The sequence below is a fragment of the Chrysoperla carnea genome, chromosome 3 (genome assembly GCF_905475395.1).
Source record: "Chrysoperla carnea chromosome 3, inChrCarn1.1, whole genome shotgun sequence".
Taxonomy (NCBI): Eukaryota; Metazoa; Arthropoda; class Insecta; order Neuroptera; family Chrysopidae; genus Chrysoperla; species Chrysoperla carnea.
The window spans coordinates 10,305,440-10,593,797 of record NC_058339.1 but is presented as its reverse complement, the minus strand read 5'-3'; the positions used below and the strand labels follow the sequence as shown (position 1 = coordinate 10,593,797).

Genomic DNA, 288,358 nt, shown 5'->3' with positions numbered 1-288,358 from the left:
TTTATATATAGAGTGCTCCAAAAATAAAATATATAGAAAAACGAAAATGTTTCAATCAAAAAATATCGGGTTCCAACCCCACTCAAGATATCACTATATATATAAAACGATATATAGATATCACTCTTCAATCATCAATACTCTAACAATAGTCGTCTCTGTTCATCAAATGATGGATCTACGATGGACTCATGATTCAATTAAAATTTTGTTTTTATATCATCTACAATCTTATATTTTTATGGTATTATTATAAACTACAATATTGTTTATATATTTTATATAGTTTTTATCACACTCTCTAGATTTTTCGATATAGAAATATGCAATTGAAAAGGATAACCTATATGATTCATCATTTTTTCAGCCAACTTTGAACGATAAAATAATAATAAGAAGCCCGATGACTTAAGAATTTTTTGTGATTTTTGGAAATTTGGTTAATCAAAATATGTATTTATAAAGTTTTATTGAAATCCCTAGTATTATTCAATCCTTGTATATCTCCTTAAGTGTCAAGCATATGTAAAATAAGAAAAGACACCCTATCTATTTAAATATGTATGCAGTATTTCTATACTCAACTTATATCAACCACCTATAAATATTATTCAAAAAACCCTATATATAATAACGCACATCATACACATATACACAAAATATAACGCCTATGTTTGTATTCCATGACATGTCAATCTACATGATGGATTGAATCTATTCTATTCTTTTTGATTAAATATACTGCCATTTTTTTTTTGAAAAGAAAAAAATATAATAATAATTTTAAAAGTATATATACTTATTTGAAAAATATTTTTGTATGTGTATATTTCTCTAAATAACTTCTATTTCCGATTTTAAATTCATATTTTACCTCATTAAAATATTCTTATCTTTTGTGTACCTTATGTATATGTATGTATATATATTATATTCATTTATAATAGTTGTTTTTATCTGGTGAAGCATTATTTAAGGCTGTTGTCTCTATACAGTCTTGTGAAAAGTTTTGGTTTATATTCGGGGAGAATCATAGAGAATCATATGCTTGTCTTCAAATAACACGTTATTTTGAACTTTACAATACCACAAAAATGAAGCAAATGTTTCTAGTTGTTTATAAATAATAAAGTGCTACTTCAATGGAACCGAACGGTTAGTGTTAAAGTTGACTTACAACTTACACTTAACATTTACGTCGTACAAGTTGCCTAAATAATACTTTGTTAAGTGAACTTAAGAAATAAAACATATGCGCTACTAAGTCATTCGTTACTAATGATATTTGATACGGAAGAAATACATTTCATGTGGTTTTAGCAAAATGGGAGCGGTTTCGTTCATTTTCCTTTGTAACATGTCGATTTGTAACATTTGCCGATTTTTGTAACATCTTTTATTCTACCAATACTACAACTCTCTTAATAAGTTTAAAAAAAATTTAAATTTTCTGAGATTGTGCCGATTATGCGAGGAAACAGCCTTACAAATACGCTACGCACATTGATTGTTATTAAAATTATTACAGTGTCAGAAAGCGTCTGTTCTGTTATAGTTAAATATCATAAACATGCAACATTAAAATAATAACTCCATTTGTATTTATTATTATTTTTTATTTTTATATTTGATTTTTCAAACTAATTTCCTAGATGACTTTAAAAAAATTGATTTGGTGTGTGAGTGAGGCGCAACACGCGTGGCGTATCAACAACTTAAAGCAAAGTGAATTAATTCACTAGACAATGACTTTCAGAAGTACCAGGCATAGTATTTGAAAACAATTTCAAAACGATTGTGAAGCTTGAGAGATTTTTATCAAGCCTTTCCTTATAAATTTATCTAATGAGAAAATTATCAATGCGTAGAGTTTTCCTTTCGAAAAAGCTGTGAAAATTTTGACGTTTCAAATTTTAACGCCAAAGTTGAATCAAGAAAACCATTTTTTCCATTGGTGTTAAATATTCAACCGTTTCATTTAAGGCAGGGCTTCTTAAACTATGGGTCGCGACCCCATTTGGGGTCGCGTAGCAAAATTCTGGGGTCGCGAGAGGTAAAAATACAATTTAACAGAAAAAGTTTTTTAAATTATTGTTATAAAGATAAAATAACAATTATCGTAGATAAATATATCATAAAATCTTCTAGTTCGGAAAGATTGTTTGTACCTGCATTTCTATTAAGAGTATTATAATAACTTGAATAACATTTACTATGAATTATGAAATGTTATTGGAATTAACGAAATAATCACGAGAAATAATTATCAACAAAATTTCTAGGTATTATTGCTGAAGAAACAGCTTTAACACATATTAAATCCCAATATCGTTCAGCGATAAAAAATGTTGAAGAGGTCTTACGTCCAGCAGTTTCAAACATTCCACCAAGATTTGATTTGTTATGCAATAAAAAACAGGCACATCCATCTCATTAAATTTTTAACTTATACTTTAATTTAATACTTACCACGCAACTACTTGAATATATTCGAGAGAATTAAGACGGTCAGAATCCACTTTTATTTTTGAAACTATAATAAATACAATTTTATAATTTTTTGTGCAATTTTTAATTTTAGATTTTTGTATGTTTCAAAACGAATTCTAAACTTATATATTTTCATATGTATATGTATATTGTTACCTAATAAATAAATCATCAAAAAATATTAATTTATTTTTCTTTTATATTTGTATGGGGTCGTCAAGAAACTCGCAATCATAAATGGGGTCGTGAATTACAAAAGTTTAAGAAGCCCTGATTTAAGGGATTATATTTATTCCATGTATATGAAATATATCAAGGAATACTATTTATAGTCTCAAGATTGCTACGCTTAAAAATATTGATGATACCAACAAAATTTTGGTGTTCATAAAATCACCTAATTAAAGCATTTTCTGTCGCCGTTCATCTGTCCACCTGTCTGTAAACACAATAACTCGAAAACGAAAAAAAAGAACATCTAGCTGAAATTTTCACAGGACATAAAAAGTGAGGAAAAGTTTTGTTTTCTATATTGGAGAATAAAAATACTAACTTTAAGTATATCATTTTCTTATTTCAAGTGTTTCACTTTCTTAATTCAATATATAATGTGATTATGGTTTAACCTAATATACTACGTTTTAATTGCTTTTTTCATTTTTATATACCTTAGTACTGTAGTAATTTAACATTTACACATTTAAATAAATATTGAAAATAGTTTAATTTTATTTATAGTCAGATTTAGGAGATGTAAGTAAGAACATGAAAGATAATGAATTCAACATTTAAGCTACTACTCCTTTCAAAATGTTATCATACATTTTTGTTCCTAAGGTTAACTGAATGAATATATGTAATTTATATGACTGAATAAAATAAATGATATAATATATATTTTAATCATATAAATGATATATTTCTATTTATTTTGATGTTGTTTGGTTATAATTTTTGTGTTTGTTTGTTTTTGCTGTTCCTTGCAATTATTCTCGACAACAAAATATAAATATGATAAAAATTATCGAAAAACTAATAAATTTTGATATACAATAAATGATAATAAATAATTTTTATAAAATAAAATATATATTGTAATATACACACATGAATAAAATATGTAATATAAGAATTTTTTTATTTGATTTATTAAGAATATTTTCATAATGATATTGTGCAGTATAATGTTTACTATATACATAATTTTAATATTAATATCTATTTGTCGTTGTGTATGGTATCAAAATGTAGACCACGTTTACATGTGTAACCGATTTCCAACATAAAATACTAACATTTTTGGAAACATTAATTGTGAACGACATTTCATTCTTTTGAAAAGATTTGTTTTCTGTTGATAAATAAGAATTGTATTTAAACTGTAGTCTATCATTAAACTAAAGGGATATATCATCTTTGGAAATGTTTTCGGCTTGAAATGTTGCAGCTTCTTAAAAACAGGATTATACAAATTTTGCAGCTTCCTAAAAACAGGATTATACAGGATTATAGTTCAAATTGTGCAGGTGACTACTGACAACTTGGGGAAATATAAGACAAATAACCATGAAAATTTTTGCGAAATTTAAGGCTAATGAAATATTGAGGTTATATTAGGGTCTATTAAATTATATAAAAGTTGAACATTTGTTATATTTTGTATTTTACAAGAATTCATGTATTTTTCAATCGAAAAAAGACGTCAAACGACGGATAACCGGTTTAAGTATCTAAGAAAAGACATCACACCATGCAACCTCTTGATTACTTCTTGTTCTGTTTTCATTCAAAACTTCGAATTCTACCATTTGATCTTTTAAAAACTTGCTAATCCATCAATATGTTATACATACAATTGCTGTTAGAGGAAGTCGAGTCAAGACTAAGAAACACTTTATATTTCAGTGAGGACTTATGAGAAGTTCTCATTATATAAGAGTCGACTGTGAATAGGAGTAAAAGTAAGTTTAAAATTCAAAATTCCTTTTTACATTCATTCAAAATGATGAATTTAATACAAATAGTTAAATCCGTAATTTTTGCAAAAGTAATTACTGACTTCTCATCTAGAACTTTAAATATATTTTCCATTTCACAATTTATAAAGTACCTTTTAATTATCTTCTGAGTAAAAGGTTAAGGAGATATAAAAGGATTGAAGAATACTTGGGATTTCAATAAAACTTTATAAATACATTTTTTGATTTCCAGAAATCACAAAGAATTCCTAGGTCATCGGGATTTTTATTATTATTTTATCGTTCAAAGTTGGCTGAATGAATCATATAGGTTATCCTTTTCAATTGGATATTTCTATATCAAAAAATCTAGAGAGTGTGTTAAAAAACTATCTAAAATATTTAGACAATCTTTTAGTTTATAATAATACCATAAAAATATAAGGTTATCGATGATATAAAAACAAAATTTTAATTTAATTATGAATTCATCGAAGATCCATCATTTGATGAACAGAGACGGCAATAGTTTGAGCATTGATGATTGAAGAGAGATATCTATATTTTCAAATTTATAAGCATCACTTTCACACAATATATTATATATTTTTGTATAGTTGTAACACATTATTTGACTACAAAACATGTATTTGATTTATACGTATGCACCGTGCAATAAACCAAAACTTTTTTAGAATACTGTAGAGAAACAAACAACTTTTAGTACCATTTTGTATTTGATATTTGTTATATATTGTATCAAAATGAAAACATTTAACGAATACAAAATATTCCAATATATTAAATTATATTTTCTTCATATAAACGTATAGTTCTACATAATTTCGTCTAAGGTTAAATAATATAAAAAAATACAAATATAACCTAATGTATTGCAATTACAATAAAATATTAAAGTACATATGAAAAATAATAGTAAAATAGTGTAGTTATTATACTCTCTACATGTTGGTTATTTATATAGTATGTGTATTTTGTATATTCTGGTATTTTCGCGTTCGGTTCAATGCCAAAACCAATATTGTTTTTCCGCATTAGACAAAGAAAATGAAATTGCTTTTTCGTAGATTTGTTATATTTTCATGTTAAATATATAAATATATACTTATATACATCTGTATTTATTATATTAAAGTCATTCTTACACTGGGTATAATATTAATATCATAAATGAATTAAATTAAAGACCAACTTAACTTCAAAACGCCATAAATTCTATAAATTAAATTTTTTTTGAAAATCGCTATGAGTAAAATTATTATTAGAATCTTGGAAAAACAAATTTTATAAACTTGTTATATTTGTGGTTCTGGAACATAAAAAAAAAAAAGTGGTAATGGACTATATTAGGAATGTAGTTTACATTCGAAAAAAAAAAAAACTATGTAAAATTATCATTTTATTGCGTTTTTTTATTAATACGATGTCTAGGGTGCCACTGAGAAACACACAGACACACAAATAAACACTTTAAACTTATAATACTCCTTGAATCAAAAGTGATGGTCATAAGGACATCAGATGAGATGAAAAGGATACTTAGAGAGCTATCATTTTTTGGGACAAATTTTTGGAAATATTTTAATTGAAATTGAAATATTTGAGATGACTTTGTTCTTTTGAATTATTGTTTTAAACTACCTTATTATTTCAATTTTCGAAATGATTTATTTAACCATTCATTTCCATAGTAATTATTTATATGTCATGTCTTTTCCAAATTCAATCGATTTTGAAGATCATCGCCAGATTTTTTAGTTTTTTAAGAACACTCACCGTTAAATTACCTTTCAAATGAAACCAAAAAAAAGAAAATCGGTTCATCCGTTCAGGCGCTACGATGCCACAGACAGGCAAACACGCAGATACACACACATAGCGGTCAAACTTATAACACCCCGTTGTTTAGTTCGGGGATAAAAAAGTTAAAAAGTTAATAATATCTTTAGTACCTTCACAAATTTATTGTTTTTAAAATTTTCTAAATTTCACTTGTATTACTTTATTATATTGTAAAATGGACTTAATATAAATAATTTAAATACTATATCATTTTCGTTCTTCACTTGGCAGTACTTATACAAGTAGTCGGTTGACTAGAAAACAATATTATAATATGCATTGCACACACCAAACCGTTTTGGTTTTTACTTGTCCGCTGTATTTTGTAAACTGCTTGTTTCTATACATGTTTATACTGCGTATATTTTATTATTTGATAAATATTTATATAGGTTTATTTGTATAACACTTGAACTGAACTCGGTTGTAACTTTCTTCATCCCATGTTTATGGTTTTGTAAATGGTTTCGATTCTTGTATTGTGTAACGATGTTAAAACAATAGTTCGATTAATATCCATTATTGATTTCGATAGTTTCTCAACAGATATTGAAATACAGAGACAAAATTTGCTTACCAAAAGGCAAGTACTATAGAGCATGATTACTCTATGTGTATTTTTCAAAAATTAATGAAAATTTTGATATTGTTCTACATTCTCCCCATTATTTTTTAAGCATAATACAGAAGCAACACAATTTGATATAAAACGTGCAGAAACTTTTCTACAACATAAATGACATTGGGTTTAATAAAGAAAGGAAAGTGGATCAAGCCCAAAACAAGACAATGGTTTTATGTTTTTCATTCGAAAGGATTTCGTTACAAGATTGAATTCTAGGAACCAAACCAAACAACTACAATTGTTCTACTAAAAAGGAACGTTCTAACTGGTGTTTTTGAAAGGGAATAAGCTTTAAATTGAATTTAAATCCACAAAAATCATATGGATTGCCTTCATGTTGGAGTAATTGAAAAAAAAATTTGATGACATTTGATTTTAAAAATGATTTTGGTATTTTCATCAAAGTCGTGTCGTGTCGTTGGATCCAATGATGCGTAATCTGAAAGTTTTTCATTGACATTTTTATAGAAAAGATCGGTGAGATTTTATCCATTTCTTGTGTATCAGTCAGCTGTCAAATTGTTTCCCCGCTAGATACAGTCAAGACATGTATGATTTTCGATTCTGGCAAACTTTATCCTTTTTAATGTATATTTGTATGCGTATGCTTTTATTCAGCTTAAATCGTGCAAATTTATTATGCAACGTTAAGTTACGACATTCTCTTACTCACAAATTGTGAAAAGTATGTTATCTTAAACATTTTCATCAACATTTTATAAATCCCCCATGCGGATAAATAAGCACAGTGTATTGATATTATTTTAAAATTCATAAAAAATTTTTTATATTTCTCCAAACATTTACCAAATTTTAATAAAATTCAAAAATATTTACGAGTGTATATACTTCGTTAAGATTATACTTCGAATATTAAAATAACGAATAAATAAATATCTATTATATATAAAAATATTAAAAATAGATTTTGAATAATTTATGATAATTTTTATGATAACACCCATATTTTATGAAATGTGTTTGCCCTTATATTTAGGGAAGCACTCCTTTCCTTGATAGGGATGCAAGGATTGAATAATACTAGAGATTTCAATAAAACTTTATAAATACATTTTTTGATTAACAAAGTTTTCAAAAATCACCAAAAAAAAGGTCATCGGGGTTTTTATTAGTATTTTATCGTTCAAAGTTGGCTGAAAAAATGATGAATCATATAGGTTTACCTTTTCAATTTCATATTTCTATATCAAAAAATCTAGAGAGTGTGATATAAAACTATCTAAAATATTTAGACAATCTTGCAGTTTATAATAATACCATAAAACTATAAGGTTGTCGATGATATCAAAACAAAATTTTAATTTGATTAAGAGTTCATCGAAGATCCATCATTTGATGAACAGAGACGTATTAAGAAGTATTGATGATTGAAGAGCGATGTCTATATTATCAAATTTATAAGCAGCACTTACTCACAATATATTACATAGTTTTGTAGTTGCGTGGTATTGTAACGCTAAAAAAAACATATTATTTGACTACAAAGCATGTATTTGATTTATATTTTTGTACTGTGCAATAAATGAAAACTTTTTTACAATACTGTAGGGAAATAATCACCTCTAGAACAATTAATTAATCTAGAAGAAATTCAATCTCTTTTAACAAACCAATAACATCAAAGGAATATATACTTTTCTTTAAAAGCTCCAAATGGTTCAAAAATTACATAAGGGAACTCATTTTCTTAGTAATAATGGGAGAGCCAATCCAAAGAAATTCTCTGAATATACTGAAGCTAATCATTTCAGGATTGGTTATAGTAGTTGTGTACACATACATATTGTGGTCAGTCAAACGAACGGTAGAACTCATAATATTATCAATATTATTTTAAAACTAATAAAATGTCATTCGAAATGAATCTTATTTTTCTGGACCGTGTCATATCTGTCGAATAACAATATTTTTTGATTAAAAAGAAACACGAATGTATATTATAAAAACATTCACTTTTATAGATGTGAAATCTTTACGTATACTAGTTTATCAGCAACAATGTCAAATATAAATCTTTGTGTTTATTGTTTAAATTTAAAGACTTATTTTTATTTTTATTTTCGACATGTAAATAACTCACATTGTCACACCATGTTTCCTTCCTTAAGCAACAGGAAGCCCATAAAGTATATTGTGCTAGTATGAGAGACCACTATCTTTGTTTACGTTCAAAAAAAAAATTAGGTTATAAATCATTCTTAATAGTCTGAATAATTTGAAAAATTTCTCACTAAAATGACGATACATCCGTAGGTACATTTGACAATATAGATAGTAATAATTTATGAACAGACGCGGTAACACGACATGTGAATGTTTAAATCTAAAAATTTTATTGCATTAAGTAATCACCTCATATGCCACTTATAATCACCATTATATCAAGAAACATTTTTTGATGACTGTATTTAATTTTTTTTTTAACTATCACATTATTTTTCAATCGTTTATTTTATTCTAAGATACTGGGAATAACCAGTATCTAAGATTGATACCATTTACATCAAGGTAGACTCAGTCCTATTAGTCCCAAGTTTGAAAAGCTTAAAAATAATAATGCTACGAACCAAATTTGTGTATAGGGGTTTATAAAATCTGTTTGTCTGTCCGTCTGCCCTTAAATACGATAGCTCAAAATCGAAAAAAGGATATTGAGCTGAAATTTATAGCGTTATAGCGTACTTGGAACCTAAAAAGTGAGGTAGAATTAGTTCGTAAATTAGCAACATCAATTGGGCCTTGGATCTGTAGGACTCATCTTGTAAGCCGTTGCAGATATAACAAAAGTATAAATGTAAAAAATATTCTTTATAAAAAGATAAACAACTTTTGTTTGTAACATTTTTTTCGTAATCATCACTGTTTATTCGTGATGGGGCAAACTAGGTTAGAACAAATATTTCATGTATACGTGTATTGTATATATGTATGTGTTTGTTTATTACTATGTACATTGAGGAAGCGTAGAGAAAGATACTCTTGTTACTTTGTGTCTAAAATTGACTATCTTTCTGTTCATACATGACGTAAAAAACAAACGATTGCACAATCAACACTGTCTATACATGGTATTTCAACAATAAACTCAGTAAATTGTGATACCCCATTGGAAAGGGCCTATGATTCTCTCTTTAACCATGATAATAAAATTGAAATCGATTTATTGGTTCTTATGATGAACTTCCCAGAAGAATTGTATGCCCTTTAAAATGAGGCATCACAAGGTAGAGGTTGCTATTGAAAATTTCAAAGTTGGGGTTGGTAGGGGTGAGACTTAAAATTCTGTAGGTACCATTTTTGAACTTCCATTTCGATATCGAAATCGACGTGTTTTCACTCAAAACAATTATCATATCTGGTGAAGATCTTCAATAAGTACTGAAAAAATTTTACATTCAGGGTTGTTATCCCTTGTATTTCCTTACTGTGGAGGTTAGGATTATCCGATTAAGTGTATGGCTATTTTAATTGAACAATATAAACAAGGTAAGAGTCCTTCATCAGACGCGAGTGCAGTTTTCATATGCTAAAACGGCTAGACCCTTTTAATAATAAGTTTAATAAATACAGATGACATTATTGCAAGTAAAGTTTTTTTTGACTTTTTATATTACAATTTTTATTGAAAGCATTCTTACTGGTACATAACCTATAAGTATATTTATTTTCTATATAAAAGCGTCATTTATAATATACAAAAAATTTATTCAATAAATATTAACAGTATTCACCTATTAAATTCAAACTCAGTAAATTAAAGAATATTATATAACCAGGGGCGTAGGAGCCGTATGGGCAGGGTGGGCAGCTGCCCACCCAGGAATTTCCCTGGGTGGGCCATGCCCCTTTGTTGAAAAGATTAAAAATTTTATTGCTCTATTAAAATTTCGTGTAGGATAATTTTAAGGGCAAAACAATAGTTTTTCACTAACAATTGACCTTTCTGCCCACCCAGCAAAAAAAAAAATTTCGAACCTGCCCACCCAGCAAAAATTTCGTTCCTACGCCCCTGTATATAACCCACGAAATATAAGACGCATTTGCAAAACGCGTGAGCAAATCTCTTATCAGGGTACTAAAGAATCAAGCGGCTGACGGAAAAAGAATTATTTTTCTTATGCCAGATCTAAGACTATAAAAAATGCTGATTACTTTAACCTAGTTATTTTTATAAATTAAATTGTATTGCACTTACAGTTAATGAAATATAAAAAAAAAATTATCTAGTGATTGTATAATGAATTTCTTGTTTTTTAGTTAAAAAGGAAAAAAGATAAATACGTGCTTATGAAAACACAGAAGAAAAAATAAACGTATAACATAAAATAAAAAGAAGATTAAATCGAAAAATAGCAGCTCACTTTACAAGGATAAAATATGATGACAGTTTGGATTAAGCGTTAAGCGACACAAAAAAAACGCGAATGATTCACACCGCGTGTTTTATAAATTGTATATTATATAAAAAAAGAGTATACACTGTGTATCACATAAATTTAACAAATTAATTTATGTGGTATATCATATCGATGGCGTACTACATTTGAGCACATAAGGATTGAGTATATGGAAATATACCCATGTGCAGCCAAGAACGTAGGAAGGAAAAATATAATATAATATTCTTGGGCATTTTATAAGTATTTTGATAGTTTATGTTATGTGATACATAGATAATAGTTAGAAAAAGAAAAGTTTGACCAAAAATTAGTGTGTTTGAAAAAAAACACCAAATAGGATCGGATCAAATTTGTCTGTGGTATTGATATTTTGGACTTAATGATGTCATCATAATCCAAAATATTTAATTTCGCTCTATCATAGCCGAATTTTGGCCAATTTTGATAAATCAAGTATGGATTCCTATTAAAATTGGGTCAAACTTTTCAAATTTGTGGTCAAAATTAACCTAGTAAATATTTTTCAAGAATATGAGGATCTGGTTCCGGTGTTAGGCACATAGGTGAATGGTAGCGAAAAACTAACGTCATTGATGAAAAGTTTGATCCAAAATTAGTGGATTTAAAAAGCTCGGATAACATTGGCCCGAATTATCAGAAAGCTTGATTTTATAAACTTAATAACGTCCCCAAAATTCAAAAAAATTTAATTTCGCCCTATCACATCCAAAGTCAAAACTATGGAATCCTATTTCTGCCATACTTTTCAAATTTATGGTCAAAATAATTAACGTATTTTAGCTTTTGATAAATTATAGACACAGGATTTACATGATTGTTTAATACGCTTTTATTAGCTTCATACGTATATTATTTTGTTAGTATGTAACAGAAATTTTGAACATAATTTAGACCACTTTCGGACTGATAAGACTGGAAGGACTGATGATGTTTCCATATCTGAAAATATACACATTTATTTGCGCTCCCACCATATTTTTACAAAAAGCCTTAATAAAATATCAATTTTATTAAGAAACGAAATTTTTTTTATTTGGTATACAATGTATAATATTTTTATTATTGGCTCTGACTGAATGGGCGCTATGATAAGATATTTTCTTCTGTGTATTTCAATATATTCTACCGTGTAAGGATATATTTGTTTTATGCTATACGTTTTTTATTGTACATTGTGAACATTGAGTCTTTATATAAAACCAGATACGAAATCTCCTGTTGAATCAAAGCTTTCTTAATAATGAATATTCTTCTACTCTACAGGCAATTTTATAACATTCTTAGATGAATGTATTTATTTCTTTTCCTTACTTTTTTTTATTTTGCTTAATAAATTATTTAGTTAATTTTATAGACATTACAGAAATAGCATCATTGAATTTCTTTTGGTAGTTGAAAATGCAAAAAAAAAATTATTAAAAAATATTCTTACGTTAAATTAATTTAAAAGTGCTTTTAAAGTACAATGGGTGCTCCTGGGCAACTGTAAGTTTATTTCTAACCCACTTCAAACAAAAACGGAATAGGTTATCAATTCGACTGTATTTTTTATTTTTTTTTTAATGTTTGTTACCTCAGAACTTTCGACTGGGTGAACTTTGATGATTCTTTATCTATTTAAAAGCTCGTGCTTCCCACGTGTTCCCATTCAATTTTGGTCCAGTTCTGACAATTGCATCCATGAGAAAACCGTTAAATTTTTATTAAGTATGCACGACAAGAAGGCGAATAACTCAATATCACGCCAACCGATTTCGATGATTCTTTCTTTAGTGACAAATTAGTTAGTGTACTTCAGATTCACTAAAAATCTCTAAATATATATTTTATATTAATTTATTTTTAACCCCCGACAAACAAAAAGGAGTATAAGTTTAACATGTCTGTGTATATCTGTGTACGGGTGAACTGATTTTGATTTTTGTTTGTTTGAAAAGTGATTTAATCGGATTTGATTTTTGGATGACTCCAATCGTAATTCAGGCTGAGATTAAAATACACTTATTTATGTACCATAAATGGAATCGTTAAATTGGCACACACATACACTGAAAACAAATTTACGTTCAATTTTTTTTGGAACTTGATTTGTAAATTACTAAATTGTAAATCAGAGTTATGTCAACGCAAAAATAAACGAATCCCGATTCGTTTATTCATTTATTATTTCAAATTGAGTAATTTAGATAAAATTAGGTTGTATTTCATTTATTGTATTTTGATGTAATCCTTTTAATACCAGCACAAAATACTTTTAAAAAATAAACAGCCATTTAAAATTTTTTACAATAATATGTTCACTTTAAATGTTATGTGAACTATATTTTTAATCGGTTTTGTAACTTTTATATACAAAAAAAAAAGTTATATAAAATAAAATAACACGACAATAGAAAAAAACAAAAAACTTTATATGTTGAAATCGGGATAAATAATTTCATAACCCGAAATTATGTTATTTCAGTTGTAATGAACCCAAAAATCTAGATACATCATTTTCAAACTAAACGAGAGTCATTCTTTGATACAAAACAAGTGAAAACAAACAATTGACTGAGTTAATTATTGAAATACCCTGTATAGAAAATGTTGAATGTCAGTACTTGCATTATTTTTTTAATAAAGATTTTCAGCCCAATGATGTTTACGAAAAAATGTTGATTAGTTTTTTATAAGGAGCATTTAACTTAAGCATAAACTTTTATTCTATCTCTAATGCTTTACACGATGGGTCCTACTGACCCATGACCTTGATCTATGTTGCTCATTTACGAACTCAACTTCATTTTTTTATCTGTATTTTCCTTCAGACCGAGATATATCAGAAAAACTTCATAACTTACATGAAAGTAGTGTCACAACTAAATAGACACAGAATCCAGGACTCTACTTTGATCCACTAGATATCTGGTGTAGGATATCTATCCTAGAATTTGTCTGATATCGCAGTCTGAATGTAAAACTAGATAATGTAGAATATTGCAAACATAAAAATCAAAGTTTTTTCGTTATGATAAAAATTATATGTGTTACAGCCAAAACTTTTAACCGGTCAAAACTACTTTTAACTGGCAAAATCAGTCTAAAGTACTTTTGATCGCAACCGTACGAAAAAAATACTTTTTCTCAATGAGTGAAAAGTGGTATTGACTAACTGATTTTTTTTGCCTACTTTCATTTCAACTATTTTAACTTCAATTAAAGCTAATAATCATTAAGAAAAAAAAACTATAAGGTAACTGTCTTTTTTCGTTAATTTACTGTCAATTTTTTTAAGTAAGTACTTGCAATTTTTCCTTTGTATTAGTTATAATACAAAAATAAACAATAACAACGCAGCCGTAGGGCAACAACGCGAGTTGTTTTGTACCGAATTATTTGGATCGGAGTTGTTTTGGCACCAAATTGTTTTTATCAGAGTTGTATTGACCGAGTTGTTGTGACCAGAGTTATTAAATACCAAGCTATTCATGATGGTTCCTCTCTAGTGATTGCAAACTATTGACCAACCTGTGCAGTCAAAAGTATTTTGCCAGTTTTTTTTTTAGGTAAAAGTATTTTTGACTGGTTAATAGTTTTGACTGTGACATATATACCTATATTATATTATTTTTGTTATGTTGTTATACTTTTATATATGAATTATATATTGGAATAAAATAAAAAAAACTTAATACACAAAATAACATCAATAAAGATTGTATATTTATTTGTATCAATTGTTAAAAAACAACAATAAAATCGAACAGAACAAAAACTTCATTCAGTTGTTTCCAATGTTTGAAATTATAAAATGTACTAAAAAATATGTTAACAAAAATAAGGTTAAAAAATATGCAGTTTTATCTATAATAATACTAGCTGTGAGCTACCCGCTAACATCCCCACTTTCACGCCTTCCTCCATACCTCCAGGCTACTTAAATCAAGTTTCCTCCCTGAAATTCTAATCTCGGTAAATACCGATTTAACGTTATCAAATGGTATAACGGTAAATATCGATTTGAAGTTATTAACATGACTACGATAAAATTTATCGAGAACCATATTTAATGGAGGGCAGAAAATTTGTGATTTTCAGCCTAAATATCATCAACTCTTGGGGAAAATATACAAAACTAATCGCAAAACAGTTGCTATTATCAAACTGTCAATTTTTGAATATGGAAAATTTGAGTAAAAGATTTAAGGAAAAGTTATAACTGTTCTTAATAATGTTTGTCATAACCTTTTCTCAAAAAATCGATATTAATCGAGATAATTGACTGACACTAAACTTCAAGAAGGCGGTAAAGAGTGATTTAACGCAGACCTTTATGTATGATTTTATTATCTCTATGATCATTTAACTAAATTATGTTAGCCTTCGTATTATGTTAGTAATATGTACTTATTCGTATACCGTCAAATCAATTTTTGAAAAGGCAAACGAATTGATGAGTACAGGAGTGCATACCGCAGTACTTCAATTTTTATTATATCGAAAGGATAACTAGTTATTTACTTTTTTTAAAATTGTTAGTCTGCTGTTCTAGTTTTGTTATAAAATAATTGTAGATATAAATATTCATTCTTTAAAATACCCATACCATTCATTATAAGAAAATGAGCTTTAGAAAAAACTGGTTCTATGCTCGTAAATAAAGGCGTACTAAGTAGTGGTTTTGTATCCATATCTTTTTCATAAAATTTTTCTATCTACTTTCTACCTATACAATGAAATCGATAACAACGACGCCTTATGTTCTCTATCTTAAAAAATTACAGCATATTTCAACGATTTACAGTATAAGTCACATAATACCGTTTAAAAAGGCGTTCAAAAAAAGTGTTTCTACAAAAATTATCCCTACCTTATTTCCTTGGGACAAAAAAATGTAAGCCGCCGGTTAAATGGATAATGAGTAACATATTTCTTCTATAAGATTTATACTCCAGTCATCTTGGGGTTTCTCCTCGAAATCTAATAGAATAAGCTGAATATTTGTATAAACCAAAAAGTCACATCTGGTGGCGTGTCAGCGTGGTTAGATATTTCGAGTTAAAGATCGCAAAAATCAATCCCATACAAGTTGCCGAGGATAAAATTCTTGACAATTTTCACCTAAAACTTCTTTTACGTTTTATTTTTTGCTACCCCAGAAATCTTTTCCACGTACCATATTGCTTGGATTTTTTATCGGGACTTTTCAATGAATCTGTAGTCCTGACACTCAGAATTATACTAAAGTGGCAATTTCTTGTTATCATTGACGTTGAAAATGTTCTTCACTATAAATAATATATACTTGTTCCGTCTCGTTTTCTAGAACAGTACCTCATTTTTATTTCTTATGCTTCAATTTACAAACAATAATTCTTTCATATTGGTTCTTGTAGATGATTCATTACAATTTCATTTTGTTATGACTGTTTTCATACTATATTTTTAAATTATTTACATTGTTTTTGTTCTTATTAAAGTAAAAGAATAATTTTTGTAGATATTTATATCCATTCTGCCACTCCTGCCTCTATTAGAAACTCGATCCGATAGCTGTATTAATTTTGTAGCAATATAAAATCAAAAATTATCCATTACCTACTCTATCTTTTATAGTTTTATAGAATATAGACGTCAAAGTCTTGTTATAATCTTGTTTTTTGGCCAAACTTTTCAAACCTAAAATTCAACGAAATTAATTTGATGAAACAGTATTTTTTAGCCGACTTCAAACAAAAACGGAAGAGGTTATCAATTTGACTGTATTTTTTTTTTTGTGTTTGTTACCTCAGAACTTTCGACTGGGTGAACCGATTTTAATGATTCTTTATCTATTTGACAGCTGGTGCTTCCCGTGTGGTCCCATTTCATTTTGGTCAAGTTCTGACAACGACTTCCATGAGAAAACCATAAAAATATTAAATTTACACTAAGTATGTACGACAAGAGGATGAATAACTCAATATCACGCCAACCGATTTCGATGATTCTTTTTTTAGTGACAAATTAGTTAGTGTACTTCAGATTCACTAAAAATCACAAAATAAAAAAAACTTTTAACAAAAAGAAAACCGACTTCAAAAAAAAAACTTTCCAAAACAAATTAATATGGACTAAAAAGTAAAAAAATAAAGAAAATATAATGTAGTTATTGTTATTTTTGAAGTCGGTGTCAGCCAAGCCAATGTAGCAAACTGTTCTGTCAGAGTTGTCTCCTTGGCTGACACCGACTCCAAAAATAACAATAACTACATTATATTATCTTTATTTTTTACTTTTTAGTGCATATTAATTTGTTTTGGAAAAGTTTTTCTTTTGAAGTCGGTTTTCTTTTTGTTGAAAGTTTTTTTTTTTCTTAAATCATTTGAACTTTTATGTTATCATACTCCTTTTTTGTTTGAGTCAGATGAATGTACGTTCTTAACATCGTTAATTATTTGAAAATAATTTTATTTAAAACCGAATTTATTATATTTGAAAAGAAAATTTATTTGGAAAATATTATTTTTTGTTGTACTTGGCCATATCCTTATCTATATAAACACAAAAGTATTGAGGAAAACATTTGTAAAAAAATATTTAGTAAAACAATTTTGGACTATTTATCATTTATCTCATCCAAATCAAATTATAAATTAAAGCATAGAACTAAAATTACTATTTGTAAGAAACTAATTTTATTTTTAGTTTTTTATACTATATTGTCATCAACAACAGCCATGAAATAACGTTTTCAGACGATACTATAACTTTTCGCGTTAACTCTTTAGTTTGTATAAGTTTTTTGCTCGCATAAAATTATAATGGATAAAAACTCGTCATCCAAAGTAGTTCGTACACCCTTTAAAGTATTACATTCTGGTAATAAATAAAGTTGTACGTCCAAAAATAGTATTTATGCTCTTATCTGTATAAAAGCAAGCTATTTCCAAAAGTATTCACAACGAACTCGAAAAACCGATGTTGTATTATGTCAACTCTCCATTTCTTCTCTTTTATGTTCTTAAAAATTTCAAAATTTACACAATTTGATACTTATAACAAATACACTTACTCAAATGTAATTGGGAGGTTATTATTGTCAAATGTTTCTTTGGAAACTACAATATGTTCGAAATCAGGCGTAAATGTACAAACCATTTTAATAACTTTATCAAAATCAAAGAAAATTGTTTCAAACATTGTAATCTGAAATTATTTAAAAAAAAGTTGTGTTATTGTCTTGGAAAATTTGAAGATATATGTGAAAAAAAGAAATAAAGATGAACATAATTAAAAAACAGCCTTTTAACCGAAAGCAGAGTAGCTTCAGGAATATACTTTGATCGATTGCGAACGGATTTATGCTAGCCTTGGTAACCACGTCTCGATATTCTTGGAGGAATATGACCAAAGAAAAAAAATTTTGTTTGCCCAAAATGAATGTGCAGCTACAACTTCAGCAAAACCAAAAACATAAAACTTAATATTGTATCAGAGAGTCAGGTTTCAGTTCATAGAAAAGTGATAAATTCTTCTGAAATAAACTTCAAAACTGTTTTGGAGTGCATTTGAATCACTAAAATATCTGTGTAAACTTAACAAAGTCATTATTGGTAAGGCACTCGGATTCTGAAAAATCGTTGGAATCGAAGAGGCCCAGAAATTGGCCGAAATAGATATAGGTACTTTGTGGCAATGTTTATTTTAGAAACGTATAAAAAATATTTTATAAAGGTCGCACAGGGCTTTCGAAGCTGCAAAAACTTGGATATACGATACTTTCAGTGATCCTAAAACGGGAGCATTTTTGAAAGAAAATGTATGAAGAAAATGAAAAGTTAAAAAAGAAATACTAAATTCCAGTTTAAAAATACATTTTTCTTAAAATGTGTGTCATGGAACGTTTTTCTGATGCAAACTTTTAGAAGAAAAAAAACACAAAAGAGGTATTTTTACTTACAAAAACGTATAGACATTAGTTCAAATCGAAAACAAAAACATCTTATATAGTTCTATTTGATTTATAATATTTAACAGAGTTAAAATAAGGAAAAACACGAGGGATAGACGAACTACTTGGTTCTTAATATTTGTGTGTTTGTGTGCTATTTTCTATGACAATCATCGTTCATATTTTGGAAATGACTAACGTCATAAACAGATATATAATACACATCATAATATATGACGAATAAATTTTTGAAAGTAATTTCTCTCAACATTATTTACCGAGTTTTTTCTAGCTTGTATCATATGATAGATATAGTGTAGTATATTGTATTATAAATTCTAGGTAAATATAAAAATAGATGGATATTACAAGTTGATACTGTTGGAAAACATTGTGAGAAACATTTATCGTTACTTTCACAAATATTTATTCATTTATTATGTTATCACTTGTTGTGTTTCTGTATCTTTTTGTACAACAAATACAAGAATATTGAATTCCAAAACAAAATCTAAAATCTAAAAACGAACAAATAGAGGCCAATTTCTATTTTTAACCGACTTCAAACAAAAACGGAGGAGGTTATCAATTCGACTGTATTTTTTTTATGTTTGTTACCCCCGAACTTTTGACTGGGTGAACCGATTTTGATGATTCTTTATTTGTTTGAAAGCTGGTGCTTCCCGTTTGGTCCCATTTCATTCTGATCTGACAACGGCATCCATGACAAAATCATTAAAGTCTTAAATTTGCCTTAAGTATGCACGACAGGAGAACGAATAACTCAGTATCACTTCGATGATTCTTTTTTTAGTGACAAATTAGTTTGTGCAGTGTGCAAATTAGTTCAGATTCACTAAAAACCACAAAATAAAAAAAACTTTTAACAAAAAGAAAACCGACTTCAAAAGAAAAACTTTTCCAAAACAAATTAAAATGCACTAAAAAGTAAAAAAATAACAATAATATAATGTAGTTAAAAGTATTGTTATTTTTGGAGTCGGTGTCAGCCAAGGAAACAACTCTGACAGAACAGTTTTCTACATTAGCTTGGCTGACACTGACTCCAAAAATAACAATACATCCTAAATTCTTCATACACCCTAAATTCTCCATTTGCATATGCAAGAAAGATTCATTAGACTACAGGGTGTTCAGAAGTGTTTGTTGACTGCAGGCAGTTGAAGTAACGCTTGCCAGTTTGTAGCCCCTAGAACCTCCGATGTGACCATTCAAGGGACTATTTAGGGGCATTATGGGAAGAGACGGGTTTTTAAAAAACTATTCATGTGCTTATGTGGGGGTAGGAGGGAGAGGGGTAAAACCCGCTCCTACGCAAGATTCTCTATGCTAAAGAATAAAACTCTTTAAATTACATCTGTGAGTTTTAGTGTAACTGATCCTTTTCTAATAACGTTTTATTTTTTGGTAAACGAGATTGAACCTTACGGAAGAACGTCTAAATCTTACTTAATAAATGAGTGTCCCCAAACGAGTTATTTGAGTTGCTTGTGCTTAGGAGAGCTTTACGTGAAACATATAAACGAATTTAATTTAGCTAATATAACAGTTTGATATTTTATTAGATGATTTTGTGCAGACTTGTTTGATTTCTTGACAATACTTACACGTATATTTTATTTAACATAATAATAATATTACCTCAAGAAACTAAATACTAAATTTAAATATTGTTGAAAGAAAAAAAAAACTGTCTCTTGATATAATAATAATAGATAGCAGCAGCATATACAGAAAGATCTATCTAATTTTCCACTTTTATGATCACATTCAGATGACTCTTTTACCACATTTCTTGAATATTTGAATTTAAATTCCCTATAACAATATTGAAAGTCATTCAAGAAGGCAATGGCATCGTTGTGTGTGTCGTCTAGGTAAATCTACCCAAACGAACGAAGTATCTATCTATGTGCTGAATGAAGTTGAGACCTAGTACGAAGTAAATATACTGCCTACCAAAGGTTGAACACTAGTGAGTTAGTTCTATATCACATACACATTAATTTAAAAAAAATTGAATCTATCTTATATTTTATTTCTTTAGCCTTTTTTTTTTCTTGGGTAATCTTCTTTTATCCTTTATCAAATTCCATGATGCACCCCTCACTTTAAAGTGTACCGTGCTTTCTAATGACGAAACACACGGCCTAAAATTAGCCTTGGCTAATTGAAATCGAGTATTTAAGGATGTATGAGCATGGTAGTGGGGGCACAAATTTAAAAATAGATATTTTCAATTTTGATGATAAATTTATATTATTACTTGACGATATAAGACGAAAAGTAAGAATAAAATTTTTCGATATCTGGCTTAATTTTCAAAATATCGAAAATTGATAATTTTGTTTAATTATTTAGCTTTCGATATTTCGAAAACCAAGACACATATCGAAAAATTTTATTCTTATTTTTCGTCTACATTCATGAAGCTATAACAAAATTCATCATCAAAGTTGAAAATAAGATAAAAATAATTTCAACCCTTAATCTACCCTGCTCTTACATCCCTTATATGGACGGTGACACTTAGTTTTTTTCTTTTCTAATTCATTGCTAATATGTTTACTTTCTATTAAAAAGTTTTTTTTTAATTTGTTTTCATTCATTCCAAATGAAAATTATCAAAAACTTCCAAAATATGTCGTTTTTTGAGATTCCTCCATAAGAACCAATGTATTTTATATCGATTTTTAATGACTTTTTTCTTAAAAATTTGCACGGATACCTAAGCTGAAATTTTAACCACATATTCTTTGAGTAAAAGACTACCTACAAACAAATTTTGAGCCTTTAAATCAAACATTGTTGTCATGCTCATACATCCTTTACGTTAAATAACTGAAAAATTTTACACTCTTTAAAGTAAAAACCTTGGAAATGAAAAAAGTTTCAATTCATTTACACGAAAATTAACGGCGTTGAAAATGAAAAAAAAGTTTGTCCTACCTTTTTTTTATGTTTTATTAAGCACAAAAACTGATTGAATTTTACACGGAAACTAAGTACTGACAACATATGCTCAAAAAGTTTTAGATGGGTTAAATGTTTGTACATTTTATATGATCGGTAGTATATTTTTACATACAAGTGTAAAGTCGTTACTGGTGCAAGAAGAAAATATAAAAATTTTTCTCCATCTAAACTTCTCAAGAATAGTGAACAAATCTTACTTACATTATGTATGACATTTATACATAAAAGTTATGTATATGATTCGTTACCAAATGAGCAAATAATTTACAATGATATTGAATTTCAAAGTAAACACATGCAACATTTTTATGGCTTGTTGAATAATATCCGATCAGTTTTTTGCCTTTGCAGACTTTTATTATATTTCTATTTAGATTACAGAGTTAGTTAAACGATAAGAATTAGAATTCCGTAAACTTGGAACAATTAAAATAAAACAACAACAAAAATTTGAAAAAAAATTAGGTTGTTTAATAAAAAATAATTATCAATTTTTGTATTTTATTTAAATTCTTTATCATTAATAATATTCGAAATTTGTTTTAAAAGCTATGAATAATTAATTATAAGTTATTTAAAATGAATAAAATTTAAAAAGAATTCACAGATTACAAACGTTTTTTGGGCAGCCTGTGCTATGTAGTTTGTTCTTTTGATAAGTTTTTTAAAACTGTAAGTAACTTTCAAAATAGTACCTATGAAAAAAAAAAATAAAAACAGTTTTCTTATAAAACTAAAATGCAATCTGTCCATTTTTGTAAAAAACACAACAACAACTCAACAACTCAATTGACTGAGATAATAAATAGTTGAAATACCCTGTATAGAAAGTCCTCCTAACGTCGGCTTCTTTCGGGCATCAACGTGACCCATTGATGCCTAGAATACAGAGAATCTAAATTTCTATTCGACCCACTTGCCGTGAACTTTCATAAATTTTAAAAGAGTTTCATGCGACCTACTCGGTATATTGAATACAACATTATCTATGAAATATATGATATGCAAAGAGATTTTCAAATTAAACATGAATGTATATTTAGTTATGTATAATATGGTAAGAAGTATATAAGTAAGTAGGTACCATTACTGAAGAGCATACCTCGAGGAGTAGAAAATTTATGAATTATTTACGTCCTGCAGCTGGCATGTACAACACTCTTCTTAACGTTGTTGGTGACGCAATGTAGAGAAAATCCTACCTAACATAGAAGCAAGAAGCAATCTAGTTGCTTCCTTCTAAGCTGTGAGTATATATATGGTTCAATATATTTTATATTGTTTGCGATAACTTATTTCGTGTGTCTATAACATTTGATAACAAACGACAATAACAGTCTCTATTTTACTATAAGGTAATAATATCGTCATGTTATTATTATAATCTACTCTGTTCGCTTATTATTTTATGTAGCTTCGTTACCTTCCCTCACAATTTCTGCTAACTACTTGATTAAATATAAAATTTCAGATATAACTTTTAAATTTAATTGAAAATACACGTTGTATTACGGTTTGCTAGCTACAACTTTCGATAAAAATGAAACGAAAAAGATTAACGTCACTTAAGTTATGACTCTTTTTCAGGATGATGTAGCTCAAAAAGGAAAAGCTAAATAAATAAACTGAACGAAAAAAATTGAAAATAGAATATACCAAGAGCATCTCACATTTAAATTGTTACAAAACCAAAACTCAGCCACTGTGATCAAAGCCATGCATGCAAAACTATAACAACAATTAGACCGAACTAAAGGACTCCTACAAAATTGAGATATCTGATATTTGACCGAAGAACGTGTCTCAGAAGATACTTTTTACACAAGACACTGAAAAGGTTTTTGGATATACATTTAGGCACGAAAAAGTATGACGCATATTAAAGCGTATCGTTAGGGAAAGTAGCAATAGAGGAAATCATTGGCTTAAAGAGGAGACACTTTGAAAATCTTTCTAGACATACAAGACGCCTTCAATAACTTCCAACCTGAAACTTAAATCTTATTAATTTAATGCTTAGAGCTAGGGAATAAGTTCACAATATATAAATGAGTTTCTCTTTAAACTGTAACATCGTCTGTGCGAACAGCAATAACTGTGTAGAAGCAAAACTAGGACCCAGAAACAAATGTGCAAGACCAGAACTATATACTTAGAACAGATCAATCAATTTTTTTCATGATAAGTTGAGGCTTTCTTTAAGTTCGAAAGCAAAAGTCTCCAAACGTTGCATACCCTCTATTTTGTTGGATTTACAACTATAATCTATGTATGTTATTAAATTTCACATTTCATAAGATAAAAAAAAAAGAAGATAAAAACCACATCTTTTTTTGGAATCAACATGATTGATATATTCTAAAATTCTAACAATATCGTTCAAGTAGACGAAGATAGATAAAAAGAGTAAAATACTTCACGGTTTAAAAATCAAATTGATTAATTGTTATAACGCCGTCTTTTTGTATTTTTATTTTTTCTAATCAGATTGTACTCATAGTGACATCAATCTATCAAGGACAGTAGTACTTATATCGTAGTAGAAAAAAAAAAACACAAAAACACGATAATACTCATACCAGAATACCAGTAGCATGTAATTCCATACATATAATAGCGTCATCAAATGGCGAGACTTCTTGCTGGTTCGATTTTGTATTTTTTTTTTTTTGAATTTATTTTTTTTATCCTATTTTCTGTTTTATGTTTGTTCTCTCTTGTTTTGTTGTGATCATCATCAACAACTAACGTGGCTTTTGTTTTGCTTTAGTTATAATTGGCGCACTCAGCGTGACTATAGATATATACATACAGATATAAATATCAAATAGAATAATTGTTGATTGTACAGTCACACTTGGTGGCTAGAGGCGCTTCAGTGGAAAACGCAATCACGTCCTGTTATATTTATGTAATTTTATATTGTCCTGTAAAAAATATAGTGTGATTTAATATTACAAAAAGATTATTCTCATTTCTCGAGCTCGTTTCTAAGTTGATTTTGAATGTTTTTTAAAAATTTGTTCCTTATATTGATACTCTGTAAATATGAAATATATTCCTTAATAATAAGCGAAGAATACCTTTTTTCATTGAGTTAAACAATAAAATTCGAAGGAGGAATGAAATGTGGAAAAAAAGCCAGTTGAAATGCCTATATCAAGGTCAATTTTTAACCACCGAACTAAAAAAAAGGGGGTGTTATAAGTTTGAGAGGTATATGTGTGTGTCTGTCTGTGTGTTTGCATGTCTGTGGCATCGTAGTGCCCAAACGGATGAACCGATTTTTAAAATTGGTTCAGTTTAGAAAAAGCTTTTAGAAAAACGGTAATTTTATGTAGAGTCTTCTGAGTTTCAAGTTCGAGTTTCAAATATTCAAATATTTACAATAAAATGGCAGGTTGAAATGGTTATCTCAGTCCATTTTTTACCAAAAATAATTTTCAGTATACCGTTTAAAAGGAAATTTAATCTACTTTTTTTTGTCTGCAATCACTATCCCTAACTCTGCCCAAAAAAAAGATATCGACAAAAAAGCAAAAAAAAAATTTAGATAAAATTTGTTGAAATAGTGATTAGTTTTTTAGGAGATACTCAGAAAAAACTAAAAAGGGTGATTTTTCACTCCTATCTTCAAATTCCACTTTCTCATTTCATAGCAGTTCGCGGTTCCTTTTTGTTGAATAACCCATTGAACGAATTCCTGCAATAAAAACCATTGAACTTCGCAGTACCGTTCTATATGGCATTATCAAAAGCTTATATGTATTTATATATATTTTTTAAAGTTGACTAAGTGCAACACTGTACAAGTGAGTTACTATATGTTCGAATAGATAAATGGCGTCAGACGATGAACGAATCAACGTTGATAATTCAAAACTGTTGCTGAAAATGTTCAGTAAACGGTTTTAGTTGTAATAATTGTACATTCATTTATATCAATGTACTATATTGACTTTCAAGTACATAGTATATAATTTTTTTTTGTAGCAATTATACATCAAAATTTTACTTTTAACAAATACTACGTAATTGTAAAAAAGTTGTTATCGTTCCATACTGCAAATTGTATATTATTTTGTTGAATATATTATTGATTGATTGGATGGATAATTATGATGAGTCTATCAATATTTTCCGAATATGAAAAATTTTATGTTTATAATTTATAATTCGCTCGTTCATTGAATACTAAATTTATGTATAGGTTGTCTTAAACATAGATTTATTGGTAACACAAATATTTGACTCTTGAAAAGGCCTTTGTAGGTATTTACAGTTTCAGAATTCGACTAAAAACTTTTCATTATGGCTCTTTACTTATCTTATTGACAAAAAGTTAAAATTTGTGTTAAATAAAAAGAACGAGAGGTGTCATGGGACACTTGTTAGGAACTATGTCCCTTTCGTATCAGCGTACATTATAAATGTGGCGTATACTTTTTTATTTACAAGATATTTTTCAGAAAATTTAAGGTATTAATTTTATAAATCAATTACCTACTTATTTTATTTTTGAAAGAATTTATTTTTATAGCTACTTTTACTTTTTGCTGTATGAATTAATTGTAATATTCTCATAAAAAGGCATATTCTGATTTGGCAGTCGACCTAATAAGTGCGTACATTACATTTGGTTTGATCAGGATATTTATAATAACATAACATAAAATTTTCATGTAGGTACTTACTTTAAATTATCTTTAACTTCTGATAACCCACTTTTGCAACTCATTTTCTTTAATCAAAAAACATAAAATTTTGACAAAAAATACAAATTGACAAATTCTAAAAATATTTTTTTATATTCTCAAAATTCGTGGCAAGCTAAATCGATTGAAAAAGTTTTAAATTCCTAGGTAACCTTGGTGAAAATTGTTCATTTTTGGTGTCATTTTTTCTTGTTACATTTATGTATTTATTTTACATCCCGACCCGCAAAGAGCGATAAAAAGAGCTATAAAATCTAATCTTTATCGAACCGTTGGAAAAACGTAGAGTTGAAGCTACATTTGGGGATCAAATATCAATGAATTTATTTTGAAAAATTTAACGTTTTACAAAAACTTTCGAAATAAAGTAATACAAATATGAAGTTTCAGTTTTAAAATCGTTATCAGTTATCAGCTTCACAATCTAATGATCATGAGTAATACACTAGTTTCTACTGATAATTCAATCATGTGTGTCCTAGATATTTCTATAGAAAATTCGGGCGTTGAAGTGATTTAAATAATTTATGTTTCTATGGAAGTTTAATACAAAAGAATAATCGATAATGTATTTATTTCACATCGCAAACTATATTTTAAGCAATCTCAGTACCAGTATTCTTTAAATGTAAAGTACAGTATAATAAATAAAAAAAAAAAACCAATCCAATGAGGGAAAGACGTCTCTTTAATTACAAATAATATATGTGGATATTACTATATATAGTACCATAAAACAAAATATAAAAGATAGTTCTAGTGTTGTTGGGCAGTTTAATATCAATAGATTAAATTTAAGATTATAGAAGAGTAAAATACAGTTAGAAATTGGGGAGAATTTTTTATAGGGTTATTAAGGGTTACTATCTATTGCAATGATCGATTCTATATTTATATATTGTTATGTATGTTTTATAAGGTGTACCTAAAAAAAAGAGGCATCAAACAACATTAAAGCGTCTTGCTTAGCGTTTTAAGTTCATTTTAATTACCAAGAATAAACTTGCAATAGAAAAATCAAACTGACTTTCGGTTATCAAGAACAAGACCATGTTTGCGAGAATTCGTCTAAATGAAGACTGAGATATGCGAAGCACTTGTGCTAAAGTATTTTTAATAACAACTCTTGTTAAAAATTTTAAAAAGTATGATTTAAATATGTTTATATTTTTCTGTTTAGCTGTTCCGGATACATGTAAAAACAACGCACATTTATACTTTAAATTTCGGGCCAAAATAAAATGAAGGTATTTTAATACTCAATATGGATTCAAAATACTTTTAGATGCAAAAGTACCTTTTATTTGGCAAATATTACACTAGTCTATTATATTCGCCTACAAACATAATTATCTTCTTAAATTTTTTTTAATTTCTACTACTTCTGAGTCACTTTTGCCTCATCAATGCTTTGCTTTTGTTTCCACGCAACTTAATTCTACCTAACAAGCTCAGTAAACATAAATTGAATGACACGGTAAATTGAGAGTGACACTTATAAAAACATGTATCCGTAAGAGCAAGTAGATTGCGGCTTACAAAACACTCAGTGGGGGGAGGAGCTTAAAGTAACTTAAGTGGCCTGTTTATGATGGAGTGGTTTTTGCGACTTGAACTTCATCAATTTTATCATTTTTGACACGCTTTTATTAGCTTGGTATGTATCTATGTAACGGAATCTTTGAACGAGTTTGCCTCCAACTTCAAAACGTCGGATTGAATTAAAACTACGTTCACTTATCAAGGACCGATGACAATGTACTGACCAGAATCTTGAGGATTAACGATTAACTAAAAAAATGGTGGAAGCGCAGATAACATTAAATACAGGTGTTTGAAAAAATCACAGAACATTATAACAAGACTGTTTCCATTTTTAAGCCACCCAATATTTTGTATGTGGGTGAATATAATTATACATGAAAAAGTGGGTAGAGGGTATATGTTTGTTATAACAACAGTTTGTTGCTTGCAGGTTTTTAGGTTATATGTACACTGGCATTTGTTGTTGAATAAGAGAAAATGGTGAGTTGAATTGACAAACCCGGAACCAGATTAAAACAAGGCGCGGCTACCAACCAGTAGGAAGTGACGTGATGTTATTTATTACTAGCCACTGTTATACGTACAACAATCAGTGTCCCATGTCGTTACATTACCACCCTTTTTCAGTTAAATCTTTTCATTTATAGATATCGATATTGTACGTTTTATACACACAACACATACTAACTTACGCCACCAACAGTTTAAACCTTTTTAATATTGTAATCCAATTACATTCCCTACTTATAGCAATATTGTAGTTTTTTCGTTTAATTTTGCTGTTTTTTTAAGTAAGAATTTTATAAAATTTGCCAAATATAATTCGGATTGAAAAAAAAAAACTTTTAACAAAAAGAAAACCGACTTTAAAAGAAAAACTTTTCCAAAACAAATTAATATGCGAAAAAAAACACGATAGTATAATGTTGTTAAAATTGTTGATAATTTTGGAGTCGGTGTCAGCCAAGGACACAATTCTAACAGAACAGTTGGATATATTAGCTTGGATGGCACCGACTCCAAAAATAACAATAATTTTAACTACATTATATTACCGTTATTTTTTTTTACTTTTTAGTGCATATTTATTTGTTTTGGAAAAGTTTTTCTTTTGAAGTCGGTTTCTTTTTGTTAGGTTTTTGTTATTTTGTGATTTTTAATGAATCTGAAGTACACTAGCTAATTTGTCACTATAAAAAGAATCGTCGCAATCAGTTGGCGTGATATTGAGTTATTCGTCCTCTTGTCATGCATACTTAATGCAAATTAAGGACTTTTATGGTTTTCTCATGGATGCAGTAGTCAAAACTGGACCAAAATGAAATGGAACCACACAGAAAGAACCAGTTTTCAAATAGATCCTCATCAAAATCGGTTCACCCAGTCGAAAATTCTGAGTTAACACACATAAAAAAAGTACAGTCGAATTGATAACCTCCTCCTTTTTTGTTTGAAGTCGGTTAAAAAAACAGAAAAGAGGAATGATACAGGGATGAAAGAAAGTTACAGTATCAAAGACAGTAGTTTGAATATTTACAGATTGAATAGTGTCAACAAATCAATTGCTTAATGTTCATCACATTCAGCTTCACGTAATGTTTAATTACTGCTTAAATTAAGTTATAAAATAAATGATTGTTTTGTTAATGATTCTATTCATAATTGACATTAACATGATGATATATGATTGATTTATCGTTATCATTTTAAATTGGTGATCTAATCGAAACATAAATTTCAAAAATAGCTGATTACACTCACCAGAATTGTAAAATTTCATAATATCAACAAATGTGATATTTGTAACCTGTAACGACTAAATAAAAACTCTTGAAAAAATAAAATAAAGAAAAAATAATGATCATTTGAATTGATAGTTTTATATATATATAATACAGGGTAAATATAATATAATAGCGTCTATAATATGAATAGTAAAAAATGGATACTTGAACTATACGGTGATACGTTTCTTATTTTGGTTTGCATTAATAATAAATAATATTGAATAAGAATGAATGAATTTTCTCTTATTTTTTTTATCCAAGATCCTATAATATGGTTTTTACATTATATTTATATCCATACTGAAAGCAACAAACATATTATTTTAAAAGAGTACCAAATAAAATTCCATATTATTTTAAAAAATATTGAGTTTTCTGATCGGTTATTTTTTTTAAAACCTTTGAAGATATTCTTCGCGAATTTGTAAAAGATTCATATTGTTATGAATAAAATTTTCTTGACCTGATTTTTTTGTAAATTCAAATTGCCGCAAAGTATGGTCCAAATTCAGTAGGAATCCGTACTTGATTTATCAAAATTGGATATAGATTGGATGTGAGAGAGTAAAAGTAAATTTTTAGGATTTCGATGACGTCATTAAGTTCAAAAATCGATTTTATTGATAACACATCCAAATTTTATCCGATCTGAAAGGAATTTTTTTTGAAATCCACTAATTTTGGATCAAACTATTCATCTGTGAGACTACCGTTCACTTATGTGCTAAATTTGGGATCCAGGGCCACACTATCAGAAAACTTATTAAGGAACGTTTAATTTTGACCAATTTGAAAAGTATGACCCAAATTAAGTAGGATTCCATACTTGGTTTATCAAAATTGGATATAATTTGGATGTGATAGAGCAAAATGAAATTTTTTGGATTTTGATGACGTCATTGAGATAAAAAATCAATTTAATTAATAACACAGCCAAATTTTATCCGATTTGAATAATATTTTTTTTTTGAAACCCACTTATTTTGGGTCGAACTCTTCCTTTACGTTGTTATTTTTTCTCTACCGTTCACCTTTGTACTAAATTTCCGATCCAAGGTCTCACTTTCTTGAGACCTGTTAAAATAAGTATAATTTGACCACCAATTTGAAAAGTATGCCCTAAATTTAGTTGGATTTCACACTTGCTTTACTAAAATTTGATATCATTTGGATGTGATAGAGCGGAATAAATGTTTTGGATTTTGATTTCGTCATTAAGTTCATAAAATCGATTTTATTGATAGCACAGGTATTTAAGAAGTTTTTTTTTTCATTGTAGTCAAGCGTACAATAATTTTTAGGGTTCTATGGAAGAAAAAACACTCAATTTTCAAAATTTATAGAGTAAATTGCAAGCATTTTTTAAATTCTCTAACAAGAAAGAAGAATACTGAATGAAAGGTTTGTTTCGTACAAATGTATAAAATGTTTCACACATAAAAACACCACCATTAAAATGTGTTATGGTGAACTGAAAAAGCAAAGAGTACACTGAACAAGTATGTACACCGAACAGAACCCTGTGGTTTTGTTGACGTCACAATGTTGAAGTGAGATTGAGTTTATATATGCATATAGGAATGAGAATTAAAGAATATCATAATAAGAAAACATGCAGATAGGGATATGATAACGTATCATGATACTAGTCAATCGGTATACAGGATCATTCAAAGCGACTAAGATTTTTTTAACATTATTCCCTAAATTAATTTATTATTTTCTAAACTCAATGCTTATTTGAGAACAGCGACGCTAATCCTCATTTTAATAATAGATTCAGATACTCAGATTTTTAAAAGGTAGGTATATGTATGGATTTTCAAAAATTAGTTCATAAAAGCAAAAATTTATTTTCGTAATTTTTTATTAGTTCATTTACTTGAAAATTCGTTTGTTTCGAAATATCTTGATGGAGAAAAAGTGGAAATTTTAATAAAAATAATACTTTGTACTTAAAATGCGTAAGACCAAAAACTATACGAAGCAAAATTTTAAAAAATTCTTATAACTCACCTAGCAATGTGTAGGAGTTATTGTCGTATTTTGGTCGTAACAGCTTCTTGAACAATCCCGTAATTCGTAAGATTTTGATAAAATTATATTTTCTTTAATTTCAAGTATTATTTAGTTTTTGTTGATTTTTGGTAGCAGTAAGGAAGTTTTTTTCCATAGAGGAAAAATAACTATTAAATGCGTACTTGTATGAAACTACGAGTACTATTAAAATAGAATACCCCTAAAATTCTATATAAAAAACATTTCTATTTACACAAGAATAATTAAATATTCAGCCTGGACAAGAATCATAATGATGGATATATTTTTTATTCAAAAATATTCAAAGCATGTACACAGAAAATCAAATTTGAATTTTCTCATCACTTATAAAATGATAATAACAACAACAACAAAAAACGATGATCGTTTGTAATAAATTTATTCAATAAAATAACATATTCATCACCGTAGTCAGTCTAAATAAAAGTAAAATACATGTTTTCGAAAGTATTTATATTGTTAATAACAAATAGAACATAATGATTATTTTTCTAAAGCATATAACACAGTGAAAAAAAATAAAAAATAATAAAATTATATTCATAAAAAATCGTTTATTTAAATTTAATTGAATTATAACTGATATGATAATAACATAATATAACAAACAACTTTTTTTTATACTCAAAACACGAAAGTCATCATTAGAGAGACGAATTTACATGTAAATAGGTGGTCGTATTATTTGTTGATGTTTTTTCTTCTTCTCTGGTTATGGAAGAAGTTTAGGCAAACATATAAACAGACATAAAGTATAATAAACATCTTTTAAATATTCTCAATGAACGATGAAAATCATTTATATTGTTAAGAATAGAAAAGAAATTATTGTTTGGTTTCACAGCGGGAAGATGTCAGCACTGTTTGTTGTGATATACTTCGTATAGTAATGTTGTATTAGATAGTGGTTGGTTGGTTGGTGCTGAATTCAATGATGTATATTTATTCACATGAATAAGCTATGCAGAATATGGATAGAGAAGTTTTTTTGTACGTTCCTGCGCTAGCAATTCTTAAAACATCATTTAAGATTTCCATACGAAGTTCAGAAATTCTTAACTTACGGTCTTAAAATGTACCGCTTAGGAACAAACAGGCTTTCTCTAGTTCTTAAGTTTTGAATTTGTTCATTATGTAATTTGTATATCATATGTGTAATAAAATTGCCTATTAATAAAAAGAAAGCCAATTATTCACTTATTTATTATTGCTATAGTCTGTTTTAGCCACAGGTACTGCACTGCAAAATTCCCCACGATTCGAGCTAGTTATTGTATGATGTTTTTTGGAATTTTTTTTATCTTTTGACTGCATTTTTAGTATATTAACTAACAATAATCATAAATAGACTTAGCCTATGCAGAGAATTAAAACAATTATTTCAGTTAGTTGCTATCTTCACTTTATATTAAATTTATATTCTGGCTTGAATTAAAGTATTATAAACCTGAAGGTTATAAGAAGGAGAACGATCGCTACGTGTTAAAGCATTAGCGCGTCTGTCCCTGAAAATTTGTAGAATTTATAGTTCATTTTTCAGCCACCAGCCGCGCTGTCATCAAGAAGTAGTATCTGCGAAGTTAGCTGTTTATGAGTACAAGTAGATGAAGTTAGTTGCATAATGTACAAATTGATATATCATTTCAAATTAGCGCACAACAGCCCGCTTTTATTGATACTACTTAGCGGTCGCAGCGCCTCACTTGTTTTATCCATATTTCGGGGACAATATTTTCTATAGCGATCGTTCTCCTTCTTATAACCTTCATGATTGTAAATGTTTATTCACGTTTATTTCGAATATACACAATTATTAGATAGAATTAAATTTGATAAACGTACATATAGTAAGTAGGTACGTAAAATCTGATACTAAAGATGTCAGTAAAATGTACCAATAAATTATATGCTTTTTAACGCAAATAAAAATAGGTCATAATCCAACAGGTTTTAAATATATTGTAGTTTATTTTCTTTGTAGAGATAAAGTACCTTACATTGTATTATTATAAAATATGTTTTAAAAAGATGGCACTTTCTAAAGATAAGATATTCGAGGAAAAAATTATAGCACTACTATTCTCTGAAAATTTAGGATTTAAAATTTTGGAAGTGTGGCCAGCGTATTTTTTTGTTTAGGGTTTGTGGCAAGAAAAGCAACTCACCTTCTTATACTATTCGACTATTTGATCGTCATTAACGATATTTTTATTATTATTATTATTTAGAATATTTAAAAACAATACAAAAAATATAAATAAATATATTTTATATATATCGTTAATGAAATATATCATAGAATATTAAGTTCAGTCCCAAGTTTGTAACGTTTAAAAGTATTGATGCTACGACCAAAATTTGGTATAAGTGTTCATAAAATCACCAAATTAGTCCATTTTCGGTTGTCTGTCCGTCTGTCTACCTGTCCTTCTGTTCGTTTGTCTATCTGTACGCCTGTCTGTCAACACGATAACTCAAAAATGAAAAATGATATCAAGTTAAAATTTTTACAGCGTGCTCAAGACATAAAAAGTGAGGTCGAGTTCGTAAATGGGCAACATAGGTTCATTGGGTCTTTGGTCCGCAGGATCCATTTTGTAAACCGTTAGAGATAGAACAAAAGTTTAAATGTAAAAAGTGTTCTTTACAAAAAAATATACAACTTTTGTTTGAAATATTTTTTTGTAAACATCAGTGTTTACCCGTGAGAGCGCAAATTTAATAGTATGGTATGGGAATATCAGTTAATATGTATGTGTAATGATACAGTGTCATCAAGTCAGCCTCGACATGAAATTTCAACTATTAACTCAGTCAATTGTTTGTTTTCACTTGTTCCCATTAAGATTCTGCCGAAAAATCCGTTCTTTTTTTAAGTGTGTTAAAAAGAATTACTAACTATTGCCCGATGATACCGTTTATTCTTACTTTAAAAGTTCTATAAATATTTTAAGCTAAATTTTTTTACTTTTCAGTTTGATCAGGCTTCATACATTTTTCGAAGGTTTGTGAAGATGGCACCCCCATGACCGAATTTTACGTTCTTTGTGAGCTTAATCGTTTGACCATCGTAGGACCACTTTTGACCACCCTCAATTTTCGTTTGACCACCCTCCGTTCGGAAAATATTGACGATTCAAAATTTTATTTCTCGTAGCCTCCACCATAACCAGCATAGGGAAAATAACATGGTAGCACCCCCATGAACGAAATTTAATTTAATTGTGAGCTCAATCGATTCTAAATCGTAGGACCACTTTTGACCACTCACAATTTTCGTTTGACCACCCTTCGTTCGAAAAATATTTAGAAAAAACAATTTTTTTTTTAACGAAAAACAAAAAAGGCTGGATTCTAATGAATTACTACAAATTCTGGGGTGTTTTTGTGCTCAATCGTTGGAGAATCGTAGGACCACCTGGGAATATTAACAAAAAACGTTAGACCACCCTCCGTTCGAAAAATATTTAGAAAAAACAAATTTTTTTTTAACGATAAAACGTTCCCTCCACCATCCAAAGATTGTAATAACGACAAAAACAAAAAAATCGATTTTCTACTAAAGGAGTGAAAAATTTATAGATTTTTTCATCCAAATCCATTCAAAATCGTAGGACCACTTTTGACCACCCACAATTTTCGTTTGACCACCCTCAGTTCGAAAAATATTTACAAAAAACGAATTTTTTTTTAACGAAAAAAAATGAAAAATGAATTTTTATATAAGCAGCAGGAATTCTGGGGTGTTTTTGATGTCAATTGTTAGCGAATCGTAGGACCACCCCAAAATATTCACAATTTTCGTTTGACCACCCTTCGTTCGAAAAATATTTAGAAAAAACAATTTTTTTTTTAACGAAAAACAAAAAAGGCTGGATTCTAATGAATTACTACAAATTCTGGGGTGTTTTTGTGCTCAATCGTTGGAGAATCGTAGGACCACCTGGGAATATTAACAAAAAACGTTAGACCACCCTCCGTTCGAAAAATATTTAGAAAAAACAAATTTTTTTTTAACGAAAAAACGTTCCCTCCACCATCCAAAGATTGTAATAACGACAAAAACAAAAAAATCGATTTTCTACTAAAGGAGTGAAAAATTTATAGATTTTTTCATCCAAATCCATTCAAAATCGTAGGACCACTTTTGACCACCAACAATTTTCGTTTGACCACCCTCAGTTCGAAAAATATTTACAAAAAACGAATTTTTTTTTAACGAAAAAAAATGAAAAATGAATTTTTATATAAGCAGCAGGAATTCTGGGGTGTTTTTGATGTCAATTGTTAGCGAATCGTAGGACCACCCCAAAATATTCACAATTTTCGTTTGACCACCCTTCGTTCGAAAAATATTTAGAAAAAACAATTTTTTTTTAACGAAAAACAAAAAAGGCTGGATTCTAATGAATTACTACAAATTCTGGGGTGTTTTTGTGCTCAATCGTTGGAGAATCGTAGGACCACCTGGGAATATTAACAAAAAACGTTAGACCACCCTCCGTTCGAAAAATATTTAGAAAAAACAAATTTTTTTTTAACGAAAAAACGTTCCCTCCACCATCCAAAGATTGTAATAACGACAAAAACAAAAAAATCGATTTTCTACTAAAGGAGTGAAAAATTTATAGATTTTTTCATCCAAATCCATTCAAAATCGTAGGACCACTTTTGACCACCCACAATTTTCGTTTGACCACCCTCAGTTCGAAAAATATTTACAAAAAACGAATTTTTTTTTAACGAAAAAAAATGAAAAATGAATTTTTATATAAGCAGCAGGAATTCTGGGGTATTTTTGATGTCAATTGTTAGCGAATCGTAGGACCACCCCAAAATATTCACAATTTTCGTTTGACCACCTTTTGTTCGAAAAATATTTAGAAAAAACAATTTTTTTTTAACGAAAAACGAATATCAGTGTTGCACTATTTCTAATAAATTAGAGAAGTTTAAAAAATCGAACACATTTATCAAGTTCCAGTATTAAAAAATTTAAAAACTTTTAAAGTATTTGCTAGAAAACCGTACACCACTATGTTAAGTGTACGCACAATAAATTAAAATTTTATTAAGTTTTTTAACATTTGTGCAATAATAGGCCAAAAAATGAAAATTTGTTCAACAAAGAAATTTTTATTTAAACATAGACATCAAAACAAAATTTGAAATCAGAAAATGACAAATCTAAAACACATTCTCAAAATCCGCTTTTAAAATAAGATTTAGACATTTATTTAAAATTTTAAATAAGAACGCTAACTAACAGAATAACATTTCAGAAAACAAAAACGTTGTTATGGCAACAAAGGATCTAATTTGATTCTATTAGTCTTAAAAACTCATAATCTTAGATTCATTTGGAATAGGCCTATTGGGGATACCACATTAAAAAAAAGTCTACCTCGAAGGTGGAGTGGAAATGACTAACAAACTGGAACCTTCTTTTTAAAATTTTTTTAAAGAAATCATTCATAAATTCTTGCGTTTATAAAGCATTTTTGATAATTTAATTGCAAAAGCTTATCTTTTTCCTGTTAATTTAATGGATTTTATAAAAAGTAATTCTTATAGTCTTTCGTTTATGAAATACATTGGTTGATTTAATTGTAAAAAGTAATAAAAAAAACCACCATAAAACCAAATTTTTAATACTAATTATCGCTGTTGCTTAACTTTTATCGTAATATAGATAATAAGTGTAAAAAAGTATAACTAGTTTTTCCGAACATTATTTTTTCACTAATTAATGAATCTAAACTGTATTCATTAACATCCTTGCTTATGATATAAATAAAATATAAGAATATAAAGTATCAATTTTCACCACCAGAATTCTTCAAACTAAGAGTGGTCCAATAAAGTTTGTGGTTTGTGGTAACGAATTTTCAGGTTTTTCAACACTGGTCCAACGATGGTCAAACGATTAGACGATTATGAATTTAATATTTATATATCTTTCGAACTGAGGGTGGTCAAACGAAAATTGTGAGTGGTCAAAAGTGGTCCTACGATTTTGAATGGATTTGGATGAAAAAATCTATAAATTTTTCACTCCTTTAGTAGAAAATCGATTTTTTTGTTTTTGTCGTTATTACAATCTTTGGATGGTGGAGGGAACGTTTTATCGTTAAAAAAAAATTTGTTTTTTCTAAATATTTTTCGAACGGAGGGTGGTCTAACGTTTTTTGTTAATATTCCCAGGTGGTCCTACGATTCTCCAACGATTGAGCACAAAAACACCCCAGAATTTGTAGTAATTCATTAGAATCCAGCCTTTTTTGTTTTTCGTTAAAAAAAAAATTGTTTTTTCTAAATATTTTTCGAACGAAGGGTGGTCAAACGAAAATTGTGAATATTTTGGGGTGGTCCTACGATTCGCTAACAATTGACATCAAAAACACCCCAGAATTCCTGCTGCTTATATAAAAATTCATTTTTCATTTTTTTTCGTTAAAAAAAAATTCGTTTTTTGTAAATATTTTTCGAACTGAGGGTGGTCAAACGAAAATTGTGGGTGGTCAAAAGTGGTCCTACGATTTTGAATGGATTTGGATGAAAAAATCTATAAATTTTTCACTCCTTTAGTAGAAAATCGATTTTTTTGTTTTTGTCGTTATTACAATCTTTGGATGGTGGAGGGAACGTTTTATCGTTAAAAAAAAATTTGTTTTTTCTAAATATTTTTCGAACGGAGGGTGGTCTAACGTTTTTTGTTAATATTCCCAGGTGGTCCTACGATTCTCCAACGATTGAGCACAAAAACACCCCAGAATTTGTAGTAATTCATTAGAATCCAGCCTTTTTTGTTTTTCGTTAAAAAAAAAATTGTTTTTTCTAAATATTTTTCGAACGAAGGGTGGTCAAACGAAAATTGTGAGTGGTCAAAAGTGGTCCTACGATTTAGAATCGATTGAGCTCACAATTAAATTAAATTTCGTTCATGGGGGTGCTACCATGTTATTTTCCCTATGCTGGTTATGGTGGAGGCTACGAGAAATAAAATTTTGAATCGTCAATATTTTCCGAACGGAGGGTGGTCAAACGAAAATTGAGGGTGGTCAAAAGTGGTCCTACGATGGTCAAACGATTAAGCTCACAAAGAACGTAAAATTCGGTCATGGGGGTGCCATCTTCACAAACCTATTTTTCGACTCTTCAAAAATAAAATAAAAACTGTAATTTGTGGAATGTTTTATTAAATAAAAGAAAACTTTGGCCGTAGTAATCATCCTTTACCAAATAAGGCGTACATAAATTCATATAAAGATATACATATATAAAACATATTACCTATGTATTTTATATGTGATTTAAGATAAGAATCACATTGCGTTTTTACTCAACTCAAACGAACGAACACACATTTGAAAGGCACCATTTGTTACACATAAAGGCGTTAAATCAATGACGTATTTACGGACGAATAGTAAATTTATATTTGGTTACTAATGTATATATTTTATACCTATATATTATAAATGCGAAAGTAAGCATGCTTGTTTGTTTGTTTGTTACACTTTCACGCTAAAACCAGCGAATGGTTTTTAATGAAACTGTACAGCAATATAGCTGATATATCAGAATAACACATGGGATATAATTTATAAAGGTATATTAAAAAAAAAAAATTGAAATTACTATAAATTACAGATTTCTGTAAAAATAGTCAACATAAAATATTTCATGGCCATCTTTTCTGACATACTTAATGAATAATTACTATTATGCATTTAAAAAAAATTATATATTTTACCTTTGTAAAACAATCCCCACCGATATTTCGAGTGTTATAGAAAAGGGATAAACGGGAGCAATCTTTATCAAAATTGACTTTTAAACCCAGCGAAGCGAGTGGTTATCACTCTAGTATACCTATATATAGAGGGAAAGTCAACGTTAATACATGTTTTTATATTGTTTGGATCAATGGAATTGTTTTCAATAGTTTTATCTGATATGGGAAAAACTTAACACAGTTAATCAATGCCAAACAATATCTATAGTTTAGTTTTTAACAAGAATATATTCATTATATCATTATTGTTGATCATTGTCGGTTATCATTGTACAGGTTGGCAAAACTCATTCAATCATTAAACTGGACTGGAAGTTTGTGGCAGGAAAATTTTTTTTTAACATTCTGTCCATGATAGGGAGCTAAGCTAGTGAAAAAAGTCAGTACTTATACATTCTTAAGAAATGCATTTTCTACGTTTGGGTAAGTGAGTTGAACGTCAGCACGTAGTGGGATTATCCTTAAAATTGGCATTATCTATGTTATCTATGTTGTGGGTGGTATATAAGACGAAACAAGTGAGAACAAGGTGTGATCTCTAAATGAATAAAATATTTTGTATCCCGCCAGCACACGCGCGGATTTTTGGAAATTCATTCCCTAAGGGCTTTTGCCCGTATGTCAAAAACTATTCGACCAGTCATCAAAATTCACCGGGTCAAAATTGAGTGGTATCGAATTGGAGATAAATAAAATTTCTCGATTTTTTGAAAATTTTTTAAGGGGTACCCCTTTGAAAATATCAAGAAAAAGGCAAAAAAAAAAATTTTGTTTGGGAATTTGATGAAACTCGATGGATGGGGTTATTTTGATCCAAAAAGTATAAAAATCGGGTTAATTTAATGTTTGAATGCAGAGCTCTTGAGATATCGCAATATTTGGATCGATTTTAGTCCGTATCTCAAAAACTAGTCGACCAGTCATCAAATGCATGCGATTTTTGTACTTTTTGGGTCAAAATTACCTTATATACTGAGTTTTATCGAAATTGGAGATATAGAAATTTTTTCGATTTTTTTTAAGGGGTATAATACACCCCTTTGAAAAAATCAAGAAAAAGGCAAAAAAAAATTTTGTTTTGGAATTTGATAAAACTCGATGGATGGGGTAATTTTGATCCAAAAAGTATAAATATCGGGTTAATTTACTGATTGGATGCAGAGTTTCTGAGATATCGCAATATTTGGATCGATTTTAATTTTGAACCAAAAAGTATAAAAAACGGGTTAATTTAATGATTGGATGCAGAGTTTTCAATTGGTCGAGAGGATAATGTAGCTTTATGTTGGTGAAAGATTTTTTTAAATCTCGGTCCAGTAGTTTCCTCTTTAGAATACATAGAAAAAAAAGCAGTAATTTGAACAGACTACCCTGTATACAAATCAAAAATAGTATTAGCAGTTACGTAAATAAATACAATATTGATTTACATCTAATGTTATATTTGTTTGTTGTATATTATAACAATAATATGTTATTTTTGTAATTATATAGTAAATTACAATTGTATGTATATGTAAAGTTATTATTATGATAATAGATAACACAATATATATATTTTATAATAATAAAATATAAATAAATATTAGATTTTGATTAGGGATGATAAATTTAATTAATTTATAAATTTATCATTGTTTTATCTGCTTGAATCATGTTGTGTGTGTATCCAGACAGCAAATACACGAAATATCTATATATCTATACCACGTATTCATTAAATCTATATCGTTTTTGTTTTGAATGGTTGCTACAAAGAGCATTATTCTCCTTAAAACATTAATTCAATCATAGAATTTCAAACCGATTTCAAAGACTACGACCTCTATTTTTAAAACTATATTTTTTTTTTGTCTTAGTGTCCGTTAACATTCTTTGCCATTGATAAACAGTAAATACACTTCTAGAAACTCTCAAGTTACTTAACTCGGCTTCATTTTAAAACAAAATAACGCGTTTAGTTGCTGCCCGCAATAGCTGCGTTCGTTGGCCTCTTTGAACGTATTATCTATTCTTTCAACTGTTGCTGCGAATACGGTGGAATTTGCACTTTTGTAAAACGACCGTGGATAAGTTAAACCAGGCCAAAATGAAACAACACGGAATATTACGGCTATACAGCTTGATTTGAAGAAAATTTTCTTTCTGGGAAAGGTAGAGGAAGAAGCCCAGAAATGTGGACAAAGGTTTCTGAAAACTTTAAAAAAAGAATACGTTTGTGTTTCGAGTCAGACGCTCGATATTTTGAATTACACCATATCCATAGATAACTTTTGGAACTTTTGATGTGTTTGTTTTAAAATCAGTTCACTTTCTGAAAATGTAAACAGTTAGCTATAGGGGGAAGTAAGTTATACATGGCCATAATGGCCACGTTACATTTAAATTTACAGTTTATTAAGTTCTGATTATTATATGCTCATTTTCTAAAAAATAAATGTTTAATTTTTATAAATAATGAGTATAACAGCTTATTTTTCCATTAGAAAGAAAACTAGAATAAATATTCGTTATCAAAATTCTCAATTTCTCGGGCAAGCCCAAAATTTTGAAAACGGAATAGTAAATCAAGTACAAAAACAAGATTCAATTTTTTGATGTGTGAATGTTTTCATTTCAGAGGTTATCAACTCTGTTTTATTTAAGGTAGTTCCTCCGCGACAGTCCAGTCAAAAAGTTTTGGACTAATACTATCATTCAGTGCATTAACTGTGCTATGACTATTATACATATACCATATATTATTTTCACAAGACTGTAGTTACTCACTATTATATATTCTATACGTATACACACACATACTTTGATATATACCTTTACCATTAGTTTTTATATGCTTTCCACAAAAATTATCGCTAAAACGAGTTATTTATTTAAGTTTTTTATCGAAACTATATGGTAAATAATTTTTATTTTTATTTATATATTTTCTAAATATAGTATTCTACATTATACATTATACATATATTAGTTTTTCATAGAGATGGTGAACGTCATTCATTGATAAATAAATATAATATTTGTAAATTTGTGTATTTTTATACGCTTCTCCCATGTACACGTACAAATTGCGTCACTTTTAATTGCTAATATCTCATGTATGGCATGGTAAATCATCTTCTAATTTTAACAGCATGTGTATTATGAATTAAATATTTTATATTCTGAGTTTTGAGAAATTCTTGAAATATCACTTTCGTGTAGGTACTACCTTAAATGAAATTACATGTTTTTTTTTAGAAAATTATCATTCTTCATCGCATAAATGGACCTTCTGCGTGAAAATTTTTTTCCTAGACCCTAATATTTGGTACCTGTTTTTAGGTGCCAAAGGTCAGAATAGTATCAGAAAAATAATTCTAGACAAAAGTATTTTATTGCACCATACCATGCATATATGAAATATACACAGTATATTAAGTTTAGTCCCAAGTTTGTAACGCTTAAAAATAATGATGCTAGGAAAAAAATTTTGTCATAGGTGTTCATAAAATCACCTAATTAGTCCATTCCCGGTTGTCCGTCCGTCCGTCTGTGGACACGATAACTCAAAAACGAAAAAAGATATCGAGCTGAAATTTTTACAGCAAACTCAGGACGTAAAAAATGAGGTCAAGTTCGTAAATGAGCATCATAGGTCAATTGGGTCTTGGGTCCGTAGGACCCATCTTGTAAACCGTTAGAGATAGAACAAAAGATTAAATGTAAAAAATGTTCCTTATCAAAAATTAAACATATTTTGTTTGAATCATTTTTTCGTAAGCATCACTGTTTACCCGTGAGGGTGCCAATTAGGCGAAAATTTTATAATATGTACTATACTTGATTATCAGTTATGTATGTGTCACATGTTTGTATGTGTAATGTGATAAAGAAATCAACACTGACTATACATGGTATTTCAACAATTAACTCAATCAATTGTTTGTTTTCACTTGTTTTCCTATATGCGATTAGTCCAATCTAATTATTTCAATATGATGAACAAAGAAATATATATATATTTTTTCATTTTGTTTAATTAAAATTTCATTTTAGTAGATGAGTGAGTATAGTAGGTAAATAAAATGTTCTCATTTTCACAAATTAAATCTGAAATCCTCATCATCATCATAAAGAATGCATAATTATTAAATAGCACAAAAATAAGAAATAAGAACTAACAGATAAGATGTTTTAAAGTATTTAATTCACTATTATTAATTTTGCTAAGAGATAACTACTACTTACTACTTCTGCTGCTGTTAATGAAATTATTTATATGTTGAAGAAATTCTAGTAAAGTTTTAAAATAGTTTTATAAACTTAGTAATATGTGTATATGTACATTTACTCTCTCTATGTATATATAGATATATATTATAAATATAATTTAATTTAATAGTTTCCAATTCAATTCATTTTAAAATAATTAAAAAATATTATTATTTCGCTTATATACATTTACTTTATCCAATTTTTCTGAGTGTTTAATCTAAATATAAAAACAAATTATTTGTTAATTAATTTACCCAATATAAGTTTGTTGTATGTATCAATCTAAAAAAGTAATATAACGAAGCATAAAACGGTTTATCCAAGAAAAATAAAGATTTTTTTCTGCTTAAACAATCCAAGTGAAGTTTTTTCACCGATCTTTATTCGGTTGCCAGAAATGAGCTATGAAAAGTCCAGGGCCGGATTAACCCTCAACGGGGCCCTAGGCAACCATCAATTTGGGGGCCCTTTTTTTTCACGTCCGTTCCCTTCTTTTTTCGATTAAAAAATACAAACTTTTATCTTTCATAAAAATTTTATTGTCCCAATGTAATAATATCAATAAAATTACTATCTACATTTTAAACATGTCGTTTTCTACATTTGTTTTCGGCAAATTCATCAATTATATCATCAGTATCGATTTTGTTCAATAAATCTGACTCAATAAGCGTGTGTAACAACAGTCAGTCTGAGTTTGGACACAAGCGAGAAGGTATCTCAGTGAGTGCGAGTGTTGTTGACGAAGGTTGTGGACAAGCAGGCTGCGGGGAGTCAGTGAGTGCGAGTGTTGTTGACGAAGGTTGTGGACAAGCAGGCTGCGGGAAGTTGTGAGTAAGAAGTGTTACTGTGTATGTGGTATAGCAGCGCGTCTGAACTGTATTGTGTTTGGGCGAAAAGCAGCGTATTTAAACTGAAGTGTGTTTGGCGTATAACAGCGTATTTAAACTGTATTGTGTTTGGCGTATAGCAGCGTATTTAAACTGTATTGTGTTTGCTGTATAGCAGCGTATCTAAACTGTATTGAGGTTGTTGTATAGCAGCGTATCTAAACTGTATTACATGCGTTAATTTAGTATGAACACTGATGTGATTTTATTTCATGAATATTGATGAACTTTAATACGAACATTTTTCTATGTATATTAATTCTTAATTAAATTTCTAAATTATCCTGTACGTTGTTTAGTTGTGTCCTATTTGTCCCTGCGCAACCCCAAATATTACAAGTTCTGATTATATTTTTCTTTCACTCTCTAGAATTTTATGTTTGTAAGAAAATTTTAGAAGTCTTTTTCATTTTTCGGGGGCCCCCTAAAATCGGGGGCCCCAGGCAACTGCCTATTCTGCCTACTTGTTAATCCGGCCCTGGAAAAGTCTATTGTGTTCAAATAATTAATATTTCTATTACAATGACAAATAATTCGTGCTTTATTTATGATGAAACAAGTTTTTTCAGCCAAATATCTTTAGAAATATTGCTTCTACGGATAGCCTTTTTATACCATGTATATATGAAATATACACAGTATATTAAGTTTAGTCCCAAGTTTGTAACGCTTAAAAATAATGATGCTAGGAAAAAAATTTTGTCATAGGTGTTTATAAAATCACCTAATTAGTCCATTTCCGGTTGTCCGTCCGTCCGTCCGTCTGTGGACACGATAACTCAAAAACGAAAAAATATATCGAGCTGAAATTTTTACAGCGTACTCAGGCCCTAAAAAGTGAGGTCAAGTTCGTAAATGAGCATCATAGGTCAATTGGGTCTTGGGTCCGTAGGACCCATCTTGTAAACCGTTAGAGATAGAACAAAAGTTTAAATGTAAAAAATGTTCCTTATCAAAAATTAAACAACTTTTGTTTGAAACATTTTTTCGTAAACATCACTGTTTACCCGTGAGGGCGCCAATTGGGCGGAAATTTTATAATATGTACTATACTTGATTATCAGTTATGTATGTGTCACATGTTTGTATGTGTAATGTGATAAAGAAATCAACACTGACTATACATGGTATTTCAACAACTAACTCAGTCAATTGTTTGTTTTCACTTGTTTTACTTTAAAATATATATGGATTAAAAAAGTAGAATTTTTCTAAAAATTTTTTTTTCTAAGTCTGTAAAATTTTTAGGTATAGTTAATACTTTCCAAAGGTTATCAACTTTAAGAATTAAATGAATTTGCGTATAAAGTTGCATTGCTTGTAAAAATTTGTTAAAAATAAGTCATGCTTTTTTTTCATACAAACAAGTATTATTTATGATATTAAAAAGAAACAACAAACAATACTTGGATAGTATGAGTATGATGAGTAGTAACATACTAAAATACATGACAGTTGAAAAGATAAATGAAGAATAATCATTGTACTAATAATATTTATTTAGATTATATTTACAACATACTTCCATTTATTTTGATTTCTCTTGAAACAATGTTTGAAGCAATAATATATATTGTATAACAAACATACATGTATAAATAATAATATAGCATACAAACATATACAGAGACCATCTGACACTGTTGCTGCAGCAATGAACTATAGATATATGTAATAGCTTGTAATAGTAACGATTAAAGCAAGTATTCGTTGTGTGCGTAGTCATGGTAGGGACAATAAAAACGATGCCAGCGCTTCCAGTGAAAAATTTTGGCGTTAAAGGGGGCTGTTATTACTAATTTGCAGTTCTTTACATGTTAATGTTATAGAAATGTCAAATTAAAATTGTTGTAAAACACGAATTAATTAAACTTAATGCATTAAAAATTGTGAAAATAAGAAATCAAATTGCACAAATATTATTTTTCAAATGTAAATTATCATAATTATTTATTTAAATTTGTTAGACAATAATATTAAATTTTCAATGTAAGTCTTAAATGCAATCCATACAATTATATATGCATCCATACAATTCTATAATTAAAGTAGTGTATCGTTACCATGGAAACGAAACTCATGCACGGAGCGAATAGATATATGTAATAGCTTGTAATAGTAACGATTAAAGCAAGTATAGTTATTCAAAGCTATTTGCAGACATTAAAGTAATGAAAGTTGAAAATGCACAAACCTCGATACAACAGGCTTTTACTAAGTTTTGCTTAAATAAAGTCTTGAACCAGTATGTTTGCTTTTTGTAGGTTAGAACGTCATTACACGCAACGGCATTCTCTCATCTGCTATCTCAACAGCAATTTAAACAAATCATATATATTATTTATCTAGCCTATTCATACGAGATCTTTCGCAGTCCTTTAAAACATTCCATGATTAATCCGCCAATCTCGAGCTTATCGTCCTGGCTAATGACGAGCAATAGACACACGGTCTAAAAATGCACCCCTTAGTAAAAAGTAGGATAGAGAAACTATATTAAGATTAGATATTGTTCATTATGTAATTTTTAGATCATATCTGTAATAAAATTGCCTATAAATAAAAATAAAGTGAATAACTATTGGTAATATTATTTCTTAAGATTGTTTTGTTCTCATGGATCAATAAAATTATTCGTCAGCCTGGGACAAGGCTTTGGCAAGCTTTGGTGTACCAAGTTTTGGTTTGTTAAGGCTTATTTTCAATCATTAATAATTGCATCTTCAGTTCGTTTTTGCCTGAACGTATCCATCTTCGTGTTCCATACATGCAATTGTTCTTTAACAAAATTGTTTAAATACACTTCTACATATATCGGAAGTGATTTTTCAATTAATTAATTTTTTTTATTACTTTGATTATTTTAAATAATACCGAGAAGTTTAAAAAGCGATTTAGTATAAATTAGGCTAATGATAATTGTTGCTTCAACGCCCATTTTGTAAATACGTATTATAACAGGAATATCGTGATAGAGTGAGCAAAATAGGAGTAAAGTAATTTCCAACTTTACTTATTCTGAAACTATTTTATTACGATGCTAATTTAAAAGTTTTATATTAAAAATTGTCGTGTGCGAAGCCGCAGACAATTGAGCTAAAACTAAATATTTATATATAAAAATAAAAATAGGGGTAGATATGTTTTTATTTAGTTAAAAACCAACCACAATTTTCAAAAATAAATACTTGCATTGTAAATACAATCTGATTTGTTGAATAAATAACAAACCGACAAATAGTTGATGAATAGTGAGTGAGTGAGTGAGTGAAGGTAGACACGTATGGGACGTATGTATGATACCATCTCCATAAACATTGTATGAACATGTAGAATTTTCTATCGTAGTGACAATAAATGTTGGATAGTGAAAATGGTTAATTAGTAATATTAGTTTTACATTGAATTGTTTACTATTGTTGTATATATGAATGTTGTTGATTCACTTTTGATTTGAATATAGTAAAATTTTAATATACTAAAACTACCTCGACCCGTACAGAATTTCACAGTGCTCACCCATGGCTAATGAAAAAAGGCTAAACGAACTGGTATATATATGTGATAATTTACTTAATTTTTATTTATAGGCAATTTTACTACGTAATGAACAAAATTAAATCTTAATATTGTTTCTTTTGCTTAGTTTTCCTAGGCCATAAATTTTTAAACCGTTAGTCTATTTTTCGTCATTAGCCAGCAAGAAATAAAGAAGATGTTGCTTGGATAGAAAAAAACAGTCTTGAAAAAAAACAGAAAAAAAGCAGAAATACTATATAAAATGGACGAACAAGTTTCTTTTTAGTTTATAATTTTTTAACGTAAAACTGTAGCCGTTTTATGTTTAAAAAAATACGATAAAATTATTTTTTTTTTATCATTCTTTTTTCTTTTTTTTTGTACTAACAGAAATTATTTTCTACTTTTTAGTTCAGCTAGTTACAAAAGCGTGTTTTTATATCATGTATATATGAAATATGTGAAGGTAACTAAGTTTAGTCCCAAGTTTGTCAAAATATTGATGCTAAAGTAAAATTTTGGTTCAGGTGACCATAAAATGTATTCCCTATTGTCCGTTTGAATGACCGCCCGACTGACAATACGATACCTCAAAAACGAAATAAGATATCCAGCTGAAATTTTCATGGCGCACTCAGGCCGTAAAAAGTAAGATTGAGGTCAATTGGTCCGTGGGACAAATCTTGTATACCGTTAAAGATAGAAAAAAGTTTAAATGTAAAAAATATTCCTTAAAAATTTCCTTTAAAAATATACCGCTTTTGTTTGAAATATTTTTTCGTAAATATCACTGTTTACCCGTGAGGGCGCAAATTATATAGTGTGTGTTATATGGAAATATCAGGTATGTGTGTGGCATGTATATATATATATGGCTTTCTAAGAGTGGCTATCTTTCTTCACTTACATGACGTTAAAAACAAACGATTGCGTAATCAACATTATCTATACATGATATTTCCACAATTAGCTCAGTCAATTGTTTGTTTTCACTTGCTTTTGTTAATTTTAAACTATAAAAAAATGAATAGTTTTGAATTCAATAAGTTTCTTTTTTCAAAAAGGTGAACTTTCTTGGTTCAAAAAGCATATTTAAATTATTTTCCATAATATATTCAGAACAGCACGTTGAAACATCGTATTCTATTCTTGGTCTAAAAATTCAATATAATTCAAGTGACTGTAATAATAAATAACTTAGATAACACATACTGTATATATAATATTAATAATAATGATAACAATATATTTAATCAGTTAAACCAATAATATTTTAGTTGGTTAGTCAATTGTGTTTCTATCTATAATACGTACAACTAGTGTGTATAAACTCATAGATATATAGGTATTTGCAACCAAAAACCTCCTATAATAAACACCATTAAACTCGAATATCAGATTTGAATCCATGTATATAATAGGTTGGCTGATAAGTCCCCGGTCTGACACATAGATGGCGTCGCTAGTATTAAATGCATATTATTTTTATATAGTACCAACCTTCAAATGATTCGTGTCAAAATTTGACGTCTGTAAGTCAATTAGTTTGTGAGATAGAGCGTCTTTTGTGAAGCAACTTTTGTTATTGTGAAAAAAATGGAAAAAAAGGAATTTCGTGTTTTGATAAAATACTGTTTTCTGAAGGGAAAAAATACAGTGGAAGCAAAAACTTGGCTTGATAATGAGTTTCCGGACTCTGTATTTTTTCCCTTCAGAAAACAGTATTTTATCAAAACACGAAATTCCATTTTTTCCATTTTTTTCACAATAACAAAAGTTGCTTCACAAAAGACGCTCTATCTCACAAACTAATTGACTTACAGACGTCAAATTTTGACACGAATCATTTGAAGGTTGGTACTATATAAAAATAATATGCATTTAATACTAGCGACGCCATTTATGTGTCAGACCGGGTGTTAGGTGTACACTTTGTAGTGTGTAGTTATGGATTTTGTAAAACCTATATAACCTATCTATTATGTTATGATATTAGTTATTCAAAACTATATTGAGGTTTTCTTTTTGATAGTTAATATTGCTATTTAAAGTCTAGAATAGTTGTTTATTTATAATAAGAAGTTAGTATTTGTAAAAAAAAATATTCTCATGCTAAAATTTGTACACGAGGAAACCGTCTGCCACTAAATTTTTAGTGTATGAAATGTCTTGCCTTTTATTCAAATAAATGGCATACTGTGAAAAGTTACTCGCTTTGTTTAACAAAGAAACGCTTACTTAGTAATTATATACATTTTTCTGTTGCCTGCGTCTGTACAGGTGGCCTCGTTTTGTGGTTAACCAACTTAAAAATAACTTAAACAAAAGTTGCAGAACTTGATGGGGGATATCATATTCCGATATAAAATTGGACCTTGTGATCTCTTTAATAGTCATTTAAGATCCTAAAAGGTTTGAAAAGTAATAATATTTTTTAATCTATCATTTTATAGTTTAACAAACAAATGTTTATATGCCATTATTTGAATTTAATCAAAACAAAACATGATAGTTACAGAAAAATGCTTTAGCTTTTAGAAAAGTTGAAGTTGAGTTTTAGAAAACACTCATCTGTACCCATGACTTTGGATTGAAATTCTAGTGGAAAGGCTATTTGTCCTTAATCTTCAAATCATCTTGAAAATTTACCTGCCTTAAAAATTATTAACACAGGCGAATGACCTTATATAACTTTTGTCTAAAAAATTTTTCTAAAGCTATCGTATCTTCTTCCGATTATATTCAATAATGACGCATTTTTAAGTCACACTTCCTCCGATAACTAGCGAGGTTAGTTTTTCTAAAATGTTAGCTTTTTTATGAGGATTAATTCTCTAATTGAAAGTGTTATTCTACCTCTTACCTTTTAGGATCTAAATTGACTATCAATAGTATTGGTAGATTGTAAAAAATTGTTTATTTTCTTCCGTCACAAACTGACAGTCTCATTACAAAATTTTTCTCCAAAGTGAATTTTCTCGTAAACTCACTTAACTTAAACTTTAGGAAATTATTAAGTGTCTAAAATTTCCCAAATGTTTACAAATATAACTAAAAGACCTCTTCACAATTCTAAAACAAAATCAGTTTACTTTTTTTCAAAAATCTTGTTTACAAAACTTTATTTTTTTTGAAAAACGAATGATAATGCAGGATGGTGAATGCAGGACGAATATGTATATAAATTATATATGCTGTGGAAAGAAGTATAAAAAAAATAATAAAAGCCTCCGTAACTCATTCATCAAAGTTGACAGTTAGTTATAAAAACAAGTAAGGAACGACATAACATTGGCGCAGCGCGCAGCGATTCAATATTACGCTCTCTGGTTGTTTATAATAGTTAAACATATAGTAAGTAAAGGATATATATAAGAATTGCTCTTGTGTGATTTTTTTGGGTGCTTCATAGATTTTATATAGACATGTAAAATATATTTAAAGAAGTTAGAAATTTTCATTCTATGAAAAACCAGAAATGTGTACACTTTAAAATGATTTTCTTTAGTTTTAAAAATTCTTCATCGAACAAAGAGTTGGAGAACTTAGACTGGGACATTGTGAAGAGGCTTTATATGACGTTGACTTACATGTCGTTGAAAAATCGACTGATGTTCATACCTTAAACGAGAGTTGAGAAAAATTTTTAATTACAAAGTTATTAAAAACTTTTATTGGAAACATTTTTTCGTAATTTTGGTGGAAAATGAAAACTAAATACAAATTTTTCTGACGAAAAATGTTGATTTTTTTCATAAAGATAAACTTTTCATCTTTGATTTTTTTTTATCTATTACCATTATCAAAAATTGAATGAATCAACACTTTGCTGAATTAATTTCGTTGAAAAATTCCAGTTGAATTGTTGGAATCAATTTTCATTTAATAAAACAGCGATTGTCTACATCTTTCTTTTTCATAAATAGACAGCCGATGAGAAAAAACACAGTTTTGTATGTCTACGAATGACTTTTGGTTTTTAGCTAAAAAAATCACACAACAATTTCTATAACCGCATTATTATGTACATAAGAATGGTTCATGTATCCGTCTATGAGCGGTTATAGTTGTAAAAAGAAAACTATCATTTGTATACAAAATAAAACAAAATTATTTTTTTCAGAAAGCGTGATCATAAATATAACTTTTTTTGTATTTTTTATTTCATACAGTGTGTCTCACTTTTTGTGTTCCTGTCTTCGTGTTTTGGAGTAAAGATAACAAAAATATCGTTTAGGTTTATCAGGCATTGTTTTACTTGAAGAGATGACAGCATGAGTTGTTTGTTTATGACAGAAATACTCCAAAATGGATAATAGATATAAGATGGTAGAAGCAGAGATTGGATAAACCTATTGTTTCTTTAATTTTTCCAATCCTTGGGTGTTAAACAAATTAAAAACAGTAAATTAGTAATTTCAACGATAAATAAGTAAAACTATTAATTACAGTTATTTGTAAACTGTAAATATGCAATTTCAATATTCAAGAATGTAAAATTGTAGTTTTGAAAAGTGTATAAAAGAAGTCTTGGTGCGTACAATTCATAGCAACGAAGATTTTTAACCATTTGCTACATTCAAAGTTAAATCGAATTGAATTTATTCTATAAAGAGAACTTTTCAATGAAATTTAGGTATACCACTTTTGTGGTATCTATATATATATAGGAGACTTTCTATAGATATAGATAGTCACTCATCACGATATCTCTGGAACTATAAGACCTAGAGACTTGAAATTTGGCAGGAATATTCCTTTTGCCAAGTAGAGGTCAGCTAAGAACGGATTTTACGAAATTCCACCCACAAGGGGGGTTGCGGGGGTGTTCATGAATAAAAAATTCATATTTTTCAATTATGGCTTTGGCAATTATATTATAGCAATCTTTATCAATCTTTACTTTTAAACCCAGCGAAGCGGGTGGGTATCACTCTTGTTTATTATAAAATTTGTGAATCTCTTAAGACATAAAATAAATTTAAGTAATTCCTAACACATCTTGTATAATCTCATAATATGTAGGTATCATTATTGTTACTACTGCATATTTAAATGATAAAATTAATTTTTGAGCCTAAAATATCAAATTAAAATTGTCTTAGACGCCATATCTATCGTTGTTTTTCGAACGAGGCTATTTTAAATTAATGTTAAGTAATTTTTTTCATGGTTTTTATTTTCAAATTATCTTTCTTTTGAAACCAATTTCGATTGGTTAGCTGATCGATGTAAATGCACAGACCACATGCACTGGTAAGTCAATACATGTAACTACGCCGACCTGTTTATCAATCGAAATTGGTATCAGAAGAAATCTAATTTAATTACGAATCTAATGGTATGGACTTGCTTCCAATTGATTAAAATTAATTTAATTCAAATAGACATGAATATTTTTCAATAGAAAAACTATGATAGGAGTAACAGATGACAGGTTTAGCAACACAAATATTAAACTCAAACAGTAATATAAATGTAATGATTTTAATGAAAAATATGTAATTATTGTAATGAAATATGTTTCATATCTCCAGAAGAAGTTGGAAATAAACACCAACGAAACGTTGAGAAAATTTTGAAAATTTAATATTTTATTATTCTTAAACTCTGTCCCGAGAGTTTCCGAGATTTAGTATTGCATTTAATTATGATATGAGTGTTCAAAAATTAATAAAATTTCGTAAAAAGTATGTCTTATTTGGTTATCAGATGAGTGAAGATCGACCTTATATCGTCTTCATTTGAAAATTAATAGATATTGTGATTGCCAATTATTTATTGAACCTTATTGAATGATTTGATTTCGTAGCACGATTTAAAATTTGAACAAACTATAATATAATAAATAACATAATACATATAATACTTACATAAAAATATATTGTGGTATATTATAGGTACAATATACATAGAATGGTTATGTTATTATAGCTATATGTATGTATTATATGTATGTATATATAATATAATATTATATTATATATATATAATATATTTGCTTAATTTACTGTAAATTTATGATTATTTTTGGTATGGTTTATATTTTGTGTGTCAAGTAGTTTTAGATGATTTCGTTTGGAAAATATTATTCAATCTTGAGAGATGAAAACGAATTGATATGAATGCAGCAGCATTATTATTATACAGTAACAGTAGTTGTACCAACTTGAAAATATTATTGTTTTTATTTTTGTGGTTCTATGTATAAAATACTTACATACATTCGTATTGTATATAAATATAATATATAATTTTTTTGTATATGATTGTTTGTGTACTGTTTCTGTTCTTGTATCTGTTCTGTATGTCTCTTTTAGTTTCTTCTTCTACATTCCACATCCATTACACACATAATAATATAATATTTGTGCTATGAATGCATTTAGTGTAACAGCAATGCGGTATTTTATATGCTATAGTAAAAATAATAATATGTAAAATGGATCTGTATATATTATATATATTTTTATGTTATTATCTATATCTGTAAGTGTACCAGGTATTCTAAAAACACTGGTCAACACAATTTTGGCACAGAAGCATGACTTTACTTACTTGACTTGCTGAATATGAATCTGAGCGCAAAATTGCTTCATCACGTCACGTTATCGAGAAATTCGTCCCTTAACATGGAAAAAACTTGTTCTTCTTCTTAATTCGAGGTCATATTTCACCGGTTAATAGTTTTTTCTCACGAAAAAATTTACGCCATTAGAAAATACCATTAATTTCCCCTCAAAAGCTTTTTTGAATTTTTCCAAAATCTTCTTCCAAGAAATAGAATAGGTAATATATAAATATATAAGTATACAATTAATTAATTATACATAAATATTTATATTAGTAGTAATACAATGTATAGGTACTTTAACTATAATAAATGTGATATGATTTCTCGAAGAGCAAAAAGGATATCGGAATGATTCAAAAAGTGTTTTAAAGGAAGAGGGAAAGAAAAGGAAGTCTTTCAAATTTTCATATGAAAAAAGAAATATATAGTGGTGTTACGGAATTTCGAATATAACAAAAAAACGAATTTTTTCCTCTTTTAGCTAAAAATATTTTGAAAACCTTACGTATTAGAGCAATTCTGAATTCGAATTCGAATTCAGCATCCTCCAAAACTATAAGAAATGTCTCTCGCATCAATGTGGCAAAAAAAAAAAAAAAAACAAATTTTGTTTACCAGTGAAATTTTGTTTATCTATCATATAACTCACATATTAACTATCAGCGAAACCCAGCGTTGCTCTGGTCAAAATACGGCGCAATCGTAACTTTCACTTTCTCGATCAATCTAGAAATATATAGAATATTCTAGATCGATAATGAATACTCTTAATTAACAATTTTCAGTGTTTCAATATAATAACAATGTAGAAAATTATCTACAATCTTTTTCGTAGTTCTTTTTAAACAGTATAAAATATCCGAATATACTCTAGAAGTCTAGAAAATTCTGGAAAAATGTGGTATATTCAAAAACATTCGACAAAAAACTAAATTATAGTAGAAAAGTTAGGGATATTTTCACTCACTAATGTAATTTAAGCCATTCAGGACACTCCTGAGCTTATATGAGTCGTAAAATGTGTTAGAAAGGATAGAAGTACATATACAGTAACCAAACCTCGTAACTGGCAAGTGCACACGTAGGATCTTCTAACACTGGAACCACAATGGGTGGCAGTGGATGGTCATGCAAACTTACAAACTTCAACTCGCGAATTATTGGAAGAAGTTGGAAAATAAACTAAGGAAACCTTGCAAATTTGAAAAATTAATTCATTTAGATGGATAGTGAAGGGTTGAGTTTCAGGTCAAATGACGCTGAGGGGCTAAGATTGCTAAGATTTTGCAAACAAGAGAGTTTTGCTTAAGTGATTTTTTAATTGTTGTAACGTGTTTGGAATAAATTATTGTTCTTAAAAGTACATAATATAGAAATCAAGTATTTCTTCGAGATATTTAGGATTGAGTTTTTTTTAAAACAAACAATAGGATTTTATTTTGAGACGTCTTGTATATATAACTATATAAGATTATTACCATTTTTAATATGCTTATTACTAAAAATATGCATTTTTTAAGATTTTTATAACTGATTATATAAACTTTGGTAAATCTGTAAATCTGTAGTATAGTCTTTTTTTTACTAAATATTTCATTACATTGCATATCAGATAAAATATTATTAGTAGGAGTATTGAATTTTCTTTCGAAGACAGTTATACTTGCTGAAGTAAGAAGTAGGTTAAACCGAATTTCAAATATTCATAAACTAAAAATCTGTTAAATTCAGTTTCAGAGTGAATAAAGTTGGTTTAAAAATCACATCAATTTCAAAAACATACCATTAGTTTAGTCGAATGTTAATAAATCAAAATTGTATCTAAAAAATAATTGTACGAATATTAATAATTATGGTGGAGTCCTGGTCATGGAATTAAGCACATAAGTGATAGCTAGAGAAAAACTGACATCGCAGCCGGAAAGAATGTCCCAAAAGTAGTGGGTTTCAGAAAAAATTCCAATAAATTCGGATCAAATTTGCCTGTATTCTAAAAAAAAAACGAATTTATTAACTTTATGACGTCATCAGAGTCCAAAAAATATAATTTTGCTCTATCAGATACAAATTTTATCCAATTTTGATAAACCAAGTATGCAATTCTATTAAATTTGGGTCATAACTTGTGCTCCAAATTAACCTAGCTCTAATAAGTTTCAAGAAGGTGGAGTCCTGGTCGCGGAATTAAGCACATAAGTGATAGCTAGCGAAAAACCGGCATCGCAGCTGAAAAGAATGACCCAAAGTAAGTGAGTTTCAAAAAAACTTCCAATCAGATCGGATCAAATTTTCCTGAGTTACCGAAAAAAAACGAATTTTTGAACTTTATGACGTCATCAGAATCCAAAAAATTTAATTTTGCTCTATCACATCCAAATTTTATCGAATATTGATAAATCAAGTATGAAATAATACTAAATTTGGGCCGTTCTTTTCAAATTTGTGATCAAAATTAACCTAGCTTTAATAAGTTTCAATACTGTGGAGTCCTGGTCCCGGAATTAAGCACATAAATAATAGCTAGCGAAAAACTGATATGACAGCTAAAAAGAATGACCCAAAGTAAGTGAGTTTCAAAAAAACTTCCAATCAGATCGGATCAAATTTTCTTGTGTTATCAAAAAAATCGAATGTTTGTACTTTATGACGTAATCAGAATCCAAAAAATTTAATCTTACTCTATCACATCAAAATTTTTCCAATTTTGATAAACCAAGTATGTAATCTTACTAAATTCGGGTCATAATTTTCAAATTTGTGTTCAATATTAACCCAGCTCTAATAGGTTTCCTAAATTTCTTTGAAGAAGTTTTTCAAAATCTATATAACTTCAAACTGCAATCAATCTTCGTAATTTAGTTAGATGTTAGGTATACGAACATATGTAGACTAAATTGAAGCTAATGATAAACTTTTAACATTATTTTTTATTATAAATACCATTTTAGGTTAATCATAAATTATTGCTTACATTTAGTTTCGTAAATACATAAAACGAGTACATACAATTAAAAGAAAAAAACATAAAAGTCCTCTTTATACATTCCTTCAACAACAACAAAAAAAAAGGGAAAGAAAATTTGATTTAACAAACAATTGTATAGAAACACACAAAAATATTTAATGCATTCGATAAATCAGAATTTTCGTTCAATAAAAACAAACAGAATAGCAACAAATTAAAAGACAAAGATAAAACATACTGTTGTTGAATATACGGTTTTTGGTTGTGGCGTATGTGCACGGGATGAGTCAATGTATGCGAATATATATCTACAACGATCTATCTAAACCATAATGTGTATAAGATGTCGCACAAACTTTTAAGAATATTTTCGGATTATTGATGAATGATTTCCCGGTCATCAGGTCTTTTGGAGTCCTAACAAATTTCATACTCGCGACTATAATTTCGTAAGTGGAGAGTTCTGCTAAATATTTTCGTCTCCATAAAAGCGAAAACCTTTTCTCACTGATAGGATCTATCATCTTTCGTTTTTCCGTTCAAAGATTTATCTTATTGAAAAGTACTTCGAAATACTGATAGCTTAGCAAGTCCTGCGGTTAACTATATCTCAGAATATGGTTTTAAATATTGAATTAAATGAGATGGGATCAGGAAATATTCAGTTTTTTGGGCATAAATTTGTAATAATAATAAATGTGGTTTCAAAAAGATAGTACCACTTGCAGTACACCTCCAGAAAAATTCATCTACTCTATGAGTAATTTCCTGATCGTGTAATTTAAATTTGACATCTTTGTGCCTTTTTAAACTCCAGGGTGAAAGTCAATAACTCCCACGACCCACGAAGACCCACGCTGAAGGGAGAAATTCAGAAATATTACGAAATTCAACTACTGCTATACATGACAAGCATAGAATCCCTTAACTACCAAACAGTGGTGACTAAATTGAATACCTTTAATTTTCTGATCCAGGCTTGGATAAGTAGTCAGAATAGTGGCGAAAGCATTATTCCTTATATGTCAAAAAAAGGATATATAATTTAGTCGATTTCAATTTTGATTCGATGTCAAAAGTTGTTCCATCATTTTTGTCAAATCATATTAAAAACTAAACACATGTTTAGTAATGGTCGTGTAAACTTTTTTAACGATTCACTACTATTTCTTTTAATGGTATACATTCTTATTAAAAAGGCATGAAAACTTTTGCAACTATGAGAAAAGAATCGTTTAATATAAAATAATGCATTTTTTTAGACTTCCAGTTGAGGCATATAGTTATTCAAATAAATACCACGGTACTCAAAATAAAATATATATTAAGAAATAAAATCAATGTTGAATTACTGAGAAATCTAGAACCTTAAAAAAATTACCATCGTAACTTGTTATTAGTTTAGATTTTAGCAGTAATTTGGCTAATTTGATTTGTTGAAAAGCAAAATAAATAAGAAAAATGCGTACGATTTTAACTTCTCCACGTAAAATGTTCCACTAATCAATTCTAAACGAAGTAAATTTCTTAGTCACGGGCGTAAAAAATTAATTTTATTAATGCCTTCCTGTATTTTCGTAAAAAGGTTTGAGAAGTTTTGTTTTCAAGCAACAGGGACATTTATGTATGTATAAATGTATATAACTGTGTATAATATATTTTGTATGTATTGAGTGGTATGAAGTTGATAGGATAGTATTGTAATAATAGTAACATTCGTAACATAAATATGTCACGGTTGGCGGCCCGTCGTCCGTTCACTTTGGCCACTGTTACGTCGTCTGTCCATCCCCTATATATGTATATGTGTACATTTACGTCGGTTAGTTGGCGGCGTCATTCATCGTTTGTTCGTTGTTAAGTGCAGAGTAGTCTGTCACACAAATGTACATACATACATATAAACATATATAGTTTTGTTGTTCATCCATGTAGATCATCTATCTAACTTCATACCACCACTTTCCAATTCTAAAAATCTCCCAACAACATTCCATCCAACAACCAACATATTCCAACATTTCTATATAACAAAACAAAATAGAAACGCAAACAAATGCGTATCTAAATAAAACCAATGAATCGATGATGCGTAACCTTATGATATTTTATTTTATATACCGTGCGATTTTTGTAGTGTGTAGGTGTAACAACGATATCAGCGTTGGGTTGGGTAGGGTTGGGTTGGGTTATCATCATTTGTTTGAATGGTATGTAGATATTATTTGGCAAATGAGATATTCTTGGTAGCGTCTTTATCGTCCACTGGCTATATTTGACGTCACATTAAATTGAGTCCTCCAAAGGGCATAAAATATCAAAAAACTAATATTAATATTTTACCATGTATATATGAAATATACATAGTATTTTAGGTGTTCATAAAATCACCTAATTAGTCCATTTCCGGTTGTCCGTCCGTCCGTCTGTGGACACGATAACTCAAAAACGAAAAAAGATATCGAGCTGAAATTTTTACAGCGTACTCAGGACGTAAAAAGTGAGCTCAAGTTCGTAAATGAGCATCATAGGTCAATTGGGTCTTGGGTCCGCAGGACCCACCTTGTAAACCGTTAGAGATAGAACAAAAGTTTAAACAACTTTTGTTTGAAACATTTTTTCGTAAACATCACTGTTTACCCGTAAGGGCGCCAATTAGGCGGAAATTTTATAATATGTACTATACTTGATTATCAGTTATGTATGTGTCACATGTTTGTATGTGTAATGTGATAAAGAAATCAACACTGACTATGCATGGTATTTCAACAATTAACTCAGTCAATTGCTTGTTTTCACTTGTTTTATTGTAGGTGTAACAACGATATCAGGGTTGGGTTGGATTGGGTTGGGTTATCATCATTTGTTTGAATGGTATCATTACTTCTTAACAACTTATTATTATCTGGCAAATGAGATATTCTTGGTAGCGTCTTTATCGTCCACTGGCTATATTTGACGTCACAATAAATTGAGTCCTCCAAAGGGCATAAATTATCACATAATACCCTGCTGAGTGTGAAATGAAAGGGCTTGACTTGCACATTTCAAAACCATATATATTGTTATACCATCTCGCAAAATTAAATTCAAAAACTAAAACCCCGACGACTACGCAATCACACTCTAAAAACTATGAAACAAGAAAATATCATCTGATCTTTTTTTTGATAATTCTTGAATTCATTTTAACTAATTTACAAGTGTACAAGAAAGTCATGCGGTGTCCACATCCGACTTTTATACACTTATTAAATGGGTTGATGGTTATGAAGAAAGTTAATCTGATTGACGTATTTTTATGTATTATATTTTCTATATCCAGTTAACTAGAAAGTTTTTAGATCTTTCTCATACATTGTGTGTTGTAGTAGTTTTTGTATATAACTTCAGATAATAGTTGAATGGTTATTTCTATTATTATTTTCTTCTTTATTCAATTTGTTTTATTATACATATTTAAAAGCATTTTGTTTATAGCAAACAGATATACAAATATCTATATCTATATTAATATATAGATATTTATTCGAATATATTTTTGGGATTAAATGTTACACCATTATTCGAAGTTAGTCACAAGTAAACACAAAATACACGCCAGCCACTTTTAATATAATAATGACTATCATCATTGCTTCCAAACTAAAACTAAAGGCATAATAGTACCTTTTAACAGGAAAAAAATAAATTAATAAAATACGAGAGGTGTCATGGGATACCCAATAAGAACTATGCTCCTTTCGTACCTTTGTACGCTTTCTTTTTAACCGACTTCAAACCAAAACAAAAGGAGGTTCTCAATTCGACTGTATTTTTTTTTATGTTTGTTAACGCAGAACGACTGGGTGAATCGATTTTGATGATTCTTTATCTATTTGAAAGGTAGTGCTTCCCGTGTGCTCCCATTTCATTTTGGTCGAGTTCTGATAACGGCGTCCATGAGAAAATTATAAAAGTCTTAAATTTGGATTAAGTATGCACGACAAGAGGACGAATAACTCAATATCACGACAACCGATTTCGATGATTCTTTTTTTAGTGATAAATTAGTTAGTGCACTTCAGATTCACTAAAAATCTCAAAATAAAAAAAACTTTTAACAAAAAGAAAACCGACTTCAAAAGGTAAATTTTTCCAAAATAAATTAATGTGCACTAAAAAGTAAGAAATGACGATAATATAATGTAGTTAAGATTATTGTTATTTTTGGAGTCGGTGTCAGCCAAGGAAACAACTCTGACAGAACAGTTTGCTACATTAGCTTGGCTGACACCGACTCCAAAAATAACAATAATCTTAACTACATTATATTATCGTTATTTTTTACTTTTTAGTGCACATTAATTTATTTTGGAAAAATTTATCTTTTGAAGTCGGTTTTCTTTTTGTTAAAAGTTTTTTTTTATTCATTTACAAGGTAGTTTTCTAAAAATTTAAGGTATGAATTTTAGAAGTCAAATTTTTGTTTTATTCTTTCACAAGAACAAGAGTGTGTTGGAACAAAACTTGCATACAAACTTGTATGAAAAATTGCCAAAAGTAACAAAAAAAAAATTTTAGCAATTTTCGTAATAGAAATTTAACTGAAAATACAAGTCGAAACAACTACGACATTTTGATGCCGCTATTAACACTTTTTAATAAACTTTATTACTATCATATAGTTGTCAATCAATTAAACTTTTTTCTTTGGTTATTTATTATCAACCTTTTACAAATGAAAAAAAAAAAAATAGATAGGAAATGTTGAGAAAAACAATATGAAACTATTAGAGATCATTGAACTGGAACTATTAATTTTATCGTAAACATATGGTCTTGATTGTCATCCGATAAAGAATATAAAAAGTTATTTCGTAAAGATAACGCCGATGTATCTCCTGAAAAAAAATACAGCAAACTATTGTCCAACATCTGCAGTATTATTACTAAAATTAAATAAAAACTCCATACCATAGTGAGGAGAGAAAAACTATATCACATTGCGAAGAAATTTTTTTTTTAAAACGTGTTTGATAGACATTTTGGGATTTTTGTTGACAGTTTGAAAGGGTGATATGACGAAGAACAATACAAATAATCATAACATAGAAAAACGTATAATATATATAAATGATGGACAGACATTTTGGCATTAGTTAAAGTAAAAGATTATGACAAAAAACAAATACATATTATTATTATATATCTAGTAAATAAATATAGAGTGATCATGATTTATGGTAAATGTAAACGCTTATATAAAGAACCCCACACTAATCAATCTTGTGGAAATCTGATTTCGGTCAGATTTGCTCGTGTTGCAAATTCCTGGCCAGCAGAGGAAAACGTCACAATTGAGATGATGATTCAAATGTAAAAAATTTTGAGTTATGCATATATTGGATTATCGCATAACACCTTGCATAGCAAGCATATGTATTTTCCAAAATTAATCCAAAAATATTTGGTTTTGTGGACTGAAGAGTGGGTTCGAGTGTTTTTGACACTTGCATTTATACTTACAAATAAAATAATACTCGTAGAACGCAAAAATATTTATTAGATATTTGAAAAACACATTTATCGTATCAATTACTATGTTCTTTTACATTGAGTACAAATAGAATATAAAAATAAATTATACTAGCTCGACTCGTGGGAATTCTGCATTCGAAGCTATTGGTACTTGTGTCTAACACAAGCAAATGTCATAGAAAAGTGGTGAAAAACTCCAAAATTTTGATTAAATTACTATGAGGAGAGCCTAAATGGCCGAGCGGTCTAAGGCGTTTGTCTTTGTCTGTTTGTCCATTTAGACTTAGGTTGCGGGTTCGAATCCAGGCAGCGAAGCTTGGATAAGAACGAAGTAACCGACTCCACCTACATCAAAAATGTGATTGTAAAATATGTTTGTAATTAAATGAATAAAGATTAACAAATAATGATGTTAACTTATAGTTAACTTATTTAAATAGATATTTTTTTTGTTAAAATTATTTTGTGTAGCTTGTTTTCAAATCGTGGAATTTTAGGAATAGGGTAGATAAGGTATGGAGAGAAAAAAACATGCTGGGGAAATAATATATACGTAGGCATTATTGAGATTTCAACGTCCATAACTCCATGCCCATTGTTGGTCTTGTTCAGATAGGTGAAATCTACAAAATGCCGCTAAATGAGCAAATTTGATCGTGTCTTCAGGCAGACAGACATACAGGACCAATATGAAGTTTAACTTCATTAATTTCGAATAATTGTCATAATTCCCCAGAACATAGATTTTGAAAATTTGAAGTTGAAACCAATTTTGAAAACAAATTTTGTTGCGTTAATGTTAACCAGTGTGTTTTAATATTTGTCGAGTGTTTATTATACTGTCTACTGATTTATTTGTGATCTGTTGCTTTGCGTAAGTAATTTTAAATAATATAAAATATTGTCGTAATGTAATAACCCCATCTTCGATAATTTAATGTCTCCGGTCCTGTGTATGATGTAACAATATGTCTTCGATATCGCTTTCAAACCAATCAAACTTCTATTATTTTATTATTATATATGATGGTTTTTGTTTTATATTTTATATGGAAAATAATACAATAGTTGTTATATACAAAAACGATGACTCTATTGTCAGTAATGTTAATGTTATAACAACGTCACCGTTAATTCTTCTTTTTTCGTGCATGGCAGTTATATATGTATTTAGTTTTCTAAAACAATAGAAAATGTATGAATCAGAGAAATCGAAATATGGAAAGGGAAAGAAAGTGCAATAAATAAGAAGTTGGGTATTGTAAATTTTCAAATCAGCTAACCACTTCATTAGAATCTTCACTGCAGCAAATTTTTATGAATGTTTACGTAGTTCAATTAAACTAAATATCTAAAGGGAACAAATTTAATTTTGCTCTATCACATCTAAATTTTATCCAATTTTGAAAAACCAAGTATGTAATCCTACTAAATTTGGGTCATTCTTTTCAAAATTTACCAACCTCTAATAAGCTTCAAGAATGTGTAGTCGTGGTCTCGGAATAAAGCACATTAGTGATAGCCAGCCAAAAACTGACATCACAGCTGAAAAGAGTGACCTAAAATTAGTAGGTTTCAAAAAAATTCCAATAAGATTGAATCAAATTTGCCTGTGCTATCAAAAAATTCGAATTTTTTTACTTTATGACGTCATCAGAATCTAAAAAATTTTATTTTGCTCTATCACATCCAAATTTTATCCAATTTTGATATACCATGCATGTAATCCTACTAAATTTGTGATCAAAATTAACCTAGGTCTAATATTTTTCAATATGTGGAGTCGTGGTCATCGAATGAAGCACATTAGTGATAGGTAGCAAAAAACTGACATGAAAGCTGAAAAGAATGACCCAAAATTAGTGGGTTTCAAAAACAATTCCAATAAGATCTGATAAAATTTGCCTGTGTTATGAAAAAATCAAATTTTTTATCTTCATGACGTCATCAGAATCCAAGAAATTAAATTTTGCTCTATCACAACCAAATTTTATCCAATTTTGATAAACCAAGTATGTAATCCTACTAAATTTAGTCACACTTTTCAAATTTTATTATTTTGTAAAACTATAACATTATACAAAAATATTTTTAAATCATCTATAAAATAAAAGTGTATAAGTATTTCTCATTCGTTTACTGTATATAGGTGATATATGTGTGAGTTACTAGCCTCAAGATAGTGTTATTATTGTAAAAGAGCAGGTTGAATAGGTAGAAAGTAGATGTAGGTAGAATTTACCACCACAGCAGTTAGAAGGTAACGGTTGAGGTGGTATTTGTAACTGGTGACTCCCTGGCTCACTGCCCCTATTGTGATATGATAATAGAAAATGATTAATAGAGCATTATATTTATCATCCCATTTTAAATGTGTAACCATTCTACTACCTATTTTACTCTTTTATTTATTGTTACCAGTTCCTTTCATATGTAGAATATATTCCTTTACATTCTTTTTTGTATTCTTTTCAAACTAACTCTTTTCTTTTTACAGCAAAATATTACAATAGTTGAAGGTCCATTTGAGTACGAACTAACTTACTATATATATATATATATCATTGTTATATACATTTATATGTAAAAGTATATACGACTGCGGTGATTTTTACATAGATTTTTTATTATATTTAACACAAATTAAAATTTTAAAAAGAAAAATGAGTGGCAAAGTGTAAAGTTTTTGACATTAAAAGGTTGGGTTGACGAGTACAACCTTTTAAACATATATACATATATTTTATTAAAGATAAAATGTGAGATTATGTACATTATTTGTCAAAAACTTTTCAATTATTGTTTTATTACATGATAATTACATTTAATTATTATTATTATTATGAAAGTTGATTTTGTTGGAAATATTGTTTTATAATTTTTAATTGTAAGATTGTAATTGATTTTTTTCATTCGAACATTTCGAGATGAATTTGAAAATGAGTGATCTGGTGATTTGAAAGTGGTAATAATTCAAAATATAGGTTATATACACGTTTAGAGAGATCTATAAAGCAGAGTCACACTAATAAAGCCAATGCTCTACGTAGAGGAAGGTAAAGCAAAATCTTGGTTCAGTTGAAACTGGTTGCACGAGTTTATCTGGCTAGAGTAAGTCTCATTCTGAGTAGATGAAATCTAACATAGGAAGGTAAGTGTATTTGAGTTGAGCAAAGAAATTATAACGTGCGATAAGGATCATAGTTCCAATAGTTCCAAAAACTAAGACCATAATTCAGATTCATCATTCTCTTGGAATGTTTTTCCGAAGAATTTAATACACCTTGTAAGATTAACTATTTTGCTAGATATGCTCGATAAATTGCAAGTAGCAATTTTTTATAAATGAATATTGTTTGTATAAAGAACAATTGCATAAAGATTTTTATACTTGCAATGAAAACATTTCCTATGTCCTTTTTATAACACTACTTATGCTTGCTTGTTGAATTTCAATATTTGCAATGTAATAAAAATTATTGCTCTGAACACAACTTTTATTATTTAGAAAATGGATAAATACAATCCACTATTTTCTTCTTATATATACCAAGAAAATAGTATAGAACATAAAGAGATATAATTTTCGTTCGATTATTTTGAATTGAGTCATTACAGTATCCCAAGTCCATTATTGTAAAACCTCATTGAGAATAAAATAGGTATTATAAACTATACAGGATGATTGTTTTCTTTTATATTTCGAAAATGGAATAGAAAATCAAAAATGCGAAAAGACGTTTAGGCTCATTTTTAGGGAGAAGGCGTTTTTTTACGCGAGGTCCTTCTTTATGATCATATATGGGTTACTATTTTTTAAAAATGGAACTACATACTTAACAGATTTTTGTTACTTGTCACAAAAAAGTATTTTAAAAACTATATCTAAATGTCAACTAATTCAAATAAATGTGCATAAACATATTGAAAAAAGCAAGATACTTATTTGATATTGAAAAATCCGAATGTTTCTGGCATGTAAGTAACCGTGTCACTGTAGCTCCATCTGTTGAATAATGTTAATTTTACTTGAATGCACAAGCTTGTTAAAATAACAATCTTTAAAGTCGCTAGATGTGATACCTATGAAATAATCCCATTTTAGCCGGTATCTTTGTTTTCTGTTACTGTTATTATTAATCAAAGTTTGAAATTAAAGTTACGTTGTCTTACAGAAATTTTTTTTTTTTTGGTTTTTTCCGTTACTCGTTTTAATAATTTCTTTAAACTACCTTAAAGCTTTCAAATTAAAAAAAAAAAAGTTATAAATAAAACCAATAACGGAGTCTACATAGTATTTTTTTGTTTATTTTAGAATACGTTGGTTTTATCCTGGCTCACTCTGTACATAATATGGATAAGTTATATTTTACTTTTAAAGATAGCTAGTTGATTCTTATAGTTGTTATCTTTTCTTACCATATAACACTTATAGTTTTATATCCTTATTCTCTCACAAAACTCATCACAAAAGTTTCCAGTCGTCAATGTGCTAGAACAGATTTGTATATGCATATCTTGTACAGAGGCATTAAGAATGTTCGAGGAAAATTTGTTGGAACACTATGGCATTCCATTTTACGAGACACGGCCTTATAATGATAGACGATCTGACAATGAAATATTTAATTATCCGAAATATACTTGAAATTGGTTTGTTTAAAAAATGAGGTTACTTCAAACATAAAAATTTTTAAAAAATAATTAATTTGATAAAATAATATTTGGGACAACGATTCGAGTACGTTTTTTGTCCTTTATATTGCAGAATATCTCAATAGATCAAAGATTTCCTCTGATCTTTGCCACATTACTCCTTTACATCCCCTTTTTAATTTCTCTTAGACAATTTGCTCGAAAGGTTTGAGATTTTGCCGAAATAAATACTAACATACAATCTTAAGTTTCGGTCGTTTTATTTTTTGTCAATAAAAATCCTGGATTGGCTGTACCTTTGATACAGTCGTTAGTGTTACGTGAATATGTTTATGTGAGATTTTCGAGAAACGAGTAGAACAACACGTTAATGTTTCGAACTTAGTTTACTTACCCACATCGTCCACTTATGCACCAACATATGGCGTTAGTATATAAACATCATACTTACCGAATTAACGAAATGATTCCTCTTGCAAACGATATCATAGACGTATGCATGTCAGAAAAGGAAGTTCGATTTAAAAACAAAAATCGTTTATTTTAGAAAATTAAAGCCTCGGTCTTTTACAAACAATTCTTTATTAACGTATATACCTACAAGTAGCTGATAGTATAGCTGAAGATATACTTTCATGGCGGTATTAAGAACTCGACTACTACCAATATGCATGGCCGCTTTAGATATCTCTTTATGGTAATCAGATGCTAGGGATGAATTTACTAGGATTACGGTTCAGTACCACCATCGTCGACCATAACTATAATACCTATACGAGGAGATATCTATGTGCTTGTGTGTATTTGAAATTGTATATGTGTGTGTGGGTATAAGGTCTATATGTATGAATGCTTTCGAAATATTATCTAAGTTTTCTTTTTAGTATGGTATTTAAGTAAAAAGATTGAATGTTCTCCACCTTAAGAAATGGGTAAAAAGAATTGTTGATTTGGATAAAGGTGAGGCCACACCATTAGCATTTGTAATTCTGAGTTGACGAGACTTCATTTATAAAATTACTTTAAAATGACTAACGCTTTGGTGATGAATACAGTTTTGGTCTCGTACTTTCAAAATTGCTAGACTCTTGTGAGATTATAGCATTCCACAGTGCAGTAACATCAGTGTAAAAAGTCCAAATAGTCAGTGGTACAGCACCTTTTTTGTTCAGCAACCTTCGTGAGTGGTTTTCTTTAGGCGTGTCTACCTAACTGCTCTACGATTTTGTGGTGAGTTTTCAAATGAGCTTTTTCAGCTCATGTTTAAATTTTGGCACGATCTCTATTTTTCTAGATGATTATAGTACAATTACCATAGATATCATTGGCCTATAAGAATCACGCTCATTGGTCAAACACTATCACCTGATCAAAGTTAGTTTGTCGACGTCAAAATTTTTAAGATACTTGGAAAAGTATCAATTGAAACACAACAAATCAGCTTTGTGCCAATCGTTACCAAATAAGCAATGAGTAACGGACAATATAAAAGTAATTTAGAATTCATACTGATGATGACTACATGGAAGTCGAAATACTTATTTATACAATATGAAAATTGATCTATTCTAATTGGAACAAAATTCGAAATATCTTAGAATTCTCATTGTTTGTCTTCGATTATATTTATAAAATCAATTTAACTTCGCAGGCTTCCACCGTAATTCTAGTACTAGAACGTTTCTGGAAAAGGAGACTGAGGCAGCAAATTTTTTGCAGGGATTCTTTTAAGTCGAAGATTTAGTTCGCAGAACCGAGACTTATTCGAAGCTCTGTACTTATTGAAATAAAATATCAGCGGCTTGGTACATGTTTTCGACTATTCCGTGAAGAACTGTTCCATTGGTCCTTCAAAAGCTTCAAAAGCGACTTATATTTAATAAAATCAAATGAAATTTTTTTATGTACAAAGTGCAATTTGCAATCTGTTTAATATCGCTGTTAAATTTTCACAAGGTTAACTTCCACTATTTTTCACCATTAATTTATTTTGAGAAAAGGCTCGTGTGTACATAGCAATATGAAAAATAATCATCGTTTCCTTGACTATGTTCATGAAGATCATTCTATTTAGATTATCCATGTGCTTTTATTGTATTTAAGCGTATGTTTTTCTTTTAGTTTAATAGAATCTAATTAATAGAAATGGTTATTTTTTGGGGTTGTATAATTATTTTTATGATTGTATATATCTTTTTCTTCTGTTAGTTCTTCCCTTATATTTTTTGAAATTGGATCATTTAAGAAAATTACTAAGATTATCAAAAAGTGAGAAACAAAATTGAAACGAGATTGTTTTGTATAACTTACTTTGTTCAATTCTCACACTGTGCTTGTTCTTTTTTCTGTTTTACTTTGTGATATTTATTTTAATTAATCGAAATAGCTTAATTTACACGTATAGTTTGATGCTTTGCTTATTTTTGTCTTGTAACCTGATTATTCTCATTTTTATCTCGAAACATTAATTTTTTAACTTGTATGCATAATCGTTTTATTGGATTATTTGAATTTTTAACGAAGCTATTTCATTTATTTTATCTTATGTATTTTTAAGAAAAGGATATGATTAACGCTATGAATATGGTCATTATTTCTATTAAGTCTATAAACAGTATTATCTACTATTATATTATAGTACTAGCAGATACTTGGCCTCTTTGCTGGGAAATTTCTCCTTTAAAAACAATGACTATCACGTCGTCACTTAGCCTCCTTTTCTTTCTTCTTTAATCCTCCCTTAGTCCTCACTTATTCTCCCTTTTGTTCATAATTTTATGGATTTCTGATTTTTTGGTGGGAAACTTTTTTGAAATGAAGATTTTCGAATCAAAATTACCCCATCCACTAAGTTTCATCAATTTCTAAAACAAAATTTTTTTTCCGATTTTCTCGATTTTTTCTTAAAAAAATTGCAAAAAATCGAAAAATCTTGTTTAAGTCCAATTCCGATAAAACTCAGTTTATAAGGTAATTTTGACCCAAAAAGTGCAAAAATCGGGTACATTTGATGACTGGTCGAATAGTTTTTGAGATACGGACTAAAATTGATCAAAATATTGCGATATCTCAGAAACTATGCATCCGATCAGTAAATGCTAGTTTTGTCCCAATGCTCAACAAAATTCAATCCGGCTTCAGCCAATATAGACAAGGATGTTCTTTCCTATATTTTACTCGAAATTGAAATTTCGAAAATAAGCAGATGCACATTACAATGGAAGCTTGTGTGGAATTATTTTCAATGATTTTCTGTTAAAAATTATCCAAGCTATAAAATAAATATAAAAAAACTAAAATTCAATATTTTTAAATGTATTCTAAAACGATCAGGCTGGAATACCAAAAATTTAACAAAAAGAAAAATGCGAAATTACGCTAGTAGGTATATACAGAGTGTCTTCAACCGAAAAGTGTTAGTTTCAAAGGCACACATCTTATACCGTTAACGAATTTGGTCTAAGTTACCTGGTTACATTAAAACCTTTGTTAGACACAAACATTTCTTGTTTGAAACATTTGTTGTAAAACGAATAGTTTAGACAGTAATTGATAGCAAAATCCAGCTTTTTGTGCATTTGTTAATTCAGTTTGAACAAAATTGGTCTTTATAGAAAAACAAACCATTTTTATTGGATTTATTGGAAGATTTTTCTCGAAGAGTGCATAGATTTCGCAGAAACAATTAAACGAAATATCAATTTTGATACGAAACAAGTGAAAACAAACAATTGACTGAGTTAATTGTTAAAATACCATGCATAGTCAGTGTTGATTTCTTTATCACATTACACATACAAACATGAGACACATACATAACTGATTATCAAGTATAGTACATATTATAAAATTTCCGCCTAATTGGCGCCCTCACGTTTAAACAGTGATGTTTACGAAAAAATGTTTCAAACAAAAGTTTTTTAATTTTTTATAAGGAACACTTTTTACATTTAAACTTTTGTTCTATCTCTAACGGTTTACAAGATGGGTCCTACGGACCCAAGACCCAATTGACCTATGATGCTCATTTACGAACTCACTTTTTACGTCCTGAGTACGCTGTAAAAATTTCAGCTCGATATCATTTTTCGTTTTTGAGTTATCGTGTCCACAGACGGACAACCGGAAATGAACTAATTAGGTGATTTTATGAACACCTATGACAAAATTTTTTTCCTAGCATCATTATTTTTAAGCGTTACAAACTTGGGACTAAACTTAATATACTATGTATATTTCATATATACATGGTATAAAAATGTGCGATAAGAGATAAAAGTTTTTTTTCGAGTTTCAAGCATATGTCAACTTAAAAAGAACACCTTGTATATATATTTATATGAAAAAATATATGAAAAAATACCGCCAGCCATTTACCATTTAAACACCAAAACATTCTTTTTTTTATAAATCACACTTTAGGAAAAAGTTTTTCTACTGCACAAACATATAATAATTTATCTTTTCCAATTTTAAATAGACGTTATTTCTCTTTCTTTTGAATTCTACGATATTCTATGTTATAGCATTAATATCAAACAGATCTACTGGGTGTTTAATCTCAATTTGTCACCGCCAAATTTCATTGGGGATAACAAGTGATTATTAATATACTCGCTAATCATTAAAAGTTATCAAAAAGTACCATATTGGCAATTTCGATAAACCAAAAATGTAATCCTACTAAAATTGGGTCATACTTTTCAAATTTGTGATCAAAATTAACCTAGCTATAATAGGTTTCAAGAATGTGGAGTCTTGGTCCCGGAATAAAGCATATAAGTGATAGCTAGCAAAAAACTGACATCACAGATAAAAAGAACGACTCAAAATTAATGGGTTTCAAAATAAATTCCAATTAGATCGGATCAAATTTGTTTGTTTAACCAAAAAATCGAATTTTTCAACTTTATGACGTCATCAGAATACAAAAAATTTCATTTTTCTCTATTGCATCCAAATTTTATCCAATTTTAATAAACTAAGTATGTAATCCTACTAAATTGGGGTCAAACTTTTCAAATTTGTGATAAAAATTAACCTAGCTCTAATAAATTTCAAGAATGTGGAGTAGTGGTGCCGGAATTAAGCATATATATGAGAGATAGCGAAAAACTGACATAAAAGCTGAAAAAAATGACCCAAAATTAGTTGGTTTCAAAAAAAATTCCAATAAGATCGGATCAAATTTGCCTGTGTTATCAACAAAATCATATTTTTCAACTTTATGACGTCATCAGAATCCAAAAAATTTAGTTTTGCTCTATCACATCCAAATTTTATCCAATTTTGATAAAACAAGTATGTAATCCTACTAAATTGGGGTCATATTTTTCAATTTTTCAAAATTAACATATTTCTTGTTTTCATACTTTTAAGAGCGCGATTCTGTAACTGTCGGAGTTTTAGTTTTCGAACTTTATTTTATTAAATGTATGTTTTTTTAAACTTCTATCTTTCAAGCAGGTCATGGTATAATTATTGAATTAAAACTAAACACCCGGTATAAATGTACATACTTACGTACCTTACTATACGATTCTTTTATATTATAACCAACCATAACACACCATGGATAAAAATATATAAAAAACAATCCATATATTACCATCGCTCATCTACACAAACACCACTTTAATATAATCATAAGTTCTATTATATATCTATCTACCTACCTCTTCTTATCTTCCATCGTAAACTCTCGCCTACCTATAGCCCATAATCTCTTGAATCACAATACTTTTCACACTCGGTAGTAGAAGTATTTTTCTGTATGCTGTGAATTGTTCATTCATGTGCGGGAATAATTATGGTTATTAATATGTTGTTTGTTAAATACAGTTCAGTAATATATTTTATTAAAAATTAATCATCAAATGAATTATGCAATTTTTTTCATAAAAAGGAATTTGAAATAAAAAGGAATAAAAATCAGGTTAATTTAATCATTGGATGTAGAGTTTCTGAGATATCGCATTATTTGGATCGATTTTAGCCCGTATCTCAAAAACTATTCGACCCGTCAACAAATGTACCCGAGTTTCGCACTTTTTGGGTCAAAATTACCGTATATACTGAGTTTTATCGAAATCGGAGACAAAAAAATTTTTTCGATTTTTTGCAATTTATTTTAAGCGCTTTGAAAAAATCGAGAAAAACGCAAAAAAAAATTTTGTTTTGGAATTTGATGAAACTCGGTGGAAGGGGTAATTTTGATCCAAAAAGTATAAAAATCCGGTTAATTTAATGATTGGATGCAGAGTTTCTGAGATATCGCAATTTTTGTATCGATTTTAGCCCGTATCTCAAAAACTATTCGACCAGTCAACAAATGTACCCGATTTTTGTACTTTGTGGGTCAAAATTACCTTATATAATGAGTTTTATCGAAATTGGAGACCAAACCATTTTAATTTTTGATTAAATTTCTGCGCCCCATTATAAATAACAGGACTTTTCCTAAAATTACGACAATAATGAAAGCTTGTATTTCATCAATGTACATTACAACATTACATACAATTATACATAAATATTATATACAATGATTCATTATTTATTTATCCAAATGATTTCAACATACTGCCATTGAGAGTTTGTATACTAAGAATAATTTATACTATTTAACTGAAATTAAATTGTATAATGTTGGAAAAACGTTCAGCAAAACTGTGGAAAAATAATTTTTGAACACAAATTCAATTCTAAATTTAATTAACAAACTAGTTTTCAATTTAAAAAAAAATTTTTTAAACAAACCTGAATATAAGACTATGCATTATATGGAATATTTAAACCATTTTAACTTATATTTGCATTTTTTCAAAAAAAAAAAAATATGAATAGAAGTTATAAGATATTATTAAGAAGTTATAAAATTATAAATAGAAGTTAGAAATCGAATCTAGATCAGAATAGTTTTAACTTTTCCTCAAATTTTTACATTTTACGTGGTGTCAACATACTGCCGGCGAGAGTTTGTATATAAAGGATAATTTATATGGATTAACTTAAATTAAATAGTATGATGTTAGAAAAACGTTCAACAAAACTGTGGAAAATTAATTTTTTAACTCAAATTCATTTCTAAATTTAACATACAAACAAATTTTCAATTAAAAAAAATATATTTTTAAACAAACCTGAATATAAAACTATGTATTACATGTATTTGTTTGTTTTTGTTTTTCAAAAAAAATAATAAATAGAAGTTAATGTAATCGAATCAAGATTAAAATAATAATAACTTCACTATCAATTTTCAGATTTTACCTTTCAGAGTATGTAGATTTCAAAAATGTAAAAAAAAATTTGTCGGCCGGCACTGTGTAGTAAGGTTTCCAGAGCTTTTCTCTGAAACTATTAGAGATATAAAAAAAATTGAATATTTATTATTAATTTATAGTTCCCTAAACGGGGTAAATAATAATACCTACTAATAAGAGCAGTACCACAAATGTGTCCGTAGGGGCTTAATCAAAGGATCCTCTGTGCCCAATTTTAAGAGGATAAAAGATGTGTACGAAACTTTTTATAATCACCCCTCCCCCCCCCCCCCTTTGAACAAATCCTGAAAATCGGGAAAAAATTTTTGTTTTGTGAATTTGATGAAAGTGGATGGGGTAATTTTGATGCAAAAAGTATAAAAATTAGGTTAATTTAATGATTGGACTTATAGAAAAACTATTTGGTGATATGTGTGTACATTTGGGATACCGTCAAATAGCTCAATGCGAAACTTTGTGTTACACTACATTACCATTGAAAATCATTTCGATGAAAGAACTTTTCAGATTTGATGGTTTTGATTATCACGTTCTAAATTTTTTTAAATAATTAATAATTAATTTCATAATTATGGGCCTCATACAACCTATTAAAAATTCGAGTTTGTGCTCTATAATAAATACTATCCAATGTATCACCGACATTTTCAACATTTCAGTCTCCAACAAGTTTAACAAATAACTTTACTGAATGCATACATTTTAATGAAGGTAGAAGATTAGACCAACTCTATACTAATATTCAGAAGAAAATGGGAATTTGTGTCCTGAGAAAACAAACAAACGATGAAGCATTGAAGGTGTTGTTATATATATCTTTCTATCTTTCTATGAGTAAAAACGAAGATGAAGTAAAGAAGATTGTGTTTTATGCAAAAACAAAGATCGCAAATACAAATTTAAAATGGTAATCAAACTTTTGTTAAATAGTTTTCTTTAAATGCTGATGATATGTACATACATGTGCATTCATGTACACTTCAATTAAAAAAAATTGACCCGTCAATGATTGTAACAATTTCTGGCTGGGAATAGAAAAAGAACTGTAGAATAGGTTAAAGAAGTAATATATAGTGATAATTTACTTTCTTTTTATTTATAGAGAATTTTATTACAGATATGGTATACAAATTACATCTCAATCTCTATAAATTAAAAATGCGAAAGTAAGCATGTTTGTTTCTTTGTTTGTTACGCTTTCACGCTAAAACTAGCGAATGGTTTTTAATGAAACTGTACAGGAAATACAGCTTATACTTCAGAATAATACATGAGATATAATTTACAAAGATTTATAAAAAAATAAATAAATAAAAATAAAAATGAATTTAATTTGACATTATCTTAAATTACAGATATCTGTAAAAGTCGTCATTTGACATTACCATAAATTACAGATTTCTACAGTCAATAAGAAATATTTCACGGCCATGTTCTCTGACATACTCAATGAATAATTACTATCGTACATTTAAAAAAAATAGAAAACCTTACATATATTTTACCTGTGTAAAACAATCCTTATCATCATTTCGAGTTTTATAGAAAGGAGATAAGCGAGAGCAATCTTTATCAATCTTTACTTTTAAACCCAACGTAGTGGGTGGATATCACTCTAGAAATAAATAAAATTAAGTTTTAATATAATTTCCCTAGCTATTTTTACCCTAAAGGGTACATTTAACATAAGCCCTTGAGTCTATTTAACATAATTTGCTAGCACGATAAGCATTAAAATGAGGAGTAAATCATGGAAATTGATAAAGGAATAAGGAATATATCGCGTGGACAGGAAAAAGTAGGTTAGAGAAATAATATATAGGTTAGGTTAGGTTAAGCTAGGTTAGGTTAGGTTAGGCTAGGTTAGGCTAGGCTAGGTTAGGTTAGGTTAGGTTAGGTTAGGTTAGGTTATATTGGCTGTCCACGAAGGACACACTTAGGCTATAGAGCCCATTGTTATACAATTCATGTGTTTTACCAACTTCTCGCTGATAATATCATTTATCAGCTCCTCAATTTCAGAGGCTGAGTGCACCTGCTTCATGCATATACTACACCAGCCCATCTTAACTATTGATTAAATTAATTTTGAGTTACAAATAGGGCGACAAATAATATATATGAATAGCAATATATTTAAAATTATGTATTTATATCTAAACTCTTCATAATGTTTTTGGTAGTGTATTTTGTGTATTTCTTTGTGTGTAAAAATCTGTGAAAGCATTCTGAAAATAAAACCATAAAACGACTGCAACCATTAATGAACAATCACAGAAACAAAAATCCTAATGAATTAGGAGATTAAGGCTTAAGAAAGATTTTGAATTTATAACGTTTTTATTACACAGGCATACTTAAGAATAAAAAAGTGTATACGCTTTCTTCTTTGTGTAAATAAAACGTATCCACACACAGAAAAAAAAAAAACTTTTTCTTTAAAAAAAAAAAAAGTGGATTTATCTTAATATAATAATTTATCGTCAAATAAATAAAAAACGAGGAAAAAACATATAGTGATGCAAAAGAGAGATCGAAAAGAGAAAATGTGGCGTCGACGTTATAACACAGTATACACAACAGCAGCATCATCGTATCGGTAAAGTAGAACAAAAATTACATCACTAAAACACAAGAGAAAACTTATATAAACAAAAACAAGCCATAAAATGTAAACAGAAATTTTTCAGGATGAAATAAATGAAAAATACTTGATGTAATCTGTAAAGTTGACAGGGTAATCCTGCCTGATTAAACTGTACGATGATGTACATACAATGTATATATGTATGGTATAAATATTGCGCGGGATAGTATTTTACTTGAATGTGTATATGTGTACAAGAAAGACGAATATAAATTATTGTATGGAATGAGTTCTAATGTAATGGAACTTGTAGAGTTGGATATGTGGAATGAATGGATGAATAGTTGTTATTCGCTTTAGACTATTCATTCATACATATTGTTTATATAAACTTCAGATCAAGTCATTCATATTTCGAAATTTGTTTAGCTCGTCAACCGTTCGGTAATCTTTAGTTCCATGATGGGAGATTGGTCACGAATACTTTCCATGGGTCGAATTTTCTGCGCGTTAAATATTCTTTAATATACCGAACACGAATTTGAATTAGTGAATAATTCTTGAACAAAAATTAAAATAATCATAATCATATTATACTGTAAATATTTATGGAATTAATTCTTAGTATATTAAAAATGAAGATTTCATTTTGACAATAAATATACTTACTGGTAGGTTATGTACCAGTAAGAATGCTTTCAATAAAAATTATAATATAAATGAATTATAAAAAAAGGTACGTACAACAACGTTATCTACATTTATTAAATTTATTATTAAAATTAATTGATAATTATTAATTATTATCACAATTAGAATTCGGTTTTGACAGATTTAGGTTCGATATTTTTTAAACAAGTTACGCACTAATAGTTAAAGCCAATTGGACAATTGGAAACATTTTAATAAAAACTTACTGCATTCTAAAGCTTTATTTCTCTGTAAAATGTGCTTTTACGCTCTCTCCTGCGAGCCATTTTGACTGAATTCAGTATTTCGATACAGCGCAACTTGGTTAAAAATCTTGTACGAGAATACGAAAAAACAAACAGAAATGGTTTCGAACTTTTTACACACCGCCGTGGACGATTTCAAAATTCTTAGAAAATTATAAGATAACTTTTCTTATCCTTTCAAGAGGTGGAAGATGATAAGCAACCGGGATGTAGCCTAAAAGTCGCTCGCCAAAAACTAGCCTTCTATTATTTTTTAATCCCCGAACATTAATCCCTCGAACAAGAGGTGTGCTATAAGTTTCACCGATACGTGTGCCTGCCTGCCTGCATGTAGCATCGTTGTTGAGAGGTAATTTATTGGAGAATGTTTAAGCTATGTGCGAATTTAGGATTCCGTACGCGGAATAACTCAAAAAGGGGCGATGACTATCAAAATGGCTTCAATTTAGTATGTATCAATTTCGCTTTTTGGGTTCTGCACCCGGAACATTTCCCGTCGGTTCTATTTGTGCGATGATATAAATTTTTAAATGATATTTCGTTTGATATCTGACTTTTACATAAAACACTATATATAAAAGTTATTTCTATACAAAACTACATAAAGTCACACACAGAGTGTATAAATAATGAAAGTTTTTAGGTGTGAGTATCAAGGGTGGTGAAAGAAGTACCTTAACCAATTGCTGCCATCTCAAGCAAATGGGCCTATACGTCACTCTAGTCGAATGAATGTTATGCTCTTGTATGTTCTATTTTATTTTGTTGGGTGGTGGTAGGTAAGGTGACTTTAGTTAGATAGAAAGGAACTTGTGTATATATTGTGTTACATTCTATACTCAAAGAATTGTATAAAACAACTAGTGACAAATCACATATCGCTATTGTGATAATAACACAGTACTTGTTTAGTTTGTTTTATAAATAATATATATCTCATACTCTTTACATTTTAAATTATGTATTTTATTAATATAATAAATTGATATTTTGTTTAATACTTTTAACTTGTTATTTTTCACTTTACATTCTTTACAACAACAAAAATTCAATATACTTATACATAAAAATCAATCAATCCTTATGCATAAAGTAAAACCTTAGTACAAAAACTGTGGAAAAACATTAAGTAAAGATACCATCAAGTCATACCATCATTAGTCCCATCAAGTTGGTTGAAGTTTTGGGTACAGCAATGCCGAATTTTAACTTTCTACCTGCTGAATAAAATTTTTCATATGTGCAGAAAAAAGGGTGATTTCGGAAAAATCAACGATTTTCCACGTTTTTCCACAGCTTTTTGCAAAGGTCAGTCCTACATAGAAAAAAGGTGGTTTATGGGGCGTAAATTTCTCGATCGATTTGTACGAGAACAATATATTTGGTTTGGAATGTTGAGCAACACCAATAACGAAATTACTATCTCGACCTTTCCGCCAATTTCGCAGTGTGTTGCCCGTTGTTAAAACCAGGCGAGAGAAATATTATATATTTATACAAAAATTTACTTTCTTTTTATTTATAGGCAATTTTATTACAGATATGAAATACAAATTATATAAGAAACAAAAATAAATCTTAATGTTATTTCTCTGGCCTGATTTGTTCTAAGCGGTATATTTTTAGATCGTGAGTTCATTTTTCATCAGTAGTCAACACAATAAGCTTTAAAATAAGGGGAAAATTGTGGAATTTGATCGCGGAATAAGGAACATATCGTACAGAAGCTATAAGAAATAGGCTAGAGAAATAATATATAGGATAATTTTCGTTTTGTGTTTGCATTACTGGAAAACGATTTTAAAATTCGTAATAATTCACGTATCAAGAAAGTTTAGCTTTATCAAAATAGAACCACGAGATCTAAATTTAAAGAAATTAGTCAAATATTATTGATCCCAGGATACTTTGTTATTCAATTAAATTAATAGAAATCTTTATGATATTGGGTTCATTGGCATTTTGTTTTAATGTGACTTCGCATCTAGAAAGATTCACTTAACAATAATTGCTATCGATAAAACTTTGCAGGATTAACCCAATTAAACCGCACATTTTTAGAGGCGTATTTATCAATGACAATAAGTATTAAAAGTTAAATTTATATGTTCACGTTTTATATAAAAAATAGTTGAGTACATAATGATTAATACATAAAATAAATTTAAAAAAACAAACTCTTCATGTACGTCAAGTAAATGTAAAACGTTGCATATATATACTTTTTATGAGCCTTAGAGCTGCTATGACAATATAGTTATATAATTTTAATGGTATATATAACAATGTTTGATGCAAATGATAAGTGACTATGTCATAAAGCGTTGGATGGTAAAGTAGTAGTAACCCTTGTAGAGATTAACATAACGTCTTAAATCCACCTTAACGTGTCTAGTTTCGTTTACTGGCTTGTCATTCGTGTTAGCTTCTTCCTATGCTGTGCTTTCACTCACTTGCTATAGGTAAACATATGCACCATCAAATCCGTTTTAGTATTTTCATACTTGATATTTATATCGGGTGTATTAAAACTTATGGATCCCGGAATTTAAAGTGAAAACTTCTACGGGCGCGTTAGACTATATGTAATATATGTAAAAAAATAATATTAGGTAGACTTAAATTTTATGTCATCAATTCGCTATGAGTATAGCTACAGGTATACCGTACACACAGTTAGTTCAGTTAGCTCAATGGTCATGGAAGGTCCCATGAGACAACTTAAAAATTTCAAATGCAAACCCATATGTTTATCGCCGATTCGTACATAAATGTATTTTTTAAGACCTGAAACTTTCCCCCTATGTGGGATCTGGTTATTTCAAGGTCACCCTTCCAGTGTTATTTCAAGACTACACTTGTATGTCACCTAATAGAATTATTTAAGCCCTTAAACTTACATTTCAAACAAAAAAAAAGCTTCTCTGAAGAATTCTTAGACCGTGCCGTTACTTTTGATACACAGTGTATATTATACTTACCTATGTTAAATTGACTTAGTTGTTTCTTTATAATATTTGTTTACAGTAAAACTTAATCGGTAATCGGTATACGGAAGTTATATGTCACTTGTATCCAAATCGGTTGTAAAAATAAAGCATAGCTGCCAACAGTAAATTTGTTTTCCATTTTTAAAGCAGTAACTAAGTTTGTCTCTGCCATGTTAACTGAATAAATCTATGACACACCTAGGAAAAGAAAAGGATACGGAAGGATTTCAAGTATTCCAAATAGGGATCTGATTTTGTAAGACAATATGAAAATAATTTTCATGGCACGGCTTAGAAGATTCAGCTACTGAATGTGGTAAGGCATAAAGAATACGATTAAAGTTTACCAGGTTTACCAGGTTTACCAAGGCTTGGATTGTGAATCAGCTTTTATTTGCTATAAAATAAAGTAAAAAGTTAGCCTTGTTATACGAACCCTTAGTTTATAAGGCTAATTTGACCCCCAAATATTCAAGTTTTATTTGACGATTTATTAGAGCAAATAGATTTTAAGATATCGCTCAATTCAAAGCAATTTCATAAAATATCTCGAAAATTACTCATTTAATGGTCAAATAAACACGATTTTTGTAATTTTCGGGCCAAAATTACCTTATAAACTTAGTTTTATCGAAATCGGAAACAAAAACTTTTTTTATACTTTTTGCAATTTGTAAAAATCGAAAAAATCATAAAAAATTCAAAAAAACACAATTTTTGTAATTTTTGGTTAGGTTGGGTTGGATTGGGTTGGGTTGGGTTAGGTTGGGTTAGGCTGGGTTACGCTGGGTTACGCTGGGTTTGGCTGGGTTTGGTTGGGTTAGGTTGGGTTAGGTTGGGTTAGGTTGGGTTAGGTTGGGTGTGGGTGTGGGTGTGGGTGTGGGTGTGGGTGTGGGTGTGGGTGTGGGTGTGGGTGTGGGTGTGGGTGTGGGTGTGGGTGTGGGTGTGGGTTAGAGTGTGGGTGTGGGTGTGGATGAAGGTGTGGGTGTGGGTGTGAGTGTGAAAACTATTTGCTCAATCGTCAAATAAAACTTGAATATTGGGGTCAAATTTGGGATTTTGTAAGACAATATGAAAGTAATTTTCATGGCACGGCTTAGAAGGTTCAGCTACTGAATGTGGTAAGGCATAACGAATACGATTATAAATGAAATTATGAACTTTGGCTTACCAAACTGTTTTGATATGCTTGTTGATAGGAGAACAGTATGTAAAGTTTAAGCACCATGGCGTCAGTTTTGCGAGGTAGAGATGGGTACAAATGAAAATATGGATGGCATACCCCTTGGTATCTCACCCCTGTACCAGCAAATATGTACAGCGTTGCTGGATGCTAACTCTGCATAAGTATTCGACGCGAATGTCATCAATGTCGTAAATAATGGTGCTTAAAGTTACTTTTACATTTAGAAACATCTTTTTCAAAATAATTCCTTTTGGGTCACATCACCCGAATAAAAATTTCAGCATTGGCTTGTGGTCTATTTCTTCAAATAGGTCAATATCTCAATCACATGATTGGAATCATGATCACGCTTAAAATTTAGTTAGTTAATAAATTTTTCCTTATCATTACGCGTACCTTTCATATTTTTTACAATCTTATGTATGTAATACTGAAAAGGTAATTAGTTTGTTCTTGTGTAGGTACTGATCCATTAAGTTCTTCTCCAAGCGCGATTGTTTGAAAAGTTTTAGATGTGGGTTATGTAGAAAACATACGTTTTGTAACATTAAGTTTTATCTGAACACTTTATTATCTTTTTATTTAAGTTTGTTTATAAATATTGTAAAGGGAAACAACATATTATGAATTAATAAGTTACTTTAAAGTAGTTTTACTAGAATAGCATAAACATAATAATCGTTAACATAGGACGACAACACACATCGACGACAATATATTCCAACGGGTAGCAGAGATTTTAGCATCTTTTCTCTTCGTATATTTTATAATATTCAACCTATCTTTAAGTATGAAATCTCAAATAAAAACATCTTCACCAGTTCTAAAAACTAACAACTAAGTGTACATATACAAATATTTTATCATCTTTTACTTATGCTGTCGTAAGAACAAGTTCCACGGTGTATACAAAAGTGTTTGATTTTTACATAATATCGACTTGTCAATGGCTGACCTATATTTAAAAAGAAGTGAAATTTACAAAACTTAAAACGCCTCCGACAAATGCGATTTATTCCTTGTAAACCGATTTTTGAAAACTTGGCTATAAAATGTTCTCAATGAAGTAGTCGGTTCACTGAGAAACACACAGACGCACAGATAAATACTTTAAACTTATAATACTTCTTCTTAAGTCAATATCAAAGTGATGGTCAAGGAGATCAGATGAGATGAAAAGGATACTTAGAGAGTTATCATTTTTTGGGACAAATTTTTGGAAATATTTTAATTGAAATTGAAATATTTGAGTTGACTTTGTTCTTTTGAATTACTGTTTTGAATTACTTAATTATTTTACCATTTCCCCTTTTCGAAATGAATTGAGCCAGGTTTATTTGACCATTCATTTCCATAGTAATTATATATGTCATACCTTTTCCAAACTGAATCTATTTTGAAGATCATCGCCAATTTTTTAGTTTTTTTTTTCGCGTACGGAAATCTAAGCTCGCACTTGAGCCAAGAGCACTCTCCGTTAAATTACTTTTCAAATAAAACCAAAAAATTTAAAAAGTAGGTTTGAAGTAGTTCTTAGAATTGAAAAATAAAGTAGTTAGTTATGTAAGATGATAAAGAATGTTGAATAAAATTTCAAATATGTATGCCGCCAACCAATTCTTTGAAAATCAAGAATTTGAAAATCTAATAAGTATCTCTAGGTATGTTTTTTTTTTCCATAACTTACATAGATAGCAACAACGCGTTAAGTTTACTACATTTTACAGAACTCATGGATGTTAGGTATTAAGTTGTAAGTAAATACATGCAGTATTATGGAGACTATGTTTTAATAGAATACAATTTTCGTTCATATGTTGAGTCATGTTCAATGAGAAATAAGAAAATTCAATATACATCTTTTTTTTTTGTATTACTTATTATATTTTGGTTTGAGGGTTTTCAATTGCTGTGAATTAATCAGAATAATAGCTTATCGGAAAGTAGTAGTAAGGAAATACCAACATTCAACAAGACTCATATTTTTACCAACAAATGAATGCGAAAAGCTTATTCAATAACATAAACTTAAGGCAAACATTAGTGTCCGACAAATTCCCTTCAGCGGACTATTATTAATTTTCTCAAATTAGTTAAAAATTACCTGTGTAGTATTTACGGAAAAATTAGAATTATTTCGCTTAAATTCGTGATTTTTACCAAAATATTTGTTACACATCTAAATTCTCATCTTTATTACCATTTTCAATTTCAAGTTTGCAAATTTAGTACCTAGTTGTAAGAGTAAGGACAAAAATGTAAAACACCACCTGATGAAGAAATCACATTTTTCGTATACATTCGATATACTTGAAGGCATACTCAAAATGGAAGGCTGGGGTCCATTTTCAAGTACCTAGTTGTAAGAGTAAGGACAAAAATATAAAACGCTACCTGATGAAGAAATCACATTTTTCGTATACATTCGATATACTTGAAGGCATACTCAAAATGAAAGGTTGGGGTCTACTGAGATTAGCAATATTGCAAAAATAAACTCAATAAGCATATTTTTACAAAAACTTACATCATATAATGGAAAACAAGTGTTAGATATTTGCACAGATTGCTGTACTAGTAGTCATTAATATTTACTCCAAATGTCAAAAACTAATACCATTTGGGATTTGAAAAACGAACCTTTTTTAAAAAGACACTTTTGTCCAGCGAAAACCTGTATCCATACAAACAATGCCATACGAAAATGCTAAAAATTATATTTGCAGCACAAATAGCTGCGCCTCCCATGTTGCGCCTCCCAGGCTGGTAAAATTTTATAACTACTTTTTAGAAGTTTTTGAATTTATCAAAAAAAAAAGAACAGAAAGCTCTTCGCGGTATGCCTAGGGTAGTGGGTTCGATTCCCGCCGTCACAAAAAAAGTTCATGAAGGAGGTGCAATCAGTCTCTCAAAATAACTGAGGAATTGATAAATGAAATTAACAGCTGAAAGGTGGTAAAACATGTTGTATTATCACAATTACCTCTATAACCTAAGTGTGTCTTTCATGGATAGATAATATAACCTAACCTAACCAACACGTTCTTCAGCCATTTTCACTTTATAAATTTTGAGGTGTTCGGTGAGGTACCTTTTTGCGTTTTGAGCTCGTATACTATGAAGTATTCGATCATACCTGATTTAGTAAACAAATCTATTGGACAACCCTATTTCAATTACACACACTTAGGTACACTATGTTGTACACAAAAAAGACCTTGTTGAATGTTTTGTGTATTATATTGTAGTCATTATCATCGCAAGCAACAGCAGCAGCCTCAGCAGAATTCACTCGTAACGCTCTACGAGCGATGATGATGATATGTCGTTCACTTCTGTTGTTATACATCTTTAGAAAAGACAGGATAATCTATCTCATTTTAAGCTTGTCCATCATCTATCTAAATTGAATACTATTCAATATTAATATAATATTATATCTATCTCACTTTTTTTTGAAGAAGAAGATTCCTCTTCTCCGAGCAACATACTCGTGGTAGAGACAGGACACATATAAGTATATCACTCTGAATACCATAAATAAAATATATTTCATGCTATACTTTTCTTTTCATACAAGAGAAGAAAAGTGTAATAATAATTCTGTGGGAAATTTCACACCATCATAAATATCATTATCCATGCCAAACAACCGCATGTCATGTTATATTAGAGAATATTATTTTATATCTATCGGTTGTACCGTTCGTTATTGATTGACAATAAATTGTGATCAACGTTATCATTTCATTATCAATATTTTATGAAATTTTTGAACAAACAAAAACATTACCTTCAATCGTGTTAAAAGGACATTAGAAAGTTTTAATGGTACACCACAAGAGGTGTAAAGCCTGAATTAATTTTTGCAAGTCATTTTATTAAAAACGAAAATTTGAGATGCGGTTGTTAATAACATTTTCATTATAAAATAACGATATTTACAAAAAGTACAAACTTGTTGAAATTATTCCAACCTTATTGGTTATTATCAGTTACAATGCAATTTTCATCCCTGTATAATCAAGTCAAACATAGTACAAAAAAAAGTGTCGTGGGAAACCTGGTAGGAACTATGTTCCTTTCGTTTAATTAACTGTATTAGTAATTAATTATAAATAGTGGTTTTGTGGTAATTCCTTGTAGGTTTAGTGTAATTAGTTTCTTTTAATTGTTTTTTTCCTCTCCATTTCATTTATACGGACTTTTTGATCAATCCTACCAAATTTCAGGTGAGAATTTTTCATCTTAGGATGATCGATTTAGTTGTCCCTTTCACTTTCTTTGCATACAACGAATACAAGATGGGTATTAAACAAATTATTTTACTTGGTTTTAAAATGAATGAAGGAGGCATGAAAGACAATCTTTTTGAGGCGCAGATGAAGCACAGATTATCGATTTCGAAGGGGATACTAGTATTGTGCTTTTTTGTTTGATAAATAAAAGTTTAATAAAAGAAATAACTAGCATATTTTAGATTCTAGCATTATAGTATGACCTCTGGAACAGGACAAAGAATTTGAGCTGGATGAGATCCATTGACGAATGTATCTATGGAAGGTATTTATCGTTGATAGCTACTGCCTAATCATTTGCTTTTTTGGGGTACTTTCTTTGTCTTCGGTTTAACTTTCGCCCGAAAACCTATTGCCGTATATTTTCTACATTTCATCAAAATTAACTTTTTTTCTATATGAACTTTAAACGAATTTTAAAATAAAAACAAGTGAAAACAAACAATTGACTGAGTTAATTGTTGAAATACCATGCATAGTCAGTGTTGATTTCTTTATCACATAACACATGCAAACATGTGACACATACATAACTGATAATCAAGTATAGTACATATTATAAAATTTGCGCCTAATTGGCGCCCTCACGGGTAAACAGTGATGTTTACGAAAAAATGTTTCAAACAAAAATTGTTTAATTTTTGATAAGGAACATTTTTTACATTTAAACTTTTGTTCTATCTCTAACGGTTTACAAGATGGGTCCTACGGACCCAAGACCCAATTGACCTATGATGCTCATTTACATTCATTCATTCAGCTCATATATACATAGTATAATATACGTTGACTGTTTTTCTAAATCTATACTTCATATGGACACAGGGGATCAGTGAACCCAAATATTTCGTTCACTAAACTTTTTTGATCAAAAGTGTCAATGATACTATTTAAGAACTATCTTCTACAAAAGTCATTTTTTCCCATAATAATTCTGTAATCCCATAAATTTTGTTACTCATTATTACCATAATTGACATTCTGTATAAACGCATGTTGAACATCATACAGTCCATTACAATTTTACGCGTTGAACCTCATCAAATGTCTGTCATATAATTTATCTACAATGATGATATTCACCTCTACTAACTAGTCTGTTGTGTTGTCCATATATATACAAAAATGCTACATGTTTCTGAAGCTTCAATTTAGTAACACCTACTCTCTCTCTTGTGGTGAATTTTGATACTTGATACTACTACGACTTGTAATTCAAAGGAGAAAGTATAAAGACACGATGGTGGCAGGGTTACCAACTTAGGGGTTTTCCCCCTAAATTTAGGGGTTTAAAAAGTCTAATGGGGTTTTTTTAGGGGTGTTATATTTTTAGGGGTATTTTTAGGGATTTTTTTTCAACTTCGAATATTCACTTTTTTAAGGTTTTCAGGTTAAAAAACGAATAATTATATTATTTAAATAATTCAATTTGGTATTTGATTATTGATTAATTATTTATAAACGATTATGTAATTAATGTAATAATACTTAATTGTTTATTTTATTAATAACATTTATTTATATTTTTATAATAATGTTTTTTTTTTTTTTTTTTTTTAAGGGAATCTCGCAGCAATTGTATTTTAGGGGATTTTAGGGGTTTTTGGTTGGAGCTTTAGGGGGAAAAAATTTTGAGAGTTGGCAACACTGGATGGTGGATAGATAGGATAGAATGATAGTAAATGTATGTTTACTTGTACATACATCCATAATCCAAGCACATACTATTATAGTAAACTGTTTTAATAATATGTAGAGGCATATCGCATCTTAAAATATTGAATCAGTCTAGTAAATATTATCTCTAAAAGTTTATTATTTAGTAAAATTAAAACAATAAATAAATGACACTAATTTACGTAAAAATATAATTGATTTGATAATCCAAGTTAATTATAGCCACGTGCACTTTCAACACTCTTGATGAACCTTATGATACTGATGGCGGTCTGTGCTCGTTGGTCAAAATATCTTGAGAGGAAGGTCTCGCTGATTGGCTGGCAGCCATTATGGTAGGAATGCTCACTTCATCAAACCACAGAATTTAGAGTCGATTTGAAATGAGCATATAAAGAGAAAAAAAAGATATTTAAAATCTGCACCCACTGAGGATCGAACTGCGGACCCTTGGGTTGCCAGACAGATGAGCTACCGACTGCGTCATCATGACTGTTGAGGTTAACATAGAAAAAAGAACACAATGTGAGACTCCCAAAAGAATCTGCTAAGAGGAATTCCGTTGTCTCAGTTGGCCTTGAGGAGGTATCAAGGGACTTCGAAGTATCCCTTCTCAGCCAAAAGAGTCTGAAAGGAAGAGAGAGTTAGTTTCCAGGGAAATACTAGGTCTTCAGAAACTTTAATAGTACCGAAAATGATGAAATTTTGCAAAATTGCTATGTGTAAATGTACATCGATGAAAAATATTGGAAAATCTAACATCAGCTTTGAGGATGAAATATTTTCCAAAAAATACATGTATGACACAAAGTTTCGGTATACTTTCATCCCGATCCAACTCAGTTTTTGATATTTTACGAAAATCAGCCGATTATTTAGCATAAATTTGATTTCTTTTTCCACACATTTTTGAATGAAAATTAATAAGTTGAATATTTTTGACTCGAAGTGTACGTGTATTATAAAGTTTTGTATGTATGTACTTATATATTTTTGGCATATCTATCCTATCAGATGTCAGAATGGAACGAACAACGTTCTCTATACGAATATTTGATATTTTATACTTGTTGCCCGTCCATTCTGTATATTATTATTAACACAGAAGAAAATAATCTCTATCTGAGGGTTGTCATGGTAACACATTGAATCTGTTCTATGTTACCACTTGTTACCAAAATAATTTATATTCCATACACATGGAATGCAAACATTTTTCTATATTAAAAAAGTGCTGGTTTTTTTTGTTGATATTATAGACTCAATTGATAAACAAAGTCATTATTTCAAATACTTTTTCTCTTATAAATCTCAAGAATCAACTGCCAACATTGACCTGAATTTTCTTTACCTATTGCTACAGTCCTTATCAGGTGGCAAAAGCAAAAGCTATGAACGTAGCTATTAAAACTATAGTAAATTAAAGAAATTAAAAACTCATAAATTCTTCTTCGATTCAGGAAAATTCATAATCGTTCCATCCTCTTAAGAGCTACGATGCCACAGATAGGCACACAGGTACACAAACATGTAAAACTTATACCACCCTTCTTTGTAAGTTGACGCTAGAAACATAGCGAACAAAACTCCAGATCTAATTACCTTTGAAATAACAAAATGGAAAATAGGTTCAACCTTTTAGGAACCGCGATGCCACAGACAGAAAAGCAGATTGCCCAGACACGTTTAGTATATAACACCCCTGTTTTTTAGTCGCGATTGAAGTGAATGAAGCTAAACAATGAAAGAAAAACAAAGTGAATAAAGCTAAACAATGTATCAGGGCTTAAAAGCTTGACATATCACGAGAGATATAATACCTTTTTTTTATACAGCGATTAGACTAATTTTTATATAGCGATTAGACAAAATATTAGGAACATAGCTTGGTACAAATAGAATTTTGCTTAGACTGATGTACTAATCATAAAAGAAAATCATTTTTGAGAGCTTCATTAAAAAACTACTTATACACATTTTCATTGAACTGTTTTAATAAACGAATTTTCAATAACTAGATTATAAAGTACTTTAAATCGTTCTGTACCATTGGATAAAATAAATAAAAAAAAGCTTTATATGTTGCAATAAATATAATCATTATTAAGTTATTTGTAAAATACAGTAAGCGAATCATCGTAAAAGCTTTCTCTGTCAGGGTAAATAATACTATCTATCGATCAAAACTATAACGTATTTATCTTGATTTCTTATAAAAAAAAAAAATAGAAATATATCATATCTGAGCTAAAAATAGACGTATTATATCTTGTCATCACTAACACGAATCATAATCAATATTTCTCATATGACTATAATCATTATCCGAACATCGTTTTTTTCTTTCCTATTATTTTATTGATGATCTTTACCTACTAGTTTTACGAGGCGAATCATCTGATCGCCTCTGTAGCTGTAGTTTTTAAGAATTACTTATCATAAAGTTTGACATAGTCGACATTGGTATTAATAATTGAAATGAACAAGTGAAATTTACAAAGAAAATCCCGATTTGATAATACTTTAATTTCCAGATATTTTATTTCCCAACGACTGAGAGGAACCTGAATATATATCGCGCATAGCACTTTTTGAATTTGACGATATTATTTTTTTTTAAATACAGGTTGAAATCGACTGATGTGTACTTATCATTGAAAATTGAACTTTTCGGACGAGTGCAACTTGCGAAAATTCAATGGTCGCATTTTAGACATTTTTTTCATACATAATACTATCGAATACCAAAATTAAAACAAAATTTGATGATATCTCATTCAATTTGTTTAATTCAAACTGAAATATAGTGTCCGTAATGGAAAAACGCTATCCCTATATATTATAAATGTGAAAGTAAGGATGTTTGTATGTTTGTTTGTTTGTTATGCTTTCACGCAAAAACTAGCGAATAGTTTTTAATGAAACTGTACAGCAATTTAGCTCATACATCAGAATAACACATGAGCTATAAATTGTAAAATTATAGATATGATTATCAGAGCAGAACTATGTTTATCATTTTGAACCATAAATTAAATATTTCTGTAAAAATCTAAAATAATAAAGGTCAAACCATTCATGGCCACCTTTTCTGTTATACTCAATGAATAAGGATTATTTTATAATTTAAAAAATTTAGTCTTCAAATATCGCATATCTTTGAGCTGCGTAACAATCCCTTCAAGTGTTATGGAAGGGGGATAAGTAGGATCGAGAGAGATGGAGGCTATAAAGCGTTGGTTTTTACTTTTAAGTCCAGTGAAGCGTGCGGGTACCATGCTAATGTATGAATTTATATTAGTAAAGCGATTTCAGATTACGTATAGCTTATTAAAATCAGACGAGTGGAAAAAATGGAAAAAAATAATTTTATAACATTTTAAACTGCTCGATAAAAATAAAAATAGTGAAAAAGAGATATACGACAATAAATATAAAAGAAAAATAAAGAAACAAAAAAAAAAGTTCATTTAACACCCCATACTAAACAGACAATACGCTAAGCCTTTTTTATCTAAATGGTACTTTTAAGAAATTTTATGATAATCGACAAGTATGTCATCGAGTATTGGAAATAACAGCATCGACTACATTCACCATACGACCGTTTGATGATACCACCATTCAATTCCATTTTGTTTTTTTTACTTACAGTCGTTGCTTTTGTACACATACAAAGTGTGTTTGAACACACTTTGCTACGGCTACTATCATATAAACCGAACATGATACGAGAGATACGATGTAATCGAGGAAATAAAACTTATAAACTGTCTGACCTAGGATTCGATTCCTTGCTAGTAGATTTTGTTAGAGTAAGTGGAAAATGTTTGTGTAAATTTACTGAAAAAACCATAAGCATGCGAACTTGTGCTTTTTCGATTTACGCCCACATTCTCTTTAAACAAACACTTTTTGGCCCTTAACATATTTTACCTAACCTCGCCGTTTTCGAATACAAGCAAGCAGTTTGCAAAAACAAAAAAACAAAAAACAGGATTTTTGAGAAAATTTCGTTATGGACGAAAGTATAGATTATTTTGTTATTCTGGTATAAAATTTGATTTTAAATGATTTTATACTTTGGATCATTCTTAAAACTTTTTTATTTTTAACATTTCTACCTAACATCATCGTTTTCGATATATTGGTAAGCGCTTAGAAAAAAAAAAGCATATTTTAGTCTCAATTTCAGATTCAAGAGTTTTTCATTTTTTTCTTGACGAAAATTAGGTAAAATTCGCGTTTTTTTTGGTCTTCAAATGAAATTTTTGACCAGACCCACAAAATAATCTTTATTTTCTTTAATAACGAGTTTTCTGCAAAAACCCTTACTTTTTTAAACGGTTATATAACGAAAACGAATAGGTTAAATACAAGATGTTATGGATCAAAAATTGCTTAGAATCACCCAAAATTTGAAAAACTTTTTTTTTAAGATCTTAAATAAAAAGAGTGTGGTTTGTGGGTACTTATGTTTCACTTTATGCTTTAAGTATCTACAGAGATCGATTCCGGAGTAAAATGCCTTATTTCCTCGACTAATGGTTACTTATAAATACGATGACTCAGACCACCGCTACCTTCCATATTAAATCTGTAGAATCAGTTTTAGTTTTTTAGTTTTAGCTTATTTTTTAAGCCTTTAAATAAGCCTTGCTATAATCGGAAATGTAAGGGAATGAGCGAGTATGCGACTGACTTTGGCTGATGTAATAAAAATCTGTATCTGAAATAAATAGTAACATCCGCTTTAAAAAATCTTATTCTGGTCTTGACTGGAAGAGGAAGTTGGAGGCTGGACGAGGAAACCATTTTCTAGTTTTAAAATAGGACAGGATAAATGAGTTTATGGATGACGAGAAATGTTTGATAAGGACAAAGTCTTATATAATTTCCACTTAGAAAAATCCATTTGGTGAGTTCCTATTTCCAATCGTAACACGAAAATGCTACCATTCTAAAGAGTATATCTTATGTAAAAGAAAACTTTGTGCATTCTTTATTTTTTCAGCATTAAAATTGTTTCTGCGGGTGGTCTGAGACACCGACCGATTTAATACAAATTGAGTGTTGATGTGAAAAGCATATAACGAACTAGCATTGCTGGGCGCTGTGCAATCAACAGATTCTCGTTTTCTGATATTAATACGTATTTTATGCACATTTATTTCATTTGTAAATAGAATTTCTTCTTTTTATTTTTTTGTTATTATTTCGTTTTTTTATATAAATTTTCATTGAACAATTATTTTAATAGCAAACTCTAGTTGTTTTATTATGTCGTTTATGTGTGTTCGTATTCTATTGAAATTAGTTTTAGTGCTTTTTTTTTTTACATTTTTAACAAAACTTTTATTTAGATACTTTAAAAAATTGTAAGAACTGGAAATGTTGTTTCTATCTTTATTGTAAAAATTTGTTTTTTAGACAGATGTAATATCATTAATTTTTTTTTCTTTTCATATACTGTATGCAAACTTCGGTTTATTTTATTTTTAAAGCTACGCCAGTAAAATTACGAATTCTAATGTAAAAGTTATTCCTTATAAAAAAACAAATCTGGTTACCCGTGAGAGCGGAACATAAGAAAAAACTTTAGTGTACATTTTCTCCAAAAGTATAAACAAAAATGTGTTTATTTTTTTATAAGTTATCTTCAACCAGTGGTTTTGTGAAACATTCTAGGAAAGAAAAAAAAATTCCAGAAAATACTACCCCAAAAAGTTGGTTAGGTACGTCACCTGAGTGGTCGACATTTTTAACCCCCTAACTCCAAAAGGGGTGTTACGACCGCTATGTGTGTCTGTCTGTGACATCGTAGCGCCTTCATTTGAAAGACAATTTAACGAAGAGTGTTTTTAGCTATATTTCAAGTGCGAGCTTAGGTTTTCGTACCCGATAAAACTAAAAAATTGGCGATGATCTTCAAAATCGATTCAGTTTGGAAAAGGCATGACGTTTAATTTTAATATATAAATAATTACTATGGAAATGAATGGTCAAATAAACCTGGCTCAATTCATTTCGAAAAGTGAAATGGTAAAATAATTAGGATATTCAAAACAATAATTCAAAAGCACAAAGTCAACTCAAATATTTCAATTTCAATTAAAATATTTCCAATCATTTGTTCCAAAAAATGATAGCTCTCTAAGTATACTTTTCATCTCATCTGATATCCTTGACCATCCCTTTGATATTGATTTAAGAAGGAGTGTTAGTTTAAAGTGTTTATCTGTGCGTCTGTGTGTTTCTTAGTGGCATCGTAGCCCCTAAGCGTTCAAACCGATTTGATTGAGAAAAATTCGGTTTACAAGGAATAAATCGCATTAGTCGGGGGTTTTATAATTTTGATAATTTTACTTGTAGATATTTAGTTTAATTGTACTATTACGTTTTTATTGAATCGTAAGTTCTGTTCGTAACTTTTTGAAATGTAATTTTAAATAGATTAATCCAGTTTGAAATCGAAACAATTTATTGTTAAATCACACAAAATAAAGACATTATCAATACCAACAGAACAAAAGTTTAAAATTTCCAAATGTTCTTCTATATGTAAGTAACTTCTCAAGGATGGTAAATAATAGATAATAATAATACTATGTATACATTTTACTATACGTATACATAGGTATAGATTAAGTGATCCGGATTTACTATTTAACATATTAGATAAGATCAGAACAATCAGTCAGTGTTGACTTCACTTAAATTACATCATGCATACAGGATGGCTTAATACAGCACTATTTCAGTACATACCCTTTTTCACACGCTTTTATTACCTTTTGGAACGGAATCTTTCAACGTAATTTTTACCCACGTCGAAACGTCCAGTTGAATTGAAATTTCGTACACTTATTTAGAACCGATGACAATACAATAGACCGTGGGATAGAAAAGGTGCTTTGTAAAATAGTTAATACATACTTGAAACTTCGTGAGTGATTTTCTTTTTTCGGGGCTACAAAAATTTTTTCTACGACGTTTTCCGAAAGTACTGCTTTCTCATAGGATCACGAAAACGTCATATTAAAGCTATCAGTCTGAAAAAACGCAGCTGCTGAGAACTTTGACCACTTGATAAAATTAAGAGCCTTATTCTATTTGTACATTAAGAGCCTTAATATTTTCGTAGTTTTCGATATTATCTTAAAATTGATTGCAGGCAATGTTTTGGCTTCATAACGAACATCGATTGAGACAATAATAAATATAGTCAGTCATGGGTACCGTTGCCGGAAGTGAAAACTTAAAACATTGGAATTTGTAAATTAAAATTACCAACGTGTTAAATAAAAAGCTATTATAATAATTTTTATTCAATCAATCAATCTCTAAGTTCAGTGTGCCATTTGTCAAAGGCCTCCTCTAACATTTTCTATTATGTTCTATTTCTGGCAACCCTTCTTCAATAAGGGCCCGTTGTGAGCTTCAGTTTTTCTTCCCATCTCTTAAACTGTCTTCCTTTTTCCTTCTCTGGGATACCCGTGAATCAGAATTTAACTCCACTTTTTTTGAGTACTCTTAATCATGTGACCTACCAAGGACATCCGTAACTCTTGTCTTGGCTCTTATAAAGGTGTTTCGTTTCCTGTCATGATTTTTGATGCTTTATTATTTTTATTATAAAAGTATAAACAAATCATAAAATTAATCAGGTTTTTCAAATTTTCTATCAAACGTCAGCAATGAACTCTAATCGGAAGCCAATCCAAATCAGAATTATTTTCTTGTTAATTAATCGTACAGATTTAATTATTATTACAAAAGTATTGTTTTTTCGATTAAAATAAATTTCAGTTTCCAAGGTTATGGTGTTATTTTTTCTGTAGCTAATTATGACGTGTAGTAATTAGCTACAGAAAGCATTACTCAATGCGCATAAAATGAAATATTTTCAAATCAAACAATAACTCGAGTCGAGTAACATTCTTTGACAGTTAATTTCATCTATTTAAACACCAGAGGCTATATTCTAGGTTTGTTGATTGCACAATTATTTGAGACATCCTATTTAGATATATATTGTCGAATAGTTAGTAGTACAGATATATAGATAGATACATAGATACATACAGAAACATCCACAAACATATTTAGTATATTAGTCGCATCAATGAATGTTTTTACTCGAGAGTCCTCAATGACAGCTCCAAATTAGATGATTTTTTTATCAAAATGATCCTTTTTTGTACATTATTTAAAATCAGAAACATTTCAGATGGGGGAAATAATCTGGAGGGGGAATATGGGGAATGCCACGACTGATATATCGACGCCCAGTCTGAATCGCTAATGATAGAAGTTTGGAATTTCGAGAACATATTGATTTTATATTATAGGTGTCACATAAGAAAGGATTCTCCGAAATTTATCCCCTAAAAGGATGAAATATCGGATGAAAGTTTGTATGAAAATATATATAAACCGTCATTTTTGAGTTCACTACTTAACTCAAAAAAAAAAACGGTTTCATTTTTTAATGGATTTTTACTTTTGGTGCGTACATTTATTTTTTTGAAAATAAAATTCAACCCATATTAATTGGTGAAAATGTAGCATTCTATAGGTGAAAGGACTTTTAAAATCGGTTAAGTATCTAACTCAAAAATGACGGTTTATATATATTTTCATACACTCATCTCCTATTTCAACCCTTTTAGGGAATGAATTTCGAAAAATTCTTTCTTACGCGATACCTACAGTATAAAATCAATATCTTTTCGAAATTTCAAACTTCTATCATTAGCGATTCAGGCAGGGCGTCGATATACAGTCGTGACATTGACTATTTCTCCTCCAAATTTTTCTCCCATCTGAAATGTTTCTGATTTTAAATAACATACAAATAGAATCATTATGAAAAAAAAAATTTGGAAAACGGTTGACCCTGCAGGTCATCCCTGCAACTTCCCGCTAAGTATTGACTCATAACGTGTAAAAAATTTTATCTATTCTGATGTTATATCCACTCGCATTTTATTGTAATTAGATGTGATCTTAGATTAAAATCTGATTAAATTTTTACAATCATACTAAAATTTTTGCACGGAGTATTGGAAATAGAGAGAATAAGATAATAACATGCTCAAAAATTTCATAGACGTTTGATAAAACACTATTTTTTAAATTTTCAAATCGCGATAACTTTAGAATGAATAAACCGATTTTCACGCGGTTGGTGACATTCGACGCAGTTTTTGAAGCTTCATGAAGTATCTTTAAGTTTCAATTGATAGAACAAAAAATTTTGAGGTTATTCCGAAAAAACGCTTTTTTGGGTTTTCTTTCGTCAACGATAACTCACGAACGAATCAACCGATTTTGACCGGACTGGTGGTGATCGACGTGGTTTTTTGATGTTGAGAGCTGATTAGTTTTTGGAATTGATCGATACAGCCGTTTAAAAGTTATTTAAAAAAAAACCACTTAAAAAAAAATTTTGTTTTTGCAGTTTTTTTGAGATTTCTCGAAATCTATCGGTCCAAATCTAAGTTAAGGCCTCAAAATCTAAGTTTGGTCAAGTCCTTTCGAATGGCACCAACCGAGATCAAATCGGACAAGCCGTTCAAAAGTTATGAGAGGTTTACATACATCCACACACACACAAACACACACACACACACACTCTCATACATACATACAGCCATACAGACACCCTCGCGGAAGTAGTCAGGGAAGCTTCCTGACACCTTAAAACGTCGAGATCTGATGAAAACTCGATTTTGGCAAAACGGGGTGAAAACAATAACTTCCCTATTTTCTTAGCGGGAAGTTAAAAATCATCAAAACTGGAGCCGTAATTAAGGATTCCCTAAGAATGGCTATTTTATGTATTCCTTCATTCGACTATACAAGTAGGAATGCTTGCTTATAAGTATATATACACATTAAACATTTGTATGTATATATACATAACACTCTTAGAACTAGACAACTAGTAGAATATCTCTTTATTTAACTTTTGTATTTACCCATTTAAGTGACGTTTACACATTTATAAACGCAAATATACCCAATCCAAATTGATTCGTATGTATCTTTTAGCTTTAAAATGTTGTTATACTCTCAACATTTCATCCATACTCAACTCATATGCTTACTTACTTGAATTCATCATCACCGTATCGCTCGTAACGTATGTACGTATTCTAAAACTCTTTAGTTTAAGCTATCTCTAAAAGCTCTATATGTTGCTATTCGTTGTGTGCGTAGTCATGGTAGGGACAATAAAATCGATACCAGCGCTTCCAGTGAAAAATTTTAGCGATAATGGAGGCTGTTATTACTAATTTGCAATTCTTTACATCTTAATGTTATAGAAACTGTCAAATTATTGAAACACACTAATTAATTAAACTTAATTCATTGAAAATTAAGAAAATAAGAAATCAAATTGCACAAATATTATTTTTTAAATGTAAATTATCATAATTATTTATTTAAATTTGTGAGACAATAACTTTAAATTTTCAATGTAAGTGATAATTGCAATCCATACAATTATATATGCATCCATACAATTCTATAATTAAATAGTGTGTCGTTACCATGGAAACGCCTCCAATAAAACTCACGCACGATGCGAATAATATATTGCTACACACTTACTATGAAGAAAAGTTTTCTAGTTTAAATATTTTAGTCATACATATATTATTATAAATGAATGTTTGAATTTACTAAAGCAAATAGTACCAAACACTTGTTAAAAACTTACCGTTGATTTGTCATTTGAATATTTGAAAATTTATGTAACTTAACTATCATATTTTAAGATTATAAGTAATAGATACAGGACGGAATACAAGAATTTGCATTATTCAAATTAAGATGAGCATTTCTGTGGCCTGCATTATGCATTTTGTTAAAATATATTCCCTTCAAGACCCACAAAAAAAATATTAAGCTAGATTTATAAAATTACTAGATTGATTGAAGATATTGATGACAAAATTTAAAGAACTGAAAAAAATTCTTTTCTTCCTAATTTTATAAGTCGTTGATGAATAAAATGAATAACACATATTTTTGAAGAAAAATTAATTGCTCAACAAAAATGGTATCTTTTGTTTATAAAGTGTTTAAAAGAGCCAAAGTAGCCAAAGTTTAAAGCATACCGAAGTTTTTAATAATTACTAAAAGTTATAGTTTAATAATTTTTTTAATTTAAAAAAAATTAGGGTTTTTGAAATCTTTTTGAACTATTTCTAGATAGAAACAAGTAACACAAAGTGAATGGTGATAAGCAAACAAAAGGCAATTTCGAGTTAAGAATTAATAACACCATAGTGGGACAAGTGAACCAATATGTATACCTTGGAGCTCTTTTAATGGAAGGCGGTAGATGTGCACATAAGATCAAGAAGAATGTGACCCTCGCAGAGGTAGCTTTTAATAAATCCAGGTCGATACTGCACACAAAAACATTTCTAAAAGAACAAAGGCCTGGGTACAAAAGTAGTATGTGTGGCCTGTGGACTGTGACAAAAACAGAAAAACAGAGAAACAAAGATGCGTAAATGTGCTTACTGTACGTTTAATAATGGTGGGACATGCATTTTGTCGTACGGGACTAAGGTGAAAAAGAGTTCAGGAGGACAATAAATTTTGTTCTTTTTGAGTGTATTTTTCTTCAAGACATGGGGGTGCAAGTGAAATCCATCGCGCCAGAAGGTGAGATAATGGATATGTCATAGAATAATTTTTATTTTGGGAAATATTTTGAGTATTTGTTTGTTTGGGTATTTACTTCCAAAAAAAAAGTAATACTAATTTCTGATTTATATTCATTTTTTTACTTTTAAAGAAAAAATAATTAGTAAGACAGCATTAATTTACATGATGCCATTTTAATTAATTATTTATAAATTACGTGATTATTATTATATAATATATGAACATCAATATGTCGTTGTCATTTCAATTTTAGTTTAGAGAATATTTTCTTTAATCTGTTCTAAAAAACATTCATTTAACTTGTTTCCATAATGTTTTTTTGTTCGAATTACTACAACTCTCAAACATTCTATTACGTTCTCGTTCGCTTTATTCTTCTATATAACATACGTACTATACATAATAAAATTTCTTTTCATTTCAAAAAGTTTGTGTTTGTGAAAATTAATTGTATGAAATTAAAAGATTTCCTTATATAATGGTTTTCATTAATCTTTGTACACTTTTCAAAACATTTTAATCATTAAATTTTCATGATAAAATGAAAAAGGGTGAATATTCGAATAGGTTCTGTAACATTTTATGGTATTAAAAGTAACTACTACCTATTTCACATCTAACAGAGATAACATATTTATTCCTTAACAAATATTTTCAATTAAGCATTTTTAAATTTTTAATTCTGTCAAATTACGAAAGAAGGTTAAAAAAACCTTAAAACCTTTTGCTTTTAAGCAAAAAAGCACAGAGATTTTTGCTTTAGGCGTTAGTTTTCGTAATAAAATCTCTTGGAAAACTGAAAATGCAATATTCGATTTTCGGGAAAATGTGTTATTTTTTCAATCTCTGAGGGATTTCACTTAGCTAACGCAGCTCCTCATCTACGACTTTTTTTCCTTAAAAGTGAGAAATAATCTAAACTAATTTCGCTAAATTTCTTTTCACAAGTTTGTTTAATTTACACAAAACGACTTAAATTAAACTAACGAAAGTTCTCGAACATACTCAAAAATTTCGGAAGTTTTTTTTGCTCACTTTCGTTATATATAAGCAGCGAAAAAGTTATGAACGCGAGTGCTGACGGGTAAATAAGAAATCGTTCCTAGCTTAAAAAATTATCCCTGAACAAACACATACTAATGCATACACACAGGCAATAATCAAAAAGTGGTGTTAATACGTTGCCCTGGTCATGAAACGTAAAGATATGTTGGAAAGTTTGATTTTGATTTTCAGTCATTAAGTTCCTTATACTGAGTTAATAATAAACTATTGGCGCTTGTCGTAACGTAAAGATATGTTGGAATTTTCCGTCATTGGCACTATTGGCGCTTGTAGTTCCTTACTCCAGGTTATGTATTAGAAAGTGGAAGTTATTTATTTATTTATTGAAAAGAATATTTCACTGTCGAATACCTATAAACATTTATAACAGGATATTATTACACTATTTATCCTTATAACGAGGATTATGGAATAAAATAAAATAAGAGAAATGAATTCGATAGAAAATACATAGCTTATTTTCTTCGTTACGCAATTTTTTCTTGATGCCAGTGGCGGTCACATAATTACTACCATACTCTTTTCTATACTATTGTCACATTCAGATATATGTATTTAATGATTTCTTCCAGCTTTTAATACGTGTGTGATATTGAATGATATACCGCTACAGGCTTCCTTTCTTATTTTCATTTTCTCTCATTCGACATAGTGAAATATAGCAGACATATTCATTACTGGTTAATTACCTATTATCACTTTTGATTGAAATATTTATTTCGAAAGGAATTTCTATTAATTATTTTGATGTTTACAGGAAAAAATATATATTGTATATTGAATTGTATAAATATTTCAGGGTGAAATTCAATAGATTTTTACGTAATTTGTTTTGAGAGTTGGATTTATGTTTAATGTTTGATTATGTTGATATAATTATCAAATAAATCAAAGTATTCAAATGATTGATTAAATTTTAAAGAATATATACTCATAAAAAGTATTATGGGAAAATAAAACATAAAATTTTATCGCGAAAAATCATCGAATTTGGTACCTTATAAGCTCATTTGAAAACTTATACTTTCTGGCTTGGAAGCTATTGCTCAAAAATTTGTATAATTCTTTGCCACCTTATGGGCTGAAAAGTTATTCCAGTATGTCAAATCTACTGAGACTACTCAAAATGTTTTTTCATGAAAATGAGCTTTAAAAAGTTCATTTACGAGCTTTTTGGGTTATTTGATTTCTAAGCAGAACTAATACTTCGGGACTGAAAATCCTGTATCTTCTGAAACATTTGTCGCACTGAAATTTGACTCATTCGAAAACTTAGACTTCTTTCTTATAAGCCCGTCTTGACTTGATCTGACTGCAATTTTACAAAAAAAAGACGGTATCTCAAATCTCAATAGCTAACTTGAAAACAGGTATTTTAAAGTTTTGAAATCTATTATTCAAACGCTCAAAGAAAGTGTACAACTTGCCACTTTCTATGGGAGCTTGAAAGAGCAATATTATCCCTATCAAGCTTAGAAGAAAACATAGGTATAACAATTCTCACACCTTTAACTTGTTTGAAGATTTGAGGAATTGATTCCAAATCTAGAAAAAACACGTTAACAAATGAGCTTTTGAGATTTTAGATTAGAAAAACATTGAGAACAATATGTTAGTGAAAGGATTCATTTCTATGATGTATCATTATGTTAGCCGCATATTGGGTATAGAAACAGAAAATTTCATTTGAGAAAAAAAGAAATTAACTAATCTCATGAGAAACTACTACAATTCATTTACCTAGATTTAAGTTTAATAGTTATTAATTTGAATATGCTACACACATAGGTAAAATACATAACATACAGAATATAAATTTATAATCTCACGTACTCACAAAATAAAGACATAGCGAGCACAAAGCACAATATATACATATTAATTGATATAGAAGAACCTGATTTATTTAAATCATAGTAGGAGAACTATCCCTATATATTATAAATGTGAAAGTAAGCATGTTTGTTTGTTTGTTTGTTACACTTTCACGCTAAAACTAGCGAATAGATTTAAATGAAACTGTACAGCAATATAGCTGATATAGCTGATATATCAGAATAACACATGAACTAGAATTTATATAGATATATTTAAAAAAATTAAATTAAATTTGATATTTACCATTTTTTAAATTTTTACAGAAATCTTTAATTTATGGTTCAAAATGATGATTATAGATGGAGCAGAGATCTATGATCATCATTTTGAACCATAAATTAAAGAATTCTGTCAAAATTTAAAATAGTAAATGTCAAACAAATCATGGACAAATTTGCTGATATACTCAATGAATTATGACTATTTTACATTTAATAAAATTGAAAACTGTGTACATCAAAAAGAGGGTGTGGAGGCTAAAAAGCGGTGGTTACTTTTATGCCCAGTGAAGCGGGCGGGTAACAATTTAGTATATCCTATATGTACGGTAGTATAACATATCTATGACAAGACATTTTAGTTTTTACAACAGATTACAAATTTTAGAAATTTGTTTAATCGTTAAGTAAGACGCAAGTTTACATTATTATATTATATAAGAAACGTTATATATATATATGTATATAAGTATATATGTATTCATCTTTATTTGTATATATGTACTTGTATATATTACATATATACGAATCCCTTTTCTTATCTATCTGAAGATAATGTCATTGTTGAACACACCTAATTCGTGTCGTTACCCCCACTTAACTCTTACCTAATGATATATGATTTGATCATATATACCACATAAATACAAAGTGTTTCAAAATGTACTTACCATTAAGAAAAAACAATATTTTTAATTACATTCAAATTTTTCCGAAACTGCAAATAACTGTAGAGAAAAATTGTAAAATTGGGATCATAGACTCCATTCGAAAGTGGGTTTTTTTCTAAATTTTAACTATCTGCTATCGTTTTGTGTCAAAATCTAGAAGTACCTGTCCAATTCCCTTTGATATGTATTTTAGGCATTCTTACAAGAGGTTTTACTCTCTTCAGACTGACTGCATTTTTACAAATTCTTGCTTGAGGTTTTTTACCGAAGGTATGTACAGATTAGACCAATATACTCTAAGTTTTTTTACTGCGACCATGTCCATTTGTAGCTCAGTTGGTTCAAGCGTAACCAATTCTGTTCGCGATATGCCTAGAGTAGCGGGATTTCCGCCGTCACAACAAAAACTTAATTAAATTAATGGTTAAGATGGGCTGGTGTAGTGTTTGGTATATGCATGAAGGCGGTGCACTCAGCCTCTCATAAGAATTGAATACCGGATAAATAGAGTTATTAGGGAAAAAGGATATAAAACACTTATGGTATCACAATGGACCCCATGGCCTAAGTGTATCTCCCGTGGACAGCCAATATAACCTAATCTAACCTACTACGATTGACCTATTCCATCTTTTAGACTGTTCGACATTGGCTTATTCCTTGCCCTTGTTTTGGGCTTCAAAAAGTCTGAAAATTATTTAAGTTTTGAATAAAATGATGAGCTATCGAGTGAACAGACTTCGGACCTTAATTTTCTAAGCTATTCACATACGTCATACCTCAAATTTTTGTGTGTCTCACGGAAATTAATTCACATACATAAAATACTTACTAAAGCGCAGAAAATTGTCTTAATTACTTAGAAAATCAGGTGCACAATTCATTATTTTTACTACATGCAACCCTTATGACTTATATCTACTTTTCGATATAGTATACATTCTTAAACTTCAGAAATTTTTTCCTTCTTCTACTCAAAACTTAAATACTATTCAACCTCTTTCGAAATAGAAACGTGAAAATGGCGAAATATTGTTTTATTATTCCCTTACAGTCTTTTTCTTACAAAAGTGTTCTATAATTTGGTCTCTCAGTTTGAAACTTTAATAAAAAAATTACAGCTTGGCTCTGTTTTGGCTTCACAAAGTATGAGTGCCTTACCAAATTTTATTCAAACAATTCGTTCTTTTGAAAGTGTTTGCATTCCTTAACACACATATATATGTACATATAGAATACACAAACATTGTACAAACAATATTCTGCTTCAGAAAAAAAGAAAAGTTGGTATGAGTTAAAATTCAGGGGGTTTGTGATAAAATATTTACCAACGCCCGTATACAACAATTGCTAACGACAATAACAATCTTTTACTAAGCAGCAGCACAAGGTAGATAGATATAAGATTTGTTGTGCAAGAAGAAGTACTGACAACGCAAGCAAACTCAACAAGAACTAAAGAAAGAAAACCATTTAACTGTATAGTTAAAAACCTGTATGATAATAATACTTCGGATCGATGAGCCTTTCTTTGTGTATTTTCACAAGTATATAAGTATGTGGTGTTCTTTATGCAACTTAAGCAAAATGAAATCACTAAAGTAAATATTTAAGGAAATGTATAAATAATCTTATTGTCTAATAATTTTCATATCAAGTTTTGTGTCACACTTTTCAAAATACACTTTGCACTCATTAATTTTGTTTACTGATTCGATTTCAATTCTACTTTGATTTTTAAATTTTATTTTATTTTATTTTGTATTTTGAAGTTTTTTTTTACCAAGAGACGTGATTCACTCTGCTTTTTGGTAAGGTTCAATTGAAGACGTAATTTGTATGTTTGAGGAAGTGTATGGTTGAGGAAATAAGGGCATTTGAGGTCGGAATTTCACACTACAATTCCGATTTTTACGGGACCGGACGCAAACAAAAGATAGTTTGACTAGAAATTGTGGTCTTCAAATTTACGAGCAGTCATAATATTTTTTATATCCTAAAATCTTCCTATCAACAAACTTGATGATTATAGAGTGCTTCTGATCAAATATTTTTATATAGCCAAACCTGTTATATCAGATTTTTAAAAAGCTGTATGAAGGATCCTTGTTATCCGATGTTTGCCCTGATAGGAGCTAGATTTTCGCAAATTTGCAACAATTTTGGTCAATTGGTCCTCGAACTTTCCCATTTTTCTTACGTCATTAGTAATTTAATTAAAGGCAATATTTACAAAAAATGAATCAGTCCAACGGCATATGTTGAAAGAAATTCCAGCTGTATTCCATACAAGAGGTTCGGCAATAATCTTAAGGAAATTAAGGAAAAAAAGAGACTTTATCAAGAGAGAAAAATATTTTATGCGTCACAATCGGAGTAGTATTAAACTTTCAAGAGTTGAAAATCACAGAAGACGATTCCTGAAAGGAAAGTAATCATTTAACACCTACTTTTCCCTTTCCCCGAACTAGAATCCTCCAGCTTTATCATAATGGACATCGTTTTCAGCGAAAAAAAAGATCAATAGGAAAGTGATCTTTGCACGAAGCAGGAATTCTTCGAATCCAAAAATTACAATAATTGTGTTTTAGCGGTAATTGTAGTAAGATCGAGTTTAACCTAAGGATTCAAGCATCTGCAAAAATGTTTTATTGAAATATTGTTCAAAAGAAGCAACTTGACTATAGGCTATTGTATTTCAAAATTATAAAAAAAATACTCCCCTTGGATTTACCACGTCATTATATGAAAAGTTTAAAATTATAAAGAAATGTTTAAAATTAGAAATTGTCCTATTTATAGAAAATCACATACTGTTTCATAATAAAACTGCATATTTTTTATATATCTTTGATATAAAAATAAACATATATTGACGTTTTCAGGTTGTACTCGACTTTTCATAAAAAAAAAGTTAAGAAAAATAAGTTTCACAATTCTCATAAATAGTCTATTCAAACATTTCAAGTTTTTTTCAGTTGTCCTATATATATACTCATACAATATTTAGGTACATGTATATTATGTTCATAAAGGTATATATAGACTTACAAAAGTATATATTTATGTATTTCATATATTTTTATATTACAATACAATGACTTACTTCCCTATTGTTGCAAAAGAAATAAGTTACATTTGAAAATCCAACAAGTTAAATAAAAAAATAAAAATAAAAACAAAATAAGTATCTTTGAGTATCAATAGGTAAATATAGAAATTATATCTATCTTATTTAAATTTTAGAAAAATTGTTGTAAAACTTCTGTCATATATTATTTTCATAAATCAGTTTAAGAAGTTTTCGATTGGCGGTGTGGTTGGGTAAGTAAAAATGGAAAGTGAATCGTTTTAAATTGAGCTTCCACGGCATGACTTGAGTTTGTACAATTTGGCTTTTACATTAAAAAAGTGGTATATATTCACCATAGAAGATTACAAAGAATCTAATCAAAGAAATTTATAGAGACTACAGAAGCCAAGTAATTCGTGAAAGGAAACTCTCAGACTCATTTGAAGATGGAGTTGGTGTCAGACAAAGATGTTTACTGTCAACGGTTCTCTTCTTCGTCCTGGATAACGTAACGAAATGGGTCACAAATAAACCAAAAGGTCTACAATGGGGATTGGTAGAGAGACTCGAGGATATAGATTTTACAGAGGATCTCCATACCTATGGGATTAGTGTAGGCCTTAAAATAAATTAAAAAAAAAAAAGACATGAAAATATATTCCAGAAACAAGCAACCATTAGAAGTGAACAACAAAATACAAATAGACCAATTTTAATATTTAGGCATTAATAATAGGCATTGGATGAAAGACAGACGAAGATGTCGCAATCAGAATAAGGAAATCAAAAGAATATTTGTACAACTCGCACCTCCTGTTTGGCGGCCATATAAATTAGAAAAGTCTGTACTGTTATATTATTTCCAAACATAGAAAGTAACAAAGAGTATAACAAGTAAGTTGCAGGTTTTTATCTACAAATATCTTCGAAAGATTTTGAAAATTCATTGGCCTCACAGAATAACTATTGAAGAATGACTGAGAATAACAAGTCAAAGTCTTGTAAATTAGACTATCAAGAACAGTTCGGTTGGATTGGCCATACGCTAAGAAGGCCAAACTACATCATCAGTCACCGAGCACTCGAGTGGACTCCTCAAGAAAACCGGAAAAGAACAAGACTGAAGACAACCTGTAAAAGGTTGGTCAACAAGGAACAAGAGCTGAGGTGAAATCAAGTAGAATGCTCAGAACCGTGTATGATGGATGTAGTTTGTGGCAGCCCTATATCCCCACGGGAAAACAGGTACTGATTGATTGATTGATTTATTCACTTTAAATAAGTTAAACTGGTGTTATCTCAACCCTAATACAAAAAACTACTGCTCCAAATGAGAAACTAAGGGAATCATTTCCATATTAAATCAAAATATGCGAAAGATTTCATAAATTAGAAAAAGTAAGTAACACTCAAATAAGTATACAATAATTATTGTGTAGTCTAGATAATTTTTATGAATATTCGAGTACAATACACTTGATCGTAACCAAATAAAAAGTATACACGTAAAAAGCAAGAGTGGATACCAATTTTATATTTTTATATATTTTCATGTTTTTGTTGTTAAAATGAGTAACAGAATGACGTTCCAATAATAACAACGTATAGAAAAGAATGAAAAAAATTTAAGTATTTTAATACAACAAATACATATATTGGGAGTATCCAAAGAGGTCGAGGTCAAGTGGATTTTTTTATACCTCATAAAAAAGAACCCTATCAAATATAAGGCTTGTGTATACATATACGTAAAATCTACAGATTTACTGTCTTGTATACCAACTTAGAATATCTATATGTGTATATACAAAACATATACCATGTGTGTTTGTACCATCTAGGCATATACATATCTGTAGTATGACAGAATACATCCGTTTAGTAATGCATCTAAGCGAGAGGTATTATGTACATGTATTGAACATTAGTTGGAAAACGCTTGGAGAGTGGGAGTTTTTTAGTCAATTAATAATACAGTAGAACCTCGATAAGTTAAAGTCCAAGGGAAACACAAAATATTTTAAGTTATAGAGGTTTTAAGTTATCAAGGGTCTATGTTAGGTAAAGGTTAATATAGAGGTATGTACATGTTTCTATGTACCCTAGTTAATATAGAGGTATGTACATGTTTCTATGTAGTTACTGAGGGCCTATACAGAGATTATTTATTTAAGTTATAGAGGTTGCGTATTTTAAGTTATAGAGGTTTTGGGCTCTGATGGGAAGGGAACATAGTATTTTTTGAAGTAACAGAGGTTTTTATGTTACCGAGGTTTAAGTTATCGAGGTTCTACTGTATTTGTATGCAACAAAACTCCCACTCTCTGCATGCATACAACAGAGGATCTGGCTATAATACCTCTCGCTTAGGTGCATTACTAAACGGATGTATTCTGTCATACTACAGATATGTATATGCCTAGATGGTACAAACACACATGGTATATAAAGAAGTACAGAGGTACTCTATGTGTATATTAGACAGTCATGCTATGTAGTATTGGCTCTGTGCATGAGTTTTATTTCAAGGAGTAACCATAGTAATAACAAACTTCTCAATTAAAGAGATGTCTCGATTCATGCCAAGCGCCTTAGCCAGTTCGGCGTTACGAGCTCTAGACACAGAGTGTAATTTTTAGGTTATTTAAGTCTTCGAATTTGAATACCATGTATATATGTAATATATATCAAGGTATACTAAGTTTAGTCCTAAGCTTGTAACGCTTAAAAAAAATGATGTTACGAACAAAATTTTGAAATAGGTGTTCAATAAAATCACCTAATTAGTCCATTTTTGGTTGTCCAGCCGTCCGTTCGTCTGTGAACACGATAACTCGGAAACGAAAGGAGATATTAAGCTGAAGTTTTCATAGCTTGCTCAAGACGTTAAAAGCGAGATCGAGTTTCCTAAATGAACATCATAGGTCGAGGTCCTTAGAGCCCATCTTGTAAACCGTTAGAGAGAGAACAAAAGTTTCAAAGAAAAAAATGTCCCTTATAATAAAATAAACAACTTTTATTTCAAACAATTTTTCGTAAACATCATTGTTGTATGGACCTTCCTTATGGTACGGATCCCTAAACCATTCCCTTTTCACTGGTGCCTACACAAACGCACAATGCGCAAATTATGTGCGTGATCTAGACACACCTTTAATCAATATACATTATTGATCATTGTGGTGTGTTAAAAGCCAGTTTAATCAATATACATTATTGATCATTGTGGTGTGTTAAAAGCCAGTTTAATCAATATACGTTTTGATCGTTGAGTTAAAAACCAGTTTAAACAATATACGTGTTATATAAAATTTTTATGTGTTTTTATGGACGATATCGCGCCAATATAATAATTTAAATAAAGTTATGTTTTCCAAGGAATAATAATAAGGTAAGCACCAGCTAATTTTCCTAATTTGATTTTCGTACCCAACATTATTTGGTCCTTCGAGCCGGATCCCGTTCCCATTTTATTGTTATTCCCTGGGATACATTATTGCCATGCCAGAGTGAACATTTACTTAATTGTTTGGTTGCCATTAATTACCATTATTTAATTTGAAATTGAAATTGAATATTTTATTTGAAATTTAATTTTAAATTTATTTGAAACAAGAACAAAATACAAACGATTTTTGATAAATAGGTGGTTTGATTAAATTATTCTTGTTTAAACTTTGTTTTCCAAATTGTTTTGTTTTTTTTTCCCTTTTTACCATCAAAATGCCTACTAGTCAGGAAAAAGCGGCTTCCGATCTCCAGGTTTTAATTGCCAGGCGGGAACGATATTTTCAAAGTATACAACAAGCGTTCGATTTAATTCCACGTTTGAATGATTTAAACACATGCAGGCAATTTAAAGCAAGATGTAAAACGTTGGACAAAGCATATTCCGAATTCGATGCCGTTCAGAATAAAATATTAGAAACAAACGCCTTAGCAGCTGTAGAACATCGAATATCAGACGTTTTAGCATCCTCACAGGCATTTGACAATTTGTTCTATGCTGTTAGAGCTGCGGAGGCTTCTTGGCCTGAACCACAAACCGTTTCAACTCCTTCCGCCCCAACAATCAAACCAAAATTGCCTCATATCACTCTGCCGACATTTGATGGGACTTATGAAAAGTTTGATTCATTTAAATCATTATTTGATACATTGATTCATAATCAAGGCCATCTCTCAACAATTGAAAAGTATAGCTATCTACGTTCTTCCGTCTCCGGCACTGCTCTGACTGCCATACAAGGTCTACCATTTGCGGAAAATTCCTATGAAACTGCCTACAAAACTTTAGTCACTAGATTCACAAACAAAAGAGTTATTGCATCTAATGTGTGTCAGAAGCTATTTTCTGTGAAACCTTTTACGCAAGAAAGTCAACTTAAAGGTTTTTTAGAAGATTTTAATGTTCAAGTGGAAGCTTTAAACAACCTTGCTTTAACTAGTGTTTCGGATTTTCTTATTTCGTTCATGGCTCTTAGGCTGCTTGATCCTCAAACACGTCAAGCTTTTGAGGATACAAGAGCTAACGATCCTACTGTACCAACTTATGCCGATATCCGTAAATTTGTAGAAGGGCGTATTGCTACATGTGAGGTAATTAACTCTTCGTCAGCAAAGACAAATTACCCTAAGCCGATGGGTTCTATGAAAGTTCCAGTTAAAAGAGCCATGGTTGCTCATGCTTCTCCTCCGCTGAAGCCTAGTGTGCAATCAACCTCTTCCAAGCCTGCAGATTTGAACCACACCTGTCCATGTTGTGCTAAATCTCACCGAGTCATAGAATGCAATCAGTTTGGTAATATGACTATTTCGCAACGCTATGAAGTTTTACGTAAAAAACTTTTATGCTTTTCCTGTTTTGGACCACACGCTCGATCGACATGTTCTTCTAAATTTTCATGCAGACATTGTGGTTCCAAAGCCCATCATACCATGCTTCATAATGATAGTAAAGCCAATATTCCTCCTATATCATCTGCCAGTGAGCCTACCGTTGCACTGTCAGGTAATATTATGCCTTCGCCGTCTGTACATCAGCATAAGCAAATCCTATTGGGAACTGCTATAGTTAGTATTCCTGATGTATTTGGTCATCATCATGATGTCCGAGTTTTAATCGATCCAGGAAGTATGATCAATATTATTTCCCAATCACTAAGGGATCGCCTTACTTTACCAATGACAGCGTCTAACATTCGCATCTCGGGTATAGGATCCGGGAAACCCCAACCAGCCAAAGGTACTGTTGTTTGTACTGTCAACTCAAAACATAGTCCGTTCTCTATCACCGTTGAAGCGGCTGTGTTACCAACCATAGCAACTAAAATTCCTGCCGTCCCAGTTGTACAAAATATTGTCAATAAACTTTCTCAGCTACAACTTGCCGATCCTCAGTTTTATAGCCCTGCTTCGGTTGAGATGCTCATCGGAGCACAACATTACGCCAACCTTCTGACTTCGGAACCTGTAGTTCCAGGTCATCCCTCTCTGGTTCCATCCATGTTCGGAACACTTGTTATGGGTGAATGTCCATCGATGTCATCGAATGAGTATCAATCATATTGGATAATGCACTCCGACACAGACCTTTCGTACCAGTTACAGAAGTTTTGGGAAGTTGAAGAATTGCCTGTCAAAACTCCGTTGAACCCAGAAGATGTTAAATGTGAGGAACACTTTGTCAAAACTCATCGCCGTGATTCCGATGGAGCTTATATTGTACGATTGCCATTTCGTAATGGTGAAGCTCCGGAGCTAGGTGATAACCGTGTCTCTGCACTAAATCGTCTAACTAAACTAGAAAAACGTTTAGAAAAACAGCCTACGTTTAAAGATTTGTACCATGCAAATCTTCAAGATTACCTCAGTTCTGGTCACATGGTACTTGCCGAGAAGAACTCGTCTTATGTTTTGACCCATCATGGAGTTACGAAAGATAGCTCCACAACTAAAGTTAGAGTTGTATTTAACCCTGCTGAGAAAACCAATGCCACCTTCCCTTCTTTAAATGAGACTTTATTAGCCGGTCCTAAGCTTCAAAACAGTATTAACGATATTATTTTGAATTTCCGCTTGCACCGAGTTGCTATCACAGGAGATGTAAAACAAATGTATAGAGCCATCAAATTGGATGCAAGAGATAGTAAGTTTCAGCAGATATTGTGGCGTTTCGATCCCTCTCAACCTGTACAACAGTATGAAATAACCCGTGTTTGTTTTGGCATTACTAGCTCGCCTTACCATGCCCTCCGTGTGATGAAACAATTAATTCAAGACGAAGGATTTAAATATCCGACTGCTGCTAAAGTTCTAGAAACTGACATGTATATCGATGATGTGTGTACCGGAGCTTCCTCCATTGCTGAAGCCCGTCAGCTACGTGCCGACTTATCTGCTTTGTTATCGACGGCTGGGTTTGAGTTAAGAAAATGGGCAAGCTCTCATGCCGCCGTTCTAAGTGACCTACCTCACGAATATAAGGAAAAGCCTCACAAATTTGGTGACATTGAAACTATTCAAGTTCTTGGAATTCAATGGATATCTGAGGATGATGTATTTTGCTATCGAATTGAAACCATCCCTAATTGCACCACTAAACGCCAAGTTTTATCACAAATTGCCCGTACCTATGATTTACCAGGATTTTTGGGACCTGTAGTTATCTGGATGAAGATATTGATGCAAAAAATCTGGCTACAAGGAATCGACTGGGATGATCCTTTACCGTCTCGTATGATTGATCAATGGAGTCAGTTTGCCAAAGAAATGCCTTGCCTTCAAACCATCAAATTCCACGTGATATTCTCGACACTTACATTCATCCACCTGAGCTTGTAGGGTTTTCTGATGCCTCTAGCTCTGCAATGGCTGCTGCTGTCTATTTGCGAGTCGTTTGTTCGGATCAACGCGTGTTGATTAGCTTGATCCGTGCTAAAACTAAAGTCGCTCCAGTAAAACCAGTCACTATTCCCCGCCTTGAGTTAAATGCCAGCTGCATGCTTGCTAAGATTATAGAATCTTTATTGCCACTCCGCGTTCGTCTTCATATAGAAAAGCTTTACCTATTTACAGATTCAATGGTAGTTTTGTCATGGCTACGAACCCCTGCTCATCTACTCAAGGTTTTCGTTGCTAATCGTGTTGTTAACATTTTAGATTGGACTTTACCATCTCAATGGTTCCATGTTCCAACAGCTGATAACCCTGCCGATATTGCCAGTCGTGGCTGTATGCCAAGTCAGCTTGTAAACCATAAGTTGTGGTGGTCAGGTCCCGATTTTTTGCGCGAAGATTTTTCTTTATGGCCAAGCCAAGAAGTAGCCTCGGTTCCTGACCTGCCCGACCTAAAAGAGGTTGACCCATCATTGATAGGCCATGTTACAGGTGGAGATGATGGTGTTGTTCTTCTTCTAGAACGTTTCTCATCTCTTGTTAGAGCCAAGCGAGTTATAGCATGGATGTTGAGATTTAGGAGAAACACTTCGCTTCCCAAGGAACAACGTAATTTCCAGTGTTTATCTGTCGCCGAGCTTCGAAACGCCGAAATAGTATTAATAAAAATCACTCAACATTTTTATTTGCCACACGAAATAGATTCTGTCCGTCAAGGAGTTCGATCTAAATCGTTTCCCTCTTTAACACCTTTTCTCGATAATGATCTCCTCAGAGTGGGGGGTCGTTTAGCTGAAGCTCCAGTGTCATATGATGCTCGCCATCCCTTTATCTTACCTGCCAAATGTCATCTTTCTAAGCTCATTGTGGAACATTTTCATATTACCAGCCTACATGGTGGTAATAAAATTGTCCAGTGTCTTATCCAACAATCGTATTATATCCCTCGGGTGCGTGAACTGGTTCGTAAAATCATTTTCAAATGTACTCGTTGTGTCCGTTTTATTGCCAAGCCTAAGCAACCATTTATGTCCAGTTTGCCTGCGTCACGTTTCGTTCAAGGTCGACCCTTTGTTCATACTGGGGTAGATCTAGCCGGACCATATCCCATAAAAGATGGATCTCGACGAAATAGTCCAATTAATAAGTGTTATTTTGCCCTTTTTGTGTGCTTCTCAACGAAAGCTATTCACCTTGAGCTATTATCATCTCTCTCTACCGACTGTTTTCTTGCCGCTCTAGATCGTTTTATTGCGAGAAGAGGTTTGCCCAAAACTATGTTTTCTGATCAAGGTACGAACTTTGTAGGTGCGTCTCGAGTTCTGGAAGAAACTTTTCAATTTGTCAGAGAAAATAGTAAGATTTTTTCGGATTACCTTTTGGGACGGGAAATCGAGTGGATTTTTAACGCTCCAGCCAACCCGTCAGCCGGTGGTTTGTGGGAAGTCGGGGTAAAGTCGGTTAAACACCACTTAAAACGTCTCTTATCTGATAGAGCCTTGCTATACGAAGAATTGTGTACCCTTCTTGCGCGCATCGAGGCCATCCTGAACTCACGTCCGTTGGGTATTTCTGCCTCTTGTCCCATTGACGATATTTCTTGCCTAACTCCTGGTCATTTTTTGATCGGAGCCCCGTTATTGTCTCGCCCTGAACCAGACATTACCAATGTACCCTCCAATCGTATCCCAAGGTGGGAACTATTGCGTCAAGTGTCCCAACATTTCTGGAAACGGTGGTCCCGTGAATATCTGCACACTTTAATTCAACGACAAAAGTGGTGGGATCACGTTGAGAATGTAAAAGTGGGTGATGTCGTGGTTATCATGGTCGAAAACCAGCCCCCGATCAAATGACCATTGGCAAGAATTACTGCCCTGTTGCCGGCGAAAGATGGAGTAGTTCGCATCGTTAAATTGCGAACTAGTTCCGGCCATCTCACCCGACCCGTTCGTAAATTGTTGATACTCCCTGTCCTTCCGTAACCTTATACAGTCCACTTAGTGTTTCCTGTGTCCCGTTTCCTGTTAAATGTTGTCCCGTGCTTTATTTTAATTTTAATTTCGAGTTTTGTAAAAGTGCCAAATGCTATCGCTATAGCATCTTTATTTGTATTTGTAATTTTTAAATATGGTTTGCCAATCGCCGATTTCACAATTGTCTAAATGGTTAAAGGTGCAATCCATTGCAGTTGAAAAATGTTCATTTTGGTGGGGGGTAATGTATGGACCTTCCTTATGGTACGGATCCCTAAACCATTCCCTTTTCACTGGTGCCTACACAAACGCACAATGCGCAAATTATGTGCGTGATCTAGACACACCTTTAATCAATATACATTATTGATCATTGTGGTGTGTTAAAAGCCAGTTTAATCAATATACATTATTGATCATTGTGGTGTGTTAAAAGCCAGTTTAATCAATATACGTTTTGATCGTTGAGTTAAAAACCAGTTTAAACAATATACGTGTTATATAAAATTTTTATGTGTTTTTATGGACGATATCGCGCCAATATAATAATTTAAATAAAGTTATGTTTTCCAAGGAATAATAATAAGGTAAGCACCAGCTAATTTTCCTAATTTGATTTTCGTACCCAACAATTGTTTTCTCGTAAGGGGCCAAACTAGGGCAAAACTTTGGTATAAATTTTCTCCAAAAATATAAAAGATGGAGAGAAATATAGAAATTTTCAGAAAGTTTCAATTAGTGAATCTTATGAAAAAAGTTTTCTAGAAAATATTGTCGAAAACTAGCACAAATGGCGACCGGAGGGCGATACAAGCAAAAAAAGTTGTGCCAAAAAACAGAAAAAAGTCCGAAAATTTTGATCAGTGATCGTATCAATGAGGAGAATTGTTCCGAATTATCTAAATATTAACTAATTGATTTATGAGATAATATGTTTTTAAAGAATCTACACATTGCCTTTCTAAATTTTGAGCTTTAAAGTATGGTACGGTTTAAAATAAATACAAATAATTAACGCAATCAAGAATTAATTTTTGATTGTTTTATTATTTATAAATATAAATTTATCGAAATATATTAGTAATACAATGATTAAAACTTTCTCATAATTAAAATTTGTTTGATATGCACTGGTAATAATCAACGATTGATTTTGTCTATACCTGCAATAAGCCACATTAACTAATTTAGCTCATTAGTGGTTTGTTGCATATGCTCATTCGGTCCCATGGAATACTCCCTCTCATCCTGGGGGTACTTTTTCCTCCATGCATGTACCTATTTATTTCAGTTTTCTACCACATAACCCACACACAAACTTACATATATAATATACGTATATATTGTGTATATGTAATATTTTAACAAATTTGATTAAAATGCTAAAACACAACATTGGGCGGGAAAACGTGTTTAAAATACCCTATCTCATTAGTAATAACTGGACCGACCAAATTGTTAAACACATCTCTATGTGTGTATATACATGCTGTATACAGTAAGCCCACTAAATTCTATTTCTAGTTCGAAGATTGATCCGAGGAAAATTTAAAATCTGATAACATATTCAGATAAGGACTCATAAAATAGCCATTCTTATGGAGACCTCCATAACAGCTCCAATTATGATGATTTTTTTCAAAATGATTCGTTTTTTATATTATTTAAAATCAGAAACATTTCAGAGGGGGGAAATAATCTACAGGGGTAATAGGCAATGTCGCGACTAATATATCGACGCCCAGCGCTAAATGGCTTATGATAGATGTTTGAAGTTTCGACAAGATATTGATTTTGTTCTATAGGTGCCACTGAAGAAAGGATTTTTCGAAATTAATCCCCAAAAAGATAAAATAGGGGATGAAAATTTGTATGAAAATGTATACAATTCTTCATTTTTGAATTCTTTATTTAACCGATTTAAAAATGCCTTCACCTATAAAATTCTACATGATCAGCAAGTAATATGGGTTCCAAACCAAATGTAAAAATCCATTAAAAAGTGAATCCGTCATTTTTGAGTTCGTCGTAACGGTTTCTCAAGAATGAAACATGGCCTTGGACCACGGACTAGTCGTAGTCTTGCCAAGTATTGTGAGAAAAAAAATTGAGTCAAACTGATTTTGACCATATTGTTACCCCAAAAAGTCTGCTGTTGTCTCTATTTCATTTTTGCTCGTAAAAAATCTGTAAAGATTGAAAGATAGATTCGTCTGTTTCTTAAATATTTAGGGATATTCCCGTTTTTGGTTATCGTCTTTTTCTAATCTTATCTATCACTTTTTGTTTGACATACTGTATATATTTATAAATATAAATAGGTACCACACATCAATATATACACGTATGTGTGTACAGGATGATTTAAAGTAAGTGTCCACCTCTAAAGGAGTTAATTCTTGACAATAAAACATTAAAAATGGTTATATTGGCGGCCCGAAAAGGGCCGCTTCTTTCATGATTACAGCGGTTAAAAATTTCGTGCACAATTGGTAAATTGTTAGAGATAGAAGAACACTATCTAAAACGTAAGATAGAATAATACAATGGACATATAAACATCTCACAAATATTTCGGATAAAAATATAACGGCTGTATTCCGAAGGAATTTTTTCGGAAACATCTTTCTAAGAATATTTTATGATATTTAAGTGCGAAGGATAACTCCCTTCTGTTCTAACACTTATTTCAATCACTCTGTATATGTATATTTTCTGCTATCTATAACAGAACGTCCTGTATATTATATAGGTACAAAAGATTGTATATAGTTAATATTATATAAAATGGGCATAATATACATATTATATATATAATTATATAGTTAATGAAAATGCTTTTATGGTTTGTATATTGTTATTAATATTTATAAGCATCATTTAGCTTGTCTATTATTATCATCATCACTTATAGTTAGAGAAGATATATTGTATTTTTGTCCCATTTGTAAATTTTTTTATTGATTTTACTATTTTTATCTTAAACAGGTTAATTTTATTCAACTTATTTTTCAAACATTTTTCACATAAATCTGATCTCATTAGTGGAGTCAATGAATACATAAAACAGGCTTTCTTAGGAAGTCCTCAGGAACAGCTCCGATTTTGATGATTTTTTTTTAAGAACGATTCTTTTTGTATATTATTTAAAATCAGAAACATTTCAGACGGGGGAAATAATCTGGAGGGGGAATAGCCAATGTCGTGACTGATATATCGACTCCCAGCCTAAATCGCTAATGATAGAAGTTTGAAATTTCGAGAAATTATTGATTTTATACTGTAAATGTCACATAAAAAAGGATTTTTCGAAATTCATCCCCTACAAGGGTGAAATAGGGGATGAAAGTTTGTATGAAAATATATAAAAACCGTCATTTTTGAGTTCATTTCTTAACCGATTTTAAAAATTCTTTCACCTATATAATGCTACATTATCAGCAAGTAAAATGGGCTATATTTTATTTTCAAAAAAATTAAGGTTCCGTACCAAAAGTTAAAATCAATTAAATACTGAAACCGACATTTTTGAGTTCACTACGTTACCGATTTTAAAAATTCTTTCACCTATAGAATGCTACATTATCAGCAAATAACATATGTTGTATTTTATTTTCAAAAAAGTTAGGGTTCCGCATTAAAAGATAAAATCAATTTTTGGTGTGCGTGGAAAAAAATCACGCAAGAATGAATTTTTTTATATAAGTTGCAAAAATATTGTTTAAACAATATAAATAACTAGTAGTTATCCACGTTATAGTCTTCAATTCTCTTAAGTTCCCTTATGTTCACTATTTAATGGATTGTCCTGACCATGACTTTTAGTGCGAATCCCGAATAATTTTGAAAAGAATATTCGGCCATGTCACTTGTTGATAATATAGCATTCTATAGGTGAAAAAATTTTTAAAATCGGTAACGTAGTGAACTCAAAAATGTCGGTTTCAGTATTTAATTGATTTTAACTTTTGGTACGGAACCTTAATTTTTTGAAAATAAAATATAGCCCATTTTACTTGCTGATAATGTAGCATTATATAGGTGAAAGAATTTTTAAAATCGGTTAAGAAATGAACTCAAAAATGACGGTTTTTATATATTTTCATACAAACTGTCATCCCCTATTTCACCCTTTTAGGGGATGAATTTCGAAAAATCCTTTTTTATGTGACATTTACAGTTTAAAATCAATAATTTCTCGAAATTTCAAACTTCTATCATTAGCGATTTAGGCAGGAAGTCGATATATCAGTCACGACATTGGCTATTCCCCCTCCAGATTATTTCCCCCATCTGAAATGTTTCTGATTTTAAATAATATACAAAAAGAATCGTTCTGAAAAAAAAATCATCAAAATCGGAGCTGTTCCTGAGGACTTCCAAGTAAAAACACTCATTGACTCCACTACATTATATAATTCAAAATTTAAATAATAAAAGTGAAGTATTGATAACGGACTACTTTGGTCACTACATCTGGTGGCTTAATATCAAACTAGTTTTAATGTGCAGTTTTAAGGAATAAATAGAATAATTGCCTTTCTTGTATTATTTTTTCCAAATACATTATCAAATCAACATTTAATACAACTTGCTTTTTAAAGGACGAATATATCATGAATGTTGTTCTTTTTATTATTATCACAGCCATTCCTAATTGCACTTGTTCATAGTATTAATTTTTTTTTATTTTTTTATTTTTTCACCATCTTGGAACTTTTCAAGGCAGTACAAGAAAAAAACGTGGCTATTCTAAAAAAAAATCATTTTTTAATATATTATGACAAAAAAAGGTAATAAGATTCGGTAAAGTAATAAGCTTCGAAAAAATAGCTCAAAAACGCGACATGCTTGCATTTTTCACCTAAACCCGCTTTTCATGAACAAAACTGGTAAGTTATTCCATTTTTTGTCACTGATCCATTTATTCCATGTGGTCGATCTTCTAAATTAACACTCTGCAAATACAGTGCTGAGAAACTCACAACATCACTATTTTCATTATTTTTACCACATAATATAAAAAAAAACTAGCTGCAATAATTTTCTCAGCTTTTCTAAAATTCTTCTGACCTGAATTTGATCGGAATTAATTAAAAATTTCATTTAGATTAATTAAAAAATAAAGGTAAACAAACTGTCAAATGCTTGCTTGTACACAATACGTAGCCATTTTTTAAGCCACGCCTTCAGGTCACTTATCAATTATCTATAATTTAAAAATCAATCGCTGAATGTGTTGCCAAGCAATAAAAATATGAACAAATTAATAGACCTTTTCATCGATTTACTTTTGTTTCGGACAGTTGTCAAAAAACTATTACACCTAAGAAAGTTAAATATATTTTATCTTTTTCAAGCAGCGCTTTTTGAGAAGGATAGAAGATATAAGATATGTCTTTACTTGATTAAAAACAGTTCGAAACAAAAAAGAATCATTTTGTAAATGAAAAGCCCTATTACATTATGTCCAATTTTAATAGAAAATATTATAAAGGTTTAAATAAATACAAAACATCTTAAAGGAATAAATAAAGACAACCATTTTCGTACAGTTTAGTTAGTGAATTGTTCATAATGTGTAGCTAAAGGCACTTGTAACAGTTTATGAAAATTGATCTACGTTCATAGAATACAAAATTTTATTGCTACACGGTGTATTTTATATGAACGTAATAATTTGTACTAATTTAAAGAAAACACGTTATAGTATATATAGTTATATTATTGTGAACAACTTCTTTGAAATAATTTATCCCAATGTGGTCTCAAAATACTTACTTTATTTTAATTTTCAAATTCTGGAATAATATTTTGTTGTTGCTCTAAAGAATTTTGCGATATAAAACGGAAATTTCCACAAACAGAGGTATATACCAATTTTATTTACTCTATACAATGTATCTTATTATCAGTTAATATTTGAGTTGACCTTGTTCTTTTGAATTATAATTTGAATTACCTAATTATTATACCATTTCACTTTTCGAAATGAATTGAGCTAGATAGATTTGACCATTCATTTCCATTGGAATTTATATGTCATAACCACCCATTTTTTTCGGGTACGGAACCCTAAGCTCGCATTTAAAATCGGTTCATCTGTGTAGGCGTTACGATGCCACAGAGAGACACACACAATTAGCGGTCAAACTTATAACACTCCTTTTTTTTGGTTCGGGAGTTAAAAAGAATATGTTCTTAAACAAGTGCCATCGAGTCACAAAACACCCTGTATATAATGAGTAAAATAAGGTTTCATTTGTTATGTTTATGATGATGACGATCATAATAAAGTCATCAAATAACTGATGTACGCGCAGCGTAGTACAATGTTACATAACAAACATAAACAACATTCATCTGCTAGTATGTACATCTATCTAGTGTTTGTCATCTTATCATGCATTCATTTATCTCGTTTCGTATCTCTAAACTGTCATTCATTTATCGTTTGTATGTATAATATGTGTTTCGTAATAATTGTGCGTCTCGAAAAAAAGATCGTCATTCTTTTAAATAACAATAATAATTAGTATCTTTCTTATGCAATTAGGCTTAAGTACGTCTCAAAAAATCAGGCATTAAGTAGTTGGGCCACGCAAACGAAATCTTAATAAATCGTTAAAATTTTAAATATAAGTAATTAAAAGCTAAATGCACACGCTGTTGAAATATGTTTGAAAATTTACCACGGCTCACATGACATAATTTCAAAGAAAAATGATATTTTTAACAAACGCAGCTAGAAGAAAGGTGGGTGCAAGGCAATCTTTTTCATTTCTTCCTCTGAAGGGGACCTACCGTTTTGACAAACAAACTCGCGAGAAACTTTCTTCAATTAATTTTTCTTTCTTTAATTTTTAAATACAAAATACGGAAAGACAAAAAGTTATCACACAGACATGGGTATGGGTATGAGTATGGAGGTTAGCGGGCCATGCTCAACCATCGCACCTCGAAGCAATGGTTCAGAGCACCTAGCCAAATAGACCCTTGTACTCTGTCCCCGCTACGCTTTTCAGTGGCTATTATAACCAACTGATGTACTGAAACCCAGGATCTGCCTAGCGCTGAGTTTCCTAATTTCTTCTGGTTCGACTATGGCCGGACCAAACATTTCCTTCGCTGATGTATGAGCGCCGGGCAGTAACAGAGAAAGTGGATCGATGTTTCTTCTGAATTTTCTCCGCATCTGTCACACGCGGGAGATTGTCTTTTTCCAATCTGATGTTGGAACTTGTTCAGGTTATCATGCCCTGTGAGTAACTCTACGATGACTTTAATATCAGCTCTGTTTAGTTTCAAGATCTCCTCGGCTCTGTTACCGAGCGAGTCACCTTCACCTAACAGGCTTTTGGCGATTCGCCCTCTCTCGTAGCTGGTCCATGCCTTTAATTGTTGGTTTTTCAGATTATCTCCTAATCTCTTTAGACCTTCTTGGCATGGCATCCTCGCAAGCTTTTCTTGAGTGGGAACACAGACAAGGAATTATCCAATTATAAGGAATGGGTTATTAATAATTTATTATCAACAAAATCAAATTTATTTTATCGTAATCTGTCCGTTCTCTTAAAAGATACTAATGTTTTTTAAAGTATTGTAATATTACAATTTTTTGTAAGTATTGTAATATAAATGACTGAATAATTGATAAATAGACCAGAGTAGATAATTTTTGAAACCAAAAAAAATTACAGTAGGATCAAACCCATTAGAAAAGCAGGGGAATATGATCAAAATGAGAGGAAACATAAATTACGGTCGATCCGAGTTCGGGAAGTGGGAGGGGGTGAGCTTTTAAGGGTAAAAAATGGTTTATCTTGATTTCCGGCAAAACTACAAGTCCTATGGAAAAAAGTTAAATGGCAAAGTTGTAGGCAATAAAAAGATCTACAACTTTTGTATTTGCAATTTTTTCACATAACCTCAAAATTTAGATGAAAAATTCAAAAAACTAAGTTTTTGGTTTTTTATTTATATCTTTTTCAAAAAATTTTTTTTTTCTACGAAATTTTGTGAAAACTTACCTGATTATGTCCCAAATACACTGTAATTTATTTGATTAAAAATATTTATTTTTTCGCTTCATTTTAACTTAATATCAAAAAAGCACCCTAATTTTCAATCGAAAATTCTGACGTCAAAATATCAGCTTTTTTCAAAAAGTTTGGGGGCTTTTTGTTCCTTGAAATATCTACTTTCTGATGGTGTAAAAAAAAATATACATTACTATAGGAAATATTCTTAGAAAATGCAAAAAATTGAAAAAACAAATTCGAAATTTTTTTTTTAATTACTATGTACAATTTCATCAAAAAATGTGATTGCTGCAATTTTTTTTAGTTAAAAAGTTTATTTATTTTACTCAAATTACATTCATGTCATAGAAAATCTCATACAAAATAAATATACATGTAAATCGTACTATTGAATTTAGAAACTGAATTCTGATTACGTTATTCATTAAATTTTTTTTTAAAAACGTTAAATTTGTTATTTATAAATACCTTATCTGAAATTCTAATCAGTTATTCATTAGTTTTTGTCTCGTTGGAGGCATTTCTTCATCGTCAGATTCGACAAATCTTTCCAACTCTAGTTGATCGTCGAAATCTTCAAGACCATCATCTTCGTCTCCAATGTTATTTCCAGTCTGCATTGGTTCTTCATCCATAATTTCCTCTGAATCATTTACTTCCTCGTAGATTCTTTCTTCCATATTGGAGCAATTTTCAGAACCATGACAATTAGTGCATAAATTTGTGCATTTTAAACCATGTTTTCGGCAGCCATATTTTAAACTGTTACATCCAGTTTCACAGCTGCAGCAAATAGTTTTGAGCAATACTTCCGGAATTAAATCCTTTTCTGTAAATTTGGGCATAATGCCACGCTGATGTTGCTTCCAGCCCCAATCTGTTGCTGTCAATTCGTTACCCAACCAAGTTTGAAGTTGATAATATGCTCTGTAATAATGTTGTTCTGCTGCTCCTTCTGTGGGTGGGAGGTTTGCCAAAATGAAGAATGATTTAATTTTTGCCAATTGATATTTTTGAAACCTTAATTGATTCAGTGTTATTTTTTCTTTTTTACATTTATAAATAGATTTGATTAATTGTAATCAATTTTTTTTTATATTTTCTTTACTTTCATCTTTTTTGTAAAAAACATTGGCCAAATTTGACAAATTTTTCGCGTCTAATATAGAATTAACGATACTTTTCTTTCCTTTTCCGGCAATTATCTTGAAACAGCAATAAATGGGCATCTACAAATATTATTTAAAGAAGATTCTACAACTTTTTCAAAATATTGTAGATGTCTTATTAAATATTAACTTTATTAACTTTTTTGTTTGTTAATTATAGAAGTATATTTTAATTTGCAATTTTTTCGTTTATCAATAAAACATGAAATCTTACGTTTTTTGAGTAATTAAAGTGTAAATTTTAATAAATACCTCAAAATTGTACATAATGATTTTTAAAAAATTTTCGAATTTGTTTTTTCAATTTTTTTCATTTTCTAAGAATATTTCCTATAGTAATGTATATTTTTTTTTACACCATCAGAAAGTAGATATTTCAAGGAACAAAAAGCCCCCAAACTTTTTGAAAAAAGCTGATATTTTGACGTCAGAATTTTCGATTAAAAATTAGGGTGCTTTTTTGATATTAAGTTAAAATGAAGCGAAAAAATAAATATTTTTAATCAAATAAATTACAGTGTATTTGGGACATAATAAGGTAAGTTTTCACAAAATTTCGTAGAAAAAAAAATTTTTTTGAAAAAGATATAAATAAAAAACCAAAAACTTAGTTTTTTGAATTTTTCATCTAAATTTTGAGGTTATGTGAAAAAATTGCAAATACAAAAGTTGTAGATCTTTTTATTGCCTACAACTTTGCCATTTAACTTTTTTCCATAGGACTTGTAGTTTTGCCGGAAATCAAGATAAACCATTTTTTACCCTTAAAAGCTCACCCCCTCCCACTTCCCGAACTCGGATCGACCGTAATTTATGTTTCCTCTCATTTTGATCATATTCCCCTGCTTTTCTAATGGGTTTCATCCTACTGTAATTTTTTTTTTCATTTTCTACTATCTTTGAATGCTTCGGCACTGGTCTAAAATGTTAAAATTTTAACACATCCTGTAATATATACAATTTGTTATTTTGTAAATGAACGGCACACTTCTATTATGTTGAACGTATTCCAAATTTCCAATTTCCTTACAGGCATAAAACAGTCATCTGATCTGACACTTGCTGCTTTTCATTTATAGCGTTCTTCAGTAACACAAAGTATATAGATACTACTAAATTTGTACATAACATAGGTCTAGATGTGTGTTGTGTATGCTATGTAATGGGAAATATTAACAAGCATATTCACTGTCTGATTCTGATTCGAAAAGAGGATTTCAATGTTGACAAACTTTACAAATTTTGTGTTTTAATAAATATTGTTCGTTTCAAATAAATAGATATCTTTTAAAAGCTTAAATTATTTTTACTAACGGTTCGAGTAGTCCTACCTTCAGTGTCCTCCTTTGCCAGGGATAGAAAACCAAATAAGCCTTATAAACTCATTTTTATCGAATTTCGAAAGATATTTTTTTAGCGATTTTTTCGTTTTTTTCGAAAGACCCCTTAAGAAAATTGCAAAATATCGTAAAAATTTTATTTGATTTGTATAAAACTTAGTTTAGATGATAATTTTGACCTCAAAAAAATAGAAAATCGGGTTTATTTGACGATTGAGTGAGTAATTTTCGAGATATGGCATGAAATCGCTTTGAAATGAGCGATATCTTAAAAATTACTCGCCCTTTCGTAAATTAAACCCGATTTTTGAATTTTTTGGGTCAAATAAGCCTCATAAATTCAATATTATCGAATTTCGAATGAAAAAAATTTTTAATCCCTAAGGAAATTGCAAGAAATCGTAAAAATTTTCGTGTTTTCGATTTTGCTGCATGTTACACTTGTAGGGTATACAATCGGATAATACACGATATCATTTTAGTTGAAATAAGTATTTAATTTCCCTCCAGGCATTTTAGATGTATAGAAAGTGTTACGTGTATATCTCTATTATACAAAGGATATATATAGAGATACGTGTATATTTATAGATAAAATATAAACGGCTAAAATGTTCTACGTTAATATTATAAATAATGCAACATGTGTTTAAATAATATAGGAAATACGAGGGCTTAGGTTATGTTTACAAAAAGAAGTTACATATTTTCATTAAAAAAAAAAACTTAATTTTTTTCATATTTTCAAGCAATAGTTAAAAGCTTTTTTTCTGTATATTTACAATTTACTGCAATTCGTTGAGTTCGTAGTCATGGTAGGGACAATAAAATCGATGCCAGCGCTTCCAGTGAAAAATTTTGGCGATAAAGGAGGCTGTTATGACTAATTTGCAATTCTTTACATGTTAATGTTATAGAAAATGTCAAATTAAAATTATTGAAAAACACTAATTAATTAAACTTAATGCATTAAAAATTGTGAAAATAAGAAATCAAATTGCACAAATATTATTTTTCAAATGTTAAATTATCATAATTATTTATTTAAATTTGTGAGACAATAATATTAAATTTTCAATGTAAGTCATAAATGCAATCCATACAATTATATATGCATATAATTGTATATATATAATACAATTCTATAATTAAAGTTCGTTACCATGGAAACGTTTCCTCACGCACGATGCGAATAGCTAATTCAATACATCGTGTATTTTAACATGAACACAAAATTTTATGTACACATATTTAAATTGGGAGTAAAGTTACATTTTGAAATATTTAGAGATAATCTACTTGATTGAAAAAATTTTGCGTGAAAATTTTTCTCTAAATCGAAGAGATAATCTACTTGATTGAAAAAATTTAGTGTGAAAATTTTTCTCTAAATCAGTTTTTAAAGGCGTTTCAACCGTTTGAATCTTTACAAAAACAAAGGGTTTAATAAGAACCTATTTGAATTCCTGTCTATTTTATCGGGCTTCCATCTACCTCTCGAGACATTCGTGTTTTTCTATATAGAGTACCATATTAGTATCTCATAGAAAAAATACAAGGATGTAATTTCAAATAAAAATATTTGTGGGCCTGTTTTTTATAAAATACTAGCTAGATACCGCCCGCTTCGTATTACCATGTTATAGCCTCCGCCTCTCTTGATCTCACTTATCCCCCTTCCAAAAATTATTAATTAATTTGTTACATAATTCATAATTTACGTGATCAATAATTTAAAAAAAAAATACATTACGGTCTTTATACCCGAAAAGAAACTTTCTTAACAAACGACAGAGAAAAGAAAAATAGTATAATGACATTTTTTCCGTTTTGAGTCATATGCCCCAAGTGAATTTATTTTTATAGTGGCAAAGCAATCATCACACATACACTTAGAACTCACATACATGTAGCCAAAGTTTATTGGGTGTCCAAAATCATCTAAGCAATTTCAAATGATTACATATTGTACGGTTGATGATTTTTGAAATATTAAGTTTGCATTAATCAAAGCTTAATTAAGTGAGAATATTTGTAAATGCAAACGCTTTGATCAAGTCGTTATATTTTCAGGCCACCGTCAGTTAAAATTGTAAAATTCTTTTGAAACATTTGTAAACATTATACCGGATGTTTGTTTTACCTTGATATACAGGATGAGTTTCATTCTATAAAAACGATCTGCTTTCGTACAAGGTCATTTTGGGACATCCCATATACAGGGTGTTCTATAATTGATAGTAGAAAAGTATACTAGTGAATTAAGCTGAGCAAGACGAACGAAAAAGCTTTTTACCAATTTTCGATCCGGTGCGTACTTTCCGATATACAGGATGTACCATTTTAATGATTACAATTAAATATCTCGTTTTGTAGTTAGCCAATCAAAAATTAACTTAAATAGTTTTGACGGATCAAGCTAGTCTCAAGTTTTTTAGCGATACAATCCCATAGTTTTTGCTTTTTTATTGAAATTTTGTTCCTACACTCCGATTTTTTCCAAAGAATTTTTTCTTGAAAGTTACTATTTAAATAACCCGTTGAAAAACCGGATGAAATTCTCTGCCTGAACTATACAGGGTATCGAACAAATAATTCTTTTTGACACGATATACAACCACCAACCCAACCCAAACAAAATGTTATCTATTCTTTTTTAAACTATAAAAACTAAGTATTCATACTTAACTCGATATATGTAGGGTGTTCAAACAATATAATGTGTTACTTACTTGCTTGTTTGTTTCTTTTTTTTTTTTTTAATAATTGTGACACCCAATATAAAATACATTCTTTAGCATGCTGCATGCATATATGGTAAAGTGGTATCCGTTCTTCTAGTATGTTATTCTACCCCCATAGGTGATTGAGAAAACGACCTGGCGCGATGGTGGTGCCGTTCTATGATGATGATGTCATGTGATCAATGAAACTCTCATTGAAGTATATAGGTAGGTATTCTTGTTTGTGTATGGTGGAGGCTGTAAAGAAGGCATATGTTCCTATATAGTCATCATACCACACGCATTTTAGTGATGGATGATCCCCAAGGAGTCATAAACGCACATTTCGTTTCAAAAAAAAAAAAAAAAGAAATCTCTTACCCACCCACTTATATGAAACTTAACGTATTTTTCACGTTATTTTCAAAAAAAAAAATTTATATAAATAAATTCCCATACGGTTTATGTTTTCAATCACACTTCACAAAGAAAATAAATTTTGTTATTACAACAACAAAAGAAGTGAAATTTACAAAAAATTTCCCCGACAAATGCGATTTATTCCTTGTAAACCGATTTTTGGAAACCTAGCTATAAAACGTTCTCAATCAAATCGGTTCGACTGTTTAGGGTGTACGATGCCACTGAGAAACACACAAACGCAATAGATGAATACTTTAAACTTATAACACTCCTTCTTAAATCAATATCAAAGTTATGATAGTCAAAGACATCAGATGAGATGAAATGGATACTTAGAGAGATAGCATTTTTTGGAAATATTTTAATTGAAATTAAAATATTTGAGTTGACTTTGTTCTTTTGAATTATTGTTTGAATTTCCTAATTATTTTACCATTTCACTTTTCGAAATGAATTGAGTCAGGTTTATTTGACTATTCATTTCCATAGTAATTATTTATATGTTAAAATTATATGTCATGCCTTTTTCAAACTGAATCGATTTTGAATATCATCGCCAATATTTTAGTTTTTTCGTGTAAGAAACTCTAAACACGCACTTTAACACATAGCTTAGAACGATCTCCGTTAAATTACCTTTCAAATGAAAACAAAAAAATTAAAATCGTTTCATCCGTTTAATCGCTTTGATGCCACAGACAGGCACATACACAGACAAAGGTAAGGCTTGAATTTACAAATATACCCAAGTCTTTTATCAAATAAAAGCGCATGATGTGTTCATTAAAATGTAAGTTTTGAAAATCAGCTCAGCAGCTTTAAAGTTGTGAATTATCTTATTGAGAGTTTCTCTACTTTCATGAAATTTACTGAGTAATTCTCATCTTTTTCGATGCAACCATCATGTTCCACAGTGAAGCGTGGCAGGATTCAGCTAGCTCGTAATAAAAATGTAAATGGACATAAGTATTAAAAAAAAAATCAATCAAATGATAATTTAACATACCTTTTTGTATATGTAACGGGCTCTTTCTTTTATACAACTCAATAGCATTACTCGTAAAACCGAAAAACTACGATTCTTCGATTCATTTTGACTTAAAAAGTCTTTATTTGTAAAACATTTAAAATATCTAAAATGCTTTTTCGTTGCAATATAAATAAATCGACAATATCAACATGTATGTTACTTATGAAATGATTTGATTATAGAGTCAAAAATATCATAAAAAAGTTCAAACATTCAAGAAACTAATTTTATATATCTATCTATGATATTTTTGTTCTATTTATGATTTCATTTTCTTCATATATATATATCACCTACTTCTTCAAAACAATCGAAAATGCAAAAACTTTCTCATACAACAACAAAAAAAATAAATAAATAAAATGAACGTAAAAATGATCAAATATATTTTGAAAACATAAACACCATCATACACATCTACCAATTTATTTTCTCAGTGTTGTGTGCACATTCACATAAACTACATTTTCTTGTTTACATGCAATTTATCAATCGATGTATTTTGAATGTTGTGTTGTATTTGTACAGAAAGTTGTTCAAACATTCAGGAGTTATGCAAGGATTGAATAATATTAGCGATTTCAATATAACTGTGTAAATACATTTTTTAACTAACAAAATTTCCAAAACTCACAGAAAATTCCTAGGTCATCAGGCTTTTTATTATTATTTTATCGTTCAAAGTTGGCTGAAAAAATGATGAATCATATAGGTTATCCTTTTCAATTGGATAATTCTATATCAAAAAATCTAGAGAGTGTGATAAAAAACTATCTAAAATATTTAGACAATCTTGTAGTTAATAATAATATCATAAAAATATAAGGTTGCCGATGATATACAAACAAAATTTTATTTTAATTATGAGTTTATCGAAGATTCATCATTTTATGAACAGAGATAACTCTAGTTTGATTATTGATGATTGAAAAGAGATATCTATATTATCAAATTTACAAGTATCACTTGCACACAATATATTACATATTTTTGTAGTTGCGTGGTATTGCAAAGCTACAAATAACTCATTACTTGACTACAATAGCATGTATTAGGTTTAAATATATGTACCGTGCAATAAACCAAAACTTTTTTACAATACGGTATGGAAACAAACTCCTTAAATGCGACAATCGGTACTTAGCTTAAGGTACCTACTACGCTGAGGTAATATACTGAAATAAAAGGCCTGTAATGGAACTTTGCACAGAAATTACTTCCAAATGTAAAAAAAAGAGAGATATATCTAATTACACTGTACAACAATTATTTTTTTTCGATAATCGCGACTTTTTCGAAAGCTTTTGGTGCATTGAATTCGAATGAATCACGGCACATAGTTGCTTTATCACATCCGGTTGTCGAAAAGTTTGACCAAAGAGCCTGAAATCTATATTATCTTATATCTGAAGTGGTGTTACAGTGGGGAGTAATTTGTTTGTTACGCTTTTATGCAAAAACTACTGAATGGATTTTAATGAAAATTTACAATAATATAGCTCATATATCAGAATAAAATATGAGGTATGATTTATAAAGATATATTTTACATGTAAAGAATAAATTAAAGATTTCTAAAAAGGGTGAATGAGGTACAATTTTTGGTCACCTGCTCAACCAGAGTTTTCTAATATATTATGACTATTTAACCCCTTTTCAAGTTGAAAACTGTGCATATATTTTTGCCTGTGTAAAACAATTCCTAACCCTATGTCGCGTGTTAAAGCAGCTTAACTTGATGTCTATAGTTGATCATATTTCTTGACTCGACCCAACTAATTGACTTTTATATTCTCCATGTTTTATACCTTGGATAAAAAAAAAGATAGGTGAAAATAGAAGTATTTTCCCTTCAATATTATCAAATTCCCTTTATAAGTAAATACTTACATAAAACATAGAACTCACAGACTGATTGACTCACAAACTACACAAGAATTGTTTTTTCTATATAAATTTGTATATATGTGCATTTATTTCTCTGAATGGTGTATATGTTGTTTTATTTTTGTATTTTTTTTGTATTTTTTCTACAATATCGAGGAGAGGTATAGAAAATTATTACAGTCAATTGTATATTTTCCATGTTTTTCGCTGTACATGTATTTGAAAAGATAGTATATATGTATATTTGTATGTAAACATTTACCATTATTATTATAATAATAATGCTTCCAAAATGTTTATTCGCAATTAAGGACTTTCTCTTCGTATAAAATTTTATTGAATGTGTATGTGTTTGTATAATAATACAAACATATACATAGATAGAAAACTCATTCATATAATATTTTCTATATTTATTATGATTATAGTTGGCCCACGTTATAATTAACTTTTTTTCCTGTTCAATTATCAGACAAAAAAGCAAATAAAAATAAAACATTAAGAAGATATGCAAGGGTTGAATAATACTAGGGATTTCAATAAAAAATTTATAAATATATTTTTTGATTAACAAAGGTTAACAAAGGTTCCAAAAATCACAAAAAATTCCTAGATCATCGGGCTTTTTATTATTATTTTATCGCTTAAAGTTGGCCGAAATAATTATGAATATTGGATATTTCTATATCAAAAAATCTAGAGAGTGTGAAAAAAAAACTATCTAAAATATTTAGACAATCTTGTAGCATCGAAGATCCATCATTTGGTGAACAAAGATGACTATAGTTGACTTTGTATTTTGAAGATAACTCATTACTTGATTACAAAGCATGTATTTGGTTTATATGTATTTACCGTGCAAAAAACCAGAACTTTTTTACAATACTAAGGGTGGATTGAATGTTTTTTAATTTCAAACTGAGTATCTATTGAGCTGGTTGAAACGATATCGATACAAGATGAAGATAGTCGATGTTTTTGAATAAAAGTTGACATTGGGTCTAGGAAAAGACACGGTCTCAAGTTATTAGAATTTAAAGATGCGATATTTTACGACATCAAATCAACTTATCAAGAGTTTGTAACAGTATTGTTTAAATCAAATTAACAACTATAACTATAACAACTATAACAACTGCATAGTTAGAAATCAAAGTTACTTTTATGAAAACTTGAATTAATGAAAGCTGTTGGACAATCTACACCGATCAAACAAAATCTCCATGGAAATAAAATATAAAAATTAAATATTTCGTCTATAAATTATTTAAATATATATTGCCAGTTTACAAAATGGTACCGGTACCAAATTTTCAACTTGAATGGATGCGAACGTGCTCCTGTTTTAGGGGCCAAACCTTATTTTTAAGTAAATTATTAAAATAGAAATGAAAATGAATAATAATACAAGTGAAATTTACAAAATTTAAAAAACCCACGACAAATTTTTCAGATACGAAACCCTATGCTGGCATTTAAAACGTATCTTAGAAAACTTTCCATTAAATTACCTTTCTCTGTAGAGCCTTCTCCATACTGAACCGATTTTTCGGGTATGGAACCTTAAACTTTAACTTGACATAAAGAAAATCCAGATTGGTTCATCTGTTTATGCGCTACGATTCCACAGACAGGCACACTAGTCAAACTTAAAACATTCCTTTTTTCGGAGGTTAAAAAGGTAACAAATTTAAGATTCAGTGAATATCTTCACTGAGAGAGTACCTCACTATGTTCGGTTGTACTGAATTTTGTAAAACCTAAATAATTTTTATTTTTTAAATTTTATAAAAAGCTTATATAATTTAAATAATTTTAAATTAATAAAATCAAACATCAATTGTTCGAACTCTTTTACACTAGATTTGTATATTAAAGAGAATTAAACCAGTTGGTATTCAAAAAATATAATTGGATAAATAAATTTAATCCATTTATTGTTAATAATAATTTATTATTAATCAAACATAAACTGGCTTTACCATAATATTTTCAATGTTCAGAAAATATGATAGATGATTGTTGTTGGAGATATGTAACAGTTTAGCTATATCTAGTGGTTGGTTGAAGTAAAGTACACTATGCTTGCCTGCCTTAGAATTCATTATTATTATTATTATTCTTTTCCCTATTGTAAACAATATAATCCAAACTTTTAGGAGGATATTAATTATAGTTGTGTTTGGTATACGAATAATAATTGATAGTTTTGCTGATGCTTTGAAATATTGTTATGCAAATAAATAATATATTACATGCATACATACATACATACAAACATACATAGACTACCTACCACTCTACTAAAGCTTGACTACATATATTATAAAATATAAAAAATTACACCTCATCAAACAACCATACTACCCCAAGACCAACCATTCATATTTAGTTTGTTATATATGTTGTTTTTTTTTAACTGTATATAATATAATTTAGTATGGTACATTGATGATTCAAAAAAATTGAGCCTAAACAAATATTTAACAAGTGAAAACAAATAATTGACTGAAAGAATTGTTGAAATACCATGCATAGTCAGTGTTGTTTTCTTTATCACATTACACATACAAACATGTGACACATACATAACTGATAACCAAGTATAGTACATATTATAAAATTTCCGCCTAATTTGCGCCCTCACGGGTAAACAGTGATGTTTACGAAAAAATGTTTAAAACAAAAGTTGTTTCTTTTTTTATAAGAAAAATTTTTTACATTTAAACTTTTGTTCTATCTCTAACGGTTTACAAGATGGGTCCTACGGACCCAAGACCCAATTGAACTATGATGCTCATTTACGAACTCGACCTCACTTTTTACATCCTTAGTACGCTGTAAAAATTAGCTCGATATCTTTTTTTGTTTTTGAGTTATCGTGTCCAGAGACGGACGGACGGACAACCGGAAATGGACTAATTAGATGATTCTATGAACACCTAAACCAAAATTTTGTGGGTAGCATCAATATTTTTAAGCGGTACAAACTTGGGACTAAAATTAGTATACCTTGCATATTACATATATGCATGGTATAAAAATTTTTATCACAGTCAAAACGAAACGTATTTAAATAAATTGAATTACTGGAAATATCAAATATCAGAACATTACAGTTGATCCAATTGGACCTTTCGTCTCTTTACTGATACGAAACGTCCAATTAAGTAGTGAACTCAACTTTCATCCCCTGTTTCATCACCCCTTTAGGGGATGAATTTCGAAAAATCCTTTCAAAATTTACAAAGACAGTATAATATCAATATTCTCTCGAAATTTCAAACTTCTATCATTAACGATTTAAGCTAGGCCTTAGTATATCAGTCGGATATTAGCTTCCCCCAGTCCAGATTATTTACTCCCAAGCAAATGTTTCTCATTTTAAATTATATACTCCTACGAGGACTTCTGAGTAAAAACATTCATTGATGCGACTAATACAAACGTTAATCCCCATTTTCACCACCTTAGGAGTTTAATATCCAAAAGTCCGTTCTTAGTGAGCGTCTATATCGCTAAAAGAGAAACTATGCTTAATTTCAAGCCAATTATTTGCTTATTTTTAGAGATATTGTGATGAATCAGTGAACTAGTGGTATTTTGCTTATATATATATATATATATATATATATATATATATATATATATATATATATATATATATATATATATATATATATATGTAGATTTTGGTTATTATAACTTGTAGTTGCTGAAAAAGTCTCAATAAAGGTATGAAACATCCAAGTTGATCAACTAACATGTTCTGATTTGATATTCCTAGTCCAACTTTCCTGTGCATCAATTTGTTTCTAATTGAATCAATTAAGCAAATTTAACTCGAAAAGTATTACAATCGGAAGATAGCAGCATCAACTTTGGAGACCATTTCGATGTCAGTTGGTATAAAATAGATCTACTCCAAAGTTTATTTTACGGTCTACAACATACATTCAATGAGTAGCCAGGTTGTTAGTAATGTCTAAATTTAGATTTTGATTTGCCGTTTAAGTTAAAAAAAATCATTACCAGCTATTGCGAAGGAAATATACACAAAAAATAAAATAAAATTTTCAAAAATCGCAAAAGTTGAAAATTTGTTCTTACACATTCACCCTGTTTTACCGCGTTCCTTTTTGCACGTGCAAACTTCCAAGTATTTTTTTAAACACTTTTTCTTGATATTCAAGCCATTCTTGTTACGATAAAAGTAAGAATTCCTTAATATAAAAGAACTGATTATTAGACTGATCTTGCCTGTATGAGTTAACTAAAAGATGTTTTAGAGTGACCTTGCCTATAGAAATTTACTAAACTAAGACAGTTTACCAATATAGATCTCTGTCAATTAGCTTCGAAAGCTAGTATCACAAAAGATGCGCAAGCATTATTCTCCTTATGTGAGTTTTAGGCAACAAGAACCTCTTATGGACGGACTTATTTTTTCTTTCTACTACGAAATAGCGATAATAAAATCAATAATTAACACATCTGGTAATTTTCTATTTAGATTGATGCAAATTTTTACTAACGTGTGTACTTTTACTAAAAGGATATTATTCACTAAAACTATATTTCTAACTTTGGTTATTCATTAGTGTTGTTAACCAACAAAAAACCATGATATCGCATCGCTACTATTATTATTGTTGTATACCGTGCTATATATATTACAAATATAAAACTAACTTGGTAATAACTACCGCAAATAAAAACATTAATTTCATAGTAGGTATTAAAGTAAAAATATTTACATATTATTATTTATTATCTATTTAAATTTTATGGTTCTAAATTCATATTGTTGATCATCATAATTCATGTTGTTAAAAATGTAGCTTTGTAGTCTCTAGCTAGATATTAATATTATACTTTTAAAAAACTATTTTAATAACTATAATTAATTGTAGTGAATTTCAAAAGCAAATGTTTTTTTTTTTTTTTTTAATTATTTTGATTTATTAATTTTTATTTATATTTAAATTAAGTAGAAACAAGTGAAAACATACAATTGACTGAGTAAATTGTTGAAATATCATGTATAGTCAGTGCTGATTACTCTGTCACATTACACATATATACGTGTCACACATTCATAACTGATATTTCCGTATAATAAATACTATATAATTTTCGCTCTCACGCGTAAACAATGATGTTTACGAAAAAATGTTCCAAACAAAAGATGGTAATTTTTTTATAAGAAAAATTTTTTATGAGGAACTTTTGTTCTATCTCTAACGGTTTAGAAGATGGGTCCTACGGACTCAAGAACCAATTGACCTAAGTTGCTCATTTACGAACTCGATCTCACATTTTACGTCTTAAGCACGCTATAAAAATTTCAACTTGATATCTCTTTTCGTTTTTGAGTTATCGTGATGACAGTCGGACAGGCGAGACAGACAGACAGACAAGCAAACAGGCAAACAGGCAAACAGAAACCAGGAAATGGCTTAATTAGGTAATTTTATGAATGCCAATACCAAAATTTTGTTCATAACATTAATATTTTTAAGTGTTAAAAAACTTGAGACTAAACTTGGTATACCTTCCTATATTTCATATGTATAATTATCCATGGTATAATTATTCTAACAGAAAAATCATTTGGTAAAATTTTTCCCAATTTTATTTTAAAAATAACACTTTAAACACGCTTTTAAACACACACACACAAAAAACACACTTTTGTAACTATCTGTAGCAAAAAAGTAGAAATTAGTTAAAAAAAAGAAACATCTTTTTTGTTTGAAATAAATTAAAATAAAATATTTAAAATAATTATGAATTATTATATGTATGATAAAATTGATTATTTAAATTGTCATTATTTGTTTCAATTAATTGCAAAAACATTATATTTCAACAAATTTTTTTCCATGTTACAACTTGATTTTTGTCACAAACAAAGAGAATTTTTGATTATGATTGAAATGTGTTATAAATATTAAAACATATTGTAAAAATTTATAAATAATTAGATACAAATAATGAATGTATTAAATAAAAAACAAAAATATTTGAAATGCTATTTCATAAACTAATTTAATTTTAATTATTATAGAAGTTCTAACGTAATTCTGCTATTGTCAAAAACCAACATTTAACATTTTTCTATTTTATATATGGAGTGTGAGCTTACTATGACTAGTAAAGTGATAATCGGAGCATCATGTACAGTGTGTTTATTTTAAAAGTATCCACCCTTAATAACTCTTGGTCGATGTGATTATTATTTTGAATGAAAATACGTAGATTTAGATATTGAGGGGTAAGTTCAAAAATAGTACCTTATAAGCGAATGTCAGTAATGGTAATGGTTCGCTGACATATACGCCTATAACTGAGGCCACCCACATCATTATTTGTTAACCTTTATTTATTTTAACTTCATACATATTTACAATTACATTTTGAAGTGGGTGGATTCGGTTACTACGTTTTAATCCAAGCGACGACAATGTGATCAATTCTGCACTCCCATTAATTATTCAATTCTGCGCTGCCTGGATTCGAACCCACAACCTAAGTCTAGAGAGACGAACGGCTAGAGTCTAACGCCTTAGACCGCTCGGCCATTTAGGCTCTCAGGAAATGTCATATGGCACCCCCTAAGTTGTGACATTTCATTTGAAAGGGCATAAAAAAAGTGATTTTGAAGGTAGTGTTTAATGTTTTACTATCCCCTAAATGAAATTCAATATTTTTTTAACTATGAATACTTCAAATTTATGTCAAAACGCACTTATATTCAAAAATGCAAGCTTCTTCTTTTGATGGTAGTTTAGAAGAAGGTTAGGCTGTTTAATGTTAAATGTATAAAAATTTTTTTTGCTTATTGACGCTTTTGATCAAACATGTTAAAAACTACCTTTTACCAAATTTGTATCCAATTTGACCTTACTCACTTCTTGTAAGATAATTTAGTGTCAAGTATCGTACAAAACAGTCTAAACAACCTGGTGAGGAACAATAAAGTCAATATTACCTGGATCCCCGGACACTCTGGCTGGAACGGTAATGGGAGAGCAGACAAGCTGGTCAAACTGGGAACCATCATGGCTCCCACTCAAGAAAAGCTTGCGAGGATGCCATACCAAGAAGGTCTTAACAGATTAGAAGATAATCTGAAAAACCAACAATTAAAGGCATGGACCAGCTACGAGGGAGGGCGAATCGCCAAAAGCCTGTTGGGTGAAGGAAACTGACTCGGTAACAGAGCCGAGGAGATCTTGAAACTAAACAGAGCTGATATTACAGTCATCGTAGAGTTACTCACAGGGCATGATAACCTGAACAAGTTCCAACATCAGATTGGAAAAAGACAATCTCCCGCGTGTGACAGATGCGGAGAAAATTCAGAAGAAACATCGATCCACTTTCTCTGTTACTGCCCGGCGCTCATACAGCAGCGAAGGAAATGGTTTGGTCCGGCCATAGTCGAACCAGAAGAAATTAGGAAACTCATCACTAGACAGACCCTGGGTTTCAGTACATCAGTTGGTTATAATAGCCACTGAAAAGCGTAGCGGGGATAGAGTACAAGGGTCTATTTGGCTAAGTGCTCTGAACCATTGCTTCGAGGCCCGATGCTCGAGCATGGCCCGCTAACCTCCATACTCATACTCATACTCATCGTACAAAACAAATAAAATACATACAATTGTAATAAATAATTTCTTAGAGAAAGGTATATAATCACTTTATCTTTCATTATAACATTATACATATACATACATCCGATTTTCCTACAAGAGATAAGTTTCTTTCTTAAGAACTCAGACTTAGTGTACAGAAGTCATCATCGTTGTCGTTGAAATCGTGGTGTTGAATTGTATTTAACATATATATACTTTCCATACCACATTATTCCTTCGTAGTGCTAATGCAAATGTGACGCTTGGCGTCGGTTTCCCACGTCGTCATGCGATATATCTCACACGGTACACATCCCATGGGAGAATTTATACCAGCATCGTTACTGTCATATAATGTTGATACGAATTATAGGTATGAACGCCTTAGAAGACGTTGGAGTTCACTTTACATACATATACAAAGATGTTGTATACCATACTATCTCAACCCGCTTCTGTAATATTCAAATGGACAGACGTATATTGTTTATTTATCTGTAGCCATTACGGTGAATATTGATCGTTGATCCACTTTGAGTGAACCAATTTGAGTTTTCAAGAAAGTTTAAGAAAATGAAATGGAACATGGACTAAAAGCAGACAAGAAAGGGTAGGCTTGTATGCAAATCATCTGCGGACAATATTCCAATCTCTTGAAGAAAATTTTTTAATCTGAGAAAGATCATTTAATTTTTTATACGAACCTAACGAAACATTCGGATATAATCTACTCACTGGTAAAATTTTAAAAGAACTGCAACAAAGAACTGTAACTGGAAAATAACTGAACATTATCGAAACTTTCACAATTGGGATATTTTTGGTAAAAATGGACAGGTCATATATAAGTTTTATAACAAAACTGTTAAAGTTACAGACAGTTTAAAAAAACTCTTCAAAATAGAAACGAAAACGTACGACACAAAAAAATGTTCGTAAAACATCGTCGTGACGTAATAATGTTAAATGAATATACACTGTATACAATTATTAATTAACATTATGACGTTACACGATCTTTTACGCACATTATTTTATCCCAATTGTGGAATGTTGTTTTCTAGAGATTTTAGAAGAGAGACTTAGAGTCTAAAATTGATTGAAGTCTGTTTAGAATCATATTCTCGGAAAGTTTTGATAATATTCTGTTATTTTCCATACCAACGGTAACTAGCCTCTTCTAAGGACCACATTTTAAAATATGGTAACGAACAGGATCCTTTTCTTGCAAGTATTTTAATATTTTATCAATGATTCGATTAAATGCGGATGTTTTGGTTGGGTTCAGATTGGGCTTTATTCTGATATCGATTTCAACGTATCTTTTCGAGAAATTAATGGTAAGATCTGAAATAAAATTAAAATCTATTGATTTGGTTATGACGTCACTACGTGTTATTTCCATTCTATCTATTTGTACATTTAAATTCATCATATTTTCGTAGTTATTGATGTTATCACAAAATTGATTTCATACCATGTTTTGGCACGATAACAAACGTCTTTTGAAGCAATGACAAAAATTTTTTGGATAAAGACCCCCATTATTGAAATCCAAAGTAAGTCGGATACATTTATTGGAAATTTGAACAAAAGAAGCCATTACTTTTTTTTTATTCAGCTTTTTGTAGAAATTTTCAAATATGGCTTTCCACATGCGTCTGAATTCAATTCTAGGACTTAGTTTGAAGTGTCTTAAAAAAGGTCAATATTTAATGAACCTATTATACATCTGTTGCTTGTGTTACTTAGTCATGAGATGTTACTTAGACGATCAAAAGATAATTCTTGCCCATTTCAACAGATTGGATTTGACATACATTACCGCCTCAAATATATATATATATATATATATATTTCGAATTCAGTTAGCAAAAAGAGGTAGTATTTTGTTACTACATATACTGTCAATCTATGTTCATTTATATATTCTATGTCTGTTTGTCTGTCTGAATGCTTGTCGGGTATATTTGCTATGACATTTTTCACTAGCAGATGTCACCACCACATCACTAAATATAACGGCATCCTATTGACGCTGTTGATTTGTCGCAAGTTTTTTTGTGTAATAAAAAAAAATATATTTCGGGTGATGGAATTGTATTTGTGTTTGAGTAGAGAGAGAGTATTTTTATTTTATTTTTTTATTTAATTTTTTTTTTAGTTGACATTTTTATTGGTTTTTTCCTTTTTTTAGTAAATTATTATATTTATTGGAAATTGAGTGGAATTTATTAGTACTTAAAATGTCTACAGATAAAAATCCCTATAGAGAAGCTTACAAAATGAAGTAGAGTACTCAATATCAGTATTTAAAAGAATTATTTTTCGGTGAAATCTTTTGGTAACTCATGAAACGAGTGAATTTTTAGGTAAGTCATTTGTTCAAGGATACAAATTTGGAAAGCTAATTTTAAGAGAGTGTTTTCAATGGTAGAGCAAATTTCAGTATCCATCGCTTTTTAATTCATTTTACAGATCGGTGTAGTTATCTTTATAGTTGACTCACCTCTTCATATCGTATAAGGTAACTACACCAATCTGACAACCAAAATAGTCAATAACGAAAATAATAATTTTCGATAGATCTGCTATCATAGACGTGTTTATCAATCACAAATGCGATTTATTTATGGTAAACCGATTTTTGGTAACTTAGCTGTGAAATGTTCTCAATCAAGGCGGTTCGACCGTTTAGGTGCTACGATGCCACTGAGAAACACACAGACGCACAGATAAACACTTTAAACTTATAACACTCCTTCTTAAATCAATATCAAAGTGATGGTCAAGGACATCAGATGAGATGAAATGAATACTTACAGAGCTATCATTTTTTGGGAAAAATTTTTGGAAATATTGAATTGAAATATTTGAATTGAGTTTGTTCTTTTGAATTATTGATTTGAATTACCTAATTATTTTACCATTTCACTTTTCAAAATGAATTGAGCCAGGTTTATTTAACCATTCATTTCCATAGTAATTTTTCAAATGTTAAAAATTATACGGCATGCCTTTTCCAAACTGAATCGGTTTTAAAGATTATAACCAATTTTTTAGTTTTTTCGAGACGGGACTCTAAACTCGCACTTGAAACATAGCTTACAACACTTTCCGTTAAATTACCTTTCAAATGAAACCAAAAAAATTAAAATTGGTTCATCCAATTAACCACTACGATGCCACAGACAGACAAACGTACAGACACACACAAATAGCCGTCAAACTTATAACACCAATTTTTTTAATTCGTGTCTTAAAAATATGTTACATCTGGTTATCAGATGGGTGAAGGTTGACCTTATACCGTCTCTTAGACTATAAGCATATGAATAATTGTATTAAAAGTAGATGAATAACCTATTTATTATATGTTTTAATATAAATGAACAGAAAATGCTTCGATAGTATTGAAGTCAATAATGTACAAAGGAGAATTCGAGCGATGAATCAAATGTGACAACTGCACACACGTATACATTCATGTTTATACATACAACTATCTAAAACCATACACATCTAATATATCAAGTTTAAAAAAAAATGTAGGAAGAAGAATTGAATGAATGGTTAAGGGATAGATAAATAGGATTGTCTTCACAGAATACAATACACACGTACAAGTACAAGGAATATGCGAACAAATATATAAATGTTGCAGGTAAATAAGGAATTCTCTTAATTTGAAATTACTACCAATTCATAATTTTACTAGTAAAAACCTACTTTGCCGAAAATTTTATTGTGCACCGTATATGATATACAAAACCAGTTGAGTTTGCTATTAGTACAGTCTGTAACAGATTAAGGAAAATAAAACGCACACTTTTTGCTAAAACCTGGTAGACTGTATTTGTTAGTTCACAAATATCATTCGTTAACCATGAGTTAGTAATGCAAATGTTTCTATTTGTAAATAAAAATTTGAAGTTGTTAATTAAATGGAACGATCTTATTAAAGTTGACTTAAATAATTACTTAATAGGCAACTTGTATTACGTATATGTAATACCTGTTTAATAGTTTTTCGATTATTTAACAAGTACGCACATATTCGTAATACAAGTTGCCAGTTTATTAATTTTCTAGTCGATTTATTAACAAATATAAACATTTGCGTATTAATTCATGGTTTACGAATGATATTTGACATCTAAGAAACATCTTCCGCCAGGTTATAGCAAAAAGTGAGCAGTTTATTTCATTTTCTTTAATTTTTCGATTTTTGTAACTAAATTTTGGTTGCAAATGACAACACTCACTTCAATTCAGATTGTATTTGTGAAATAATAAAATATAAATAAGTACTTCTTATTTCCAAAAAATGTTTCAAATTTCTAGAATTCTGAGAGAAGAATTTTTTATAGATTTAATAAAACACAATAACATCAATAAATCAAAATGGGACTCATCAGTCTTCTATCTTCCTGGGAAAGTACATAAAATGACTTTTATTAGACATTTATATTTTTGATATTTTAAGAATTTGCTTGGGAATCAACTAATAAATCAATAAATTCTTAGCTTAAAATTGTAAAACAAGTTAAAATATAAAACATTAAGTGCGAAGGTATACATCACTTTCTCAACACAGTAACTGCTTGCTCAGAGGCCCGAAATGTCCATGTGAGTTCAATTTTTACCCACAGTTCTATTCGTTATCGGTAACGATGATAAGTAGTTCATTCAGAAATAATAATTTGAAAAAAATTTTTTGCCAGAGTAATAAATAACAATTTTCTAAATAGCAACTGAATAAATTATCTAGGTTTTACAGTAATGAACTAATTTCGCAGTATTTTCATAGTGAAATTTAAGGTGGCGACAACATCGACGATAATAAATAACGTAACAAGTGACGGGCGCAATATAAACATGCATTATACAATTCACCCTACCAACAGAATCTTCTGCAACTAGTAGTAGCTAACATTCTGGTGACACAAATACAATATATACATACAAACATGTGTATTTCATTATTACTTATTCGCTCCGAGCGTGAATTTCGTTTCCATGACAACGATACACTACTTTAATTATAGAATTAATGGATGCATATATAATTGTGTGGATTGCATTGAAAACTTACATTTAAAATTTAATATTCTTGTTTCACAAATTTAAATAAATAATTACGATAATTAACATTTGAAAAATAATATTTGTACAATTTGATTTCTTATTTTCACAATTTTTAATGCATTAAGTTTAATTAATTAGTGTTTTTCAATCATTTTAATTTGACAGTTTCTATATCATTAACATGTAAATAATTGCAAATTAGTCATAACAGCCCACTTTATCTCCAAAATTTTTCACTTAAAGCGCTGGCATCGATTTTATTATCCCTACCATGACTACGCACACAACGAATATAAATATTTTTATGTCGGATTAATTTATTACTTACAAAAATATTACAATTGATTACAAGTACAGTTTATTTCTTTTTTTAACCTTATTTACGCATATAATCACCACTAGTATAGACCCCTAGGATATTAAAAAAAATTATTTTTGACAAAAACTTTACGAACTAGATTAGATCTTATCGTACTTAATTGCGCTAGATTTTTTAGGAATTTCATAAAATTTTATAGTAAGAAAAGTTATTTATTTGAGTTAGATACATTGAAATTGTTAATAATAAGTAGAAACACTTTAAATAAACCATCAGCTTGGCTGGAACCTTCGGAAGTAGAGTTCGCTGTTCTCGCATATAGCTCTCATAATTACCTATTCTCAATACCTGAATAATAATAAAGAATAGCTCAATTCTATTTCAATAGCTGTTCACAATTCTAGATAAATATAATGGGAGCGCAAATAAATGCATTTGAATAGTAAGATATAATGTTTTTGGTTTCCGCCGTTTATTTCGTGGGTTTTAATTTAGTTGGTGCGTAACCCTCAAAAATGTTTCTTAGTTTACCAAATTTGTTAATGGTAAATCTAAACCATCCTTGCATCTACCGGAACACACACAAAAAATTGCATCAAAATTGGTCCATCCGTTTAGGAGGAGTTCAATTACAAACAAGCGAGTTCCATGATTTTTGTTCACCCTAAAAAAAGTGCTCTGCGTGCCAAAGAAGTTTTCACATCAAAAATTGATAACAAAAGGTCTGTCAGAAGAAATCAAAAAAAATTGTCAACCAGGCAAATTTTTTTAAAAAATTTTTCTTTAAAATCATTCTTTTATCTAAATTCAAAAATATTAACAAACTTTTACTAGTCTGGCGGGTTGAACCTGTTTTTCCACCATTTTCACTTTATAATTTTGAAGTTTTCGAGGGGGAGTCTTTATGTGCTATGGGCTCTTATACCAATAGTTACTACCTCATAGACAGCAATATCTGTCGAGAAATCAGAGAATTGACGAACGGTCGGTGGTTGATTGTGTTATTGGTACAATATTTTACCCAATCATAAAAGTATGATATAAAAATATATTTGATTGTCTCTCTAGTGCAATAATAATTAACGATGACAATTTAAACAACTACCAAAATCATAAAAATTAAAACTACCACCATGAGAGTGACGGTTCTGTAATAAAATATATATCTGAGTGGTTCAGATATTTAAATTGGGGGTATGAGTATTTGAATGTAGATGCTAGTACTATAAATCCAATAAAAGATTTAGTAGAAAGAACATTTTGCAAACAGAATATAGAAAAAGGAAATCGTATATGTAACACAGTATAGAATAGAACAAGTGAAAACAAACAATTGACTGAGTTAATTGTTGAAATACCATGCATAGTCAGTGTTGATTTCTTTATCACATTACACATACAAACATGTGACACATACATAACTGATAATCAAGTATAGTACATATTATAAAATTTCCGCCTAATTGGCGCCCTCACGGGTAAACAGTGATGTTTACGAAAAAATGTTTCAAACAAAAGTTGTTTAATTTGATAAGGAACATTTTTTACATTTAAACTTTTGTTCTATCTCTAACGGTTTACAAGATGGGTCCTACGGATCCAAGACCCAATTGACCTATGATGCTCATTTACGAACTTGACCTCACTTTTTACGTCCTGAGTACGCTGTAAAAATTTCAGCTCGATAGCTTTTTTCGTTTTTGAGTTATCGTGTCCACAGACGGACGGACGGACGGACGGACAACCGGAAATGGACTAATTAGGTGATTTAGTGAACATCTATGACAAAATTTTTTTCCTAGCATCATTATTTTTAAGCGTTACAAACTTGGGACTAAACTTAATATACTATGTATATTTCATATATACATGGTATAATAAAACTGTATGTATAGAAGCAAATGATTTGAATTCGATCGACTCAAGTTGTATTCGAAATATCCCGCATTTCCATTTTCTCGTCTATTGCAGACGGTGTGCTTGTGCCAACATTTGTCTTGGACGTGATTTGTGTGTCATGACAAGATTCGCAGGTCACTCGATCTTATCTTCTTCTCAAACCAATTTTATTTGTAGCAAACAAATATATATATATATATATATACAGCGAGAGAAAAACACATCACCCCTAATAGAAATTCTACTATATCTATATATTTATGTATATCCAGTTTGTAAAACAACAGGACATTTTCAACTTTCTACTCATCCTTTATTTCCACTTTTCACTCATACACAAAATCCTACTCAGCAGTCAGCCTCTTGAAAAACTTTATGCGTATTACCATGTATCAAATACTGTTTATTATTGTTCAGTTATTATTTAAGACTGTTCACGTCATTGATCGACTGATTTTTTGTGCGATCTACTTCGCTGTCTCTCAAAAAGATACTTTTATGAAGGTACTGTTATGTCGGTTTTAGGTCATTCTTTTCAGCTGTGTTACTAGTTTTTCGCTAGCTATCACTTAAGTGCTTAATTCTGGGACCAGGAGTGCAAATTCTTGAAACTAATTATAGCTAAGTTAATTTATAACAAATTTGAAAAGATTTACTCAAATTTAGTAGGATTTCATATTTGATTTATCAAAATTGGATAAAATTTGGACGTGATAGAGTTAAATGAAAGTTTTTTGATTCTGATGACGTCATGAAGTTCATAAATTCGATTTTCTTGATAATACAGGCAAATTTGATCCGATCTTATTGGAATTTTTTTTGAAATCCACTAATTTTGGGTCATTCTTTTCAGCTGTGATGACAGTTTTTCACTAGCTATTACTTTATTGATTAATTCCGGGGCCAGGACTCCATATTCTTGAAACCAATAAGAGCTAGGTTAATTTTGATCACAAATTTGAAGAGTATGGCCTAGATTTAGTAGGATTATATACTTGGCTTATCAAAATTGGATAAAATTCGGATGTGATAAAATAAAATTAAATTTTTTGGATTCTGATGACGTAATGAAGTTCATAAGTTCGATTTTTTTGATAGTACAGGCAAATTTAATGCGATCATATTGGAATTTTTTTTGAAACCCACTAATTTTGGGTCATTATTTTCAGCTGTGATGGCAATTTTTCGCTAGCTATTACTTTATTGCTTAATTTCGGGTCCAGGACTCCATATTCTTGGAACCAATAAGAGCTAGGTTAATTTTGATCAAAAATGTGAAAAGTATGACCCAAATTTAGTAGGATTACATACTTGGTTTACCAAAATTGAATAAAAATTGGATGTGATAAAGTAAAATAAAATTTTTTAGATTCCGATGACGTCATGAAGTTTATAAATTCGATTTTTTTGATAATACAAGCAAATTTGATCCGATCTTATTGGAATTTTTTTTGAAATTCACTAATTTCGGGTCATTCTTTTTAGCTTTGATACCAGTTTTTCGCTAGCTATCGCTTATGTGCCTAATTCCGTAACCAGGACTCCATATTCTTGAAACCAATTATAGTAAGGTTAGTTTTGATCACAAATTTGAAAAGTATGACCCAAATTTAAAAGGATAACATACTTGGTTTATTTATTTTGGATTTTTTAAAAAGATCTGCATTCTACGTCGTGATTGATACTGGATGACAAAACACAAAACATACATATGTACATAAAAATATTTTCTAAATATTTATATGATATTCACAATTTTTCACAAGCTTCTTGAAGGATGAATGAGTGCATGGTTGTGTATTTGTAGGAAACGTGTGATATATTTCTATATCAAAAACTGACTGAGTGATTTGTGGCCAGTACACAGATGACGACGAACGCATACCAAATAGATAAAAAAAATATATATATATACGAGAAAAAAGATTGTTATTTTTAAATTTACATCTAATTTAAAATCCATTTTTATAAAGTAGAAGTGTTTACGTATACTTTTATGTGTTGTCCATTCATTGTATGCTCATATTCGCACCGTGCGTGAGTTTTATTGGAGGCGTTTCCATGGTAACGATACACTACTTTAATTATAGAATTGTATGGATGCATATATAATTGTATGGATTGCATTTTTGACTTACTATTTAATAATAATTTATTGTCTCACAAATTTAAATAAATAATTATGATAATTTACATTTGAAAAATAATATTTGTGCAATTTGATTTCTTATTTTCACAATTTTTAATGCATTAAGTATAATTAATTAGTGTTTTTCAATAATTTTAATTTGACATTTCTATTAACATTTAAAGAATTGCAAATTAGTCATAACAGTCTCCTTTATCACCAAAATTTTGCACTGGAAGCGCTGGCATCGATTTTATTGTCCCTACCATGACTACGCACACAACGAATACACATCCTTTAAATAAATATAAAATACTACTTAAAAAGTGAAGGATTTAACCTGAGAATTTCTCAAACAAATTTCTAAAATTCTAATTTATGGAATATTTTTATTTGACTTTCCTATGTTTTCTAAATATTATCAAAGTTAAAAAATCTAGGATTTTTCGAATTAAATTTCGATTTGTTTCTATTGCCTAGATCAATTTTTGCATTATATAAATACGTATTTTGGCTATCAAGTAGCCATTATCAATATGAATTAGCTAATCGTAATTATTCTTATTGTGTATGTTACTCGTTGCTAATTTGGTGACGGTTCGAAATATCCTAGAAGTCGCTGTGTGAACTACTTGTTGACTTGTTTTTTTCTTTTCGTTGTGCAAAAAATTATCTCTTGTACTTCCAGTGTGTTATTGTGTTATTGGGGTGTTATCGTTGTAATTGTTTTGTGAAAAAATTGGTTGGTATTCTTCGTCAATTTTTCGATTTTGAAGAAATTTACAGTTTACAACCTTTTAGGACACATTTCAGCATTTTTCTGGCTAACAATTTTCATCGAGAATGTTTTTATTGAAATTAATGTGACAAATTCACAAAAATAAATCGAAATCTAATTTTCCAACGCTTTGTACCTTATAATACATATGACAAATATCCTCTATCGTATTTGTTATTGTAATACATAATCGGCGATCGAAAAGAACAATATGATTTGTGTTTTAATATTAACACACATAACAAATAATATAAAAACCAGAACCAATATAAACAACAAATACAACCGTAAAACTAAATACCACACTCTACACAACTTTTGGGCATAACCTACTAGTCTAGGCGCAAGGGAATCAATTTATCTAGCCCGACAAACATTAAAGACTCTTAGTTGTCCACGTGACAAAAATCGTAACTGGAGAAGACGGAATATACATAATTCGAACCAAGTATCTATTCAAATATAACGATAAAAACTATTTTTAACCGACTTCAAAGAAAAACGGAGGAGGTTATCAATTCGAGTGTATTTTTTTTTTTTTTAATGTTTGTTACCTCAGAACTTTTGACTAGATGAACCGATTTTGATGATTCTTTATCTGTTTGAAAGCTGGTGCTTCCCGTTTGGACCTTTTCAGTTCTGACAACGGCATCCATGAGAAAACCATAAAAGTCTTAAATTTGCATTAAGCTTGCACGACAAGAGGACGAATAGCTCAGTCTCACTTCGATGATTCTTTTTTTAGTGACAAGTTAGTGAGTGTACTTCAGATTCACTAAAAATCACAAAATAAAAAAAACTTTTAACAAAAAAGAAAACCGACTTCAAAAGGAAAACTTTTCCAAAATATATTAAAATGCACTTAAAAGTAAAAAAATAACAATTATATAATGTAGTTAAATTCTTGTTATTTTTGGAGTCGGTGTCAGCCAAGTAAACATCTCATGACAGAACAGTTTTCTAAATTAGCTCTTGGCTGACACCGACTCCAAAAATAACAAGAATTTAGCTACATTATATTATCATTATTTTTTTACTTTTTAGTGCATTTTAATATATTTGGGAAAAGTTTTCCTTTTGAAGTCGGTATTCTTTTTGTTAAAAGTTTTTTTTGTTATTTGTACTATGTTCATTCTATAAAAGATTTAAAAAAGAAACCAGGCCTTTTATTGTATTTGTTGAATTGTTGAAATATTATTTGATATGGAGACTATATGGGCTCAGCAATACTTTCCTATCAAACTTTATTAAAAACAACCTAAAAAAAAACTGAAATCATTAAGCTCCTTGACTAATATAAGCAACATATCTCTAACCCTCAAAACTTACTATATTAAAACACATAAATAATGTCTGAAATCAATACATATTTATTTATAAAAGAAAGAACGTTAAAGGATAACAGAAATATCCATGAACAAAAAAAATAAAAACTTATTCATATAGATTGGTAGTCGTCGACTCTACAAAAGTTAAATTATTTTGGTGTTGCATGAAGCGTTTGTTCGAGAGAAAAAAAAAATATAAATCAATTATTTTATTGCCTATAAATGTAAATTAAGATAACATTATATTACGAAACTTTTTTTTTAAAATAAACTTTCTTTTAAATGAAAATAATTATAATTTATTTGAGAGTTTTTTTAGTTGTTGTATTTGACTTTACTGCAGAAGTTTTTCGTTAAGAATTATGGTCAAATAAATACGCACAAGTTTTTACTGTTCAATGTCGTTAGTAAAAAAGGCGACATAATTTGGCAAGTTTTTCTTGAAATGATTGAAGTTTTTACTATTGATAAGAGAAGGCGGAAGTGTTTCTCAATAACTTCCACCTGTAAGTAGAATTTTTTATCTATAAAGCTATTAGCAAAGATGAATTGTTTAATTTAGAGTATTTGAAGCACAGAACAAGGAAAATAGTATTTGTTTATCTTATATTTTTGACTAGAGTGATACCCAAGCGCTTCGCTGGGTTTAAAAGTAAAGATTAATCTCGTTTATCCCCTTGCGATAACACTCGATTGTTTTACACAGGTAAAATATATGGTTTTCTATTTTTACCCGGTTGATTTTAAATGTACAATAGTCGCAATTATTCATTGAGTATATCGGAAAAGATCACCATGAAATATTTTATTTTGATTATTTTTACAGAAATCTGTAATTTATGGTAATGTCAAATGACTACTTTTACAGAAATCTGTAATTTATGATAATGTTAAATTAAATTAAGTTTTAATTTTTTTTTTATTAATGTATCTTTGTAAATTATATCTCATGTGTTATTCTGAAGTATGAGCTATATTGCAATACAGTTTCATTAAAAACCATTCGCTTGTTTTAGCGTGAAAGCGTAACAAACAAACAAACATGCTTACTTTCGCATTTATAATATATAGAGAGAAGCAATTAATTGTATCACTTTTGAACAAAATTGTATCACTTTTGAACAGTTCACAATCAAAATTCTTAACCAAAGATGAAATACGATAAATTTGGGTGTATTTAGAAAATTTGTTACTTGTTAAAATGAATTTAGTTTTGTATTATGTATGTAAATACATTGTACTTCTTAGGTAAAGATTGTTGATATTTTATATATCAACTTCGGTTAAAATTTAATAAGTTCATACCAATAAATAAAATTTGTGATTTCAGAGTAGATGGTAAACAAAATTTAATAATGTATGAAAATAATTCAACATTGTTTTAATAAAATTCCAATACCTTTTTAAATTAGAACATTCTTCCAAAGTAAACATTATTGTATTTTTAAAATTTATGAACACTTGTTGTATTTTTCTATAAAAGGCACCATATTGAACATGGATTATAGAATTTAAAATTGAGATATTCACTTACCAAGTTACAATAATATTGATTCTGAGATTATTCAACTTCAATCTGTTGATCAAGTGATGATAGGAAAGAGTAAAATTAAAAACAAGTGGACATTTACAAAAACCCCCCGACAAATGCGATTTATTCCTTATAAACTGATTTTTGGAAACTTAGCTATATAAAATGTTCTCAATCAAGGCGGCTCGACCGTTTTGGAGCTACGATGCCACTGAGAAACACTCAGACGCACAGATAAACATTTTAAACTTACAAAACTCCTTCTTAAATTATTATAATCAAAATGATGGTTAAAGACATCAGATGAGATGAAAAGGATACTTAGAGAGCTATAATTTTTGGAAATATTTTAATTGAAATTGAAATATTTGATTTGAGTTTGTTCTTTTGAATTATTGTTTTGAATTACTTAATCATTTTACCATTTCGCTTTTCAAAATGAATTGAGCCAGATTTATTTGTCCATTCATTTCCATAGTAATTATTTATATATTAAAATTAAACGTCATGCCTTTTCCAAACTGAATCGATTTTGAAGATTATCGCCAATTTTTTTAATTTTTTTCCCAATTGACCTATATTGCTCATTTACGAACTCGATCTCACTTTTTACGTCCTGAGTACGCTATAAAAATTTCATCTTGATATCTCTTTTTGTTTTTGAGTTATCGTGTTGACAGACAGACGGATAGACGGACGGACAACCGGAAATGAACTAATTAGGTGATTCTATGAACACCTATACCAAAATTTTCTTCGTAGCATCAATATTTCTAAGCGTTACAAACTTGGGACTAAACTTAATATACTATGTATATTTCATATATACATGGTATAAAAATTGTTATGCAATTTCACAGTATACCAACATACTTTGAGCGGTATTTAAAAATATTCATGGACGGTACAATAAAAAAAAATTGAAAATAATTCATTTAATTAATATACACACACACACATAGAAAACCGCACGAAAAAAAATTCCCTTATTTTTTTTTAATTGAAAAAATCTGAATGTAAGAAAAAAAAATACATTGTTAAAATAATTAATTTGAAAAACATATTCCCGAACGCGATGAAAAAACGTTCTATAAATGAAATAACTGTCATCACGCAATTGTATTGTAGATGATTTTTTCCAATTAATTTTTTTAAGAATTTTTTTTTTTAATGGTGATTTCGAATTAACTATCACAACATACTGCTGCTGCTATATATATACAATTGGGGAATATAAAATCTATTTTATTCAGTGACTAGCGAGTGAGAGAATATAACAGGAACATTTGAGGAAATTATTAAAGCAGTCGTCGACATTCAAAACTTTTAAATTAATTCTGTATTCCTATCTATCCTTCAATGAATATAATACTAGGTGTATGTTTAATAAATACAGTGTGCTTCAGTGAAAAATTTTGTATTTAGTTTAGATACAATTTGATATTTAGTTTTCCGGTCGAAAAATTTTAGAAACCTGCAGTTATGTACATACCTCAAGATGCCAGCATTTATTTCCTCTACACTAGATCAAAATTAGTGCAACAAATATTTTGACCAAAATTTACTAAGCTTCAAATAATAACTACAATTTCAAAGTTATTAAAGCTTCTATTTTAACCCATTATGAGCATTTTGTTCATGCTCGATTTAAAACATAAATAACTTTTATTTTTCAAATGATATAGGTGGTTTTCAAGCCCTTTAGATAATAAGAGAACTTCTCTCATCACAAAACTTAAGATGTAAGCAGAAAAGTATTACCTTTCGAAATGTTCAAAAACAAATATTTGGCTCTGCACGGTTTAGTGATAATAATAATAAATAACTCATTTTAATTAAGACAGATGACGTTGTTGTAAGTAAATTTTTTAAATGATTTATTCATATAATAATTTTTATTGAAAGCATTCTTACTGGTACAAAACTTACTAAACTAATTCAATAAATATTTACAGTATTATTAATGGATGTGCAGAACACGTGATCAAATCGCTCCCATCACGGGGCTAAGGATTACCGAACGGTTAATGGGAATGCTGACGGGTTAAAGAAAATTTACTAGAATGTCAATTTTTCTTTTCTTGTCCAGATGTGGGTGTCTGTTTCAAAGTAGGATGAGGTTTTGTTTGGCGGAGTGCAATAAATTTGTTTCGCTGAGTTTACCAAAATTATCGCTAAGAATTTGAAGCCTGTGCAACTTTTAAGTATGGCACTAACATTAGCACATTTTAGTGGCTCCGACACATTTAAGTTGAAACAATGAAATGATAAAATACATACAGAAAAATATCACTTCTTTGCTTGTGATTAATAATTTCATTTAATAACTTGTGCAAAATTTGAAACCCTCTTTCTATTAAATCCGACAGATATCCGGTGGAATTTAAATCTAGCGTATTTCTGGATGTGGTAGTGAACTTTTGCCACGTTTTGTGCTCTCTGTTCATGTAGGTGAAATTGTACCCCACTTCACGATGTACCGAAATGTAGTGAAGGCGCAAGAGTTCTTCCGCATATTGTTCCGCTGTCGTTTCATTAGATTTTAACTGTTTTTGCTACCTTGAAGATATCAAAAAGTGATTAAAAGTTATCATTACTATTACATTCTTGTAAGAGAAGGTTTACAATAATAAAGCAATAATTTTCTGAATAGTGTGAGTAAAATAAGGAATCATAAAAATGATGATAAAATAAATGCATTTAAAAAAAAAATCATTCTACAGACAATTTAAGCGGATAAAAATTATTTAAAATTGCAGTTTACTCTCATTTAAATAAAAGAAAAATGCATTTTTGCAATAATTTATTATATTATATATTTAAACCAAACATAGGGTTTACTTACACCATTCAAAGAGAAAATAAGTGTGATATTTAAATATCGTATTTTATATAGTCAGTACAGAGAGTATGTACGCTTGAATAGGATATTTTCAGTTGTATCCTCCAGTATCTTCATTATGTCTATATCTAAACATAGGATCTCGACATATTCACAGAGAAAATATAACGTAATGTATTACATATATATACCAGGTTTACAAAAACTCAGGAATTGATTGAATCGAATGTTAAATATTTAACAAAACAAACTGTCCAGTAATTCCAAAATTTAGTGTCAATAAAAAAAATTAAAAAATCAGTGACCGATATGTGAAGGTAATTCACTGCATAAGTATTTCCCAATCGACGTATATGCCATCTATTTATTACATTCTTCAAACTTTCAGAAGTTTTTTGTATTAGAACATTATATACTTATGTATTACAAAATATTAATTCTTTTAATTCGTTTATCGTTACAGTTTTTTCTGGGTTGGGTTGGGTTAGGTTGGGTTGGATTGGGTTGAGTTGGGTTGGGTTGGTACATTTTCGTTTCAAACAGCCCCTTTTAGTACCCAGTCTATTTCAGTTCCTTTTCCAATCTTACTCCAAATTTACTACCGTGCAGTAAAATTGCGCTCCATCCTTTTGAAACGAAACACAAACACTTGCTATACCAAAAATATATTCAATTTCTGATATTTCCCGAGGGCCATAATCTATTTAAAAGTCATACGCAGTGGAATTCATTTGAAACTACCTCGTCAAAGATTACAGAAAGCGCTCTCACTTAAAACAAGCACCCTGATTAGGGAAGAATAAACCCTTGCCTATAACTCTTATAATCTTCGATAACTTGTTTAATCTGTTAGCACTCGCGTCAATCGTTCGGTAATCATGAGTTGCGTAATGACAGACAATTCTTTCATTTTGTTAATCATAACCTCTACATAAATTTATACAAATTTTTTTTAATAACACGCTACCTAATTAAAAATACTTTGATTACGCAATTATTCTATCACAAGTGTTTTTAATTTCCTGAATGCGACTTAACAGACCCGGAAATTTCAGAAGCGAATATTTTTTGCTTATACCTTTAGTCTTGTGATAAGAGAAATTCTCACAATTTCTGTAGAACTTGAAAAAAAAATAATTTTTCACGGTGGAAACGTTGAAAAAATCTGGAAAAATTATAATTCTAAAATACATAAGAGTAGGTAGATAAAGATATAAAAAATTTCAATCTAAAAGATAATAAAAGTAGATAAAGATATAACGAATTTCAACCACAAATTTCAAAAAAATAAGAGTTATTTTGGTTTTAAATCAGGAGTAAGTAAGCAGAATGCTCTGACTGAATTGAATTTATTCGATCGTTTAGCAAAGTTTTTTGACACCCGGTATACAACACAGCTTGGGTAGTAGTGTTGGTTATACAACGATCGTTTGGATAAATTTAAATATTTTCATTTTGATAATCCTCTAGTGAAGTCTGTTGAGCCCCGGGTGACGGCTCTAGAATTGATTGGCAGCTTTAAAATGTGAACGGCAGAAATAGATCCCATCATCTATATTATGTCTGTGACGAGTAATGATGACGAGTACTAGTAAGTATAGTGAGTGAGTGTATTTACGATAAACGACTATATATTATATTACTTACATTTCGTAATATATAGAGTATATTACATACATAAATGTTACCACCGCATCGCACCGCGATGAGTTAAAGAAATTTCTGTGGTAATAATAATAATATATATACTTGGATATATTTATACAATTCAAATATAAAATGAGCTTTATAAATGCTATAATATCAACCATACAGGCCATACATTATAACCTAAGCAATGTTTTGTCTATATACGAACACGCATTGAATATACCGTGTTTAAGGATGTATGAACATGAAAACAATGATTGATTTAAAGGCTCAAAATTTATTTGTAGGTAGTACTCAAAGAATATGTTGTTAAAATTTCAGCTTAGGTAACCGTGCAAATTTTTAAGAAAAAAGTCATTAAAAATCGATATAAAATACATTGGCTCTTATGGAGGAATCTCAAAAAACGACATATTTTGGAAGTTTTTGATAATTTTCATTTGGAATGAATGAAAACAAATTTAAAAAAAACTTTTTAATAGAAAGTAAACATATTAGCAATGAATTAGAAAAGAAAAAAACTAAGTGTCACCGTCCATAATATAAGGGATGTAAGAGCAGGGTAGATTAAGGGTTGAAATTATTTTTATCTTATTTTTAACTTTGATGATGAATTTTGTTCTAACTTCATGAATGTAGACGAAAAATAAGAATAAAATTTTTCGATATGTGTCTTGGTTTTCGGAATATCGAAAGCTAAATAATTAAACAAAATTTTCAATTTTCGATATTTTGAAAATTAAGCCAGATATCGAAAAATTTTATTATTACTTTTCGTCTTATATCGTCAAGCAATAATATAAATTTATCATCAAAATTGAAAATATCTATTTTAAATTTGTGCCCCCACTACCATGCTCATACATCCTTAATATCGAATACATATCAGGCGTCTCGAAACAAAGTTATACATGAACAAATTTATTGGCAAAATAAAGTTTTACAAAATTTTACGGTTTTCTTTTAAGATAATTTTCAAGGTTTAATGAATCAATGTTTTTCACACCTTTTATTTACGTGCTTTTAAGGGGATATGCAGGTATTAAATAATACTGGCGGTTTCATTTTATTAATACAATTTTTGATTAACAAAGTTTCCAAAAATCACAAAAAAATTCCTAGATCTTCGGGCTTTTTATTATTATTTTATCGTTCAAAGTTGGTTGAAAAAATGATGAATCATATAAGTTATGCTTTTCAATTGGATATTTCTATATAAAAAAATCTAGTGAGTGTGATAAAAAACTATCTAAAATAATTAGACAACCTTGTAGTTTAATATAAATTCCATAAAAAAATAAGGTTGTCGATAATATAAAAACAAAATATTAATTTAATTATTGGTTCATCGAAGATTTATCATTTGATGAACAGAGATGACTATAGTTAGAGTATTGATGATTGAAGAGAGTTATCTATACTATCAAATTTATAAGCAGCTCTTGCACATAATATGTTATATATTTTTGTAGTTGCGTGGTATTGTAAAGCAAAAAATAGCTCATTACTTGACTACAAAGCATCTATTTGGTTTATACGTATGTACCGTGCAATAAACCAAAACTTTTTTACAATACTGTAGGTTTACAATCACCTTAAGAAGTTGAACAAATAATATAGTAAAACTACCATCGCGTTCAGTGTGATTTTTCTATAACAAAATATTCAATAAAACAGCTTCTTCGAAAATAAAGAATCTATTAAGAAGTTAATGGAATCTTATAAAGTAAATTTACTATCTTAATTGATATAATCTGTTTGTTTTCCCAGGTTAAAATGTGCTATCGTTTTTGTATTTTTCTATAGTGAGTATGTACCGTCAAACATTTTTTTTATTATAAACTGTAATTGATTCATAAAAATTTACCCTTATTTTCTATTAAAATTTTTTCTTTCTGTTTGCAAAAAATAAATATACTAAAATTATGAAAAAATTTTACTTTAGTTAAAGGTATACAAAGAATTTAAATACTTATTTAGTTTTGGAGGGAGTTATATCAATGCAATTTATGCTGATCTATCTCCTAGTACTTAATTTCTGTTTGTAAAAGTATTATGTCGAACAATTAATGGACATCTTTTCTGATATACTTATCTCATCTTTCCTGATATACAGAATGATAATGACTATTTTACACTTTAAAAAATTGAAAACTTTGCATATATTTTAGATGTGTAAAACAATTCCTTAGAGTACTATGAAAGGTTGATAAGTAAGATCAAAAGAAGTGGATGCTATAAAGTGGTGGTTTTTCCTTTTAAGTCCAGCAAAGCGGACAGGTATTAAGCTAGTTATGAATATTTTTTTGGAATACCTACAATCAAAATCGGTTTACTATTTATGTCGTGTTTTTTTTCATTTATTTCGAAACATGTATTTATTATCCATACAACATATAAGGGATAAAACAAAAAATAATATTAAGAGGAAGTAAATATGTTTTCCATTAAATAATGAATAATTACAAGTCATATCCTTTTTAAAACAAACAAATAAATGGATTCTCTACAGAAAATAATTAATCATATATTTTTATATTTTTTAAATTAATAGTGACATTCGAATCATTATTTTGATTTGAGTTTATATTTTTACAGTTAATTTAAGATCGATGGGTGTTTTTTTATTATTTTTTTTTTTTTTTTTTAGTATTAGTAGTAAATCACATATTTTTTAATTTATGATACACAACACCTATCCACGGGGAGTATTATATTCAGTTATAGCTTTTGTGATTTAGAATTCCGTTACTATAAGTATAGTAGTTCGGTGTCAACGAAGTGTTTTTACACTTTGAGCAATTGGCTGTCAAATGTGTGTAGTGTAATCATAAACCTGCCATTTCCCAACTATAAAGTTCAAATTTTAATTAATAAACTACTAAAACAATAGAAAACAAAATTTAAAAAACTCCCGACAAATGCGATTTATTCCTTGTAACCCGATTATTGGAAACTTTTCTATAAAATATTCTCAATGAAGACCGTTTAGGGCCTACGATCGCTCTGAGAAATATACAGACGCACAGATGAGTATGAGGGTATGGGTATGGAGGTTAGCGGGCCATGCTCGAGCATCGAGCATTGGTTCAGAGCACCTAGCCAAATAGACCCTTGTACTCTATCCCCGCTACGCTTTTCAGTGGCTATTATAACCAACTGATATACTGAAACCCAGGATCTGCCTAGCGCTGAGTTTCCTAATTTCTTCTGGTTCGACTATGGCCGAACCAAACCATTTCCTTCGCTGCTGTATGAGCGCCGGGCAGTAACCGAGAAAGTGGATCGATGTTTCTTCTTAATTTTCTCCGCATCTGTCACACGCGGGAGATTGTCTTATTCCAATCTGATGTTGGAACTTGTTCAGGTTATCATGCCCTGTGAGTAACTCTACGATGACTCTAATATCAGCTCTGTTTAGTTTCAAGATCTCCTCGGCTCTGTTATCGAGCGAGTTTCCTTCACCCAACAGGCTTTTGGCCCTCCCTCGTAGCTGGTCTATGCCTTTAATTGTTGGTTTTTCAGATTATCTCCTAATCTGTTAAGATCTTCTTGGTATGGCATCCTCGCAAGCTTTTCTTGAGTGGGAGCCATGGTGGTTCCCAGTTTGGCCAGCTTGTCTGCTCACTTATTACCGTTCCAACCAGAGTGTCCGGGGATCCAGGTAATATTGACTTTATTGTGCCTCGCCAGGTTGTTTAGACTGTTTCTAGTCTCCTTGAGTCGCGATGACACTGTACAGTTTCATAGTGCTTTGAGTGCTGCTTGACACTTATAACACTCCTCTTCTTAAATCAATATCAAAGTGATGGTCAAAGACATCAGATGAGACGAAAAGGATACTTAGAGTCAAGCTATCATTTTTTGGGACAAATTTTTGGAAATATTTTAATTGAAATTGAAATATTTAAGTTGAGTTTGTTCTTTTGAATTATTGTTTTGAATTACCTAATATTTTACCATTTCACTTTTCGAAATGATTTGTGCCAGGTTTATTTGGCCATTCATTTCCATTGTAATTATTTAAATGTAAACATTACATATTTTAAATAGGTACTACGATACCATTTACACATAAAACCTTATGTGCAATAGTATGACTTGACTAAAATTTTTATGTTTTATTTTGTAATTTCACGAAGGAAGTATTTTTACAAGATTTTAATTAAATGATACAAATATGTTATAAATTTTGGTTTTGTGTTAATTTCCTTTTTTTTTTGTTTATGCAAAAGGGTGCGAGTATATCAAATTAATGTTTAATTTTTTGTTTGTTTCTGTTGCTATATGAGGAAATTAGCAACAGTACCTTCAGTTGGAAGTGAAATTGATTTTAAAATTGTATCAATTTTAATTCAATATTATGGTTTAATTATACACTACCGATATTTTCACATGATACATAAATTTAATATCGATTTTAAAACCTTCCCAAGTTAAATATTTAAAAAAGTGAATTTCATTGAAGTCAACTTCACTTAAAATTTACGGTTTTTGAAATATTTTGTATTTACGGAAAATGTAGTAGAAATTTTAACGTATAAATTCTCAAAGCCAATATCCGGTTTTCAATTCAACTTAAAGTCTACTTTTTGATTGAGGTTTTTGTCGCGCAATTGTGTTAAGTTTTTCCAAAATTGTGACCAGAGAAGTTTTAAACGGTAATTATTTGTTTAACTTTATCAAATTCGTTATTCGTTACCATTATTCTGTTACACCTTGTATATAATTTAAAAAATAAGCAATGGAAAAAATGAGTTAGTTAAAGTTATTAAAAAACTAAAACATAAATATTTCAGAATGACAAAAAAAATTCCCTTCCAATACTTATGTTTTCATAATCCATATTTTTTAATGAACTCTTTATGTGAAAAGTTCCAAAGTTCGCGTTTTACATTTTAATATTATTTACAATTAATCCATTATGCTTTTAAGGAGAAATAAATGAAAGGATATCTATTTATTAATTCGTTATGACGTTTCAAATAAATCAATAAAATATAATATGAAGAGAGAATACATTTCTTGAACAGGAAGTCAACATTATAAGAGCACCCATAATATTACAACAAGTCAATAGAATATGACGCCGTTGACAATAACATCGCAACAGCAGCAACAATATCCGAGACAGACGTCGTTATATAGTGTGTCCTCGGATAGAGATAACTATACTTGTAAATTTTCTTATTTTTCATTTTAAGAAAAAAAGTCATGTAGGTATATTTAAAACTTTTAAATAATGTACAGGGTAGTCAAAAAATTCAAATCACTATTTTTCTTTTTGGTAAACTAACCCTTTCTTTTTATAAGTTGCCAAAATGTTATTCAGAAAAGTTGCTCGCAATTAACAATTATGACTCTATACAAATTATCAACCGTTTACTTTAATTAAAGCATCATTTTTTATTTGAACAAAAGTTGTTATTACAAGAAAAACGTAAGAAAGAAAATAATAATAAATCAATTAACATGTACTATTCTAGTGTATTTTTTTTGTGGACTATTTTAGAAAATTAAGAAGAAAATTTATTTTCTGGAATAAACATCCACTAAGAATGGAATAGTCAAAGGAAAGATCTTCTTGAAATCCAGTAATGAATTTGACTCTTGAGTCATAGCTGTTAGTTTCGAGCAACTTTCTTATAAAAAGGATGGGTGGTAGTTTACCAAAAACAAAAAATAGTGATACCAAATTTTTGGCTACCCTGTACATTATTTAGGAGTTTTAAATATTTCTACATACTTTTCAGAATAAGCAAAATTTTTTATAATGAATGATTTTTTCTTAAAATGCAAAATAAGAAAATTTACCTCTATCCAAGTATAGTTACCTCTATCCAGGCTCCCACTCCAGAAAAGCTTGCGAGGATGCCATACCAAGAAGGTCTTAACAGATTAGGAGATAATCTGAAAAACCAACAATTAAAGGCATGGGCCAGCTACGAGGGAGGGCGAATCGCCAAAAGCCTGTTGGGTGAAGGAAACTCGCTCGGTAACAGAGCCGAGCAGATCTTGAAACTAAACAGAGCTGATATTAGAATCATCGTAGAGTTACTCACAGGGCATAATAACCTGAACAAGTACCAACATCAGATTGGAAAAAGACAATCTCCCGCGTGTGACAGATGCGGAAAAAATTCAGAAGAAACATCGATCCACTTTCTCTGTTACTGCCCGGCGCTCATACAGCAACGAAGGAAACGGTTTGGTCCGGCCATAGTCGAACCAGAAGAAATTAGGAAACTCAGCGCTTGGTAGATCCTGGGTTTCAGTACATCAGTTGGTTATAATAGCCACTGAAAAGCGTAGCGGGGATAGAGTACAAGGGTCTATTTGGTGCTCTGAACCATTGCTTCGGGGCCCGATGCTCGAACATGGCCCGCTAACCTCCATACCCATACCCATACCCATACCTTTATCCAGAGACACACTGTATATATGATAGTAGCAGTTGTAGTAAAAAACGAACGAAACGACAAGTTTTATGTATGAATTGTACGTCCAAAGATTTCTTCTTGAAGAACTCTTAAACACATTTGATTCGTTATGATGTACTTCGATGTCAATTCATTTAAATGTCAGACGCGTCTCTTGTTCCTTTATTGTTATAATAATAACTGTTACACAAAATGGAAAAACTATTGAGTTCTTTTATTTTATTTGTATTCTTGCTTCCCACACACTTTTTATACTCTGTATATATATCAAGGTATACTAATTTAAGTCCCAAGTTTCTAACACTCAAAAATATTGATGATTCGAACAAAATTTTGGTAAAGTTGTTTATTTGAAACATTCTGACTTGAATGATAATTATGACATTCTTATCAATAACTGTGGTGTCGGCGTGGCACCGCATCGGATTTCCACACCGAAGGTCCCATGTTCAAATCTGACTCAAGTCGGGAAAACTTTTATTTTGACTTTCATTAGTAAAAACAATGTTTGCGTTGATCTTCATTTTATTTCAAAAATTGGGCAGGGCCAACGAAAGTGACCCTCCTCATTCTACAAAAAAAGGGCGTATCGTACAGACCATTGCACAAATCGACTCCTTTAGTGAACAATCAATCGAAGTGATCGCCCCGTGCCCTTATCAATCATTAGTTATCAATATCATCTGTTAAGTTATCCATCGAATTGTCGCTGGTTTATCTGTGTAATAGTGTTTTGCAATATTTTTACGTTTTGCTGTGAATGTATCGTTATTTTTCATAAGTGAATACATATTTTGTATATTTATGTTTGCTTTGAACATTAATTGGTCCAATTCAAAGTATTTTAAACTTTTTACAAAGTTCATTATTTGTTCCAAGTTCCATTTAAGTTGATACCTGCCACGTGTCATACATACACTTGCAATAACTACTTTCCAGTGCTTGGCTTGGAATTTGGTGGCGGACTGCACTGTGCAGTTCGCCACCAAATTAGCAATGAGTGACATATACAGTAAGAGTAATTACGATAAGCTAATAAATACTGATGATGGCTACTTGGTATTCGAAATACGTATTTATAAATCGAAATTTATATTGTATAAACCCTCTATCAATTTAAAAAAATAACTCTATTGTTATTTATTTTATAATATCACAAATCTTTTAAGAATATTTGTTTATTTTCTGATCTAAATTGCATTAATGTCAATTTGTTGTATAAATAAAAGGTCTTTATTGTATAAATTTTAATAAGTCTTTATTTTTATTTTCAATATAAATATTTTCATTTTATACTTTTATACTCTCTTTACGTATAAATATATATATTATCAAAGTGGTAATTTAATAGAAGTTGACAGTTTTAAATAACTGTTGAAAAATAAAACAAAAATTGATTTGTCAGTTCGTCAAAGATACTTTTCATAATGAACAAAAAAAAATCTGAAGAGTATTTATTTATATAAAAAAAATTATTAGTATAATATTATTTTTAAGGACTATATTTTTATCAAATACTTTGCTTGCTAAGAAAATTAGATGAGTTTATAAATATTCAATTCTTTAATTGTATGGCGTGCTTACTCGTCAAGATCGCCACATGTTCTAGAAGTCCCCAATTCGAGGTTCATAAATCCACAAAATTTGGAGCAAGAATTAATAATGCGTAAATTTATATTTTCTAATATAATACGACTAAAAAAGACATTTTATATACAGGGTGTTCCGTGATTCGATGGACGTAGCTTAATAGCTTTGGAAAATTTTAAGTTAATGTAGTCCTTCCACTGGCTGAAAATAAATTATGCACTTTTTACAGAAAGATAATAAAAGCAGGTAAAGATTTAACTCTTAACGATCTCAATACTTAATTCAATAAAATAAGTATTTGATTTTTTAATGTATAGCAAAAAAATATTGTCTTAAATCAAAGTATATACTTTGTGCCAGGTTCAGAACAAGTTTTCTGCTAGTACTTTTTTTAGTACTAGCAGAAGTACCAATCATAGTACCAATCATATCCTATTTAAAAATCGTATCCTATATAAAACAGAAACCTGAATAGTACGAAAAACTAATTTTCAGTTTTTTTACTCCATCGAATCGATAGTTGATAGTATAATTGAAAAAAAGTTGGTAGAGTCTTACTTTTTCTCGTAAGACTGTCAACAAATGTTTCACAAAAATTTATAAGGTAATATTTGATTCTCTATGCCTGCTCTATACGATAAATCTCTTATACGAATCTCGGACTTCTCTTCTATACGAATAATTTTTTTCCATGTAATCTGAAATTATGACGATTACTCCTCGCGTGAAATCTCAAAAAAGAAATTATAATGAACTCTCACCAATTCTCATTTCATTTCAACAAATCAGAGAAGTTAAACAGATGCATACAATAGCATTATACTTAATTTAAAGATATTACTGAGGCGCTGAGATCAATAGTATAAGGGATAAAACAAAAAAAATACCGCATTCGTTTCAATCAACAGTGTAATAAAGATTAGTAGTAAATATATTTAGAAAAGGGAATAGAAAATACAGGATTAAAATATAAAAATTAAATTCAAACCTCAATCAACAGTGATAACTTTTTTTGTGTTTTTACATAGAAAATATTGTAATCGTAGTAGTTAACTAGGAATGAGTAGTCCGTTATTGCTTTCTTTTCTAAAGCTATCTGTTGTACATATATATACGTGTAGCATAATATTATGTAACTATTCTGTACACACCTCACTAAAACTGCTGTGAGTAGCAAAGCTATAGAAGACTATTTCTAACTGCTGTTCTATGCGAGAATATTAAACGTTCAAGTACGTATTTTATAATCATTTTCAAATAAAATGAACTTAAAGGTATTATTCAAAATTGAAATAGTGACTTTTATTTCTTGCAAGTTTGTTGAAAGATTAAATAATCAAAAAAATCCTTAAAAAAGGTATCTGCACGATAAGATAGAAAACTTATATAGAAACTTTTCCAAACCGCCCCCAAAATGTTCACATCCTCCTGATCAAACGCTTTCACGGCCACAAAATTTTTTAACGAGTAGTTTTCGAGCTACGAGCGATCAAAACTGCACATATGTTACAGTTATAGTGTATGATTACCGAGTGTGGTAACTATGTGTGTACTTTTTGGAAAAAAATGGCATGGTTTTCGGAAGACGTGGCAGAATCCGTGTAATCTGCCATTGAATTCGTAATGAGCGAGCAAAAATACCTGTTAGAGCACAGTTGGAACGTTAAAAACTAAATTTAAAAAGAAATTCTTGGCCAAAAATGGCACGATGTTTGGAATACATGACCGAACCTGTTAATTTGACATCAGACCTTCGTAATCAGAACTCCTAGATAACAATTTGGATGATAAATACTTAGTTTTTCGTTTTTGTTAAAAAAAAATTAAATTTCGGATCCAAAATGACATGGTTTTTTGAAAGCGTGGCAGAATTCATGTAATCTGACATCGGATTCGTATTCAGCGACCAAAACTATCTACAAAATGACAATTTTAAGCCAGAATAAGCATTTAAAAAAACTACATATGCCACCTGCTGAGGCCTTCTGCCCCTTTATGACTAGGTAATGTTGACTGAATGTTTCTTGGGGTCATATCGACACTTTACAAAAAGTTTCATCAAAATCGGTGCTGTTTCCCAACTTTTCCTATGCATCTCCGCTTAGTAGTTGTACCAGTAGCCATTTGTTTTGGAATGTTTGTATTTTTATATTCCATTCATTTTATGAAGTCAAAAGTATACATAATGTTCACTTATTTTGTGGATTGTGGATGTTAGTACAGTAATGAATGTGAGTAGTACTGTTTGAAATGTTGGTATGTGTGTACGTATGGATTCTTTCGAACTGTTGTTGTATTTGAGGTGTTGGCCACTAGAGGCGCTCATTACATGGATATAGTGCTGTTCATTACACACAACTCGAAAGTCTATTTAACGGTACACTGACTAACAACGGACTGATTCTCTTGTCTATTTTATATGTACATATATTTTGTTTATATTGTCGTTTAACAGGATGACTCAAAAATGGTTTTACAAATTGCGGATATCACTTGCTTGCACACCAAAACAAGAAAAAAATAGTCTTATAAATTATAAATGCCATAATCTCCTTTTTTTGTCTCTAGAAAGTGAGCAACACATAGGCACATTTAGTACACCACGTCAGCAAAACAAATAAGTAATATTAGCTCGTCTCGTGCGAAATTCCATAGTGGCTAAAATATATTCCGATGCCTGTGGCTAAAAAAAATTCGCTACCTGTGGCTAAAAACAGAATAGAGATAAGTGATACAAAATATCAATAGTAATTTACCTTCTTTTTATTTATAGGCAATTATACTACAGATGCAATCAATATACAAACTGCATAATGAGCAAAATTAAATCTTAATTCTCGCGTGGGCGGGAAAAAAACGGAGATAGTAAGATACAAGATACAATAGACCTTTTCATTTTAAACTTTTTCGGACAGTTTGTTAAAAAACTAATGTGATAAAATGTCTTGTACCTTTGTCAAACTTATTACTGTCTCCCCGAAACAATAATGAATCGTAATTGAAATGAAAACGTATATTAAGTTAAGACAATAAATTTATTTAGGAAAAACAAAGGACTGGTTTCATTCGATTTTCTTTTCCAGTTTTGGAGTAAACTCATATCCAGGCCAAGTTTGTACGGGTAATTTCGAATCAACTTTATATTATGTATACTTTTATTTGTGTATGTATATGGATAACGATACGCTGGTTTGGTTAAAATTCGAACGGACTTTGAATTCATAGAGAATATAGAATTGACTAACCATTTTCTATGTGGTTAACGAGTATGCTTTTTGTTTATTAGTTTCAAGGTACTTATAAAACTATTTAATTCGAATTTTTCTATTCAGAATGAAAAAAATTTATTGAAGCCTGTATATACTTATAATAAATTTATTAAACATAATTAATTCATAAGTGTTTTTTATGTTACGCAGTATTTTAAATAGAAACTTCTAAACGTCAATGTTGTCCCAGGCTAAAATTTCAGCTCGTTCGGTGTAGGATAACTGCTTCAAAATTGAGTGTCAAAATTCCATCCATACAAACATATATAGTTTTATATACATACATACATACAGAAAATACATTGCAGTTTTCATAAAAGCTTGTAAAAATGATCAACTTATAACAATTTCTGCCAATAATTCTTTGCCTTCTTTATATTAATTCATTATTTAAGTCACTAATAATTTTAATCAATTAATTTAATTTATATAATTGAATTATTATTACTTCTTTTTAAATCAAATAAATAAGAAGAAAGTACTTTTTTTTTACTTACTCTTGTATATAATTCTGTGATTTCTAAATATATATATATATACTTTTTTTTCGCAATAATCAAGTTTTTCCATTTCTTCAATGAATAGTTGAATCAATTCTTTGTATTGATGATACCTTCGTACTTCCATTCGGTCTATATACAACATGTACAGTTGGCTTAGAGTTGGACCAGCTACAACCAATAACTCCCAAACCCATTTCGATAAACAACCAACAACAAACAAGCTTGTATACCTTCATTCCATCCATTCATAAACCATTATATATATATATATATATAAATTCTTTAGCTTGTTTTTTCCTGTACACGCGATATCTCCATATTTCATAATGACGAAAAATAGTTCAATGTTTAAAAATGAACCGCTTAAAAAAATAAAATTAAGATTTAATTTTGCAGATTATGTAATTTGTAAATCATATCTGTAATTAAATTGCCTATAAATAAAAAGAAAATAAATTATAAATTTTTTATAGTATACCCCTGTTTTAGCCAAGGGTATAGCACAGCCTAATTCCTCACGGGTCGAGCTAGTGATGCTGTATTGTGAGGTGTATACTTACAGTTAGTTCTTTACAAAACCTATTTATTTCAAATGGAATTTATTGAGTTTTTTATTCGATATAAAACTTTTTAAAACTTCAGCAGTATTAGTTGTGTACTAGTACTGCTTTCTATAAGGCTCTCTTTTACTCTGAGTACACACACATAAATTACGACTTCATACTCTTCATAGCATTCATTCAACCTCATTCTATGAGATGTTTCCTTCTACTTTACGTTATTGTATGCAATGGCTTACTGTTGCATCTACCAAGTCAGTTGAATATAGTGTAGGTACTCGATGATACATCTTTTAAATTTATGTCTCTAGTATTGTCAGACGTCGATATTCGAAGAAATATGTATGTAAAGTACTAATTTTACCTCTTTTTCACGTAAATAATTTTGCGACTTTACCTTTGACGTTTCGAGAAAAATGGGAAAGAGCAAAGAACTCCATTATGGTTTAACAAAGCTACAAAACTATATAACCAATAGTAAAAGGTTTTATAGCTAAAAAAAGCTATAGAACCAATAGCTTAGCTAAAAAGGGGAAAAAAGTTCTACTTTTTAGCTCAGCTACGAAGCTATAACAAAATTCATCATTAAAGTTGAAAAATTTAAGAAGGTATATAAATTTAGTTATAAAAAAACTATAAAAGCATTAGCTGAGCTAAAAAGTAGCAAATAAGTTCTAATTTTTAGCTCAGCTACGAAGCTATAACAAAATTTATCATTTAAGTTGAAAATAAGGTATAAATAATTTCAATTTTCTACTTTTTAGTGCTGCTAGAATTATGAAATGTTATCTGTACTTCCAACATCATATATTTTTTAAATTAATCGTTATTCCTGAAGATCTTGATCAAGATAGTGGGAGAAACTAATTAAATTATTATATTTCCATCGGTCCTGGATAAGTGTGCGAGGTTTCAACTCAATCCGATGTTTTGAAGTTGGTGAAAATCACGTTTTAAGATTCCGTAACATAGATACATAGATACACAAATACCTACCAAGCTAAAAAATGCGTGTGTTAAAAGTCTTTTTTTGGAAAACTTAAAATTGTTCTGAAAATAGTACTTGTTGGGTTTTGAGTACGATTATGATATTAAACAAGTGAAAACAACCAATTGATTGAGTTAGTTGTTGAAATATCATGTTTAGACAGTGTTGATTGCAGAATGGTTTGTTTTTTTACGTCATGTAAGTAAGGAGAGATAGCCAATCTTACACACAAAGTTATAAGAGTATCTCTCACTTTCTCAGTATACAGGTACTTTTGTACAATAGGCACGAAAAAATGTTTCAAACAAAAGTATCAATATTTTTAAGCGTTACAAACTTGAGACAAAACTTAGTATACCTTGAAATATTTCATATATGGGTATGGATATGGAGGTTAGCGGGCCATGCTCGAGCATCGGGCCTCGAAGCAATGGTTCAGAACACCTAGCCAAATAGACCCTTGTACTATATCCCCGCTACGCTTTTCAGTGGCTATTATAACCAACTGATGTACTGAAACCCAGGATTTGTCTAGCGCTGAGTTTCCTAATTTCTTCTGGTTCGACTATGGCCGGACCAAACCATTTCCTTCGCTGCTGTATGAGCGCCGGGCAGTAACAGAGAAAGTGGATCGATGTTTCTTCTGAATTTTCTCCGCATCTGTCACACGCGGGAGATTGTCTTTTCCAATCTGATGTTGGAACTTGTTCAGGTTAACATGCCCTGTGAGTAACTCTACGATGACTCTAATATCAGCTCTGTTTAGTTTCAAGATCTCCTCGGCTCTGTTACCGAGCGAGTTTCCTTCACCGAACAGGTTTTTGGCGATTCGCCCCCCCCCCTAGTAGCTGGTCCATGCCTTTAATTGTTCGTTTTTCAGATTATCTCCTAATCTGTTAAGACCTTCTTGGTATGACATCCTCGCAAGCTTTTCTTGAGTGGGAGCCATGGTGCTTTTTCATTACCGTTCCAACCATAGGGTCGGGGGATGCAGGTAATATAATATTTCATATATACATGGTATAAAAGTTCTGACCCTAAAAATAAATACTAAAAGTACTCTTCAAATACATTAAATATTTATTGACACATTGTGTAGATGCTGAAAAATTCACGGTTGGACAAATATTTTATATATGTGAGTATATAGAAGCATACAAGTTGCATATAAAGGGGTAATTTCGAGTACGATGTTTTAAATATACTAAATATTTTAAAGTATATAACATTTTATTATATAGACCATGAAACTATGTTTTATAAAATGTTTTCCAATTAAATTGTTAATGATTTTAAAACATCAATTAGGAATATACATACAACACGTTATATGAACACAAGCAAGCGTTATATAGAATAAACAGACATACTTTTATTTATGGTTTTATTTAACGATTTGTGTCGTTAAAATGCATTAGTGGTGTATGTGTTCAACAAGTATAAGTATAATGTAAGTATTTATTTATATATTACTTTACTATTATAGTACAATCATCTCTTGATTACATCTCTTAAAAAATTCAGATAAGCTGAACTTGTAGAAACATCAATGTTTGATGATTAAATAAGAAGAAAACATATGGTGGGACATAAAAACTTATTGCCATTTTCTCCTCAGAAAAATTTTAACTTCAATTATCAAGAAAATATATAATTGTATATAAGGAAAAAATTTTCTGTATCTATTTTAAAGAACATTTTTACGTTACAAGAAAAATTTTTACGCTTTTGTTTGCATAACACTGCGGCCACACATGTCCGCACCATACCATAGCTATGTGTTTTTGAACGCTGACATCCGCGAGTGCGGAGGCGGATCTTAAGACACAGAAAATTTGTATAGAATACGATTACAGTGCATTAGTGTAGACTGCAGTCTGTTCCGCTGGCGTTCATAAATTAAGCCCACATTACTGAATAACTGTTAACTAAGAGCTCTGGCTAGTGGCGGTGATGAAAATGGATATCGCATAGATGCACATGCCCAAGTTCATACCCAAGTTTCGAGACCGAATCCGAATATTCGCAAAAACCCTGATACGGATTATAGCTTGTCATATGCTTGAAACTCGATAACTAACTTTTTTCGATAAAAATACTTAAAATGTTGGGTGTGTAGGTGTACATCTTATGCAGACATTAAACTTGACCTAGGTTTTCAAGCTCAATGAAAAGCTCACTCTATTCCAAAGCTGGTAATCGATAGATGAACACTTTATGTTAGAAAGTTGTTATTGAATAAAAAAGTAACATCTTTTTTATTTTTTTGTGAATATAAAATTAATTAATTAAATAAAACCCACCAATAAATGACAGCTAGAGCTACAACGATTACCTTATTGGTTGTTACTTTGTAAATTTTTTTTATTAATGAAAACCCAAGATAATTGTACTATACGAATATAACATGATACATGATTAGTTAAGTCGACCAAGTGGTGTAGTAGGGTGTAATTTTATATTCTTAGTTGCAAAATATAAGTTCTTCTTGTTATGTTGTTATTTGGTTACTTATTTATTTTCTTGAGGGTATCCATATATAATACATACCATTAATTATTAATAAATGTTGGTTTGACTAAGGATGTTGTGATGTAAGTGTTTAATTTAGATACTCTTAAAAGTAAGCAGCGATTTGCAATATAGTTCTTTTTTATTTCCAAAACAACGTTTTAATTTCAAGGTGTAAATCAAAAAAATCACAGTGCAGTTATTAGAAGTGTTTTAAGTAATTTGAGCTTGACTATTCTTTTAATTATTGAACTTTCCAAAAATAATTTCACTTTCGTGAGAGCATCTGCTTATTAGTGACCAAATGTCGTATATTAAACTATCCTCAAACAATTCCATATTCGCTTCGTGCGTGAGTTTCGTTTCCATGGTAACGATACACTACTTTAATTATAGAATTGTATGGATGCATATATAATTGTATGGATTGCATTTAAGACTTACATTGGAAATTTAATATTATTGTCTCACAAATTTAAATAAATAATTAGGATAATTTACATTTGAAAAATAATATTTGTGAAATTTGATTTCTTATTTTCACAATTTTTGATGCATTAAGTATAATTAATTCGTGTTTTTCAATAATTTTAATTTGACATTTCTATAACATTAACATGTAAAGAACTGCAAATTAGTCATAACAGCCCCCTTTAACGTCAAAATTTTTCACTGGAAGCGCTGGCATCGATTTTATTGTCCCTACCATGACTACGCACACAACGAATAATAATATTTTATGCGTCAACTGATTTGTGCTCTTAATTACTGTTCCATCAATTTTAGACAGCTTTTATGTCGCCATAAAACTCTTTCCACATTAAAAAGAAATATTCCTCTTTCTCTTAAAGATGTTATTTTTTTATTTTGTTCTACTTTTAATTTTCTCATAGTATGTTAATATTTCCCTGATTTAAATAAACTTTTTGTTTTTCGCATTTCTATAATGAAGAAACAAAAAAACCTGTTAATATTCAAATTTTAAGCAGCTCGTGGTGAATAAGATCCTAGATATCAGATCAAAAAGCTTGATTGAGAAAATATAATAAAAGGGGTTAAAAAATATCTGAAAAAGCACCCCAAGCTTTTTAACGATAAAATGATTTTTTATGATAATTATATATCTGGGTTTTCCTTTTAAAGTTACAGGAATCTCCAAAAAAGTAAATTAATAAACGATTCTAGAGAGTTGACTATCATTGACTTTTTTATAAAATTTTTCCATTTTTCTTCAGAAATTACAATATTTTTTCCTGCTTCTATTCACCAAACTTTGACTGTTTCCAAGGAATTGCCACAAAAACAGTTTTTTAAATGGTGCTAAAACAAAACCAAAGTGGATACATACTTCAAAATCTAAAAACATATAATTTCTTAGCACTATTTTTAGGGTGAAAAAGCACAAGTTTTCTATCAAAGCGTAAAAAAAAAGCATTGAAATGAATCAAACTTTTTCATTTAAAGGTCAATTGTTTGAATTTTTTTCATTTTAAATGAATGAAAACAAAGGAAAAAAAAAGCTGTACCAACTACATACCAACGAACCAACCATCATCAGCAACCAAAAATAAACACACAAAGTAATTTTCAGAAACAAAAGATTTTATCATCATCCACCTAACACCCTTTTTATCCATTTGCCACCTCTGTATTGTGATGGTGGTAGTGATGACTGATATCTTATAAACAGTGTTCGTAAAATATTGAATAAAATACTACCACCTATTACATTTACAAAAATCAGAACTACAAAATCAGAACATTTTTTAAAATATAACTGGATTGATTTGTATAAATATTACCCCATCCACTGAGTTTCATCAAATTCCAAAACAAAAGTTTTTTTTTTGCGTTTTTCTCGATTTTGTCAAAGGGGTACCCTTTAAAAAAAATTGCAAAAAGTCGGAAAAATTTTTTAATCTCCAATTTCGATAAAACTCAGTAAATAAGGTAATTTTGACCCTAAAAGTACAAAAATCCGGTGCATTTGTTTGCTGGTTGAATAGTTTTTGAGATACGGACTAAAATCGATCCAAATATGACTATATCTCAGAAACACTGCATCCAATCATTGAATTGATCATTGGATCAAAATTACCCCATCTACCGAGTTTCATCAAAATCCAAAACAAAATTTATTTTGCTATTTTTCCGATTTTTTCAAAGGGGTACCCATTAAAAAAATTGCAAAAACATTTTTGATCTCCAATTTTGATAACGCTCAGTATATAAGGTAATTTTGAAATCAAAAGTACAAAAATTGGGTGGAATTGTTGACTGGTAGAATAGTTTTTGAGATACGGACTAAAATCGTTCCAAACATTTCGATATCGTAGAAACACTGCATTGTAACTTATTACCTGCATTGGAATTATGTACTTTAATTCCTGGAATTACTTTAAGCCAAATTTTATCACTGAATTAAGCTATGCTTAAACATCCCATAATATTCACCTTAATTATTAATTGTATTGAATTTAACTTCAGTATTTCGAAATCCTGTGTACATAACGAAGTACGGGTGTTACGGTATATACGGGTGTATATATATATAAGAGAGAATAAAATTGGCTTCGTTTTCCGGTCATTCATTAAAGGAGACTAATGGGAAAAACTCCTGCAGGTGGATATGCAATATCCAACAAGTGCCATCTCACTCATGCTACAGTAAATAATACTAACCAATATTTGTACATATACCATTGTTTTATACACACAAGTGATATTGGATGGCCTACATATTATATAAGTATATACAATAAATATTTTTATATAATCACTATTATCATTTAATCTACATGCTTGAATAATTTATTGAATTGCTTAAAATTATTAAAATAGAGGGTTAAAAAACACTAATTTTAAATTAAAATATATAAAACCTCTGTGTGAGGCATGACAATGGACGGAAATGGATTGCTTTGAGAAATTCACCTAAGTTAAATGGATGAAAGACAAAATATTGACTGAAACACCCGAAGAGACAATAATTTAGTTTACAATACTATAAGCATACTAGCAATAGAGAATAATAAACGACTGTACGAAATGTAATCCACAACGTGTCGATATCTAACCTCTGCTGAATCCAGATATATTGGTAGAAAGTTTGCTAATTCGTACGGAAATGAAGGTAGAAAAATATATAGAAAGTATACTTCAGAAAAACTAGGAATATTGTTAACTTACGGTCTAAGTGCAAAAAATGTTTTGCTCTGGAAAAAACAGGCTAGAAAAACAATATTTACATTTAATTTCGTTCAATATGTAATTTGTATGTCATATTTGTAATAAAATTGCCTATAAATAAAAAGTAAATTACTATTGAAATTTAGTACTGTTTTCAGTCACGGATCGAACTAGTATCTTTTATTATTTCACTGTAAACAAACCAAGATATTACCGGTATACGCTTTTAGCTACCCAATAAAAAGGTCGAAAATACATTTTCTAGATTATGTTGCGTATGTCACGGTACGTTTTTATCTCATATTCTAACACAAATTACAAACTTATCAGAGTTTTTAAACTATAAACACAGTGACAGAGTAGGGGTTAATAGCTGGTGGAAAAAACATCTAGAAAATCAGCTAAGTTCAATACAAATGGAAGGCAAAACTATGGAAGAAGATGGAGAAAGAAAATGAACAAGGTAAGGAAGGAATTGGATGATGAGGAAATAATGAATATAATTAATTTCATGGAGAATAAACGGACGCTGCAGAACTTTAGACAATTGCATCATTACGAGAAGGAAGCGACTTCTTTGGAGTACTGTGAAAGAGAAAACAGACGTAAAATGACAAGAATAACGTTAGGAAATTGGAATTGGGACAGTAACAAAGATGGAAACGGGAATAAAATTTGTCCAATATGTAGAGATTGAGAGAGTCTCGAAAATGTTTATAATGAGTTCTGTGGCATGACAATGCTGAGAAATTTTATGATATAGTAGGGAAAAAGGCAAAAGTGCAGTGAACTAGTAACCGAATTTAATTTGTGATAATCCAAAAGGAAAAATCAAGAATAACTATGAACTAACTAGAAAATCAACCAAAAAATGAGTCTTATAAAATAACACTCTGTATCTAACCAAACAATGGAAAAAGAAAATCGATTTTCGATTTTGTTTCGTTCTAAGTCTATTACATCCGGCCAACAGTAGTAGTTAATATGTCTATCTTATCGACAAATCAGTACCACCCATCTTTTCCAGAATCATCATTCCCATACTCTCAAATAATACTTTATTTTCATCCCGTTTTTTTCACACACACAGAACATAATAATACACCTCTAGTAGAGAGTATATATATGTATAACCAACCCACCTTTGAAAGTAGAATAGAAATTTCTTATAATATTATCAAACGCCAGTTGCTTCGAAGCATCTGATTTTCATGTTGAACGCTTATCATTTAATATTTTAATTTCCCAAGACAGCTGTAGAAAGAAAATGGCGTATGAAATAGCCGTGAAAAGCAAATGTAAGATTGCTTTGAAATGAATATTATATTCGATTGTTTATTTTTGTTCGTTTTGTTATGCTGTATTCGAAACTATATTGAACGAATGTTTTATGGTACGTCATTTATAAAATTTACCTATTTTTCAGTGAAAATGATTTTTCAATTCAGTTTATTTCTGTGATGAATGAGATGTTGATTATATTTGTATGTTAATGAGTGTGTTGTAATGGCAATACTTATTTAGATTTACTAAACTATTTTCAGTTTTTATTGGATCTTATTTTCTATTTTCAGTCCTTAAGGATGTATAAGCATGACAACAAAATTTAATTTAAGGCTAAAAATTTTTTTATCAATAGACTTTTACTCAGAGAATTTGTGGTTAAAATTTCAGACTAGGTATTCATGCAAATTTCATGGAAAATCAATATAAAATACATTGTTCTTTTGGAGAAATCTCAAAAAACTGTGCTCAAAAAGAGTGTGCCTGTCCATGGCCTCGTAGCTACTAAGCGGAGCTTAGGATTCCGTATCGGATAATAACTAGAAAATAGACGACGATCTTCAAACGGTTGAGTAAATTCTTGAAATATAGGTGAGAATACTCACGATTAAGACATAACGATACTACAAACGAATCGATCACATAAGATTTTGTGGCATCGTACCTTCCAAATGGATCAACTGATTTTGATTTTTTTTCTTATATTTGAATGGTAATTTGATCGAGATTGTTCGATACATTTTAAGTACAAAGTTAGGATTCCGTACCCGTATCAACTAGAAAAGAGGCGATGATCTTCTAACGGTTGAGTAGATTTCTTGAAATATAGCTAAGAATATTTTCGATTAACTTATCTCTAAAACAAATTAAATTATAGACATCTCAAAATCGATTCATCTTTTATTAACTCGTTTGTATGTCCGGGTGGACTTTTGAAATTGATTTTAAACTACCTTCTCGATGAGATACAGACTTGAAATTTTGATCATAGATTAGAAGTGGATGAAAATGCGTGAAAATGTGAAATAAGAAGCAGAAGAACAAAAAGAAGGTGAGAAAGATGAAGAAACGCTTTTTAGGGTTCGGATGGAATTTTGAAATTGATTTTAAACTAAATACCCGACAAGCTAGAGACTCAGAGCTTGGATCAAAGCTCAGAAGTGGATGACAATGCATTCACATAAAACTAAAGCGCAGAAAAAATATGTGAAATATTTTAATGTACCACCTTTTTGATAACGGACTAAAAAGTATAAAATAATAAATAGTTATGAAAATATTTGTAAAATTGGACACGAAAAACATGGTGCGAATGGAATACATAGCTGTAAAGAGTGTAGTGCCTGCTACATGCGTCCCATGTTTTTTCGTTTCCAATCTTACAAGTATTTTAATAGCTTTTTATTATTTTATACTTTTTAATCCGTTATAGAAATATGGTTCATTTTTGTTGGATTTTTTTTGTTTTTTTTTTTAAATTTTTATTTAATATTATTATCCTAAGAATACTTTTAATAATTTAAATCAAAGTATCAAAGTAGATTTATATTCAAAAATAAAACAAGATACATGAAATGGTAAAATATATATACCTCGATAATCTGCCTTAATTAAATTTCTAGACGTATAACGTTAAAGAAAGATGATTTTTTTTTTCTTCATTTTATTCAGTTGGTCAGTTTTAAGATTGATTTTTCAAATGGTTTGATCACTATCCCTATCATCAGTCAATGTCTGTTGACATTTTGTGTCGTTTTGTAATGTCCATCTATATCTATACTATACACCCAACATTGATTGCCATAATATACGTTCTACGTTCGTTCATTCGTTTATACGATAAAGCAATCTTATGTGTAGTAATCCTTATCGGTATTAATACTAGCTCATTGGACAGGTCATTCGAATCAGTCAGAATGTCAATGAAATTACTACACCAAATAGAAATGTTCACTTTGATACAAAATTTTTAAATCAATTCAACTGTAATTTTTTTTTTTTAAATCAAGTAAATAATTTAATTTCATGTGGACATTTTACTAATTTTGTTTGAAGTACTGAAATAGATGGGTTGTTTTGTCACGCTAATTTTTGGTAACGAACAAGAGAAATTTACCAAAAACCGTTTTTTGGAAACTTAGCTATAAAATGTTCTCAATCAAGGCGGTTCGACCTTCACTGAGAAACACACAGACGCACAGGTAAACACTTTAAACTTATAACACTTTTTCTTAAATCAATATCAAAGTGATGGTCAAGGGCATCAGATGAGAGGAAAAGGATACTTAGAGAGCTATCATTTTTTTGGGATAAAGTTTAGGAAATATTTTAATTGAAATTAAAATATTTGAGTTTTTTTTGTTTTTTATGTATTATTGTTTTGAATAACCTAATTATTTTACCATTTCACTTTTCGAAATGGATTGAGCCAGGTATATTTGACCATTCATTTCCATATTAATTATTGATCTGCTAAAATTAGTAATAATCTTGCACTTGAAACATAGCTAAGAACCGTTAAATTACCTTTCAAATGAAACCAAAAAAATTAAAATCGATTCATCCGTTTCGGCGCAACGATGCCACATACAGACAAACACTATAACACCCCTTTTTTTAATTCGGAGGTTAAAAATAAAACAAACACATATTGCTTAATAATATTATTATCAGTTGACTCAACATTTTTATTTATTTAATTTCAGACATGAATTTTAGTTTATCATTCTACTAAAACATAGGTAATGTATATCCTTTCATACATTTTCAGTTAATGTATATAATGTATTAAAAATACATAATTTATTTTCTGTTTTAGTTTTATATCATGTAACTTTCGATATAATATACCTCCATTAAACCACATATCACCTGATGCATTTCTGTCAACTATAGTATTCATTTTGGTGTCAGACATATATGGTACGAAACATTATCTCATACTTCTTTTCAAACTATACGTACATCCATACCAAAATTGAGCTCGGTTTGTATGATTATAACATCGACAACAAATAGGGTAAGATACAGTACCCCGATAACCATGTACCTTAAAGCTAATGCTAGAAACGACTAATGAATTTTTTATAGTCTGTCAATGACTTAGTACTACTAGATCCAAATTTACTGGAAAATACAATATAATCGTCATAATGGTTTACTAGTCTCATTTTTATTGTTTTATCATCGAGAACAAAGTCAGTTATATTCTTCAACTGGCTTGATATCTGCCCGTTTCACTGGGCTTGAAAGTAAAACACACCGCATTACAGCCTACACCTATCTTGATGTGGACAGTTTTACATTTTGTAAAATGAGTTTGAAATATACTATTTTAAATTTTTACTGAATACCTACTTTAATTTATGGTTCAAGATTATGATTATAGATTTGCTCTATCTATAATCATCATTTTGAACCATAAACGAAAGATTTCTGTAAAAATTTAAAATAGTAAATGTCAGATTTTTTTTAAATATATCTTTATAAATTATAGCTCATGTGTTATTTTGAAGTATGAGCTATATTTTTGTATAGTTTCATTCAAAACCATTCGTTAGTTTTAGCGTGAAAGCGTAACAAACAAACAAACAAACATCCTTACTTTCGCATTTATAATATTTTTTATTTTAGGCGTCAATATTTCAAAAACTACTCTTAATTGTCCTCCAATTTTCCCAAGCTCTAATGAAATCCACCCTGAAAATTTGATACGGAAATCTCAAATAATTTCATACTTAGTGAGGCAAATAATTTCATACTTAGTGAGGAACGCGTTCTTCAGTTTTAAACGAACCTAGGATCAATGATAAAAATTTGGTGGGAATGTCCAATGCATACATTTAAGATTATAGGTATGTTTCTAAATATGATGGAGATATAATAATAATAATAATAATGGGGTTTAACTTTCGTTTCTCTGACATATACGCCTATAACAGAGGCCACCCCCCATCATTATTTATTAATCTTTATTTATTTAAATAACATATTTACAGTTACATTTTGATGTCGATTACTTCGTTCTTATCCAAGCGACGACAATGTGATCAATTCTGCACTCCCATTAATTATAAATTGTTCACACTGTCACTGCCTGGATTCGAACCCGCAACCTAAGTCTAAATGGGCAAACAGTCCAAGGCAAACGCCTTAGATCGCTCGGCCATTTAGGCTCTATGATGGAGATATTTCTATTATGCATATAAATCCCAACTCTAGATATACAACTTGAACATTGATACAATACTTCTAGTACAATATACTCTACACATCCAGATAGAGTTAGATTAACTAAAAGGAAGAACATATCACTACCATCTATATATGAGAAAGATATATCAACGAATTACACTCCTGCAACAACTCGAATGAGATTTCTATGTCCTGTTGCTTTCTGTACTTCTGTGTGTATGCATACATACATACAGACATAAATGTGAGGGAAATGTTACTTTATATATATGTTATACATATGACAGTTAATGTCCATCTGGTTATGTGATATATCCGTGATGCCTTCTACTGTAATCCCAATGGAATACTGAATTATCCAGACAAACATTACTATTTTCATTATTTGTATATTACATTTGTAGTTAGTTACATTTTGTAACTGTACTGATTGATAATTTAAAATCAAATAACATTTTCTAAATAAGATTTTCAATGTAATTATTTATGGATATTGAAAAGTTTATTCTTAAGAAATTTAGTAATGTTTTATTACATTACTTTAATCAATTAAATTCTTCACGAAATTCGGGAATGAACTCAATTGTATATGAGAAGTCATTTGAAGGCTACTTCCTTTTTTCAAAAATTCTAATACAAGTTGCACATTGATCGGTCTGTAGGATTCTCCAAATATAAAAATTGCGCTTTCAGCTTTAGATATATTATGATAACAAGCCTTGTACGGCTAAAATACTAGATGATACCTCACCGTAAAGACTTTCGATATGTGTACTTTCTTTAGGAAAACGTTTTCATGAGAAAATTCTGGGTAGTGGGGTGTTTTCTTTCACGGGGGCTGGAAAATTTTTGAATTACACAGGTATGTGACAAAAATTTTGATAAACTCAGGATAAAAGGTAATTTTGGCCCAAAAAGAACAAAAATCTGGTGCATTTGTTGACTGGTCGAATAGTTTTTGAGATACGGACTAAAATCGATCCAAATATTGCGATATCTCAGAAACTCTGCATCCAATCATTAAATTAACCTGATTTTTATACTTTATGGATCAAAATTACCCCATCCACCGACTTTTATCAAATTCCAAAGCAAATTTTTTTTTCCGATTTTCTCGATTTTTTCAAAGGGGTACCCCTTAAAAAAATTCCAAAATATCGAAAAATTTTTGGTAACTCCAATTTCGATAAAACTCAGTATATAAGGTAATTTTGACCAAAAAAGTACAAAAATCGGGTGCATTTGTTGACTGGTCGAATAGTTTTTGAGATACGAACTAAAACTGATTCAAACATTGCGATCATTTAAAACATTGCGAAATTTAAAGACTATTTCGCTATAAATTTCATTTCATTGCCCACCGAAGCCCTATGCTTTTCGAACACAGAGTGCCTTATTCATGAAACAGACAGTGCCATATTAAGAGTATAAAAATTTAGGCAGTTATTTTCACATAAAAGTATACTATTTTCATTCGGATTAAAATTATAAATATTATAATGGAATGAAGAATTGAGAGATATTTGATTTCGAAAAATTATAAATGCAAGTTGCTTAAAAATTCAATATAGTTACCTACACACACACTTACATTCACATAGTGACTAAAGATCGTTTGTTTGATGATTGGTTCGAAGTTGCTATTCTTAGTTGAGTAAAATGGATGTTAGTTGATTGACAGGCACTTAGAGGGCGTCATACATACATTATTCACTCACCATCGATAAGTGTAACACCTGAATATATTCCTGTAGTAGAAAAGTGATATCCATTTTACAGAAAATAAATGTATAATATATGTTGTCAGAATCCATTACTAACCTCTCTACATTTTTATATGTATATTTTTCTAAATATAACTATCATCAAAATTCATTTTGTAAAAAATAAAATATCACGATAGTTTCATCAAATATAATCCTCTATAATGTATATTATCTATCGATTTTATGAATTTCAATAAACCATCAACTTACCAAAGCCTAAAATTTTTACAATTATTATACCATGTATATGAAATATATCAAGGTATACTAAGTTTTGTTCCAAGTTTGTAACGCTTAAAAATATTGATACTATGAACAAAATTTTGGTATAGGTCTTCATAAAATCACCTAATTAGTCCATTTCCGGTTGTCTGCCTGTCTGTCTATCTGTCGTCTGTCCGTCTGTCATCACGATTACTCAAAAACAAAAAGACATATCAAAAAGGATTCTATTATACCACTAGAATAGCAGTATCCTTTACTCCTAACACTTAGTCAATTATATCAAGGAACCAGTGAAATTACTTTCTCCAAACCTTACCGACTTCGAAAATAGTCACCTTTTTTAGCTGTTTCCGGTGCTTAACTCTAAACTCACACTTGAAACATAGGTAAGAACACTCTCCGTTAAATTACCTTTCAAACAAAACAACCCACTCTCTTCAACCTTATTTTTTAACCACTCTTTTTGGTTTGGGTGGTTAAAAAAGATCTTGGTACTTGGTTGGCTATTTATGTTTCAAAAATTTGTTTCTACCAAATAAAACAATAAACATTTTTAAACCTCAAAAATATCTTAAACAATTTTTATCAGTGAGATTTTTCCGTAACTTTGACACTTAAAGTAGTATTTGACCCATCGCATCAACACGATATGACCTTATCTATCTTTTTATACATTCATTTGTACTAGGTGTTGATCTTGAACTTGACTTTCAATCCATTATCAAGGTTATTTTATACAAAACTTGAGAATTTAAAATGGATACACGCATTTTCGACATAAATATGAATGGAGCACAATATGATACGTCGATTTACATGTATACATATCCCGACATAACATTAATTCTAAAAGTCTTAAAAATCAATTGGTTATCCGGTCAATTTAAACATCCAAAGGTACAAAAAATTGGCGCCCGGCTGAAATTTGGTAGGAGAGATCAAAAGACCATCCATGCATTTCTTACCGTGTAGATCACGTACACGCTAGAAGGAATAAAGAAAAGGAAATAACATAGACCTACCCCTTCTTTTTAATGATTAGAAGATTAAGTACAAACTTATAATCAGTGAAGAATATCTTCTATTCTTCTATATTCAGTGAAGAATATCTTCGTATAACATAACAAAAAACAGTCAAATTGAAAAGCTACTCATTTTTTGGTAAAAGAAAAACTACCCAATTGTTAACGTACTTGCAAGCAAAAAATTATTTAAAGAAAGACCATCAAAACACAAATAATATTTTCCAATATTCATGGTTAAAATATTTATAATTTTTTAAAATGTTTAAAAGGAAATTTGACACTTATGCACATTTTTGTAGAATTTGATATAGATGATATAAAGTTCACGTTTATGTCAAGTTTAATTTTGGTAAACGAGGAGGTATTAAAATAAATATTCTTGTACAAATTACCATATGAAATGTTAACAAATTCGAATTTATATAGTGAAACAGACTAAAAACGGTGTCATATACTATAATGAAATGAAATAGCATTAGCTATACTCAAATAAAGATAGACTATCATAAAAAGAAAATAAAATATTGCCCACTATAAAATCAAATTCAAAGTTCCTCTCAACGACGGTGTCGTGTAAAGTAGAAATATATATAATTTAAAATACCTACTTTAAAAAGAATTCCCGAAATGGTAATAAAAACAGATACTGTTTAACTACTGAGAACGAAAAGATCGTAAAATTAAATGAAAACAAATAAAAAATGTGACGAAAAAAAAAAAAATATCTGCATGTATAAATAAATTTGATCAATTTTAAAATTTACGTAACGTTTTGATCGAATATTTTGCATACTTTATTGTGTAAAGGAGTCAATTGTGTAATGAAAAGAAAGACACATTATTTCCACACATCCGCCCAGTTGTCTTTGAAAATTAACATAAGCTCGGTAAAATACAACTTCTAGAAATATCGATGACACGAATAAAACTTTGGTATAGATGTTCATGAAATCACGTAAATAGCCCATGCACGTTTGTTCGTCCTTCCGTCTAGATTCAGGACCCAGAGATTGACTTTTGAGTTCGCAAATGAGCAACATAGGCCAATTGGGTCTTGGATTCGATGGATCAATCTTGTAAACTATAAGAAATACAACAAAAGTGTAAATGTAAAAAATGTATTTTAAAACGCTATACAATTTTTAGATTGATATCTCTTTTCGTTTTTGAGTTTTCCTACAGACGAAGGGTATATTAATAAAAGCACTGATATTCAATACTTTCTATACAGAGCATTTCAACAGTTAACTCAGTCAATTGTTTCTTTCTATTTGTTTATTTTCCGTTGGTTATGTCATTTTATATAACAGTTGAAGCAAATAATTTCAAATTGATTAAAAGGCTTTTTATGATAAGATTTTATTACTTTTCTCTTATCTACATGTGTTTGGTTGCGTAGTATGGCATAAACGAAATTCAAAAAAGGATATTTAATAATTTATAGTGTTTTAAAATTGCTATAGACACTAATTTTGGTATGAGTTCCCTAGCACGAAAAATTTATTCATATATCCCTAAAACGATCTACCAGTTAAACTCAAAAGAAAGTCGATTTAGGCAAATTTGTTTAGTTTCACGTTCCCATAATTGTTCTTTTAGAGAGCCTTAGATCTCCAAGTCACCGTTTGTACAAATGCGCTGACTTATCACAAATACCAATCATAAATTGGCATTTGTGAAATAGCAGAGAGAGATACCCTGTGAACATAGTCGTTTGTACCTTATGAGCATAATGAATGGATTTGAATGAAACTGTATAATAATATAACTCATACATCAGACTAACACATGAGCTATAAATTATTAAGATATATTAAAAAAACAATTATTAAAAAAAATGAATTTAGCCTATGACATTTTACCATTTTACTTCGCCATCTATGAACATTATTTTGAACTATAAATTAAAGATTTCTGTAAAATAACACGAGATACAATTCATGGCCACCTGTTCTGACTCACTCATTGAATCAAGACTATATAACATTTAAAAAAAATTGAAATCTGTACACATATTTTATCTGCATTAAACAATCTCTACCTCTATTTCGAATGTTATGGAGTGAGAGTAAGAGAGGTGGAGGTTATAGAGCGGTGGTCTTTACTTTTAAGCCCAGCGATGTGGGCGGGTATCAAGCTAATATAAAATAGATTGATACAATTTCCACTTTTTATCAGTTTAATATATCATATTAGCCTTTACTTTTCAACAGTATTCATTTATTTTATAAAAATGTATTATTTAATACAGTAAAATCGTTTTAATATACTAAATAATATTTTTCAATATTATATTTTGATATTATTTCTTCCAGACAATTTCTATTTGAGTTATTATTGCATAGCACAATGCATTCAATGATATTTTTCTTTATTGCATTTGGGAAATATCCTACAGATATATGTAATATATACAGGGATGCAATATTGTACATAAAGATTATGTAATCCAACCACCGAGTTTCATGAAATTCCAAAACTTTTTTTGCGTTTTCTCGATCATTGCAAAAAATCGGAAATTTTTTTTAAATCTCCAATTTCGATAAAACTCAGTATATAATGTAATTTTGACCCAAAAAGTACAAAAATCGGGTGTATTTGTTGACTGGTCGAATAGTTTTTGAGATACGGACTAAAATCGATTAAAATATTGCGGTTAACATTTTTTAAAATTTTTGAAATAAAAATGAGTTTTAGATTGAAAATACTGTCGCTTACTATAAATCATTGCTGGTCTATTGTTAGTAAGAATTGTAGTATAATGACCATTCTAATCACAAATGTTCACCTCAAACTGCTAAGACATTACGAACACACAAGACTACTTGGAAGGGGTAAGATCTTAGTGGTTGTATACTGGTTATCGAAACCGAAAATTGTTAAAATGTAATTTTTTTGGAACTACACCTCTGATCTTGACCTTTAGGTACCCTATTAGTTACCAATCTTAAAAACATCCTGTAGGATAAATGAATGAATGCCTGTGTTTTGAGAAATGTCTGCATAGCATGTAGTCAATCGTTTATGATTGCATTCTGTTGATGGAATCATATATGTTATTCCATTGAATGTCCAATTTATGGTGTCTGCTGTCTGATGTTTTTATCCCAAAATCCTACAAAACTAATTTTCGTCTGAATTTGACAACGATTTAAAAGTAAAAACATCAAATATATTTATTTTATGAATACTGCATACAAAATATTGTAAAAACTTCAAAGAATACGAATTTACGTATCGGTTACTACTTGGAATTTTCTGAGACCGTTTAAATTCATTGTAGTAGTCACAATTTTAAAATTTCATTATTTTTAATTCTTCCGTAACTTTTTTGACTGGACATTTCAACTAAACCATTATTTTTGTACTTAATATCTTTTTAATTACTTCATATTAATTAATAAAAGTACAAATTCAGTGAGGGCATTTAAAAATTTCTAAAACGGAAATTCAAATTTTTATACGGACGTGACATCATAGTACTGGCTTGTCAAATTTTTTGATATACTGTATGATATTAATTACTTACATTTTATATGGTATTTCATTGAGTTATATCATTCTACGGAAACTTAAAAATAACGAGTGTAAATTCTGTGTTGTAAATTCATTTTTTTAGCATGTAAATTATACATTGAACTGTCACCAATTGATAGATCCTATACTTATGCGTCATCAACAGAGAGCGCCAAAAAACTGCGTTTAAATATCTCAAAATTATAATTTTAAATATTTTTTTACACTTAAATACAGCATTTTTAAGCAGTATTTATATTATTTACTTTATTATAACGGTGTAAACAATGAATTAATAAAATTTTAAAAAAAATATATGAATATTCCCTATGAATTTTTTCGATTTTTTCAACTTATCTACTTATCACTTATTCAAATTCGTACTCAGTAAATTGAAGAATACTTAACGTGCAAAAAATTTGACGTATATGCAGAACGCATGAGCAAACCTTTCATTACGGGACTATAATTATAAACAGCTCATTATAACCAGCGAATGTACAATTGATTTTTCAATAGATTTCAACTTTTATTCATATAATAATGTATATTATAAGAACGAAGGGATGATAGTTTGAAAGTTTACATACAGAATGCCTTCATACTATTCCAGATTTGATGGTTTGGGGTATATTTGGGGTGGGTACATACATATATATTACATTCTACTGCACGTAAATAAGCTTTACATTGAAGGAATAGAAGATATGTACGTATATGTGTATTACTTTGTATGTAATATGTGGCGTATGTGATGAACGAAGTATAATCTATTGTTGGAACCACTGAAATGATAATATCTATTATTGTTATTATTGTGTCTATCATTATAATCCTAATGTTAATAATGTGTAAATTTAATTCACATTAATGGATACTTTTATCAATTTATTAAAAATTTATATTTTTATATCATGAACGAATATTAATTAAGGTAGTACCTACACGAAAGTGATATTCCAAGAATTTCTCAAAACTCAGAATATAAAATATTTAATTCATAATACACTTGCTGTTAAAATTAGAAGATGATTTACCATGCCATACATGAGATATTAGCAATTAAAAGTGACGCAATTTGTACGTGTACATGGGAGAAGTGTATAAAAATACACAAATTTACAAATATTATATTTATTTACCAATGAATGACGTCCACCATCTCTATGAAAAACTAATATAATGTAGAATACTATATTTAGAAAATATATAAATAAAAATAAAAATTATTTACCATATAGTTTCGATAAAAAACTTAAATAAATAACTCGTTTTAGCGATGATTTTTGTGGAAAAGATATGAAGACTAATGTTAAAGGCATATGTCATAGTGTGTGTGTTTATATGTATACTAGAAACAGTAGTGAGGAACTACAGTCTTGTGAAAATAATATATGGTATATGTATAATAGTCATAGCACAGTTAATGCACTGAATGATAGTATTAGTCCAAAACTTTTTGACTGGACGGTCGCGGAGGAACTACCTTAAATAAATCAATGATTTATGTTTTCATTCTGTTTGTGGATTATAGATGTAATAGAAGAGATTAATTAAGTAAGCCAGCCTGGTAAATATTAAAGTCACTCTAAGTATTTTGAAAATGAAGTTTAGTCCATGATACTCGTTGATATTGTAACTTTATGGTCCCAATCATTATAGTATTTCATTACCTGATTTTTATACTTTTTGGATTAAAATTACCCCAGCCACCGAGTTTTACAAAATTCCAAGTCAAATTTTTTTTTCGATTTTCTCGATTTTTTCAAAGGGGTACTCCTTAAAAAAATTCCAAAAAATCGAAAAATTTTTGTTAACACCAATTTCGATAAAACTTAGTATATAAGGTAATTTTGACCCAAAAAGTACAAAAATCGGGTGCATTTGTTGATTGGTTGAATATTTTTGGAGATATGGACTAAAATTGAACCAAATATCGCGATATCTCAGAAACTCTGCATACAATCATTAAATTAACCCGATTTTTATACTTTTTGGATCAAAATGACCCTATCTTCTGAGTTTTATCAAATTCAAAAGCAAATTTTTTTTTCGATTTTCTCGATTTTTTCAAAGGGGTACGTACCCCTTAAAAAAATTCCAAAATATCGAAAAAATTTTGTTAACTCCAATTTCGATAAAACTTAGTATATAAGGTAATTTTGACCCAAAAAGTACAAAAATCGGGTGCATTTGTTGACTGATCGAATAGTTTTTTAGATATAGACTAAAATCGATCCAAATATTGCCATATTTTAGAAAATCTTCCCACCTGCTTCGCTGGGAAATTGCAATTCTAAATATAAATTCTATTTCGTTATAAAATTCACCCGTCAAAATATACCCGTCTTTGTGATTCGTTGTTTATGTAAGGAGTGTTCTCAGATACGTTTCAAGTGCGAGTTTAGGATTCTGTACTCGGGGAAAATTGTTCGGGGATTTTTGAAATATTGTAAATTTCACTTGTTATAAAAAGGTTCAGATCTGAGATAAATTATTATTTCAACCACTTAAAAATTATAACCAAGCATTATTTTGGATGGAAAATCTCTCTCGACAAATATGAAGGTTAAGTAAACAAAAAGAATATTAATGTTTTCAAATAAAATTTACGTATACAAAATTAATTATAAGTTGAAAGTAAACTACTCCATATATTTTCATTAATCATTGTATAGTTTTGATATATTCTTAATAACAAAATTTAAATTTCAATAACACAAACAATTTAAATGTAAAACAAGCACAAATAAGCTCATCTACCATCTAGAAACTATTCTAGTATGTATATTTTAAATAATAATAATAATAATAGTACAATAAATCTATCTTTGACATAATTTCCTTCTAATGTTAGAAACGAACGAACGAATCATGCTGTAGTAAATGGGAGCCCCACCATCATCACAATATAGTTTTCATATTGCACCTCCGTTTTCTATTAAACCACTTACCATACTCCCATCATAGAGCATCACATCATGCAACGAAGTTTTGTCTGTCTGTTGCATATATAAACTACAAGTAGTTTTGTCAGATTTAAGTTTGACGAATATACGTATTGTAGCATACACATATATATATATATATATATATATATATATATATATATATATATATATACTACACATTTATAAATGTTATAAGTGTAATATGTGGAAGACGAGTCATTTTCATTATAGTGTTTGAATATGCTTGTTGCAAACATTCTAGATATACAGCGTGTCTACTTAAAGTGCTTGTTCTCCTATAGTATTGTAAAAAAAATTTGGTTTATTGCACAATACATACATATAAACCAAATACATGCTTTGTAGTCAAATAACGTGTAATTTTTAGCTTTACAATACCACGCAACTACAAAAATATATAATATATTGTGTGCGAGTGCTAGTTATAAATTTGCTAATACACATATCTCTCTTCAATCATCAATACTCTAAACTATAGTCGTCTCTGTTCATCAAATGATGGATCTTCGATGAACTCATAATTAAATTAAAATTTTGTTCTATATCATCGACAACTTTATATTTTTATGGTATTATAATAAGCTACAAGATTGTCTAAATATTTTAGATAGTTTTTTATCACACTGTTTAGATTTTTTGATATAGAAATATCTAATTGAAAAGGATAACCTATATGATTCATTATTTTTCAGCCAACTTTGAACGATAAAATATTAATAAAAAGTCTGAGGACCTAGGAATTTTTTGTGATTTTTGGAAACTTTGCTAATTAAAAAATGTATTTATAAAGTTTTCTTGAAATCCTTAATATTATTCAATCCTTGTATATCTCCTTAAGTTGGCTATATATGGAAAAATTTTTTAGTATAAGTTTTACGAAAAATCTGTTCTAAATGGTCTACATTTCTAAACGACAATTAACATTCCAATCGAAATTTATAAATTTTTGGACACGCTGTACATTCGATGTCGTGAAAATTGAAAAGCTGAATATTCATATTTTCGAAGGCAGAGGTAATTATAAAGAATAACTTTTCTTTCGTAAACCCTATAATAAAAAATTTTCCATATGTAGCCAACTAAAGTAGACACGCTGTAAAAAACTTATTGGGTATTTAATGGGAAATGTAAGTTTTTTAGCGAGTGCAACGTTACTTAAAATTTAGTGATTATTTTCGATGTTTCTAATTTACTTTTTGGGTATCAGTGATTTTACAAATATTTTTAGCCGTTATTCGTATAATAGTTTAAGACAGGAATGGTGTACCTTTAACGATCCTATACGATCGATAACCTTCCAATACGATCTTTGTTGCAACTATAAAATTTGTTTCACTTTATATAAGAAAGGAAAAGTTTTAGCTAGTTTTTAAAAACAAAGAAATTGGCGCATTTTTTGCTTTATTATATTTCCAAAATTATAAGTCTTAAAATTTTTAGTAAAACAGTTAACAATTCTGGTTTCCTAAGAAGATGTGTATAAACTTTCAACTCTCTTAATTTTGATATTAAATTATTACAGTAAACTGTTATTAAATTCTTATATAATAAAACTATAAGATAGAATACTTATAACAAAATATTGCAAGAAGGATAATATTACAATTTTAAGATACCCTGTAAAGACTTTACACTTATTCGAACGAACTTCCATACTGTTGCTGTTCGTTGTTGCTGCTTGCGTTCGCATCATATTATATTTCTTCTAAAACCAACAAACACACGTACGTACATATTCTTACACATACATGTACACTTAATGTCGTTGACACTCTCTGTGAGTTGTTCGGGTTGGCAACAAAACTGATATGGAAAAGATAGATGTTCTCAGAAACATTCTAATACTCTCTACATAATGTATATAACATTTCTGTTGCACATGCATGATGCATTATATAACATATATTTTGAAGTACCTTACCACAATGTCATGATGCATCTTTGATTTTTCATCTTCTTTTCAATTCGTATGTACAGAATGTAACTTGAAAACAAACAATGGACTGAGTTAATTATTGAAGTGCCATGTATAGACACGTAAGTAAAGAGAGATATTCACTTTTAGATAGCATTCAAAACTTATATTCCCAAATAAAACATATTATAAAATTTGCACCTAATTTCCGCTCTCGTGAGTGAACAGTGATGTAAAGAAAAAACTGTTTCAAACAAAAGTTGTTTATTCTTTTATAAGGAACATTTTTACTTGTAAACTTTTGTTTTATCTCAAATGGTTTACAAGATGCGTCCTATGGACCCAAGACATAAATGACCCATCTTGCTCATTTACGAACTCGACCTCACTTTTTACGTCCTGAGTACGCTGTAAAAATTCCATCTTGATATCTTTTTTCGATTTTGAGTTACCGTGATGGACAGACAACACGACAGACAGACAGACAGACAGACAACCGGAAATGCACTAATCAGGTGACTTTATGACCACCTATACCAAAACTTTGTTCGTAGCATCAATATTTTTAAGCGTTACAAACTTAGGACTAAACTTAGTATACATTTATATATTTCATATACATGGTATAACAAACTTGGGACTAAACTTAGTTTACCTGGATATATTTCATATACATGATATAAAAATAATCGCTACACAAAGCCCTTTAAGGACATATACAAGGATTGAATAATACTAGGAATTGAAGAAAACTTTATAAATACATTTTTTGATTAACAAAGTTTCCAAAAATGACAAAAAGTTCCTAGGTCATCGGGCTTTTTATTATTTATTCTATCGTTCAAAGTTGGCTGAAAAAATGATGAATCTCATAGGTTATTCTTTTCAATTGGATATTTCTATATCATAATATCTACAGAGTGTGATAAAAAAACTATCTTAAATATTTAAACAATCTTGTAGTTTATAATAATACCATACAAGTATAAGGTTGTCGATGATTGAAAAACAAAATTTTAGTTTAATTAGGAGTTTATCGAACATCCATCATTTGATGAACAGAGGCGACTATAGTTAGAGTATTGATGATTGAAGAGAGATATGTGTATTAGCAAATTTATAACTAGCACTCGCACACAATATATTATATATTTTTGTAGTTGCGTGGTATTGTAAAGCTAAAAATAACACATTATTTAACTACAAAGCATGTAGATATTTGGTTTATATGTATGTACCGTGCAATAAACCAAAATTTTTTTACAATACTGTAGGTTAGCTAGAATTTTATTCCTTATAATACCCAGTATATATGTAATACACATGAAGGTATGCTAAATTTAGTCCCAAGATTGTAACGCTTAAAATTACTGATGCTACGAAAAAAATTTTGGTATAGTTGTTCATAAAATCACTTAATTTGTCCATTTGCGGCTGTCTGTCTGTCGACACGATAACTCAAAAATGAAAAGCCTGCTTCTTTCTCATCAGTTATTGATGATACAATCTGTATGATGTTAGATTGGGAAAATGTAACGCGTTAAGAGATTACCAAATAAGGTGATTGTGTTAATAACAAAATACCAAATATTTTTCCATTGCAAGCTAACAATGACGAGCATTGGCACATCTTGTATATACTTTCGAAATAGAACAGAGACATAATATTATCCAATCTACATCAAAACTGTTCTGTGAGATTGAAAGTCACAAATCTCATCAAAATTGTTTGTCTCTTATAACAGATGAGACTCATTTACTTATTGTTTATCATAAATTTTCGTCGTTATGTATAACATTATTATTTTCGTTTAGTTTACATAAATTATATACTTATTACACTAAAATAAAGACGTTTTAATTATATTTAATTTGTAAATGATGACAAAATAAATAAAATACTTATAAATTCAATATTTTTAATTTGTCACTAATATAGTGATACTAGTTTTGTCACTAATATTCCTAAGTGATACGTCTTGACAGACTAAAGAAGTACCTACTATCAATATTGACTTCTAACTAATAATATTTTTTCTTGCTATTTATAGGCAATTTTATTACAGATATGATATACAAATTACAAAATGAACAAAATTAAATCTTCATATTATTTATCTAGCCAGCCTTTAAATCATGGAAATTAATTACGGCGTACTGCACTTGTCGTGATTTGCCCTTATTCTTAAATCCTCTTTTTTCTGAAAATTGTTAAAGTTGCTGAGGTGTTGTTAAAATTGAAAGAAAAGAAATCCAACATCAAAAGATAGCGGAGTTTGTAATTGCATCCATCACAAAAATGAAAATTGTCTATTTATTTCATCGGACTAAAGTGAAAATATGAGAAAAATAAAGCCTTTATCAGTTTATTTCCTCAGGCATACAATGTTATCAACAGGCCAATTGATTACCATTGTCGATGAACACATACAGTGACTTCTTAAAAACAAAAAATATCAAAAGTAATTTACTTCTTTTTTATTGTGTATAGGCAATTTTATTACAGATATGATGTGCAAAATTACATACTGCAAAAAAATATATAGTAGGCTCGTGGTAATCCGACCCCTGTCTAATCCGAACGTTATTTACAATGATTGAAATGAGAAAATGATTACAAATCTCATCACTCTAATATGTATTTTGTCAAATTACAATTTATTCTTTTTCAAAAAGTTTCGGACTACAGGTTTTTTATAGCAGTACTCTTTAGTTCGACAATATCGATAATTTTAGCTCACCTTGCAAAACATTTGTCAGCGTCCACTGTATCTTAAAAACGAAAATAGTGCGCACCAAATCGGTGCGTTACATTTCTAGACAGTTGGTCTAATTTCCATCGTTGGCCAGCACGATAAGCTTTAAGCCGAGGGGTAAATCAAAGAATTTGAAAAAGAATGAAGGAAGATCTCGCGAATTAACAGATAAATGGGCTCTCTCTTGGTATAATTTGCATTGGCTAATGTTTCAAATCGAATGGAAACAATTATAGGCCTTCAATTATAGGTCATTATGTCGATATCAATGTATCTTTCGTAAAAATTCGAAAATGTGGCAAGAATAGATGACAATATTTGAAATCAAAATTAAAACCGATTGATAAACATAAATTAAATAATTTTTTCTATCTTGTTCTTGCATAACATCTTATATTACATATTACATATGTAGTTTCTATGGAAATTGCAGGTTATGACGTCACCAAGTGTTTAATTTTTCTTTCTTTCTATTTGTACAATTAAATCTTTAATATTTTCGTAGTTATTAATATTATCCAAAAGATGTTTTGACTCGATAACGAACGTCTTTTAAAGCAATCAAAAAATTTTAAGGACAAAGGCCCATTATTACATTGAATATAATTTTTGTACAATACTGTACCCAACACAATGGAGTAAAAAAAAACCCTTAAAAAAGAAACAAAAACAAAAAACTCATCATACACACATACTCAACAAAATACAATTGCTTTTAGTTATTTTTGTTTTTTATTAGAGCTTAAAGTCTTTTCTACACTAGATCTTTTACTAATAAACATCCTCCAGGCGTTTTCATTTCGTATGTGTGAGTGTGTATCTGTGAGTTTGCCCTCCTTGTGTGCTTCGTTCCCCCCACATGTAACTCTATAACTGTCTAGCTTAAGAATGGGAAAACTACACTCAGATATCTATACAAATACAGTGAGTGCCCGGATAGAGGTAACTATACTTTTGTAAATTTTCTTATTTTTCATTTTAAGAAAATAAGTCATTCTTTATAAAAAAATTTTGCTTATTTTGAAAAGTATGTCGGAATATTTAAAACTTATAAATAATGTATAGAGTATCCAAAAATTTGGTTTCATTATTTTATTTTTTTTTGGGTAAACTACCCATCCTTTTTAAAAGTTGACAAAATGTTACTGAAAAAAGTTACTCGAAATTAACAACTACGACTCTATACAAAATGTCAAGAAAATCTTTCCAACTTGGACAATTCCATTCTTATTGAATGTTTATCCGAGAAAATAAATTTTCTTTTTAATTTTCTAACCTAGCCCACAAAAAAAAAACACACTCTCGAATAGTACATGTTAATTGATTTATTATTATTTTCTTTCTTACGTTTTTTTATAATTAGAGCTTTTGTTCAAATAAAAAATGAATGCTTTAATTAAAGTACACGGATCTTCTTGATATTTTGTATAGAGTCCAAATTGTTAATTTCAAGCAACTTTTCTGCATAACATTTTGTCAATTTATAAAAAGGAAGGGTAGTACCAAAGAGAAAAATAGTTATTTCATTGTTTTGGCTACGGCCTGTACATTATTTAGAAGTTTTAAATATTCCGATATAATTTTCAGAATAAGTAAAATTTTTTTATAAAGAATGACTTATTTTCTTAAAATGGGTATGGGGATGGGTATGGAGGTTAGCGGACCATGCTCGAGCATCGGGCCTCGAAGCAATGGTTCAGAGCACCTAGCCAAATAGACCCTAGTACTCTATCCCCGCTACGCTTTTCAGTGACTATTATAACCAACTGATGTACTGAAACCCAGGATCTGCCTAGCGCTAAGTTTCCTAATTTCTTCTGGTTCGACTATGGCCGAACCAAACCATTTCCTTCGCTGCTGTATGAGCCCCGGGCAGTACCAGAGAAAGTGGATCGATGTTTCTTCTGAATTTTCTCCGCATCTGTCACTCGCGGGAGATTGTCTTTTTCCAATCTGATGTTTGAACTTGTTCCGGTTATCATGCCCTATGAGTAACTCTACGATGACTCAGCTCTGTTTAGTTTCAAGATCTCCTCGGCTCTGTTACCGAGCGAGTTTCCTTCACCCAACAGGCTTTTGGCGATTCGTCCTCCCTCGTAGCTGGTCCATGCCTTTAATTGTTGGTTTTTCAGATTATCTTCTAATCTGTTAAGACCTTCTATTTCTTAAAATAAAAATAAGAAATTTTACAAGTATAGTAACATCTATCCAGGGACACACTGTATATATGAAGTCATCTATCTTTATCTAAATACTAGACATTCGATGATTATTCTTATTCATTCTACCCAAAACATACAAAAGCAAATTAAGCATTCCTGAATCGTCTTTTGTTTGTTTACAGAATAGTGAGCCAATCATCTCTCCAACGGCTGACTGACTGACTGACTGAATGAATTTAAGCCGACAAGAGAAGAGAAATTGAGGTGTTATTAGGAATTCGATTTAAGGTGGTATGAATGGGGGTTTTAAGTATCAATGGTATGATAGTATGATGGTGTTATTTGGTTTGCTTCGAGAAGCATCATCATTGTTACTACAACTAATGCCAAAATAGTAACATTAACCATTTCAATATATCGTTCTCTTTTACCAATTATTCCTTCAATAGATTCATTTATTTAAGTATTAAGATAAATGTATTTATACATACAATAATTTATGATTATTATCATTGTAAAAGTGGTTAAGGTTAATTGCATTAGAAAATAAATTTTATCAGTTTTTCACCACATTTTAATCAGCCAGCATTCGTATTATGAGCGTTTTGCTCACGATTTAAAACATTACTAACTTCTATTTTTCATGTAATATATGTGGTTGAAATTTTTTCTATCTTCATATAATTATACATACATATATGTAATATGCAAGGTATACTAATTTTAGTCCCAAGTTTGTAACGCTTAAAAATATTGATGCTGTGAACAAAATTTTGGTATAGGTGTTCATAAAGTCACCTAATTAGTCCATTTCCGGTTGTCCGTCCGTCCGTCCGTCTGTGGGCACGATAACTCAAAAACGAAAAAAGATATCAAGCTCAAATTTTTACAGCGTACTCAGGACGTAAAAAATGAGGTAGAGTTCGTTAAATGAGCTACATAGGTTAATTGGGTCTTGACCTATGGGTCCGTAGGACCCATCTTGTAAACCGTTAGAGATAGAACAAAAGTTTATACATAAAAAATGTTTCTTATCAAAAAATAAACAACTTTTGTTTGAAACATTTTTTCGTAACCATCATTGTTTACCCGTGAGGGCACAAATTAGGCGTAAATAGTATAGTATTTGAAATTGTATATGTATGTGCAATGTGACACAGTAATCAACACTATTTATGCATGGTATTTCAACAATTAACTCAGTCAGTTGTTTGTTTTCACTTGTTTTATCTATTTTCGAATTATTAATTTTTCAGAATTTTTCAACCTAACAGTTGATAAAAATAGATTTTTTTTAAAGTCCTTCAGAAATTGTGAGATCGTCACGAGAGTAAATGTGTAAAAAAAGAAATATTAAATTCGGAAATTTTTGGCCCTGTTCGTGTACTTTCTTCATATTCCAATTCATCTACGGATGCTCAATGTTAAGTTTGACAAAATTGCTATCAGAAAACAAAAAATACGTTGTTAAAGAAGAAAATCCACCAAGAAGATCGAAAAAGCAAAGAAAAAAAAACGGTAAAAAAGTCATTTACGTCATATAAGCCCGATTTGGATGTTTAGGTGCCAAGAAAACTTAAAAAAATGAGCGAAAATAGTCGTTTTCAAATTTTTCTTCTTTTTGGATTTTTGGTGAAGTTATGAGTTAATTAATTAGAGAAAGTTAATTTTTTGAAATATCTGTTACTCATAATCTGTAAGTATCTTCACTATATATATCATCTTTAAAATCGAAAAAGGCAAAAGGTTATAAGCAAATAAACAAACGACTATTTTTGCTCATTATTTCAAGTTTTCTCGACACCTGCGCAGCCAAATCGGACTTACAATACGTCAATCGATAGGTTTTATTAAGATCTAGAACTTTTCAATTTAATTTTTTTGCATTGTACGTCAACTTTTTTTTTAATTGCAAAGAAACCGTTGTTTTGACTTTTTCGGTTAACTTAACAATTGATTAGCCTTAAACAAAAACCGTTTCTTGGCTTGTTTCCTTCGTTAACAACGTATTTTTTGTTTTCTGATAACAATCATGTCCTAATTTGATTCAAATTTCAAACCACTCTCAAGATAATCGAAATTTTAACAAATAAAAACTGAAATAGCAAAAAAAAAAACCTTTTTATGTTTTATTGTTTTATTTAAAACAATTTTTATTGCATCGCGTTTAACAGATATAATAGTTCGACTTTATTGCTAATATTTTATGAATATAAATGCCATTTTATACAAAATATAATTCAAACAATGAGTTTTTAAAATGATGAAGGTAAAATAATTTAACTTTGAACTTTTTAAATGTTTTATAAAGTTCAGTTTGCAAGAAGATCTCTCAGATATAATATATAGTGTAGGCACCAAGTGAATCGAACAAGGAGTGCATTTCGTCGTATTTTGACCCGCTGAAGCCGAATTTTAAACTTACTCATCGCTCGGAGTGGGGGTTAATATATTGTAAGCAAATTAATTGCTTATGCGACCATTGCTCCTAAACCATTGAAAATTTAAAACATCTAACTTGAAACTTTGAAAAGCTGTATCTCCGAAACTGTCGGTCTTATAAAATCGGCTTGATCTCAAATTATTGATAATTTACACTTCTTTAATACAGTTTTTGATGAAAAAAAAGTCCTTCCAGGTCATAATCGGTAAAAATTGAAATATCTACGGTCAAAATATTCGAGGTTTTTCTTTTTTTTCGGCAGGATCTGATCGTTTGCAGAGGTCAAAAATTTGTACTAAATATTGTCTTTACATTGCAAACAACATATCAAAAAACAAGTGAAAACAAACAATTGACTGAGTTAATTGTTGAAATACCATGCATAGTCAGTGTTGATTTCTTTATCACATTACTCATACAAACATGTGACACATACATAACTGATAATCAAGTATAGTACATATTATAAAATTTCCGCCTAATTGGCGCCCTCACGGGTAAACAGTGATGTTTACGAAAAAATGTTTCAAACAAAAGTTGTTTAATTTTTGATAAGGAACATTTATTACATTTAAACTTTTGTTCTATCTCTAACGGTTTACAATTTGGGTCCTACAGACCCAAGACCCAATTGACCTATGATGCTCATTTACGAACTTGACCTCACTTTTTACGTCCTGAGTACGCTGTAAAAATTTCAGCTCGATATCTTTTTCGTTTTTGAGTTATCGTGTCCACAGATGGACGGACGGACGGACAATCGGAAATGGACTAATTAGGTGATTTTATGAACACCTTTGACAAAATTTTTTTCCTAGCATCATTATTTTTAAGCGTTACAAACTTGGGACTAAACTTAATATACTATGTATGTTTTATATATACATGGTATAAAAACAAACATACTTGATTTGATGCAATGTTGACAGCCTTTTCATGATTAATTTGATTGAATCAGCAGAATTGATTTATACATTCGCGTTTAGTTTTAGCAAGAAAATTTTTCATTCACTTACAATATTTTATGAACTGATTTTACATATATCTACAAATACTAAGTATATACTACTTATATAGCAGTATTATCACGTAAGCTTAGTTTTGTATCTTCTACATCTATCTGGGTATATGTACAACAGATAGGTGTAACTTTTATCACGAGTCCGTGGTTGTCTTAGTAGATTTTCTTTTTTAAATGAACTACTATTTGCACAAGTCAGTAGTAGTGTAACCCGTATCTATGTACACATAGCAAGTATAGAGATAGATACGTGTTACATGTTGGATGAATACAACAAACGCATATATATCTAATACTCCTATCAAATTCGATGAAATCTTTTTATGATTTACTGAAGTTTTCTAGGCAGTAATGTCACCTATGCCAAGTTTTAGCCTCTTACCTGAAAATTTTCGAATAATCTACGGTTTTCCACCTTTTTTGATATGTTTTTGAACGTTACTCAAATGGTAGTCAACGTTAGTAGCTCAGTTGATAAAGCGTAGCCATTTCCGTACGTGGTATACCTAGGGTAGCGGGTTCGACTAATTTTGGGTCTTTCTTTTCTGTTGTGATGTCAATTTTTCCCTAGCTATCAATTCGGTGCTTAATTCCGGGACCAGGACTACACTTTCTTGAAACTTATTAGACCTAGGGTTATTTTGATCAAAAATTTGAAAAGTATGACCCAAAGTTGGTAGAAATACATACTTGGTTTATCAAAATTGGATAAAATTTGGATGTGATAGAGCAAAATTAAATTTGTTGATTCTGATGACGTCATAAAGTTAATAAATTCGGTTTTTATTTTATTATTTAATATTGTTCATTGATGTAGATTAATCAAAGAAAATAAGAAAAACTTAATATCTACATACCTACCAATCGGATTAATTAAAAGTTTATACATTTACGCCCGATAGTTTTCGAGTAAATTGCCAAAATTTGTTGAAACGTGGAAAATCATTTACCGAAATCACCCATTTTTTTTCTTCATATATGCAAATTTTTGTTGTACAGGCAAAAAAGTAAAACTTGGTATAGGTGGCATTGCTGCCCTGAATATGTGAGTAAATTTCACCTAATTTGATGGGAGTATAACACAAACACTGTATTTATATACGTAGTGGTATTATATATACCCTCAAAAACCTGACTTATGTATACGATGGTTTTTTATTATCTGTATGGTAAACATCCGAAACTTTTGACAAGTACAGTCTTCAAACCCGATAAAAATGATGCAATTCTTATAGGCTTAAAGCTCTTGTGTGTTTATCGCTAATTTCAAAGCGATGCATTTTTTAAAAGTATTATTTGATATCATACTTAGGATCTTTACTTTTTACTGACTTAAGTACCGAGCCATGCTAAACCTGGAGGGTTTAAATACTGGCCATAAGCCACTGTCTTAATCTTATTTAAAATCCCCAGGAGGCTGTTTCTTTGCCACAAATTCCTTTCAAAGACGTAGAATTCCACAGGTGTAACCAAAACAGAAAGATGTAAATCTAAAACTTGGGAGGTATATTCTAGTCTAACTTGTGCCTTGCCTGTAGCCACGGTATTTGAGGTATTAAAAGAAAAACCACAAAGTTGAATGAATATAAACCCTTGGGGAAATTATATACGAAAGCGAAAGATTCCAGCAACTTTGACTTTAACGAAGAAAGCCACTTTTGGTCAAGTCTCGCAGTTTTTTTTTTACGTCTTTCAAAAGGACTTACGGCCAGAGGATAAATCTTTGGGAAGTAGAACTGGAAATTAGGCAGTGCTTTTTGAACAATCTTCAAGTCACCCAAATTTCAAATTACCATTTCTTGATTTTGATTATCTAAATCACTTTTTGGTTATATCACTAAAAGTTTGTGAGAGACTTGCGGTCAAAGGATCAGGCTCTGTGAAATGGCATAATGCTTTTCACTTTTCAGCTAGTTTTTTGCTCTTAATTTGTTTTATTTCAAATTTAAAAATTCAGTAATATGTAGTTCATCCTTTATAACGAAATTTAGTTCGATGATTCATTTCAGTTAATTATCCACCAATGACAATTATAGTTTTGTATTTCGATATTAAACAATCGAATATATAATGTATTATCCCCTACATAATCAATGCTATATATTTATTTATCAATGTTTAGACAAATTGTTATAACATTTAAATTCTGTGTTTGACTTTGCAACAAATTACAAATACATACGAGAGAAAGATATGGAATATCACATACACAGCCATAAGTATTAAAATATCTGATATAGAATGGAAGCAGGGCTAAAATATATGATAAATAAGAGGTAAGGGTTGAAAATGAGAGGTTGATATTCTAAAGGATGAGTTTCAGTTTTATACATGATACATACACCCAGAAAACACTGTGAGTTCGAAAAAAAATGTTATTGAATTTTTTTTTGAAGTATATTACATTTTACAAACATCATAGTTACTTTATTATAAATAATCCTTAAATATTATAAATGTCAAAGTAAGGATGTTTGTTTGTTTGTTTGCTACGCTTTCGCGCAAAAACTATTACACGGATTTGAATGAAACTGTACAACACTATAGCTCATACATCAGAATATCACATAAGCTATAATTTATTAAAATACTAGCGGCCCCGACGGACGTTGTCCCGTAAAAACGTAACTCCAATTCATGAATACCTATACTACGTTTAGCCTGTCCGCTAAACCCATCCCGCTAAACCCCAATTTAACTCCTATTTATTGGAGTGGCCTGACCTTTGATAGTAGAGCTCGCTGCGCTCGCATATGGCTCTAATAAATGCCTATTGACAATACCTGAATACTATTAAAAATACATAGTACACATAGTATACATAATGTGATATGATTTATATGCGCTCCCACCATTTAATGAAATTTCAAAAAATTTTCTCAAAAACAGTTGTACTGGACCAAATTATAAATCTAAACCATTCTCGAATCTCCACGAACACACACAAAAAATTTCATCAAAATCGGTCCAGCCGTCTAGGAGGAGTTCAATTACATACACACGCACACAAGAAATATATATATATTAAGATTTAAAAAAAAATTAAATTTAATGTGACATTTTATTGCTCTATCTATGAGAATCACTTTGAACCATATATTAAAGATTTCTGTAAAAATTTAAAATAGTAAATGTCAAATAATTCATAGATATCTATTCTGATATACTTTTCTGATAAACTGTGCATATGTTTTAGCTGTGTAAAACAATCCCTGCGAGTGTTATGGAAGGAGAATAAGTGAGATAAAGAGAATTAGAGGCTATTAAGTGAAGCGGGCGGATATCACGCTAGTAAAGTATAATGTTAATGTGTACACACCAAGCATAATCTACTGAAAATATTGTGATACGTTTTTTTTATTATTATTTGCTTTGGTTGAAAGATGATTTTAACTTGTGCTTAATACAGAAGGCTTATGATTTTGCGGCAGCAACACGCTATGAATATAGCTACAGATATAACACCGTAACCAAGAAACACTTCCGTCACTCACCTCACTTCCGTCGACAGTCCCCCATGAGTGGCTTTTTTGTTTATTAACCATTCAGAGGCATTATGTTGGGAAGGTAAGCTGTTTTTGTGAGTTAATGTTTAAAATAGAGACAATAAATTGACTTCACATGACGATATCCTTTTGATAAGAGAAAAATTCTTCTTCAATGTTTTACAACCTCTTTATAGGAATTGCAGTAGCATATACAACGTATTTACTATGTTATTCACACAATCGTCGCTACAATGATCAGATCGTTCCCAGTACATGGGTATTCACGTGGTGGTCCTTTCTCAGGGGAGTAGCACCCACTTACTACATATATATATAGATGAAGCTCCAATAAAACGAATACGTGATTCACATGCAGGAATGCCCCCGTTACTACTGACAGGAATTTTAAAAGGCAACAGGTTTCATTGTTGTTACCATATATAAACATATATCTATTTCATTCTAATACATTTTGTTAACAATTGTTTTATCTACTATTATTACAATCCCTTCGTGTTATTAATATCTATTAGCTTTAAAAAGTATGTATATAACACTATAACGTTATACGTTACGCGATCCAATGCAATGTTATGCTACGCTTTTTACGTTTCGCACTGTGTTGTTTACCAATTCGGCTACTTCAATCATTTTAGCTTTTAACTCAAAAATAAAAACACATGTGTATTTTACAAAATTTAAAAAAACCCCCGACAAATGCGATTTATTCCTTGTAAACCGATTTTTGATTATAGAATTGTATGGATGCAAATATAATTGTATGGATTGCATTCATGACTTACATTGAAAATTTAATATTATTGTCTCACAAATTTAAATAAATAATTATGATAATTTATATTTGGAAAATAATATTTGTGCAATTTGATTTCTTATTTTCACAATTTTTAATGCATTAAGTTTTTTCAATAATTTTAATTTGACATTTTCTATAACATTAACATGTAAAGAACTGCAAATTAGTCATAACAGCTTTCTTTATCACCACAATTTTTCACTGGAAGCGTTGGCATCGATTTTATTGTCCCTACCTTGACTACGCACACAACGAATACTCATCAATAATCACATTACTTTCAGTTACATTTGATATTTTCATATAGTAGAGTGAAATTACGCCTTGTGTATGGATTAAAAGTTCGAGCAACGAAACTTTGGGGTTTTTCTTTTCACATCAAAATAAGGATTTTTTGAAATTTTTTACTTTCCCGGAGTGGTGCAACATGTTTAAAAAACAAAATGGCGTCAAAAATGAAATTTTTTTCAGAAATTTTATCATTTTTATTTTATATTCGCAAAAGGAGGCATCGGTGCATATCCAAATTTGGTAGGTTTGTAGTCCATGTTAAGAACTACTCCTCATAATTTTTTGGTAGGGTTTCGTCCCTTCCCCTCCCAGTTATATATATATGTATACATACATATGGTAAAACAGTTCATTTGACTATAACTTGAAAAATATTCGATTGATTTTAATGAAACTAATATCAATAGTAGGTTTTATTACTTACAACTTTCGGTTAAAATTTTAGCGAAATCCGTTAAATAGTTCGACCAAAATTTCCAATTTAGGAAATTGTTTAAAATGGCTGCCATTTTATGCCATTTTGTCCTACGAGGTTAAATTTTTTTTTAAATTGTAGCATTTTTTATTATCTTTCGATTTTATAATAAGTGGCTTACCCGTAAAATGACTCCTTGATCCATATTTTTGCGAAAAACGGAAAATTTAGCACTTTCTGGAAATAATTGTTTGGGGGGTGTATGGACTGGCTTTGGGGGGTGTTTTTTGCTTTGGCATGAGAAAACTATTTTTAAAAGAGGTCTATATGGTTTAAAGCAAAATTTTTAAGTTTTAACCCCCGCGCTGTAAGGGGGAAGGGGTGTATGAAATAAATGTGTCTTAAAAGATTTTGAAAAGAGGTCAAAATAGTTTAAAATGCTAAAGTAACCGAAAATTTTAGATGCTTTTATTAATATAGCACTTTTTACAACATCCACCCCTTCCCCTCCTGCTTTCATATTTTTTGCAAATTCAAAATTTTTATGACGTATAAAGGGGTATTTGGGGTCGCTGATCTCGAATTTTGCAATAGATTATCAAAAACATTTGTAATATTTTTAGGGGGTGTACTTATTTGGGCCAAAAGTTCGAGATCAGCGACCCCCAAAACCTCTTTATACGTCATAAAAATTTTGAATTTGCAAAAAATATGAAAGCAGGAGGGGAAGGGGTGGATGTTGTAAAAAGTGCTATATTAATAAAAGCATCTAAAATTTTCGGTTACTTTAGCATTTTAAACTATTTTGACCTCTTTTTAAAATCTTTTAAGACACATTTATTTCATACACCCCTTCCCCCTTACAGCGCGGGGGTTAAAACTTAAAAATTTTGCTTTAAACCATATAGACCTCTTTTAAAAATAGTTTTCTCATGCCAAAGCAAAAAACACCCCCCAAAGCCAGTCCATACACCCCCCAAACAATTACTTCCAGAAAGTGTTAAATTTTCCGTTTTTCGCAAAAATATGGATCAAGGAGTCATTTTACAGGTAAGTCACTTATTATAAAATCGAAAGATAATAAAAAATGCTACAATTTAAAAAAAAATTTAACCTCGTAGGACAAAATGGCATAAAATGGCAGCCATTTTAAACAATTCCCTAAATTGGAAATTTTGGTCGAACTATTTAACGGATTTCGCTAAAATTTTAACCGAAAGTTGTAAGTAATAAAACCTACTATTGATATTAGTTTCATTAAAATCAATCGAATATTTTTCAAGTTATAGTCAAATGAACTGTTTTACCATATGTATGTATACATATATATATAACTGGGAGGGGAAGGGACGAAACCCTACCAAAAAATTATGAGGAGTAGTTCTTAACATGGACTACAAACCTACCAAATTTGGATATGCACCGATGCCTCCTTTTGCGAATATAAAATAAAAATGATAAAATTTCTGAAAAAAATTTCATTTTTGACGCCATTTTGTTTTTTAAACATGTTGCACCACTCCGGGAAAGTAAAAAATTTCAAAAAATCCTTATTTTGATGTGAAAAGAAAAACCCCAAAGTTTCGTTGCTCGAACTTTTAATCCATATAACAGCCTTTTTTTGCTTAGATTTACTCCAGTAATAGGTTTTCCACATAAACTCTTTTAAAAATGACTGGAGTAATGAACGTTTCTCTAGTTATTATTTTTGTTTTTTCCCATTTTTTTTCTCATGCATAACATACACTCATACACGCTTACTTGCGCTGACCTCCCTTGACTGGTGTTCTGTTATTGTTTATATTTTGTTTTTCATATCGCGTAACAATTTTTTGTTTACAACAACGATATTTATAATTTTTTTTTTTATAGTCAAATATTTTCATTCAATTGTTTTTATTTGCTTTTTTCTTATTTGTTCCACTACAAAAACACCAAAACCAGTAAATGGTTATTGTTATTCAAATGTAGGTAGGTATATGCTTGTTTATTTTTGTTCTAAAACTAAATATTTTAACATGAATGTTTTTTTTATAACATATGAAAGCAATTTGGTTGATTTGAATGCTCGTTTGAAAACTTTTTAGTATATCTACAGGTTGTTTTAATTAAAATTCAAAATTTTATGTGAAAGTTAGTTAATTAGCTTTCATGTAACCTAGTTTTAATGACATTATTTAATAAATGACTAAAATTATCATGTATCCACTTTGGAGGTAATCTAAAAATATGTACATTGTTTTTTTTTAACTTGAAATATACGTCAAATTCCGCAGAAAAAATTTTACGACAAAATAAATCTTTGGGTAAAAATTGTTCATTCTCAAAACCTTGGTCAAGTTTAATGTTTGCGTCAGATGTGTGCCTAAACACCGGTACTTTGACAATGGGCTAACTTTACAACACCAAGATCAAAGAAATCATTGAATTGTTTATTTTGTACATTTTTGGTTGAGAATACATTTTTGACATTTTTTTCATTTTTTGTTTTATTTAAATAACTAGCAGATACCCACCCACTTTGCTGAACAATTTCCACTGAGTTTCATCAAATTTCAAAACAAACATTTTTCCCGATTTTCTCGATTTTTTCAAAGAGGTACCCCTTAAAAAAATTGCAAAAAATCGAAAAATTTCTTTTAACTCCGATTTCGATAAAACTCACTATATGAGGTAATTTTGACCCAAAAAGTACAAAAATCGAGTGCATTTATTGACTGGTCGAATAGTTTTTGAGATACGGCCTAAAATCGATCAAAATATTGCGATATCTCAGAAACTCTGCATGCAATCATTAAATTAACCAGATTTTTACCTTTTTTGGTTCAAAATGACCCCATCTACCAAGTTTCATCAAATTCCAAAACATATTTTTTTTTGCGTATTTCTCGATTTTTTTAAAGGGCACCCCTTAAAAAAATTTCAAAAAACTCGAAAAATTTTTTAATCTATAATTTTCATAAAACTCAGTCTATAAGGTAATTTTGACCCAAAAAGTACAAAAATCGGGTGCATTTGTTGACTGGTCGAATACTTTTTGAGATACGGACTAAAATCGATCCAAATACTGCGATATTTTCAGGAACTCTGCATCCTATGATTAAATTAATCTGATTTTTATACTTTTTGGATCAAAATTACCCCATCCACCGAGTTTCATCAAATTCCAAAACAAAATTTTTCCTTGCGTTTTTCTCGATTTTTTGAAAAGTGAGTTATACTTTTGATTCAATTTTATCGTATTTAACCGTAGTTATACATTCAATAATATAATGTAAGTGTATATATAATAGGTAGCTATAATCTTATTTATATTGTAATATGATAAAATATCAATTTTGTGCATGAATTATTTAAAATACTTAAAATAATAATAATAATCAAAATATACTGCAAGAAGTTAGAAGTTATTTCTTCAACATTAAACTAATTTGATATAAAATAATGTTTACACATGACTTGAAGTTTGAATACGTTACGTATACACATATAATACACATATAATATAAAATACTACTATGTGAAGGTATAGTGTGCGAATATATGAAACTGTCAGAGAAAATTTCGAAAAAAAAAAACTTTTCTAAATACATTTTCGAATCATGCCTCATTAAATATTCGTATATTACAGTGTCAAAGATATGGAATGATGCAAGATTATACAAAAAAATATAGATATATCTAAGCCATTCTAGGCATAATGTTAATGTATCAATTATGGTATATGAATTGTTGGAAAATTATAGCAATATACTAATTTTATACTGTTATATCACATATTTCTGGTCTTTGACCTTCCATATCTTAAAAACTGGTCATTTTAGGACATTGTGTCTATTGACACTTTCGTTTAGAATACTTACTATCAAGCAACAGTTTTATAGTTCCTTAAATTTCAATTATTGCACAGGTTAATTTTCATTACAAATTTGACAAGTTTAGCTCAAATTTAATATGATTCCATACTGTTTTTTAATCAAAATTGAATAAAATTTAGTTGTAATAGACTAAAATTAAATTTTTTGGATTTTGATGACGTCATTACGTTAAAAAAATCAATTTTTTTGATCAACCAGGCAAATTTTAGCCGATTCTATTGGAATTTTTCTTGAAACTCACGAATTTTTGGCCAATTTATTCATTTGTGGTATTAGTTGTTCGCGACCATTCATCAATGTGCTTAATATTGGGACCAAGACTTCATATTCTTGAAACCTTATAAAACTACGTTAATTTTGACCTCAAATTTGAAAAGTATGACGAAAATCTAGTAAGATTCACCACTTACTTTATCGAAATTTGATAAAATTTGGAAGTAATAAAGTAATAAGTTTGGTCGAAACTTTTTATCTGGGTATGTTAGCTCTTCTATATGATTCACCAATGTGTCAATTACCGGGACCACGACGGATTATTCTTGAATCATTATAATCACAAGTTTCAAAAGCATGACCCAAATTTAGTAGGATTCAATATTGGTTTATCGAAAATAGATATTTTGTATATCTGTCTTATTAATAAATACTTGACAATATATTTGACTCAACCTATAGTTAAATATAAGCAACTATGATTAATATAATTTTATAATGAACACATTAAATTCTGTTAATATAACAGAACCGTTATAGAATTAATTTTATAGTTGATAATTTTATATATCTGAAAATTTTGTTGTAATTATTAAAGATATTTCTATTTTCATTTTAATAGGTGTGTGTTTTCTAAGTTAATCGTTAAGCTAGTTTTCACTTTTCATATTTAGTTATTATTTGTTTAATCGTCTTCATTTCGAGGTTATTAGGTAGATACATACATATAAGTAACTGCTATAGTTTTATTTAGGAATATATTTTACTTTATGTATGCTAATTTTATTATGTAGACGTGAAATTACTTTGTATTATAGTTAGTTATAAACAGTGTTTTTAGTATATCTAAAACCTTTCTTAAATAAATTTATGTTCAAAGTTTTGTGATTTTATGGAAATCTGCCTGAAAAATATATGTGCTACACACATACATTATAGAGTGTACTTATAATGACTCTAAAAAAGGATAAGAAGTATGGATTAGTTTTGTTAAATATACAGTGTGGGTCATTTTAATCTATAATGACAAATAGCTCGGTTTGTAGTAAACAAATAAAATAAAAATAGAATAATAATAACGTAATTAAAAACAGTTATCTTAGGTTCGGTTTTGACTCAACGTATCCACCTTCGTGTTCCATACATGTAATTGTTCATTTACAAAATATTTAAATATACTCCTACATATCTCGGGAGTAATTTCTTGAATCCTATCCCTAATTAGCTGTTCTAAATATCCTACATTTCTAAACGATCATCAACATTCCTGTCGAACTTTTTCAATTTTTGGCATCCTGTACATTTGATGTCAAGATTGAATAACTGAATATTTTCGAAAGCAGAGATTTTCATAAAGAATAACTTTTTTTCGTAAACCTTATAATAAAAAAGTTTTCCATATATTACCAACTTAAGGTAGCACCCTGTACATATACAGTACAAGAAATAGCACAATTTTAAGATCAAAAATGTTAGGGACAGAAAATATGATTATAGGTAGTTGAAAAGATGCAAAATATTATCCCATAGTTGTTGTATTGTGAAGCTTTTGGAAATTTTGGGAATAGAAAACTAGAAAAATTAAAATAAGTCCATCAAGTTTTTGTCAAATTATATCCCAGTTGTTGGAGGAATCTGACTTTTTATTTTCATTTTTTCCTTTTGCAAATACTCCACGTGACAGCAGTTTTAACGTGTTATTTTGAAACCTGGCAACTATTCATAATCAAATTAGCACCGACTCACAGGGGTAATTTCACTATTTCTGGTGCTAACAGTCGCAATCATAAGTAATCGTTATTTTTAACCCTCAAACTAAAAAAAAGGGGTGTTACAAGTTTGACGGCTAAGTGTGTGTAACTGTGTGTTGTGTGTGTCTGTCTGTGGCATCGTAGCGCCTAAACGGATGGGCCGATTTTGAGTTTTTTGGTATTGTTTGAAAAGTAATTTAATAGAATGGGTTTTAAATTTGTTTCAAGTGCAAAATTAAGGTTCCGTACCCGAAAAAACTAAAAATAGGCGATGATCTTCCAAATCGGCTTAGTTTGCAAAAGGCTTCAAGGAAAAAGGCAATTTAATGGAGAGTGTTCTTAGATATGTTTCAAATGCAAGTTGAGGATTCGGTTACCTAAAAATTTGTCGGTTTTTTTTAAAATTTTGTTTATTTTACTTGTATCGGTATTTATTATCATCGTGCAGTTTTTTGTACTTCTATTTTAAAGCTAGGAAACTAGTAAATTAACTAATTAGAATTAAAATGAGATAACCAGACGACATATTTATTTAGATAATAAACTCATGTGTTCAGTAAAAAGTGGCAGACATATTAAAAGAAAGGACTCGAATAACAAAAAAAATACTTGGTGACAATAATAAATTGTAATTATATATAAATCGTTGTATAAAACACAAAACAAAAGTGTATGAAGTTTTTTATTTGTATAGCATACAAATATTATTGTTCGTAATAATAAAGTCTTAAATAATAGTTTTGGGTTTTAATTCCCAATGGATTAATGAAAACCACTGATAGACAGAATTGTGTTTAATTACGACCACTATAATTATATTAACTAACTAACGTTTCTCTGATACCAACACATAAACGAAGCAAGTAACATTTGTTGTTACTGTTCACCATACCTACCACCCAAGTCCAATGACCACCCAGTTATAGCACACACACAAATTGCTGTAATAATAAACGTTCCAACCATTTATCCTATGCTTATTTTCTACATTTAGTACAGTTAAAGATGTAACAGATTAAGGAAAATAAAACTAATCGGTCACTTTTTGCTAAAACCTGGTCGAAGATGTTTCTAAGACGTTGAATATAATTCGTAAACCATGAGTTAGTTGTAAATTTTTCTTTTTGTTAATATATAATAAATTGTTAACTAAATGGAACGACAAAAAGGCAAATTGTATTACTAACCCGATCATCTTAGTCAAAAAAATGGCCTACCTCGGAATCTAACGGAATAAGGTTAATTTTTTTTCCAATCTCTCAACGTCATCAGAATCAAAAAATTTAATTTTGCTCTATCACATCCAAATTTTATCCAATTTTGATAAACCAAGTATGTATTTCTATTAAATTTAGTCCATTCTTTTCAAATTTGTGATCAAAATTAACCTAGCTCTAATAGGTTTCAAGAATATGGAGTTCTGGTCCCGAAATAAGGCACATTTGTGATAGCTAACAAAAAACTGACTTCACAGCCGAAAAGACTGACAAAAAATTGGTGATTTTCAAAAAAAATTTCAATAAAATAGGATCAAATTAGCCTGTGTTATCGAGAAAATCGATTTTTTTTACTTTATGACGTCATCAGAATCCAAAAAATTTAATTTTGCTCTATCACATTCAAATTTTATCCAATTTTAATCAACGAAGTATGTAATCCTAATAAATTTGGGTCATACTTTTCAAATTTGTGTTCAAAACTAACCTAGCCTAATAGGTTTCTAGAATACAGACTGCTGGTCCTGAAATTAGGCACATTCATGATAGCTAACGAAAAACTGACATTGCAGCTGAAAAGAATGACCCAAAATTAGTGGGTTTCAAAAAAAAATTTCAAACAGATCGGATCAAATTTGCCTGTGTTATCAAGAAAATCGAATTTTTTAACTTTATGATGTCATCAGAATCCAAAAAATTTAATTTTGCTTTATCACTTATACGTGGGCAGTTTATTTCATTTTCCGTAATTAGCTGAATTTTGTAACATCTTTTACTATACTAATTATATGTCTAGATTGCCACAGTCGGAGCTTCAGTAAATTTAACATTCTTCCTGTTGATTTTTTAGAAGTGTGAGTTGATCACAAACAAATCTACCTCTACACACACGTCAAGTGAGACGGAGAATGATGGTACAATAGATCATAGATATTATGATCGTATTACCCTTCATTGGTTGGACGACGAGTATAATTTCCTTGTTCAAAAACTTTAAATGACTTTATATGTCCGTAAGGATTCCACCCCATCTTATGAACAATTCTACTTACAGTGTGTAACTCGTTTTAACTTAACTAATAGATTTACTATTCTACACAAATCATTCTTTCCAAAAAGTCATAACATCCATAAAGCGGATAAAATAGATTTTGAATTTATATTCAATTGTCCATTGTAAAATTCATTTTTCATAATCTGCAAGTAAATGGTAGGAAAATTGATAGTAGTCTTAGTCCTTGCAGGTTGAATTAGACAAACTTTTTAACTTCCCGCTAAGAAAATAGGGAAGTTATTGTTTTCACCCCGTTTTGCCAAAATCGAGTTTTCATCAGATCTCGACGTTTTAAGGTGTCAGGAAGCTTCCCTGACTACTTCCGCGAGGGTGTCTGTATGGCTGTATGTATGAGTGTGTGTGTGTGTGTGTGTGTGTGTGTGTGTGTGTGTGTGGATGTATGTAAACCTCTCATAAATTTTGTCCGATTTGATCGCGGTTGGTGCCATTCGAAAGGGCTTGACCAAACTTAGATTTTGAAGTCTGTTAGGACCGATTCGAACCGATAGATTTCGAGAAATCTCAAAAAAACTGCAAAAAAAAATTTTTTTTAAGTGGTTTTTTTTTTTTGAATAACTTTTAAACGGCTGTATCGATCAATTCTAATATGCTCTCAACATCAAAAAACCACGTCGATCACCACCAGTCCGGTCAAAATCGGTTGATTCGTTCGTGAGTTATCGTTGACGAAAGAAAACCCAAAAAAGCGTTTTTTCGGAATAACCTCAAAATTTTTTGTTCTATCAATTGAAACTTAAAGATTCTTCATGAAGCTTCAAAAACTGCGTCGAATGTCACCAACCGCGTGAAAATCGGCTTATTCATTCTAAAGTTATCGCGATTTGAAAATTTAAAAAATAATTTTTACACGTTATGAGTCAATACTTAGCGGGAAGTTATAGGGATGACCTGCAGGGTCATCCGTTTTCCAAATTTTTTTTATAATCTTTACATTACACAAACTAGAAAATATAATAATAAAACTAAAATAAAATTAAAAACTGAAAAGAAAACACGCTTTTGCAACTAGCTGAAGTAAAAAACAGAAAGAGATTAGTTTTTGTAATCTGATCAATTGATTTACGAAACTTCCATAAGAAACTTTTCATTTTCATGATACCACTAATAAACTTTGAAATAATATAATATGGAAAATGTTAAGCAGTACAAAATGCTTTATAGGAAAACCATATATTCAAGCCATCATCTTTTCATCAATACACAACATATCTCTGTTTGTATGTTTTGCTATGTGTTAAAATATCCTATTTGTATTCGATTACATTTTGCAGTTATTATTCTAGAATTATTTTAACTTCTGTATACAAACTACAATATTGTAACGCTTCCGATATCAAGATTGTATTTCACTATATTTGAACTAAAATGCGTAAATTCTAGTGACCAGAATTCCACTATCTGGAAACCATTTATAGCTAGAATGATTTTGATCACAAATATGAAAAGTATAGCCCGCCCAAATTAAATAGGATTATATACTTGGTTTATCAAAATTGTATAAAGTTTGGATGTGATAGAGCAAAATTAAATTTTTTGGATTCTGATGACGTCATAAAGTTAAAAAATTCGAATTTTTTGATAACACAGGCAAATTTGATTCGATCTGATTGGAATTTTTTTTGAATCCCAATAATTTTGGGTCATTCTTTTCAGCTGCGATGTCAGCTTTTCGCTAGCTATTACCTATGTGCTTCAAAAATTTTGGGTCATTTTTTTCAGCTGCGATGTCAGTTTTTCGCTAGCTATTACCTATATGCTTAATTCCGTAATCAGGACCCCACATTCTTGAAACCTATTAGAGCTAGGTTAATTTCATTACAAATTTGAAAAGTATGACCCAAATTTAGTAGGATTACATACTTGGTTTATCAAAATTGTATAAAATTTGGATGTGACAGCGCAAAATTAAATTTTTTGGATTCTGATGACTTCATAAAGTTAAAAAATTCGAATTTTTTGATAACACAGGCAAATTTGATTCGATCTGATTGGAATTTTTTTTGAAACCCACTAATTTTGGGTCATTCTTTTCAATTGTGATGCCAGTTTTTCGGTAGCTATGTGCTTAATTCCGTGCCTAGCATCTTCTTGAAACGTATTAGAGCTAGGTTAATTTTGATCACAAATTTATAAAATTATGACCCAAATTTTAAGTCTCGAAGCAGAATTTTAACAATATGCTGGCGACTTAGTGGTTGAACGGTCTCAAATAACCAACAGCCATTGCATGTTTGTTGCACTGTATACGGTAGTTGTATGGCGTTATCACCTAATTTTTTATGCATTTGTGTGTGCGCTAGAACGATTCAGAAAACAAAAAAAAAAGGATTCAATTTATTGTGTGATATTGTTTTTGTGTATTTTTCAGTATTATTTTTATTTTTATTCCATTCGTTGTGGCATAATATAAAATCTATTTATATTGAGCTATAGTTTTCACTAAAAAACAATACTATACAATGATTATTTTATTGATACTGTTTCTATATGCTTTAAAACACAGTGGGAGATAGTAATATACATACGTTCTTCTTTCTTAGTATTCGATTTTTATGAAAATTTTTATGTGCTGATTACCTTTGGAGTCACTTACTTACTTCATCCAATTGAATAAGTAATACCATACCATTCGAGATGAATTGTATTAAGTGATATATATCACGTAAAAAATATATTTTCTTTTACATATTTTCTCTGTAATTATAGTTCAGAAGGAAGGATAAATAAATCTCAAAAGTTACTGAAGAAAAAATTCAATTGAATTTAACTCAATTTTTTATCCATTCAACTCAGAAGTCAATTATTTAAGGAACAAAAATCCATATCAATAAATAAAAATACTAAAAAATAAAAAATATTTTTTGCTTTAATAAAACATGACTAACGGCTATTTCTTCAATTATGATGAGACTATAATTTGTGAAAAAATTAAATATTCTGGGAGGCTAATGATATTGTTGTTACTCTTTAACCCAAAATTATTGTAAAAAATTACCAAATTTTATCGATATGACTGAATAAATAAAAACTACTAAGTGGATTTGAATGAAACTTTGCACAAAATAACACATTGGATATATATTATAATCGTGAAAGTTTGAGAGGCTGGAAGTCTCTAGATGTTTGTTACTCTTTCACGCAAAAACAATGAACGGATTTGGAATTAAGTTGGGAAAATTATTGCTGATTTTTTTTTTTACTTTATAATATCTTAACATCTACTTTCAACAGCTTAAAATTATTTCACCTATAGAAAGTTACATTATCAGCGAGTAAGGTTCCGCACCAATAAAATTTCATCAAAAAAAGTGAGGTCGAGGAAAGTGAGGACTAAAATACGGTAGTCTTTGTTTCAAGAGTTGAAATTGGCCAGCATATCAGGCGATTATCTGCTAGTAGGTTATTATTTATAAAGATGACAGTACCCGGTCGCCTTGCTGGACGATTTCGAATACAACAGAATGGATTTCAATTTCAAAACTTTACAATAATATAGCTCATAAATCTGAATAAAGCATATAGGCTAGATTTATAAAGATACAGACTTTATAAAATACAGAATTACCTCCCCACTTAAGAGTAAAACCTAAATAGTTTGGATTCACAAAAAATAATATTTCGAGTGTTATAATAATAATAATAATAATAATAATAATGGGGTTTAACATCCGTTTCTCTGACATATGCGCCTATAACAGAGGCCATCCACATCATTATTTGTTAATCTTTATTTATTTAATTACAAACATATTTACAATTACATTTTGATGTGGGTGGAGTCGGTTACTTCGTTCTTATTCAAGCGACGACCATGTGATCAATTCTGCACTCCCATTAATTATAAATTGTTCACACTGCCCCTGCCTGGATTAGAACCCGCAACCTAAGTTTAAATGGACAAAGAGTCAAAGGCTAACGCCTTAGACCGCTCGGCCATTTAAATTTTAGTAATTCTAGTTCAAAAAATAGCACCAGCTCTAGGACTATACGATGCTAGATGTAGATAAAATATTTCTATTCGTAAAACAATGTGTTGACGTAGTCATACAACACTGACAAGACAAATAAGTAATAGAATCGTATAAGAAAATCTTCGAGTACACACATAACAGTATATACGTATGACTATATTTATGGTTTATTGTAACAGTAAAGCTTCATCCTAAACGCGGTAAATTACTTTCAAAACAATTTTATTCTCAAGAAGAAGAAGAAGAAGTGCTTCGCAAAATTGATTTAAATTTGTGCACTGTTGCAAAATTCCACACACACACATAACAACACACATATAGATACAACATTGTTTCGTTTTGTCATTGTTTTGTAATGTTGGTGGGTGCTATAGAATGAAAATGGTTTTAAAGCCATTTTCTTCCGAAATAAGTTTATGTATGTGTGTAATGTATAAAACAATAATGCATTTACTTTTAAAGTTATTTCTATGAAAATAAAACTATAAAATAGATTATTATGTGAGACATAGTTTTACTAAAATATATTTCACTACACTGCGTAAAATGTATTTTAGGTAAAACCAAGAGGTACCTCGTTGATGAAATAATGGAACCAAAAACTGCAAACCAATTTTTTGATGGATAATTGATATAGAATTGCTGATATTATTCTATGTGTACTCATTTCTAGAGCACCTTACAGGAAGGTATAAATCAATTTTGAGATGGAAATAACTATTAACGTTTCAGCATTCGTGTGAACCGTTCTGTTATCTTTAGTTGCGTGATGAGGGATTGCCTCACATGTTTTGCACATGCGTTATATATTTTAAAGAAATATTCGACTCTCTTTGCGGCAAAAACACCTGCAATTTAAAAAGAAATAAGTTAATATCCGATGATTTACCTAAACTATGTGGGCTGTTGAAACTTTTCAACAAAATTCGTTTTCTCAAAATTGAGGCTATGTATCGAACTGACATTTACCACCCTTTTTTGTGATCATAAGTAACATCTTTTTCCAGAATTGTGGCTCAATTCCTTCATTTATCGAAAATTAATCAGAGACAGTTGAATATATGAGGTTACTGCGGTTTTTTTGACATTTTGAGGTTATTTTGCTATGTTCAGGATTCAGGAAGGTCGATGCAGAAATTCTTTACAGATAATTATTTTTCTTTTTTCGTCTCAATCCGATCAATAGAAGCAAAAATATTCAAGAAATCGTCAAAAAAGAAAACGATGTTGAGGTAAAAAGCACGTACAGAAGGTCGTGCGGATCATTCCGGAACCAAGAAACTTTTTTTTTGAATTTTTACAACGAAAGAAACCTATTAAAAAAAATAACCCGTACCCCAAAATTTACCAAAATTTGCTAGATTTAACCAACTACTAACTAGCTAATTAAAAATAGTTTGATTACATAATTATTGAATATACCATTTAAAAATATTTTAAATCGAGAGATTCTATTTAAAAAAAATTGATACTTCCGATGAAAATACAGCGGAACTAATAATTAAGAAATTAATTTGATAATGACACTGAAATTAAATACTTTATATAACACCCCTATTGATTATTTCAAATCATAAGATATGCGGTATTATACAAACTTACAATATCTATAAACGTGCTTAAAATATCTCCTTCTTGATTTGGAATGTAACCGTTGATATCAATGGTTTCACGATGAAATTTGATTCTAGAATATGATATAGTATGACTGCGACAACGGAATCAGTGAATACATGCAAAGCAGTGTATTCTTGATTAAATGGAGGAAGAATTACTGGGAATATCTTAGTATTATAATTTGAATAATTTAAATAGATAATTAAATTTTCCAATAGTCCAAAATGACTTATCACAAATATGTTTTAACTAGCTTTACCCGAGAGAAAATCCGCAGTGCAGTATCCGTAGCTCAAAATATATACCTAGAGATATAATATATAAGTGATAAATATCAACAGTTATTTACTTTCTTAATATTTATAGGCAATTTTATAACAGATATGATATACAAATAGCATACTGAATAAAATTAAATCTTAAAATTATATCTTTAGCCTATTTTTCCTAAATAATAGTATAAAAAATCAAATATACATTTATCGTGTAGTGCTCGTTACCACCTACAATTTTTTATGAACCTTTTTCATCGTGAATAGTATGAGTTAACAGTAACACACAAACGGCACAGCTGCAGGAAATGAAGGCCACATTGACGGATTCAACCTCGTTTCCGATATAAACTGAAGTGCAAGCGACGACGAGTTGATATGAATCAAATAATAATAAAGCCTATAAAATATCATCTGTATAATATATATTATACAGGATGAGCAGATTTTAACGCTACACTACGTTTTTTACAAGCTTTTATTTAACTTGTAATGTATTTTAGTTCGGGTGGAATCTTGCAAATCAATTTTGAAGGAAATATATTCAACTGATTAAATTGAAATCACGTTTAGTTTGAATGACAATGCATTTTTGGCATCATGGTAAGTATGGCCTAGTTTCCCATCGCTTCCACTATATTTGGCTCTTAAGTTTTTAAAAATTAAAATTAAAAAACTTTTTAAAGGACAAGCTTTTATTGTACATGCAGGTAGAAAATAATTTAGTAGGAATCATTCATACATGGCTATTCGTAAAAGTTTGAGGCTCTCAATATAAAATATCAACAATAAATTCAAGCTTTTACGAATAGTCACGGATAAGTGTCTCCTATAGAATTATTTTCTCCTTTTTAGTACAGTAAAAGCTGGTCCTTTAAAAAGTATCTCAAGTTCCTTTAAAATCTCCAAAAAACTATAACTCCTAAAATGATGATCAAGAAAAAATTTTTTTGCTTAAAATTCAGAATAAAAATGATGTACATTTTAATTCTTCCAAATTTTCGCTCATTCTTTTTTTAAGAAAGAAAAAAAGGAATGAGCGTTAATAACTAGCCAGCCTGTATTTACAATATCCATACATTTCATGCATATAAAATAAAATATTGGTTGAATAAAATGTATATCAAAGCAACAACTGCAAACTCGTTCACGAACTTAGTCCTTACCAAGGCATACAAAAATTTGAACCGCTACGCTGCTACATTCTTTACTTTTCTATTACCTCTTGTGTTTGAGATATCATAAACATTTACGTGATACTAGCCAAATACAACTCGCAACGTCTGTAGGATCCGCTTTTGCGAAATTCCAATTTGTCAATTTCTCGACATCATAGATTTGATTCTATGCAATGGAAACATTTTTACAAGCTTTTATTTAGTTTCACCTGTCCCGTTGTCAGTCTGCGATCAAATCTTGCTAGTCAAATTTGATCCACTTCTTGTTTTCCGATTGAGCTGAAATTTTGCATGTAAGTTTGGGTGACAATGCATGGTAAGGGTGTGTGTAAAATACTTTTTAAGGGATAAGCTTTTATTGTACTAAAAAGTAGAAAATAATTTTATCTGTGAGTCACTCATGCTCGACTATTTGTAAAAGCTTGAGATCCTAAATATCAAGAATGAATCGAAAAATAATTGGGCATGAGGAGTAGATGAGGCTTTTTGATTCATTTTTGATATTTTAAACTGAGCGCTTCAAGCTTTTACCACCTCAAGTCGCTTTTGAACCAATATAATAATTTTTGTTTGTAATAAGGTAATATTTCAATACAGTTATAAGCAGTACTCAATTGTGTTGATTTTTTGATGCCATTGTACGGTACAATACTAACATATGAGTATGGATAGTATGGTATATCAATAGTCGATACCGATGCATATTAGTCAACCATCCTCTCTCACACCCTGTATATAATAATGTATTGTCACAGTCTATCTATCAACTATGTCTAGCCATCTTACGTCCAATATTCAATATTAAATTTTATGCATTATTTATTGAAAACTTTCATACTACATTAAATATTTCACATTATTGTTTTAAATTCAAATATTTGCAACAAATATGACATATTAAAAAGTGAATGCATACCTATACCTGCAAGTTCTGCAATTTTTATACTTTGTTTTTGTAATTCTTTATTTACATAAAAATAATAAATAAGCCATTATTATCGATCTATGAAAATATACGGTTCAAAAGAAATTGCTCAGCGAAAGCTTCCTTCTACTTTAAAATTAGTTTGTATTGTGAATTAGCCATCATAAAAATTGTGCCGTATTTAGTTCAGAGTCCTGCCCGTCTATGATCGTAAATCCAACCTAAGTTTGAGCGAATTTTCGCTACTTTACGGATCTAAAGATACAAAATACAGTTTTTGTGTACCCTATATGTATGATATATAATAATCAAGGTATACTAAGTTGAGTCCCAAGTTTGTAACGCTTAAAATTATTGATGCTAAGAACAAAATTTTGATATAGTTTTTCATAAACTCACCTCATTAGTTCCTTTATGGTTATCAGTTCCAAATTGAAAAGAGATTAACTCAAAATTGAAAAGAGATATCAAGTTGAAATTTTCATAGCGTGCTCAGGACATAAACTATGAGTTTCGTTACGCAAGGGAGCAACAAAAATCAAGGTCTTGGTTCCGTAGGACTCATTTTGTAAGCCGTTAGAGATAGGACGAAACCTTAAGAGCAAAAAATTTTCCTAAAAAATACACAACTAATATTTTTAATATTTCTGTTTACCTGTGTGATCGCAAATAAGGACAAAACTTTGATGTCCATTTTGTCTAAAATCATAAGAAGTTTGTAGTTGAAAATTGCAAGTAGCTTAAATTGTTGTGAAAATTTTCGAAGTAATTGTGTTGGTTTTTAAAACTTTTCTCATTTACTAAAAATTTTGCAAGTGTAGTGGCTCTGGCTAATGGACGTAATATCCAAAGTCGGAATACTTCTCGAATAAATTTATACGGAAAAATGTGAATGAAATGAAATGGTTGCACTAACCTTTTGAACGCCTACTCCGGTAATAATCTTCAGACTTCTTCTGGTTTCACCCACGTAATTTGGATAAAAGGATGGAAAATTATAGGATATTATAGTGAACTAGTTTGAAGTAGTAACTTGATAAGTAAACCGGTTACCGAACGTTAATTATACGTAAGAACTAATAACACATATAGAAGATGAGGACGCACTGTCCTTGGTATACAGACGCACTATCTGATTACACTACTGTTGTACAGCACAAAAATGAGGGACACACTGTCCGCTTTAAATTCACAATGAGAACGAACTGTTCGCGTTGACTGACTCTCGATAAGTAAAAAATTGCGCAAAGGGCAATTACTCAAATTAAAAGGAGGCAGAATATCTCCGTTCAAAAAAAAAAAAAAAGATATAATTCTCTTTAAAACAAAATTTGTGTAAACACCAAAAACCAGAGTCGGATTTGAAGATGAAGTCCGAATTCCGGCGTAAACAGCAAGCAATTACATTCAAAACTTTTTATACAGAGTAGTTCAACAATTTACTCTGTCATTTGTTTGTTTTCACTTGTTTTTTGCTTTAGCTCAACAAATTGTCAATGATCACTTGTACTTTTAGTAAGAAGTGCTCAATTTAAACGTATCCACGACCAATTAAGCCCAAATTGTGTTAACTTGAACAAATTGAATTGTATCAGTTTCCAGAGTAATCTGAAGAAAACTTTGTTTTGGTCATTCAATTTTTTATCATAATATTTTGACGTGAATTTTGCAAATGTCCAAAAATTAGTAAGAAGAAAGTATTCGTTATGTGCGTAGTCATGGTAGGGACAATAAAATCGGTGCCAGCGCTACCAGTGAAAAATTTTGGCGTTAAAGGAGGCTATTAGGACTAATTTGAAATTCTTTACATGTTAATGTTATAGAAAGTGTCAAATTAAAATTATTGAAAAGCACTAATTAATTAAACTTAATGCATTAAAAATTGTGAAAATAAGAAATCTAATTGCACAAATATTACTTTTCAAATGTAAATTATCATAATTATTTATTTAAATTTGTGAGACAATATTATTAAATTTTCATTGTAAGTCATAAATGAAATCCATACAATTATATATGCATCCATACAATTCTATAATTAAAATAGTGTACCGTTACCATGGAAACGCCTCCTAAAAAACTCACGCACGGAGCGAATAAACAATCAAATTTTAAATCAAATAATTATTTAAATACAAATAAAATTGGTATTTTATGTATCTCTGATTTCAAAGTTTCATTCAACATAACAGAAGTGTAACAATAAATAAAAAAAATAGAATAACAAAAAAAAGTAAGTGGAAATAATATTAATCACAGTAGGATAATACACACACACAAAATGTATAAAAAAAAGAAACAATTTCTTAAAGACATTTATTTGTAATTATTTCTGAAACGAAAGTTGTCTTTTTTAAAGAAGGTAATCGGCTTTAACGATGCAGAGTTATATAGTAGAGAGTGCCAACTTATTACTCAACAACGAATAGCTCTAGGGGGCACTTGAGGGACTTCGGCTGGTATGTCCCGTCGTTATATTTATATTTGATTCTCTCTCACTTAAATTCTTCTTACACTGTCTTTTATGATCACTTCATTTATAATTTAATATAATATTTGATTATCAAAATTAAAAGTTTATACTTCTTGCAGATATAATAACTAACTGCTGTTTTATTTATATATCTCACTCGCTTTCTTTTATCCTTTTTTTTTTTTTTTTGTTAATTTTAATAGGTTCAATAAAAACTTTTTGAAAACTTATGATTTGAATTTTGAATATCTTTATTTCAATTTCTTATGGTGTTTAATCTTAATAAAATGCAATTTTTTTTTTTTAAAGAAAAATGAAAGGAATTCATTTATTTATTATGAATTTTAAACACGAAATTAATAAATATTTTATGCTTACTTTTTCATTTTCGTATTTTACTATTAAAATCGATAATGAATCCATCAATTATATGTATCTCTGTGTCACAAAAAAAACCGCACATTATAGTATACATTTCTCACAAAGTTTCATCAGATTCCAAAACAAAAATTGTTTTCCGATTTTCTCGATATTTCAAAGGGGTTCGTACCCTTTAAAAAAATTGCAAAAAATCCAACAATTTTTTTAGCTCCAATTTCGATAAAACTCAGTTTATAAGGTAATTTTAACCCAAAAAGTAAAAAAATCGGGTACATTTGTTGACTGGTCGAATAGTTTTTGAGATAGGGGCTAAAATCGATTCAAATTTTGCGCTATCTAAAAAACTCTGCACCCAATCATTAAATTAACCCGATTTTTGTACTTTTTGGATCAAAATGACCCCATCCACTGAGTTTCTTCAAATTCCAAACACAAATTTTTTCCCGATTTTCTCAATTTTTACAAAGGGTAAGTACCCCTTAAAAAAATTGCAAAAAATCGAAAATTTTTTTTAATCTCCAATTTCGATAAAACTCAGTTTATATAAGGTAATTTTGACTCAAAAAGTACAAAAATCGGGTGTATTTGTTGACTGGTCGAATAGTTTTCGAAATACGGACTAAAATCGATCAAAATATTGCGATATCTCAGAAACTCTGCATCCAATCATTAAATTAACCTGATTTTTGCACTTTTTGGATCAAACCAAAACAAAAATTTTGTTTGCGTTTTTCTCGATTTTTTCAAAGGGGTACTCCTTAAAAAAATTGCAAAAAATCGAAAAATTTTGAATATTTTCAGGTTAAATATTTATATATAGATCGAAAACTTTTTTTTAGATCGGTATATTAGCAAATTTTTTATTGCAATCCTATCCAGACCATGTTGTCACAATATAATTATCGAAATGAAAATCGAAATGAAAATCGAAACGTTACTAGACAGACAAACAGTCGTTTCCAATAAAAATATTCCCTGGAACGGAAGAGAAAAAAATTACATACATGATTTAGAGCCTTAGCAATGAAAATATATGCAAATCATTTGCAATATACGCTACCTATAACAAAATGCCCAGTCATGTGTATAATTTAACTAACGCAAGGTATTCAAGAGCTAATGTCTTTAGATTTTATTTTATGCACCTGTAAAATTAATGTAGCATAAGTTATACCCAAGAATCATTAACTCTGGGAAAAAAATATAATAAAACTGAATAATTAAAAATAATTTTTTATAATTCACTTTTTTTTTTCTTTTTGCCGTCTTAATTAATGTTTTTTTTTCACTACTTTCCCCATTTTAAATATTGCAATCAGTATATGTATAGTTTGTGTCTGTTGAATGACATATAAAACTGATAGTCGCATCAATGAATGTTTTTATTTGGGAATCCTCAATAATAGCTCCGATTTTAATGATTTTTTTAATTAAAATGATTCTTTTTGTATATTATTTAAAATCGGAAACATTTCAGAGAGGAAAAATAACCTGGAGGGGGATTACGCAATGTAGCGAAGATCAACCTAACTCGCTAATCATAGAAGTTTGAAATTTTGAGAAGATATTGATTTCATACAGTAGGTGTCACAGAAGAAAGACTTTTTTGAAATTCATAACCTAAAAAAATGAAATAGGGGATGCAAGTTTGTATGAAAATATGTATAAACCGTCATTTTTGAGTTCAAGACTTTAAAAGTTCTTTCATCTATAGAATGCTACATAATCAGCAAGTGCGATGGGCGTATTTTCTTTTCAAAGTTATGAGGAATTCGCATTAAAAGTTACAATTCATTAAATAGTGAACAAAAAGGAAGCTGAGAGAATTAAAGGCTATAACGTGGATAACTGTTAGTTATTTATATTATTTGATCAATATTTGTGCAACTTATATAAAAAATTCATTCTTGCGCGATTTTTTTCCACAAAAAATGTATTTTAACTTAATAGCAATCAAAATTGATTTTAACTTTTGGTGTGGAACCTTACCTTTTTTGAAAATAAAATACAACCCATATTTATTGGTGATAATAAAGCATTCTATAGGTGAAAGAATTTTTAAAATCGGTAAAGTAGTGAATTCAAAAATGACGGATTGTATATATTTTCATACAAACTTTCATCCCCTATTTCACCCAGTTAGGGGATGCATTTCGAAAAATCCTTCCTTACATGACACTTACTGTATGAAATCAATATCTTCCCGAAATTTCAAACTTCTATCATAAGCGAGTTAGGTTGGGCGTCGATATATCAGTCGAGATATTGCCTATTTCCTCTCCAGGTTATTCCCCCCCCCCTGTGAAATGTTTCTGATTTAAAATAATATACAAAAAGGATCAGCTATTATTGAGGACTCCCTAAGAATGGCTATTGTATGCGTTCCTTTATCCGACTATCAGCATACCTATAGTTTGTGTCACATTGTTAAATGACATATAAAACTGAACGAAAGAAGAAAATAGTTTTCATTAGACTTTCAGTGTGTTCATTCCTTCATCATCATCGTCTATTTTATCCAATGTTGTTGGTTGTTTGATAAAAGAAAATTAAATTTCCTTTGTATAATAATTAGAAAAACAAGATATTAGAAAATTTAATTTAAAAAATATTATTATTTAGCAAAGAAAAAAAAAAAGTAAAAATAGAATTAAAAAAAATAAAAACACAGAATATACGAAAGAAAAAATATAAATTAAATACAATAATACATTTCATTTATATACAACAAGTGAAAACAAACAATTGATTGAGTAAATTGTTGAAATACCACGTGTTGATTACTCTATCACATTACACATACATACATGTAACACATACATAACTCATATTCCCATTTAATACATACTAAACAATTTACACCTAATTTACGTCCTCACGGGTAAACAGTGATGCTTACGAAAAAATGTTTCAAACGAAAGTTGGTTTTTTTTTATAGGGAATATTTTTTACATTTAAACTTTTGTTCTACGGACCCAAGACCCAATTGATCTATGTTGCTCATTTACGAACTTTACCTTACTTTTTACGTCCTGAGTACGCTAAAAAAATTTCAGCTTGATATCTTTTTTCGTTTTTGAGTTATCGTGTTGGCAGACAGACGGACAGGCGGACAGACGGATAGATGGGAATGGACTAATTAGGTGATTTTATGATCACCTATACAAAAATTTTGTTCGTAGCATCAATATTTTTAAGCGTTTCAAACTTGGGACTAAACTTAGTATACCTTGATATATATTACATATATGCATGGTATAAAAATGAGGATATAAAGAAAAACTCTAAGAAAAATTGTGTTTGTTGTGTTATTATTATTATTATTATTGTGAATGAATGGATGAGTGATGTTTTTCGTTACTGGTCGTTGTGTAACGACTTTATCCGCACTTACTTGGTTCACTCGTTTTTCTTCAACATTTTGCTCTCTTCTACGCTAAATAAACGATTGTGAATAGACTCATATATTTTCTTTCTTTTCGTTGGTATTTTATGTAGAAAATATATAATAGATTTTCTTGTATATATAATAGAAAAAACCATAAAGTTCTATGTGAATAATAAAAATACTAAAATAATATTCCTATTTATTATTTTAGTATTTTACTTCAATTGATACAAAACAAAATAGAAAACCTAAAACAAGTTCTTAATATCAATCGATATGAGGTTATCTCAACTTCATCACGAGATCAAATATGGCGAATGGATTCACGAATGTGATACAACTACCTAACGGGGTTGAGTGGTGAAGAAGACACAAACGCATGAGTATGAGAGTAATATACTTTCTAACAAATTTCAAATATTGTTTTTGAATTACAACATAGTTTTAAGCAATCTTTTTTTTGATTGGTTCTACTACTTATAAATATTATAGCAAGATAGTGATGTGATTTTCACAACCACATAAGCAGATTTATTATGTTTATTAAAAAAAAAAAATAGATTCCTTCGAGTCGGACTTGAATCAGCGACGTATAGATTACTGTTGATTTTATTGACTTAAGTCTACCGCTGTATCGACTGCCCTACTGATGATGCTTGTAATAAATATGTATGCAAAGATGCTTTATATAATAAAGTAAATATTATAACAGAATAGTGATGTGATTGTCACAACCACATGAGCAGGTTTATTATATTTATTTAAAAAAAAACTAGATTCATTCGAGTCGAACTTGAACCAGCGACATATGGATTACTGTTGATTTGAGTGACTTAAGTCTACCGCTGTATCGACTGCGCTACTGATGATGCTTGTAATAAATATGTATGCAAGCATCCTTTATATAATAAAAATGATCAATAAATTTATTTCAAACTCACTGTAAGTTAGTAACAACAATCTTTATGTAATTGACACAATCACATATGGACTAGACATAACAGCTATGTGTTTGTAATAACCAAATCGTATGTTTAAAGCAAACACAAAGAAATTTTCTTTTAGTTCATCGATTCGCTTGATTTACACGATTATATATATATATATTCCAATTAAGTACAATTTTATTTTCTATCTTAAAAAAACGCCATTTGCTTTATTTCAAAAAATTTACAGCAATTATTCTAAAACCACAAATATTTTTTGTAGCAACCCTACAAGTTTTTAGAAATTAATGTATCAACTGTTTTATGTTAATAGTTTTTTCCTAGTCAAAAGATATTGGAAAGTTAAAAAAACCAGACGTTAAATAACCTTGAAAAATGGTTAAATTTGCTAATAGCATTCATTGCAAGCCAATACTTTTCCATACAATGAATGCACCAAGTGATGTCAAAGAAATTAAGGTTATATTAAACGAAGAATACCATCAAACATAAACTAAAGATTTCCCATTTTAAAACACGTATACAATAAATTTACTCAGTTTCAGGAATTTAATATCTATGAATTTAAGCAACTATCACTGTTCTTCTGTAGAAATGTCTAAAAGTTTTAATGAGAACACAATTTAAGTACTTCTTTCAGTAGTGGTGATTTGTGCTGTTGAATTCTAAACAATCTTATCTATGTGAGTAAATGTGAAATAAAATTTCTATATTCTAGAAGTTTACTGACTTTCTATGTAAGTATATAAAAGTTATATGTGTACTATATAAAATCAGTGGTCTTTGATTACAATTGAGAAACACTGTAATATTTTCTATTCCGTTTAAAAGTATAATATAAGACTATGACCTCCTGTTGCAAGTTTGTTGTGATATATATGTGTTTGTATGTATACTCATGATAGAATAAACTGAACCTACATTCGTTAATTATACCGTGAGGACTTCCTTCTACCATTGCTTAATATTTAGTCCCGACGTCCCGTGCTGAGACATTTCTAACTATACTGAAAATATTTATTGAATTATCTCTTTGCATATTAAAAATGACCAATTTATAAAGAAAATAGGTTATGAACCACCAAGAATGCTTTCAATAAAAATTAAATTACTTACAACATCGTTATCTGATTTCAACGTCATCTGACGTCATCGAAGAAGAAGATGAACTATTAAAAAACTATTTGCTTAAAACGGTTACAAAAAGAAAATCACGAAAAAATCTTTGACCTTGAACAGGAATAGCTTCTTTTCTATCAATTGTAGCCTATAATTTGAAATATACCGGTTTGGAGATAAACCGCTGTCAAGTCCAGCGACATCAAAATCATCAAATTTGAATGAATAGAACTCAAGCTATGGGCCAAAAAGCAAAAAAGTCATTTTCAAATCAGATTAAAGGTCTCCAAACAACTCCCTTTGAATGAATGAATAAAAAAGTCTGGTGTCACAAAGTTTTGGGTCACTTCTCTTCGATTTTTGTAAATTCACTTGGCTAATATATTTTTGAATAAAAATTATTAGTATTCTTATGAGGATCAACTTTCTTATTTTAAGTTTCATTATTTATATTTTAAATTTTAGGATCTACATTGATTTTTAAGCAACTCGGAGAACTATGATGTCCCCATCAAACTCTGCAGCTTTTGTTTAAGTTATTCTTTGATTCTCCACGTACAAAGCAAGCTATTAGGTATAATATATTAAGATGTTGCACCTTGTATAGAGAAAATAAAGAGATAAATAAAAGTAAACTGATTAATGAATAAAAAATGATATTCAGATTGTCGCAATTTATTTAAATTTGAGCTTACACACAATACATTCATACATGAAGAAATAAGGAGCCAGCCAGTAACACGTAGATGGATGGGTATAAGCAGCATGTATATAAAGTTCTTTTGAAGTATAGTAGCGCTACGCTATGTTTCAACGATGTTCAAAGCTCTATGTCTTTCCACATCCTTACCGAGCTGTCGTGTTTCACTCCACAGGTCCTTCAGAAAGTATAAATGCACTTACTTTTAGTAACATCCTCTGATTCGATGATAAATTTTAAGTTTGCATGTTGGACGCCATTTTGTTACATTTTCTTGTTCCTTTTTTTTGTAGTTCTAAGTTTGTTGTTTAGTTTTCTATATATCTCTATATATTATAAATGGGAAAGTAAGCATGTTTGTTTGTTTCTTTGTTTGTTACGCTTTTACGCTAACAAACGTAATGTTAGCGAATGGTTTTTAATGAAACTGTACAGCAATATAGCTCATACTTCAGAATAACACATGAGATATAATTTATAAAGATAAATTACAGGATACTTTTACATAAATTACAGATTTCTGTAAAAGTGGTCATTTAACATTACCATAAATTACAGATTTCTGTAAAAATAGTCAATATATAATATTTCACGGCCATCTTTTCTGATATACTCAATGAATAATTACGACTATTACCTATACATTTAAAAAAATACTAAACCATACATATATTTTACCTGTGTAAAACAATCCTTACCATTATTTCGAGTGTTATAGAAAGGGAAGAAGAGAGAACAATCTTTATCAATCTTTACATTTAAACTCAGCGAAGCGGGTGGGTATCACTCTAGTATTATCTATATAGCAAAGACTGACTGCAACATATAAGAAATAAGGCTTACTATACTTAGTTCATTCGATTTAAATAACCATTCAAATAATCAAAATTGTTTATGTTGAACTTTTTTAAAATTTATGTAAACTTTTAAGATTATTTATTGCATTTGATATAAAAATAAATCTTTTAAAAAATAGTACTTTTTTTAAGAATCGAACATATTTATTATATCAAAAAAATTAATATATTTTTTGTTGTTTTTTTTGTTATGTTTTAACGTATGTTATAAAAAGGTTTTGTATTCCTACCGAAAATCAAGTGCAACATTTTTTCTTATAGAGTTATTTTCTACTTTTGAGTTCAGGTAGTTATTATTTCACCTATAATAAGTTACAATGCAGAGTTTCTGAGATATCGAAATATTTGGATCGATTTTAGTCCGTATCTCATAAACTATTCGACCAGTCAACAAACGTACCCGATTTTTGTACTTTTCGGGTCAAAATTGCCTTATATACTGAGTTTTATCGAAATCGGAGATAAGAAAAATTTTTCGAATTTTTGCAATTTTTTTAAGGGGTACTCCTTTGAAAAAATCGGGAAAAATGTTTGTTTTGAAATTTGATGAAACTCAGTGGATGGGGTAATTTTGATCCAAAAGTCTGAAAATCAGGTTAATTTAATGATTGGGCCTATAGAACTTCATTTTCAAAAAAGTTAGATTTCCCCATCAAAAAATTAAAATCTATAAAATTGTGAACAAAAGGGAGGATAAGTGAGGGCTATAACCTGATATTTCTTGTTTTAAAAAGGAGAAATTGTTCAGCAAAGTGGGTGGGTATCTGCTAGTAATTTAAATAAAACAAAAAATGAAAAATCGAAAAATCGAAAAAAAAATTTTCTTTGAAATTTGATGAAACTCGGTGGATGGGGTAATTTTGATTCAAAATGTATGAAAATCAGGTTAATTTATTGATTGGATGCAGAGTTTTTGAGATATCGCAATATTAGGATCGACTTTAGCCCGTATCTCAAAAACTATTTGACCAGTCAATAAATGCACACGATTTTCGTACTTTTTGGGTCAAAATTACCTTATATACTGAGTTTTATCGAAATTGGAGATAAGAAAAATTTTTCGAATTTTTTTAAGGGGTACCCCTTTGAAAAAAATCGAAAAATCGAAAAAAAATTTTTTTTCTTTGGAATTTGATGAAACTCGGTGGGTGCGGTAATTTTGATCCATAAAGTATAAAAATCAAGTTAATTTATTGATTGTACCTATATACAAAGTTACAATGTCAGCGAGTATCGTTGGCAAAACTTAAAATCCATTCCAAACCGAAAAATTAAAATCCATAAAATTGTGAAGATAAGTGAGGGCTATAACGTGATAGTCTTTGTTTTAAAAACGCCACAAAAATGGACTTATAGGCTATTTTATGAACACCTATACCAAAATTTTTTCGTAGCATCAATTTTTATACGCATTACAAACCTGGGACTAAACTATGTATACCTTCATATACATTTTATAAATGGTATAAAAATTAAGGTTAAAATAAAATTTCCTAATTGCAATGAAGATAACTAAACTATAAATTATATATATATCTGTTACAAGAGGTGTAATACAAACAAACACATTTGCTATCATAACATTTGCGATTCATTGGTTTCATATTACACCAACCTAAACTAACATATAGGTTAGAATGCATAACATAACCTCATACCCTTTAACATCATCATCATGTGAAAATATTAATGTATATGTCTAATGCAATGTAGATATGAACACACTCAGTCAGCCCTTTCATGTTATAATGTTTTCGCGTCATAATATGTTGTAGGTATTTGTGTTGTAAGAGAGAGCTTTCAGAGCTGCTTTCTTCGTATTTAACTTCTAATAGATAGATCCATTCGCATGAAGAAATTTCAGTCTGATGATAATATAAAGCGATATGGCGATGGTATGGATTATGTATACATGTGTTTTGTATACATGTATTGAATTCAATTCGGATAAGAAAAATATGAGCTGTTGTGAAATAATTTGTCCAAGAATGAACTCACTTGTCATATTTCAATATGACGACATATTGCTAATCGTCGGTTTTAAGACAGTTTATAATTAAAAGGACGATCATCTGCTAAAACACTTTATTAAAACTTTTAGGTAACCTTTGTCCTAACTCTGGTTGAAGTCGAAAATATTAGTTACTAGCATGATATGCGCCCGCTTTGCTGACTTTAAAAGACCACCACGTTATATCCTTCAACGGACCTTCCTCTCGTTTATCACCTTTCTATAACATTCCAGATAGGGATAGAGATTGTTTTACACAGGTAAAAGTACAGTTTTCAATGTTATATATTATTTTTCAGCCTGTGTTTTCTTGTCCATGAGGGAACTTCCTTCTTCCTTATTAAATTCCATGAATTACTCCTCATTTTAAAAATTATCGTCCTGGGTAATGACGAAAATTAGATTCACTGTCTAAAAATGTGAGATAAGATTTAATTTTGTTCATTATGCAATTTGTATATCATATCTGTAATAAAGTTGCGTATATTATTGAGTTTATATTTTGTTAAATTATTGAGTTTTTTTTTTTAGTTTTGTATTTTTATTACTTCGGACTTCCTTACAGGTCGAACTAGAAAAAAAATTAAAATAGTCATAATGCATTGAGTATATCAGAAAACCTTGGTTGAACAGGTGTTCATAGATCTTTATAAATTAATGCTCATGTGATATTCTGAAGTATTAGGTATATTATGGTAAAGTTTCATTAGATTTCATTGAGCAGTTTTTGGATGAAAGCGTTAAGAATTTTGTGTTTTCAGACATCGTAAGGATTAAAAATACAACTTATCAACAATATTTTTTCTGACTTCGAAATATTATGTCATTATAATCATTTTCTAACTTCGTAAAAAGTCACACATACAAGCTCTTTTAGAATCTCTTAGAACTTAATTCGAGCTTGAAATACATTTTTCAAGCTTGAATATTTATATTATGTTTGCTAATTAAATGTGAAACTAACCACACGTAATACATCTTTTACGGTTTTCATTCGAAGGACAGTAAGAAAGAAAATGATTGGTTTTCGTTAGTTCAATTTATATGAACGATACTGTATATTTGTTATGTATATTATCTTATCGTAAAATGTTGCAAGTCCCGGTGCAACGACATATACTTCCGGCTTCATCAGTAACACATCTACAGGAACATAATATCACCTTAAATATCATATAATAGGTATTTTCTTCAATACTCTCGTAAAGTTTTCTTTTAATATATCTACGGCCTTAATGCTCAAAACTAAACATATATTCCTCTTATACACTTGCTTGTTTTATTATTTTGTATTCATAAATTGATTTAATTGAAAACAAAATCAAACAAAAAAGTTGAAAATACCTCAAAATAGGTTGATAATTCCTTTTCACTTCTATCAAAAAGAAATAAAAGTTCGTGTACGAAATTAATTATAATTATAATTTTTTATGTTTTGAAAACATAAAAAAATTTATAGCTTTTACAAGTTCGTAATCATATACCAAAATAAAGCTTTAATAATTATACTGAACATACAGCAACATGTTTAAAGCACAACACTCAGATTAAATTTATTAAAAAAAAAAAAAGAGAAAAGTAATTAAAAAATCATTAAAATAATAATAATAGATTAAAATAAAATGAATAAAAAATTACATGTACCTATATATATATATATAAATTTATATTTTATTACATGCCATGGTCTACTACAAGCAGCAAGTACAAAGCACAGTTTTGTTTGGGTAGATAAAAATTATTCAAGTTAAGTTTCTGATTGGCTGAAAAACAAATAACATAAAGAAAATATGTAGTTGAAAGTATTAGATAAAACATTTTAATATTTTATGGTTTTGGATTTGTGCAGTTACGATTGTAATTATACTTTGTGTAAATTAAACATAAGCTTACGGTATTGTGTGTAATACATAAAAATAATTTAAACATAGGTTGTTTATCGCTTAAAGTGAGGCATCTTTTAAGACTTTGTAGGAGATATTGGCATTTTGGGGCACCCAAAATTAAGACGAAATTATTAATATGATTTATTGCCAATCTTTTTTTTACTATCTTAGTTAACTGAAAAAACCTAAATAACCACCCAGGCGTAAATCAACTTCAGCTGTTGGTCTTTTAAGACATAGGCGGGCTCGAATCCAGGCGGCGACAGTGTAAATAATTATAATTAGTAACCCATTCATATTCAAACCGACGTTAGGGAGTTAAAGTCATGTCAATAAATTCCACCACAAAAGTTTATACCAAGCTAATAATCAGCTAATAATTTCAGTGTTTCAATCACATATCACAAATTGTACGATACTGTTTCCCAGACTAAACTGTAATGATTGTCTGTTAAAAAGGTTGAAGCCCTAGGAACACTTGGCAGGAGTGTTCTAGGTATATTAGTCTTTGAACCATGGTGCATTATGATATTGTGCCATAGTTCACAAGCTCTGTTTGATATATAAATTGCAAAAAATACATTGTGTTGTGGAATAACAGTGCTATAATCATTCTGCTATATAATTTTGATATAATTATTGCTACTAGGTACTACATCTTCCCTTACATTTCATTAGATGTGGTATAAATAGCAAAAAATACAGAGGATTGTGGAATAACAGTGTTATAATCATAGTGCTTTATAATTGTGGTACAAATTTTGTTTCTGGATTCTACAGCTTCCCTTCTATAGGAAAAGGGAAGATACAGATATCGTAGTCAGCAATTTAGGTTTTTAAATTAAATTTTATCTTAATGAAGAAAAATGCATAATTTCATTAAGTATTGAGATAAGTCTTTATATAAATGCTGTTTTGTTTTATTAATAATACAAAAAAGTAGAACTGAATTTTGTTTTGTTTCTCAAACAATTGACGAAATATGTAAACGGAATACCGAAAAACAAAACGTAAAAATGATTCTTATGTCAGTTAAAAATCAGAATTAAATATGTAAGATGTTAGATAAAAGAGCTGGGTAGGCAGATATACGAATTGAATTCAAATTTTTACTTAAAATAAAAGAAAATATTTTGTGTATATTTACGTTGGTTGGTTTTTATAATGTAATGAACAAAAATTTATTTTTGTTTGTTGACTTAATTGCTAATTACATTGTACACATAAGAAATATTTATTATAAATTTGTTTATATACAGGTGATTATGTGCTACGGCGTGGCGATTTAGTTTTGAAATTAACGTATCTGATTCATTTGAAACGATTAGTTAGGAAAATGGATTTCTGTGAAACTTTTTCAAACTGCCCCCAAAAAATTCTTAGAATTATTCTGATCAAAAGCTCTCACGGTCCTAAAATTTTTAAATGATTAGTTTTCGAGGCAAGGGCAATCAAAGCTACTCATATTGTGTAGCAGCTATACACAAACATGACACATATATACGCATACTAAATACGGTAGTCTCATGCTTACTAAACCTATAATATATGTGAAGCCTTAATCACTTGTAGTCCGAAAACCGTAGAAAGATTCGAAGAACATTATGGTTTCGGTTAGAAGAAGTTTCACAGAAAGTTATTCTCCTATCTTATCTTGAGATCATTTATTTGATAAATAGTCGTTACTCTACTATTTCGCTGGACAATTCATACTTCAATTACAAATTATTTTTATTCCGTACCACTTTCCAGACTTTTCTTACCACCACATAATTCTCTTCATCCCTTATTTTTGAACTCACTGTCCATCATATGCATTAATTCCTTTACCTTTTTTAAAAGAAGGTGACTTTGAACGTTCACCCTTTGTGTAAGATCTCACTGCCCACAAAACTGCAGAGGCTTAATCACATCCAAAAGATGTAAATCTAATGCCTGCGAGGCTTTGAAGATTGATCAAGTTCCGCCAATACACATTTCAATCCTATCCGGCGAGCTATGAGCATTATGCGTAATTTATAATCTGGGAGCATTAACATTGCTGACCTCGGCTTTTATTCTATCTGTTCTACAATATTCGAGGGTATTTGTGGAAAAAAGTTAACCCGTCAGCACTCGTGATGAAAGAAATTCTCACAACTTCTGAAGGACATGAAAATAATATATTTAAAATAAACTGTTGACAGGTTGAAAAATTTATAATTTTCAAATAGATAAAGTTATATGCGTGCTGGCTGGATTAGCTCCCGCTATATTAGTTCTAAAGACATACTTTTGCATACACCAGAGACATTAAAGTGTTGGGCTATTATGAGCTTTTATCAACATCTACAAGAAACCTAAGAAAATTGTAAAATTGCTCTTTAGAAAAAAGAATCTTTTTTATTAAGCCGAATTTTCTGACGATGTAAATATGCCAAAAAGCCTTCAGTCCTGTATACAAATTAAATAGAAATTGAAACTCACCGTATATGGATGCAGTGGTAGTCATGATGTTTATATCCCATTTAAATGACTTATTTGTCTTACTTACTACTAGTACTTCTTTTCATAATATAATTTCTTTGTGTGTGAATAAAATAATTTAACTTGGTTTTTAGAGTAGGTATAGACGAATTTTAAAATACTTATATATTGTTTTTTTGGTCTTGTTTCTTTTATTCTATAATTTGTATCTTATTCTTCTTCTTTTTACAGTATTTGTATATAATGGAAGAGCCAGGCAAGAAAAAAGATTCGAAATCGTTAAGTTAAACGTGGTACTAAAATGAATTTACCAAAGCTGAAAATGGTTTTCAGGGCTGGTCAGTCAGCTCTTATTTATGAACAATAAATAAAATAAGATTCATTTATGATTTCCGTGGTATTTAAATGAATTTATTAAAGCTGAAAATAGTTATACAGCTTGTATAATGCATATAGATAATAGTTATGATAGTCAGTAAGTTAGACGTTAGAACAGGGCTGGTTCCTTCCCTTATTTACGAACAAAAAATGAATTTATTATTCAACTTATTTATTTATTGTTCACAAATAAGGGCTGACTGGCCAGCCATGTTCTATCGTTTAACTGACTAACTCTCAAAACTGTTATCTATATGAAATATGCAAGCTGTATAACATTTTTCAGCTTTAATAAATTCATTTAAATACCACAGAAATCATTAATAATCTTATCTGTTTATTGTTCATAAATAAGAGCTGACTGACCAGCCCCGTTCTAACACTAACTGACTGACAATCAAAGCTGTATAACATTTTTCAGCTTTAATAAATTCATTTAAATACCACAGAAATCATTAATAATCTTATCTGTTTATTGTTCATAAATAAGAGCTGACTGACCAGCCCCGTTCTAACACTAACTGACTGACAATCAAAACTGTTATTTATATGCCATATACAATTAGTATAATAATTTTTAGCGTTAGTAAATTCATTTTAGTACACAAATACTATAACCAATCCTCAAATCATCAGTTTTAGTAAATTCAACGCATTTTTAGTTGGCCTGGCTCTTAATCCAATATACCATATTATTATTTGTTTGTTCGATGCGAAACTGAGTACGTACTTATTTACATTACGTATTTTATTTAATGCGTATATACGTTTATATTATCTGTTTTGTATGCTTTTGGGAAAAATAAAATGCTACGGTTGGTTACATTGTTGTTTTGTATATATATATTGTTATTTTGTTTTAGTTTGTAATTTGTAAAAATTTTTTTTTCTTTTATAAATAACCATATTATAGGATTTATATTTAGAGCAGATTGTGTGCTGGTACATTTTTGAGTGGAATTTATTTGGAACACAAATTTAAAATAAAAAATTAAAAAATAAACATAATAATTTAAACCAGAGAATTTTGTTTTACCTAATTGGATTGCTCTGTTTAGGTAAAAAATATCTGTTTATGAAAACTGTTTCAACATCTTATAAACCGTCAGCTATAGATCAAAATTTTGAGTGTAAAAATTGTACCTTATAAGAAAATTAACAACTTTTGATTGAAATATTTTTTCGTAAACATCACTGTTTACCCGTGAAAGCGCAAATTAGGCGAAAAATTATATAGTTTGTATTATATGGGAATATCAGTTATGAGTCTCTGATATGTATGTATAAGTGCCTCTCTAAAAGTACCTAGCTTTCTTTACTCTCATGACGTTAAAAAAACAAACGATTGCGTTTAATCAACACTGTCTATACATGGTATTTCAACAATTAACTCAGTCAATTTTTTTTATTTTTAACTTGTTTCAACCTTTCTACAGTTTAAAAAAACACTTTTTTTTTAAATCCTTCTTTAATTGTGAGAATTTTTTGCATCACGATAGTAAAAGTGTAAGCAAAAAGATATTTATTTCGGAATTATCAGTGTAATTGAAATCAATGTTAAGAACAACAGATGATGGTTTGTATTAAACTTAACTTTTAAAGTTTTTACCTATCAACCTTCTTCAGCCATTGGCTATAACTAACAATATGTTACGTTAAGATTGAAAAAAATGTGAAATATTTCCTTGCTTACTTTTTCCCAGTGAATCACGGAAACGAGAAAATTTTCATTCTGCATATAATATCATTATTACGGATATTAAAATAAGGATGAACAATTAATAAAGACGCAGTGGATAAGTAAACTTTTAATGTCTTTTTATCATTAAAAAAACCAAGCGTAAAAATGTTTACACACAATTATGATGCTGAAGTATATAATGTTTTAGTATTTCTTTCTGTAAGAGTAAACAAAGTAATTTATAGTTTTTCCTATGTATTGTATATATAATACATCTAAAGTTCTTAATAAGTAACTAAATATAGGGAATCGTTATTTAAACATTTTAAAAGTTAACATGCGTGAATTAACCCTTTTAATGATGATATTCTGTAATTAATATGTCTTCAGTGCATTTATTTCTTCCTTATAATTATAATGCATTACTTGTTTAATAAATTTATTGAGTTGGTCCCGTCATAAAGGATACTTTTCGAGAAATCTTTATATATAAAAAATGTTTATACAATGATGTTAGTTTACGTTTAGTTCTAAAAACCACTCAACCGATTTCAATTTTTTAGATGTAATGAATGCAAAATGGATGGAACGTTTCTGATTTATATCATGTTTTTATGAAATAAGTCAAGGTATATATTAAGTTTCTTCCCCGTTTACACTTAAAAATATTGATCCTTCGACCAAAATTTTAGTATATGTGTTCATAAAATCCATCTTCGGTTATCCGTCTGTATATCTGTTTGTCGCCAAGATAACTCAAAAATGAAAAGAGATGTCAATATAAATGAATAACATCGGTCAATTGGGTCTTGGGTCAGTAGGAGCCATTTTGTAAATCGTTAGAGACAGAACAAAAGTTTGAACGGAAAAATGTTTCTTACACTGTTTACCCATGAGGGCAGTTACTATTTCTTCAAGTCGGATTTGAACCAGCGACATATGAATAACTTTTGATTCTAGTGTCCTAACTAGTAACAACTTTCTGTTAACTGGTAACAACAATCTTCATGAAGTTGGTCACATATGGACTAGACATAATAGATATGCGGTCATAATAACCAAATTCTCTTTTTAAAGCAAATGTAGAGAAATTTCCTTTTAATCCATCGATTCGCTTTATTTACACGATTATATATTCCAATTAAGTACAGTTTTATTTTCTATTAATAAAATGCATGACTCTAAAACTTAAATCAATCTCTTTCATAGAAGTAATGATTTTGTTTAATTAACTTCAGTGATTTTGTATCAATGAATTCATATTTTGAATTCAATCCTATTCTATTGTAAATAAAATATTTAGCTGTACGCACGCAATTGTTTGAAAGTATTTTTACTTTATTTCAATACGAAAGGGCCAACTTCGGGATGAGGTTGTCATTATTTAATTTTTTTTTATCAGTGTAACTTAGAAGAACCGAAATCAATAATGAATCGTCAATATATCTACCTAATAAGTGATTAATATTTTCTTTTTATTACATACTTTATATCATTTATTTATTTATATTTTTGTTTAAAAAATTTTATTACCCATTAATAATATATAAAATCTTTTATTAAGGATGTTCCAGCATGGTATTTGCAGTTTCTATGTTAAAGCAATGGTACAATTTTTTTTTCGACAGAATTTAACGAAAAATTAAATTTAAGAATTTAATAATGCTTACTATTAATTCCCAAAGTTTCAGAAATTTTGACCGTTTAAAATAGGAAATAATTATGCCAACGTCCCAATTTCGATCAATTTACGTCAAAATTAATATCTCGAAAGTGAAAATTAATTTCTAAATTTTTTTTTAGAATTGTATTGTATAAACATTTTTTTCTACTTTTTCTTCAATATATAATAATATCATAAAAAATAGTTGGAGAGACCGGACATTTTACATGCTTTAAATGGGACATGACCCTCAAAATCGCGAACTTTGTCTTTAAATATCTCGCGATCTAAACGGTCAAAAATTATGAAATTTTAGGAATTCATAAATAAAGCTATTATAAACCCGAGAAAAAAAATTCGGCCAAATCTGTCGAAAAGTGATTTCATGCTGGTACTACCTTAAACATGACAAAAATAACCGTACACATTATCGAAGTCGAACACAGTTATAGTTAGAAGAACCAGGAACATTCATATGATAATAATATGTAATCAAGAATAAGTAGATACAATAGTTATTATTATAATCATTAACGAGTAGGTAATCATATCAAAATGCATAAATTTTTGTTGTACTAAATATATATGTATTTTATACTTAAATATAATAATAAAATGAAAAATATAAATAAAATTTTATATAATAAAATATATGAAGTGTAAACACTGAGATAAAACATTGTTATGTACTAAGGTTTGTTATGTCGAGGTAGTGTTGTAGTAGTGACTACACTCACTAGATGATATTTTTATATGTTCTGTTCTTTGTAAATTTTTATTTAACAAAAAAAAAAAAAGTTGTTTATTATTCTCATTTAAAAAAATAGGTAGAAAAGAAGAAAAAATATTTATATATTACAAGAAAAACGTTATGTAAGATAGTTGTTAGATATGTTTCGACATTTTTAGGTACTTGTTCAGTACTTACAGTTAGATGAAAAAGTATTAGTCTTTAAAAAATTACAGAATTGTTAAGGTTGAAATGCATAAAACAAAGTAAACTTTGTCCGCCCAGAGCCCGCCACGGTATTTTAAATATTTTAGTTAAATTTATTACCCTTTCTTCTGAAAAGTATTTTTTTATTTTTGAGGAGAAATACTTTATAATAACATCAAGTAGCCAATAATATGTATTATATATTCATTACCGATACAATCTTCTATCTTCTGTTAATCAAATACGTATTCCCTTTGTCATTTCACTTTTGAACACAACAAGCTCTACATATATACTGTCTCTCTCATTTACTTATAAACATATATTACATATCTCAGTCATAACAAAATCACACACACACATATATTATATATGAATATAAATTTTTATTTATTTTTGAAACATGTTTTGTATTTTTTAACTATTGAAAGAAATATGATATGTACTTGTACATTTCATTTTACTGTCTTATCTTATTATCTATATTATTTTGCAAAACAAATTACAGGTTCGAATTTTCATGTCTCTGGGAATGCGGGCATCAATAATTTCTGGAATAATGCAATTTAAATAAAATTCTTGCAATTTTGGAAGCATTACAATCTTCCAAAGATCATTATTATCCCTAACGATTTTTTTGACTGCAATTTCTTTTCCATTATAAATTACCAAATCGCATAATACACTTTTTGTAATATTTAATTGCCCTTGTATTTGATAATAGTAGGGGTAAAAAGCTTACCGGTTTTTATTTCCCTCTACAGTGTAACATTTTTGTTTATTTGTGGCCAAAATATCTTATTAACGAAACGAAACATTTAATTTCTACAATGTCTTCGGTCCCAACCAAACCACCGGGACTGACCCAAGACAAGGATTTTCAAAATCAATAAACAGGCAGCATCTTTCAACTGCTACATTATTCTGTATTTCATACAGATTTAATGCCACCGTTTTCATTGATACGACCATATTCCATTGATTTTGAAAATACTTACTCCCCATTTAGTAAATTTTCAACTAAATTATGGAAGGAAGTTGTTTCTTTACGATTAATCAACATATTTTTGTGAAGTTTTCGCCATTTTGCATTGTCATGTTGACCCCTTGTTTCTTCCTCGACTTTTTTTTTGATGGTACACTCACTGTCAAAAAAAGTGCCACGGTTAAAACATTCTAAGCGTACTCATCATATGTTATGTTATAATAGTAACACTTAGAATGTTTTAAAACGAGCATTTTTTGTGACATTGAGTATACGTTGTTTTTTAATCGTCAAAGAAATGTTTTTGCTTCCTCTAACATGACCTCTTCACAAATATTTGGTTGGGAGTTATAAGGCCCGTAGTTTTTATCAGGTCCAGCAAACACTTTTCTTTTCTTAAGTCATCTGGGAGCCGAGCTTGCTTTTCTTTTCATAGCTTTATTGTAGCTTTATTGGCCGTTTTGATAAACACTTTACTAAATGTTTTACCAATGATCGTGCATTTAGGTGAAGATGGGCCTAAATGTTAACTAGGTCCACTTGTATGCGATAGAGCAGCGTCAACGCTACGCATTTCATATCCACCTCGTTTCGTTAAGCTTGTCCTCTTCCCCTCATTAAATTTGGACACTAACGACATGCATCTATAAAAAACAATTAAAATCCTTATTTATTATTATTTTTCTGTAAACACTCCTTCTTATCATACCTGTGTTGTGTAGGTGGAGGTACTACGTACTGTGTTGTGTAAATAATGGAGGTCATACTACATTATTTTATAACACACAACAAATATTCATTGCATTTTGTATATGCATACAACATTGTGTGTATTCTTTTATTATTAAATTGAAAGCGTTTTTCCCTCTTATAATGAAAAGTAAAGAAAAATTTGAAATTTGAAATTTTCTTTCACCAATTGGATAGGAATGCTATTTTATTCCATTTAATTAAATATTATTTTTTTCGAATTTAATTATATATTCGTTTTGAATATGAAAATTGGGGAAATTAATGAAAATTTTGAAAAATCCAGCTAGACATAACAGGTAGATTTGAAAGTAGTACAACATATCCAAATTTCAAATTGAAATAATATTTGGTTCAACAGATTGGTAGGAAAAACCATCAAACGATTTTTTCGAATACAATTTCTTTTCCATTATAAATAACAAAGTCGCAGACTGCTTGTCAGGTAATATTTAATTGCCCTTGTATTTAATATTAGAAGAGATCCGCATCAACCTGAAATGGTTTTAAATGGACTTTAGTAAAATAATTTATATACAATTCTTGATTTTATAAGCTTACCTTATTTTAGATCCCAATTATAATTAAAAAATTCATATCAGCATTTATTTCATATAAGTTTAATTTTTCTTACCAATGTAAAATTTGTAAATGAGCTCATGCTGTGTGTCGTGAAGCGACCCTCATAATTTTTGAAATATAAATGTGGATTCATAATTTAATAAAAAACTAACCCATAAAAACAAATTAGCTTATCAATTTCTAAACAAAAGGTTCAGGAGATGCTGAAAATTTTCGCCCTTTTTGCCCTAAAACTAACCGTTCTCCAAATATAGCCATTTTCCCACTTTCACATGTAAGTTAAAAAATATGTATTCGACCAATAAACACAATAAAATTAAAAAAAAAATCCATTATGGGTATAACATTTTCCAAATTCTCGAGTTTTCCCAAAATTTTGCATTGATGTTATTTGGAAAAACATTACAAGCAAGGGGTTTAGGAGATGCCCAAGTTGTCCGTCTTACTCTATAATTTTAGAAACTGAAAAAATTTAAGATAATTACCTTGAATTGGACTGAACTAAACGGCTAGTAGACGCTTCAATATCAGGGAAAGTTACATTTTCAGTCGAGCTAATAAATGATATTATATAAAATTTGTTTTAAAAAATTGATTTAAAAACATACCTAAAAGTTTTCTGTGATCGAAACTAAACGTCTATTTATAAAAAAAATATTATTAAATTATGGTTAAAATAATTAGGTTATTAGAATAGCAGTATAATGTACATACCTTCTATATAAAAATCCACGTCAAAATAAAACACTTTAAAATAAATTTACACAAAGCTACAAATACTTCTTTAACTCTTTAAAAAACTGGAAATTTTTGTCACCAAAAAATGAAAATACCACTTAAAACTCAGTGGCACTAGGAAAAGATAAAACAAACCATATTCTATATAGACAGGCATACAAGTTTAAACAGACCTAACTAAACGAGGAGAAATTGGATACACATACACACACAACGTTTTATTGCTTATATTGTAGATAGGAAGGAGAATTGTAAAAATATATAAAATTGAAAGTATTTTTCCTACCAATAATGAAAAGTAAAGGAAAATTTTGAAATTTTTGCAAATGCATACTTTGCAAATGCTATTTGCTCCGTTAAGGCTATCTTGAATTTTTCGAATTTAATTATATATTCGTTTTGAAAATGAAAATTGGGGAAATTAATGAAAATTTTGAAAAATCCAACTAGACATAACAGGTAGATTTGAAAGTAGTACAACATATCCAAATTTCAAATTGAAATAATATTTGGTTCAACAGATTGGTAGGAAAAACGATCCAAAATTTAATACATTGATAAAAAATATGTACAGAACACCCTTAATACGTATCTTATATAATATTTCCCTTGCTTATTTCACGGTCTAAAAATTTACCGCTTAGGAAAAAACAGGTAGAGAAATAACATTAAGATTTTAATTTGATCGTTTTGTAATTTGTATATCAGATCTGTAACACAATTGCCTATTAATGAAAAGAAAGTGAATTATTCGCTTTAAAATTATGTCTTTAGCATGTTTTTAGTTTAGAAACCTCACGGCGCAGATTCTCACGGGGCAAGCAAGCTAGCATATAATAGGGAAGTTTATTTGAAAAATGAATTTATTTGATTTCATCATCGGATACGAAGGTCGTTGATCGGATACGGTTTATTTAAACATTGCTTATTTCCTCCTTTACTAATGTTGCTTCTTTCTACTCTCTATGGCTGGTTCACTTTTACTTGTGCTTAATTGTGAATTAAAGATCTATCTATAAAGATAAAAATTAAAACCTTCATAAAAATATAAATAATAAAAAGAAAGAATCAACTCCAGTAGTTTAGATAACAAATTTTACAATCGTGGCACATTATTGAGAAGATTTGAGTCGGTATAGATTTTATTGATCACTATCCAAGTTATAATATGGGGTAAGTATCAATACACGGTAAGAATAGGATAATTGATGGCTTGAAGACCAGTTAAGCATTGCTTTGACGGCGAAGACTGAAATTCGCATACTCAGGTGACGATATATAACAAGGGCTTTGTACTTTGAAGTGATCTTCCATTCCAAATTTCTCTTACTTTGAGAGGGGTGTTTAATTCACGGTAAGAGTAAGATAATTGATGACTTGAAGCCCAGTAAGGCATAAATAATGCTTTAACGAGGAAGACTGGAATTTGCGTATTCAAGAGACTGTGTCTTACAAGGGCTTTGTACTTCGAAGTGATTATCTATTCCATATTTCTCTTACTTCGCCAAATGTGCAAAAGAGAATATACTGTAGGCTTTATAAGCACTGTCAAAGTTAAAATAGGGGGGGGGGGAGTTTAATTCATGCTAAGAATTTTATAATTGACAGCTTTAATCCCAGTTTAGCGTATAGGAGACGATATGTTACAAGCAAGGGCTTTGCACTTTGAGTAATCTCTTCCAGATATCAAAAAATCAGTCAGAAAAACTATCTAAGTAATATATTTAAAATCTTCTTAACTGGAAATGGTAAATACCATATTGTAGCATTGTAAATATAATTTTTAAAATGTACATGATCAAAATATATTTTGTCAAGTATTGTACTAAAAAATCATGGACAAAAAAATTATATAAATAAATAAATAAAAAAACACACAGATAGAATCAAAATTTGAAATAAAATAAAAATTGACAAAAGTAAATAGAAACATACATTGACAATTTACTTAAATCAACATACCGATCTATCTACGCGAATACTCATTTTTATACATGGATAGATGGGTGAGTAAGGTACCATACATACGTTGTCATACATTTTCTACCTTATTCACTTGATTTACATACGATAGAGATAATTCAGTGATTGAGTTTTGTTTAAAAAAAATTGAATTGAAATGAAATTTAAAGAAATGAAATGAAAAATATAAACTGACTGTATATCTCTTCTCTATTATAAATGCGAAAGTAAGCATGTTTGTTTGTTTGTTTGTTTGTTTGTTTGTTTCTTTGTTTGTTACGCTTTCACGCTTAAACTAGCGAAAGGTTTTTAATGAAACTGTACAGCAGTATAGCTCATACTTTAGAATAACACATGAACTATAATTTATAAAGATATATTTAAAAAAAAAATTAATAAATTTAATTTAAATTGACATTTGAAATTACCATTAATTACAGATTTCTGTAGAAATAGACAATATAAAATATTTCAAGGCCATCTTCTCTGATATACTCAATGAATAATTACTATTATACATTTAAAAAAATAATATATTTTACCTGTGTAAAACATTCCCCACCATTATTTCCAGTGTTTTAGAAAAGGGATAAGCGGGAGCAATCTTTATCAATCTTTCCTTTAAATCCAGCGAAGCGGATGGGTATCACTCTAGTAGTCATATAAGTATTTTACAGTGTTTAAACAAATATTTGTACAGTTAGCACTGTTAAATTTTTTTTCCTCATTTTTTTGTATTTGAATACAATTTTCCTTCTGATTCTATTTCATGATTAATTTGTTGAATGTGTGCTGATTGATTGGCGCAAATGTGAAAAATAATCGAGATATTCTATAACATAAAATTTTTTCGTCTCTATGTTAATCGAAATTAGTGACTCCATGATGCTTTGTTTTACTTCTGAAAATTTTTATTTAGCAATATATTCTGTCTGGAATGGAACTCCAAACAAGAATTTTTAGTCTTAATAATCGATAATCAAATATCAACGAAATAAAAACTTCAAAGTGAGTATACAGAGTGGACCATTTCAATCTGTTATGATTAATAGCTCGTTTTCTAGATCACCAATCAAAAAAAAACTTTAAAAAAAGTGCAGCGTTTAATGGAAATATTTCAGTAATATATTTCGAATGCTTCGAATTAAAAAGGGGTAGCTTTCCACTTAAGCTTTAATAGTACAGCTAATTATTTTGGTTAATAGAGCTTTTACATGAAAAATGGTGATAACTCAAATTATCAAAAGCGATATGTCTTATAACTTTTGTTTGAAACTTTTAGTATATTAAAAGAATTAAAGAGGTTCAAAAATTTAACTGAATAGAGAGCGGAAACGATTTGTCTGGTATACCACTTCAATTTTTGTCAAGTCAAGATAATTGAGTTCACTCTTAAAAGTATCTGTTTAAGACGATTCACTTCTTTTTTGAAATTCGAGGACAAGGCATTGTTAAGTGAAATATTTCGGAACCATCTCCTACCAATTATATATCTCCTTACTTCGATATGCAAACAATTATTCTTTTATAACTATAATAATTATGCTCGGTGCTCAATAAAGTATTGGAACGGTAAAATTCTAGAAATACAAGTATTGGAACGGTAACTTTCGCTAGATTGAGTAGATTTTAAAACACCGTTCGTCAGTTTTTTTCTCGAATCTGAATACTTTTAAACAAATTTCAAACATTTTTCCCCTGGAAATTTGACCCTCTTGTATTATCTGATGGGGATGTTATTAACTTTTCATTTTTATAAACTTTTTTTTCGACGCTACCTACAAATTTGCAAGATTACCTTCCATAATATTATTTGGACCTAAATTGGAGTAACATATAATGTTAGAAGTTGGATTAAGACTAGAAGGGATTTGTATACATTTGTAAATTGAACATCCTTGAAATGAAAAAAAAAAACTTTTGGAAATAATGAAAGTGTTAAAGTTGTCTTTCCTGACTACATTAGCCTTTATTCTAACATTTTTTTACAAATGAGAAATGGAAAGCTAAAAGAATAAAACAAAATTTATTTCTTTCTATATGGCAACAATAAAAATTAAACATAAAAAAAATGATGATGAAAAACTGTAAAAAATGTGTTCAAAATTTAAATTATCCTACATATGTATACACTTTATCTATTAGCATAGTGCATAGTAGTTGGAGGGGACAGCTAAATCGATTGCAGCGCTCTTATCTTATAAAATTTGCAATATATCATGAGTTAAATTGAAAATATCACTTATTTTCAATTGTTTACATGTAAATATTTTAAATATAAAAAATAGTTAATTAAGCTTGTTGCATTAGAAATTGTGAAAATAAGTTAACATAATTATTTAGTTAAATTTGGTAGAAAATAGTATATTAAATTTGCAAAGTAATACATAAAGATATGTCCATCCGTACAATTATATTAATAAAGTAGCATATCGTTACTATGGTAACTTCCTGAAATAAAACTCATGCACGGCGCGAATATATAATGTTATATTTACTACCTTTTTATTTTTTTGCATATTAGTTAAGTAATTTATGTTCAAGTTTAAGTAACAAACACAAAATAGCTAGGCAAGTTGGCAACACACAGGTAAACATAAATCTCCCAAAGGTGTTTTTAAGTATAATATAACACATTTTCATTACTCTTATGTTATTTTTTTTTTTTTATGTATATTGTTTTTGTTCCGTTGTAAGTATTGTTATAATAATAAGACAGCGTCTCATTATTTCTTTTCCTGGCGATAATCTGGTATACCATTACGTCATGGAAATGTTTATGTTACCAATGTTTCATGCATGCCGTTAAAAAAGAATTTAAAAAAAAAAACTAATAAACTTTCATGATTGGTTGACACGATAATATGATACAATTATTTTGTGAATGGTTAAAAACAAATTTGGTATTATTTATTATCATGAATTTTGAAATTTTTATGGATTTCATTTAATAAAAGGTGTACATTTGATAACAAGTTTTATCGTTCAAAATATTCACTGTTTTAAACAGATAATAAAGAAGTTTTTCTTGCATTACAGGAATTATTATTAGCGAATTGCCGAAGGAAATGGATTGCCTTTCTACTGATGGTCAAAACACCTGATTTTTGTACTTTTTAGATCAAAATTATCTTAAATATAATTATTTTCGCAATTTTTTTAAGGGGTACCCCTTTTAAAAAATCTAGAAAATCCGAAAAAAAAAATTTGTTTTGGAATTTGATGAAACTCGGTGGATGGGGTAATTTTGGTCCAAAAAGTATAAAAATCGGGTGGATTTGATGATTGGATGCAGAGTTTCTGAGATATCACAATATTTTGATCGATTTTAGTACGCATCTCAAAAACTATTTGACCAGCCAACAAATGCACCCGATTTTTTACCCTTTTTTCAATAAGGGGAAAAAATCGACAAAACGCAAAAAAATTTTGTTCTGGAATTGGATGGTACACGATGGATGGGGTAATTTTGATCCGAAAAGTATAAATATCAAGTTAATTTAATGACTTGATGCAGAGTTTCTGAGATATCGCAATATTTCGATCAATTTTAGTCCATATCTCAAAAACTATGCGACCAGCCAACAAATGCACCCATTTTTTGTACTTTCTGGGTCAAAATTAGATAAAGTTTAAACTTGATATAGTTTAATTAATTATTCATCCTGTTCTTATATATTGTTCATTACCAGAACAGCATACTTCTTATTGTAGTTGTATCTATATCTGTTTAGTAGCCGTTGTTGCTAGAATTACACAAACAACAAAGTTTGATTCGTTGTTTAAATTTTATTTCAAGTAGAGCAGTAGAGAAGCATCAAGTAACATAAAACAGTCCTTCTTCTTGTTGATCATCGTATGGTACGTATATACAATTCATTTCTGAAGATGACATTAAACAAGAATAGATATATCATATAGAATAAATCATTTTGTTGAAATGAAATAGATATACTTATAGAGATATTAGAAATCATGGATGCGAACTGATTCCATTTATACCGGAGAAGATTGAAATCATTCGCTTCAGTGAGAACGTCTATATCTACATATATACAGGGAGTTATCTTGTAATACAGAAAACATTCCATATTAAAAGTGAAATTTACAAAATTTAAAACACCCCTGACATATGCGATTTATTCTTAGCTTTAAAATGTGCTCAATCAAGTCGGTTCGACCGTTTAGGGGCTACGATGCCACTGAGAAACACACAGACGCACAGATAAACACTTTAAACTTATAACATTCCTTCTTAAATCAATATCAAAGCGACGATCAGGGACATCAGATGAAATGAGAAGGAAACTTAGAGAGCTATCACTTTTTGGGATAAATTTTTGGATATATTTTAATTGAAATTGAAATATTTGAGTTGACCTTGTTCTTTTGAATTATTGTTTTGAATTACCTAATTATTTTACCATTTAACTTTTCGAAATGAATTGAGCCAGGTTTATTTGACCATTCATTTCCATAGAAACTATCATTTATATGTTAAAATTATGCGTCATGCATTTTATTTGATGCAGGTTGGGTATGGGGGTATGGGTATGGAGGTTAGCGGGCCATGGTTGACCATCGGGCCCCGAAGCAATGGTTCAGAGCACCTAGTCAAATAAACCCTTGTACTCTATCCCCGCTACGCTTTTCAGTGGCTATTATAACCAACTGATGTACTGAAACCCAGGATTTGCCTAGCGCTGAGTTTCCTAATTTCTTCTGGTTCGACTATGGCCGGACCAAACCATTTCCTTCGCTGCTGAATGAGCGCCGGGCAGTAACAGAGATAGTGGATCGATGTTTATTCTGAATTTTCTCCGCATCCGTCACACGCGGGAGATTGTCTTTTTCCAATCTGATGTTGGAACTTGTTCAGGTTATCATGCCCTGTGAGTAACTCTACGATGACTCTAATATCAGCTCTGTTTAATTTCAAGATCTCCTCGGCTCTGTTACCGAGCGAGTTTCCTTCACCCAACAGGCTTTTGGCGATTCGCCCTCCCTCATAGCTGGTCCATGCCTCTAATTGTTGATTTTTCAGATTATCTCCTAATCTCTTAAGACCTTCTTGGTATGGCATCCTCGCAAGCTTTTCTTGAGTGGGAGCCATGGTGGTTCCCAGTTTTTTTGATGCAAGTTACAGAAAGAATAAAAATTAAAATTTATAGACTGTTGATTAACAATTACTAAACTGTTGACGGAAATTCTAACATGTTAAGTGTAGAACAACCCGTAGTAGGAATAACTAGGTATACACCCAATAACTTAGTTTTAAAGTGTCAAGTAGAGACGGAATTATTATCTAAATCTGAAGTTATCAAGTTCTTTCTGCATATGGTAACTGTTGGTTCTATACACATACTTAGGAAATTGTATATGAGCTACGTTTAGGGGGCAGTAATTGATTCCATGATGTTTTGTATATATAAACTTAACTAGATACTATCTCTGTTGTAATCATCATCTTAATATATATTTCTTGTTATCTTGGTCGATTAAATTACTTATGTGATTACAAATTATTACTTAAAGTATTTCCATATTACTATGATAAAATTCAGGTTTACATGGCGAAGCTGCATCCACACTTGGATTGCTCAAAACAAGCGTGTATTTTCTTTTACTTTCGCTACCGAAAAAATTGTTACTAATATGAGATACTAAGGAAGGTCCTCTTCATCAAAGTTTTCATTTCTCAACCCATTATGAAAAAATTCATACCTTGCCATTTATTGAAAGTACAGCAAATCTGAACTTCATATGTTTGTAGGATGTTGAACATCCTGCGAAAGTGGTGTTTCATACTTTTTCCGCTAATCTAAACATTTTTAAAGAATTTTCCAAATCGAGCCGATTTTTCAGGTATGGAACCCTAATTTTCACTTGAATTATCAAACAGAAAAGTGTGTCTGTTTGTTACTCTGACTGTTGACACGATAACTCAAAAACTAAGAGAGATTTCATGCTGAAATATTTATATCGTGTTCAACGTAAATGATCAACATAAGTCTATTAGGTCTTGCGTCCGTAAGACAAATCTTCCCTCCGTTAGAGATAGAGCAAAAGTTTAAATGTAAAAAATGTTCCTTTTAAAAGCATAAACAACTTTTGTTTGAAACATTTTTCGTAAACATTATTGTTTACCCACGAGGGCTCAAATTATATGTTATGTATTATATGGGAATATTAGGTGTGTGTGTGTGTGTGTATGTGTGTGTGGCTATCTAAGATTTGCTACCTTTCTTTACTCAGATATCATTAAAAAAAAAAAAGATTTCGAATTCAACACTGTCTGTACATGGTATTTCAACAATTAAATCAGGCAATTGTTTCTTTTCACTTTCAGGTAGTTGAAATGATATTTCCCTGCAGAAATTTGTTTGTCTGCCTCTATTTATATACTAGGTTCATTATAATGTTCTGTATTTATAAGAAAATACAACAATATCCTTTGCAAATTAAAATCAATAGATAGAGAATATAAAGTATTCTTTTACTTGTGATGACTCACTATAATAATGAAACTATTAAACAAATATTCAACACAATTTCCTTTGTAAATAAATATATCGTGTATAGATATAATTAATAAAATGACCTTCTACTTACAATTGATTTTAATGTCCAAATCTAGATATCAATTAATCAATCAATGTCATATTTAAGGTATATCTAAACAAAACGAGTTTATTTTATACCCTATAGATATACCCAGTCATAAACTAACGAATCAAAACATAATTTTATAGTATCAACTTTACATTCCTCATGGTATAGTTTTGTTATAATTACATCCAAAATTTAATCCTTGGTTTTCAGTAACAAGTACGAGAATTATATATTTTTTAATAATAATTTTCTTAAGTGATTTCTAAGTCTAATGGTAGGTCCACATGATACCAACTTCACACAGACTTATAGAATTTTGTCATATCATCATACCGACTTTTGTTTGCAGTGATAGACAAAATTCTATAGAAGTCTGTGTGAAGTTGGTATCGTGTGAGCTTACCATAAAATCTCATGATACAATAATATTTTCCCTATGTTTACTACATTCTCTCTGCTCTAGCATCTTGGATAGGAGGCTCTAACTGTTCTATACCTTACTCTTAGACATTTTTATCCAATCTTATTGGAATTTTTTTTGAAACACACTAATTTTGAGTCAAACTTTTCTTCTATGATATTAGTTTTTCGCTACCATTCTTCTATGTACTAAATACCACGACCAGGATCCCATATTCTGGAAACCTATAGCTACATTTATTTTGAAAAAGTTTGGAAAAGAACGACCCAAAAGTAGGATTTCAAACTTGGTTTATCATATGGAACGAAATAAAGTTTTTAGAATTATGATGGCTTCTTTCAGTACATAAAATTTTTGGATGGCACATTCACCTATGTGCCAAATACCATAACCTAGAACCCACATTCATGAAATCTAATTTAGTTAGGTTAATTTTGACAACAAATTTCAGAAGTATGCCACAAGTTTAGTCGGATTCCATATTTGTTTTATCAAATTTGTATGTGATAGATTAAAATTATCATAAAGCTCAAAAAATCGATTTTTTGATAACACAGGCATATTTGTTCCGATCTTAAAGGAATTTTTTTTGATACCTACTAACTTTGGGCTAAACTTTACATTTTTGATGTTTGTTTTTCGCTACCATTCACCAATCTGCTATATTTCGGGACCAAGACCCCACATTCTTGAAACCTTTTATAGCTGTAGGTTAATTTTGGCCACAAACTGGAAAAGTGTGACCCAAATTTAGTAGGATGCAAAAATTTGGGTTAGGATCCCAATAAACAGTTACAAGAACGAATTCAGCCATCAAAATCGGAATCTAAAAGTGTGTAATCGATGCGTAAAAGCTGAGTTACTTATATGAGATTCAAAGTTGCACGTTCCAATGAATAATTCGGATTTTAGAGAGGGTGTATGGGTCGTCTATGACACCCAATATATGATAAATTTATAATGTAATGTAATTTCCGTTTTAATACGAATTGAAATATTTTTGGTTTGGAAAAATAATATAATATTAGATATTATAAAAACAGAACACATAAAATGAAATAATATTCAATATCTCGTGTACCTTTTATCTATAAAAATTGTGTACATCAACAAAAATATGTATATGGATACAGTGTGTCAATCTTGACGTTAAATATCGTTTCATAATTTCGCATAACATTAGTAATAATTGGTATGAGCAAAGCAATTCTTCTAGCAGACAACGTTTTTTATTTAACTTTTGGACTAAAGTATCTGGATATCGATTCGAGATGAGGGCGTAAACTAGCGGCTGTCCTGGGACACAAATTATAGAGAAACTATTTGAATGGGAAAAGCAATTTTGAAATCGAACAGTTTCTACGTAAAGGTGGTTTTTTTGGCAAGAGCTGTTAACCATTATAACGCGGATAAAGACAAAGCAGCTTTGGATCCATTCATGTTTTGCATAGGCTTATAATTGAAAAGCAGTGTGATCTTGGTCTAAAGCTGTACCATTACGAACCTGTTTTCTTTCCGTTGTCACTTTCTCTTCAGGGGATGCCAAATACAAAAAGGGACAAACTCCACACCTTACACACCCTTGCCAAGTGATACAGAAAAACGAAAAAGCAAATGTTCTTGTTCGGTTGGAATATTTTCTGCTACGTACAATGAAGAAAGTTGAGGCCCAAGAAAAAGAAGCATTACAATCGTCTATCCTGGCCACAATTTAGAAAATTTTGGTGTTAATTAGTTATCCATACAAAAATATTGACCAATATATTATATAAAAATTGAATTTTTAAATCATTATCAAAAGAAGAAAAATTTGTAGTGCAGGATATGCGACAGCTTAGCGAATTCTCTCAGAGATTGAAAAAAATAACACATTTTTCTTTAACTCTAATATTGTATTTTTAATTTTTCAAGAATTTATATTTCGAAAACTAAGCATCTAGATAATAAATCACAGGAGTACTTTTGTGCTTAGATCTCGCACAAAATTTTTCTCATTCACGAAATTGGGCTTTCAAATACCTAAACTGTTCTTGGTACCAAATTTTATACAAATCGGGTACAGGCACATAAAACATCTATATTTTTGACATTTTTGACATCTGTAAGGTAAGATGAATATTTGAAGAAATTTTTTGAAAATTCCATCATCAGTACCAAAGATTAATAGCTCCATTTCATTTGGAAATGCGCTAAAACAGGTATTTCGTCACATGAAGGTTAACGACTTAATAATCCTGATATTGCTTCCTTTTTACTAGACATTTCTATGCCATCGAAAATCTCGAATATTCGAAAGGTGCATATACTGACATCACTGTATATAATAGGGATGTATGTATAATTTTTATTTCGAATATACTATTATAGTCTGTTGAAACGGTAACCAATAATAATGTGTAATATAAATTGAAAATATTGAACATTATCACTATAGAAAAAAAAAAATTGATTAATCATTTACTAAAATCTATTTATTGGATATGAATTGTTATGAATTATGAATAAACCCGAATAATATATTTTAGAATTGAAGTACCTACTGTTATTTTTTTTTTCATGAAAAATTGATTTTATATTTAATTTAATAATATATACTGTTGAAATTATTTAAAATACTTAAAAGCGATTCGTGCACCAGCGGATAAAAGTCAGAGTATGTGTTATTAACATATAATTGTACATAATTTGCTACAAGTAAAATTTACAAAATTAAATAAAAAAAAACGACAAATGCGATTCTTTTTCTTGTAAACCGATTTTTTGAAACTTAGCTATAAAATATTCTCAATCAAGTCGGTTCGATCGTTTAGGGGCTACGATGCCACTGAGAAACACACAGACGCACAGATAAACACTTTAAACTTATATCACTCCTTCTTAAATCAATATCAAAGTTATGGTCAAGGACATCAGATGAGATGAAAAGGATACTTAGAGAGCTATCATTTTTTGAGACAAATTTTTGGAAATATTTTAATTGATTGAATTACGATAATTGTATGTTTTATATATTTTAAGGATGTATGAGCATGACAACAATGTTTGATTTAAAGGCTCAAAATTTGTTTGTAGGTAGTCTTTTACTCAAAGAATATGTGGTTAAAATTTCAGCTTAGGTAACCGTGCAAATTTTTTAGAAAAAAGTCATTAAAAATCGATATAAAATACATTTGCTCTTATGGAGGAATCTCAAAAAACGACATATTTTGAAAGTTTTTGATAATTTTCATTTGGAATGAATGAAAACAAATTTAAAAAAAAACTTTTTAATAGAAAGTAAACATATTAGCAATGAATTAGAAAAGAAAAAAACTAAGTGTCACCGTCCATATAAGGGATGTAAGAGCAGGGTAGATTAAGGGTTGAAAATATTTTTATCTTATTTTCAACTTGGATGATGAATTTTGTTATAACTTCATGAATGTAGACGAAAAATAAGAATAAAATTTTTCGATATGTGTCTTGGTTTTCGAAATATCGAAAGCTAAATATTTAAACAAAATTTTCAATTTTCGATATTTTGAAAATTAAGCCAGATATCGAAAAATTTTATTCTGACTTTTCATCTTATATCGTCAAGTAATAATATAAATTTATCATCAAAATTGAAAATATCTATTTTTAAATTTGTGCCCCCACTACCATGCTCATACATCCTTAACGAAGGTAAAGGAAGCTTAACTATAAGGCTCGAACGGCAATGATAAAATTTTCCAATTTTTTCGGTTATATACACAATTTCTATACTGAAAATATAAATAAATGTTGGCATAATGTATCGTGTTAAACCTTTGTAACGTTTTTAACTTTAACACAACCAAACGTTTCGGTTTGATGATTTTTAATTTGTGATTCAGTTTTATAAATTCATTTTGATAGGTTGTTGCTCAATTGTCAAATATCAGAGTACCTATACACAGTTAAGCCCCATCGATATAAAAAATGCTCATGTATATGTATTGTATTATAACATTTACATATTGACACATACAGAATTACTAGCAAATTCAACCTAAATTTTTTCGATGGTTTTATATTTTTAGTTTGCGTGATCTAATTTGTTTGTAGAAAAAATAATAAATTATATTTTTTTATTAATTTTTTTTCCACATTATTCGATTATTTACAATCAATTTTTTTTAATTCAATAATGTTTCTATTTTATATATTTTTATATCGTTTTTTATTATAGTTTTGTTTTTACTTCTGCGTATAAGTAACAAAAACATATGAAATGAAGAAAATCGCAAAATTGTTATTGGTTGTGTTTGGGTAAGTTAGGTCTTGGTCAATTGAGTTATTATAAAAAAACAGTAGACTTGGGGGCAATGCTGAACGAAAATCAAAAAGTACCATATTGGAAATTTTGATAAACCATGTATTGTGATAAAAATTAACCTAGCTCTAATTGTTTTCAAGAATGTGGAGTTCTGGTCCCGGAATTAAGCACAGAAATGATAGCTAGCGTACAACAGACATCAAGGCTGAAAAGAATGACCAAAAATTAGTGGATTTCAAAAAAAGTTCCATTAAGATCGGATCAAATTTACCAGTGCTATCAAAAAAAAAAACAAAATTTTGAACTTTATGACGTCATAAAAATCCAAAAAATTTATTTTTGCTCTATCACATCCAAATTTTATCCAATTTTGATAAATCAAGTATGTAATCCTACTAAATCTGGGTCATAATTTTCAAATTTGTAATCAAAATTAACCTAGCTCTAATTGTTTTCAAGAATGTGGAGTCCTGATCCCGGAATTAAGAACATATATGATAGCTAACGAAATTTGACATCACAGCTGAAAAGAATGACCCCAAATTAGTGGGTTTAAAAAAAATTCTAATAAGATCGGATCAAATTTGCCTGTGTTATCAAAAAAATTGAATTTTTTAACTGAAAGCAATCTTTTTGTTTTACGTATAAATCATACGTTTTGTTTTGCACCCCTATTTTTTATGGGGTGGTGGCGGGTGTTTCATTTGCCATACCGTAGTTACGCCCTAGTTATATAGCTTCTTGCTGAATCCCAAAACCATTCATTCATCGTGTTAGGGAAATCATACAATATCCTCCTGAAGAAAAAACGTGTTTAAAACTACTTCTTTCCTTCAGGAGAATGATCAATGATTTCCTTAACTCTGTTTAAGCTTAGACATTCATGTTTTGCACACCGGTACTCAAGTTGACACTTTCTGACTGGAGCGGAGGATTTTTTCAAACTTCCATTTTACTAGATTGCAAAATACAAAGAAATGGTAAAATATTTTTATTACATAAGTGCTTATAATTTTTTCAATTAAACCATTATTCTACAGGTAAAATATTACAACGAAACCTGAATAAATGAAGAACACAAAAAAAGTGAACTATAAAAAATATTTTAATGTCATCAATTTAATTGTTCCTTTAAAAAAGTATTCTTAGAAACTACTGCTGTATTTTATGACATAAATAAAATTGAAATGAGGCATATAATAATCATAAAATATAATTTTTTTTAAGTATAAAATATTAAAATTATGTTTTAATATTTTATACTTATAGCATTCGCATAGACCGTAGATGTTAACGACATTAACTATTTCGTATAACAATAAATTTGGTTTTAAATTATTAAAAGTACCTTGTTTATGAAATAGATTGCTCAAATCATATTTTCATTTTATCCATTTTTTTTTTCTGAAAAATATAATCCCAAAAGAAAATTATTTCTAGAGTAGTTCATAGCAAAAGAGGCATATATCCAACACTTTGCAATTCAATATCTGTTAAAGATATAGACTGGTTTCCGGTAAGAGATAGATGACCACTTTAAAATAGCAATTACATGTCCGTAAATAGGGCGTGGCAAAGGATGCATCCGCTACCGTCGCAACAGAACACAGGCAAATTTGAACTTTTTTATTGGAACTTTTTTTGAAATCCTCCAAATTTTGGATCATTCTTGTCAGTTTTTCGCAAGCTATCACTTATGGGCTTAAATTTAGTAGGATTACATACTAGGTTTATCAAAATTGAATGAAATTTGGATGTGATAGAGCAAAATTAAATTTTTTTGGATTCTGATGACGTCATAAAGTTAAAAAATTCGTTTTTTTGATAACATGGGTAAATTTTATCCGATCTGATTGGATTTTTTTTGAAATCCACTAATTTTGGATCATTTTTTTCAGCTGTGATGTCAGTTTTTCTCAAGGTAACACTCATGAGCGAATTCCGGGCTATAGGATTCTTCATTCTGAAAAGCTACTAGAGCTAGGTTAATTTTGACCACAAATTTGAAAATTATGATCAAAATTTAGTAGAAGATTTCATACTTGGTTTATAAAAATTGGAAAAAATTTGGATGTGATAGAGCAAAATTAAAGTTTTCGAATTCTGATGACGTCATAAAGTTGAAAAATCGCTTTTTTGATAATACGGGAGTAAATTTGATTCAATCTGGAATTTTCTTTGAAACCCATTAATTTTGGGTCATTCTTTTCAGGTGTGGTAATTTGTCACTGTCTCAAATATTAAGAGCGTGTCTTACCCAAAGACTTTTAATTACTCATATTAAAAGTTTTGAAGATTTCTTACGATTTTGCTTGCATGACTCAACTACGATCAAAACTAAAACAAATTAATCAAGTGAAGAAGACTTATATACTTTTTATTTTATTTTATTGGCCTACATATTGTAAATAAAATTGCGTAAATACATAAACAAGCGCTAACAAAAAGACATATATAAAAATATTAAATGAAAATGTTTTTTTGTTTTTGTTTCTGCCACTAATTTTTAAAATACTTAACAAATAAACCAACCACGAAAATGTCACAAAAATTTATTAACCGGAATGAACTTTCACTTTTTAATGTTTATGAAAAATATATGCAAACAACATGCAAATACCATCAATAACACAAAGTATAATACATTTACATCCTTGTGAGTGTTGTTTTCTTAGGATTCCGTATATGAAAAGATCTAAAACTATTGGTTTATCTGTTGAAATTATTGTTGTTTATATGTTACGCATAATTTTATTTTTATAGATAAATTTGTGCCTACCATTTTTGGATGAGAGCCAATATATTCCTTTAGTTTTTTGCCGTCGTAAATCGTTTAGAATACTTAAAATAACAACAATAAAGTATTCATAAAAAAAACATAAAAATTATTATTGTACTAGAAAAGATGTTTTGAATCTTATGGTCTACTTGAAAATTGTAGTTTTTACTTCCGTAAATAATGTTTGGTTAGGGTGAGTTACTTTATTTTCCTTCTTTTTTCGAGATATTTCACTGAATGATGTTCTTTACCGACTTTAAAAAAAGTAAGGTTCAATTCGACTCTATTTTTTTTAATGTTTGTTACCTCAGAACTTTTGACTGAGTGAACCAATTTTGATGATTCTTTTTTTATTTAAAAGTGTGCTTTTCGTGTGGTCCCATTTCAATTTGATCCAGTTCTGACAATGGTTTCTATGGGAAAACCATAAAAGTCTTAAATTTGCATTAAGTATGTACACGACAAATGGACGAATAACTCAATATCACGCCAACCGATTTCGATGATTCTTTTTTAAGTGACAAATTAGTTAGTGTAGTCAGGTTCACTAAATATCACAAAATAAAATAACTTTTAACAAGAAAAAAATCGACTTCAATAAAAAACTAATCCGAAACAGGTTAGTTAATATGCACTAAAAAGTAAAAAAATAACGATATGATAATGTAGTTACATTTATTGCTATTTTGGGAATCTGTGTCAGCCAAGTTAATGTAGCAAATTGTTATGTCACAGTTCTTCTCTCTTGTTCAGTGCCACTTTGGTTTCATAGAACTACTTATTCTATTCAATCGAAATAAGCACCATTTCACTTTTGAGTGATCAATTGAGTGATCGGGATTCAATGAAGTCGGCGAAGATCGTTTTTACCTGGTCTTGCTTGGCAAAGGTTCTACCGAAGACAAAGTTATCGAAGGGCTTGAAAAGGTGGTAGTCGGTTGTGCGAGAGGTCTGAAGAGTATGGTGAGTGAAGCAGAAATTCGACGCTTAGTTCGAAAATATATTCGGCATTATTTTTATGTAAAGTTTTTCACTATTTATATATAAAACCATTATTTAACAAAATTTCTTTACCTAAAATTGTAATAACAAAATAAACAAATAATAAAGAATCTGTTTGCTTCGACCCCTCAAAGTAATGACAAATACATCTAATTTTTATTGAAAATGGTTTTCGTTGTTCTATTATTTGTTACTCTAAGATTTCCATATTGCTATTTTATATAATCAAACGTGTATCATTAATTACATTGTCACAAATAAATATAAAAATATTTATCATAATTAATAAATACTTAAATAAATTACTAAATATCATTTGCATAAATAATTTTATTTTAACTATACCCTTGAAGTAATTTTTCATGTTTTTTTCTGTGTGTTAAATTTAATAAATGCAATCATTAGGCAATTTTCTCACAGGAAAATTATTTTCCAATAAAACCTCTTCACATAGTGTTATATATTATAAATATGAAAAGTATGACCCAAATTTAGTAGGATTACATACTTGGTTTATCAAAATTGGATAAAATTTGGATGTGACTGAACAAAATTAAATTTTTGGGTTACTGATGACGTCATAAAGTTAAAAAATTTGATTTTTTTGATAACACAGGCAAATTTGATCCGATCTTATTATAATTTTTTTTAAAACTCACTATTTTGGGTCATTCTTTTCAGCTGCGATGTCAGTTTTTCGCTAGCAATCACTTATGTGCTTTATTTCGTGACCAGGACTCCACTTTCTTAAAACCTATCAGTGCTAGAATAATTTTGATCACAAATTTGAAAAGTATGACCTACATTTGAAAATTATGAGAAAATTATGCAATATCAGTCGTGGAATTAAGAATTTTCAAACAGTTAACGGGAGTGCTGACGGGATTTTTAAACTTCTAAACAGGTAAATATCATTTAATATTAAGTTTTTAAAAGTAACTGAATATTATATAACAAAGTTTTGTGGTGGATAATAAATATGAATGTTAAAGGTTGGTCTGTTAATCATGAGACACATAATAAAGCCTCACAGATAACATAAATGGGCTTTGATGCATATATATGTATATATATATATAGTAAACGATCCCCATGAGAACGTTACTAATGTCTTCTTATGCTTCTTCGTTTTCTACACACAAACTTCTCTTCTTTAGCTATATAACTGTTTGGAAACTACTGCTAGAAACGGTGTGGTAGAAGATATAGAATCTTCTTTTGCTGCTCGAACGTCATCGGCGTCATCATCATCATCATCATCATCATCACCAGCACTATCGACATCATCACAAAATCAATGTACATACATTATACACAAGTGTTGTTCTTCTAACTTAACCATCTAAGGTACATAGTGTCACACATTGTCTTTATTTCATGTGATTTTAAATTCACCAGATATTTCATTCAAACGGTTAAATATTTAAATTAAGTAACAGGTCCGTACTAGGGCGTGGATTCGCACATTCTGCGCAGGATTCCACTTTCTGGAAACATATTAGAGCTAGGTTAATTTTGACCACAATTTGAAAATTATGACCAAAATTTAGTAAGATTACATACTTGGTTTTTATCAAAATTGGATAAAATTTGGATGTGATGGAGCAAAATTAAATTTTTTGGATTCTAATGACGTCATAAAGATAAAAAACTCGATTTTTTTGATAATACAGACAAATTTGATCCGATCTTATTAGAATTTTATTTTGAAATCCACTAATTTTAAGTCATTTTTTTAAACTGTGATAACAGTTTTTCACTAGATATCACTTATGTGCTTAATTCCGTGACCAGGACTTAATTTTCTTGAAATCTGTTAGAGCTAGGTTAATTTTGAGCACAAATTTGAAAAGTATGACAAAAATTTACATACTAGGTTTATCAGAATTGGATAAAATTTGGTTGTGATAGAGCAAAATTAAATTTTTTTGGATTCTGATGACGTCATAAAGTTCAAAAATACAATTTTTTTGATAACACAGGCAAATTTCATCCGATCTGATTGGAAATTTTTTTTGAAACCCATTAATTTTGGGTCATTCTTTTCAGCTGTAATGCCATTTTTTCGCTAGCTATTACTTCTGAGCTTAATTCCGGGACCAGGATTCTACATTCTGGAAATCTATTAGGGATAGGTTAATTTTGATCAAAAATTTGAAAAGTATGACTCAAGTTTAGTAGTTTTACATACTTAGCTTATCAAAATTGGATAAAATTTGGGTGCGATAGAGCAAAATTAAATTTTTTGGATTCTGATGAAGTCATAAAGTTAAAAAATTCGATTTTTTTTATAACACATTCAAATTTGATCCGATCTGATTGGAATTGGAATTTTTTTTTGTAATCCACAAATTTATTCAAAAATTCAATTCACAACATAACACATCCGACGAATTTAAATTTCATGAATCCCATTAAGTTCTCTTTGAATAGAATAGTGTTATCGGTACATTATATGTGAACATTATACGTATAACTATAACTATAGATATGATATGCATCCTCTATATTGAACCTTGCATATAATACGTTATATTCGATACTTACTTTAAGGTATATATACTTAACTAATGAACCAAACAAAGTTACGATGTTAGTACATCATCAAGGTAAGGTCGTTATCGGTTTTAATGTTATTTAATTTGTATTACACACAGTATTATAGTCTATATAAATGTTATGTGAAAACTCTTCTTTACTTGATTTTATTAGTGGTGGTGAAAATATTAATGCGTTAAAATGTAAACCACTATGAAATTTTTTTTAAACAAGGGTAAACAAAGTTAAATATTATTGATAAGAAAATAATAATATTTTCATAAGTCATAGATATAGATTATAGATAATAGATTATAGATAAGAGAAAATAAACAATTGACTGAGCTTATTAATTATTGTAAATTAGAAGTCGAAAAACCAAACAAATTCATGGCCTTCCAGTTGCCATTTGTACTCGTTTAAAAAAATTTGGAAACTTTCGAAAAAAATTATCTCATTATATACATATTTAAAATTATGGATTCCCTTATCAAAACAAATTCAATTGCTAAAAAACAAAATGGCAATAAACATGATAACCAACAAAATAAAGCAAGATTCATTAAAATCAGTTGAGTTATTCTTCAGCTTGCTGCTCTAAGACAGGTTTTTCGAAATGAATTGGAGCAAGATTCCATTTCGAAAAACCTGTCTTAGATTTTTTTAGGAAGTAGCACTTTTACGAAAAGGTTGACTTGGTAACCTATTTTTCCTTGAAAATGTAGATTAAAAGCTATAATTTTCGTAAAAATTGACCCGTTACCTTATTAGACATTGAAAGTTATCCTTTCCTTCATTTTTTCAATCGGCCTCATTGGGTTACATAGACCTCTGATTTTACGGGTTTGATTGCCACTTTGTTACAAAGTTTGTAACGGTTACCGGCAAGACAATTGATTTTTCGGTACGCTCTTGAATCAGTACAAGAGGGCTAGCAGAAATTTCAGTGAAAATTGGTCTCTAGAGGTCGTCATCATAAACAAACAATTTCTTTCTTTGAGATTGTCAAAAAATTAAACGTTTGTGCGCATTTTAACTCATATTTCTCTTTACAAGTTTAATACCCGAGCTTAAATCAAGAAAAGGTTCCCCTTTTTGTGGCTTTATCGGTCATCTTTTATACCATGTGTATATGTAATATACAAGGTATACTTAGTTTAGTCCCAAGTGTAACGGTTAAAAATATTGATGCTACGAACAAAATTTTGGTATAGGTGTGCATCAAATCACCTAATTAGTCCATTTCCGGTTGTCCTTCCGTCCGTCTGTGAACACGCTAACGAAAAAACGAAAAAATATATCTAGCTGAAATTTTTATAGCGTGCTAAGGACGTAAAAAGTGAAGTCGAGTTCGTAAATGAGCAACATAAGGCAAAAAATTACAAAAAGTTGTTTGAAACATGTTTTCGTAAACATCACTGTTTACCTGTGAGGGCGCAAATAAGGTGAAAATTGTATTGTATGTACTATATGGAAATATCAATTATGTATGTGTGACATGTTTGTATATGTCATATGACAGAGAAATCAACACTGTCTATACATGGTATTTCAACAATTAACTCAATCAATTGTCTGTTTTCACTTGTTTATTCTTCATTTTACATTTATATTCAATATGCAAACGAATGTCCAATAAAAGTATTGTATTTTATGAACTAAATTTTATTAAAACATTAATACTTTTTATTAAAACAATATGATATACTACTCTCACATAACAAACACCATACTACTATAGCAGAGCAGGGCAGGTAGTTAATGTAGTAGCTTCATGTATAATAAACTGGATATGATGAAACATCCATATTAGTTGTTAATATTTTGAAATTTGTCCAGTGATTGGAGTAAAAACATAATATAATAATAACAATAATGGGCTTTTTGTATATACAATACTTAATTTTTATTATAGCTATTTTTGATCATAAAAATTTATATGTAGTGAATAAGTGTATATCTATGATTTTGTATTAATGGAGTTATTATATATGTGATGTTAGTATACAAACAAAGTATTTCAAAAAATATCAAAATCAACACTGGAACCAAAAATGGCTACAACTTCCACCAACACTACAAGTTCCACGGAATACGCGTTACTATTTTCAACAAGCTACCAGCCCTTGACCGTCAACAATATTGTACCATTATAAGACTACGGATTGGACACACAAACATGAGCCATATCCATCTTATAACAAAAACTAACCCAAACCGATGCCCTCACTGCAATTCAATGTCGGTTAATCACATACTTTCAGATTGTCAAGGATACCTACAAAAAAGAAATAAAAATGGACTACCCTCGGAAGCCATGGCTTCCACTCAAGAAAAGGAAAAGGAAGGGTGAAGGAAACTCGCTCGGTAACAGAGCCGAGGAGATCTTGAAACTAAACAAAACTGATATTAGAGTCATCTTACAGTTACTCACAGGGCATGATAACCTGAACAAGTTCCAACATCAGATTGGAAAAAGACAATCTCCCGCGTGTGACGGATGCGGAGAAAATTCAGAAGAAACATCGATCCACTTTCTCTGTTACTGCCCGGCGCTCATACAGCAGCGAAGGAAATGATTTGGTCCGGCCATAGTCGAACCAGAAGAAATTAGGAAACTCAGCGCTAGGCAGATCCTGGGTTTTATCAGCTGGTTATAATAGTCACTGAAAAGCGTATCGGGGATAGAGTACAAGGGTCTATTTGGCTAAGTGCTCTGAACCATTGCTTCGAGGCCCGATGCTCGAGCATGGCCCGCTAACCTCCATACCCATACCCATATCCATACCCTCGGAAGCCAAAGAAATCCTCAGTAATCCCAAATATTTCTAAGGCCTCTTCAAATTTGTTAAAAACAATAACTTACTCATATGAATTATAACACATTTTTAACTTAACATGTAAATACTGTATTAATCTTCGCGGTCGCTAATGATCTAGACGTTAAAAGCGACCTTAAATAAAATAAAATAATAATACGAAAATTTAAGCTTAAAAAAACCAACTAAAAATTATGACCATATGTTGTCTTTAGTTGAAAAAATTATCACTTAAGGAGATATGCAAGGATAATACTTGGGATTTCAATAAAACTTTATAAAAATATATTTTGTGTAACAAAGTTTCCAAAAATAACAAAAAATTCTAAGGTCATGGGGTCTTTTTATTATTATTTTATCGTTCAAAGTTGGCTGAAACAAATGATGAATCATGAAGGTTATCCTTTTCAATTGGATATTTCTATATCAAAAAATCTAGAGAGTATGATTAAAAACTATCTAAAATATTTAGATAATCTTGTAGTTTATAATAATACCATAAAAAAATAAGGTTGTCCATGATAGAAAAACAAAATTTTAATTTAATTATGACTTCATCGATAGTTAGAGTATTGATGATTGAAGAGGGATATCTATATTACCAAATTTATAATTCATATATGATCAGATCGTTTATTCGAATTATATTCGAGTTTTGAGTAGTATTGTAGATACTTTATATTGGTTGGTAGATTCATCATAGGTATTCATAACCTAAACGAATGTTGCCTTTGTAATATACTAATTTTGGTATAAAATCATAGACAATGAAGTCGATTGAATAAGTTTATGTTATGTATACATTATACATTATAAAATACAGGTGCTGTAAGGTTAATTTATGATAGTCATTAAATGAAAATTACGAAAATTAATTATTTGTAGAATATTTAAAATAGAAATATATTTACTTTCTTAATTCAGAGCTATCAACAGAATCTTCTTTCTGCTTTTCAAAGAGATATGTAAGGATTGAATAATACTAGGGATTTCAATAAAACTTTTTAAATACATTTTTTGATTAGCATTGTTTCCTAAAATCACAAAAAATTCCTAGGTCATCGGGCTTTTTATTATTATTTTATCGTTCAAAGTTGGCTGAAACAAATGATGAATCATATAGGTTATCCTTTTCAATTGGATATTTCTATATCAATAAATCTAGAGAGTGTGATAAAAAACTATCGAAAATATTTAGATAATCTTGTAGTTTATAATAATATCATAAAAAAATAAGGTTGTCTATGATAGAAAAACAAAAATTTTAATTTAATTATGACTTCATCGATAGTTAGAGTATTGATGATTGAAGAGGGATATCTATATTACCAAATTTATAATTCATATATGATCAGATCGTTTATTCGAATTATATTCGAGTTTTGAGTAGTATTGTAGATACTTTATATTGGTTGGTAGATTCATCATAGGTATTCATAACCTAAACGAATGTTGCCTTTGTAATATACTAATTTTGGTATAAAATCATAGACAATGAAGTCGATTGAATAAGTTTATGTTATGTATACATTATACATTATAAAATACAGGTGCTGTAAGGTTAATTTATGATAGTCATTAAATGAAAATTACGAAAATTAATTATTTGTAGAATATTTAAAATAGAAATATATTTACTTTCTTAATTCAGAGCTATCAACAGAATCTTCTTTCTGCTTTTCAAAGAGATATGTAAGGATTGAATAATACTAGGGATTTCAATAAAACTTTTTAAATACATTTTTTGATTAGCATTGTTTCCTAAAATCACAAAAAATTCCTAGGTCATCGGGCTTTTTATTATTATTTTATCGTTCAAAGTTGACTGAAAAAATGATGAATCATATGGGTTATCCTTTTCAATTGGATATTTCTATATTAAAAAAAATCTAAAGTCTCTCTTTAGATTAACTACGGTTTCATTTGAATATCAAATGCTTTAGATAACAAATCTACAGAAAAACACCTCTACCAGTCACAGTTTTCGACTAATCTCTTAAAACACACTGTACTGTAAGGGATGTTTGGTTGCTGGCTAAATTGTGTAGATATGCAATATATATAAAAGGCATAGTTAGTACCTAACAACAATGAACTATAAATATATTATTTATATCTCTTTGTTAAACCGTTACAACAATGAATGCAACAACATAAAATTTAATGTTATTTTCAAGCAACAGTAGTCGGACAATGACTATCATCATATGTTGTTTAACTCTCTAAATTGTAATGCCTGATTCGTATGTTCCATTAATATCAAGTATAACAAGTGAAATTTACAAAATTTGAAAAGTCCTCGACAAATTTACTATAAAATGTTCTCAATCAAGTCGATTCGACCGTTTAGTGGCTACGATGTCACTAAGAAACACACGGACGCACAGATAAACACTTTAAACTTATAACACTCCCTCTTTAATCAATATCAAAGTGTTGGTTAAGAACATCAGATGAGATGAAAAGGATACTAAGAGAGCTATGAATTTTTGGGACAAATTTTTGGAAGTATTTAAATTGAAGTTGAAATATTTAAGTTGAGTTTGTGTTTTTGAATTATTGTTTTGAATTACCTAATTATTTTACCATTTCACTTTTCGAAATGAATTGAGCCATGTTTATTTGACCATTCATTTCCATTGTAATTATTTATAGGTTAAAATTATATGTCATGCCTTTTCCAAACTGAATCAATTTTGAAGATCATCGCTAATCTTTTCGGGCACAAAACTGTAAGCTCGCACATGAAACATAGAACACTTTCCGTTTAGTTACCTTTCAAACGAAACCAAAGAAATTAAAAGCGGTCCACCCGTTTAGGCGCTACGATGCCACACACAGACACACACATAGCGAAGTGTCTTCATAGTTTCTTAGTGGCATCGTAGCCCCTAAACGGTTTAACCGGCTTGATTGAGAATATTTTATAGCTAAGTTTCTAATAATCGGTTTACAAGGAATCGGTTTTTAAATTTTGTAAATTTCACTTGTAGCCATGCATCACTTATGAAGTTGTTTAAACCCAAACATGGCTTTGTTCCTGTGTATACACTGAAATATAGAGATACTGGAACGCTCACTGCCTATAGCGCCCTACGAGTGGTAAGCGAGGACGGTGCAGCATGATTCGGGCGGGTATACATGTTTCTTTCTAACTCTTCTGCTCATGCGCATTGATAAAGAAAGCATGTGACATACAGTCAACTAAGAAATGATTTCACAAAATACCGTATACGTAAGTATACATTAAAAATTATCATTTCATTGCTCACATTTTTCATTACCGTTTTATAATAACAAAATATCAGATGCAAAAAAAAACGTAAAATTGCGTTGTATCTGAACTTGAATTATTTCTCATCTGTCACATATCTGTACGATACATACAACATACAACTTTATAGTCAGTCACTTTTAAACCAGACTGTACGAGAAAGACATGTATACCCGTCATTTCCTTTCTCTGTCTCCTCGCTCCTAGCGAGCTAGAGAGCGTTCCAGTATCTCTATATTTCAGTGTGTGTATAGTGTGATGGTGGCTTTAAAAATATCCATCGGATTGGTGTAATTTTGTTATGTTTACGTAAAATACATAGAAGAATGAGTTAGTTTGTTTGGTGTGTGGTATTCATTTAAATTTTATAGGCTGGAAATATTTATATGTTTGTATACACAAAAACAAACTACAAAAAAAAAAAAACAAACAAAGCACAGAAATAAACACGAAAATATAAATATTAAAAAAAAAAAAAAAAATTCAAAAAATCATAACATGCAATAGCAATAATATACATACACACGTATGTACCTACGTATAGTATGTAGGTGGTAGGTAGTACACAACAATTATCTAAATGAAAATGTTAAAAATTATCAAAAATGGTTTTTTTTTTTTAAATCTTTTATTGTGTATTCTGTTTGAATTAAAACTAATAACTTTAATGGGTTAAAATGGTTTTATTTTTATTTATGATAATAATTGTTGAAATTATATAAGTTTTCATTTTTGTAATGATTCTTTTTTTTTTTTAATGTATAAATTCAATTCTGATTTTTGATATTATAGCTTCCATTATATTTATTAAAATAATCAAATAAATACCCAGACAAAACCAAACACTCTTTAAATATTGATACAGATTTTGGTTAAAGTTAAAATAAACAAGTGAAAACAAACAATTGACTGAGTTAATTGTTGAAATACCATGCATAGTCAGCATTGATTTCTTTATCACATAACACATACATACATGTGACACTTACATAACTGATATTCAAGTATGGTACATATTATAAAATTTTCGCCTAATTGGCGCCCTCACGGATAAACAGTGATGTTTACGAAAAAATGTTTCAAACAAAAGTTGTTTACTTTTTGATAAGGACTATTTTTTACATTTAAACTTATGTTCTATCTCTAACGGTTTGCAAGATGGATCCTACGGACCCAAGACCCAATTGACCTATGATGCTCATTTACAAACTCGACCTCACTTTTTACGTCCTGAGTACGCTGTTTCAGCTCGATATCTTTTTTCGTTTTTGAGTTATCGTGCCCACAGACGGACGGACGGACGGACAACCGGAAATGGACTAGTTAGGTGATTCTATGAACATCTATAGCAAAATTTTGTGCGTAGTATCAATATTTTTAAGCGTTACAAACTTGGGACTAAGCTTAGTATACCTTGCATATTACATATATGTATGGTATAAAAATTCCTTAGTCTAGCTAATACAATGTGTTCATTTTAAAAGTATTCACGCTTAATAACTCTTGAATTGATGTGTTTTGATTGAAAACTAGAAAATTTTAGGTTTCACCCCTTCATAAACACCCCCCCCCCAAACTTTGAAATTTCAAATGGCATTCCTACCTTACAATACCTCATTTGAAAGAGCATACAATGCTCCCTTCAACCATGATAAAAAAAATGTTTAGTCCCAAGTTCCAACACTAAAAAACGAGTACATATATCAAACTGAAATTTTATAGCGTGTTCAGAACGTAAAAAATGAGGCGAGTTCGTAAATGAGCAACATAAGGACTCCTATAAACCGTTAGAGATAAAACAAAAGTTTTAATTTACCTTATAAAAAATAAACAACTTTTGGTTGAAATATTTTTTCGTAAATATCAATGTGAGCGCGCAAAGATTGGAGGATTATTAGTTATGTGTGTGCAACACCACAGTCGTGTTAAATATACACAACTGTGCCTATCTGAGAGTCATTATCTTTCTTTATTTACTTGACGTAAACTTTTTAACTATTTTTTTTTTCAATGAATGCACTTATACATACACAAGGTATATAAAATATCAAAAATGATTTGAAGAGAAATTTTATTAAACCAGAAATATAATCCTATAAAAAATTTACATTGAATGATAAAAATGTGCTCATCGTTCACTGCCCATAAAATGGCAAAAAACAAGCATATTAGTTTATTTGAAGTCTATTGAACTTCTCTTCTAACATGTCTTATTCTCTTCATTTTCATTTCATGTGTTTTTTGAAAAAAAAGAAAAAGAAAATGAACATAAAAATAAACTGTGAACATTTTTAAATTAAACAAAATAGGAATAGTAAAAAAAATAGTATTACAAACATGGGGAAAAAATTTTTCTATTTATAATTTAATTTAAAAATAGATATGTGGTGGTTTTCATTTTTATGAAACCGATATATTCATACTGACTGCTTTTAAATTTGCAAAAAGTTTTTTTTTTTTTTGGTATATGGGGTGTGTATGTGTTATAAACGAAGTTAGAAATAGGTACACGGGCAAGCATGCACATAGATACGTACGTGTATTGTAAGGTTATGTAAGGTTAGTTTAAAAGCTATTGAAGAAGGAATGTGTTGTTAGTTGGCAATAGATCGTAATGCCTGATTTTCTTGATTACCCCTCTAATAAGGGAACTGAAAAGTATATTTCATCTGAGTACAATCGCAGGCGTTCTGAAGATCTTATATCACTTCCAAGGGCCTCTGCAACAGCAGAAGCCCTCCCCGACTACTGCAGGAGCTGTCACAGTGGTGAGGAGGAGGAGACATTGTCTCATCTTCTCTGTCACTGCCTGGCTCTTTTCATGAGGAGATAGACTTGCTTGAGCCAGACTCTCTTTGATGACCTATCTGATCTAAAGTCCGCCGACTTCAAAGCTGTTCTGCTGTTCTTAAACAGCTCCAAATGGTTCATGGAGTAGTGGCCTGGGATGGGCCAACTCTTTTTTCGTTATCACAACGGACCCTATGGTCTAAGTGTGTCACACCCCAGGACAACTACTCTAACCTAACCTAACCTGCTGTTTATCTTAGTAGATTGCCAATATACTAAGACCAACGTTAAAAATATTCGAGGACAGCAGACACCCGGACCAGACAAGTGTTCATTCACATGATTTTCATATACAAAAAATACTCTACCGTCTGTACTATTACTCTAAACTCTGAATTTATTTTACTACCATTGAAAACTATTTTCTATCTGTAGGTAGTGGATATTTACTAATACGTCTATTCATAAGCATCTAATATCTACAGGGTAGAACACATTTGAAACTGTAACAAAAGTATGATTTAAATTTTATAACTAATCGCTCGATTTAATCCATGTTCAGCTACCTCTAAAGCTTTTGTAACAAAGCACTTTAGTGTTTTTCAGAGCTGCCTTTGGAAAAATTTTCTACTTGTTCATAATTTCGAAGGTTTTGTTCCTTTAAGACAATATGTAAAGCAGGTACTCGACTCATATTTAAACAAGTGAAAACAAACTTTTAACTGAGTTAATTGTTGATATACCTTTTTATAATCAGTGCTTGTATTATTTTTATAAATAAGATAAATTAAAAAAATTCTAGGAAATTTTCTTTCAATCCAATTATTTATTTCGAAATTTAACCAAGCTATTTAGGCTCCAAATTCCATGATTTTTCGAAGAGATACAGCTGTTTGAAATTTTGGTAAAATTTTTTGTTTAAAAAATGTTCTTAATAATACTTTGGTTGAGTATATATGCATTTATCTTCAAATCTATCAACATCCTGTGTGTATGACGTAAAAAACATACATGTTGCATAAATACTAGCTATACAATCGTCAGTATGTTATATGAAAATGCAACGTATACCTACAACAATACCATGTGTGTTTGTATCATCTAGGCATATACATATCTGTAGTATGACAGAATACATTTGTTTAATAATGCATCTAAGCGAGAGGTATTATATGTATGTGTTGTAAGACTACAGATACGATACGACAGATCTCCTGTTGTATGCATGCACAGAGTTGGAGTTTTGATGCATACTTACTAGTTATCTGTAACTAAAAAACTCCCACTCTCCAAGCGTCTTCCAACTAATGTTCAATACATGTATATAATATAATACCTTAGTTGCATTTCTAAACGGATGTATTCAGTCATAATACAGATATGTATATGCTTAGATGGTACAAGCACACATGGTATAAGTAAGTATACATATATATATATATATATATATATATATATATATGTGAATCATGAATCGAAAAGGGAAGAGGTTATGAGTTACAGGAGAGAAACATATAAATACATAGGTCTAGTTACTTTTATTTGGCTGCATGCGGTAATACTAATATTACTAACATCATAATGTACAATAGTCCGCAGTACAGTACCTTTTTGGTTAAATGATTAATACATACTTGAAACTTAGTGAATGGCTTCCTTTTAAGGAGATATGCAAGGATTGAATAAAACTAGGGATTTCAATAAAACTTAATAAATACATTTTTTGATTAACAAAGTTTCCAAAAATCACAAAAAATTTCTAGGTCATCGGCCTTCTTATTATTATTCTATCGTTCAAAGTTGGTTGAAAAAATGATAAATAATATAGGTTATCCTTTTCATTTGGATATTTCTATATCAAAAAATCTAGAGAGTGTGATAAAAAACTATCTAAATTATTTAGACAATCTTGTAGTTTATATTAATACCATAAAAATATAACGTTGTCGATGATATAAAAACAAAATTTGAATTCAATTATTAGTTCATCGAAGATTCATCATTTAATGAACAGGGACGACTATAGTTAGAGTATTGATGATTGAAGAGTGATATCCATATTATCAAATTTATAAGCATCACTTGCACGCAATATATTATATATTTTTGTAGCATGTTTTTTGTTTATATGTGTGTACCGTGCAATAAACCAAAACTTTGGTACAATATTGTAGGTTTACAATCACCCTAAATAGTCTGCTTTCAAATGAATCAAATGAGTTCATCGAAGATCCATCATTTGATGAACAGAAACGACTATCCTTAGTCTATTGATGATTGAAGAGAGATATTTATATTATCAAATTTATATGCAACACTTGCACACCATATATTATATATTTGTGTAGTTGCGTGGTTTTGTAAAGCCAAAATTAACTCATAACTTGACTACAAAGCATATATTTGGTTTATATGTATGTACCGTGCTTACAGACTTTTAAAGCTTGATTTTGTAAGGCCTTGAGGTTTTAGTTTTCAAACTTTATTTAGATTTGCTTGAGGCTTGGGTAAGAACAAGAATACCAAGGCCAGATTGTTGAGCTAAACCCGATTCTACTGACAAATATGAAATTTCCTACGTGAGTTAATCTCTGGAAATAAGAAGTTTTCATTGATAATAAATCAACCGATAACTATTATAACTATATATAGAGAGTATAAAAGTTTTATATTTATAAAATGTCCACTTTAATTGATATGTGTCTATGTAGTTTTAATGAAAATGTGAAAATTTTATCCAATAATACTTCATTAAAATTACCAACTGTCTGTAACTGAATAAACTAAAAAGTACGTATCCATACCATATCTAGCTAGCAGTATTCTATTCAACAAAATGATACTAACATTGGTACTTACATATTGTGTATTAACCACCTAAACAATTATACATATCCAACCACAACAACCGTGATGGGTATTTGCTACTCCCATCAAATTATATATTAAATTAACTGAAAGTTAGGAGAAAGGAATACCAAATTTTAGCTTTTTCTCGGTCGAATAATATTACCAGCATAGTTTTTGTAGTTCCCATGCTCAAACTATGTTAAATTGTTTTTTTACAGAATTTAACGAGAAAATACATTTAAGAATTTAATAGGGCTAACTATTAAATCCCAAAATAGTAGAAACTTCGACCAATTTACGTCAAAATTAATATCTGCAAAAACAAACGACGTAATGCTATTTTTATACATGTATATATGAAATATATCAAGGTATACTAAGTTTAGTTCCAAGTTTGTAACGCTTAAAAATATTGAGATTACGTACAAAATATTGGTAAAGGTGTTCACAAAACACGAAATTAGTCAATTTTCGTTTGTCAGTCCGCTTGTCTGCCCGTCTGTCTGTCAAGCTGGATCTTGAAAACCGTTAGAGAAAGCATTAAAGTTTAAATGTAAAAAGTGTTCCCTAAAAAAATAAACAACTTTTGTTTGAACATTTTTTCGTAAACATCACTTTTTACCCTTGAAGACGCAAATGATATAGTGTGTATTATATGAGAATATCAGTTCTGTGAGGCTATGAGGCTATCTAAGAGTGGCTATCTTTCTTTCCTTAAATGACGTAAAAAAACAAACGATTCCGTAATCAACACTGTCTATACATGGTATTTCAACAATTAATTTTCTCATTTGTTTGTTTTCAGTTTTTTAAATATCGTTTCATACTTTGATTGGGGAAATCGCGACCTTTCCTGCTGATTATCTCGCAATCTAAGTGAACAAATATTTTGCAACTTTGGGATTTCACAGATGACATTATTCAGAGTCTATGAAAAAAATAGGCCAAATCTGACAACAAGTGATTTCATGCTGGTAATTCCTAACAGAAAAAATATGTCAGTCGAACTATGTTTTTCCAAAATCACTCTTTTTTTTTGTACGAATAGAAAATTTTTATTTTACAGGTAACAGGTAGAACTAGGTGACATTGCTACCTCCCCAATTTTAAGTAAATCATATGAAATTTCATTTAATTTGATGGGAGTATTCTAAACTAAGTAAAATAACTAACAAGTTACACGTACACGTACGAATAACGTAGATAGATTTGAAAGTCGTAGTAGGTTGATGAAATGAAATCATCCTATTATATTTATCAACTTAACAAATGATGATGCAAATTAATTACCAACATTAAGGAAATATATATTCTACTATTTTACATATTTATTATTATATTTTATGATATGTTTTATGTGCTTGCATGGTATTATTCGTATATGATGGATGTGTGTGGTAGTAATGTGAATATTTGTGGTATGAGAATTGTGTAATTTTATACTTTATTATGCAGTTTTTTTTAGTTTTTAATGTTTTTTATATGCATAATTATGTCGTTGTACATTTATTCCAAAAATTCTATGTGTTCAAAATCTTGGAAGTTTATTTTTGAAGATTCCAATATTAAATGTTTTCATTAAAATTAATTTTTTGGAGTAAAAAAAAACTTTTAACCAAAAGAAAACCGACTTCAAAAGAAAACTGTTCCAAAACAAATTAATATGCACTAAAAAGTAAAAAAATAACGATAATATAATGTAGTTAAAATTATTGTTATTTTTGGAGTCGGTGTCAGCCAAGGAAACAACTCTGACAGAACATTTTGTTCATTAGCTTGGCTGACACCGACTCCAAAAATAACAATAATTTTAACTACATTATATTATCGTTATTTTTTTAACTTTTTAGAGCATATTAATTTGTTTTGGAAAAGTTTTTCTTTTGAAGTCGGTTTTATTTTGGTTAAAAGTTTTTTTATTTTGTGATTTTTAGTGAATCTGAAGTACACTAACTAATTTGTCACTAAAAAAAGAATCATCGAAATCGGTTGGCGTGATATTGAGTTATTCGCCCTCTTGTCGTGCATACTTAATGCAAATTTAAGACTTTTATGGTTTTCTCATGGATGCCGCTGTCAGAACTAGACCAAAATAAAATGGGACCACACGGAAAGCACTAGCTTTCAAATAGATAAAGAATCATCAAACTCGGTTTACCCAGTCAAAAGTTATTCGGTAACAAACATTAAAAAAAAAAAATACAGTCGAATTGATAACCTCCTCCGTTTTTGTTTGAAGTCGGTTAAAAACTGAAATAATTGAATTTATTTTTTTATGAATACTTATGCTACAAAAAAATCTAGAGCCCAATTTCAATCTCTTGACCCTACATTTATAAAAAAACTACCAGCCAGAGAAAATTGGAATAAAAAGGAATGAACTTAACGTAATTTACGCTTTTTGTTTAGACAATTTTTCGATCGGACTGTAATAAATAGAATGAAGGACTTCTAAAGTGTAATAAAACTTTGATAAAAAAAAATAATAATTTTGACTAAGTGGCAAAATTTCGGTGTATCCGATATATTGATGAAAATCATCAGAAATTATGATATTCACGTCAGTAAATAATAAACTTCATGACTGTATAAAATCTTGGAGATGAGACACGCCGAGATTTTAACCATCATATTTGTCATTAGTGTCATTAACTTTTTTTTTCTTTTTTTTTTTAGGGCGATGGTACTTTCCATTACTAGATGGGAATGAAGGATAGAAAAATTGTGAAAAGTCTAGCGAATGAACAGGTTTCCTTGGAAAAATAAGAAAATCGAAGTTTCCTGAAGAAAATGCTATTGGATGGAAGGAAAGAAGTTTCATTGGATTTGTATTGTAAATTTAACAGGCAGAGATGCAAGAAGAACTATTTATATTTTTCGAATGAACAGATTTGGTTGGTAAAAACGAAAATCGAGCGGGGAGAGGATTTGAGTTGTCTGTCTAACGGAATTGAAACGATCGAACATGTTATATGGGACAATAGAGTGCTATGGGACAATAGGAAAAGAAAGTAACGAGCTTTACAGCCGGGGCTTAAATCAAGCAAAAATGATTTTGGGTGCCAAGGATATTGTAAGTATTAAAGCAGTATATAAATATTTACGCTTCATCTAGGACGATAGCTCACAATATCTTTCATTTATATGATTTATGACGTGTTTTCTTTGTGTTGTGTTATCTTTTGAAGTGTACAAAAAGGTCACTCTGGTCATTGAAGGCATCGAGGAAACTTTTGTACATCATATTCGTAATCAGCGGACTCAAAAACTTCCAAGTAACAAAACTTGACCGATTTAGTTAGGTATTTATCAAGTAATACATTTACACCTTTAAAAAAATGATCCCGCAAATGTCAAAAATAATTTTTCATGGATTGTATAGAATAAAAATAGTTCAGAAATTTTAAAATTGTCTCCCTAAAACGGATACAATTATCTTGCCCAAAAAAATTAAGCCTAAAACAATTTTTTAACATTTGAATAACTCTCCCTTCAATATTTCTGAAACACTCAATACAAGTATTATTTTAATTTTAATTTTATTTAAATATTAAATATTTTATAATATAAAACATTATTTAATATAAGTTTGTAATTAATTAAATTGAAAAAACCAATATATATGTGATATTTATGCGGTATGTGTTTAATTGTGTGGTCAATGTTTTAACAGGTAATAAATATATATACCTACCTGTATATGTACGCTATTTTATATAAAATTACACTTTGTAACATAATAGATATATATGTATGGTTTTATAAAATGTAGACACATGAAAAGAATGTGTATAAAATTATTATTATTTTTCAATATCGATTAAAATATTATCGATGTAATAATATGTTTTAATTTGTGATATTAATTAATAATTATTATTATAGGCTAAGTTGATTATTTAATAAAATCATTATTTGTTTTATATTTTATGGTATTAAAACATGGAAATTATTAATAAAATATTGGTTTAAATTGTGGATATTTTTCAATATTAAAAAAAATAATTCGCAGGCAGAATTTTGTTAGTAAAAAAATAAATATTAAAAATCAAAAAACCCAACATTGCAATTGGAAAAAGAAAAAACAAGGCCAGTGGTTTACATAGCGACTTTAATAATCATGGTCTATTATTGGAAAAATTTGATTGGTCGATATTTAATAAGATTTGTCTAAAGTTTCCAAGAATCACAAAAAATTCCTAGGTCATCGGGCTTTTTATTATTATTTTATCGTTCAAAGTTGGCTGAAAAAATGATGAGTCATATAAGTTATTATTTTCAATTGGATATTTCTATATCAAAAAATCTAGAGAGTATGATAAAAACCATTAAAAATATTTAGACAATCTTGTAGTTTATAATAATACCATCAAAATATAAGGTTGTCGATGATATAAAAACAAAATTTTAATTTAATTATGAGTTCATCGAAGATCCATCATTTGATGAATCAGAGACGACTATAGTTAGAATATTGATGATTGAAGCGAGATACTTATATAATCAAATTTATAAGCATCCCTTGCACACAATATGTTATATATTTTTGTAGTTGCGTGGTATTGTAAAGCTAAAAATAACACAATATTTGACTACAAAGCATGTATTTGGTTTATATGTATGAACCGTGTAATAAACCAAAACTGTTTTAACAATACTGTCGGTTTACAATCACCTTAACACAAATCAAAAATTGAAAAAAATTAATTTTTTGAGTACGTACTAAAAAAACTATATGATGTAAAAGCACGGAAAAATAACCTCGTATATGTCGAGTTAGAAAAAGATCGATCAATTGTGTACATTATTACATAGAAAACACGTTCTTCTCTCAGAGAGAAATAAATAAAATAAAAAACATAAATAAATACATAAAAAAAAACCGCTAAAAAATTGTATTCTTTTGAAAAAATAATAACATAAAAATTGAATTTCGTGTTGGATCTTCTCTGTAGAATCTGATAAACTGTTTGATATCTTTCTTTTCTATATCATTTTCGTTCTTCAACTCTTCTAGAATATTTCTCTAGATATTTCTTGTGAACATTATTACTGTTTTCTTTATTATTGATATTGTATTCTAAAGTATTATTTTATTAGATATAGCATAGAATTCCATGTACAGGTAGTGTCTAAAAAAAACTTTTATTTCATTTTATTCTTGTAATGGTGAAGATAGAAGTAGTATTCATTGGCGGCTTTATAAGTGGCAGGATCCCCAGTTTAAAGAAACTCCCGGTATATTCTCATTTCACCAGTGGCGGATTTACCAGCAGGCTGAGTAGGCTGGAGCCTAGGGCGGCAAATTTTAAGGGGCGGCAAATTTAGTTCATAAATTTTTTATTTCGATTGACAAAATTTAGAAAAAATTATAATACACACACAAAATACGAATTTCAAAAATTATAGAGGAATTAAAATATTCAACAAAAACCGAAATATAGTCCTATATACAGTGCTAAATAATAAATATCTCAAAATCTCTGCATAAACAATTGCTAAACGCTTTTGATTATAATGTAATGATCATGAATTTTTAGAATATCGCAATAGCGATTCCATATTATAGTCGAAATTTAGTTATTTTTACATATTTTCTTCACTGATAATTACTATAATTTTTTCTCCGTGTACCTAATAATTATGAGATCTCCTTACACAATTCAATCTTGATACAATATCGATGGTCTAATCATGATTGCTGCAGCAAGTTTGCAAATTGTCAAATTCTATTCCAGAAAGTTATTTCTTTATGCGTAAAAAATACTGACTAATTTTTATTAAATAAAAAACTAGTTCGATATCTTATAGAGATTCAGAATAAGTATAGTCTTTTTGTTTAAATCAATCGAATAACTGATATTTGAACGATTGCAACATGACAATAAAAAAATTCCCTCTACTAAATATGAAGTTAGACAATTTGCGGATTAGAAAATGGATACATTTTATCAGTTAATTATTTTATTTGTAGTAAGAAAAATATTGTGTCGCAAAATAGTATTGTAATGCTTTTATAATTTGACTTGAATTATAATACTAACAAATAATTAAGAAAGGATATATTTATTGTGTTGTTTTTTAACTGTAAGTGTAATAATAAATATTTATCAACGTTCGCCAAATCTAGATTTTTTGTGTAAGCTTTATTCCTATTACATAAGTATTGTATAGTTTTAACACATACCTTAACTTAGTTTAAAATTGGTACATGTTTGAGATATTTTTTGCATAAAATATTGTTTTTTGATAATTCTTTGCTGTAAAAATAATCAAGGATCTAACACGGTACCATAGTTCTCGATGATACTAACCATACGGGAAAAGTTGATGTAATGAGGATAATGGAGCACAAATCATAAAGTTGCAATTTTATTGATAGATAATTGATATGATTGTGAACTAAGATATCAAAATTTAGAGGCGGCAAAAATTGAATAGCCTACGGGCGGCAAATCTCTAAATCCGCCACTGCATTTCACTAAAACTTCCATATATGATGCAGGGTAAGGTTTATATGATGTGATTTATATGGCGAATTTATATGTTTTACCATGTATATGAAATATACCAAGGTATACTAAGTTTAGTCCCAAGTTTGTAACGCTCAAAAATATCGATGCTATGAACAAAATTTTGGTATAAGTGGTCATAAAATCACCTAATTAGTTCATTTCCGGTTGTATGTCTGTCGTCTGTCTGTCATCACGATAACTCAAAAACGAAGAGATATCAAGCTGAAATTTTTATAGCGTGCTGAGGAGGTAAAAAGTTAGGTCGAGTTCGTAAATGAGCAACATAGGTCAATTGGGTTTTGGATCCGTAGGACCAATCTTGTAAACCGTTAGAGATAGAACAAAAGTTTCATTTTAAAAAATGTTTCTTATAAAAAATTAATCAACTTTTGCTTGAAACATTTTTTCGTAAACATCCCTGTTTATCCGTGAGAGTGCAAATTATGCGTAAATTGTATAGTATGTATCATATGGGCATATTAGTTATATAGGTGTGACATGTATGTATGTGTAATGTGACACAGTAATCAACACTGTGTATACATGGTATTTCAACAGATAACTCAGTCAATTGTTTGTTTTCACTTGTTTTTTTACTTTAATCATTCAAAACCATTTTTACTTTTATATTCTCATAATTTTTTTAATCTCTTCTATTATGAAGTCTCATGGATGTGCGTCTTTAGAAGGATAATCACCCGTTAATCACCCGTACAATCATTTAAGCCATACAGTATATTATATTAATTCGAATATAAAATCTTTAAGTAAAATGTCATCAAATGCATTAAGTGCACAAGTATATAACAATAAAAATATAATACCAAATTATTGTAACAATACCGAAAATTATTACACTTGATTGCATTTCTGTGTAAATGAATATGAGTTCATAATGTTGACTTTTGAAATTGCTTCTTTGCTTCTTTCAGATCAAAAGCTTGTGTTTTTTTAGGTAAATATTGTTTATTCAATGATTGGCTTTTGAGATATAAAATTGGACACGATTTTCTCAAAAGAGCGATTTTCTCAGAGACTATGCATCCAATCGATATATAAACCCGATTTTTGTATTTTTTGGGGCAAAATTACCTTATATACAGAGTTTTATCGAAATCGGAAACCAAAAATTTTTCACGATTTTTTCGATTTTTTGTACACCTTGAAAAAATTGCAAATTATTTATTATTTTTGCTTTCGATATCGACGAAATTTACAATATAAGGTAATTTTGACCCAAAAAATCCAAAAATCGTGTTTATTTAACGATTGGTTGCATAGCTTTTGAGATATAATCCAAAATTGGACACAAAGATCGATTTTCTCAGAGACTATGCATCCAATCGATATATAAACCCGAATTGTGTATTTTTTGGGTCAAAATTACCTTATATACCGAGTTTTATCGAAATCGGAGACCAGAAATTTTCCCGATTTTTTCTAAGGGGTACCCCTTGAAAAAATTGCAAAAAATGGAAAAATTATTTTTGTTTTCGATATCGATAAAATTCATATTATAAGATAATTTTGACCTAAAAAATTCAAATTCGGGTTAATTTAATGATTAGATGCGTACCTTTTGAGATATAATCCAAAATTGGACACAAAAATTTTTCTACCAAAAAATCAAAAGTTTAATCGAAAATACCTTTGAAAAGAGCACATAAGCAAGTATTTTACTTTTACTAAAGAAGTTCAGTAATCTGTATTCATATCATCTTTTAAAACAAGGAATTATAACAACAATACTAAGAAACCAGAAACTTAGAAAAAAAGTTTGTTACACATTACCTGTAGATACACATTCTCGATGCTTGTGAAAAGAAAATGGCAAACCATTTAAAATGCCTTTTAAGCCACATACATATATACACTTGAATCAACTTTGCCAGTGTCGTAAAGAGATGATAATGTTGGTAGCGCATATACCCGTTACATATTACGAAGTGAGTAGCATTGAATTTTCCGGTTCAACTATTTTCCAATAAGTAAAGAAACTTAATGAAAAAACTGTCTGTTTACAGATTCCTTGTCGCTTTCGACAACTCACTCCTCTTCAAATAATATCAATCTGTACATTTTAAATGCAGGTAGAACAAGTGAAAACAAACAATTGACTGAGTTAATTGTAGAAATACCATGCATAGACAGTATTGATGATTCTATCACAGTACACACACGTATATAACTGATATTCTCATAATTATATTCTATACAATTTACGCCTAAATTTGCGCCCTCACGTGTAAACAGTGATATTTACAAAAAAATGTTCCAAATAAAAGTGATATTTAC

At 29.6% G+C, this 288,358-nt stretch overlaps 1 protein-coding gene across 1 annotated transcript; it reads left to right on the top strand.

The window, feature by feature from the left end:
- The first annotated feature begins 111,873 nt into the window (after positions 1-111,873).
- On the top strand, positions 111,874-123,585 carry LOC123295843. The gene is made up of 3 exons (XM_044877305.1): positions 111,874-114,904; positions 115,312-115,586; positions 123,580-123,585. The coding sequence occupies exons 1-3, from the start codon at positions 111,874-111,876 to the stop codon at positions 123,583-123,585; spliced, it is 3,312 nt and encodes a 1,103-aa protein (XP_044733240.1).
- Positions 123,586-288,358: the final 164,773 nt, after the last annotated feature.

Bases quoted from the DNA above. Each gene is read 5' to 3' on its own strand.
- LOC123295843 (XM_044877305.1), top strand. From the start codon at position 111,874: ATGCCTACTAGTCAGGAAAAAGCGGCTTCCGATCTCCAGGTTTTAATT. The intron at 114,905-115,311 runs GTCAGTTTGCCA...TTAACATTTTAG, and splicing joins TCGTATGATTGATCAATGGA to ATTGGACTTTACCATCTCAA.